Below are 281,996 nucleotides of genomic sequence, written 5' to 3'. Positions count from 1 at the left end.
GGTGGGCTGAGAGGCTGGGACCTCACATTTCTGCACCATTCTGTCATTAGATAGGCCACAGCGCAAAGGAGCATGACCTGGGAGAGGTAGCTCTCTGCACTTAGGGGGAACCCCTGAAATGGCTTCCAACTGCGGGTATCCTCTCACCACACTCCCGGGAGCTGGAGCAACAAGTCCCTCACGCCCCAGAGCCTCCCCTTCCCACCACCCATCCCCCTCCCCCCCTCCCCTCTCTCCCCCACCAGCTCCCCTTCCCCTCACCAGTACCTTTGCCTCTTCAGTCACATCACCCGTGCACACCTTCTTGGTGCTCCTGGGGCCAACTTCAAGTTGACCTTCAGCCAGTTCCATTCCATATCACCCTCTCCATTTTGACTTCCTCTCCAATTACTTCGTGTATCCACTCCGCTCTGGGAGGGAAGGTGTGGAGGCGCGCCTCTTTCCCGTTACCCAGAACCCCTGATTAATGTAGAGATTGCTCAGAGCGTACTGTTTCCAATTTCCATTACCATAGCAGAAGGAACGGTTTAGGAAACTACCGCCTCATTGTCATCCTGGGGGAGAGGAAAGGTAAAACCCATGCTGGCCGCCCAGAATTTGCTTTGCAGGATCAGGAGGAGGACCAGGGCCTGGATGCCAGCCTCATTCTGCCTCCAGCAATAGCCTGAGGTCCTTCTTCCCATCCCTTTGTTCCTGCCCACAGAGCAGAGCCTGGGATCCTTCTCCATCTCACAGGGTGCCGCGTACATTTAACTAATTAACGGCTATGAAGTGTTGCCCAAATGCCAAGCATAATTATGGTGACCAGTTATTTTTGCCTGGAGAGGCGGCATTCCGGACATTGTTGAAGGAGAGAGATAAAGGATAGTGTGTTTGGGGCGCCTGGGTGGTTCAGTCGGTTGAGTGACCGGCTTCGGCTCAGGTCATGGTCTCACGGTTCATGGGTTCATGCCCCGTGTCGGGCTCTGTGCTGACAGCTCAGAGCCTGGAGCCTGTTTCGGATTCTGTCTCCCTCCCTCTCTGCCCCTCCCCCACTCATGCTCTGTCTCTCTTGTCTCAGAAATAAACATCAAAAAAAAATTTTTTTTTTTATTTTTTTTAACCTTTATTTATTTTTGAGACAGAGAGAGACAGAGCATGAATGGGGGAGGGTCAGAGAGGGAGGCAGACACAGAATCCGAAGCAGTCTCCAGGCTCTGAGCGGTCAGCACAGAGCCCGACACGGGGTTCGAACTCACGCACCGCGAGATCATGACCTGAGCCGAAGTCATGATGCTTAACTGACTGAGCCACCCAGGCACCCCATGGATATGGCTTTCTTACACCCGGGGCATACTGAGCCAAAAACCCCCATAGGATCACTTTCTCTTTGTAGCTTCATTACTGCTTTAGAGAGAGGGAAGCACACTGCCAGAAACCACCACCGAGGCGGCTTTCATGTGCGCTTGGCCTCTGTAGGCCCCACACGGCAACACCCCTCCCTCGGACCCCAGAGAGGTTAAGGGCAAAATTCTCTTGGGGTTTCCCTGCCACAAGCCAGTGTCTGAAATGTAACAATAGCCTCCACAATTATAATAATAAATTAAAAATAAAGCACTTTGGGGCCCCCTAAATGGAAGTTTCCACGTGGTTTTTATATTTAGAGTTCTGTTTCTCCCTCCGGCTAGATTTTATAAATAACCATTGGGAACGCGGAACAGAATTCCATTTCCATATTGATTCTCTTTCTCTTTTCACGTAAGAAATGCCAAGTAATTTCATATCTGTAACCTTTCTCCCTGAAGGTTTGTAGAGTTAGAGAACATAAATAGAAAAATAAATAGGAAAGGAAGAAACGGAGGAAACAAAGGTGGGGTGACAACTTAAGCTACGTATTTAGAAAGAAACGCAATTCCATCTTGTGCCTTGAGATAAATACAGAGGGGATCCCCACATCCTCACCTTGCATAGTTGAAGTCCTGGGCCAATGCTAGGTAAACATTGGTTGCCCACTTGCCCCGTGTCCAGCATGATTCTAAGGTGCTTTACAGGCATGATCTCGTTTGCTTCCCACATTAACCTTGGAAGCAAATACTATTATTCACCCATTTTGCAGAGTAGAAACTGAGGTCCATAGGAAGTAGGTACCCCAAGTGTCACCCTGACACCATAGCCCGGGCTCCTAACAATGTCACTTTGGGGTGAACACCATAAATGTGCGTGAAATGCCATTTTTTGTCAAGGAGAGCCAGGGTGCAGTAGGGTCCTAGGATGAGGGTACTCTCATGCCGGATCACTCTGGACACTTAAGAAGAGGCGTATCCTACCCTGTTCACCCACTCAGGGACTACACAGCCTCAGAAGCTTTCTTGGTAATGTCTAGACCTCTGGGTTTCTTCCAGGAGGTAAAGTAAGTATTGAACCTTTTTTCTCTGAGGGAAACATGAGTCCATGTTCATTAATTATACTCACTCGGAAATAATCTTTTTTAAAATTATTTATTCATTTAAAAATTTTTTGGGGCGCCTGGGTGGCGCAGTCAGTTAAGCATCCGACTTCAGCAAGGTCACGATCTCGCGGTCCGTGAGTTCGAGCCCCGCGTCAGGCTCTGGGCTGATGGCTCGGAGCCTGGAGCCTGTTTCCGATTCTGTGTCTCCCTCTCTCTCTGCCCCTCCCCCGTTCATGCTCTGTCTCTCTCTGTCCCAAAATAAATAAAAAACGTTGAAAAAAAATTTTTTTAAATTTTTAATGTTTTTATTTATTTTTGGGAGAGAGAGTGAGTGGGGGAGGAGCAGAGACAGAAGGAGACACAGAACCTGAAACAGCCTCCAGGCTCTGAGCTGTCAGCACAGAGCCTGACCTGGGGTTCGAACTCACAAACCATGAGATCATGACCTGAGGTGACGTCAGACGCACAACCGACTAAGCCACAGGCGCCCAGAAATAATCTTTTTTTTTTAATGTTTGTTTTTTTGAGAGAGAGAGAGAGAGAGAGACAGAGAGAGCACGAGCGGAGGATCTGAAGTGGGCTCGGTGCTGACCGCTGCAAGCCCAATGAAGGGCTTGAACTCATGAACCATGAGGTCATGACTGGAGCCGAGGTCAGACGCTCAACTGACTGAGCCACCAGGCGCCCCATCGCTCAGAAATAATCTTAAAAAAAGATGTTCTTTCATATGAGGAACTTCCACATACACACCTAGAGGTGTGTGCCCTCTCCCCCACCAGCCTAGGGCTGTCCTTGCCCCCATGATGTACTCTCAGGGCCTGCTGGACTTTCCCTTCAGAGGGCTTATCATGCTGTGGGACCATACACTGGCAGAACTGTTTGTGCAGTATCTCTCTGCCTCACCGGACTGTAAGCTCCATGGGGCAGTGACTGAGTCTGTGTAGCATCCCCAGGGCCTAGGACGATGCCTGGTACAGAATAGGTACCGAGAGACTTCTGGAGGAGTAGAGGATGCTATCCATGGCACGACTTGGTTCTGAGAAAGTACTCTAAGGCAAATCTGCTTCTCCGAAACCTTTAAAGATCCACTTAAAATTTCAGAAAAGATACAGAATTTTTCAACACACGATTGTACTCATTTTTGAAAGGAGAGTAACGGCCAGCTTCCCGCTGCGGTGAACAATATGGGTTCTGGAAGCGGAGGGTCTGGTTCTCATGCTCCGACTTGGATCACTACCCGCGGTGTGATGACGGTCAAGTGTTTTAATTTCTCGGTGTGTCCATCTCCTCCTGGGTGAAGCGGAGCTCACGCCAATGTCAAAGCAATGATGTAGAAGTTAGGTGAGTGAACACAAATGAGAGTGCAGGAGGACTGCACCTGCCGCGTGGGACTCCATGAACGTTGGCTGTTGTTGTCGGTGTTGCTGTTATCTTAGAACTCGTACAGATTTGTATGTTGCCGATGTGTATCATTCCTAACAATTCACCAGATGTGAAAGCAAACTGAGGCCCGGTGGAAAGGCGTCTGGACCCTATGTCCCTGCTGTCAAGTTGCCTTATGAAACCAAAGAGAACCTTTCCCAATCCCAGCCTCCAAAGGTCACTTACTCTGTGCACTTGTCCCGTGGTTGCAGGAAGCAGGGAACTGCTGGTCTTCCAAGGCCTCTGGCTGAGCTTACAGATTCCTGCCCCTCTACCGCCTGGTTGGATTAGATGCCTTGATTCAGAGAACCTGTGACTCCAGGAAAAGAGCGGGTCCCACTGTAAGTCATTCAAGGGGGAGGGACCTCAATCCTCCATCCCCAGCCCCGCTCAATCTCCCTCCCATTCCACGACTCTCCTTGGTCGCTTTGCTTTAATTCACCCTTCAGCGTTTGCTCCCAGGCACCTCAAGTGGCCAACCTTCCTGACTTACTAACAAAAATGCACTGCTTTGAGCACTTTACAGAGATGTTAACTCAAAACGCACGGAAACCCAACGGGCTAGGTACTAGTGTCACCTGCGTTTTACGGCTGATGACACCCGGGGGAAGAGAGATTGACAGACTTGCCCCAGGTCACTCAGCTGGAAAGGGGAGAGCCAGGCCAGTCTCTGGGCTATGCCACAAGTCATCGCTGCCTCTGTAGGGAGGTCTCCCCACCCTGCCCCTGGGGATCTCTCCCAGAACTTTCTCCACAACATCACTGGCCTTGGAAGGGACACAGAGATGTGTGCACAAACTCAGGCAAGCAGGCAGAGGTATGATGGAGTGGTTAGGAGTACTGGCTCTGGAGCTGGACTGCATGGGTTCCCGCGCTGGATTTTGGACTTACAAGCTTGGCAAGAAAATGAGAATAATGTTAATAAAAATAGTACATATCTTTTATGGGCGTTTTGAGCATTAACTTACACATTAAGCACTTAGACCAGTGTCTGGCATATAGTAAGGGCTCAATACTTTTTTTCTGCCTTTGCGGAAAGGATGGTAGGCTTGGGAGTCAGGAGATCGGGCCTGGTGCCAGCTATGTGTTGCCTACTGTATGATCGCATGTACAGAATTTTTCTTGTCTGAGGCCTCACTTTTCTCATCCCTAAAATGGTTGTGAAAATGATTTCACTCAATCCAGATAGCGCCTGTAAAAGAGCATTGTAAATCCTAAATCTGAAACACCGCGCAAATAGTGACAAAATAGAGCCATTTTGTTATCATGGCTTCTTCTAGGAGTAGGTAGATAAGGCCTTCAGACTAAAAGCACCTCCACTTTTTAGAATTCTACCACTGGAGATTCCTTCTACAAGAGTCTCCTAGGCTTTTTGGTTTTCGAGACTCCCTTATTAAGGAAGTCCAAGGAAGTAGAGAGCCCAGTGTGTCTGGGGGGAGAGGAGTCTCGGGGATGCGACTGCTGTCTTGTGGAAGCTGGCAGGTCAGACTTCAGAGTCACTCACCCAAAAGGCAAGAACTGGATCTCTGAGTGCAAGTGACAAGGGGGCAGATTTAGTGTCAAAAAGAAAGGAAGATCATTCTTTTGAATATAGGTCCCAGAATGTGGCAAAGACTACTCCGATAGTGAGTGCCCTGTCGGTAGAGGCATTCAAGCAGAGACTTGAGGCCACTCAGTGGGGAATGAGATAGAGGACCCTGCAATGAGGTAGGGAGAGCCTAGTTGACCTGTGCCTGGGAGTTCTGGTTGGTCCTAGGAAGGCAGCAAGTCCGGACCGAGGGAGGCCACCAGGGAGGGAGGAAAGGGCTGCCAAAGGGGAGGCTGAGGGAGCCCGCATCCAGCTCTGCCGGATTCACTGTTTTGCCAAGGGCAGTCCCGGTCTGGGCCCCAGAGCCTGGGACTGTGCACTATGCCCTCATTCCTTCAGGTGCTTGGGCAAACATTGTCGCGCCCCAGCGTCAATGACCCCGCAGCGGACCCTCCTGGGATCACCTGCGCTCGGGAGCCTCTTGCCCGGCGACCGGCAGAGGGCAGGAGAGACACGCAGATGCCATGCTGCACGGCCGTCAGCCAAGCTTCTCCCCTGGGGAAACTGGGTCAGTCGGTCCTGCCGGGCTGCAAACATCCCGAGGGGGTGGGCGTCAGCGCCCTCAGGCCCCTGGACTGGCGGAAGTAGCCCCCGCTTGCAGAGGGAAGGATGAGATCGGTAAATACGGAGGACTCAGGGCCAGGGGGAGAAGGCTGGAGGGATCTCGTCCCAGCAGAGGGTTTCCTGGGGTTCGTCACACCCCAGGCCACCTCCTAGAGAAGAGAGGATGGGCAGGGGGAGGCCTGCCAAGGAAGGGAGGGGTGGGGGTTTGCTTCCGTAGGGTTGAAACAGCCATTTGCAGGTGGGTGGGGTGCGAAGGGCTAACTGGCCAACGTGAGACAGTGGACACCAGACCTGACCAAGCTCAGAGCTTGGGAGGCAGGTTTGGAGTCAGATTTGCTTGTGTCCCGGTTTTGCCACCTATAGGTTACGGGACCTTGGGCAAGTCATTTTCATACCTGTTTATTTTTCCAGAAACTGGTGGCGCGATTACAAAGATGAAGTGGAAGAATGATGTGAGTATTGTTCTCTCTCCCCTCCCCCCATCCTGGTGGGCACCATCTGCCGTGGATAACAATGGAAGCAGAGGCCCTCTGAGCACGGCAGGGAGGAGGGGATGCCCCCGGTGTCCTCAGTCTTGGCAGGGTGAGAGCATTCCACAGGGATGATGTCGCAGGAAGAGATAGATGTGGGACGGCCTCTCTCCACCCTCCTTTTTATCCCACGGCACCCTGCTACAGGGAGAGTCCAGGGCCGGGGAAGGCTGTGGTCTCTTGAGGTCTTTGAGGGTTGACAAATCAGGGAGGTGGAACAGACCTGGAATGAGGGGCCTGAGGACAGAGCGGGAAACGAGCCACTCCTGAAACCAGTTCCTCCTGTGGACCCAGTGATGCTTAGAAGGGCCACTTGAACCTGAAGTCAAGGACCCATTGATGCATTCTTTCAGACTGTGGGTTTTCTCCATTCATCTGCAGCAAGGACTGCGCTGCCCCTTCCTCTCCAGTAGAGGGATGGTGGGTACTGATGCTCCTCCGGTGCTTAAGGCTTGCTGGCTGTGAATCAGGAAGGAATCTTGGAGAACAAATTTGAACCCCCAGTTTTACTGATTAAAAAGAAAACACTAAAACACTGAGGCTCAGAGAAAGGAGGCAGGGAAAGGAAAGTTCTTACCCTTGTCAATTGCTTCTAGAATCTTCATCTGCCATTGTTTGGAGAAAGTAGCTGGATCTCTAGAGTGAGCTGCCCAAACCTAGGAGTCTCTTCCTCCCTTTGAGATCCTCCCTCCTTCGCCTCTAGCGCCTTCTGCCATTATCCAGCTTCCGGTGTGAGGCTGGCCTCTGGGGCTCCAAGGAGCAGCCGGTGTTTCTGAGGTTGAGGAGGACTGGGCGGCATCATGTGATAAAACCAGCTGAGTTGGAATGCCAGCACTGCCATGTGCTAGCTGTGACACCTTGGGCAAAATACTTCTCATCCCAAGCCTCAGTTTCCTCATCTATAAAATGGGGACAGCCATGGTATTTTCCTTATAGATACTATTCTTTCCAGTCCCTCTTAAGCTGAGACTGGAAGCAAAAATAAACTAAAGAGGCCTTCTCTTTACTGGGGGAAGTCTAACGGCAGGACCCCAAAGGAAAGAGGTGGAAGCCAGAAATTGGGATCTTCTAGTCCTGACACGAGGAGCTTTGGGGTGATAGAAATCACCCAGGGCTCTGGCCCAGCATATCTCTGCCCTCAGATTGCAGTGCGACTATATCCTGGTTGCTGTGCCTCTTTGGCGCTTGGTATCCTCCTCTGGATGATGGAGAGGTTGAGCGCGGTGAGCTCAAGGTCCCTGAGGGCCTGCGCCCCCTGACACTCTCAGCCGCAGAGCTGGGCCCTCGTTCTTTGGGCTGCAGCCCAGGCCTCACACAGCCACAGCAGCTAAAGAGGTAGCACTTTACTGGGCTCTGGCCCACTTCCCAGAGGAGGTCACTCAGCCCCAGGGAAGCCCCTGGTTTGCTGGTTTGGATGCTGTGAAGGGCCAGGCAACAGAGGCTTTGGCCTATTGGCATCTGGTTCCAGCCAAAGCTTTTCAGGGAAGGGTGAGGAGGAGCCACGGGGCTGGCAGAAGCTGTGAAAAAACAGCCTGGAGCTCACGGTCTGTGGCCCTGCTTTGAAATCCACAGCCTCGGCCACCTGGGAAGCAGGAAGGCCGGAAAGGAAACAATGGCCAGGGGCCCAGGGGAAGCCTCCGGTTAGAAAAGCCCCCACCCCCCACCCCAGGAATGGATTCTGCCTGAGGGGAAAAGTATTGGCGGGAGGAGGCAAACAAGCAGGGGCCAAGCAGGTACCGTGACTGACTCAGGCAATAAGCAATGGTTGACAGGCTCTCTGTGTGAGGCAGCAGGTGGCGGCTGTGGGGGTCTCGTCAGAGGGGTCAGACGGGGCTGGCTTGGAAGGCTTTCTGATCCATGAAAAATGTACGTGGTGTGGACCACAAACACAGTGGTGGGGAAGGGGGCTCCAAGGGCTCCCAGGACATGGCCACTCAACTCCGTCAGGCAGGAGACAGTTCGGTGTTCCTTCCCTGGGCAGCGACTCATACTGAATGCCCACCTCATTCATTCAGGAGTTCACACGCCAGGCATCGGTGAGTCTGTCAAGTCAGGGTCATGCGTTGACTCGTGGCCTCTAGCGATGGCCGTCTGGAGTCACTGGATGTGTGTGTGATTATGGCCATTCTTGTTTGTAAACAGCCACAGCAAGGGTTAGTCAGAAGTGCCTAGCCCGGGTTGCCCAGCTTCTGAGGTATGTCCAACTATCTTCCGATCTTAGGCCCGTTCCAATAAGAGGCCGGCTCCCACTGTCCTCCCGTTGCCTTGTAGCCAGGCATCCCTCCCCCGCTCCCCGCCCCAGTCCTGTGCAGACTGGGCAGGTTTTGCCGGAGATGTGGACATTTCCAGGGAAGATCTGCGGCTCTGGTGGCCTGCCCCGCTGTAAGTGAAAAAACAGCTTAGTAATTGCTGGGTCAGCAGGAGGATTCCCAGCTGCCCCCTCCTTCCACAGATACTTCCGCTTGGGACCCATGTCCCCCTGGCTCTTGATGCCTCCGCTTCCGCTTGGCAACACTCCAGGACTTCTTAGTGACTCTTGTAGAGGAAAATTCCACCCCCCCCCCCACGGTCTTGGTGAAGGCCTCGCTGTAACCAAGGACCCCCAGCAAATTTTGGATCTGGCTCAGCCTGGGCACCCTCCTGTGATAAAACGATGTAAAACCAACCCCGGCTAACTCAGACTTACAGCTTGGTTCTGAGCATTGAGTGAGTTAGCCTGTGTGAGGCCACCTAACTCTAGGAAAATATTTAATAAATACTATTCCTCATGGGGTAGGAGTGAGGGACTCTGTGGCAAGAAGAAAGATTATGGGAATGACAATCACCGAGCCCTTAGAACATGCCGGTTGCTGTGCTCAGTCCCCTTCTAATACTGTACTATCTCAGTTAAGCTTCCCAACGCTGCCTGAGGCAGGTGGTATGTATCTCCCCATTTTGCCGATAGAGAGGCTGAGGCTCCAAGATGTTGGGTTACTTGCCCAAGGTCGTGGTGATCAAAAGTCTGACCCAGAGCCCAAGCGCTAAACATCTAAGATTCTCCGCAACAATTCCCACTTTTGTGCGGTGACTGCAGGATCCTTCCCTGAAATATGCTCTCATTCCGTCTTTAGGTGTTTTTTTTTTGTTGTTTAGGTGAGTGAGCAAGACCTTCCTGAAGGGGGCTTTACGGCCCTCACGCTAATAGTCGCTTCTCCTAAGTGTTCAGAACAGTGTGGTTATGTACATCCCTTACACTTTCCATGTTATGTGTGTTTACGCATATGTCTCTGGCACTAGGGGGTGGCTCTTTGAGAGCACAGACAGAATCTCGTCTCATTTCTCTTTGTTTCCTTGCCAAATAACTATTCCCCAAAGTGCTTTGCATGCCTCCGCTTTTGATACATGTTTGTTGACACGGGGTGTGTGGTAGGCAGGGTGGCTAGACAGCATGACGGACCCCGGGGTCAGAATCCCTACTCCCACTGACTGTGTGACCCTGGGCAAGTCACTCAACCTCTCTGGGCCTCCCTCAGTTTCCTCACCTCTAAAATGGGATAAAAGTATCTACCACAATGGCGTGCTGTGAGGACGAAGGGTAAAAAAAAAAAAAAATGTGGGCAGAGCATTTACACGGCGCCTGGCGCATATTATACACACTCAGCAAATGATCTGTATGATGACGCTGAGGGTGGAGACTGGACAAGGCGGAGGGTGGTGACGAGGAAGATGGAAGAACCCGGGGGAGACGCGCAGCAACGGGGACGCTGCTAACCAGCGGACGTGCTTACTTCTCAGGGCATCACGGAATGGAGACAGAGAAAAAGGAAAGAGATATTTTAAGGAAAGTTCAGTAAAATGGAGAGGAGCCAGCAAAATGAGTACGAGGCTGCTGGGATGAGGGGGGGAAAGGAATTGGCCAGAAGCAGGAGAAGCCTCCGGCAGGCAGCGTCCCAGGGACTCTGTCCAGGGTGGAAGGAGGGGCCTGGGGAAGGAAGAGACACGCCCACCCAACCAAAATAAGAAAAAGGTTGGGGGTGGGGGGGGCTGGTGGCCGGGGGTGGGGGGGGGCGCGTCACAAAGTAAGGTGGCTGTGGAAGGAGCAGTTTCTGTCTGGATCCAAAAGGAGGATCCGAAAGCCAAAAAGAATGAATAATCCAGGCTTTGGGCTCAAGGCAAGAGGCAGCTGTTCATTTATGGCTTGATGAACACTTAACGCAGCCTCTCCAGCAAGTTTAAGAAACGCCTTCTGGGGCCATTTGGCCTGAGTGTCTCTGGCTGGAGCACGTGCCTCAGTGAAGACCCCACCCAGGGGGAGCAGAGAGCAAGGGAAGTGCAGGTGCCCAGACCCAGGGGCCAGTGTGGAGAAGGCCACCCGCTGTCAGCCCTGGGGTGAGGCGGTGGAAAGTTGCCAGAAAGTATGAGGAAGGCCTTCTGTTGCCAGTGCGCTGGGCCTCTTTCTTGACTCAAGCAGGGTCTTTCTGAGTTTCAGATCTAATCTCTGCAACTTAAATCAAAATTTGCAATTTGCTGACATAGGTGGGTTGGGGGGGTGGCGGGGGCCATGCTGGGGCGGGCTGCGTTCTACTTTCAGGAGGTTGGGGGAGGGAGGAAGGCTGAGATTAGGGGTCTCTTTTCTTTTCCTTCTGCTTTTTTTTTTTTAATGTTTATTTATTTTTTTAAATTTTTTTCAACATTTATTTATTTTTGGGACAGAGAGAGACAGAGCATGAACGGGGGAGGGGCAGAGAGAGAGGGAGACACAGAATCGGAAACAGGCTCCAGGCTCTGAGCCATCAGCCCAGAGCCCGACGCGGGGCTCGAACTCACGGACCGCGAGATCGTGACCTGGCTGAAGTCGGACGCTCAACTGACTGCGCCACCCAGGCGCCCAAATGTTTATTTATTTTTGAGAGAGACAGAGTGTGAGCCGGGGTGGGGCAGAGAGAGAGGGAGACACAGAATCCAAAGCAGGCTCCAGGCTCTGAGCTGTCAGCACAGAGCCCAGCGCGGGGCTCAAACCCACGAACTGTGAGATCACGACCTGAGCCGAAGTCGGGACGCTTAATCAACTGAGCCACCCAAGCACCTCGTAGGGGCTTCTTTTCATAAGACAGACACAGGGGGGCTGCTCTCCACTAGAGCTCTGCTCCCTCCTGTGACCATCACTCAGCTGCTTCTGCACAGGGAGAGAGGAAGATGCTTGCCAAGTGGCGGGAGCCAAGTCATTAACCAGCCCGAAGGGGCAGCGATGGTCTTGGCCTCCACACGGAGCGGGAGTGTCCAAAGCGATTTGCAGCCTAACTTGAAAGGTGATGTGGCTGGGGAAGCAAAAGTTCCTTCATCCACAGAGCCCGGAGGTAGACATTCCCTGCGTATTAACCAGAATAGTACCAGGAGTCAGGAGCCCAGAGGAGCCTCCCCAGCCAGATGTGAAGAAACCCCGTGGACAGATGTGTGCCTGCGTGAGTGCACCCTGTCTCCTGGCCCCTCTTACTCCAATGCAGGCCCAGGTTGGTAGGGGTGTGGTTCTGCTCTACGCACTTATTCAGGGATGCAGGTGGCCCTCTTTTGCCATCTCAGCCCAAGGCCCTTCGATCCAACGTCCAGCTGCTGGGGACAAAATATGGAGACTGTACCTGGGACATCTTTATGGTCAGGCCTGGAAGTGGCGCACATCACCTCATTGCCATTGGCCAGAACTCATTCCCAAGGACACCACTAAATTGCAAGGGAGGCCGGGAAGTGAAACCTAGCAGTGTGCCCAGGAAACAGATGAAATGGATTTGGTAAGCTATCAGCAGTGTCTGCCACACCCCCCAAATCACGCAGCACATTCGATGATGGAGGGTTGGGAAGAGGCCCCTGAGAAACAAACGGATTGAAGAGATATAGAGGGCTTGGGACAGCATCCCACCTTCAAGCAGTCTTAACAGGTGCTTTCTTCCTTAGCCTCAGGAGCAGGGGGCGGGAGAGGAAGCCTTGGGGGGGGAAGGGGCGGAGAATCAGGTAAGTTGTGGTTTGGAGCACTAGAAGTACTGGGGAGCTCTTGGCCTGGAGGAACAGGTGCCCTGGAGGTCTGGAGAATGCTCTGAAGAGGGAGCAGGGCCAGGTCCCTCAGGGCAAACTCTGGACTCAGATGAGGCTACAGGGTGCCTTAGGTTCTGCCCAGGTCACGCACTCCACACTGCAGTACCCATGTGTGATTCTCCTGTGCCCATCTCTGTGGAAGGGGGGCCAGAGAGCCAAAGCCTAGGAGGAGGAGCCGACTTGGAGGTCAGTGGGCAAGAGGGGTACCGCTGCTCGGGAAGGTCAGGCCACAGTGGGGAGATCAGAGAGCCCCAGGCATCTGTGGAAGGGAGGCCCAGAGAGGGGAGAAAGGGCAGAGAACAGGGAACAGAGACATGGGGCTCTCTTGTACATGGTTGGACAGGTGTGGCTCTTTATTTTAATGCTGATATTGTTACTTTCGGGTGTTGCAGAGCTATCTGATAGAACTTTCTGTGATGATGGATGGACATTTCTATCTGCTCTGTCCAATATGGTGACCGCAGGCCACACGTGGCTGTTGAGCACATAAAGAGTGGCTAGCGCGACTGAGGAACACAATTTTTTAAGTCGTATTAATTTCACTTAATTGAAACGTAAATAGCCATTTAAGTTAGCTGCTACCCTAGTGGCCAGCAGGGGCAGAGTTTCAGCTCAGGGGAAGTGGGATGTGGGCTGTCAGTAACGTTACCGGAATCTGCTCATCCAGGACTCTGTTCCCCGGGGCCCTCAGCTCCACCTCAGCTTTGCCCCGTAGGCGAGGCCTGGGTGGGAGACGAGTCTAGCTCTACCCTTGGGTCTGGGTGAATTTTGGCCTCTGAGATTCTCATTCACTTCACCCGGCTGTGGGTCTCTGAGACTGAGGAGCGCGCCATGGGGAAGAGCGGTGAATCAGAGCGCTGGGCAGCCGGCAGGCGTCACCGGATCTTCACCGCCCTGGTTCGGGAGCTCAGAAGGGGCATGGATCCTGTGTTCTCCACTCTTGGTTTTAAGGCGTTGGGTAGGAGTGTCTGAGCTCTTGAGGCCTGGCCGATGGGTTCTGGAAGATACTTAAGGGGCGGTGTCGCAGCTCAGGGATGAGAGACATGGTCGCATCTGCCACTCACCTGCTCGGCACCCAGACTGTCTAAATGGTAGACGCTTTGATGCCCGCTATTCCCCGCCCCCTCGCTTCCTTTTGAGCCATCGGCACTTTGTTCCTTCCCAGCACGTCCCCTCTCCCGGTTCCCAGACCAACGGAACCAGCTTTCCTTTGAAGCCTGTTGTCAGTGTCTGCCATCGTCTCCTTTCAAAATATTAAAGAATATCATCAGGAGATGTGGCCGTGTGGACCCCCAGGCCGAGGGCTGCCTTGCTGGTGCTCAGAGCAACACTCGAGTCCCTGGAGTCGGCGCTCCCCTCAAGACTGCCCCTGGCACCTCTTGGCCCAGACACAAAGCTGGAGGGGCAGGACCTACATCCATCTCTACCCCTCCTCTCTCCACGTAATTCTTTCTCCTCTTTGTCTCTACTCTTCTTGCCTCGGGGGAGAGCCAGTTTTCATCCTCTCTACAGGATCCAAGGTTGGCTGGTCCCAAGAATGGTATTTGAAGGTGATAAGAGGGAGTTTACAAGAAGAGATGCGCACAGTATGGCTTCAGGGCCCGTGGATTGGAGTCCATGTGGGGTCTGGTTGCTTTCTGCCCCCCGTACTTGGGGTCAGCTTCTCCTTGGGCCCAAGCTTCTCTCCCGGCCTCAAAGGCTGCCCACTCTCCATGTGCCTGAAATGAAGCCATCCCCAAGCCCTGGCTCAAGTCCTACCTGAGTCCCCTGCGTCTGATCTCACGAGGCCTCCCAGGCCTTCTTAGAACAGGACCAGAAAGCTCTTTCTAAAGGGCAAAGCTATGGGGCGCCTGGGTGGCTCAGTCGGTTAAGCATCCGACTTCGGCTCAGGTCATGATCTCGAGGTCCGTGAGTTCGAGCCCTGCGTCGGGCTCTGTGCTGACAGCTCAGAGCCTGGAGCCTGTTTCGGATTCTGTGTCTCCCTCTCTCTCTGACCCTCCCCCGTTCATGCTGTCTCTCCCTGTCTCAAAAATAAATAAACGTCAAAAAAAAAATTAAAAAAAAATAAAAAATAAAAAAAAATAAACGGCAAAGCTAAGCCATCCTGCCCTGGGTAACAGCTTCCAGCGAGCCCTCAATGGTCCCTCCATAAAGCCAGACTCCTTAGCATGACGTAAGAGGTATGTCGTAACCCGTTCCTCTTCTCCAGGCCTTCTTTTTCCCTGAAGTTCACGCATGGGGTCTGATGATCTGATGGAAAGTCTATCCCTCTGGGCACGGCCAAGATTATTCCCAGTTCGCCGTGAGCTAGCTCGAAGTCCGCTCACTTCTCTTCTACGCAAGGAACGCGCTTGCCCTGTACCACTTTTCAGATCTGCTCAGTCACACCACGTCTGTAAACTACGCTTTGTCTCCCTAACACCAGTCAGCCGGCAGTGGTCTTGCTTCTGGCAAAGCACCTACATGATATTTTGTGGTTTTATCCCACACCAGCTCCTAGGACCAGCACCCAGTTGGGTTCATTTCTTATCAGCCAGTTGAATAAAATGAAACCCACCCTGACCACTGGCCTGTGAGGCTTTCTCCCCGCCTGAAGCCAGGTTGTGGTTCCTGGCTCAGAGGTGACAGATGGGACAACGAACGAGGACCTACAGTTGACAGAGTTTATCAATTGCTCTTCACATACCGTCTACGCTAAAAGGTGACATCTCCCATGCGTGGCCTCTACCCCCAGCCCTCTCCTCCTTGAAAGATGGAGACTCAGGTGGGCTGGCATAATCTCTTTCACAGCGCAGATGCTCCATAAATATTTATTGGATGATTAACTCCCAGTGCTGAGCTCTCAGGATGAGGCTGAGCTCAGATTAAGTTTGGTTGCTGTTGTTTTAGTCTTTGTTGTTTTCTGGTCTACAGGGAAGCACAAAGGATCATCCTAGAGACGACAGATGTGAACCACATCTCCCTACCTACTGCCCCCTCCCCCCCCCCCAGAGTCAGAGGTTTCAAAGCCGGGGCCACAGGCTCTCCCCCATCTCTGGGACTGCTGTCTTGGGACCAGCTTCCCACAGCCTCCCCCGTTCCCGGGAGCAGCCAAGACTTCTTATTCATGGCTGCTCCTTCTGTGCAGGGCTTTGGTGGTGGCCGCCCTTCCCCTACTCTGCCACTTGCTCAGCCGGGGCCCTGCCAAGTTTCCTCCTCCACACCTGCTGGTGCACCTGGCTGGGTTCTCAGCTGCGCTCGGGTTCGCTTTCTGTGGTTCCAAGTTGGGCTGCTTTGCCTCTGCTCCTTTGAAGGAACACTCATGGTGCCTGGGCCATCACCGATGTACCACGCCTTTTCTTTCCCCTGGCCCCGTCCCTGGGTGCATCTCCTAGAGCAGTGCCGGGGCTGTCTTCAGCGCCAACCGCACTCGGCCTCCTTGAGCCTCAACGATGTGGGCATGCTTGATCTCCCTCCACTGTGCTGTGGATTCTTTGAGAACAAGCTCCAGGTCTAAGTACAGCTTTGTAACCCCACACATACTCCACAGGGTCCCGTAGGACTTCGCACATGGTAAGTGTTAATGCCTCCTTTATCGATCACTCAGAAGTAGAGGCTCATTAATGTGTTTGTGAAACATGGGTTCTCTTCCATTAGGACAATGGAACTTGAGATCTTTTCCATTAGGACGTTTTCCAAGGTGTGTTCTGTGGGTTGCAGGTTACTAATAAGTGTTATAGGATTAGAGGCCCATGATCAACTAAAGCACGTTTCTTAGAGCCTTTAATATGTTAATATACATTGTAATTTTCCAAGAAAATAAAAAAGATGTGGGAACCTAATATCCCCACGGATGAGGGCCTGCATGCACAGGACCCTAAGACAAGTACTCAGTATGGTAGAGAACATCCACTTATCTTAGGTAAAGTATAGAAGGCAACAGGTTTGGGCAAAGACTAGGATAAGGTCAGCAAGCAAAGCCAGCCTCACAAAGATGCACTCTGGATCGCAGGCTCACACAAAACCAGATGGGGTGCCCATTAGGTGAGGAGAGCATGAATCTCCTCACTCCCAGGGCGAAGTGGGCTGTGATCAATAGCTCAACCAATAAACCTTCACTCAAACCACCATACAACTGAACCCAACAGCCAGATTCCAGATACAGAATTTTTTTTTAATTTTTTTAACATTTATTTATTATTGAGAGACAGAGGGACACAGACCATGAGCAGGGGAGGGGTAGAGAAAGGGGGCGACACAGAATCCGAAGCAGGCTCCAGGCTCTGAGCTGTCAGCACAGAGCCCGATGCGGGGCTTGAACTCACAAACTGTGAGACCATGACCTGAGCCGAAGTCGGTCGCTCAACCAACTGAGCCACCCAGGCACCCCGTAGATACAGAACTTCTAACTAAGCTACAGATCTAAGAAGTTTCTAAGCCAGGACTTATAAGCAATATAGGGGGCTTTCTGAGTCTGGACTGGCCATAGCCAAACAAATCTGGCCAAGAAACCCCCGTTTTGTTTTGTTTTTTTTCTTGAACACCTCATGGGATTGACGTGTCTAGGAATACACCTTGGTAAACGTGCCTTAGAGGCACTACTAGCCTGTCTTCACCATAAGGGAAGAAGCACCTTGTGATCGCCACCGGTGTTTTGTGGTCCTTTTGCTTATAAAGCACCCCTGGGCATCCATCCCACCCTGTGACTCTCCCAACCTTCCCCTGCATGGTGAGACTACCATGGCCACTCCCCACTGTGTAGATGATAGAAGGCAGAGAGGGCACTGGGTGGAGATCCCTGAGACGTGCATTCGACATGTTGCTCTGCCAGCTACTATTCGTGGGATGCATATCTCTGACACAAGAGGATCAATCGCACAAGGTTACTGACAGGATGAAATGAAAATGTGTGTTAGAGCGCTGTGTAAAACCCATTACTTGCCACGTATGCTTGTTGGACCCATGCTGTGTGGTTCTCCATATTGAACAGCTACTGTTCACTGGGAGCCATATGGGAGCCATGCATTGTACTTGGCACTTCCTATACGTTATTTTCACAATGACCTTGCGGAGTTGGTGATTACAATCCCCATTCTATAGATGAGGGAACAGAGGCTCAGAGATCTGAAATTCTCCCAAGTTAAATACCTAAAGTGACAGTCAGAAAACTTGAACTCAGTCTCACCGCAAGAAAAAAAATTCCACAACTGTCTACGGTAACGGCTGTTAACTAGACTTACTGTGGTGAGCATTTTGCAATATATATAAATATCACATCAATATCACATCAAATATCACATAATGTTGCATGTCAATGATACCTTAATTAAAAAAAAAAAAAGAAAACAGAAAAACTTGAACCCAGAACCAAATTCAACACCTATGTTCCATGCTCTTTAAATTTTTTTTTAACGTTTTTTATTTATTTTTGAGACAGGGAGAGACAGAGCATGAACAGGGGAGGGTCAGAGAGAGGGAGACACAGAATCTGAAACAGGCTCCAGGCTCCGAGCTGTCAGCACAGAGCCCGACGCGGGGCTCGAACTCATGAACCGCAAGATCATGACCCGAGCCAAAGTCACCCGCTTAACTGACTGAGCCACCCAGGCACCCCTTTCCATGCTCTTTAATTGCAGGATCAAGATGCTAGTTCCAGACAAAAAAAAAAAAAAAAAAATTAAGATTTTATTTTATTTTACGTTTTTAAGTAGGCTCCACACCTAACATGGAGCTCGAACTCACGACCCTGAGATCAAGCGTTGCAGCCTCTACCGACTGAACCAGCCAGGTGCCCCCCCCCCACCAAAAAAAATGTTAAATAAAGCCTACCTCATAGGCAAAAACAAGCCAAAACAAATGAAAAAGATACCAATTTCAGGCTACGCTGTATGTCGTTCTATATAATAAAGATTAACAGTAATTAATGTTACTGCTTCTCGGCCTTTCGGCTAAGATCAAGTGTCGTAACAGTAATTAATGTTAATTTTTAAAATTAAAAGGAGGGGGGCCTGGGTGGCTCAGTCGGTTGAGCGTCCGACTTCAACTCGGGTCATGATCTCACAGTCTGTGAGTTCGAGCCCCGCATCAGGCCCTGTGCTGACAGCTCAGAGCCTGGGGCCTGTTTCGGATTCTGTGTCTCCCTCTCTCTCTGACCCTCCCCCGTTCATGCTCTGTCTCTCTCTGTCTCAAAAATAAATAAAACGTTAAAAAAAATTAAAAAAAAATTAAATTAAAAGGAGCAAGTCGCTATTAAAACAAACGTGTCCAGAGTGAAGCAAATTGACCTGGAATATTCGAAAGCAGCTACCACAGTGTCTGGCACTCGGCAGACGCTCAATAAGTGTAGCTGAATGAGATTCCTTGTAGCTTATAATCTAGCAATGACACGCCAAACACGTTGTAGATATACTGATTTTTTAAACACTGAACATAATACCAGGGCTGGCATCCGTGCTCATTTTGTGATCGTGTTTCAAAATCAAGGGGTAAGGGGCACCTGGGTGGCTCAGTCCGTTAAACGTCCCGCTCTTGATTTCAGCTCGGGTTGTGATCTCACGGTTCGTGGGATCCAGCCCCGCGTCGGGCTCTGCAGTGACAGTGCAGAGCCTGCTTGGGATTCTCTCTCTCCCTCTCTCTCTCTCTCTCTGTCCTCCAAAAATAAATAAATAAACTTAAAAAAAAAAGTAACAGGGGCACCTGGGTGGCGCAGTCGGTTAAGCATCCGACTTCAGCCAGGTCACGATCTCGCGGTCCGTGAGTTCGAGCCCCGCGTCGGGCTCTGGGCTGATGGCTCGGAGCCTGGAGCCTGTTTCCGATTCTGTGTCTCCCTCTCTCTCTGCCCCTCCCCCGTTCATGCTCTGTCTCTCTCTGTCCCAAAAATAAATAAACGTTGAAAAAAAAAATTAAAAAAAAAAAAAAGTAACATAAATCAGGTAGTAAGACATGAGGGCAGGGTGGGGCAGGCATAATGACCTAGGGGTTAAGAGCACCTCCCAGCCTAGTCAAATCCACCTACCAGCTTTGGGCCCTTGGGGAAAGTAGCCCCTCCACCGGCTCTGAGACGACAGGGTGCCCCGCACTTAGAACCTCAACTGGCACAAGGGTGAGGGCTTATAAGCGCCCCGCCGCACCAGCTGTCTCTCCCTTTTCTGAACCCTTGTAACTCCTAAATGCCCAAGACAAGTTTGGGTAATTTTCATGCTTTGTTATTTTATTTTAGTGTGCACATGTTTTATCATTCCTGCTAGACCGAAGCAATTGGGAGGGCAGGATGGTGTCCAGTTGGACCCACACAAGGCTGACATCAGAGGAAGCTTCCAGAAGCATTTGCAGAATCCGTGAGGAAACCGGTGAATTAGAACACAGCCTTGGAGTCCAGTTGTGAGTGGCACCCAGCGCTGTGTGCTTACCCCACCCGTGCAACCCCACGGCTGAGCCCACGGACCACACTGGTGCCCCTGGGTTTCTCTACTTCTCTCCTCTTATCCTGGCTACAGGGGTCCCAAAAGAGCACCTGTGCTCTAGAGAGGCTGACTGAGGCCACAGGGGTCCAGCAGCCCATCCCCATAGCCCTGAAGCCAGCCGGGCAGCCAGCACTTAGGGCTACAGACCTGCTTGATGGGTGGGCACGTTAAGTGCTGGAAAGTACTTGCGATATTGAGATGTAAGAAAGTCCCCCCCACCCCAGCTCTCTGCAAGCCCACCATTGCTCTCCAGGCACCCTCTGGGACACACCTCTGAGAGAATTAGCACAGGAAGTCATTAGCTACAAAGTTTTCCATAGCTCAGGGTAGGAAAAGTAATCAACACCCCCAGGGAGCACAATGGGGCAGAGGAAAGAAGGCAAATTTCTGGAGTCTGGGGAGAGGGCTTGCTCTCTCTCCTCCCTAGGGCCCTGGTAGTTAGGGTCTGGCTCACAGGGTGCCAGAGGGGAAGGAGCCCCAGAGATCCCCAGCACCCAACCCTCCCAGGGAAATGACCAGAGATGGCAGACCATACTTTCTCACACCTGTTCTGAGCTCGTTCCTCACTCCTGTCTTCCCGTTCTTTCCCCAACCCCCTCCACTGGTGTTCAACACATGGGCCATCCTTCCGGGAGCCTACCTGGCACGGCTGCCCCAGCTTGGGTTTTGGGAACAGTCAGACCTGATTTTAAATGTGGACTCTGCCAATTACCGTCCGTGTCATGTTGGCCAAATTCCCTAACCTCTCTGGTCTTCCGCTCCCGATATTACTAACTTCACAATATTGTTGAAATTGATGAGAGTCAATCACGTTGTCTCCAATGGTGCCCAGCACATCGTGAGTGTTCAGCATATTATTATTAGGGGGACACAGTTCCAGCCCTAGTCATACTGTACAGTCCCCCCTTGCCTCTGTTTCTATCCAACGGAAGCCAGCCAGAGTCACGACAAGGCATCAGGCCACCCCGAGTGGGTATGGGAAAGCAGGACAGTCCTTTCTGTTGTCTGGGTGACCTGGTGGAGGAGGGCCAGGGAGAGTTACAGGCTGAATGTTTAACTGAACCTCATGTCTGTGTGCGTGTGCTGGGCGAGGGCATTTGCCAGCCAAGCCAAGCCATCCTCCTGCCCTCGACTCATCCCCTCTGGGTTAGCTGTCTCTCTTTTCCCCAGCCCCTGCTTGCTTTTCTCTAGTAAAGACCCTGGGGTCCAAGTAGAGGGGTTGGATGCTTGACTGGAGAAAAAAGCCTTGCAACACTGATCTCAGCAGTGATCAACAGTAACGGCAAACTTTTGAGGGCTGACTCTTTGCCTGGAATATTTCATGTCATTACCACAACCCTAAGTGAAAGGTGCTGTCATTATTTCTACTTTATAGATGACGACACTGAGATTCAGAGATCCCAAAACGTTTCCGAGGTCAAATGGTTAACAAGTAGGGGTATGAGATTTCAATTAGTCTGATTTTAAGGCCCACTTACCATGAGCTCAATACATTACTAGGTACCTTAACTTAAACGATTTCTAAACCTCATAGCAACCTTATGAGCTGGATATTTCCTTTTTACTATGAAGAAAACAAAATTAGAAAGGGTAAGTGACTTACAAGGTCATGTAGCTTGTAGCTGAGGAGCCTGGGTCCAGATCTTAAGCCTGTGTATTTTCACAATTCCACACTCTACCCCAGTGCCTTAGCATCAGCAGCCCTTGGGGGGGCCTGGGTGGCTCAGTCGGTTAAGCATCTGACTTCAGCTCGGGTCGTGATCTCGCAGTTCATGAGTTCAAGCCCCACACTGGGCTCTGTGCTAATAGCTCGGAGCCTGGAGCTTGCTTTGGATTCTGTGTGTGTTTTTCTCTCTCTCTGCCTCTCCCCCGCTCACACTCTGTCTCCTTTTTCTAAAAAATAAATAATAAAACATTCAAAAAATTAAAAAAAAAAATAGAAGATCCAGCAGAGCATGGAAAGGGGGACCCTGAAGAGAAGGGAAACTGACCTTGATAAGCACCTAGTATGGGTGACACTTTCACACAAGGCACCTCATTTAAGCCTCACAGCCATTCCATTAAGAGTGTATAATTAGCCCCAATAAGAAAACCAGGCTCAGAGAGGTCAAGTGACTCACTCAAGGTCACACAGCTAGAAGCCATAAATTCAGGATTCATATTGACTACTGGCTCCTAAGGATTTGCTTTTTCTCCTGAGCGTACCATCCACAACACTCCCCCTGCTGGCTTTGTAATTTTACTTTGTTCCCAACCCAACACCCATTTTCCTTTGCTCTGTGCTCTGGGAGACTGGACCTCTGGAGATGGTATCATAGGGCTCCCCGTGGTCTGCCTTCCAGTCTGAGTTAGATGAATAGGAAGCTTCAGCAGGAGATCCCCAAGTCATGAGAAAGAGGTTGGGGTATTTGTTCCACTCACTCCTCCCCTGCCCTGCTTGATTCTATGATTATGGCTTCTTCTGGTGGCCCCCTTGCAGGGCTCTGACTCTGACTGGTCCTGACGGTACCTTTCACTAAGCACCTCTCTGGGCCTAGTTTTGGCAACAGCTCCCTGCGGTTGCTCTCTAGCTGCCTCGATGCTCCTTGTTGATTCTCTTAATGTTGTCTCACCTCTGCAAATGGTCTCTCCATTCATTTAACCTTTACCATCCCAGCTGAGCGTCCTGTTTCCTGCCGGAGCCTGACCAAGCCCCCTAGCATCCGCTGGAGCCTGCCCCTCTTGGACTTACTTGGATGGAAGGCCAATGGCTTCTTGTTGGTAGGATGGGTCCAGGGCTTTCCCAAGCTAGTTAGTGGATAGACAGGATCGTGGCCAGGGCCTGGGGTGGCTCCTGGTGCTGTCCTTGCTTTGGGGCAGCTCAGTAATAAATAAGCTCTCAGCTTATTTATTTTGAGAGAGAGAGAGAGAGAGAGAGAGAGAGAGAGAGAGAGAGAGAGATTGAGAATCCCAAGCAGGCTCCCTGCCGTCAGCACGGAACCCAACGCAGGGTTCCATCTCACCCACCATGAGACCATGACCTGAGCCAAGATCAAGAGTTGGACGCTTAACCCACCGAGCCACCCAGGCGTCCCTCCACTTCTTCATCTCTAATATATGGGGCTCGGCTAGAGGTTCTCCTTGCTCCCTCCCAGCCCCCTGGACACTATCCTCCTCCACTAACTAGCTTGGGAAAGCCCTGGACCTGTCCTACCAGGTCTGTAAGGTGCCACCCAGAGGGGGCAGAGGACTTGCTGTCCCTGTAAAGCAAGGCAATAGTGTAAGGATTCGGACTCCTGGATCTGAAATCAGCTGCTGGTTCCATGCTTTATTCTGCAGCGTTTTCCTTCACTGCTCAATAAATATTTCATCAGTGGTGACTCAAAATAATCACCCCCTTCCATGCCATCCCAGACACCTCACACCCTAGAAACTGTCACTGCTTTTTGACATATTCAGCCTCTTTGCCTCCCCAGGTCCTCATCTTCTCTGCAGCCGCGGGCTTTTCTCACGGGAGAGATCTGGATGAAAGCCCTCCTCCCAGGTACTGGGGAGAAGCCAGAGGAGGGGGAGAGGAAGAAGACTGACCTTCAGGTAGAGACGGGCAAGCAGAGCTGCCTGTCCCCCTAAATACCAAGAGAAGATGAACAAGATGCTCTGGGAGGTCAGCCATCTTCTGGGAGACAAATACCTTCACGGATTAAATACATAATCCACCCTGGCAAGCAAGGTCCTTGGAATAGTCCTAGCTGATCCTCGCACTGGGTTAGGAAAGCTAAGCTGCCCCCCCCCCCCCAACTTGGTGGATTTGGAGAAAGAGTTGGGGGTTGGGGCAGGGTCGGGGGAAGTGGAGGGGAAAAGGCAGTGGGCTGGAGGCAGAGCAAAGGAAGACCTACCTGGTCAGGGGGTTATGCCCTTGACACTCTTGGGGTGCAAAGAGAAAGAACCATGGGGGACTACGGGAGCTGAGAGGTGGGTGGCCTGGTGTGCATGGAAGGAAATGTAGCTTCCTCATTGCCTCTTGACCACTTCCCAAGAGCAAACACTCTTTCCTGTTTGTGCATTAGGAGGCCATGCGTGACAGCCGTGGAGAGAAGCCCCCAACAGCTCAGCTAGGGGAGCCCCTGGGAGCAAGTGGTGGGGAACAGCCTGGAACAGGGAGAGGAGCAAGGAGAGGTCGTGCACGTGTCCCCTGGCAAGGAAGCAGGCAGCTGGGATCTGAGGCAGGCTGGTCTAAGGAGAGGGCCTGGGGAGAAGCTGCTGGCAGAGGGCAAATGGGGTGAAACAAGGGGCGGGGTGTGGAGTGGGGGAGCTGAGATTCATGTGTAAGAGGGGGCACTGGTCTTGCATTTCCCTTTGGGCTTTTGCTGTTTAATGGAATAACTCCTGGCCCTGGGGCAACTCAGAGAGTTTCTCTGGCTTGCAGTAGCAAGGTCACTGAATTGCCTTAAGATTCTGCTTGGCGTTTTTCCTTCTGAATTTCTTCAAATGGCCCAGCTTTTTTTTTTTTTTTTAATGTTTATTTATTTATTTTTGAGAGAGAAAGTGAGAGAGAGAGAGAGCGAGCAAGCAGGGGAGGGACCAAGAAAGACTGGGAGAGAGAGAATCCCAAGCAGGCTTCACCTGACGCCAGGCTCGAACCCACGAACTGCGAGATCATGACCGGAGCCGGAGGCGGGCGCTTAACTCACTGAGCCACCCAGGCAGATCTGAAGGTAGCTATAATCACCTAGAGCTGCTCCGCCTCTGAAACCTTCATTTCAAACATGCCTCTCTCTGGTTGCAAATCTCCCAGTCTTTCAGCCTTGCCCTAAACCGGTCCTTCTTCCCCGGGACCTTCAGCCCTAACCCCCCTCTGAACTTCTCGGCTCCTCCTGACCTCGCTCCTCTCCTGACCCGGTCTCTACTCCTTGGTCTACCATCTGACCTAACGACCTTCACCGGCCTGCGTGGTCTGGCCCAGTGTTGATTTCCCATGGCTGCCGTCACCAAGAACCACAAGCTGCGGAGTTCATCGTCATACGGTTCTGGAGGCCCCAAGTCCAAAATCAAGGTATTGGCAGAGCTGTGCTCCCTTTGAAGACATTAGGGGAGAATCCTTCCTTTTATGGCTCCTGATGGCTCCTGGGTGTTCCTCAGCTTGTCTCTAGTCCTGCCTCCACCTTCACGTGGCCTTCTTTCCTGTGCATCCGTGTCCTTCTGTGTCTCTTGTAATGATGACAGTTGTTGGATTTAGGGCCCATCCTACTCCAGTAAGATCTCATCTCAATTCTTACCTGACTTACTTCTGCGAACACTCTATTTCCAAGTGAAGTCACATCCTGAGGTTCTGGGCGGACAGCAGAACGTCAGGACGTGCCGGGAGGACACCATTTAACCCACAACAGATCTCCTTATCCTTCCATGGCACCTGCCTTCCAAATCCCCAATCTTGGCGCGTCACCACAGTCAGCATCTCCCTTCTGACCTGGGGGCAGCTGAGTCCAACTCTTAGACCCCCCTGATTGCTCTCTCAAGGCTCCTCAGCCAAAAGAGGTCCTCCCATAGCTTCTTCCCTGCTCTCCCTCAGGAACCAGGCTGCACGGAGATAATGGAAGTCAGGGGGCAAGAGCTTCCTCGACTTCCAACCCTACAAATACATCCATAGTTTCACCTTTCCCACCTTCCTTCCAGCCCCTGTAAGGCCACAGGTGTCGCCCCACTTCTGGGAGGTTCAGTTGGATCCTCTCAACAGGTGCCTAGACTGCAGTAAATTATCCCGACTGCATTTTTCTGCTTCCAAATTCATCCCAACCCTAAGCCTCTCTTCTCATTCCACTCTGCTGCCTAGAAGCCACTCATTCATTCATCCATCCATCCATCCATCCATCCATCCACTCGTCAAGCACCTGCTATGTGCCAGGGATTAGGCTAACCCCTGCCCACCACTCTGGCCTCGTTTCCCACAAGCCCCGAGATCACTGCCTTTTCAGAGCTGACAGTGGAGGAAGAGTTTTGTGAGGCTGTGCTGTAGGATAATGCTCACATTCTTCAGGTCGTGGATAGCCCCCTTAATACCTAGCCATACCTTAACCTTTGACCTCTGTCTTCTACAGCCCCTATCTCTAGCCAGGCCATTGTACTTCCATTCTGATTGAAATGCCTCTGCCTCCTGTCAGCTGAAAATCTAGGAGTCATCCTTAAAGATCCCGTTCTAACGCTGCTAACTCCTAGAGCCTTCCCTACAGTCCTGTCCTGGACCCCCTCTTTTTTGCCCCGTAACTCCTATTGTGTGAATCATACTGCCTTGTGATGATTTGTTTACATACCTGTCTCTCTTTTCACTTGAAGTCAAGGACAACATTTTATTCATTTTTATATCCTCTGTATGTGGAATGTATAGACATGTAATAAATATTTAAGCATTTAGGGTGCCTCGGTGGCTCAGTCAGTTGAGCGTCCGACTTCAGCTCAGGTCACGATCTCACACTCCGTGAGTTCAAGCCCCGCGTCAGTCTTTGTGCTGACAGCTCAGAGCCTGGAGCCTGCTTCAGATTCTATGTCTCCCTCTCTCTCTGCCCCTCCCCTGCTCATGCTCTGTCTCTTTCTGTCTCAAAAATAAATAAACGCTAAAAAAAAAAAAATCATTTGGTGATGGGGTGGGGGTGTTAAACGGTTTGTGGAGTTGGAACTGCCCCACCTTACTCCACCCTGCCCCTGACCTCCGTGTGTACTCTGCTGGGCTGCCCACAACAGAAGAGTGTCGAATGAATTCATGCAGGTGCTAGGGGTTGAACTGAGTCCCCCCGAAACTCACATGTTGAAGTCCTAACCCCCAGTGCCTCAGAAGATGACCTCATTTGGAGATAGGGTCATGACTCAGTAATTAGTCAAGATGAGGTCATACTGGAGTTGGACGGGCCCCCGATCCAACATGACTGATGTCTCTACAAAAAGGAGAAACTTGGACGGAGACCCACACACAGGAAGGACACCTTGTAAGTGAAGGCAGGGATCGGGGTGACGCGTCCACATGCCATGGAACCCCAGAGATTGCCAGCAAACCACCAGAAGCCAGAGAAGAGGTATGGTACAGCTTCTTCCTCCCAGCCCGTAGAAGGAACCAGTCCTGCTGATGCCCTGATCTAGGCAGTCCATACATTTGTGTTGTTCGAATCGTTCAGGTGAGGGCATTTTATTACGACGACCCTAGGAAATTAACACAGAAGATAAATGTGCTCACAGAAAACAGTAGCTTTCATTTCCAGAGCAAGGCCTTTCATCTTTCTCACCCTTGTGCCATCTGACCCCCCCACCCCCACCTCCCACCCAACAGTGAGGAAGGCTTCTCCGTTGTGATTGTTCCCAGCATGTAGATAAAACAACAACAACAACAACAAACACAAAAACACTGAAGCTCTCAAGACGGGCAAATGAATCTGGCTTACAGTTTTCCCTATGTTTTTCATGGGCAGAAGCAGACTTTAACTCTGGTCTTTTGCCACAACCGCCATCAAGGCAGCCTTCGGGCACCTTTGGAAAGTCCAGCAATGTTAAACGGTTTGTGGAGTTCATCAGCCTTAAGGCCTGCTCTTATACCTCAGGCTCATGTCTCCCCAGAGCCCCTCACCATTCCCTCCGGCCCAGTGATCCTTCCCCAAAGGAAACTCCTTATTTTTATTATTATTTTTAAATGTTTATTTATTTTGAGAGAGAGAGTGCAAGAGTGAGCAGGGGAGGGGTAGGGAGAGAGGAGACAGAGAATTCCAAGCAGGCTCTGTGCTAACAGTGCAGGGCCTGATGCGGGGTTTGAACTCATGAACTGTGAGATCATGACCTGAGCCGAAGTCAAGAGTCAGACGCTTAAGCAAGTGAGTCACCCAGGTGCCCCGAAACCTCCTTTTTAGAGCTGCTACCACCCATTCTCATCCCCTGGGACTCTCCACCCCACTGGCTGCAAAGAGAGCCAGCTTTCCCAGTGCCTCCTTCCTGTAGCCCCTAAAGACAGGCACCCAGGCCATTTTCCTTTCAAGGGTTTACTGCGGGTCACTGCAGGAGACAGAGGGGGAAGTGATAAAAGTAACAGCCATGCGGATGTCTCAAAGCCTTAAATAATTTTCCTGACACTCAGCTGGGTTCTTAATGGACTGACGACAGCAATCCCCCAACTTGAAATCTTGGTTTTACTCCTTAGTGTGGGCCCCATCAAACCTACTTTTTAATTTTTTTATTTAGGTTTATTTATTTATTTATTTCGACGGGGGAGGGGCAGAGGGAGAGGGAGAGAGAGAATCCCAGGCAGGTTGCACGTGGTCAGCGCAGAGACTGATGTGATCCCACGACTCGCGAGATGGTGACCTGAGCTGAAACCAAGAGCGGGACACTTAGCGGACTGAGCCAGCCGGCTGTCCCCTAACTACTGTAATATTGAAGCAGTGCTGAAATATATGCTATTTAACGAGATCCTGCTGTAACGTGTCATGAAAACGGCCATAATTTTGACTGGTGACAAAGTGACAGGTATTGCTAATACTTCTGTGACGTGTGGCCTGCATCCATGGTTGAAGTAAACGCTACCTTTTGGTTAGCGGTTAGTGAAACTAGTGATAAAATTTCCTTCCTCGCTGAAATTCACGGGCCCAGGTTAAGAGCCACTGCCCTGGAGTGAAACTAGTGATAAAATTTCCTTCCTCGCTGAAATTCACAGGCCCAGGTTAAGAGCCACTGCCCTGGATCCACGCTTCTCAAACTTCCCTGTGCCAATGAATCCCCTGGGGGTGTTGTCAAGATGCGGATCCTGATTCAGTAGGTGTAGGGTGGGCTTGAGGTGCTGCATTCTTTACAACCTCCCCTGACAGCAGGCTGCTGCTCTGCAGGACAGGGATATGCACTCAGTGATGAGGTGCTAGGTCACGGTTACTCCCGGCACCATTATGGGAATCCGCGAGCCGGGGATCAGTTACTCTGGGTAGAGAAGGGGTTAGGGACGTCAGGGCCTCAGAGCAGTTCAGCAAACTATCACTTCACGGTAGCCAAGGCTGTCCCAGCCTATCTCCCAAAGAGAATGCAGGGGACACACTGCTTGGCAAAGCGTCAGGGAACCTACAACCTCTCTGATGCTCCAGTTCAAGCCTGAACGCAAGACCTTTTGCCTTGCCTGCCAGAAACCAGGCTGGGCCAGTTAGATAAGACTTGATTAAGGGCGTAGCGAATATAAAATAAACGCAGACAGTAAAATAGGACCATGGGCCGTGACTTGAAGACACCCTGCTCACTCAGGGATGGACCATGACAGGTCTTGTGCCTTCTCTCAGGCCGAACCTAAAAAAGCGCAGCCCCAGAGGACAGGCAGCAGTAGTTACTAGATCATTCCCGAGAAGAGTAGGAACCTCTGAGTTGGACACGGTGAGCTCCCGCTCCCTTCCGTGCTGGTTTTGGAGGTCTGGGATTTTGTGGAGGGAGATGGCGAGTTCCCTGCCCCCCTTCCTGGTTCTTGGCTACTTCAAAATGGTGGATGCCATCTTCTACATCCCAGCAGGCCACCCCTCGGAGGAGAGAATTTCCTGACTCAACCTTGGGGCTGCTACCTGAGCTCTGAGTTGAGAATTCTCTTTGTCCCCATTATAGGTTCTTTTATGACAATCCACTCTATTGTGGGAAATCCTCCTTCCACCCACCCACCCAAACATCTTAGCTTCAACCCACAATTATGTCTGAATATAATTCGTGAGATTGAATAACCATGCAAGAGAATCACACACACACCGTGCAAGGGGGCCTAACTGTACCAATCTTGATTTCCACATTTCTAATCTATAATACCTCTGTGGAGCCCTGGGTAAGAGGAGCCCAGGGTAAGAGCCCTGGGTAAGAAGAGCCCTGGGTAAGAAGGCTTTTTGAGCCACTCAGATTTGGGTTCCAGGTACACCACAGACAAGCTGCATGACCTTAAGGAATCTGATTAATTTCTCCAAGCCTCAGTGTGCTATTTTGCAAACTGTAATAAAGGCGTCTACCTCACTGGACGGTTGTATGGGTTCAATAAGATGATGCTTGCAATTAGTACCCTGTCGGGAACACAATAGACTCCTAATATTCATTACCAACATGCTGGCGTGTGATAAAGTAGTTATTTCAGCATTTATGAATATTACTTCTATCAGGGCACCATGCTTGTCACATAGTAGGTGCTTGATAAACGCTTTTGGAATAAATGAAGTTAGCATGTTCTCAAGGCTACTCCTGTTTGGGAAAGCATCCCTTCAGGCATCACTTCAGTCACTGTAAGGAGGAGTGTGCTACTGTGATTTATTTTATTTTTCTTTTGTTTGTATATTTATTTATTAAGTCGGCTCCACCCTCAACATGGGGCTTGAACTCACCACGCTGAGATCAAGATGCTCTACTGACTGAGCCAGCCAGGCTGCCCCTTATTTCTTTAAGTTTATTGATTTTGTTCACAAACTTAAAAAACATTTTTTTTAATGGGGTCACGTCGGGGGCTCAGTCGGTTGAGCACCTGACTCTTGATTTCAGCTCAGAGATCATGATCTCGCGGTTCATGAGTTTGAGCCCCGTATCAGGCTCTGCAAAGATAGTGCTGAATCTGCTTAGAATTCTCTCTCTCCCCTTCTCTCGGCCCCTACCCCACCTGCACTCTCTGTCTCTCTGTCTCTCAAAAATAAAAAAACTTTAAAAAATTTTAAAATACAGCATTTTTTAGTAATCTTCTACATTCAACATGGGGCTAACATTTACAACTTGCTTTTCCAACTGAGCTAGCCAGGCGCCCCTGATATTGTGATTTATAGTAAGAAATACATATGGGGGGGGGCACCTGGGTTCCTTTTTCAGTTAAGCATCCAGCTCGTGATTTCGGTTCAGGTCATGATCTCATGGTTCCTGAGATCGAGCCCTGCGTCAGGCTCTGAGCATGGAGCCTGCTTGGGATTCTCTCTCTCCATTTCTCTTTGCCCCTCCCCTACTCGTGCTTGCGCGCGCGCACACACACACACACACACACACACACACACACTCTCTCTCTCTCTCTCCCAAAATAAATAAATAAATAAACTTAAACACATATATATAAACTTTATATATATCTATATATTTGGTCCTCCTCAGTTCCTGACACAGAGCAACTAAATAAAACCTGAAACCTTTGGAATTTCCTGTGAGGAGCTAAGGAAAGTGTCTTCTCTCATGGTAATGAGGTGACAGGTGGACCGCACCTAAGGGTGGGGGCTGGTTGCCAGTGGAGGCAACCAGGTGATTTAGAGTGTTGGGACTTTCAGTCCCACCCCCACATCCCCACCCTCCTCCATCCCCTCTACCTCTGTGGAGGGGAGAGGGGCTGGAGTTTGAGTTCAAGCTCTAATGGCCAATGATTCAATAAATCTCCAGGGAGATCTCTGTCCAGGGAAATAATGTCAGGATTGAGCTGAATTGTAGGACACCCTGCTGGTTGGTAGGTGTCAGAGGTGGTATGGGGGAAAAAACCGCGCACTTCAGAATTGATATGAAATGTTGGGGTCCAGGAGTGAACGGTCAAGAAAGAATTTTTGAGATGTCTTTGGTACAAAAACGGTGGTTTTATTAAAGCACGGGGACAGGATCCGTGGGCGGAAAGTGCTACTCTGGGGTGGTGAAGAGTGACAAGTTGGGAGGGGGTTAGGGCCAGGGTAAGTCTCTGAGGAATTTGGAAGCAAGGTTTCCAGGACCTTGACGGGGCATTTACTATTGTCTAGTAAAACATTAGCTGTGAGACCCTTCAGACATACATCAGGGAACCATATTTTTGGAAGATGACTGCTCACAAATATCTTGGGTGGGGGTAGAGATAAAGGAAGTTTCCAAAGGGATTTTTTTTATATGTTAAAGAAGATTTAAAGGATCCTGGAGGTCGGCTCTGTCAAGGTAAGGATGCCTTTTGCCTCCAGAAAAGTATTAACATTGCCTCTAGCAGTTGAGTTCCTGGGGGAAGGTCACCCCTGTCCCAAGTAAGTGTCAAGTAAGTTGCAAGAAAGTTTAATTTTTTTCTATTTCTTTTGCCTTTGTTCTCTAGTTCAGGAGTTGGTGTCAGAATCCTAAGGACACAGTCCACTCTGACACATGATTGAGATGCAACTCTTTATCATGTCCCTTGATCCTCACACCCTGTGAGATCATCATTAATATCCCCATTTTTGTCCCGAGGAAACCAAGGCTCATGGAGGTTTAGTGACTTGGCCAAAATAACACAGCTAGCAAGTGGCTGAGCTGAGCCTCCAACAGAGACCCAAATGTACCCTGAAACAGCATAAAATCCTGTCTGAGGACAGGTGACCTGGCTTATGGTTCGTCGTAAGGACCCTACGTACCCAGGGAGCTTCAGAAAGGTATTCCCAGAACCTGGAGCTTAAGTCATTTTCAGGAGAGTCAAACAGCTAAAAATGAACAAAAATGGATACATTTAGCCGCTTATAAAAAGGACCACTCCAAATGATGGTTCGTAAATGTGTAATGAGATTGGGAAATACCCAAGTCCAAGAAAGGTGACCGGGACCAAAAAGGAGTAAAGAGACTTGTGCCAACAACAGTTGTCACACTGATTGATGCGTGTCTCCAGTTCCACCTGAAGGAGAGAGATACTTTGGCTCTGGAGAGGGAGACGCTGCCATGGGCCAGGCAGAGCTCATCACAATTTCCAAAGACTTGTGAAAATGTCCCTTGGCCCTGTACTCACTGATGATTAGTTTTCTAGGTTAGCCTGATAACAGGAAGGGTACAGCTGCTAGGAACTGTCACCCCGTTTTACGTTTGCCTTGGGTTCCTCAGACTCTTAGGAGTTTAATGATTGTGAATCAGTCTTGAGCTCTGTTGCCTAGGTTTTTTTTTTTTTTTAATTTTTTTTAACGTTTTATTTCTTTTTGAGACAGGGAGAGACAGAGCACGAACAGGGGAGGGTCAGAGAGAGGGAGACACAGAATCTGAAACAGGTTCCAGGCTCCGAGCTGTCAGCACAGAGCCCGACACGGGGCTCAAACTCACGGACCACGAGATCATGACCTGAGCCGAAGTCGGCCGCTTAACCGACTGAGCCACCCAGGCGCCCCTGTTTTTTTTTTTAATGTTTATTTATTTTGAGAAAGAGAGCGAGCAGGGAAGGGACGAGAGAGAGAGAGAGAGAGAGAGAGAGGAGAGAGAGAGAGTCCCAAGCAGGATCTGCACTGCCAGTGCAGAGCCCGATGCGGTGCTCAGATCTACGAACCATGAGATCATGACCTGAGCTAAAACCAAGAGTCAGAAGCCTAACTGACTGAGCCAACCCAGGCGCCCTCGTCTCCCGATTTTATACTGGCGTCAGGTTCATCAGTATCTTATACATTAGTCATTTTAAGTCAATACCTCTTGAGCCTGAATGACGACGAGAATGTTTATGAATCCAACATCTGGAACTGCAAACCAGAACCAAGGCCGTCCCCTGGTCCACAGCAACCCTATGAAGGTGCCTCTACCTGGGAGACCCCCCCACCCCAGCATACACACAGGACGTCTGTAATGAAATCCCTCACAGTTCAGCCTCCCGGCCACATAAGCTGCAGAGTCGAGTGAGGGTCACGCACAGGTCATTTCAGGATGTCCCGTGAGAACACTGGGCTCCTTGAGGGGGAAGCACAAAATGAAACAGAATTATTGGAAGAAAAGAGTGTCACAGGCACTCAAGCGCCCCAAAGTAGAGGGAAGATAAAAGAAAGCGTTCATCTTTTTTCCTACCCATGGTCAGACACTTCCTAAGTCCTGCTTCTCCCCCTAAAAAGAGCAGGAAGCGTAAGGCAACAGGTGACGTCAGAGTCCGGGCACAGGTGGATTTGTAAATCCTGGAAGCCACCGGGGAAGGCAGGCAGGCAAGGCGGGGGCCTTCAGTTCCACTCAAGGGATGACAGCTCCCTTTTATATCTCTTTCTCCCTTCTGGGATTCTGGGAGTGATTGAGATAATTTACCATTTAATGTGGACAGATGGCTTAATTAAACTAAATCGAAAGGCATCACAGAGGTTCTGGGCGTGTGAATGACTGGGGGTGGGACCCTGGGAGCCACCTGCCAGATGTGTCGTCGCCCTTCGCCAGGTAGGTCTCCTGCTTGGTCCTGAGGCGCCACCGTGCAGAGTACCTCCGGGGTGACCTGCTTAGGGATCCAGGATGCTCGCTTCAGGAGCGGGTTCCTCCTGCGGCCTCTGCCAGAGCACGTCCTGGGCACGTCCTGGCTCATGCTTTGACAAAGGCCTCTGGTTTGTGAGGGCTCTCCAGGTCTAGGGACAGCAGCCGCCCAAGCAGCTGGCATGGCGGACCCTCCCCGCGGCTGGCTGGGTGCTGGGTGCTCAGTCGGTCACCCAGCGGTTGAACCCAACTGCCTGCCCTCAGGGAATGTGTGGCAGGGTGGGTATCCCAAAGTCCTGGGCCTTTACAGGCAAGGCCTAAGAGATTCTGGTACTTCTCCTGAAGTTTATGGATGAACACACTGAGACCCAGACAGGGAAAGCAACGGGCTCACCGTGAGCAGCAGAAGAGGCGTGAGAACCAACTTCCCGTGTCCTAAGAGCGCATGCGCGCGCACGTGGGTTTATGTACGTATCTGGGGGAGGGGATACAGACAGTAGGGCTGCTCTAATTCCTCCTCCCGGCCCCGTTCGCGTGTTCCTCAGTTGTTGAGGTTCCTGCCAGAAGGAAGGCCGAATCCTTCCCCATCTCTATGGTTATGTCTGAAGGAGGAGAGGGAGCCCCCCAACAGGCAATGACCTTCCAGGTTCCACCCACTCCATTCAGCCTCCCGCCTGGAGCTTTACAGTCTTTGGGAATGGACCCCAGCGGGCGGCCCTGCGTGGTTTCCTGGGCGAATTCTACTTCCACAGCTCGTTAACCTATCCTGTCTGAAGTTGGCAAGTCGGGCAAGAGACGAGCAACAAACCACCCTCTTCTCGATCCCCCTGCCCCCAAACATCTTAAAATGATTGTCTTGGCCCAGAGCTAGGGAAGTGATGAAGTTTTCCAAACCACAAGTTGACATTTCGTGTGGCTCGTTAGCCTCGTTACTTTGTGGACCAGAAGCCCCCTCACCACCCCCAGGGGAGCCTGAGTCTGCCACCTCAGTCCGATGCCCTCGGGAGGATCCCGGCAAGGATGCCCAGGGCGCTGTCCTCAGGGCTGCAGCTGTTTGCTTCAAGGAGGGCTCCAGGAGAGGCTAAGCTGAGGACGACACAGGAGCTCAGGGGTCTGTGTGGGGCTAGGAGTTCCCACTGGGGATGGTAGGGCAGTGGGGCAGGGGGTGGGTGACAGATCAGTAAACCAGGAGACGCTGGGGCAGTAAGCCAGGACGTTACAGCAAATACTCGACCCCCAGGAGGAGACAAGCCACACGCGCTTGGGGAATCAGAAAAGGCTGTTTATTGCGCGCGGGTGCCGGCCCAGCGAAGTCACCTCCAAGGGCTGGGACCCGAACTTTGGTATCAGCCTCCTTTTATGGCTGGGAGGGTAGGGGGTTGAGAGACAAAAGAAAAAGGGAAGGGGACCCTTATCGGTGGTGCTCTCAGGGCAGTTGGTGGAGGCAGGAGGTAAGCAAGATTACAGAAGCCAAAAGTATGCAAGGAGAGTATCCAGCCTCGGGCATCTGGCTGGCCCCTTTTATCTTGTTTTTACTAGCTTTTCTTCTCTAGGAGATGATGGATAGAATTGTTATATAAAATATACAACGACCAATTAAATTTGAATGTCAGATAAACAACAAATAATTCCTTTTTTTTCTTTTTTTTTTTTTAAGCAGGCCCCAACATGGGGTTTGAACTCACGACCGTGAATAATTCCCACGAAATTATTACATGCCCAGATGCACAACTAGTGGGAGACGAATATTTACTTAGTATAAATACATCTGAAATAGTCCATGGAACATGGAACATATACTTATATTAAAAAAAAATCAGGGGCGCCTGGGTGGGTCAGTCGGTTAAGCTGCCGACTTCGGCCCAGGTCATGATCTCGCGGTCCGTGAGTTCCAGCCCCGCGTCGGGCTCTGTGCTGACAGCTCAGAGCCTGGAGCCTGTTTCAGATTCTGTGTCTCCCTCTCTCTGACCCTCCCCCGTTCATGCTCTGTCTCTCTCTGTCTCAAAAATAAATAAACGCTAAAAAAAAAAAAAATCATTTGGGGGGGGGGGTGGCGCCTGGGTGGCTCAGTTGGTTAAGTGTCCAACTCTTGGTTTTGGCTCAGATCATAATCTCACAGTTGGTGAGTTCAAGCCCGCGTCAGGCTCTGCACCGACAGCCGCAGAGCCTACTTGGGATTCTCTGTCTCCCTCTCCCCTGCTTGCTCTCTCTCTCTCTCTCTCTCTCTCTCTCAAAATAAATAAATAATTTGAAAAAAATCATTCGTTGTTGATCTGAAGTTCAAAGTTAACTGGCCAGACTGTTTTATTTGCTAAATCTGTCAGCCCTAATGGGGTAGGGGTGGGGGTGGGAAATGGTGGGGCGGCGGACTGGAGAATGATAGACAGTAGACTAGGGGATGGGGGGAGGGTAGTAACCAGGGATCACGGGCCAGGAGACTAGAAATATACCCCATCCTGGAGTTAGGTACTGAGAGCCTATTTCCCGTCGAGGCCAACTCCCAGGTACCTTTTTCTGCCTTCCCTAGGGTCTCAGGCCCTCAGCTGCTCCCCTGCCACTCCCACCCTTGGGGTTCCTCTCTCCCCGAACTCAGAGCGACGGACTGCCAGACTGCTATCTCCTCCCACCCAGCCATTAAGCACAAGTACCAACTCCTGCTGTTTGAAGGGTTTGTGAGTGCCAGCTCTGGAGGCACCCTGGCCTGGGTGTGAGTCTGAGCTGAGTCTCCCACTAGCTGTGCATCTGGGCATGTAATTAAACTACTCTGAGCTTTGGTGTCTGAGAACTGAGGGTAAAATGAGAGCCGACCTGCTGTGATCACCTAGTGGGTTAATATTCATAAAGCTGTTAGAACCTAGCACTCAGTAAATGATAGCTTAAAATGTATAAAGCCCTCTGATGACTCCGGGGAACCAGGAAAGGTATAATAACAAAGAACAAACACGGCAAAGTTCCGCAAGTGCTCACTCATAGCCATCACGTCTCTCTCAGAAATAATGGAAACGGGGGCACTTGCGTGGCTCAGACGGTTAAGCCTCCGACTCTTGATTTGGGCTCAGGTCATCTCACGGGTCGTGAGTTCGAGCCCCACGTCGGGCTTCTCACTGACAGCTGCAGAGCCTGCTTGGGATTCTCTCTTTCTCCTCTCTCTCTGCCCCTCCCCCACTCATGTTCTCTGTCTCTCGAAAATTAAATAAACATTTAAAAAAAGAAAAAGAGAAAAGAAATCATGGAAACCATCATTACACAGTCCCCTTTTATAGCTGAGAGTAGGGTTCACCAGAGTGCCTTTCCTCCTTCCTTCCTTTCCTTCCCCAGGGCTGCTCCATTCTGCATTAGCCCAGAAGATGAGCTTCGGATTAGGGGGCCACACACACCTACTGCCAAGCAGGCAGTGTGCATCTTAGGGAGACCCCAAGCTGGGAGCTCTTCATTCATTCAATAACTTTTATTGAGTGTGTATATAGTGGGAATAGAATAGTGAATGAAACAGACCTTGTCCTTGCCCTCATGGAATTTATAATCTAGTTGAGGATCTCATCTCCCAACCCTTTCCATCTTTAGAATTCTTTCTAATGTTTGTATTTGAAAGAGAGAGAGAGTGGGTGTGTGTGCATAAGTGGGGGAGGGTCAGAGAGAGAGGGGGACCGAGGACCTGAAGTGGGCTCTCTCCTGACGGCAGAGAGGCGGATGAGGGGCTCGAACTCATGAACCATGAGATCATGACCTGAGCTGAAGTCAGATGCTCAACCGAGTGACCCAAGTGCCCCCCAACCCCTGCCATTTTTACTTGAATGGTTCAGAGGCTGGCATAGCAAATTGGTTAAAACGAGAATGCAGTCTGATCCACGGGAAGTGGCTGTGCTGTGTTTAGTCATGCTCCAGTTCAATGGGGTAAGTTTTGTGGTTGATTAGTAATGTCTGCCATGCGTGCAAGGGGAAGAAGTGATACCACATGGGCCATTGACATGAACACTGAACATCTCCTTGCATTCTGAACCCTGGGACAAAAGCTTGTAGCTTGAATATCTGATATCTTCTTTAGGACTGTGAGTCCAAATTCTCCAGAAGGAGTTGAAGAGCTTGAGTTCCCCAGCTCAGGGGAAGATGTATCTTCAGAGCAGGCAAACCTAAGTCCCAAGGGAGGACAGACATGGATAGTAAAGTAAGATTGCGCTCCTGGGCACCTGACAGGCCTGGCTGACAGATGGGAACAGAGGTCACTGGACAATGAGAGAGATCTTGCAGTGAGAAAAGTCCAGTGACAATGATAGCCTAGCTGACTGATGAAGCGAGGCCATCATGGACTCTGTCCCCACCCTCTTCCAGTTTCCCTAACTGGGAATGGATTCCTTGATGAGCCATGTTCTGAGGACCCTGGGAATGACAGATAAGGTGGCAGCAGACGGCGCTGGGTCTTGGCTTAGAAGGTGAGCCCCGCGAGGTAGGGATGAAGCAGATTCCTTCTTGATCCCCGAGACACGTGCCTTGGGGCCTTGCCGTCAAAACTTAGGAGGTCCCAATTAGACATGCTCATGTGGGTTTTTAGTACTCACGCAAAGAGGCGGATATTTTTATAGTTTGAGGGGAGCCTAGAGATCATCTACTTCAAGGTGTCTCAATCTAGACCCTATTGACATTTAAAAAAAGTTTTTTTAATGTTTATTTGTGAGAGATAGAGTGTGAGTAGGGGAGCAACAGAGAGGGAGGGAGACACAGAATCCGAAGCAGGCTCCAGGCGCTGAGCTGTCAGCACAGAGCCCGATGCGGGGCTCAGGCTCATGAACCGTGAGATCATGACCTGAGCCGAAGTCGGATGCTTCACCGATTGAACTACCCAGGCGCCCCTAGACCCTACTGACATTTTGAGCCAAATAATTTTTTGTTGCACGAGACTTCCCGTGTACTGTAGGACGTTTAGCAGCGTCTATAGATGCCAGTAGCTTGTACTGTTGCCATATTGTTACAACCAAAAGTATCTCCAGATGCTACCAAATGTCCCCTGGGGAGCAGAGCCACCCCTGGTCAAAAACCACTGACTCAGATCATCTCGATTTATAGATAAAGAAACTCAGGTCCAAGATGTGGCCTGCCCAAGGAAATTCTGGCTTCTTCTTTGGTGATTCTCCCTAGAGAATTTGTCTGTAACACCCCCCCCCCCCCACAGTGCATCTTGTTCACATGCACCTAATGTAATCATACGACGTATAGTACAATCACATAAAAAGTTTTAGAGTTGACCTACATTAATAAAAGGAGAGTCTGCACCTTCTCCTGGGGGCTGGGGGCGGGGGGTGGGTTGCGGTGTGGCTAGGGCCAGGCCATCCTCAACATTGCTTTCCGCTCAGCCCTTCCTGGAATCCAGTAGAGCAAAATGTACCGGGCTTTAAAGATGGAAACACTGTCCCTCTCAACCCCCCAGGGTGGCCCTGCTGCTTTGAATGTCAGACTTGACTGGTCTTGGTATAGGGGGGAAGCAGGACCTAGGTTTCACCAGGAAGGGAGGAACTCCAAGGTTAGTAGCCATTGAGTTATTTCAAGGGGGGGGGGGGGAGGAGGTGACTGAGTCAGAAATGTGGTGGGCCATCCATTTCATCAATAAATCCTGTTTTGTTTCTCCTAAAGAAAAGAACATCCCACTGTTAATTTGTTAGAGCTCGGAACTGCCCGTGGCATTCAAAGTAGCACAAGAAATAGCATTACATTTCTATTATCTTCCTAATGCAGGCTTCAAGACGTGTTCCTGCTATGCTAGTTCACATTGCCAGCTAAAAAGCAAGCAATTTCAAAGGCATTTTGCTGGCCCTGAACATTTTTAATGATGTGTTCTTTCTTGACTTCACTTATAATATCACCCCTATCAAGTGAGCCTGAGCCCCTATGAAAACCATTTCAAGTGAGGACGGATGGCTAAATTTAGTCTTTGCCAGGGGATTGGGGGTTGGGAGGGGGCGTGGGTAGGTAATGCTGAAAACAGAGGCTTCAGAGGAAAAGGAGAGTTTATAGGTCCTTTGCAGTCTAGTTAGACTTGAGTCTCTACGTAATTACAAACGTGTGAGCTGTATTGGTAAATACACATGACCCAGGTCTCAGCACTGTTGAGAATTTACTGGAGGACAGCCTGTTATCAGCTCACTTTTGCAGCCCCCCTACCCGCTGTTGGGGCCGTTAGGACGCTTGCTTCTACGCTGCGTTGAGTACAAGATGTCCCGCCCTCTCTGCCTGAGGATGCTGCGCTTTCATTTAGATGCACTAGAGGACTAACTCACGCCAACTGACCTCCTAAGAGCCTGATGGTAAATCAGAAATGTCACTCTCCAACAGCCTGGAATCAGGAGTCGCCTGGATGGTATTGAGGCAGAATGTGGGGTGGCAGATGCGTTTATGCTTTTAACGGTCAAGATGTTGTGCCACAGGAGCCGAGCACGTATATCTCCGGTCTAGAAGAACTCTTGCCAAGGAGTCCAGGTACCCCTGGGAGTTGCTTAGGGCTCCCTCGTCTTCTGACAAAGCTAGAGACAGTGATGCTCATTGGCCTTGTTTGCCTGAATGCCATAAAAACCACTAATTTCTTCTAACTCATTCCTCATGGACACAGGTCACAAAGCATGCATTCAGTTCTTAGTGACATATTAGTGTTGGGAGTATTCAAGTCCTCTCTACAACTGGTTCGACTCTCAAATGTGAGTGGTTCTCTCAGAAAACTTAGAGCATCCAGTGAACTTTGGGACAACAGGCCTTGCTACTGATTGTACTTCCAGACGAGTGGCTTTATCCTAAGTCCTAGGGCACCTCTCTACAGACATCGCTCACCCACACCCTGAGGGTGTGTGCTTTGAGTTCTTTTCCCATCATGGCTTTGGGTGGTTTCACCCACATTTCCCACCCTTCCTGGGTCTTCTTGACCCGGTCATGAAGTCTCCATGAGCACATATTTCCCCCAGATTTACTGGTCATGGTCATGTTGGCCATCAGTGGACAAAGAGGAACGACACAGTTCAAATCCACAGCCCGGACCCTCTGGCCAGTTAATTCTCCAGTCACTTCTCGAGTGCCAGGCTCATCACGAGTCTCTGTGGGGGCAAAAGAGGTGATGTTCCAGAGTTTCTGTTCTTTCTGGACACCTCCCCTCACAGAAGAAACTGACCGAGATAAATAACTCGCACGGAAGACAAACCATAATAAAGGCTTAGTTGTCGTACCAACCAACAAAGTACTAACGTGTTTGTTTCCCTCACTAAACTGTGAGAGGAAACTGTGTCTTATTTCCCTGTTTCCTCGGCCCCAAGCTGAGGGTCAGGCTCACATTTGTGCACAATGAATGTTTCTGGAAAGAATTAAGGAACTGGTTGAGGAAACATGGAGCACTTCATCTCTAGGGGCCAGGCCAAGTCCATGAAAGACACTTCTCTCTCTAACTAGATGCCCCCTTCCAGCTCCTGGGTTCATTTTCTCCGGGAGACTTTCTGTGCAGCCACAGAAGTAAAGCGTTCCTCCTTCCTCTCTGCACTCAGCTTCTTAATGGTCTCTCGTTCTAAATCTCCACGGGGAGACTTAGATAGACACCATCACCAACTCCAGGGCCATCCCTTGGAGAGTTGGGAGTGATCATTTTTATAATACATGAAATCAGATTACATAAAGGTAAAGGCATTTTAAGATGGATTTGCTGGATGCAAAGGAAGAAAAGCACTCATGCAGCTCAAAACAAAGGATGTAATTATTGTAAGTTTACAGGGCAGCTCGTAGACACAAAGTATAGCCCAGTCTCTTGGAAATTGGATCTAGGAAGTTTGAACTCTAGGACTCCAGGCAGACACTCTTTCGGATTCTCTTTCTCTGAAGCCTCGATGGCATCTCATCCATTTACATGGGTGTGCTATTTTAGTCTCTCCAGCTTACTCAGAAAGCATCTCTGCCTTCCCATAACCTTCGCTCATTCACAGCTTTCGTTCCTGGGTAAAGTCCCCAACTCTCCATAACCGTTGAACCGTGGTTCTGTAGCCCTTGTTTAAAACTCTGATTTGAACGGGGGAATCTGATTGGTTACTGACTAGCCAATAGATTGCTCAACACTGAGACAGGATCTGATTCTGATCCAATCAGCTGTAGCTGGGGCTCTCAGGGAACAAATGTGGCAGCCGGGGCCTGTCCCTCCAGTAGAGTTGATAGACTAGGACAGATGAGAGAGACAGAGACAGAGAGAGATATATCCAGGTACCCCACAGCAAAATTACTATGTCTGGTTACTATGGAGGTCATCAAAGTTCCCAGAACTTTAGGGAAAATTGTGTCAGGAAGCGGAGATCTGTCCTGGTCCTGATGTTCATAAGTCAGGGGAACGTAGGGTAATCATGAGTGATTATGTGGTGTAAGCTTCAGGTCACTGTTAGCCGTTTATATGTAAGCAGAGCTTCCTCCTCCGCCACTGGCTGCCTCCCTGAGTCACTGTACAGCTGTCAGCAACAAGGAAGATTCCAGAAGCATGTGGCGGGACAGCCTCTTCCCCCACTCCATAGCCCACCCCCTTCTGCCATACCCTAAACTGGAAACAGCGCCACGTGGCTGTGTGTTTCCTGGCAAAACCGGGCCTGACTGTTTCCAGGAGCAGCTAGCCCACTTTCTGTTGGACCGGTTTTTCTAAAGAAGGAGACAGGTGTCCATTTTCACCACACTCTCCGGCTGAAATCCGTGGAGCCGGAAACAATACCAGTGTAGCTGCTTTGGCTAGAAATATACCAGTCCAAAACGGTCCGGATTCATTTTTAGCTTTTTGCTCTTTAAGAGCTTTCTAGACTAGAGTTTCCTGATGAGTTGCCAGGATTCTGGATTCAAAACTGCTCTTGAAAGAGCCCAGAGACCGGGTTCCAGTTTATCTCTTCTACTTTAACTGTGTGACCATTGGCAAGTCCCTTCCCTCCTCGCCCTGGGCCTCAGCTAGCTCACCTGTAGGAAGGGAGAATTTGGAGTAGATGATCTATCTCTACAGTTCTTTTCTCCTTGACCATCTCTCGCCCAGCCTTTGCCAGGGCACACACCGGCACTCAGCCAGCCTCCCCTCGGCAGGAATACAAGCTGAACGCACCGCCACCCCCTCTCTGAGGGTTTCATTTCTCTCTTCTCTTTGCAAAATTTTTCCAGCTCTCAGGTGGAAAAGGGCCACCTCTGGCCCTTGTCAGCCTGTATGAGGGGAACAGAATACCTTAGACTCTGGAGGGCCAGTCATCAATTTGTTTTTCTGCCTATCCCTACCGCCCCCCCCCCCCCCATGACTATAGTCCTCAGCATCCCTCCACTAGCTCCCAAGCTCTCCTGAAAAGATCCTTTAGGAGAGTTCCATTCAACACCCCAACGTGTAAATCTCCTGAAGGGCTGACCTGCCACATCAATAGACCCCTTCGTTGTTCCAGAACGTGTAACTGTGAGTTGAGGCCACTGCAGAGCCAGGTCTGCAGGGGATGTGGGAGGCAGTGTGGCCACCAGGCTGGGTCGGGCCTCCTGACATCAGGTCGGCGGCGGCTGCCCTCTGCTTGTCTGGCTGCATCAGAGGCCCCAGGCCTGCTCCGGCAGGCACCCGCTGCCGCCCGGCAGCCGTGTGTCCCCCATCACATAGTGCCTCTGCTCGCCTTCCTCCTCCAGAGCTCTTTCTCTGGGTTCCTTTGCTCCCCTTCCCTTTTGTGTTCACCCCCTCCCATGAGTGGTTATCCCACTAAAGAAGCCCAGCACACCACACGGACAACTCACAAGACTCTCAGGGAGCATGGGGATCCAGGGCCATCAGGCCGTTGGGCTGCCTCTCTCTCAGTCCACCCTGGGTGTCAATATCCCCTCACCCAACTCCTTGGCTTCGGTTTGAATGTTACAGATAGAAACAACTATCCTTTGTTGCAGATCCCTCTTAATCCTGCCGGCTTTACATCTCCCCAGTTGCTTGCCCCTGGGGAGCCACGGGCCTGCAACCATCACTGCGGGGAAGGGAGTGCAGATAATAGAGTAGGCAGCGCCCTAAGAGAAGGGGATCAGAGAGAGGCTCTGAGGGCAGCACCAAGAGGCGTGAGAAGAGTGGGCACTGCCCCACCGTCTGCAGGGGAGTTGGTCGAATCACAGGTTTTTGTTTTTATTTTTTTGAAGTTTATTTATTTATTTTGAGACAGAGAGAGAGAGAGGGAGGGAGAACACAGGCAGGGGAGGGGCAGAGAGAGGGAGAGACAGAATCCCAAGCAGGCTCCGTGCTGTCAGCGCTGAGCCTGATGCGGGGCTTGAACCCGTGAACCGTGAGATCATGACCTGAGCTGAAATCGAGAGTCAGACGCTTAGCCGACTGAGCCACCCAGGCGCCTCTGTTTCTGTTTTTTGAATCACAGGATTTTTCCAGGTGAGATGGGTGGGGCGTGAGTAGCTCTCTCCTCTAGGAACTGCCTAACAACCTGGAAAGCATTCATTCATTCATTCATTCACTCACTCAGGTAGGTGGTAAAGACTTAGTGAGCTCCTCCCCTGATGTATTCTGTGTAGGCAAAATAGAAACAAACAGACCCCATTCCCTGCCTTCTAGGATGCCACATGAGGGAAAGAAACAGAAATGGAACATTAGACTACCACGTGGCTCCTCCTGTGGAAATTGGGGAGAGAGGGCTGAGGGAAACCTGTGATACCTAATTCCAATGAGGGTACGGGGCCACTGGATCTCTCGTACATTGCTGGTAGAAATGCAAAAGAATCCAGCCACTTTGGAGAACAGTGTGGCACTTTCTGGGAAGTTAAATATAGACGCACCTTGCCGTTCAGAAATCCCAGTCCTAGGTATTCACTTGAGAGATGAAAACGTATGTCCACATCAAACCTCTACACAAATGTTTATAGCAACTTTATTCATAGTTGCCTAAAACTGGAAAGAACCCAAATTGTCCTTCAACTGGTGGATGGATAAACAAGCTATGGTCCATCCTTACTTGGGAATGCTACCTAGCATTAAGAAAGAAGAGATTCGTGATAACGTGCAACACCATGGATGAAGCCTAGTAAGTTTGTGCTGAGCTTAAAAAAAAAAAAAAGAAAAAAAAGATTATGCTGAGGGAAGGAGACCAGGCTCCAGATTCCATTTATGTGACAGTCTGGAAAAGGCAAAACGACAGGGGAGGAATTAAACCCATCCAGACTGGTGGTGGCGAGAGGCTGGGGCTGGGTGGCGGGGTTGACTACAGAAGTGTGCGAAAGTACATTTTGGGGTGACGGAAGTGTTCTGTGTCCTCACTGTGGTGGTGCTTACATGACCCTACGGATTTGTCAAAACTCACTGAAGTGTGCACTAAAAGGTATATTTTGACCTGTGTAATTTACACCTCAATAAAACTGACTGGAAAAACAAAATACCGTGTGGTTTCCACACTAGGCTACAGGAAGGCCTAGGGGGGCACTGCCTTCCTCAGAAGGTGGCCCTGACCTGGGGGAAGTGCGGCAAGGAGGGTTAAAGATGGCGACTGAACGTGGAGGGCCACATTCTGCCAAAGGGAGAAAATAAGGCCGTGGCTAAGGGTACAGCCTAACCCTAAGAGAGGGATTTGCACTGGCCAGCGAAGGAGCAGGAGCCAGATTCTAAATATAATTAGGAGTGTGCTTCTGTGCGGGCGTGTGTGAGGGGAGGGGCAGTGGAGGTGTCTGGAAGGTAGAGATTCAGGAAGGACACGCAGGCCGTGGGGGAGTAAGGACGGGCCTCCTACCGGCTGAACCCACGTGTGCATGCAGCACCGAGCCGGAAATGTACTTACGGGCCTGGGAGCTTACCAGTCTGCTTCAGAGAAAACCCCCAGACAGCAACTGCAGTATAAATAGCAAACAAGCAAACACGACATTGTTCTGCGCCAGAATGGAGCAGGGATGTTGGCCTGGACGCAGCCTGAAGGCCTGACGTGGGGTCGAGCGGCAGCCCCAGGCGTCCCCAACCCCTCGGCCCCCGGCAAGCTAGTGCCCCTCTCCCCAGCAAAGCCCGCTGTGCACCGTGCAAACAAGTGATGAACAACAGCCCTCCCCAAGGCCAACGCCTGCAGAGGTTTGCAGGCTGCTTGCTAAGTGGGAGCTCCAGAGACCTGTGCGGCTGCCGCATCCGTTGTCCTGCAGGCCCTTCGGCAGGCAGCAGCCGCTGCTTGCTCAGCCGGCCCAGCGCACCAAAGAGAGAAAGTCCAGTGCCCCGGGGGAGCTAGCCAGGAGATGGCGAGGGGACCTCAAAAAGGAGAACACATTCCCATGACAACGGTGCCTCAAGGCCCGGGGCTCTCGGGGGGGGGGCCTAGGGAACCCATGATTTCAGGGATCTCCTGGTATTGAGGCCCTTTGGGGTAGAGATGCTAAGGACATCAGGGCGAGAAATTCCACAAAAGGCCAGGAATTGGGACAACGGCTGTGGCAGTCAGGGAGCTAAGAGCGGAGACTGAATGGGGTTGGACTTCAAGGGTTCAAATCCCAGCCCTGCCACTTAAGGACTCCTGCCCTAAGGCAAGTTGTTTTGCCTGTTCGACTCTCCACTGCCTCATCTGCAAAATGGGGACAGTCATAGTACCCACCTCCCAGGGCTGCTGGGGAGACAAAGGAGTTGTCTCGTGTGCAAGCCTGGGCAATAGTGAAGACTCAGTTAAGGTTAGCAGCAATGGCTGATCGCGTTTGCTGAGGATCTCCAAGGAGTCCACACGCGTTCTGAGGCTGGATTCCTTTGCGAGACCTGGTTCTTCTGCACGTTAGCCTGTACCCTCCTCACTCAGCCCTCTAGTGTCCAGCCCTGTGCCTGCCGACTTTCAGGGTCTGTTCACTTCAGTTCAGCCCCGCGGAGAGCCTCCTCCCGCCCCCGCAGCAGGGAATCCTGAGGACACCAAGGCTGGATTTGCATCCCTGACCAACCCCCCTTACTTACTGTGTTGCCCTTCCTTCTGCCCCTGTTCCACAGGGCTGCTGGGTGACGGGGGGGGGGGGGGGGCGGCGAGTGAATCATACTTAAGCGTCAGAGTGCCCGCATCCAGTAGGTGCTCAGTGGTGCTCCTTCTGTCCTCGTGTGGCTCAGGCACCAGTCCCCGCTGTGCCCTAACTAATACGCTGACCCCACCATCCTAGTATCTCTCCGTAGTCAGGAGGAGAGGGCCTAGTTCTGGACAGCACCTAACCCATCCTGCCTACCTCCCAGGGCCCTCTCCTGGCCCTCAGTTCTTTGGAGCCCAGAAGAGTCTCCCTGGTGCTAAACCAAAGGCTTGAGCTCTCTCTCCAAGCGGGTGAGGGGTAACATTTTGACTTTAAGTATTGTTGTAATCCAAGGAACTCAAGCAGCCTTGAACAGTGTGCAGTGATCACGCCTAGTGCTGACTGGGGAGAGGGGCCAGGGTGATTTTCATGGGCAGCCCTCTCTAATAGCCCCTCTGGGCTCTGGCTACAGTCCTTTCCCAGCAGCCTCAGGGTCTGATGGCTAGGGGCTGTCCAAAGGTGTGGTTTGGGGGAATTTGTTTGTTTGTTTCTGCGGACCTAGACCCAGGAAGCCTGAGCGGTCTACGTTTACTCATCGGCCACTTGGGAACCTGTTCTCCAAGGTTTCCAGCGTAGGAAGACCCTAAACACTATAAAAGAGAGATTTTCAAAGAGTGTGGGGGAAGGGACAGGATAAAAGTAGTTCGAGGGGTGCCTGGGTGGCTCACTTGGTTAAGTGTCTTGATCTTGACTCAGGTCACGATCTCACAGTTTGTGAGTTTGAGCCGCGCCATCAGGCTCTGTGCTGACAGCATGGAGCCTGCTTGGGATTCTGTCTCTCCGTCTCTCTGTCCCTCCCCTGCTGGTGTTCGCTCTCTCTCTCTCTCTTAAATAAACTTTCGGGGCACCTGAGTGACTCAGTCGGTTGAGCATCCAACTTCAGCTCAGGTCACGATCTTGCAGTTGATGAGTTTGAGCCCCGCATCGGGCTCTGTGCTGACAGCTCGGAGCCTGGAGCCTGCTTCAGATTCTGTGTCCCCCTCTCTCTCTGCCCCTCCCCTGTTCATGCTCTGTGTCTCTCTGTCTCAAAAATAAATAAAAACACTAAAAAAAATTTTTTTTAATAATAAAATAAACTTTTTAAAAACTTAAAAAAAAGTTCTAGTATAGCATCAATAAATTATGCTTTGATATCGCAACTGTTTTCGTGCTTTGTTTTTCTTTCTCTTATTTTTTTTTAATGTCAAGTCCTTCTTAGAATTCCAATCTGCCTCACTTGTACTGAGGGCAACATGAGAAAGAGACCTTTCCCCATCTCATCTCAGCAGGGAGAGTGGGGGAGCCTGGTATTCAAAGGGGAGGCATAGAACAGAGGCAAAGAGATGCTTGCGAACCAAGTAGGACTTCTCAACGAGGCCCCGCCCCCCCACCCCTGCCACGTCCTCTTCACTCAAAGCTTGGAAGAGTCGGGCTTCATTTCAGGAAGGGAGACTGTTGCCTTACAGGCCTTCATTTGTTTCCCAACGCAGTCACCCCATTGGAAACGCTGTTTCGTATTCTATGTGTAAAACCGGGTTTTTGGCCCATCGGTTCCCATGTGAGATGACCCCCCTCTAACTGGACTCTTTTATGTAAGGGCCGCTTTGGATTCCAGAACGACTGGGTCAGATGATGGCCCTGCTTGGAATGGCCCACATATTTCTGGGCGTCTGTGTGTCTATGTTGCCCAGACATGCTCCTACTTAGCTTTGGTAATCCTTTCTGGACCGAGGGTGCCAAAGTAAGTATCAGTCACTCCGTCTCCAACAGCAATTGTAGATGGCCCAGGAAATGTCAGCCCTAGAAAATAAACAGCCCTAATATTAGCTCAGACGTGAGGACATTTTCCCCCAGCAGGTGTGTGTGTGTGTGGGGGGGGGGGAAGGCCCTTAAATTCTCATGTATTTTTAAAGTGTGCCTCATACACTCAATTCTCCCAGGCGTCACTAAATGTATTTTGGTCCAGAAGAGCAGTTATTACCATAGCTTTTGCCCGAGGGATGAGCCAGCATCCGGCCCTCAGTTCCCCGGGCTCGAGGTGGCCAGCTGTCCCCAGCACGGGGTGAGCGCCCGCATATCTCCTCAGCCCACGGTCCCCACTGCCGCCAGGCAGGCAGTGATTCCAGGGTCACGGTGCATGGCCACTCCTCCCGCCAGAGAAAAATGTGCATGTGGCAGTTGCGGACAGTTCCCCACGCGGACCCCAGGTGTCGCGCTGTCACCAATGAGCATCTGCTGTATACAACAGCGGTGTTGTACGGTAAGTCACGAGGCCTGCGTACCGCACGTCCGTTGTTTACGAGGCTCTCTTCTCGGCACTGGGCCTACCCGGAGGCCCACAGTCTGGTGGTCGCAGGTTTGACAGTCCAGCAGGAGAGACAGGACATTGTCATCATGCTGTGTGCTGATAGTGGCGGCTGGGCACGTAAGTGCTAGCTATAGGAAAGCTCCCACAGGAGGGACAGCCCAGACAGGACCACAGAGGCCAGGGAGGAAGAGGTCCAAGCAGAAAATGGGTTCGGAGCCGGTCTTGCTCGGTGCACACTGAGACCTCACTGAGTAGGCAGGAGGAAGGCTCCCGGAGAACGGAGAAAAGGGGGTTTGATGGGGTTGATGGAGACCAGGAGAGGCAGGAGCACGGCATTTCTCTGTGCTGCCTACAACCGAGAGTTTATCCCGTGACCGGATAAGGAGGCCGGAGGAGGTTAAAGCAACAGGTGTCAAAATGCAAGGTTTTGATGCAAGGTTTGGGAAATCCCCCGCTGGCCTGAACTTTACCTTCCCCTTCACAAACCTGTAGAGCAATGCTACGCCTTGGGGCAAGGTGGGCCGGGGAGGCCCAGAGAGAGGAGAGGCAGGGAAAAGAGACTGAGAAACAGCCAAGGAGCTTTCTCCTGCTGGGTCAGAAGACGACGTGCGCGCTCCCCTGCCATGAGACAGCCCGCAGCGTGAGGCAGTGTCTGATAAGCACCACATGATTGCTGTAACACCTGACGTCTGTTCTTTTAAGCACACAATCATTTTTATAACTATTTATAATATATTATACAATTATTTTATAATTTTACTAAAGGCTAGTCAAAATCTATGGAGACTTCTCATTTAAAAGATTTTAGGGGCGCCTGGGTGGCTCAGTCGGTTAAGCGTCCAGCTTCAGCTCAGGTCATGATCCCGCGGTCCGTGAGTTCGAGCCCCGTGTCGGGCTCTGTGCTGACGGCTCAGAGCCTGGAGGCTGCTTCAGATCCTCTGTCTCCCTCTCTCTCTGCCCCTCCCCTGCTCTCGCTCTGTCTCTCTCTCTCTCAAAACTAAATAAACATTAAAAAAATTTTTTTTTAGTAAAAGGTTTTAAAACAAGTTAGAAAATTCTGTTGCCGATTCTTTTCTCAGTGTTCAGGTAGGAGAGATTGAAAGGTATTATAAGCAGGTCCCTGGATAAAATCGTGTAACAATGGCAACATCCAAACACCTGTATTCAAGCGCTCTTTTCCTGGCATGAGTTTGTTTTTTAGGCGATGATAGAGCATCACCTTTATCTTGAAGGGACAGATCAAGGGTGCGTATTAAAAAAATCTGACAGCCATTTGTCATTCATCACAGAGAAGAGCAATAAAAATGGAACATTTTGTCTTTATAAGAAAACCGTGTGATTTATGGTTACGTTTGGTGGCTCTTTTAAGTACTTGCCATGAGAAAACCGAGGAACCCCCGTGTGAAATGGAAGATCTTCCTGGTGACTCGAGACCCCATTACAAAGTAGGGTAAAGACCCCATACTTTAAAGACCTTATTTTTTATAAAAGTAATGACGTGAATGACAGCGCTCAGCGTTCGTGCCCATCTGGCTTCTGCTTCCTGGCTGCCAAGTGAATGAGTAGCAAGGGTGTCTCTCCTTCGTACCCTCACTCCAGGCTCCCCTTTTTGTATTGGTCAATCGTTTTCCCATAAACGATTTTTTTTTCTGAGAAAGTCATTTACTCATGTTTCCCTTGGTGATTCAAAAATAATTCTTTCCAGGACGTAAACGAAGTAACAAATCCCATTAATTGAGATCTTAGAAGGCTCTCTGTGTTCAGGCGTATACAAAGCAAACTTCCTATCAGACATACTCTGTTTCCATGTTCATTTCTTAAAAATTTCAGCAATGTTTTCTATGCATCTTTCAATAAGGCCTGCTGACAAAAGATTTCATGTTGTTGCCATGGTGTTTTTCGAGTATTTCAGCCATTTTTCATGGTAAAGAAGCAAGCATTTCCCTAAGGGCATGCGGCTTTTTGTGTTTTGCAATTACTAGGAAACACCAAAAGACTCCTGTATACACTTATCATCACATTTAAGGAGATTTTGTTAAATACTGGGGTAAGTATTGTTAATAACTGTGAGCATCAATGAAATAATTGAGGAAGTTTGCATTCATTGTCTGGATGCTTAATTTTTAAATGTCTTACTAATTCGAAAGCTTTCTACGATCAAGAGCTAATATCTCAAGGCAAAAACTCTTAGGGCAATAACCTTCATTAACAATAATAAATGTCAACCACATTTCAGGGAATTATCTTGAAAACATTGTGGTTTTTTTGTCAACTTCTTTTTTAAAAAGTTTTTATTGATTTAAGAGAGAGAGAGAGAGAGAGAGAGAGTGGGAGAGGGGCAGAGAGAGAGGGAGAGAGAATCCCAAACAGTCCTCCTGACACAGGGCTTGAACTCACAACCATGAGATCATGACCTGAGCCGAAATCAAGAGTCAGGCGCTTAACCAACTGAGCCACTCAGGCGCCCCATCAAGTTTGTTTTAGGTCCAATTAGACTGTCATTGCTTTTGCCAGCTAATAATAAGAGCTTATTCAGGAGGAGAAAGGTCATCCCAGATTATTTTTTTATTGTTTCTTACGTTTGCATTATTGATAGTATCTCTAATCCAGGTCTCTTTGCAAGAATCTTTTAAAGCCACTTGTTCATTTTGTGAAGATTATATAGACACATAGTAAGCACGCAATAAGATTTTGGTTGAATCGAGAAAAATCTGACAGATGATACAGTTATCATTTCCTCCTTACAAAGCCTTAAGATCTTATGGTTCTCTTGGGGGGCCTGGGTGGCTCAGTCGGTTGAGCGTCTGACTTCGGCTCAGGTCACGATCTCACAGTTTGTGGGTTCGAGCCCCGCGTCGGGCTCTGTGCTGACAGCTCAGAGCCTGGAGTCTGCTACAGATTCTGTGTCTCCCTCTCTCTCTGCCCACCCACCCCACCCCCCACTCACACTCTGTCTCTCTCTCCTTCAAAAATAAATAAACATTAAAAAAAATGTTTTAAAAAAAAAGATGGTTCTCAAAGGATTGAGATCTATGGGGATCCCATAGATCCCACCTGTGGGGAGCAGTCCTATGGCCTCAATGGTTTGAAATGGGAAGTGAGAAGATTCTATTCCTGAGTTTGGGAGGATCAAGTTCTTAATTCTCAGGGACTTCTCAGCCAAGAAGCATTTTCCTGGATGTCATGCTCTCTCTTGGGAGGAGTAAAAACAGTCCATGCGACTTAATTCTTCACTTTCCCCCAGAGGGATGTATAAAGATGAACAGTCAAGACGCAAGCCCAGGCCTGCCGGCAATTCTGCTGGGAGAATCCAGCCAGTTTCCTTCCCCGATACACAGGGTGGTCTGCTCCAAGTTGGCCTGGTTCTAAGCTCTGAGGAAGTGACCCTGGGGACAGAACCAGGACAGGATCTACATATGGGTTGGCGAGCCCGGGATCACACTCAAGAAGGCATAGCCCTCTGGCAATCTTTAGGCATCAGTTAGGATTGCATTTGGCTTTCCCTTAACAGAAACCCACGCTGCCTCACCCACATGGGGCTTTGAGTTTTGCCGTGTAACAAGAAGTCAGGAAGCAGGGGAGGGGTGTTGTCAGGAGAGTCATGAAGGACTCAGATCCTTCTAGCTTCCTGCTCTGCTACCCTAGTGTGGGGCTTTTCTTTTCAGGGTCGTGGGATGGCCCCCTTCATTCCCAAGCATCTCTGTCTCACCCCAGGCAGGAAGAAGGGGAGGGGTGAGGCCAAAATGTAGTCTTTTCCTCTGGGGACTCTGCCTTTTATTAAGGGAGGGCCAGTCTTCCCAGAGACGTTTACCTCTATGTTATTGTCCAGCCCTGTAGGCATTTGCAAGTGAGCCAGAAAGGCCAGGTATTTCAACCGAACACATCATTGCCCCCACATCAGAGTGGTGTTCAGTTAGTAAAGATTAAGCGGAGAATGGATTCTAAGTGCACCGGGAGCGTCTGGGTGGTCGTGAGTGAACCACCTGATTTCATATTGAATAGACTGACCCTTGCTTTTTCACTCCCCACTTCTCAAAAACCTTTCATCATGCCTTGGGCAATGTATGACTTAGAAATATTGTCAGGAAGAACCACACTGACTTGTAACCGGTTCCCTGGGTGCCCCATCATGCCCCCGTGCTGGCCTGCGGTCCACTCTTCGAGTATGGGTGGCAGGAGTCAGGATGCCCGGTCCCAGGCTTTAGTTTACCATGGGGCTCTCCATGTCCTTGACCTACCTTGCGGGTACTTGAGGACAGCTCCAATTCATAAATAACCGGTGCCATCTGTGAGAAGCTGTGCAAAGGCTGAGGCTCCCCGGTGAAGCCACAGCACCCCCCGTCTGCTGTTCACCCTGACTCCAGGGGGGCACACAGCCCAGCAGCCCAGCAGCCCCAGAGGGCGCTGGATTTCAGCGTCCAGGAGACTGTGTGGGAGGCGTTCCCAGACAAGATGAGCTGGGGGCTGGCAGCGGGGGAGGCCCAGGGCTGGGGAGCTGGCTCTGCAATGAAGCTGTGACTTTCTACAGCTCCTTGGTGAATTTGCCACTTCTGCTCCAAGCCTCTTCCAAGGGGGATATCCACAAGGTCTGTAGATTTTGCTCAAACTGAATTGAATCGATACTAAGTTTGTTCAAACCCTGCGTTAAGAATTTTTGTGCTGTCCTCATGACAGTAGCATAACATACTTGACCCTGAGCAGAGCTAATAATCACCTATGTGGATGATTAGGAGGACGGACGAGTAGTTTTTTGTGTTTTTTTCCCTCATTTTCTTTTTTTTTAATTGTTTTTTTTTAATTGTTTTTGAATGTTTATTATTTTTGAAGGAGAGAGAGAGACAGAGCGTGAGCAGGGGAGGAGCAGAGAGAAAGGGAGACACAGAATCCAAAGTGGGCTCTGGGCTCTGAGCTGTCAGCACAGAGCCGGATACGGGGCTCAAACTCACAAACCGTGAGATCATGACCTGAGACGAAGTCGAACGCTTAACTGACTGAGCCACCCAGGGGCCCCTTTTTTCCCCCTCATTTTCAAATAGATAGATGATAGATAGATAGATAGATAGATAATAGATAGATGATAGAAGTATACACACACACACACACAAACTGCAGAAAATTTAGAAGTATCATGTTCTTGCTCTTCATTCCTACCATAACCCCAATTTTATTTAGGGTAGCAATGCGCCCAGGTAAAAGATTACATTTCTTAACCTTTCTTGCAACTAGCAAGTGCTAATGGGCTAGAAGTGGAACTTAGATGGGCTTTCAGGAAGATTCCTAAAGGAGAGAGGAGGGCAGACAGGGCAGGCACACATGCTCTTTTGTTCCAGTTTCTTCCTCCTTTTCTTTCTTTTTTTTTTTTTAATTTTTTTTTTCAACGTTTATTTATTTTTGGGACAGAGAGAGACAGAGCATGAACGGGGGAGGGGCAGAGAGAGAGGGAGACACAGAATCGGAAACAGGCTCCAGGCTCTGAGCCATCAGCCCAGAGCCTGACGTGGGGCTCGAACTCACGGACCGCGAGATCGTGACCTGGCTGAAGTCGGACGCTTAACCGACTGCGCCACCCAGGCGCCCCTCTTCCTCCTTTTCATGCCTGGAATGTGGATGTGATGGCTCGAACTCCAGCAGCCATCTTGGGTGTTTAGAATCGAACCTCTGTGTTGAAGGCAGTGATGCAGAAAAGTAGCAGGGACCTGCATCCCTGATGACTTTGTCCATCTGTCAAATAGCCCTGTAATACCTGCTTCTGGACTTCTTTTATGAGAGAGAATGACTTCCACTGCTTAAGTCACCAGGGTCGGGTCTCTGTTAACAACAACAAAAGTAATTCGTAGCTTGTTTAGTACCTGACACAGAGTGAGTGTCCAGTAAAAGTCTGGGGCCGCACAGTTCTCTGGAAAGACCTCTGGGTGATGAGAAGAAGCAAGGGCTGAAGAATCCCGTTCCTGTTTTGTCACCAGCTCCCTGAGTGACCAAGTCCGTGCCCTCTCTGGGTCTCAGTTTATTTTCTGTGAGGCACGAGGTCAGGGTAAATGCCCCCTCTGAGAGCTTCTTCGGCTGTTATCCCTCTGAATCTGTGGACTGAACAGACCTGGGTACTCTTTTGGTTTTGTATCTTGCTAATTTTGTAGCAGTAGGTGGGTCATTTAGCCTCTTGGAGTCCTGAATTTAAAAAAAAAAAAAAATCTCAGTCACCTCGCTTATCAGGCATGCAGGAAATGTTTATTGAATGAATGAGGAAGGTTGGGGACCATGTCACCTGTCTGGTTGCCTCCCCAGATGATAGCAAGGATAAAATGAGCTAAGCCTGCACAATGCCGTCCCAAGAGTAGATCCCCGAAACTCAAATGCCTCCAGGACTGGGTTGACCTGGCCTCCCCCTGCCCCTCACAGAGCTTAGGTTCTAGGTATTTGCCAGGACTGACCTCTACTCAGGATGACCCTGCCACTCCCCCCCCCCGCCCCAAGCATCTTCCAGACTGCTTCTTAGATGGCCAAAGTTCCTGGGCGAAGGAACAGAGAAAGAACCAAACCAGTCCTATGCCAGATGTGAGGAAGAAGAAATAGAATCAATCCCTCCGTGAATGAAGCTCCAGAGACAGCATCCCCCGTCTCCCCGCTGACCTCCTTCTGAGGATGCCAGGACTCCCGCCATCATTTGCTGTCAGGAGAGGAGCTCCCGCCATCCAAGGAGCTCCTTGGTTCCCATTGGCCCAGAGCTCTACCTGTGCTGCTGTTTCCCAACAGGAAATTCAGTTGCCCTGACACTCAATCTCCATAGCAACCCTTGCTTTTGAGACACTGAATGGAAACTGCTGGTGTGGGGAGGCCAGTAGCAGAATACTGATTTGTCCTGTGTCTGTAACCACGGCTGCGTCTCAATACCTTTCCAGATACCTAAGGAGCTAAAAATACATCTGGTTCTGTCTGGGGCTCTCCGCCCAGGCTAAGCATCTTAAAGTGCATCTGTGCTCTGACCTGCTAATATCAGTTACCTCAGGCAATTTGGGCCTGGGGGCCACGGAACGGGGCACAAGTCTGGAGGGGTCTGCTGGAAAGAAGAGAGACAAGTGAGCAGGGTCTCCGGAGAGGAAACTGAGGCATTCCGGGGGACAGCCAGCAGACAGCACTAACTCCCTGCAGAGCGCCAGTGAACTTGTCAGTGCAACCCACGATCCCAGCATTTGGCCATTGGCTCATTCGACAACCGCGGATTAAGCCTCTACTCCATCCCGGAGTCCGTGCGGGGCGCTGGCTTTACAGGGGTGAAGAAGAGAGGGCCCACGTGGGGCGTCTGGGCGGCTCGGTTAAGCGTCTGACTCTTGATTTCGGCTCAGCTCTTGATCTCACGGTTTGTGAGATCGAGCCTGGTGTCAGGCTCCGCACCGACAGTGTGGGGCTTCTTGGGATTCTTTCCCCCTCCCTCTCTCTCTCTGCCCCTCCCCCACTTGCACGCTCTCTCGAAAATACATCAACTTAAAAAAAAGAGAGAGAGCGCACATGTTCCCTGCTCTCACCGGTTTACAGGATGTTTGAAATGGGGATTATCCCTGAAAGTGCAAGCCTACTACGTGTATTCCTGGATGCTGTCCCTGCTCTGCCGTGAGCCTCCCGGCTCAAAGATTATTTGGACTCGTAACCTGGGCAGGGTTTCGCGGCACGGAGTAGGTGGCAAGCTAACAGGGGGCCGACTGCAATGGCATGGAGCTGAGTGGCATTGCCCCTGCGGCCGGGGCCGTCCCACCCGGGGCAGCCTCCCTCTCCGGGGGCCTCCCACGCACTCTGGCCAGCACTGCAGAGGGGGTGCTCGGGCTGTGAGGTACTGCATTCAGGATAGATAGTGACCACTCCACCGACACCTGTTAAGGCAGCCCAGGACAAAGCGACAGGTTGAATTACTTCCTAGTGTCCTTGGCAGGATTTGCAGACAGTCCTCCCCACCCCCCACCTCCTTCTTCCCGTAATCACTGCACATGTCATTCAATTACTCCTGCATTTCCCAGAGCCGGAAGCTGTGCAGAGTTTAGAGCAAGCGGTGCGTGCCAGGGCTGCTCCAGAAAAGCAGGTGCCACACGGCCCTGGCCCCAGTCCCCGCTCGAACCCCGGCCTCCGCCATAAGGCACATGGGCCACAAGATGGAGAGACGGGGTTACCGGCAGGCGCCGTGCAGGCACAGGAAGATCCCACAGATGATGCACCAGGTCACATGAGGGTGCCACCGCGACCCTGACTGACTTCTTGAGCCTCAGGGCCTCAGATCCCGTGGCCGGCTGTTTGGCCTGGAGCAAAGAAAAGGGGCTGGGCTCCTGGACGCATCCCAAATCCGTTGGGCCATCTGGCGGAGAATGAGAATGATTCCATGCAGCCTAATTCTCTTTTTTTGGCAAAGCAGCTCCAGATCTGCCCGACGGGGGCATCTTTGCTTTCGGTTCCCTCCTGCAACTCTGTGGGCAAAACAACACCCTGACTCCTTCTGCCCGGATCATTTCCTCCTTCGCCCGAGGGAGTAGCAGCTCTCTGATGGTTTTCCTTTCCTTTCCTACTGGAGAAAGGATCCTGTGGCTACCTGGGGATTGCTCTGTAACTGACCACCTGTCCCTACTGGTGGCTTCCTGCAGGGCCTTGGGGTGGAGCAGGGACTCCACAGACCTTAGACGCTGCACGAACCCTTTGCGGGGGTTGGGGGGGGGGCACCAGGACGGTCCTCTCTTGGACCAGGACCTCTTTGCCAGGTGCTGGTGTCATTCAGGGCTGCACCTCGGGTGCTTCCGACCACCTCTACCCTCTGACTCAAGCTGCCTTCAGAGCCCATCTAAAAAAATTTTTTTTTCAACGTTTATTTATTTTGGGGACAGAGAGAGACAGAGCATGAACAGGGGAGGGGCAGAGAGAGAGGGAGACACAGAATTGGAAACAGGCTCCAGGCTCTGAGCCATCAGCCCAGAGCCCCATGCGGGGCTCGAACTCACGGACCGCAAGATCGTGACCTGGCTGAAGTCGGACGCCCAACCGACTGCGCCACCCAGGCGCCCCATTCAGAGCCCATCTAAAGACACCTTCCAGAAACAGAGTCCCAGCAGGGCCCTTCCCACAGCTCTGTGGGGGAAGAAACAGTGGACAAAATTAGCTGATCAGGGATACCATTCCATGGCACTGCGGAGCCTGTGTCCATGGCCTGGTTGAGGAAAGCGCCTTGTACCCAGGATCAAAAATCTGGGTCCTAGTCCTGGTCTTCCAGCGACCAGACAGCCACCTTAGCTGTGGCGAACCCTTCCGAATCTGTAACCCACCTCACCAGGTTTTCAGGAAGATTCATCCAACTAAGGGATATTCAGATGCTTTGAACAATAACATGGAGATGTATGAATTTATTCAACACCTCCTTTGTGGTTGGCGCTGAGCTGGATGATGTGGCAGACACAGAAATGGTGGCCTCCACCCTGAGGAAGTTTGCATAATCTGGAGCTGACGCCTCAGGGCCTCAGGGCCGTGAGCCTCAGGGCCGCAAGCAGTGTGACCTCTCTGATGGTTGTGGTTCTTTAGGAAAGGCAAGAGGAGGCAGGAGCAGGGTGGACATGTGACAGGTGTGAAACAGGCCAAGGGAAAGTCTGTGCTCTTCTGGGCCGTTAAGTGTAATAGGAGATTGGGGAGGAGAGAAAAGGGGAGTATGTAGGGCAGGGTCCCAAGCATCCGGGAGGCCTGGTGAAGGAAGCCCATTTTGAGTCGGACTGCATAGATGGCCCGCGAAGGTATTCAGAGCTGGCTTCAGAGAGGTGGCTGAGAGGGTGGTGGGGGAGAAGGGCGCTGAGGGTGGGGGGCACATAGTGAGCGAAGGTATGGAAGCCCAGCTCTGAGTGACACAACAGAGACAACCCTCCCAGTGGGGAGATACGCTTGTGAACACAGGTCGGGCTTTGTGAACACGGGTCGGGCTTTGGGCTCCAATTTTAGGCGCGTCACTTAGCAGTCGTTTGTCTTGGACAAGCTTTGTTTGTTTATTTATTTATAAATGTTTATTTATTTTTGAGAGAGCGCGAGTGGGGGACGGGCAGAGAGAGAGGGGGAGACACAGAATCCGAAGTAGGCTCCAGGCTCTGAGCTGTCGGCACAGAGCCCAACGTGGGGCTCGAACTCACGAATCAGGAGATCGTGACCTGAGCCGAAGTCGGATGCTCAACCCACTGAGCCACCCAGGCGTCCCCGTCTTGGACAAGCTTAATTAGCCTGTCTGAGTCTCAGGTTCTTCGCCTATGAAGACTTGCTAGCCATAATTATGTGCAATAGCTAGCGTGAGGATTATATTAGATCCGGGCCTGAATTTACGGCTCACTAGCTGCCTGACCCAAACAAGCGAACTTCTCTGAGTCTCAGGTTTCTCATCTTTAGAGTAGGGATTATACCTCCTCCAAAGGATGGGGGTAGGATCGAAGGAGCTGATGTACGTAAACTATTTGGCATAGGGTAAACGCCCAGGGAATGGCGGAATGTGCCAGAACCACTCGAGGGAGGTGGGGAGTCGGGAAGTTGTTTGAGCAGAGGGGAAGGGTTTGAGCCGAGCCACCCACCCACATGAGTGTTCCATGTGAGGGGGAGCCCGGTGGGGAGCAAAGCCTCTCTCCATGCCTCTCCCAGGCTTGAGCCAGTGAGCTAACCAGGCCAGTAACCACAGCCCTGCAGGGAAGGCTTTCATACCCTGGACCCAAATGATCAACTTAACGGCTTTATAGCAGAGGCAGGGAAGGAATTCAGAGAGGGCTCTCCTCTGGCAGCCGAGCGTGAGCTGTAAACCTCTTTTCTTTGTTGGAAGGAAAAAGAAATCATTTTAGTGAATTTCTTTTCTTGCAGGCACACTGAGTCACAGAGCCTGGACATCGTCTCCCTGGAGGAAGCCTCCGAATTCCCCCAGACACCCCTGCTGAGGCCTGGAAAGGTAAGTGAGCTCAAGCTGCCAGGGTCACTGGGCCCTGGGTGCCTGGCTGAAGAGGGGGGGTGGGGTACGGCAGGCTGCACAGGCCCCAGGTGACTCGGAACCGCCCATCCCTTCCTGTGGGCTGCCTCCTGGGTGCTCCTTCCTGTGGCCAGTCCTTAGACCGCTACCCGGAGCACCCAGACAGCTCATCGTCACGGGCTTGGTCTCTAAGTCCCCCTGATGTGGGACCTCCCTTGGGCCTATGCAGTCAGGAGAGGCAGCCTGGCGTGAGCGGGAACCGTGGATCCAGGACAGAAACGCTAGCGTTAAATCTCCTTGTTTTCTCTGCCTGCACGACGGGACAGTGTCCTGCCCTGCCTGTCTCTAGGTTCCACGTGCAGGCCGTTTGGGTTAATGTTGTCATCCTAACACCTTACAGACAGTCATGAATGCCCAAGTCGCTTACATGCTTCCTTCCCTCTTGGGTAAATAATCCCAAACCCTTGCCTTCCAATCCAGTTCAAGTCCTGTCCCTCTTTCTGCTACATATTTTCACGTTCATGGCCTGTGGAGCTTAAAGCCCTCTCACCAGACAGCCCCTAAGCCAGGCCGGGCCAGCGTGCAGTGGTGGGGAAGGACCTCACCGCGCCTAACATGGAGGTCCCACAGGGACTCTGGCCAAGAGCTCCCTGCCTTGCTGGCACTCCCTAAGACCCTCTGGTGGGAGCGGCTGCCGCTCTGGACACCCGGCGTTTTCTCTGTCACCTGTTACTGCCTCCCCTGCCTCCATGCCTGCTGCACGGCACCCAAAGGCCGGAGAGTTAGCCAAGCCTCCAGGTGAGGCCAGTGCCTCCCAGCAATGCAGACACTTGGCTTCGGGAAGGAACAGCCACCCACGTCCTGCCCGTGGGCTTGGTTGAGCCTCCCAGAGAGGCCGCCGGCCTCTCCTGTCCCAATGGCTGTGTCTGAGCACACAGCGCTGCAGGAGCAGGTCTGATTTCCTCTCTTCCCTCAGGTGCTGAGCTGGGTGCCTGGCTCAGAGCAAGTGTGGCCCTGATCACTGGGCTGGTTACAGGAAGGAAGGAAGGAAGAAGGAAGGAAGGAAGGAAGGAAGGAAGGAAGGAAGGAAGGAAGGAAGGAAGAATTGTGCTAAAGGTCTCATCCCCTGAGGATCTGGTTTTCCTCAGGACATGAAATCTCTCCCAACACTGAAAACTCCTCCTCCCCTTCCTTGGGCCAGCCACGCGGGCATATTTCTCCAAGAGGATAATTCCATCTCTTTCCCTGGGAGTTTCCAACCCTAAAATGGCTCAGGCTTGCGCAGTGGTGCCAAATATGGCACACAGATTATTCTGAGCAACTCACAGCCTGGTCTTACACAAATAGTGAAGTAGAAGTGGAGAAGTGGATAATTCTGGTGTTCTCTTTCTTCGTGCCTGTCCTCCCTACCGTCATTGATTGAGTGAGTCACTCATTGATTCATTGATTCAAACTGTTACAGAGCGCGGGACACTGGTAGGTTCAGGCTATACACAGGGACCATGTGAGCTGTGGCCTGGGGAGTTTGCGGCCTGGAAGGAATTTGTCTGTCAGCCAGGAACACAAAGTGCAGGGGGTCTAGTTGACGGAAGGAAGGCCAGGGAAGCTAGGAGGAGGGGGAGGAGGCCGGGAAAAAAGGAGTTTGGTCTGGGAAACATCTGCAAGACAGTGTTTCATCTGATCTGAGCAAGGGGGATCCTTCTGCCGGATTCCTGCTAAGGTGTTGGTTGTTAATTAAAGAAAGTGCTAGCCGCCGACAGCGTTAAAGTGTGGCCCTTCCTTTTGACAACCGTATTTGTTTTCGTTGCCTGCTGCCCGGGAAGCGTGTGGCATTGGCATCAAGTCGACCTGGGTTCAAAACCTGACTGCCCATCGCTGTCTCTAACTTGGAGCAAGTCATTTGGTTTCTGGAATCTTCACTTGGTATAAACCGGAGACTATCTTCTTCACCCCAAAGGGTTGTTGTATGGATTAAATGGGATGTCACATAGAAAGGGCTTAGCTCAGAGCTGGAACTGCGCAGGTGCCCAGTAATGTGGTTTTGACCTCAGAAAATTAAACAAGCATTAATATGATCCAATTCTACCTCCGGGTGTGTTCAGAGGAAATGAAAGGAGACTCTCAAAGAAATGTGTGTACACCCGTTATTCACAATAGCCCCAAACCGGAAGCAACCCAGGTTGGATGAATGGATAAACAAAATGTGATACACACACACACACACACACACACACACACACACACACTGGACATTAGGCTTAGCCAATCACAAAGGGACAAATACGGCATGATTCCACTTATATGAGGCACCTAGAGTAGTTACATTCATAGAGCCAGACAGCAGAATGGTGGCTCCCAGGGGCCGGGGAGGAGAGGAGAATGGGGAGTTGGTGTTTAGTGGGCCGAGTTTCATTTTGGGGTGATGGGAAAGTTCTGGAGATGGACGGTGGTGACAGTTGTACACTAATGTGAATGTATTTTGGTGGGGGGAAGGGCAGAGGGACAGAGGGAGAGAGAGAGTCCCAAGTGGGCTCTATGCTCAGTACGGAGCCGACTCGGGGCTCAATCCCACCACCCTGGAATCATGACCTGAGCTGAAATCAAGAGTCAGGTGCTTGGCCGACTGAGCCACCCAGGGGCGCCAACAATGTAGATGTACTTAATGCCATCAAACTCTACAGTTAAAAATAGAAAATGTTGTTATGTATATTCTATCACAATAAAAAATGTTGCTTTTACTCTCTTTCTCCAGCAGCGGAGCCTCTACAGACTTCTCTCTTCTTCATAAGGGACGTGGACAACCGCAAGCTTGGTGTGACACTTCTAAAAGGTCACCCCCCCTGAGCTTGATGCCTCATTATCAACGGATCCTGCCCAGACTCCCAGAGAGGGCGATTGATTAATCAATGTTCTGTCGAGGCCAAAGAGTCTATACATCAGGCTGTTTGGAAGGAAGCTGGCTGTAGACTGGAGTCAGGCAGAGGGAGGAGAGGCCGACGAACATTCACCGAGTGTCCACCGTGGGCTGGCAAAAGTGCTCAGCAGTTGCCAGGCATATGAACGACAAGCTTCTGCCCTCAAGGAATTCACAAGGAACTTCTCCCCTTATGGCCAGCCGGCCATCCCCCACTGTGGAGATGGCAAGGAGGGGAAAGGGGAAATGATACACTTTTGCAATTGTCTCTCTGGACTCAGGACCCAGAGAGTTTTCTAGGGCCCCCAGAAGACCTGGCTCCTGAGGCTAGCCCTGCTTACTGACCTTCAACACAAAAGTGCCTCTGTGTCCAGACCTGGAGGAACAGTCAGGGTTGTCTGGTGGGATCGTCACAGTGCTGAGGTTGGTAAGAGCCCAGGTCATGGGCAGAGAGGAAAGGAAACCTATCTGGGTATCCTGCTTCCTGCAGCCCCTGGGCGGGGGCGGGGGGGTCGGTGCAGGAGGGCCAGGATTTGCTTCTGCTAGCATTCCCTGGGGATCACATGGCCCAAGAGTTGGGGAATCTTTATGGGGACCCCCCCAAATAGTTTAGGGTCCTGAAAAGAAGCTCTCATATTTCCTACATCCCCCCACTAGCCTCAGGCATATGGCAGATAGGGATTCCACTGCAGAGGGTGCTTGGCAGTTCAAACATGAGGTCCCAAGTCCAAGGAAGTGTTTTAACTCATTCAACAAACACCTATCAAGCCCTTACTTACTACCAGGCATGTTAATAATTCAGGCTATGCTCTTAAGCTGGACAGGAGATATTGGTCTAATTGTAATTTCTAAAAAGTTGAAAGTATAAGTCTCCTACAGATACAGAATAAACGTGTCAAAGATTTTATTTAACTCCTCCATTAACGAGGTAACCAATAAAATACGCTGGTTCAAAGAGCCTTTAAGGAACTGGATTTAAAGGGAAGACACCGGTGCACCTGGGTGGCTCAGTCGGCTGAGCGTCTGACTTCGGCCCAGGTTATGATCTCAAAGTCTGTGAGTTCGAGCCCCGCGTCAGGCTCTGTGCTGACAGCTCAGAGCCTGGAGCTGCTTCGGATTCTGTGTCTCCCTCTCTCTGCCCCGCCCCGTTCACGTTCTGTCTCTCTTTCAAAAATAAATAGATGTTAAAAAAAAAAAAATTCAAAGGGAAGACACATCAAAATAAATTTCTTTGTAAGTTGGAGACAAATCTGGTAAGTGTCCTGCAGAGTAATTAAACGGGTTATCTCTCCTACCAGCCAGAAATCATTTGACTCTCTACCAGACGGTGAACTGGTCTTCTAGAGCATGCCATCCAATAGATATACACTGGGAACCATGCGTGTGATTCAAATTTTTTTAGTAGTCACGTTAAAAAGTAAAAATGAACAGGTGAAATCAATGTTAATAATACATTTTATTGGGGCGCCTGGGTGGCTCGGTCAGTTGAGCATCCGACTCTTGATTTCAGCTCAGGTCAGGATCTCAAGGTTGTGGGATTGAGCCCCGTGTGGGGCTCTGTGTTGAGCGTGAAACCTACTTAAGATTCTCCCTCTCTCTCTCTGTCTCTCTCTCTCCTTCTGATCCTCTCCCTTGCTCACACACGCTCGCTCTCTCTCTCTAAAATAAAAAAAAAAATTAATTAATAATATACTTTATTTAACCCAACAGGTCCAAAATACTGTCATTTTAACATGTGGCATTAGCACTTAACACGTTAAGTGCTCAAAAGCTCTATGTTGATAGCACAGTTCTAGAGAATTAAATAAGCTTTGTGTAGGTCTGTTAAACAAAGCTTCACTATGACAGGGCAGGAGTATGCAGTCATCCTTTTGACCTTATCTAAATTTTGGATAATTTAAATTTTCCCTAATATAGTTAATATCCTAACATCTACATAGGTTCCTTGGCCCAATTAGCAGAAGTACAGGGAAGGTGAGTCCAAACTATGACTCTTAACACAGTTTGTGCAGGGGTGTGTGGGTGGCTCAGTCAGTTAAGCGTGGGACTCTTGATTTCGGCTCGGGTCACCATCTTGTGTTTCGAGAGATCGAGCCGCGGGTGGGGCCTGTACCGTCAGCGTGGAGCCTGCTTGGGATTCTCTCTCTCTCCCTCTTTCTTTGCCCTTCCCCAGATCATGCTCTCTCTGAAAATACATAAATAAACTAAAAAAAAAAAAAAAAAAAAAGTTTTGTGCAAGGCATTCAGGTAAATACCGAGCGCAAACAAATGCTCTTGTAAAGGTGTATCGGGGGCTGTGCGGGGAGAAAATTCTGCTGGTGGGATGGGTGGATCAGGAAAGACTTCCCAAGAGATGAGTACTTTTCACAAGGTAGAGCAAGTGGGGGGTGCTTCGAGCAACCTGCTAAAGCAGGACAGTGCAGAAGTTCAAAGAACACTCCTCCTTGAATGTGTGGGGAGGGAGGGACAGGAAATGAGGGTTGATGGGCCAGACGGTCAAGGGTCTTGGGCATCTCACCTCTACCCAACAGGGAGCCATAGAAGGGTTTTCAGAAAGAGAAGGACATGGTCAGACTTGTCTATTAGGAAGACCCTTCAAACAGCTGTTAGCCGTGTGGCTGGTGGAATTTTCCAATTCTTTCCCCTCTCGTTACCCCAGTGGTGAATGGGGATGAAGTCTGCATCAAGGTTGGTAGCTAAAAATATTTCCTAGGCATCAAATTACAGACGTGATGCCCAAATCCAGAGTGAAGAAGGCACTGGCCAAGCGGGCAAGGTGGCTTCTGAGGTCAGAACAGAGCAAAGATTCCTTCTGGGACCTGTGGAGGGGCTGCAGGTGGCTTTTGTGGATTAGTGACTTAGTAGCCAGTACCCTGGCAGCCTTTGGGGCCAAGTGAGTACAAAGTAAGAGAAATCTCAGCTTGGCATTCACTCAGCCACTGGCCAAGCGAGGCAGGCCAGGACATAGGTTTGGGCTGTGTTTATCCCCATCATCTGGATAGAGATAAGGGCTGCCTTTGATTTCTCTTGCCTTTTACATCTGAGAAGCTCAGAGTACTTCATGGGCATTCTCGAAGATGCTGGTCTCTCACTCTGGCAAGAGGGTCAGACAAGGGCACGGAGAGCTGGAACGGGCACAAATGGTGCCAAGAACCAGGAAGAACTCCTGAATTTTCTTGAGACACCCTCCTTGGTCCCCCAGCTCATCAATGTCAGAGAAGAGGAAGCTAACCTGTGTTACTTCTAGTTCTATCTGAAGTACACAGAACAAGCCACTTTGGGCCAAGAGCCTGTGGCCCCAAGGAAGGTGAGACGTAGCGTAGGGAAGGAGAGATTTCAGGATGGCTTGGTAATCAGTGTCTGTCTTGGTGGTGTGTGCAGTGAGGGTGGGCGCCGAGGGGTCCTCGGTCAGCTTCCTTACAACTGATGTGTCTCTAAGTGGCCCGTCCGCCAGCTGGCTGTGTTCCGAATATCCGACATGGGTGCGGTTGCCTTCCCGCCACGGTTGAGACCTTCTGTGACAAAGACCTCCTCTCTTCCGTCCTCCACCAGAGCTAACCCTCCTGCCCCGGCACCTCCTGGAAAGGCTGCAGGATGGCCTGGGCTCTTTCTCTCCGGTTTAGGTCTCCCCAACAATCCTCTAGTAGAGTCTACCTGCTCAATTTGGGAAGGTTCCTTAGTGTTCATCCAGGAAAGAAGGGGGAGAGGGAGGAAGTTAAGCTTTACGAATGAAATGTCAGGTACTGCGCTAAAGCAGTAAGAATGCAGGATCTTAATCGAGCCTTTGGGGGAACCTGCTAAGATGGGCAGTATTATCCCCAATTTTGTAAGCACTGTAGCTCAGCAGGCAAGTTGTCAAAGATAGCACAGCCAGCGGTAGATGCAAGGCTAGAGCTCCGGTTCTCCAGTTCCTGTCCACGGTCAGTCCCAAGGAGAGCTGATCTAACTCTAGAGAGATCTGTGATGGAGCAAAAACCCCAGAGTGACGGCTGGCTAAAAGGAGCCACCAGGGGCCACCTGTTTTCACAGTCTGTGCTGGCCCAGCCTCTAACTTCCAGACTAATCGTTCTTCACATTGGCGGGAAGTGGGCACAGCAAGTCTGATGAAAGATTCGAATCCTGCCTGTAGAATATAACATACAAACAACGTTGGCTGCAACTTCGGGGGGCGCACGCACCCTGAGAGTCTGGAAATGGTCTTTGAGACCCAGGAAGTCTGCATAGGAGCCTAGGTGGGAAAGAGAGCCAGGGTTTGGAAGGGTGGAGGAAGACAGAAACAGTGCTATGGGAGCAGGGGAGGAGCAGAGAGGTGGCCACTGACGGCCACGGTAGGGGTTCCTGGGCTGAGCGTCAGGTGCACGGGGCACCTCCCAGGGTGAAGTGTGTTGGCATCAAGTGAGGTCACCAGAAGGCATCATGGAGCCCTGGGGGTGCTGAGGGCGGCAGGGTCCCCCAGGCCAGCCCTGGCCCATTCCAGAACTGGGTTTTGTTCTACAAACGGATTCAGGAACACAACTCAGAGTTCTAAACCTCCATTTGGCAAGCAGATTAAGATTTCTCCCCCTGGGGCGCCTGGATGGCTTAGTTGGTTGAGCGTCCGACTTCAGCCTAGGTCATGATCTCATGGTTCAGGAGTTGGAGCCCTGCATCGGGCTCTGTGCTGACAGCTCAGAGCCTGGAGCTGCTTCGGATTCTGTGTCTCCCTCTCTCTCTGCTCGTCCCCCGCTCACACTCTGTCTCTCTCTCAAAAGTAAGTAATAAACATAAAAAAAGATTAAAAAAAAAAAGATTTCTTCCCCTGAAGCCAGAAGTGTTCACAATGACAATGACAATAAAAACCCAGAGTGGTCTTGGTCTCAGAGTAACCCAAACCTTCCATCCGCCAAGCAAGGGTGGGGTGGCGTCAGGCTAACCCAGCCGCCAAGGCAGCCTGTTAAAAATAATGCTTACGTAAAGAAAACACCCCCAGAAAAAGAATCCCGAGTAATCTGGGCGGGCTGGAATAAACGCCTCCTGTTCGGACCTACCTCTGAGATGAAATGATCTATTTCTTCCTTGAACTGCTCCCCCAGTTCTGTTCATTCACGTGCTTGCTCAGCAGACACCCAAACAGTGTTTTGGGTTTGCCCAGCTGTTCTATTTCCAGCCTGTTGAGTTCATTTTAGGTTCCACGGTCGGGATTGGTCCCTCCTCCTTCTCCCTCCTCCCTTCCTCGGTCCTCCTCTTCCCGCATTTTCTCACTCCTCCCGCCCCACTTCCCTTCCGACTCCTCCGTCTCCCACCCGTCCTCCCTGCCTCTCTCCCCCACCCCCTCCAGGATCCCTGCTCTCTGTCTCTCCTCTAGTGCTTTCTCCCACGTCCCTACTCTTCGGCTCCTATGCCCCAGAGCTCACGGGTGTGTGTAGACAAGCCCTGGGAGAGAGGAGGACTGCAAGGTGGGGTGCAGGTGGTAGCCCTGGCAGCAGGCAGCTTGGCGGGCTTCTCTCTCGCTTCTCACGGTCAAGTACACAGGTATCACACAGGTGCTTCACGGCCACCAGGAGGGAAATGGCCTCACCAGCCGGTCACCTCGAGAGCATCCATGCCCCGGGGCCCTGCATCATGCTTGGACACTGCCTCCGTCCTGTCATCCCCCTAGTGAATGGCCCTAGCAAGGATTTCGGGAAAAGGGTTTCTAGTGCTTTCTGTTGTGGAAGTCACACCTGCCAAGCCCTACTCCCCTGACTGTGTCTCTACAACACGGCGGACGTGCACAGAGCACCATTCGCCTGCCTGAGCCTGGCTAGCTGTTTCACCTATTTCACCTCTCTTTGCAGCTCCTAGCAAAAAAAAAAAAAAAAAAAAAAAAAAAAAAAAAGGCACAAGCAGCAAAGCCAGTGGCAGCTAAAATTCTGGGTGTGGGCAGTTAATCGATGACAGGAGAGGGGCCAGTGCCACGGGGCCAGCTGCAGTCTGTAGAGCCATCGGTCAGGGGCATGGGGGTGGGGCAGAGTCAGGCTGCATGGGTTCAGCTCAAAATCGGGATGTGAAATCTGTCTGTGAGATTGCTGTCGGGCTGATCTCCGTGCCTTGGTTCCTTATCTGTCACATGGAAGTGATTAAAAGAGCTCTTACCTCCCAGGTTTGTTCTGAAGATGAATCCGCACAGAAGGCTTAGGACAATGCTTGGCCTGTCAGGCGCTCAATGTGAGCTATTACTATTTCCAGAAGCACCAGCTCTCCTCTTCTGGAGGAACACCCCAGCCCCTGAGGGAAGGTCAGAGGAATGATAACCTTTCACCTCAGGTAGTGCTCCAGGGGTTCCAGAAGACCCGTCTACCCGCTTCCTCATTTAACCTTCATACCTCCTGTGGATGAGGGCAGGGGAGGTTTAATTCCCATTTCACAGACGTGGAAACTGAGGCCAAGCAATGTCATGGGACTGGGCCAGGCTCCTATGGAAACAACCCTCTCCAGCTTCTCTCTCTATGGCCCACTCGGGCAGCGGGGATTTTACCCACATTGGTGCTCAGAGAGTTGGAGAGGGCAGGAGGCTCATAAAAGAACACTGGTGTGAAGACTGAGAACGTGGAATATGGAGAAGGGAAGAACCTGGGACACGAGCCCTTGGCCGGTCCACGTAGACTCCAGGGACGGTCTGAAGCCATTAGCGCCAGGAGAGAAAGGCCCGCTGGCCGGCCAGAGCCTGGGAAGCTGAGGGGAGTGGGGGGCTGTGGATGGGGGCACTGCTGGCAGTGGGGGGGGGGGGGCTGGGCTGGCACACAGTGGTGGGTGGTAGAGGGAGGGGCCCAGCATCCCAGGGAACTGTTCTGGACAGATTCTGAGACCAGACATGGGCTAGAATGACAAGTGTGAATGGCAGAAGTCAGGAGTGAGCGGCTAGCTCATTCCCTGTCTACTCATTCATTCCTCCATTCCTTCATTCATCATTGAGCTCCTGAGCACCGAGCAGGAGCTGGAGATAAAAGTCTTAATAAGTGAGTAAATAGTAAGTCCCCATAAACAAGTAAATAAGCAACAGGCTATCCCTGTGCTAAGTACTACACTAGAGGGGCGTACCAGGTACCGTGAGGGTATACAGGAAGAGTCCAGGGAAGGTTCTCACCGGAGGTGACAGGTGAGCGGGCCTTGAGGGACGTATAAGTCCCTTGAGGGATGTATTAGTGTTTGCCAGGCAGGGGACTCAATACTGGAATATGGAAGGGGGTCCAAAAGGAGAGAGAGGGTCTTCGAGACAGAGGCAACTCCTATCACATATCACTTCTGATTTCCCTTTCGCGCTCCATTTTCTTTTAGTAATCAAAGCAAAGCCAAAATTCCTTGTAGAACTCTGGCCTCTACCTTGACTCACACAAGGAGCTCCTGCTTTCTCTCTCCTCTGGTCAAAACAAACAAACAAAATATCTACCCTCCCTAGAGTTCTCTGGTGTGAGGACTTCCAGTAATAGAGAACAAGCTCTTACTCCATAAGCTGAGAGGAGGTCTAGTAATCCTATGTCCTGGGGAATGAAATATACATGGGCCCTGATTTATACTACCGTGTGGATGACTGGCACAAGATACTTTTCTCTGCATATATTAGAACATGAAGAGAGGGTGGAGAGACTAGAAGGACCTGGGAAATGTGCGGGTGTTTGAGGTGCAGTAAGGGTGTAGCGTATTTAGTGAGGATAGACACAAACTCAAGAAGAGACATGGAGGGTTCTAGAAACCAATTTTCCAGTTCTGTCCAGGGAAATGCAGCTGGTCACAGTGCAGCACACTATGTCCAGAGGGAGAGTGCTGCCATTGGAGCCTTCTCACACACCCCCTACCCTCACCATCCCACCACACACCCCCCCCCCCCCAGGCTCTCTGGGAGCTGGTTGCCACCTGGGGGGGGAGGAAGGTCCTGAGAGAAATGAGGTCCCTAATGGATCTGCCAGGAGTACAAACAGTATCGTTCCCTCAGGGGGAGGAGGCAGTCCTGAGGCATGAGGCTAGACGCAGCTGGGGTGCTGGGAAGGAAACTGGTTCTGACTCCTATTCCTATAGTGCCCCCCTGGTCCACTGAGACGACAGCACAAGCTGGCCACCAGGCTGACCATGTATTGGCCTGGGAAGGGGGAGGGTCCTGGGGGAGCTTCTCCGTGCCGGTAGTGGAAGCCGTGGCAAAACTCCGCTCTCCATAGCAACTTGGCAGCCGCCACCCCAGGGAGGGCCACCATGGCAACAGCCGGGCCAGGAGCCGCTCCTCTGGGGGCTCTGGGCCTCCTGGGATCACCCCTGGTCTTCCCGAGGGCCAGCTGCCTGGGCCTGGGCCAGGCGGGACACTGAGGGTATGGGGAAAAGTCTGTTTTTGTTTGTTGCCCTCCTCCTTTTTTTTTTTTTTTTTTTTTTTTTTAGTATATTTATTTTTGAGAGACAGAGAGAGAGAGAATATGAGTGGGGAGGTGCAGAGAGAGAGAATCCCAAGCAGACTCCACGCTCTGTGCAGAGCCTGACTTGGGACTTGAACTCACAAACCATGAGATCATGACCGGAGCCCAAGTCAGGAGTCAGACACTTAACCGACTGAGCCACCCAGACTCCCCTCCCTTGTTTGTTTGATTTGAACATTTGATCACGGATATTGAATTTTAAGTGACTGTCTTTGGACCTGGGGCCTAAAGGTGAGAAACCGTGGGGGGAGGTGGTGAGTGGCTCTCTAGAGAGATAAAGAACAGAGTTGCCCATGGTTAAGGAATCCCAGGCTTTGGTCCCTACAGAGGTCCCCTCAGGGGTAGTGACACCCCAGTGGCCCCAGGCTCTGTCAGCTGAGGGCTCAGGATGACCCGGGAGGAGCCCTGCTGTCCCACCCAGAGGCCTGAGCTGGGCCAGGAGGCTCAGAGTTCCAGAAAAAGTGCATATGGGTGAGGGGGACTGGCTTGAGGGCCATGCTGGGCCAGGCAACTTGTTTTCTGTCCCTCTTTCCCACCCCCCAACCTCTCTCACCACCGCCGCCGCCAGCCTTGTCTTTTGCCTCCTCCCATCTGCCTTTTCCCAGAGCACTTACCCCACAGGGCTCAGCCCTGAGGGGAGCCAGGGTGAATGAGCTCCCTCAGGTGGCTCACCGGTTGGGGAGGGGGTTTGACAAGTTCCTGAAGTTCCGAAGTTCTGGAAGGAAGAGCAGGAAGAGCTAGGAGAACTCCCCTCTCCGCCTCCCTCTCTCTCAGTCCTCATTATTCTGACAGTTTCTCAGGCAGGAAATGCATAATGTAAAGAGAAGAGCTTTCACGTTACTCCCCAAGGACTCCCAGGAATGCCCTAGAAGTGAGGTGCAGAAGCCAGCTGGAGACAGCTTGGAGGAAAAACATAGGACGCAGTTCAGCGGCTGCTTATGGCACGGCCATGTCTGCCCATTCATTCATTCATAAACGATTTACTGAGCCCCTAGCACTGTGCGAGGCCCCAGGTACTTACAGGGAGGCAGGCAAGGGGCAAATACGTGGTCACAAAGCATGCTAAGCACCCCGAAGGAAATGAGCCCGCTGCAGTGATAGAAAACAACACGGGGCACTGGAGGGGGCCACCAGGGAAGTGACATTTAAAGCCACACCAGAGGGGTGAGGCAAAGGGGTCAGGTGAGGTGGGCACAGTGTTCCATTAAAGGTGGAAGAGACGCTGTGTGTAACAAAGGTTCGGGGGCTGAGGGAAGAGGGGTGTGGGGGGGCACGGACAGAGGCAGGGAGGGGTCTGAGGAGGCACAGGGCCGTGAGGGCCCCCCTTTACCTTGACAGAGTTTAGATTTTACTCAAAGTGCAGTGGGAATCCAGCCACTGTGGGTTGAAGATGGGTTAACGTGATCTAGTGTCCATTTTCAGAAGGCCTGTCTGGCTGCTGGGAGGACACTGGGGTGTAGACAGGCAGCTGGGGCCCAGCGAGGAAGGGGTGAGAGATGGAAGGCTTGCGAGGCATATTTCAGAACTAGGAATGACAGCATTGAGGTGGGCTGGAATGAGGGTGGGAGAGGTTATTATGTGTGTATTTACTTTACCGGTCTTTTGGCCTAGCTCCCCCATTAGAATGTCAGCTCCATGAGGGCAGGGGTCCCACTGACTGGGTCACTGTTGGTTCCCCAGGATGCAGTATGGGCATCTGATAAAGATTTAACGTGAGTGAGTGAGTGAGTTAAGGTATGAGAGGGAGGGGTTAACGATGACACCCTGGTTTTTGCTCAGCCTCAGTGTGGATGGTGGTAGCACATGGACGGGGAGAGGAGGACAGGGAGGGAGAACCGTGAAATCAGAGTCCAATGTCAGGGGAGCGTGGGGGTGCTTTTGAGGGGCTGAGCAGGCAGGGTGAGTGGGTGTGGAGAGCAGGGAGGGGAGGGGGTCGTGCTCTCTGGTCACTGATGTACATGCAACATGGAAAGCAGTGCCTGGAATAGAGAAAAAGTTTAATATATGTTTGTTGGATGAATGAATGAATGAATGAATGAACAAATGAATGAAGTTGAGAGGAGAGTTCTGGGGCTGGACCTACAAACATGGCTGTCACCAGCTTCTGGGAGGCGTTTATGACTATAGGAGTGGGTGAGATCACCTAGCAAAGTGGGTGTAGAGAGAGAAAGGAAGGGACCTCCTCAGGCCAACCCTAGTCCCCACACCGGAAATTGCTGATTTACGAAGCAGGGAGCCTAGCTTAGCAAAAGCAGAGCCTGGCCGTTCTGGGAGACTCTTACGGAATAGCCCTAAAGACAGGTAAATATGGTGACTTGGGGGTGGGGGTGCAGGCTGGCCCCTCAGCCCTGTGAGAAACGGAGAAGCTTCCAGCACCAACAGCAGAAGGCCTCTGACCCCTCTGACCTGGAGCCACAGCTCTCCTGGCTCCCTCTCCTCAGCCCGTGATGCTATGGTCAGGCCCAGGCGAGGTTCCCCGGGAGAAAGCAGCTCCGAGCGTCCCTGGCAGCCCTTGTGGCCCCTAGAGCAACCCATGCTGTCCGGGGCTGAGGTGTGGTGACCACAGCCCCAGGTGACTGGGCCAGCTCACGTGCCACCTGTCGTGTTGATCCCACAAAGGCCTGGAGCCGGGCAATGAGGGCAGGTGCTCACGGTGATAATGCTGTCAGGGCCCGGGAGGCTGTAGGGGCGGGTACTGGCCACACATCGCAGGGTATCAACCCAAGCGAGGGTATCAACCGAGTCACTGAACCAGATGCACCACGGGTGCCAGTCTCAGCCCTGGCATACACCCAGGATTGGCTGGAAAGAGGCAGACAGGGAGTCTAGCAGGGAGTTCCCCTCCAGAGCGAAGGCCTTTGAGGAAAATCATGCCAGGAAAAGAGCTTATCTGGGTCCCGTTAGGAAGACCCAGGCTCCAGACCAGCCTCCACCGCTGAGTAGCTGCGTGGCCCCCTGTCAGTCAGAACGTGTGAGAACCGGAAGAGGTCTTCTAATTCAACCTTCCATGCCGGGCGGAAGTTCTTCCCACAAACCCTGGCACGTGACCACCCAATGTCTCTCCGGACATTTCCAGGGACAGGAACCTCGTACCCACAAGGCGGTCACTCCTATTCGGCAGTTCTGTCAGAAAGGTCTTTTACCAAAGGCCTAGAAGGACCCAACGCTAGACGTTAATAGTGTGGCCTCCAGGGAGGAGCGTAGGACTGAGGGAGGATGTCAGGGCCTTCCTTCCCTGTTGACTTGGTATGGGATGCTTTCAACACCATGTGGGGAATTTGTAATAGCAGGAAAACAAAAAGCCAGGTTCTTCTTTATTTGACCCCGATCTGTCCTCCTAACATTTCCACCTACTGGTCCCAGGTCTGCTCTCCGGGATCAGAAGATAAGCTAAGCCCACTTCCCCTCAGATGCCTTCAAATACTGAAGATGGGGGTCCCTTTTCTCCTGCAGGCTGAGCTGCTCCTGCTATAACTTGGTCTCCAGACCCGTCCCCATCCCAGTCACTCCCTGCAGACAATAAAACTCAGTGGGTTGCAGAGGAAAGAATCAAGCATTCCATGAGTTGGGGGTTATGCTAATTAACAACGGCCCCTTTTCTGTGGGGGGTGGGGTCAGGCACTACCAGGGCACCCACTTCCTCAATTCCAATTGAGGTGAATGAAATGAAAACCATTCAAAGCACAAATCCCTGCCCTCGGGCTGATGACTTAGAAGCCCCATTCCATTTACAAGGCAGGAAAGCACTGGACTCTTGGAGTCAGACTAGTTGGGTTCAAGTCCCAGCTTGGCCCCTTTTTGGCTGGGTGACCCAACATGGCTGTCCTGCAGTTTTCTCTGTGAAACAAGAATAATGATGACACCAGTCTCGAAATGAGTTTTTAATTTAAGAGCATTAGCTGTATTGCCCGGCACTCAATAAATGTTAGCTGTTTGGCATTATGACCCCCGCTCTCTCTGCCTGCTTCACAAGAAGATGAGGGCTTTACCGAAATGACGCGAATTCATAGCACTTATTTGAAAGGTGAAGCCAGAAACCAAACTGGGGTGGGTTACTGGGGGGAAGTTGCTCCACAACGCTCCTCCTCCCCCCCAATATTTGTAAGCAATGATCATGTGCCCAGGGTTTTATAGGCACTGCTCACTGGGTTCTCCCAACAGCTCCATGAGGTAGGTGCCATCAATACTCCCATTCAACGGGTGAGGAAATAAAGATTCACACGGGTTAAGTAGGTTAAGTGACTTGCCCCAGGTCCCACAACTGGGAAGTCATGGAGCCAGGACTCCAAGCTGAGTGTGAGTGTGTCTGACTCCCAAAGTTGGTCTTGGACACCGGTGTCCTGTTCTTTGAACCAGCCCCCTTGTTTGGGCTCAGCCCCTGCTTTTTTGAGGAAGCCACGGCCTTCCTTTCCTGACAGCCCTGCCCGCTGTTCCTGTGAGGTAAAGCGGACTGGTAGTCTGTTCTCATTGAACTCTACGCCCCTCTCCCCTCCAGAAGTCTGCACCAGCGTGTCACCGGGGACCCTGCATCTCCTTGGGTCCCCTGAGGGCCACCCTGGCCTCTGGTACCCCGGGGCTGTTTGCTGGTTCTTGGCCCCTGACCGTGAAACGGTTCCACACTCATCTACAAAAAACAAAACAAAAACCCGCAGCCATCTTGGACGTGGGCCCCGATGCGTAATATCGTTATGGAGCCAGAAGTACATCCCATCCCATTATGGCCTGGCCAAGCTTCTCTGAGGCCAGCCTGGCTGCAAATGGCTTTCTCCGGCCTGGAAAGGCGGGGCAGGGGCGCAGGCCCTGCTTGCCCTCCGCGGCCGGGCGAGATCTTATCTTTAATTGACAACTGGCAGCCTGCCATCGCTTTGCCTCGGCCGGCCCAGGCTCCAAGCCCGATTTTCTCTTGTGCCTCAAGAGCAGGCTTCCCCTCACTTCTTCCGTCCCCTCTGCCTTCCTCACCCCCTGCCCCCTGTTATGCGCTTGTCCTTTCTTGGTGTGACTGGACACGGCGAACTCAGAAGTCTGTGGGGAACAGCCTGAGAGCTCCGGAAAGGGGTGAGGAGGGAACGAACACTTGCTGTGGGCATCTTCTCTACGTCATAGGCACACCGAGGGCACTGGGCCTGGACCTTACACGCACGGTCTTTGAAACCCAAACTGGGCTGTTGTGATCCCCTTTCTACAGAATGGAAAACCGAGGTTGGCTGAGCTGTTCCCAAGTCACCCAGCTAGTAAGTGGCTTTGAACTGAGGCCCTACGACTCTAGTTTATGCCTAGAGTAAGAGGGTGAGGCGAACAAACATGTGCCCAGAGCTGGCTGCATGATTTACGGAGCCCGGTGCAAAAATGAACACGCAGGGCCCCTTCTTCCATCATTTCGAGACGGTGGCAGCTGAGCATGAAGGTGTGGGGCCATTTGGAACGAGCGCACAAGGCAGCACAGCTGGGAGCCAGCCCTGCGTGTGCCTCCATGTGACCGAGCGGGGAAACAACAGTGAGGGGCACGTGTCCCCATCGCTTACCCAGGATTCATTTATTCCCCATCGCTAAGTGGTCCCGGATGTGCCACCTGTCCCTTGCCGGCCTCAGTTCGTCAGCCATCCAGTCATCGCAATGACTCTGGCATCCCCAGGGCCTTGGCCCACATAGCACTGGTGCAATTCCAGGGAAGGTGGTGGGGGGGGGGGTCCTGCACAAGCAAGCAGGAATACAGGGGTACGCCTTCCAAACACATCTCTTCCGCGTCACGGAGGGGGTCAGGTGGCGGCAGTGGAGACCAGAACACTGCCTGGGAGCCGGGGGTCCCGGGTCAGCCCTCTTTCACGACCCCAGGCAAGCCTGTCCTTCTCTGGGCATTCGTGCCTAGCTCTAAACGCAGGGGTTGGCAGGCATCGGTGATTCCGGGTGGGGAAAGGGCTAGGATCGGAGTGTGTTGCATGTCTCAGGTGTTGGGGTGGAAGCCCGGGGAGGTCCCCACAGACACAGAGCCAGAAAGGAGAGGCGGACGCAGTCACTAGAGGCGGGAGCAGCAGGACGCTCCAGATGTCTTTATTGGGGCTCGAGCACAGCACGACAGTGGAAGGCGCGCAGACAGGGCGGCAGGGCCCAGCCTAGGCATGCCTCAGACACACACACACACACACACACACACGAGGGGACAGCTTTACAAAAGGACTGACCAACGCCAGGGAGGGGCAGGGCGTGTGGGACTGCGGTGAGAGGGCCGCGGGAGGGGCAGAGGCCAAGGTTGAAGGGGTCACCTGGCCTCTGCTATTGCACGCGTCCTCTGGCCACCGGCCAGGAAGTACAGTATTGCAACTGGTCTCCGCTTGCCCGAGGCTTCCCCTTCTCAGACCCCTGAGCCAGAGGGGCAGACAGACCCCTTCCCTGCCCGTCTGCCCAGCAGCATCTTTGAAAACAAATGGACGGAGGAGACAGAACAAAAACCCCAAAATAAAAAAAGACAAAACGCCCCCTCGGTCCAGGACACAGGTAAGGTGGAGGAGGAGTCGAAGAAGCTCCAGAGGAAGTCCCCTGGAAGTCCCCCAAAACTGGGGCGTGGGGTGGGAGGTAGAACCCCAATCTGGGGTGGGGTGGGGCCAGTGGAGCAGTGACCCCAGGGGGCAACTGGGCCTTCCCCACAGACCACCGGCCACAGGGGAAGGAAACAACCCCGAGGGGCCAAGTCTGGCCTGCCTGCCCACCCCCCCCCCTCCCTTGGGACTGGCAGAGCCCAGACGCTCTTTCTTGGGACATTCCACACACGTGTTCAGCAGAAACAAGGAGTCAGTGAAGAAGAGGGGGGCCTGGGGGCGGGGCCTGGGCCTGGGGAGACACAGCCTAACAGAGAAGACAGACCACCAGTAGCACGTGCACCACACACGAGTATAGTACGTACGAATATAGATACTATATGTGCATATATATCTCTTCGGTGTACAACAGAACAGAACATCAGACCCAGATGGCTCTGGGCCTGGAGGGTCACATGGGAGGTTTTCCGTCAGTCCTGTGCAAACAAGGGTCTCTGAGTCTTTCCCAGCGAAAGATTCTTGCCAGGGTTCCAGAGTTTCCCTAAGCCTTTGGCTTTCTGTCTGTCTGCCTGCCTCTCTCATGTTGGTGCCGCTTAAGAGAGGGTGAGGACTTCAGCCTGGGCATAGCTGGGCGAGAGGGCGTCTTGGCAGGTCTCTGTGTTTAAAGAGCACAGGTGTGAGACACTGGGACGCACGCTTTCGGCTCAACATTGCCGTCTGGGGGGGCAAGGAGTTCAGCAAAAGAAAGGGAGAAACAAAGAATGAGATGTTAGAAGGAAGCCAGCTGCTGACCCACAGCCTGTGGGCTAAGGACTAGGCCAGGAGCAGAGCTGGAAGGCATGGGGACCCCGGGCTAAGAGGCCAGGAAGAGCAAGGATGGGTCAGCGAATGGGGTGAGCCCCTTCATCACCCCTCTGCCTGCCCAGCACTAGGCCAAGGTGACTCGTAGGCCATGTTACAGCTTATCTCCATACCTGCTCACGTAACGAGCTCCAGGAATCACAAGCCCTCAGGTCTTCAAAACCCCAGTGCTGTGGGCGGAGGGATCACAGCCCTACATGCTGGCACGGAGGGAGTGGGGGACGTTCCTGGTGTGGCCTGGAGTCCAACCTGGGCGGCCCACCCCCGCATAGCTCCACCTGCCACCTACCACCTGGGGCCACTCCATTGTCTCCGGGGCGGAGGGACGGGGGTGGCTGGTGAAGAAGGTGCCTGAGTGTGCTGCCCTGTCGTGCCCGGCCCCAGTTCCTCAATCTGGCAGGAACAGAGTTCTAGCAGTTGGAGGGTGGATGCCGAAGGGGAGGGTCAGGGAGGATGCACGTGTCCATCTCAGAAGAGAAGGCCAGAAAGGAGCATCTTATTGAGAAACCCAACCCTTCTCAGTGAGCCCTTCTCGGCAGCTCAGCCTCAGCCTGGAATGTCAGTGGCCTGGGTCTTCCCTTCCCCTACCCTCCCAGCGGGGGCACAGGCAGGGCGGGCAAGGCGGCTGCTGTGGGGGCAGGGATTTGGGGGTGATACTCTCTGACCAGGGCAGGGGAGGCCCTCCTCTCCCAGGAAGCTCTGTGACAGGGTAGTCTGGACCCAAGGGGGTGACTCCTGGAGCCCCAGCCCTCGGGCTGGTAGTCAGTCTCCCCTCTGACTCCCGGCCTACACTGAACAGACATCTTCCACCTCTGGTTCCAGCTCGCAGCTCTTCCCAGAAGCCCTGGGGGCTGACAAATGCCTCTAAGTTTGTCAGCAGGCCTGGTACAAACTCGGAAGGTGAATAACTCCTACCCCGGCTGCTTCCCTGCTCTGTGGGGGAGGGGGTGGGCCCCAGCTGTGAGGGAAAGGCTTCTAGAAGACAAAGTAAAGGGTACTGGTCCAAGTCTACACCCAACGTGAAGCCAACTGTGCTCTCAGATTACAGGTGGAAGGGAGAGCCTTCCCCTAAGGAGGGAGGCCCAAGGTCTGGACAGGCTGAGGCCCACGTAGGCAGCTGCGTTCCTAGGCAGGGCCCCGTGTACAGTGGGTCTCTGCAAACTCCAGGACTCACTTTGCCCCTTCCCAGGGCCCTGGGAGGTCCAGAGGTCCTGAGAGGTAGCAGCCTACTCAGCCGTCCTGTTAGCTAGGTCCTCTGTTTCCCCCACGGAAGCCAGAGAACCAGGCGGGACAGGTGGGAGCCCATCTCCCAAGGCACCAGGGGCTCCAGCTTGGCACTCCTGCATCATGTCGCCCAGGGACATCTGTGCCCACCGGAGGGGTGCCATGAGCATGCCCATCCCTGTGGGAGGGAGGAGAGGGAAGGAGGAGGTGGGTACCGTGGAAACTTGGGCTCCTGACAACTTGAGGGCTGCCACAGAAATAGCCAACTCAGTTCCCCAAACCAGAAAGGCAAGTCAGAGGAGAAAATAGCTGTGGCGTCCAGGCTAAACTGGACACCTAGCTCATCACATCCCCATCAGACTCAGGACCCCCAGGCAAGGAGCCCTGCGGGGCCAGGACCGAATCCGTCCTCACGAAGGAAAAGCAGCTGGGCTCTCAGATTCAGCGACGAGACGGTGCCTAATGTCTCCATCCTGCTCCACGGGGCTTCCCAGCCCTGGTCACTGAAAGGGGCCTGTCCAGGCCACATGGATGCCACTGTATTTTCTCATCTCTTAGCGGGACATTTCATTCTGAGAACAAGCAGGAGACAGGCCCCACAGGCCACAGCAGGGCTGGGGTATGCCAGTGCCCATCGTGAACACACTTTTCCGGAAGGGACATTCGTGTGTCTGCCCAAGGCTGAAGACAGACGGCACGGAAAGGGGGGTGCTCCGGGCACAGGTTTTGCACAACAGCCAACCTCACGAAATGGTCTGACCTTTCTGTCCAGTGCACCTTCCGGGGTGGCCTCCCAATCCCCCAGCCTCCTGCCGAGTCCCTGAATTCTGTCCTTCCGTTCCTATCTTTGCCCACCCTGGAAGGAGCAGATACGGACCTTAGTCATTCCCTCTACAAAGTTGCATAATCTGACTCTAAAAATTGCCAGGCGCACGGCTCCACTGTCAGGTCTAATTCCCATCAGGTGAAACAGGAAATGGCTTGGCCGAGGCCTTCTGCGTTCCTGAAGCTGAGGGGGCCCAGAGAGCCTCCCTGGCAAGCTGCTGGGGAGGGGCCGCCTGCAGCCGGCCCTGCCTGGCCCGGGAGTGGCCACGTGCGAGGGGCAGGATGGCTTCTGTCCCCACGCTTCCCCTCAGCTGCCCCTGCCCAGGGGGCACCCCTGCTCACTCAATGACTCACAAACCTGTTGTGCTCCTGGGCTCGTTAGGTAAATGAATACACTTAATTATAGAAATTAGATGAGTCTCCGGTTCTGGCAGCAATACAGAGCGCAGAGGCTGGGTGGGAGCGGCAGGTGACTCAGAGGCAGGGCTGGGAGTTTGGGGGAGCGGAGAAGGAGGGAGGAGAAACTGTCGTGGAAGCAGAGAAAGCAGCGCGGGAGAGGCACCACTGCTGGGGCGCAGATGGGGTGCGGGGCTCTGCCGCCGGGTGTCACTCCGGAGAGGAGGGCATTCCCACGCCTAGGCAGCCAATTGTGGGGCCCTAGGGACCCCCACCTGCGTGCCAGGCCAGGGCTGGGGAACATCAGGCCTCCTCTCCCAGGGCGGCACTACTCCCCTCGCGGGCCTAGCTCCCTGCACACCAGCAGAGACGCCCCACGAGACAGCCTTATTCTTGGCTGGTCTGGGTGTGGGACGGACAGACAGACAGACAGAGATATTCAGTGGCAGGCTGGTTGCTGACTGAAGGCCACGAGGAATGAAAATGCATTTGCTGTGATTACGATGGGGCCCTGAGGGCAGGCAAGGCCCAGAGGCACAGGTCCTGGGTGGGGGGCTGGCACGTCCGGCTCAGGATGGGGACCGGGGAGGTGCAAGCCCTGGGCGTAATCTCCCCCTTGTTCTCAGGCTCCAGAGCTGAACATTCTGGGGAGCTGGGTGCTGTGGAGGAGAGGCTCAGGGGCCTGGATTCTCCTGCATCCCGCCCGGCTCCCTCAGGCCCCAGGAGGTATGAGGGCTGGAGGGCATGTGAGCGTGTGTGCCCAGGGGTGGGGAGAGCCGAGGGTGCCGCTAAGTGGCCGGGTGTCCAGGTGGAGGGCTGGTGAGAGGGTGGAAGGGGTGGGAGAGCGGGAGCTTTCTTGGAGGGTAGGGTGAGCTGTATCTTGATGCCAGTGGAGACAGCCCCAGACTGGTTCCAGCTGCTCCAGCTATGTTGTTTACACTCCGGGACTTTGCACAGCCTTGGTGAAGAAAAGGCACATGGGTCAGAGGGGCCTGGTTCCTCATCTGAGCAGCTCCGTGGGATCCATGCTCCAGGGGACCCCGCGGGGCAGTCAGCCCTGGGCTGGTTGAGGGGTCTGGCCCGCCTGGGAAAGGCTCCCTGACGTTCTTGGGCTTCCAGGTCACCTGGGCTCCAGAGGACAGATGCCAGGGCCACACAGCTGATCTCTGCCCTGTCATTGTCCCCAAGTAAGTTCCCTTCCAGCTACACATACACCCCCCAGCCTCCAGCACCTTTCTACACCATCTTCGGAAGCCCTGATCAGCACCGGTCACCTTCCCCCCTCTCCCAGGGAGTTCACACTCTGACACTTGGGCAGCTATAGGCTCACAAGGGAGTCTCTGCCCGTGGCTGAAGGAGCCCTGGGCCCCCTACGCCAGGTCCCACACGTAGCCCCAGTGCAGAGAAGGGAGGCACGGTCTGGCATGGGGAAAGTTGCTGAGTGCTTGCTGGGAGTTTGGCGATGCTAACTGCCACGCTCGCTTAGCAGGGCCTGTTTCCCAGCAACCCACCTGTTCCCTCTCGAAGGTCACTCTAATTGGCTGAGCTGCACGCTTGTTGCCAAGAAGCAGTGTGGAGGCATCTTGAAAATAGAGCAGCCGGGCCACACGAGCTCCCAGAGAGATCTGGCGGTGCGGTACACGCTCCCCAGCCCAGGCACGTGCCCCTCCTGCCCCGGGTGTGACCCGCTCCCCACCTCCTCACGGTCCCGCCTGACTTGTACCCTCACAGCCTCTTCCACACTGCTACTTCCGCCAAGCCCCTCACAATACTGGAGTGCAAACAGGGCTGTCGGGCAGTCAGCTCGAGGCCTACATGGGAGGCAGGGTCCCCTCTGCCCCACATTCCGGGCCATCACTCAGCATGCTCCAGCCACAGCAAGTCTCTGGGTCTGAACCAGGACGCAGCAGAAGCCGCTGCGTGTTTGTGATGGGGGGCAGGAGAGACAGGCACATCCAGAGCCCAAGGACTGGGACACGCAGAGGACAGGGAGACCAGAGAGACGCAGGAGAGAGTGTAAATGGTCTGAGTACCTTCAACCTGCAGCCCCGTAGCTGGGGCCTCTGGGCCATCTCCTTCCAGCTGCCAGATGGCAGCTCCTGCTGGTGACACCCAACAGTACATATGCCCAGCACAGCTGGACACACACCTCTTGGCGCCTCATTAGGGTCAGGGTGCCCTGGGGATCCCATGGGGGCAGGGGCTGGGAAGGTGCCCGTGCAGGCTGCATGAGATGAGCAGGCCAGGAGACATGCTTGGGGGGACAGAGGCATCACAGACACTGCCCCGCCTCACTCAACCCAGACCTGGACTGGAGTTTGGGACAGTGAGAAGTGGCGGGGGTGGGGGGGTGTGGATTTGGTTAAAAGAGGGCTGGTTAAGAAGTGGCCTGAGAACCCAGGGACAAGCTTTGTTTCGGGAGGAGTCAGGGTTTGTTCTGGAACTGGGTAGGGCATTTAGGCAGGTTAAGTCACAGGGACAGGGCAAGAATGACAAAAAAGTGATCAGGAACCGGGCAGGAGCACCTGCTCTTGAGACTCCTGTTCTCAGCCACTACCGACCCTCAACCATCCTCCATCATTGCTGACCCCCTTTTTGCAAGTAAGGAAGCCCTAAGTCCACGGCCCAGCTTCTGCCCTGCTCCTGCCACAGCTAGGGGCCTGCCGATGTATTTCAGCCTTTCCTTACTGGAAAGGACAGGCTACTCTCCTGAATCCTCCAAATCCTTCAGAACACACCTCAGAGGGGACACAGAGTCCCTACCCATCCCTACCCCCTTCCCCACCCCTTGGTCACCTGCTGGCTCTGCCTCAAGAGGCGTGCAGAGCTGGGCTGGCCCCTCCCGGGCTCCTGGACCCCCCAGGGCAGGATGAGGAGGTCAGGCCTGTGCTAGGCTCTCCAAAGACATCACACCAGCAGCTCATTCTTATCCTGACTCCCGAAGGCTCTTGGTATCTCTCGGGACTTACTTGGGAAACCTTAGCTGTGTTTAAGGGAGGTCTAGGGAAAGTCTGGCAGTGATCCTGTGGAGCCAGGCCTCAAGGTCGTGGCAGGAACCAGAGGAAGAGGTGGTGATCAAATGGAGGGGAAAGGCAGGGGCCGCTGATTTGGCCTGCCCTTAGCCTCTAGCACTTAGTCTTTCTTCCCTGTGGCCATGGTGGGGGGCTGGGAGGGGCGTGGGTGCTAGGCTCTGTGAACCTCTGGGGGATGCCGGAGGCCTTTCTAGTCCAGGGAGTGGGAGATCAGGGTACTCATCTTAAAAGCGGGGGCACATCCAAGGCAGAGGAGATGGTGGCCAAGGCCTCAGGGGAGGAGGGGACCTCAAGGTTTGCAGGGGACACTGGGGAGACTCAGCTCCCTGGGGGCTCTCCACCTGCCCGGCCTGGGGAGCCATACCTTTCCGGACACTACCATCGGCACAGGCATAGTCCCCGGCGCTGAGCAGGAAGCAGGCGGCTGCCTTCTTGTTTTTGTCTCGGGGGCCAGAGCGTCGCAGGGCCCGGCGCTCCTCAGGGGTGGGGGCAGAGGCCAGGGGCTGGGTGAGGCCAGCTCCCTCCTCATCGGACAGCACCGCATTGGCATCGCCGTTCTGCTTGGAGTCTAAAGGGAGCAGACAGAAAGGAGGCTGTGTGAGGGGCTGCTCGGGCCTTCCTCATGGGCTCACCTGGGGGCTCTCCAATCCCAGCCCTAGAGTGTGACTTCCCTCACCTGAGGGGGCCTGGCATCTCCCTGGGAGGGCCAGCAAGTGGGCCTGGCCCTGGGGGCAGGGGGCGGAATTTCCTCCTTCCCTCTCAGCCTTGGCCTAGGGTGGTTCCCGGGACAAGGAGCCACAGATACCCCAAGCCGGGGCTCCTGAATTCTGTCTGCCGCAGGCTGTCCCAGGAGATTAGCTTGAGGCAGGCGGCCGACTCTGCTTCCTCCTTGGGGCTGGCTCAGGCTGACACTTGGATGAGTTTGCATTCCCTCAGAGAACACCCGGCTTGCTGGGATGAGGGCTGGCACCGCCAGGGTTAAACGAATAAATAGGCCTCCACGGCCATCTCTCTGGACCCCCTGTAGGCGGTTAATCTTGCTCACCAGGCACCTCAGGCAGAGTCAAGTACCTAAAGGATTTGGAGCCCTCCGCTTGGGGCTCGCCTGTCTGGGGAAGATCCTGCACAGAGGAGGCTCCAGTTCAGCTCCCACTGCTGTGGGCTCTTAGCCCCAAGCCCCTGCCTCCGTCAGGCAGCACAGTGGGCCCTTGGCTGGCTCGCTCTGAAGGCAGCGGCCTCAGCATGGGCCAGGAATGCCCTGACCACGGCCAAGTAGTTAGGGTCAGGCTGAGGTGCAGCTGACAGCAGCCGCCGGTAAGTGTGCATCCAGGAGCTGGTGCAGGGACTTGCGCATTTTGATATTAGGTTTCCCTCCGAGCTCTGAACGGGCCTCGGGGTACAGCTGAAATTCCCCGAGGCCCTGGCTGGGAGATTTCCACCCAGGGATGGGGGAAGGGGCACCACTTTGGTGAAGTGGGGAGCCTGAGGGGGGTTGTTCCATCAAGGCCCCCAAATGACCCCAGGGAGTGAGTAGCCCCAGCATGTACTACCGCCACCCCCCAACAGGCCATAGGTGAGTGTTATGAGTCAGGCACCCCTCTGGAGAGTGAGTCCCACTTTGCCCCCAGAGCTTGGCCAAAAGCTGCTACCTTGGTCTCCTGGCCCACCCCCAGCCTCCCGATGGCCTGGCGTCCAAGGGCTGCCCAGGCGAGGAATCCCAGACCTCCCTCCGAGCCCCTCCCACCACACTTAGGCTCCGACTCTCCAGCCTAACTCCAAGTTTCTGTGGGTTAAGCCGATTTCCTTTCCCCTCTCTTGACGCAGGTGGAGGCCAGCTTTCCAGGGGTGGCCTTTCCCATCCTTGAAGAACAGGATCCAGACCCAGAGGCCCTCCCCCTCCAGGGTGCAGAAGCCATTTCTTCTACCCTTCCTTTTCCCCTGCCCGACACGGTCTGGGCTACTCCCTCTCGGTTCCCTCCCATCTCATGTTAAACCCTGAGCCGAGGACTCAATCTAGCTTGTGCTGAACAGAAGGCAGCCTCCCACTGCTGTTACGTTATCACATTTATTAGGCCAAGAGACATCAGACTCCAACGTTTGGAAAGAAATGATTCACGTGTTGATGCACCTTGGCAGAACAGCTGCCCTGCTCTCTAGCTAACAACGACAGCGCCTGATGCTTGTAGAGTGGTTTTCACTTCTCCAAATACTCTCAGATCTGTTATTCATTTGGGTCTCCTCAAAGTCTTGGGGAGTAGGAGATGACTCCCATTTTACAGGTGAAGAACCTATGATCAGAGATGGTTAGTGACTGGCCTCAGGTCACACAGCACCGTGGCCAAGATGGTACTTGAATTCACAGCCCCGTGCACCGCCCGCCGCAGCCTAAATTGGGTGGTAAACTCACTCCACAGACCCTAATTTCAGAAAGCTATTGGAAAACCAGAAGAGAGAGAGGTTTGGCCTCGACACTTTCTGCTCTTAAAGACACATCTTACACACTTAGGGCAGCCCGGGACAATAAAGGACAATCCCAAGTCCCAAGGGCTGAGGTTCACTTGGGGACTCCCTCCACCACTGGAGGGGAGGTGGTTTTCCTTCCCAACCCCCAATCTCACCTGCCCGTTTCCTCTCAACCATACCCTCTTCTGGGGCAGGGGGGCTGGTATCACTGTAGGTGCTGTCCCGGGGTGAGGTCTCCTCAGACTTGCAGTAAATGGGTGACTCAAGCTGGGGTGGCCGGGGCACGTGCTTCTTTCTTTTTTTAGGCAGCTTCTGCTTGGCCATGGCCAGGGAGTAGTACATGCCGAAGTTGTTGACGATGACCGGCACGGGCATGGCAATGGTGAGCACGCCAGCCAGTGCACACAGCGCCCCCACCAGCATGCCCGACCACGTCTTGGGGTACATGTCCCCATAGCCCAGCGTCGTCATGGTGACCACCGCCCACCAGAAGCCAATGGGGATGTTCTTGAAGTCGGTGTGGTCGTTGCCCCGTGGGTCGGAGGGCCTGGCGCCAATGCGCTCGGCATAGTAGATCATGGTGGCGAAGATAAGCACGCCCAGGGCCAGGAAGATGATGAGCAGGAGGAACTCATTGGTGCTGGCACGCAGGGTGTGGCCCAGCACGCGCAGCCCCACGAAGTGGCGTGTGAGCTTGAAGATGCGCAGGATGCGCACGAAGCGCACGACGCGCAGGAAGCCCAGCACGTCTCGGGCTGCCTTGGAGGACAGGCCGCTCAGCCCCACCTCCAGGTAGAAGGGCAGGATGGCCACGAAGTCGATGATGTTGAGCAGGTTCTTGACGAAGTCTAGCGTGTCAGGGCAGCACACGATGCGCACCAGGAACTCCAGTGTAAACCACAGCACACACACGCCCTCGATGTAGGTCAGGATGGGCTCTGTCTCCACCTCCCGCCGGAAGTGCACGCTGGTCGTGTTCCCCACTCGGTGGATCTCTGTCACGTTGCGGTCAATGTTGAAGGCCTCGTGGGTCTCCAGACAGAAGGTGGTGATGGAGACCAGGATGAAGAAGAGAGAGGCGAAGGCCACCACCTGCGGGCGAGGAGGAGAGTGGGGCGGTTGTCAGGGATGGACGGGCGCCGTCCTGTTTGTGGAGAGTGAGGGCATGGGTCACCGGAAGGAAGGACGTTAGATGGTGAGAGGCGGGATGAAGGTGGTCGTGGGCTGGAACTCCCTCCTCAGAGGGTCTTTACCCATTTGCTCGGGTATTTTAAGGTAATTCTTCCCAATCTTTGTCACGGCACACAGAAGAGACAGGCTGCTTCTGGCTGGAGGCAACTGGACAGGAAACTATACTATTGCCTACGATGCGCCCCCCCGCCCTTAATGCTCTGGCTCCACCCACTGCTGACTCTGGCCCCGCCTCCTGCCTAGCTCCGCGCCCCTGTATAAGGGTCGTGCCTTAAAGCTTCTCAAACTGTAATGGGTATATAAATCATCTAGGTATCTTGTTAAAATCTGATTCTGATTCTGATTCAGGGCCAGGGTAGGGCCTGTGATTCTGCATTTCTAACACACTCTCAGGAGAGGCTGCTGGTCCACAGACTACACTTGGAGTAATTAGGCTTTAGGGGCAGTGGTCCTCAAAGTGAGGTCCCGGACCAGCTGCAGGAGCAGCAGCACTTGGGAACTAGTTAGAAATGCAAATTCTTGACGCCGTAAACTTACTGAATGAGAAATACTGCGGGTAGGGCCCAGCTATCTGCTTTAACAAACCTTCCAGGTAATTCTGATGCAGGCTAAGTTTTGAGGTCCACTGTGTTAGGGATATGCCCAGAGAGAGGGCCTGGAGGGAATGAGTCCGGGCCTCTTTCTGCCAGCTGAGTCTTAGAACTCCATCCACGACCCCCCACCTCCTCAAGTCCCAAGTCCCAGCCCCTCTCTACTACCTTGCAGCTTAGAATGTCCCAGCCAAATGCCCAGACAGTGAGAAGTGTCTGAAGGAAGGTAGCACGTTCCATAACAGGAGACAAGGGGGGTCTGCCCAGAATAACCACCCCTCCCCTTCCCGACACCTGGCATTTCCTGGGACACTGAGCTCCAACAAAAAATAAACTGCACCCACTGGGATCGGAGTGTGGCAGGGGCTGATCCAGACGGCTCGGATCTCGGGTAGAATGATGACAGTGGCACCCGGCAGAGGAACATTTAGGTTTAAGTGTCCAATCATTATGAATGGAGATGAAATGCATGTGTAATAACACCAATTACGGAACCCTCATCTGTTATTCATGCAATGCCATTCACCACTGTCGGGGCACCTGTTGCTGGGGTCTCCGCCCCCTGCTGCTGCCTGTCCTGCTCCGTGCGTGGGGATGAGCTTCCTCCCTGGGCAGAGGGCCGAGCTTAAATAGGTGGACGGGGAAGGACTGTGGCCCCGTGGCCACTTGGCAATCCCCACACACTGACTTCCACCTGGCCATGGCTAATGGTGCCCCTCAGGGATGCTTTCCTCCCTGAGAGTCTGCATGAGAGAGGGGGAGAAGGCACACCTTGTTCTTAGTATTGCAAAACACCAATGGAGAATACAAGGGGAGCTGGGAAAATGAAACAGCAGCACCTCCGGGGCTTCTGGAGCAGAAGCAAGTCTGAGAGAACTTTGTCCTGGCACAGCTGGGCACTTGGTACGTGTTGCCGCCTTCGGTCCTCCCTGTGACCCTGTGAGGTAAGTCTCATCATCTCCTTTTAAGGAGGAGGAACTAAGCATCAGAGAGATTTAAACGCTTGCCTAAGGTCACATAGCCTAGAAGGGTTGGAAACCAGACTTGAACTCAGAACTGTTTACCTTTGGAGGCCGTACCTTCTCTTCACACCGCACTGCCTTCACCACCTCCCAGGCACGATCAATTCACAGACCCAGGAAAGTCCTCTCTGAACTGTCAATAGTGTTCCTAGCCAACTCCTTGATGACTACTATTTTACCCTTAGGGTTGTGTACCTTGGACTTAAGACAGACACCCATTGCACAGTAACACATCTTATTTACACTTGACCATGGACAGGTTGATCAAATGCAGCAAGGAAGGAGAACGGAGGTAGCAGACCACTTTCCCCGCTTGAACAACTCTGCCTGGAGCTTCTCCTGTTTGTGTCTCTCCTATGAAGGTAAATTTCAAGTTCCTTTTCTGATCTCTCTCTCTCTTTTTAAGTTTATTTATTTATTTGAAGAGAAAGAGAGAGACCCCAAGCAGGCTCCACGCTATCAGCACAGAGCCCGATGTGGGGCTCGATCTCACGAACCATGAGATCATGCCCTGAGCCGAAATCAAGAGTCACGTGCTTAACCGACTGAGCCACCCAGGTGCCCCTGATCTCATTTTTCTTCCCCGAGAAAGGTGCTATCAAGGCAATACAGACCGATGTGGGTATGAGGCAAACGGCTCCAGCCTGGGGGCTCTCCGTGGCCATCCAGAGATGAGCTGGTGGTGGCACTGTTGAGTGGCCACCGTGATGCTGGGAACCGACTCCGGGCGCTGCTCCCATCCCCAGCAGCAAAAGGGGTGGGGTAAGGCGTGGAGACGGCATACCCTAGCTCTGCCAGGAAGCATGGGAAGCAGGAGCCTGCTCTCTCCGAGGAAAAATTAGCCAGGAGAGTTGGCCCACCTGGGAGCCGAGCGTGAAGTTAATTAGTGATTTGGAAAAACAAGTTCAGGAAGAGCTGCCAAGGGGCTGAGCAGAGGGCACAGAGAGGGGAGAAGGGGAGGGAGGGCAGTGTGCCGGCCACCCTCTTACCCACAGGGCCAAGGAGCCGGCCTTGGTGCCTTCCTCACTGGCGCCCGGGCTCCTTCTGCAGCCGCCCAGTAAGTACAAACCACCCCTCCTGCCTTAGGGAACAGCCCCCTGAATTCCTGCAGTGTCCACTCACTTCTGTTTTTCCTTAGAGCTGTTGCAACTATTTTCTCATACCACTCACCTCGGCCCTCCCAGGAGATGGAGCTGATAAAGGGTAGCCACATGTGCCCATTTCCCAGGCACGAGAAAAGGGCAAATGACTCGCTCAGGATCAGGCAGAGGCCAGGTCCCCTGACTCTCAGCTCAGAGTTCTTTCCACTTGGTCCTCTAACCAAACAGTCCACTCCTCTTTGGTGACATCTTCACGGGGTCTCAGTCTCCCCTGTGACCTCTCGAGGGCTGGCAGCAGGTGCAAGGCAGGCCCCAGAAAGCCCCCCCTTCCCCAAGGAGACAGGCACACCACCTGAGGCTGAGCTGGGACAGATGCAGGCACCTGGGCTCTGGCGTGTTGCCCCAGGTGGGTCCTGAGGTTACAGGTTCCCCTGTCGGGCCCCAATGATTCCTTTCTCCCTAGGTTATTCCCGAACTGAATTATTTTGTAAGCAGTGGTCCTAAGCAAGTGCAATCAAGGCCCTTCACCTCCAGCAGCAGGGACACTGCTTTTTTTTTCTCCCACTCTCTTTATTGGGGGCTTCCGGGGACAAAAAAGGACCGAGGAAGGAGGCAGTGGCTGCAACAGCACCCAACTTAGACGTCAAGGCCTTGAGCTGGAGCCTTCTGAGCGGCCCTTGCTGGGCCATCCCATACAGCTAGTGGGGTACACTTGTACCTCCTTCCCAGGGTACCTGCTGGGCAGAGACTGAGGACAAAGAGCTAAGGAGCCCTGGGGTCAGACTGCCTGGGTCCCTCATCCTGGCCCAGCCACTCACTAGGTAAATGCTGCGCTTTGTACGGGTCTCTCCCTACAAAATGGGGCCAGCACTAGCTCCCAGCCAGGGGTGTGGGCATGGTCTCCAAGGACCCTCACATGCAGCTTCTGAGAGGCTGAGTTGGACCTGGAGCCAGCAACATCACAAAAATCTTTGCTTTTTAGAAGCAAACGGACCCCAGGAGCTCACCCAGTTCAATTCCCTTTCTGCTGGTTTTGCAACCAAAGAAACCGAGGCCTGGGGAGGAGGGACTTGCCCCGGTTCCCATGGTGGAAGATGTCAGTTGTTCCATGCTACCTGAGGACACGGGACATAGATTCTGCTGGAAGTCAAAACTGCCCAAGCGGAAAATTGCTTATGTGATCTGGTTGGGCCAGCAGCTACGCTCCTCCCCGCTGGAAGGATGCGGGAGGGTCTCACCACCCTGGACAGGAGGTTCCGGGCCTCTGTGCTGGAAAGCACCGCCCCTTCCAGCTTCCTGCTCCGTGGGCTCCCCACACACAGGCTGGCTGTAGCCTGTGGGGGACCCACCTGTCCGGAGACCCAGGTGTTTTGGCTGGTGAGTCAGCCCTGTTATCAGCCTCCTTCACCAAGCTCATCCTAAAACTGCCGATGGTAGGAATCTCAAGTCACGTGCTTCTGGGTACAAGCTGGTCTCTGCTACTCACTGCCTGAGAGACCTTAGGCAAATTTCTTAACCTCTGTAAGCCTTAGGGTCTTTGCCCATAAAATGGAGATCTTTGCCCATAAAATGGCCTACTATGTGCCAGGCACTGTTCTGGGCGCTGGGGAACAGCAGGAAACAAAACGAACACCCCTGCCCCTTAGGCCTTACATTCTAGGAGGAGGAAACCATCAACAAATAAGCAAATACATAGTATGCCAGATGGTGTAAGTGTCAGGAAGAAAAATAAAGAGGAAAGGAGGTAGAGTATGAGGAGGAGGGAACTATTTCATTTTCTTTTTAAACTATTTTTTTCAATTTGTTTTGAGAGAGAGAAAGAGCACGTGCATGCGCAAGTCGGGGAGGGGCAGAGAGCGCGAGAGAATCCCAAGCAGGCTCCGTACTGTCAGCGCAGAGCCCTATGCAGGGCTCGAACCCACGAACCATGAGATCATGACCTGAGCCGAGATCAAGAGTTGGACGCTTAACTGACTAAGCCACCCAGGTGAGCGGAGGGACCTATTTCAAATAGGGTGATTAGGCAAGACCTCAATGCCAAGGTGACACATCAAAGCAGAGACCTGAAGGAGTGAGGAAGTGAGTTATATGAAGATCCAGGACACCTGGAGAGGCAGAGGGAACAGGCACTGCAAAGGACCTGAGGCTACAGAGTGCTTGATGTGTTGAGGGGGATGAGAACAGTACCCACTTTATAGGGCTGTTTTGAGGATTAAAAGAGATGATATTTGTAAAACTCAGCACAGAGCCTAGAGTGTCTCAAGAATCTGGCACAGGCTGGGTCGGGGGGGTAGGGGGGAGGTGACAGACACCAGTCATTGGGAACTGAATACAATCAGCGGGGGCAGGGGAGGGGGGCCCAAGGAGAAAGGGCCAAGGAGACAGATGGACCGATAAACATAAGAAGACTCATGCCCAAAACCTATATTAAGGATGAAGTGTAGGAGAAGAGAAATCTGAGAACACAGCCAAAGACACTTGCAGAGAAGATCGGTGGGGATGGGATGAGGCGCTGAGGCTTCCGGGGAAGTGAGGTCCTAGAGCCCAGGCAGCGCTGTGAAAGGAGCGAGCAGCCCTGCGGGCTCAGAGGCAGGAAAAGAGAGACAACGTGTCAGGCAAAGCATCTCTGAGCTGTCCGTAGGCTCCTGAGCGAGGGCCTCAAAGTGCGGGTATCAGCCTAGCGACCCCTGTTCCTCTCCTTTCATGGGCTCCCCTGGGAGCAGACCCTGGCCCTGGGACCTCCTATCCTGGTTCCAGGGGCCACAGCCCGCCGCCACCTATGCCCCCCTTCTGCCAAGCCAGCACGTGGGGCTTCTCAGGGCCTCTGGGCTGCCGGGAGCTGATGAGTCCGGCCCCAGAAGGAATTCAGTCCAGCCCAGATCGCCGGCCAGGAACGTGCCCGGCCAAATGCGATTCCTGGCTGTTGCCTATCTGTGTTCCGTGCTGTCCTATCTCTGCCGGGGCCGGTCGCCTGGCCAGAAAATTCGCCCCTTCCCTAACTCCGCATGGTTAAAGCACTACTCACGGTGAACATTTATTTATTTATATATTTATTTATAGCCTGCCTCCTTCTAAAAATTATTTAAGAGAGCTAAGTCATTATCCTGCAGGGCCTATCCAGCTTAACTTCTATTTCCTCCTTGAGGCTTCCCTGCCGGCCAACCATCCCCCCACCTCGCTTCACTTCACACAGAGGTGGGATTTATGGCTTTTTCCTCTCACCTCCTGTGGGGCTTTATTCTTTAAGAGTACTGTGGCACCTCTCATGATCCATCTTGTGTTATTACTATTTCTTGTCACCCAATTTCCTTCAACTGCCACCGACTCCACCTGACCTAGCTCCCTTTAGGAACAGGGACCATGTCTGACTCGTCTCTGTATTTACAGGGCCCAGCCTGGTGTCCGGCATGTGATAAGTTCCCAATAAATGTTTTCTGAATGACTGGAGCCAAGGGGACTGCCTACTTCCTCTCCAGGTCCTGGGGAACCTGTCACGAGGAGGACACGTGGCCAGCCCCACTAACTCGGGCTAGAGGCGACCGAAATGCCCAGGAATACCTCCAGGCACATGGGCTCTCAGACGCTGTGGCTTTCCAGGGTGGGCCAAGGCCACTGCCTGATGGGGCCCCCTGCCAGAGGCTGGGTAAACATCACCCAGCCTGAGAAAAACCCAAAAAACCCTAGCAGGGAGGTGGGCCAGAGGCTGTGGTAGGCTGGGTGCCCAGGAACAAGGATGGCCTGAACGTCCTGGTGCCCAGCACACCGGGTTCGGAGTGAGGGCAGGACAATGTCCACGGGTGGAGGCAAGGAGCCTGGGGGCTCCCTGTTCCCAAGGCCCAAATGCCTGGCTCTGTTCCTGCCCATTCTTCCCTCATCTCCCCAAAATAGCCCAAATTTATTTCAGCCCCTCCCCCACTTTACACCCCACCCCAAATGGTGACAAACACAAACACCTCATTATCCAGAGACAAGATGTTCAGAGGCAAATGTTGGTCTGTTCAGAACAAAAAAGAAAAACACAAAACAGACCCAGGAAGAGACTGGGAGGCTGCCTCGGGACAGGGTTGGGGGACAGGCCAGGGCACCGAGCCTCCCAGGCTTGGCTTCTTGGCTCTCCCTAGCCCAGCCGGCTTGGGACCAGGGGGTCCTGCCCACCACCCAGCTAGTCCCAGTCAATGCCCATGTCAGAGAAGCTGGGGGGCCTTCAGAAAGGATAAGTAGGAACAGAGCTCTGCATTTTCTTCCAAGAAGGCCTCCATTTCACTCCTCTGCCGGGCCAGGGGACACCTCGTCACCTCTCGTAACTAAGTCCCCTTTCTTTTTGTTCTATGCGAGTCCCACAGGGAGAAAAAACAGAGAGCAAGCTCAGATGTGAGCAATTCTAGGGAGTGAGGGGATGGGAGCTTCCGTTCGGAGGAGGAAGTGAAGGGAGGGATGGCAGGAGAGCAGAAGGCCCCCTCTGGGGCCCCCTAAAGTCAGAGGCCTTTTCCAGGCAAGAAGGCACAGGAGGCGGCTGAAGCTGTGGCACAAGCACAGACGTGGGTTCACAAGATCTGGGTTTGGAGCCTAGTTCAACCACCAGCTGTGTGAGCAAGCCCCTCTGGGCCTCAGTTTCCCTCAGTGTAGACTGAGGTTAATGATCCCTGCCTCACAGAGGCCAGACGAGATACTAGAACAAAGCAAAAGTGACCTGATACGCAGTGGGTGCTCAGTGAAAACCCAGCTCCAGCTGCCTTCCTGGGACAGTAGGGATCCTTGGGCCACATCCTCTACTCGGAAGGGGAACATTATGGGAAAACGAATCCAGGTACTGATTTAGCCAAAGGAGAACGACTATTTTTTTTTTTTTATTGTTTTTAAGTTTTATTTATTTTCAGGGAGGGAGAGAGAGCATGAGCAGGGGAGAGGGCAGAGAGAGGCAACCAGGCTTCGTGCTGCCAGCGTGGAGCTCAATGGGGGCTTGAACTCACAAACCGTAAGATCATGACCTGAGCCGAAATCGAGTTGCACGCTTAACCAACTGAGCCACCCAGGCGCTCCAAACCACTATCGTTCCTAACAGGACTGATAACAGCTGAAGTCAGTCTAACCCCTGGGTCCTCAAGAGGTTGGGAGTGAAGGGAGTGTCCTAGGGTCCCGTTCCTCAGGCCTCCTGTGTGCCCTCAGCAAATAAGGAAGGTCTTATTCTACCAACCTCCTTGCTGCCAAAACCCTGCTGGTCCCCCTCAGTCTGGCAAGCCACCCTGGCTGTGGCTGAGGCTGGGACTGTGGGCGCTGGGCAGGTGGGGACAGGACCAGCCTGCCCCATGCCTGCTTTCCCACACCAGGCCACAGAAAGAGAGCCACCAAAGCACCGCCACGGGCCTGGCCACCGTGAGGGGAGCAGGGGTGAGCACCCTGACCGACCTAGAGCCTGCCTGAATGGGAACAGCTCTGCGGGCCAGGCCAGTAGCTACGCAACAGGCTCCACGATCAGTTGAGTTCACTTTCCGTTTGTCTCTGTTTTGCTCCTGTCATAACACACTACTCAACCGGCCAGCTGGGTGCAAACCGACGCCTGGGGCGGGCCCTGCCCCTCTGCCCTACTGGCCTTCAGTGGGCACCCCACGCCCACGGCTGATGCTGCAGGCCCCGAGTAGGGAGGGTATGCACAGACCCAGTGGACAATACTTGCTGGAAGGGCAGTGTTATTGGCCGCGGGTAAACAGAGTGAGCAGGGCACAGCCCCAGATCGCCTACGCCCCAGGCCCTTAGACCTTGAGGGGTGGCAGAGTAAATGTCCCTGCTGATGTCCCCATCTGCCCCTGGGTTTTCTGATGTCATCCACAGGAAGTACAGAACCTCAGAACACCTTCCAGGCCAGAATAAGAAACAAACCACCCCTTCACCTCCAAAACAGCCTCGTTCAGTGGAAAGAACATGTTGCAATCGGAGGAGCAGGGGCTTTGACTCACAGCACGCCACTATCTGGCTGTGTCATCTCAGGCAAGATGTTTACCCTCTCACAGGCCCAATCTACTGAATGGGGAGGAGATCTCCACCGTTAAGTTTATCGGGAGGACTAGAGATTAATGTAAGTACCTGCATGGCATACTCAAACCAAAAGCCATTAGCAATTTTTTAACAATTATGTATTCTCACTTGTCTGTCCCAGGAACAGCTGAATTGAAGGCTTGCTTCTGCCTGGTGCTCCTCAGCAGGAAGCAAGTCGACTTTTGGCATGAGTGCCATTAAGCTCCACATAGCTGTTCCCATCAGTGTTACCGACCAGAAAGTTGGAATCTAAGGGAGGTTCCTGCTCTGCCCTTAAGTGTCTTTGACGGCATCAAACACCTCTGGATCGTGGTTTCTTCATTGCTTCAGTATTAGAATTAACCCTGCCCGGCCCCAAACTCCTGGCCTCGGCTGGAATGCCCTGGCGGATGTGATTCCACATCAAACGGGCAAGTATCTTGGGCTCCTGGAGAAACTCAAGAGGTCAACTAGGCTCTGCATTTATTCAACGAGCCCCCAGGCCGGCCGACCCTGGGGTTTGTTGAGCAGAAGGTAAACTCATAGATGGCACAGCCCCTTGGAATCCAAGAGAGAAGCAGCAGAGATGAAAAGTTCCCCAGAGGCCCTAGAATGCTCAGGAACAGGACCTAGCTCCCCTAACCACATCATTTCATTTCTGCCTCCCTGCCTTGTCCCCTTTCCCCATTTCTAGGAAGCCAAATCTACTGCCTCCCCCCAGCCCCAACTTAAAAAGAGCCTGGATTAGCCTGTACCTGTTGCTCTCCCCTAGTACCCACAGCCAACAGCAGACACTGGCAGGGTTAGTGAACTGCATGAGAAGCCCCCAGAACTCACAGCAGACCCAGGCCAGGGCATCATCTGGGCTGATCTAAGGGCTGTAGGGAAGAAACAAAGGCAGCTCCTGGCCCCAACTTCCCTCTCAGTCCTGACAAAGGGGTCTGCCTTCTGGGGGCTGCCCTGGGATGCCTTGGCCACCAAGACCTCTGTTCCTCCCAGACCAGAGATGTGTCTGCCCTGGTCTAGCATTAACACCAGTCTGGCCTGCCCTGCAGCCCCACTTCCCAACCTCCTGCCCTCCCCTGGGTGGGGAAGTGGAACTTTCCCTTCCATGACCTGGTTGAGGCCCAGCACAGGAGGGGCCAGGGAGGGTGGCAAGGGCTCTGAGACTCATTAATAGGATGACTTGGGATGCCAGAGGTGAGGAACAGCCAGGCTTTAGGCTGCCAGCCATGAAGCCAGGCACCAGCCTCCGGGGTTTTCTCTCTCTCTCTCTCTCTCTAAAGAATCTGAAGCCATCCTTCATGTTTTTTTTTTTTTTTTAAGCCGTCCAAGTATATCCCCATCCCTCCAATCCCTTTCACCTAAGGAGGGTGGGAGAAACTGGACTGACTTGAGGAGGAGGTGGTGGGATAGGACTAGATCTATGCCACCCTCTTCTCCCCCCACATACCCATTTCAGGCAGTAACCCGAACCAGGGCTTTCTGGGAAGCCAATCTGTGCCGCAGCAGGAAGAAAAGAAGTGGCAACAAATTTGGGATCATCACAGGCAGCCTGTGGCTGGCCACTGACCGCGGGAGCCTGCATCACCCAGAACATTAGGCCCTTCCTGTCTAACTGAAGCCAAGACATCCCAGGTGACCAGGAAGCCTTAGGGCCATGGCAAGGGGCAGACATCTTGACTTATCTCCCTGAAAAAAGGGCTCACCAGAAACCTGGATGAGAGGCCTGCGTTCCGGTCCCAGCCCTGCCTGGGCTGGAGCTGGTGTCCCTCTACAGAACTCATACTTCACAGCGTACCCGGCTGCCCAGAGCATTTAAAGGAGGTGGCACCCGTGGAAGAAGCTAACACATGGGCCTGCCACAGAGTAGGCGCTTAGCACACCCAGTTTTCTTCCCCCAAACCCTGACTCAGGCAGGAGGCCTAATTCCAGCTCTCCAGGCCGCTGGCCCTGTGGAGGAGTGGGGGGTAAATGAAGAGAGGCAGCCTGTGCAGAGAAGGGGGAGGAAGAGCTCAGCTAAGGGCAACCCACTCCCTCGGAGGGGATGCGGCAAAGCAGGCAGCTGGGATTAGGTCCAAGTAGTAAGTCAAGTGCGTGCAATCTCCTGATGAGGCGTGCAGGAGAGAGGGTATGTGGGGGGGGGGGGGGGGGGGGGGGGGGGGGGAGGGGGCGGGGAGGGGGTGAGTCCCCTGGGGTTCCATGGAAGACAGAGGGAATTGGGAGGGAGACAGTGGTAAAGGTAAGTCAGTCTCGGCCCAGCCGGCTCCTCCCGGCCCCCATCCCCACCACCATGGGTACTTACACACCCGAGAGGAGGCTCAGGCTCCTGTCACTCACCCTGGCCGCCCGGGAGGAGTAGGGATCTTCGAAGAGCGCCCACATGCGGGGCTGCCAGCCACGGCAGCCCCCCGACCCCGCGCCGGAGCCTGCACCTCCCTCATGGGGCCCCAGGCGCTGCAGGGCCAGCTCCCGCTCATCATCGCCGGCCTCGTCGCCGGTCCCTGCGCCACCGCCGCCTCCGTCCGGGCTCTCGAAGATATCGAGCGCCTCTTCGGCATCGCGGTGCTGCCGGTAGGTCATCCAGCAGCAGGGCTCCACGTCGGTCTCGTCGATGCCCCAGAAAGTGAGCTCCTCCTCGAAGAGCGGCCCACACACGTCGGCGGGGCAGTGCAGCTTGCCGGTGCGGTAGTAGTTGAGCACGTAAGCAAAGACGCCCGGGTGCCGGTCGAAGAAGAACTCGCAGCTCCCGCCGCCGCTGCTGCCGCTGCTGCCTGCACCGCCGCCATCGGACTCGGGCCGGCCCCCGCCGTCGGGATCCGCCAGCCAGGCGAGGCGGGTGCCCGGTAGGGTGCGCAGGGTGCTGCGGTAGGTCTCATGTCGCGTGCCGCCCACGTTGATGATGATCTTCTCCGACGCCTCGCCCTTGGCCATCTCCTCCTTCAGACATGTTTTGGACGGAGGCTTGTTCCCCGACTTGCGCCCACGGTAGGAGGAGACACACACCGAGCTGATCATAAGAAGCGCTGCGGGGCTTCGGCTTGGGGCGGCCGCTGCCCTCCAAACACCCTTCCCAAGGAGGCAGCGTCAGACGGGGGAGGGGGAGGAGACGAAGAAGAGGCAGGAGGCGGCGGCGGCCCCCTCTGCGGCTTGGCCCTGCCCCTGCCTCCCCCCGGGGCGCGGAGCAGGAGGAGTTGGGTTTCTCCGGTGCACAGGTGGTTGGGGTTTGGGCAGGCAGCTCCGGCGAGGGAGGCAGGAGGGAAAAGGCGAGCCGAGGACCCAAGCAAGGGGCCAGGGGAGGCAGGAACAAGCCCTCACGCTCCCCGGCTAGGACTGGACACTCAGATGCTCGGGCCCCCGGACACGCCCCCCCCCCTTTCACCCTCAAAAGGCGAGTTAGCGCACAGTCCAGGCTCACTGCGAAGGTCTGGGGCGCGCGCGCGCTCACACTCACACTCACAGGGGCCACCCTCCGGCTCCCGAGTCCCGGGAGCGGCCGGCTTCCCCGCGGCGGCGGCAGCGCAGCAGCAACAAGTCCTCGGAGCGGCTGCCGGGGCCGGGCCGACGCTCTTACGGCAGCCGGCGGAGCTCCGCGGGCCCGGGCTGCTTGCGGTCAACACGAGGCGGCGGCGGCGGCATGTGGCCTCTTCCCCCCATTCATAAATCCAGCTCAGGGCTCGGATGGCGGGCGGGGCTGAGCGGAGCGCGGCGTTCAGGCGGGCGGGGGCTGCGCAGGGCGAGGCGGCCGCAGAAAAACAAGCGCGCCCGCAGGAGCGAGCCTCCCGTCCTGCGTCCGCGGCTCGGCAGCGGCTAGGAGCGGCGCGGGGCTGGCGCTGCGCAGCGGGGGCCGTGCTGGGGCGGGGGGGCCTCAGACGGGGCGTCCTGCGCAGCGCCGAGCCTGGGGGGCGGAGCCGCTCCGGGGCGCGGGGCTCTGGGCTCCGGCGGCCGAGCGGCCAAGGACACCTGCAGGCTTCCCAGGCAGCGCGGATCGAGAGCTTCAGCGCAGCGCCCCGGCGCCGGGCTCCAGCGATCTGGCGGCACTGGGAGCCACGCCATCCGCGCGTCTGCCCATCTCCGGGCGGGGCGCCGGCCTTGGCTCGCGGCAGGAGGCGGGCGAAAGGTGGCCTAAGGGCGGGGGAGCCTGGGCGCCGGTGGGCTGGGGCCCAGGGGGGTTCTCGATCTCCCTCCGGCGTTGGTAGCGGATGCCACTCTCTGGTGGCGCCTTTTCTTCTCGGCCCCGCCTCGCCCGGGCGCGCCCTCCGTTGGGCGGGGTGGGCGGGGCGCGGCGCGGGGCCGACCGGACTCGCTGCAGGGCCCGGGCGGCGGGGCTCAGCCTTCCTCCGCTGAGCCGAGCCGAGCCGAGCCGAGGCGCGTAACCCCCTCACCGCCAGCGCCCAGCCCAGCGCGCCGCCCCTGCGCGCGTCCGCCACCGTCCCCTCCGCCCCTTCGGCCCGGCTCCCCGCCTTCTCCGAGCCCGCAGCTCCTCCCACTGCAGCCCCTGGGACACCGAAGGGCTCGCGACCCCTGACCTCTAACCTCCCCCCCGCCCCTTCTGGCCGCTCTAGTCAACTCCCCCTCCTTGTTGCGGTTTCATTGCGGCGGACTGGAGGACGGGGAATAAAGGGGGTGGAGAGACAGTGTCGAGTGGAGGAGGCTGCCCCCTCCTGTCCCAGACACCGTGTTGGGGCTTCCTGACCACCCCGCCCCCATCTTGCGCCTGTGAGGCCCAACTAGGCCCAAGATGACTGTGATCTCGATACCAGCCTCTATCACAGTCAACAAAGACCCTGCCTGCGGTGGAATGGGGGACCTGGCGGCCTTGCGCAGAATTGGCTCCCGGTCTGGGTGGAAGAAAACCAGAGTTCTGGCACTAGTGTGGGTGTGGAGTGGGTGGTCCTGAAAGATCATTGGGTTAAAGCCATGGCTCCTTGTTGCCCTGAAAGCACACAGAAAGTGGCCGCAGCCTGCCGTCCTGCCGTGTGACTCCTTCCTGGTTCCGTGTTGTTTCACTCATTGCGATTTGTCTCCTCTCCCCTCTCTGACCCTGAGGTCTTTCCAGCCTGCACTGCTTTTTCATCTTGATACCTGGAGAACCTGTTTGCTAAGTGATTGAGAAGCTGCCATACCCAAAACATTAGGCACCAGCCCGATCTTACTGGCCTCATCCCAAGAGCAATTTCCAGATTCGTTTGTTTTTATTTGTTTTTAAGTCCAGAGCCTCTTCTACATCTTTAAGTTAATCCTCATTTTTTACAGCTTCAGGCTGCCTCCATGTCCATCGGGATGCTATACGGAGGGTTTTAAGGCAGAAATACGAGGGGATTGACACCTGCTTCGGATACCCGTGTGCCATCCAACTTCCAGATCAGGTAGTACCTGGCTACGGTGGGAAAACAAGACAAGGTCCTGGTGTGCTCCAAAGAAAGGTTAAAAGCTCAGTGCAAATGCAAGGGATTGTCAGCAAAAGTCTCATTAAGGGGGGCAGAAAAACAAAGGGACTGTGGTCTTTGATGATTCGTACTAATATGCAGAGGAGGTGGGTACCATCCTGGACTGTAGCCAGAAACACACATTTGCTGGTACCTCTTTTGTGTCCAGTCCTTAATGTCTGCATTTCAGAGTTTGGCTGGCTTTGGGTTTGCTGCAGCAACGAAGAAATATCCCAAATGTGACTGGGAAGAGAAGACCTGGGACTGTCCAGAAGCTGGAGAGCCATAGCAAGGATGTTAAAGAATTGACTGATGAATAGCTTTCAAGTGCTATCTGGTTGTGTCCTGGCAGACTCCCTTGGGGTCTCCCCCACTTTGCATTTTTCAGGCTGGCTGAACTCAGTCATTCCAGAAAGAGTGAGAAATTGGTGGGAGTGGGGTGGGGGGGAATGAAAAACAAACAAACAAACATCCTAGCATCCCACAGCTGAGTCATTTGTTTATCCAGTAAATATTTCTTGAGTACCTACTGTGTGCCAGAAGCTGTTCAGGCAATGGAAATCAATGAATAAAACAGAGCCCTACCTGCCCCTGCCCCCAACCTCATCCCAGCAAATCTCTGCCCTCTTGGGGCTTCTGCAATGTTTGTGGACAGTAATAAGCATGTGGGGAGACGGGTGGAGGGAGAAAGCTGCCAGGGAAATAAAAGGCCTGGAGGGGAGGTCAAGAAGCTGGCGTGGGGGTAGGGAAACCCAGCAAGAGCCAGGTAAGACAGAGGGCCCAGCCTGGAAGAGGCAGTGAGTAAATGTGCACTGGGGGTAGCGTCCCTGACTCAGCCCGCTGACCAGCTCCTGAAGATGGGAACTGAGCCTCAGGCCGGAGGCCCCCAAGAGCAGTCCGCACCACTTTGCTGAAGGTTTTATCCCAGAGCTCTGGGCTAACCTGTTACCTAGCCTTTCTGGAATTTTCTGGGGGATTCAGTACGTTGCAGCTGGCTTGTCTCCGTTGGTTCTGTGTGCATGAGCTCATGCTGTTTCCCCAAAGTACAGAGCCCAGGATAGATGAGAGCCCCCTCCCCAGCCGGCCCTGTGACGGCCTACTCTGGATGGGTGGGTGCTGCCCCCTGGTGGTACTAGGAGTCCCTGCTCCTGATTGCACCTCTGGCCTGTGGGGATGAGGAGAAAAGGGGTTTGAAGGCTTGGGGTGAGGACAGATTCTGGGCTTCCCGTCAATTCCAGTTTCCCATCGGGGACCCTGCATTCTCTTGCCTTTTCCCATTCCTCCAAGACCTCTATAACCAGCAGGTTGAAGCAAGATTGAAATAGCTTGGAAATTCCTAATTCTACAAGCCTAGTTCCCTCTAGTGTCACCTTTTCTCCACCTTCCTTCCCTGGGCCCTGTGGTTTCTTCTAGCAGTCAGAAAAGAGCACCCATCTGGGTGCTAGTTCACACGAAAGTGGCAGCCACAGTGGGCTTCCCTCACCAGCAATAAAGGGTGTGGCAAAAGCGTAGGAAAACAGGGCAATGTCTGCTTCCAGGGTGACACTGATGAGGGCTGGCAAGCCTTTCTATAGCCCTTCAAATAAGGCCCTTGGTCTCTGAGAGCTGAGGCTGACCCTGCCAACCCAAAGCTGGAGAGCCTGACATCAAAGCCCTTTGCCCTTCCCCTTTCCCCACTGCGGCTTGGAGTGGGGCTCAGTCACCTTGGGGTGACAGGAGCCATCCAATATCCTCTCTGTCTTCTTGCTTTGGACTCCACTTGTGTTGAAGGGTTCCAGGCCTAGGAGCAAGTCCCACTGCTGTCAAGCAAGGATCTCTCCAATGATACTCACATGACCCCCTTTTGGCATTCCAGCTCTGGCCAGAGACCGACCCTTCCTCCCTGAGGCCCAGGTCAAGGAGCCAGCATCCTTTCCCAGCCTGCTCTGCTCCCCAGCCCAATTAATTGAATTGTCTTATCAGCCATCATCTCATCACTGGGGGGAGGGTGATAGAGCCTTTCCCTCGCTCTCATGGAGGGACTAGGGAAGAGAGCCAGAGGAGGCTGGAAGTCTCTTGTTTGCTTATCAGTTCATTTAACCCTGCCTCCCACCCCCACTGCAGGCAGCCTGCAGAGACTAACAGGCTCCAGGTGAAATGCTGAGAGCCTTCCCAAGTGGGATCCAGGGAGAGCCAAGCATAGAGGACAGCCCTCGGGGCCCTGTGGAGGTCAGCTGTAATGGTTCTTCCGCACAGGGGCAGGAGGCAGGGTTGGGTGGCTGTGATAATTCCAGCGATGGTGTGTTTAGGGCCCTAGGGAACTCAGAAGATGGACTTTAATGTCCCAGCTCTTAAAGTGCCAACAGGGTGCAGGCCACAAGCTCAGGCCTGGCCAAGACTCAGAGCCTCATAAATCATGGACCCCGAGTCATAGGGCTGGCAGGGACCTGAGTGCTACCTCACACGTACATTCTCCTTGAGAGATTTCTGGCCTAAGGAGCAGCAATGAGCTCTGGGAGACTGAGCTGGGCCTGTGGTTGGGCCAGGGGTACAGAATGATATGGGGTCGCGCGTGGCCTCTGCCTGTAGAACAGTATTCATGGGAGTCACAGTACCAGGACCAGCTCAGTAGATGCCCAGAGCTCTCTTTGCTCAAAGTTGCTGGGATAGACACTCTGCCTGTGTCCAGAGACAGAGTGCACAAGTGCACATGCACACACACACACACACACACACACACACACCCTAAATCAGGGCCCACCTGGCAGGACTCCTTGGCACTCAGCATCTCTCCATCTAGAAAAGTACAGTTTCCTCCCACCTGGGCTAAATTCCAGCAAAACTGGTTCATTCCATTAGAGTGGTTAATTAGTTCTGATGGGCCCAGCCCCCTCCAGCAGTGTCCTGGGGAAAGACGACGCAGTCGTCTGGAGAGGCAGACCAAACACTGGCTCCTCTTGGATGCTCATGAAGCCCAGGGATCCTTCCCCATTTGGGTCAGTCTTGGGAAGAACAGAGAGACCCAGAAGCCAGCCAGCTCTGCCCCAGGGAGCGACAGGGGGGATCTCCACCGAGTCTCTGCTCTGCAGCTGGCTCTGTGGCTGGCACGGAGTAATCGTAATAATGGTTTGTTTGTTGTTGAGTGACAGACGTCATCTTCTCCCCATTTCCTGGGTTTCCTCCCACATGAGACAGTGTTGTGAAGAACGCATCCGTGTGCCTGGAACCAGCCAGCGGCCATGACAGGGGCAGGACATTCCAAGTCACATGATGACTACCCTGCATGAGGCAGGTGTCCCCGCCTGACCCTTATTTGTATCTTTTCAGCGCTTGGCACACCCCTAGGACTCAGACGCTCAGGTCATGCTTGAGGCAGGGAATTAACGTTGGTGGGATGAGGGTGGGCAAGGGGGGAAGCTTTCCTTGTGAGTACTTGCAGTACCTAGATTGGGAGTCTAGGCTTTGGCCCTGGTTTTCCCCCCGTCTGCTTGTGGGAAGTCTGGGTAGATCTCTTCCCCTCTCTGGGCTCGAGTTTCTCCAATCGTCCTATGAGGAGCTTGGGCCACATAATCAGTAGGGTTCATGTTCTGGTTGCTATCACTCTGAAGCAAATTACCCCCCAAATTTAGCGGTGTAAATACAAAGAACATCCTATGTTGCTTCGGATACTACTGGTCCGGCAGATCCGAAGGGCTCAGTGGGACCGTTCTCGTTTAGGGTCCCTCATGCAGCTGCAGTCCAATGTCCACTGGAGCCTCAGACCTCTCCAGCTCAGCTCGACTGAGTGCTCGCTGTGGTGTGTTCATGTGGCTGGCAGGTGACAGTGGCTGTCAGCTGGGAATTGAGCTGAAACTTCATGGGACCACCTACAAACACACAGCTTCTCTAGTCTCAGGGCAGATAGACTTCTTATACGGCAGCTGGGATCCCCCAGGACCACCATCCCTAGAACGCATCCCTAGACATGGCATGACTTTTCCTGAGCTAGCCTCACAAGCCATCTAGTGTCACTTCTGCCATACTCTGTTGGTCAAAGGAGACGTTTACTCACCCTGATTCCAGGGGAGGAGCATGGACTCCACTTGAAGCATTAAAGAACTTGGGGGCTTTTTTTTTTTTGAACCACCACATCCCTGTGGTTTGTAGAATCCTTCAACCCTGGCCCAAGCCCTTATGGTTGGCTGAGACTCTGTGGCTTGTTGAGGCTGGTTTTTTTTTGGGGGGGGGGGAGCAGTGTACAGGATCTGTGACACTCCCTTCTTTGGAAACAACGCCTTCTCTCCCCTCCTTTCTTAGTTTCTTTGGGTTTTAGGCTGAATCCGTCTTTTCTGAATAGCTCTGCGAGAATGGCTCATTGCATGGGTAATGGCGCCCTCGGAATGAAACGGGCCCCATGGATCTACTCCAGCTGCAAAAAGGAAGGGAGCTACTATTTAAAATTTTTTTTTCAACGTTTATTTATTTTTGGGACAGAGAGAGACAGAGCATGAACGGGGGAGGGGCAGAGAGAGAGGGAGACACAGAATCGGAAACAGGCTCCAGGCTCTGAGCCATCAGCCCAGAGCCCGACGCGGGGCTCGAACTCACAGACCGCGAGATCGTGACCTGGCTGAAGTCGGACGCTTAACCGACTGCACCACCCAGGCGCCCCAGGGAGCTACTATTTAATGAGCACCTATTATATTTCAGTACGGAAAGAGTTCTGTACTGTATTCTAGTAGGGGTTCCAGAAGCGTCAGTTTTTCCTCACAGCAATCTCTGCAAGGAAGAGATTTGATCGTCATCCTCCTTTTACAGATCAGGAAATGAAGTTTCACAGGTTTGTGACCTGCCCAAGGTCAAACGATCAGTGACAAAGCCGTGGCTCAGAAGAAGCTGTTCTCGGGGCGCCTGGGTGGTTGAGCTGGTGAGGCATCCGACTCTTGGCTTCAGCTCAGGTCATGATCTCACAGTTTGTGAGTTTGAGCCCCGCATTGGGCTCCTGCTGACAGTGCAGAGCCTGCTTGGGATTCTCTCTCTCTCCCTCTCTCTGCCTCTCTCTCTCTCTCTCTCTCTCTCTCTCTCTCTCTCAAAAATAAATAAATAAATAGGGGCACCTGGGTGGCTCAGTCGATTGAGCAGCTGACTTTGGCTCAGGTCATGATCTCGCAGCTCGTGGGTTTGAGCCCCACATTGGGCTCTGTGCTGACAGATCGGAGCCTGGAGTCTGCTTCGGATTCTGTGTTTCCCCCTCTCTCTGCCCCTCCCCAACTTGTGCTCTGTCTCTCTCTCTGTCTCTGTCTCTCTCTCTCTCTCAAAAATAAATAAAAAACATTAAAAAAAAAAAGAAAAGAAAAAGAAGTCTGGCCACCCAGAGATGAACCATGCTGGAGAGGCCAGGTGTAGACACTCTTCTGGTGACAGTCCCAGCTGAGCCCAGCCTTCCAGCCATTCTTACTGAGGTGTCAGCCACTCGGATGAATGTGAGTGAGGCTGTCTTGGACCCTCCAGACCAGCTCCTCTGCCAATTTAACACCACTAAGTGACCTCAGTTGCCACCAGAACGGTCCCTCAGACATGCCCTGCCTGAATTCCTTACCCCCCAAATCATGAGATATAAGAGAGATAAAATAACTTGCTCTAGGTCTCCTAGGAACCGGGGGGGGGGGGGGGGGGGGGAGGGGGGAGGGGCAGCTGACATTTGAACTTGGACTTGGAAAGTCTGACTCCATAGCTCCTTCAAACCCACTGCTTCTTAGTGGGTTTATGCGTGCCTCCTGGCAGGGAAATTGACATTTCAATCCAAAACACTACCTTCAACCAAAGGATTGAATGAATTTACAAGGAGGGACGTTTTCAGCACAGGGACTTTCTCAATTAAGAGGTACATGGGGTGATACAGAGTCTGGGGACATAGAGGGTGGTTTCCCTCTGGAAAACTCAGGACAGCAGGGGTTGATTTACCTATGTTTGCGTGTCCATAGCTGGCACAGAACCTGTCACCGTGGACGCTTAATTGTTCACTAACAACCCACAAGGCGGAAGTGCTGGAGTTGGAGAGGAGGGTAGGGGACCAAAGATCTGGAGAGAAAGGTTTTCCTGCCATCTGGTGGCTGTTTCTGGAATGACACCTTTTACTTCTAAGGGGAAGGAAATAGAGGGTGGCTGGGGGCCTGGGCTGCGTGTGCAGATCAGGCAGCAGCATTTCAGACTGGAGTGGGGTGCGGTAGGGGGGCCTTTGCCTTCCACTAAAGTTTGCAAAAGATCAGAATTTAGAGCGTGCTGTTCACATGAGATTAGACGTGTGGAGTACTCGGACCCCAATAAGGCCTCCTAGAAGCGTGTGTGTTCAACACCCAGGGCAACGCTTAGGCAAAGAAACACGCATCCCTCCTCAGCCTTCCCCCAAACTCCTCAGCCAGCCAGCACCCACAACCCACGGCAACCCTCTCTGCCCCATCCTGTCCAAGCTTCTCCCCCGGAGCTGCTGCTGGCCTCTAAGGCTTCCCCCATCCCCTCTCCCTGAGCCTGAGGCGGGTCAGAAAGGCAAGAGGGGTTTGGTAAGAACACTTTATTGTACACCGTGGGTGGGGGGAGTAGAAAGGAAGGAGGGGGTCGGGGGATGACGATGCCTCGGCCCCTCCCCTGGGCTGAGCGGTCTTGACCCAGGGCCCTGGCCAGTCACGGGGCACACGGACTTCATGTCTCTGCTCTCTCCCACCGTGGGAGTACTCTGGGGGGACAGGCGGGTATAGCTGTGAGGAAGGGCAGAGGGGGAGCCCCCTGCCTATAATACTACAGGCCTGCTGAGGGCCTGGCACCACGCAGCTTGTGGCCCCCAGCCTCACCACCTGTGGCAGGCTGACTCAGGAAGGCTTCTCCTGGCACTAGGAGAGACGTCCCCTCAGATTTATTGCTGGAGGGCAAAAGCCAAACCCTCGCCAGTATGCCCCACCTGTCCACCCCCATCTGGAGCCCAGGCTTCGCATCGCCTCAGCGGAGTAGGGCTCCCCGAGGAAGAAGCTGGTGACCGGGGCTGGAGGACAGGCAGGAGCAGGGACCGGGGGACGCTTTCAGGCACCCCCCCCCCCGCCCTGCCTGCCCTGAGTCCGCTGTCTCCTGTGGGCACTGCATGGACAGCACCAAAGCCAGTAAGGGACGTGGACCCGGCACAGGGATGTGGGGGCCTGCCCCTCCCGCTCCTCCAGGGAATCTGGGGCTGGAGCTCACCTTGTCAGATGCCTCACCTCTTCTGGCCTCGACCAACCGCTCCCAGCCCCCCTGAGGAGTGAGGAGTGTGTGTCAAAAGCGCAGGGAAAGGGAAGCTGTTCCTTTCTGAGCCCTCTCAGGACTGTCTCAAGGACGAACACGGGACAGAGGCGCTGGGAGAGGCTCTCCTGGGGTCTCCCCATCTTAAGAAACCCAGCACTTTTCCTCAGGATGAAAACCTTGTGGCTCCAGAGGGAACAGCAAGAAGTTGGCTAGAAAATAAATTTGGGGGCTGTTCCCCCCCCACCCCAAAGCCCCTCCTTCCCTGTTTCTGGCAAGCCCAGGGGTAGGAAGGTAATGGGCCACCAGCAAGAAACACCTGCCTTTCCCCACAGCACCCTGCCCCGAGGCCTTGCCTGACAGAGCCGAGGGGGGAGGCAGGGAGAGGGCCAGTGTGGTCTGCAGGGACGTGGTGAACACGGGCCGGCACGAATCACCTACACGCACCCACACCCAGGTAGGGGCACGCACCACACACACACACACACACACGCACGCACACGCACGCACCAAGCTCCAGGCCTTAGGTCTAACACAGCAGAGCCACAGCCGGGACGGGGCCCGGCCTGCAGCCAAAGGCTACAAGCACTACCCAGCCCGTAAGAACCAAGCAGACGGCCCCGCTCAACCGCCCTGGTGCAGGCTGGCAGGCTGGGGCCTGGCCCAGCCACACGCTACAAAATTAAAAATATATCAAATATACAATGAAAATAGATCTGTACAGCACTGAGGATGAAAATAGTCCACCAGCCACAGTATAATATTGGGTTTGTCATTTAACAGCATTTACACCCACATGTACAGATTGAATATACAATAGAAATAGAATATATAGAAGAGTATATATAGTAGAGTGTCTCTCCTGGGGCCTTGCTTTTCCTGTTGCTAAGTCTGCTGGGATTGGGCATGGGGCCAGGTAGGAGGTGTTGGTGAGGTGCCTGAGGCGGGATGCTGTGCCCCAAAAGCTCATGTCTTCGGGGACATGTGGGTCTCCTTCCCCTCCTCACACTGAGAAAGGACAGGTGTGGCCAGAGGGCTGGAAATGGGAGCGGATGCGGGGGGAGGGACCCCCTGGCAAGTCGGTGGGGGGGACCATGGGGCTAGGGGATGAAGGAGGGAACCCTGGGCGTGGCCTGTCCCTCCCAGCGCTGAGAACACGGGAGTGACTCGGGACGTTGCGTGAAGGTGCCCGGGCCTAGCACTGTGGCCCGCTGCTGCCCCGTGTACCTCAGCTCTCACAATTGGAGTTCTGCCATCCCCACCAGGCTGCCTGCCTTCCATCCATCCACGCCCGTGCATCCACGCGACCATCCTTCCGCGAGCCCGTCCAGCGCTCTGCAGACATTATTCTCCAGCCAGACTCCAGTCCTCCCAGCCTGCACTCCGAGGGCAGCCCTCTTCTGGGGGAGGCCTCAGGTAGGGGTGGGTGGGGATGTGGGGGGGGCTGGGCCCCAGGACAGAGACCCGGCCCTTCTCCTGGGCAACCCCGGTGCCCACAGCACTGCCCGTGCCCTCCCTGTCACGGGCCGGGCGGCTTGGGGAAGGTTCCCGAGATATTCACACATGACATGCACACGGCGCTGGTTGTGCTCGAACAAGGAGAGTGAGTGGCAGCCCAAAGGGGCAGTGAAGTTATCCATCTTTCCCTAGGGATGAGGTTTGCTGGGTACGAGCCCCTGAACTCCAGGGACCCCCATTCCAGGGGAGAAGCTGCCGCTAGTGAGAAAGTTGGGCCCCCGGGTGAGAGAGGGAGTGTGCTTCGCAATTGTGCTCCAAACCATCTGAATTGTGCTGTGAACCATCAAGTGTGCTCTGGAAACCTCTCTGTGTACTGTCCCCTCCTCTCTAGAGGAAAGAGGCACAGGCCAGGACTGTGGGCTCCAGGGTGGGGACGGAGAGGGCCGGCTAAGCCCTCATGGAGGCGGGCAAGGGTTCCAGACAGTTGTCACCCTCCCAGGCAGGACGCGGGACACACGCTGCTCCAGGCAGGGTCAGGAACATGGAGATTCCACCTAGAGCCCAGGCCAAGGGCCCCCGTGCCCAGCCCACAAAACAGAACCTGGGGACTTCCACAAGATTCGTCCCAAGTCTGAGCCCTGAGTCCTGACTGACACAATCGTCCCGTCCCCAACCTTGAATTCATCAGCCTCTGGGCTGCTCCACACCCCGTCCTACCCGACGCCGAGCCTCTCACCACCACCTGGCGGCACGGAGGGATGCCCAGGACCTAAGAACGACAGGTGCCAGGTTACAGGGAGCGGGTAGGGAGAGTGACCCCTACAGTGGCCACTTGCAGTCTCCACTGTGCTGGGAATCCGGACTTCTGGATTGTTCTCGTTAATCAGCTGCAATTTGGTGAGCGGATCTCAGGAGGTGAGATGGGCTGGGAGCCTGCACTGGGGACAGAGTTTCTCCCGGCCCCTGCTCAGGTCTAGGGAGGAGCTGGCCGGGACTGGGGTGAGGGATGAGGGAGGGCACCCCCCCTCTCCGTGGGCAGAGGGCCTGGCCTAGGAAGCGAGGCCAGGCCGGGACGAGCAGGCTGGATGGGTGTGGGGGGGAGAGGTGGGCAGGGCAGGGTGGGGCGGTGGTCACAGCTCCGACTCGGGGGTGCTGGCCAGGAGGTAGCTGCTCCCATAGCGTCCATTGGGGTTGCCGCTGGTCTCCAGGGGCGACGTGCTGCCGGGCCCCAGGTAGGAGCGGTGAGTGGGCATGGGGGAGGGCGCCTCGCTGGGCACCTTGCTGAGGATGAAGCGGGTCTCATCGTTCTCCTCCAGGTTGGAGATGTCCTTCATCATGCGGCCCTTCTTGTAGGACACGGAGAGGGTGTTGGAGCCATCGGAGAGCAGGTGGAAGTGCCGGAGGATGAACACCACGGGGATGGGCAAGGTCGCCACGACGATGAGGGTGATCAGGAGCGCCATGGCCCAGTTAGGGAAGTACAGGTAGCGCTCCGCAGCCTAGGGGTGGACGGGGGCGAGGGCTGCTGTCCGACGCCGTGACCACCTCACCCTCCCGGGACCTCCAGGCCTGACTCCTCCTGCCCTCTCCCATCCCCACGCGCCATCCTGGCCAGGCGCCAGCAGAGATGGAAGGCATCGGGGTGGCTACTCGAGTTAGCTGGTCGCCTTGGTTAAGGGCCCGAGCTCCCCTGGGTCTCGGTTTCTACATCTGGAAAGTGGATGGGTAATTCTGCTCTACAGACACGGACAGAGAACACGGGTTGGGAAGACTGGACAGGTGCACCAAACTTTCCGACCCTCAGTCTCCCCCTTTGTGCTCTAGGGGTAATGCCACCTCTCTCTCTGGGCCATTGTAAAGATTACAGATCAGGTGTGCAAAGGCCCTGGAGGGGCCTGGCACACAGCAGCTCCCCTAGAAGGGTTTATCTCTATTGCCTGGGGAGATGCCAGTGACCCTGGGGTTTCAGGTCCCCCCTCACCTCCTCCTTGATCCAGGCGCTGTACCCGGGGGGCGTGACCCCCAGCTGGATGATGCTCGCCGTGGTGAGCACAGCCATGCACAGTGGAGACACGAACTTCCACATGTAGAAATAGAAGCGATAGGGCCGGAAGCCCAGCATCTCTGTCAGCTCCTGCATGAACCTGCCAGGTGCACAGAGAGCCCAGCTTCGACACCCCCACCGCGCCTGCGTATCCCCCCACAACTGCCTCCTCCAGGAAGCCTTCACTGACCAGTCCCTCCCTCCCAGGCTCTTCCATTCTTCACATCCAGCGCTCCCAGTTTATTATTCGGTGGCCCAGGTGGCCTCTGCGCAGGCTCTGGTGCCCTCTGCTGACCTCCCCTGAATACCTAACAGCTCACCCCATCCAGGGATTTGCTGCTGTTCACGGGACATGCCTGGGCAGCTGGACAGGCGCCGCAGGACTTCTGTGTGCGCCTTGCACCCCACCCCACTCACACTGGTCTGGCTCCACACGCCCCCTGCTGGAAGAGAGGTGAAGGGCGCTTCTCTAGCGTCCAGGGGCCCTGACTTGGGGGGTTCTAACGCCTGGGTCTGTGGGTAGAATTACAATAGCCGTCAGGCTGTGTACATGAATGTCATGAAAAAAACATCATTTCTACTTCAATAACACCTAAGTGCAATCTTGCATTTCTTACTGTCGTAAATGCAAGCCACCACAGCGGAATTGGCAGTACCTGAGACTTTGTCACCAAATCATTACATCACAGACACCTTCCCATCACGTTATAATCGAAGCCGCCTACAAACGCCATTTATGTCCACCGCTATCTCACGATGATTGCCATAGCTAGGTCGTGTAACTTCACGCAGTAAAAATAAGGTACCTGTGCGTCACTGTATCCGATTTTCAACAGCACTTTCCTAGTTTTCAACTTCATTCATTTCCTGTATCTTACATATTTTATCTTATCCACTTGAGAATAATATTCCGGGGCTTCACCTGACTGCAGAAGCCTCTTCTGCAGGAGCAGCCTCTTCCAGCCCGGCTCCCAGGGCTGTTCCTGCCTTACCCCGCGTCCTTCCCTGCGCTCTTGTAGGAAGAAGATGGCTGTAGCAGGGCCGTGACAGAGCCTGATTCCAAGACCAGGTCCAGACATGAGCGGAGGCTCTGGCCTTGTGGACAGAGTGGGAGGGGCCCGGTCCTGGGGCTCCCCAGGCCCACAGATTTGTTAAACGAGGAATGAGGCCGGGGGGGCTGACGGTGGATGTGGCTCTGCCGTGGGCTCGGGCCACGAGCCCCACTGCTTCCTTACTGCTGAATTCCCTTACCTCACCCCCCAGACAGGTCCCCAACCGCACCTCGTCTCGCACCCCCAGATTGCTCACCCCAACACTGAGTCGGGCTGCTGAAGTCCTACAGTTCTCTCTGAGGGGGGGGGGGGCTCTTGTACAGCCGCTAAGTGCTTAGCAAGCTTAACAGAAGTCTGAAGAGCTGGTACTCAGGTAAGGGGGCTACAGTAATTTAATGCAGTTTAGGGTGATGTCAGGACCTGAACCCAGGAGACTCACGCCCTCAGCCCGGCTCTGCCTCTTACCAGCCAAGTGGCCTTGGGGAGTCACGTCCTCCCTCTGAGTCCCAGATCTCTAAGGGCACTTTGAGCGCTGACATTCTGACTCTGTGATCTCCTAGCCCACTCAGAAGCAGCCCTGGGGACATGGCACTCTCCAGGAGGTCATAATAGGACAGACCCCTCCTCCTGTCCCACGCCTTCCCCATGTCCCCCCCCCCCCCTTACTTCTTGGTTCCATAGATCCAGGCCACAGCAATGTTCTCAAGGATGACGATGACGGTGAGCGGCAGGGTGGCAGAGTAGTCGTCAAACATGGTGACAAAGTAGTTTCCGGAGCGCTGGACGAACAACAGCCCCACGAAGAATGCAAAGACACAGCAGCCCACTACAGAGAGCCGGGAGGCCGGTGTGGGGGCACAGGTGCAGGGTGGGCGGGGCCCAGGGGTCTTGGGGGGCACCCAGGCCCCTCCCTTCCCACCCCTCCTCCCTGAAGGCCTTCAAGGGAGGGATCCAGATGCTGAGCTTCTGAGCTCCCACTCTACCAGGAGAGGAGTGGGCCAGGGCTGGGAGTGGCGGAGACGGAGCAGGGCCAACGTGGAGGGAGGGCACCCCCCCAGGGGGGTTCAGCAGGCCCTCAGAGAGAGGGCCACGTGACCCAAGAAAGAGGCCATCCTCCAGCTCGGGTTTGGCACAGATTCCCCAACAGCCCTCTCCTGGCTCTTTAGTGCTCTCCTCTGGTGGTAAGCCAGGCCCCAACTGCATCCCGGGGGGCAGCAGGGAGCCTTCTCAGTATGGAGTCTTCCTAAAGTCAGAGGCACAATGGTCACCCCTGAGGGCAGCCCACAGGGCCGGGAAGAGTTACCTGTGAACATCTCCTTGGGCACCTTGAAGGTGTCGATGATGGGCGTGGTGATGCCGGCCATGGTCCCAATCATGCTGCCCAGACCCAGGTTGATGAGCATCAGGAAGAACATGACAGACCAGAACGGGGAGGCCGGGAAGTGCGTCATGGCCTCAGTGAAGGCGATGAAGGCCAGCCCTGTGCCCTGCACGGACTGAGGACAGGGTGGAGGGCGAGGGCTCAGCGAAGCCCACACCACTCCTGGGAGCCCCTTGCTTCCTCATCTCTGCCCCTGCAGCTTTAAGAATAACGATTCCCTCCTTCACAGGAATCCCTGCCCCCACCTAAATCTCGTCTTTGGCCAGCGGGTCTCAAACTTGAGTGAGCATCAGCACCCCCCCTCCCCCAGGGAGCAAGGAACCGTTTCAAGAAGTTCACCTGTGGGATCTGGGAGCTATGAGCTGTCTAGGGATCCCAGGTGATCTAGATGAAGATGCTCATATTTAGCCCAGCCTGAGACCCTCCTCCTCTAAGAAGTCTTCCCTGATGGCTGCAGCCACAACTTTGGGAGCGTCCTGTTCTGAGCTCCAGACTTTAAGGTAGTGGGCCCAGCCTCCAGTGCCTAATGGAACTACACCGGAGCCTTTAAAACACCAATGCCTGAGTGCTCCCCCCCCCACCCCCCGGAAATGATCATTTGATTGGTCTGGTGCTAAAAGCTGGGTATGTGGGTTTTATTAAGCCCCCAGGGGACTCCAATGGGTAGCCAAGGTGGAGAACCACTGCACCCATGCCTGGGCCCCTGCTCATGGGGCAAGTGACCACACACTGCCCACGGACATCACTTCTACGCTGTCCCGTAGGGACCCGTGATCGTGGGGAACTGCGGGTTCCCCCAACTGCGTGAGTGTATAATTCTTGTCACTTGGATGTTATCGACGACTGATCGTATAAGGAAAAAAACCTGGCTCCAATCCTAGTTTTATTCAGAGGACCAGGCCATGCCCAGGAAATGGGGCAGGATCTCACGGAAGGGAGGGGCCCTTTGTGCTGCCAGTCACCTGGGGGCAGAAACCAGACTGGATCGTTTGCTCTCGATCACATGGGAAGAGGCAGAGGGTACAGGACACGGCTCCCTTGGCATTCGTATAGTGCCAGCAGCATGCAGAGGACTTCACATCGAGCTCAGGCATCGGGACAGGGAAAGCTCACCTTCCCTAGCTTCATAAAGAGGGCAGAGTTGGCCTGGGCTGAAGGGAGCTGGCTCTGCCCCATGGAAATCTTGGCACCAGCTGGGTCCCAAGACCCTGTGGGCATGTCTCTATCCTGTTACCCCTACTAACAGAACAGTCCCTTTGCAAGTTTCCAGCTGTGCAAGTGGGAATAGAAGCAAGGTGACCAAACTTGGGCCTGAGCATTAAGGAGGGAGGGGTAGTCACCTGCTCTGTCCCAGGGACTAAGGGTCATTGCGGCAGTGGGAGCTGCAGTGAGTGGGGACAGCCGGGGGAGGGAACCGAAGCATCCAGGGGCGACTCAGAGCATGGGGACTCGAACCCTGGCTCCCCTTACTAGCTGTGAGACCTGGAGCAAGCTCCCAATTTACAGGCTACACAGCCGCAAAATAGGGGGCCGTATTAATACTCCACTCACAGCACTGTCGTGAGGGCCAGAGGGGACAGACAGCAGAGCGCACTCAGTAATGGAAGCGCTTCTTTTCTGTGAGCCGTGCACAAAGCCCTGTTGCAAGTGCATTATGTGTGACCGTGACCCACGTGCAGGAAGCCTGTGCAACGCATCTGAAAGTCATTCCGCACGATTCCTGTGATCTCTGGGACGTGTGTGTGTGCCTCGTGCCAAAGGTTTGGCTGAAACCTTTCCTCTCTCCCTCCCTGGACACATCGTGGGTCCTGGTTTATCAAGCAAGCAAATGAGTCCCTGGCGGCCTTCTGAGGCCTGCATCCAGGCTCCAGCCACCCCTGGCCTGTCTCTGGGTCCCACACTCCCACGTATGCCTTCCTGCCCACCCCAGGAAGGGCAGCCTGCCTCACACCTTGTCCAGCTCGTCCTCCAGGAGGCAGGGGTCGAGGCCCAGAGCTGAGAAGTGGTCCTCCTTCACGGCCATGATGACTTTGTACATCTCCGTGTAGTCCTTGGCAGTCAGGTGCGAGAAGTTGACGTGTGGAGGGATGAGGTCCCGGCTCAGGACATTGGTGTGGAGGTACCCCAGGATTTTCTCGGCATTCCTACAGCACGAAAAGGGGAGGGCCAGGTAAAGAGGCAGGAGTGGGCACGGTCCCTGAGGCCCCTCCCAGACACGCAGGCAGGAGCCCACACGGGCCATCGACAGAGACATCTCTGAACCCGTCCCTGGGATCCATGGCCGGGGCCGGAGAGAGCTCCTCTGATGTCCAGCCATCAGCCCGGGGCGGATGGGGACTCTGCCTCCTTAACCCACCTGCCCCGCCTGGGTAAGGGGGACAGGGAGAAGAAGGGACAGCAGCCAAGATGCCACCTACTCGACCACACACTTCTCGTTCATGATGTTGGCCTTGAAGCCCAGCACGGCAAACACCACGAGGGTGGCCAGCACCGAGGTGAAGAAGTTAATGAAGGACACCAGTGCAGCATCGAAGTGACAGTTGTTATCTTGCTTGTTGTAGCTGGAGAAGGCGATGACACCCCCGAAGCCCAGCCCCAGGGCGAAGAAGACCTGTGTGGCTGCCTCCCGCCACACCTGGGGGTCCAGCATCTTGTCCAGCTGTCGGGGGAGGACGAGAGACACACAGATGACGGTTTTATTCACGCACAGTGGCGCTCCCACCTCGGCCCCTTCCTCACCCTCACCGGAGTTCAGAGGCCGCATGGCACGGTGGGAAAGCTGTGGTTGGGTGACCTTGGGTTTTCCCCTGACCCCTCTGAACTTCAGATGCCCACGTGTATAACACAGATAACAAGAGCATTAACTTCAGAGGATTGTTGTGAGGCTTAAGTGAGATAAAATAAATGCTGTGTGCTTACTCAGTAACTTCTCAGTTCATTTGAACTGCCACCTTTGCTAACCACGGGGCTATTATACTGAGGAATATCTTCAGGGCCATTAGGTATGATGTGTGGTGCACAGCTCGAGGGAGGGCCATTCACTTGGACTATAGTGTGAATGGTGCCTCTTAGAGTTGTGCAGTGTACAACCTGCACAACAGCACTAGAGAACTGAGAACACGAGTATTTCCCCGATACCTTCTCCACTTCAAACCATGAAAAAGGACACCAGCTCCTCCCTCCTGCCCACCTGATCTTCTTTTCCCAGGAAAAAAATAAGGGCCCCATGTTCATTCTTGCACTTCTACATGTTCTAGGTCACAGAAAGACCCTTCCCCCCTCCCACCCAACCAACTTGAAGCACAGAACCCAGACACTTCCTAGAGAGGGGAAACCCCCTTCCTGACCTTCCATCTGCCTTCAGACCTGATGGAACCCTGTACCACAACAGCCTGTAGAGGGTACGGGGCAATTCCCAAAGTGCTTTTCGTAGCCATTTTCCTTTTACTGTTTGCCCCTCAAGACAGGGACCGTGGCTTGGACCCAGCACGGGGCTGTAGAGTTAGATGGACCCAGGTCTAAACCTGACACCCATCCTTAAATAGCTTAGAAGGGTTAGAAAAATGACAGTGCCTGTTTTATGAGCCTCAGTTTTCTCATCTGAACAATGGGAACAATAATAGAGTATTCCTCCCACGGCAGTTGTGAGGATCAGATGTGCAGCAACAAGTAATGCCTGGCACATAAATAACAAGTTAATCCTGACAAAGTGCCTCTGACTTGGTCAGGACAGGTTTTTTTTTTTTTTTTTTTTTTTTTTTTTTTTTTTTTTTTTTGGTGGAGGGAAGGAATTACTGTTCACATTTTGAAAGAGTGAACAGACACCCCAAGGTGAAAATTACTCACTCGGAGTGACTCGAGTACAGATGCTCTGATGCTGGCCCCTGACACCCTCCTAGCACCTCCCCCCTGCCCCGCCAGACCATATCCTCCTGCACCTGTGCTGCTGAGGTCGACCCAAGTGACCGAGGAGGCAAGGAGGTTCTAGAGAGTTTGCTATCCCTGCAGGCACAAGCCCGAACTGGTCCTGTCCTGGCCGCTCCTCGCTGTGTGCCTGTGGCCAAGTCCACTCCCCGTGTGCGTACTGAGGCCTTGGACTTGAGGCTCCGCCCAGTGCTACCTTACAGCCCTAACGCCCAGGATGGAGGCCCATCTGCCCGCCACCTCAGCAGCTCCCTAGGCATAGCTGAGCGCCTGGAGTCACCCCACTGGCTGAGAAGATGCTGGCAAGCTTGGAGGGCTGGGAGAGGCGCCCCCAGGCTCACCCCAGCCTCGCCCCAGGCTGGGGAGGAAGAGGAGGACGACGGTGGTAGAGTCTTCAGGGTCAGTGCACAAAAGGGAGGCCTGGCCGGCGAGTATGTGTGTTCTGGGGGAGATTAAGTTCCCCTCTCCTTGCACAAAATAGAGTCATCTTTGGTCCACCAAGAAAACCCAGAACCCACGCTTTAAGGAGCTAACAGTACCCGACTTCCATGAGAAGGGGACACCTTCCCCATCCCCGCCCTGTCTCCGCACACTCAATAGTAATGTGTTGTGGCCTCCCTGTGAATATGACACGCCGCCACTCATCCATCAAACATGGAACACCTACTGGGGGTCAGGCCGGGGGCTAGGTGTGGGGACCCACAGAGAGTAAGAGCAAGCAAGGTCCCAGCTCCTGTGGAGCTGATATTCTAATTGTCAAATGACCCCACAAACAGATGTTAAGTTGCAAAGGTGACAAGGGCTGTGAAGGCCAGGACCCAATACTGGGTGGGGGGAGGCGGGGGGTTGAGCCAGTCAGGAGGCCAGGGACCGCTTCCCCTGAGGAAGGGATCCTCGAACTGACATCTGAGAGGTAGAAAGCGAAGTTAAGAGGGCAGGGAAGAGCACTCGGACCGAGGGAACAGCATCCGCTGAGGCCCCGAGGCAAGGCAGGACAGAGGAGGGCGTGTGAACAGAAAGAGGCCAGGCTGCCTGAAGCAGCAAGGATGAGGCGAGAGGTACAGGTGAGGCTGGGGGGCAGAGGAGTCAGATCAAAAGTCTTACAGGGCTCCCAAGAATGCACTTAATCCGAGGGGGAAAAAAGTGATCAGATGTGCATTTCTAACAGAAACCAAAGCCAATGAGGCAGCCCTGTTAGGAAGCACCTCTGGGGTCCAGGCAGGATAATGATGGCCTTGCCTAGGGTTAGGGTGGAGAGATTTCAGCAGGAAAAACCAAGTCGACCTTCGCTCTGGACTGGTGATGGGGGGATGCTGGAGAGTCAGATGCCAAGGTGACAGCCATGCTTCTGGCCTGCGTGCCTGAGGGGGTAGAGACGGACACCGAGGAGAAGGGGCAGGTCTTGATGGGGTTGGAACGGTGCCGATCGAGACGTCAGCTGTAGAAATGTTGAGTTTAATGTGTCTTTACGATAGGCGAGAGGAGATGTCAAGTGGGCGGGCAGACAAGTGAGCCTAGAGCCCAGGGAAGAGAGGCTGAGCCAGAGATGTAACTCGTGAGGTCCAGGTGTGCGGGAAGGAACTGAAGGGCTCACCGGGGTGGGGAGAAGAGGCAAGCCAGGGGCCGGGGCAACATCTCCAAGTTCAGTGCAGCAGAGAGGGAGGTGCAGCAGCCCAGACGGGAGGAAGCGCAAGAGAGGGCTGGCTCCGGAGGTCACAGGACACAAGACTGGCTGGAGGGGGACCGAGGCTACCGAGAGAAATATGCTACGGTGAGCAGGTCATGGGTGGGCTCCGTCAGGGCTGTTCGGGAAGCGATGTGGCCAGAGTCACGTAGATGCCAGGAAAAGTGAGAAGCAGAGGGGAAGAAACGAAGGCAAAGCAGATAATCTACTCCTTGGAGAAGCTAGCCCTGGAACGGGAGGAGAAACGTGGCAGGTTCGGGCCATCAAGGAAGTGTGGCTTTTTTATTTGGTATCTTGTTTTTGCTTTTTTAATTTTAATTTTAATTTTTGAGAGAGAGAGAGAGACAGACAGACTGCGAGTGGGGGAGGGGCAGAGAGAGAGGGAGACACAGAATCCGAAGCAGGCTCCAGGCTCTGAGCTGTCAGCACAGAGCCCAACGCGGGGCTCAAAGCCACGAACCATGAGATCATGACCTGAGCCGAAGTTGGACACTCAACTGACTGAGCCACCCAGGCGTCCCATGTGTTTGTTTTTAATGCAGTGACTTGATATGTAAAGGCCGATGGAGGGCAGGGGATCTAGAGGGGAGGGGGGCTGTCTTCCACAGGGAACCCTGGAGCTGCTCACGGAGGGAGCAGGACAAGAGAACAGGACAGGGCAGCTGCAGGGTGGGTTTGTATGTTCCGCGTCTGTCTCTGAGGGGGTTTCTGTCTTGGTGGCTCTGTTCACCCCGTAACGCAGAAGGCTGACTCACCTGTTAGGGGTGAAGCCGGCACGTTCAGACAGGCGGAAGAGGTTTAAATCGGTCACAGTGGAGCACGGAGAAATGGAGCAGGGTTATCCCACATTGTCGAGGGTCCACTGTGTTTGCAACGTCGTCTTTACAAAAAGTAGGACAGGCCCACGTTTCCTTACCTAAAAGCCCCAAGGCCAGACTGGTTTTGGAACTCGGGCTCTTCTTCCTAACTTTATTTTAGAAAGGTAATATGGTGCATATGCCACATAATTACATAATCCCCCAGCAGGGTCTGGGGCAGCACCCTGTAATCAAACGCATTGGTATTTCTGTAGCAGAATATGAAAATTCACACCAAGTGAATCAATAATGACTATAAATAGCCTCACATCTGTTCAGGTCATTTTGCCGCCAACTGAGTTCCGGGAGAAAGAAAAAACAACTTTTGTTTTTCAGGGCTATTTGGATTTTGGCATTGTGAGTAAGGAGACAGAGGCCTGCATGGAAATTTGAAGATTATTTTAAACAGGAGAACAAAACAATCGTTGTCCCGACGGGGCAAGGACCTTTGTACCTCCCCTCTCCTGGGTGGGTTTTTAAAAGATCCTCCCAGGAGGTTCTAGAAATGGGTGGGGGGATTACTTATGCCTGGGAGGTATGCTGGCATTCACTGATGCTCACCGATGATCATTCATGACAGTTCTACCAATCAGCTGGAAACTGGGCACTTCCCTCAGGCCAGGAACCTAGACACAATGGCTGGGCTCTGGGCGGTCTGGTGAGTTCCCACCAGGAAGAAGCACCAGATTTTGTGACAGAGGGTAGGTTGAGATGGACACCGCCCTGGCCGTCCCCCTTGCATGCTGAAAGATCTTTGATGGTTCCCCACTGTGTGCTGAAAAATCTTTTTCCACTCTTTGCTCCTATCTCCGAATGCAGCGAACTAACTCTTCCAAAGCCCCGCAGTCTCATACCTCTGGCCTTTGCCCAGGCTGTTCCCTCCGCCTGGAATTCCGCTCCTCTTACTCACACACCGGTGAAACTCCTACTTCTTTCGTAAAGGCCAGCATAAATATCACCTCCTCTTTGAAGCTTTTCCTGATGCCTCTGGCAGAGCTAGCCACAGCCCCCGGGCTCTTGCAGCTGCACTCAATACCTGCCTTCCAGGTTTAGATGTCTGCCTTCTGTGCAACACTCTGTGTTTCTTAGGGGTGGAGCCCATCTCCTGTCCACTGTGTAAGCAGTGTCTGACACACAGGAGAGAAGGAAAGCGTTGGGAGCAAGAGAGAGAGAGACGGACAAGGCTGCTTCCTCAAGGTGAACTGCGCGGGAGGGACCACACCAGGCGCTGTGAAATTGTACCGGCCTTTCTGTGCTAGGATCAGGCTTCTAGGACAAGAAGATCCTTAGGGCTTTAAACCTCTGCTTTCTCAAACGTGGCTATTTTAATGCTGGCTTCCTTTCCTTTTCTTCTCTCTTGCTTTTTTCTCCCCCTCCCCCATCCCCACCCTCCTTCTTCCTTCTCTCCCTCCTCCTCCTCCTTCTCCTCCTCCTCCTCTTCTGGTGATTCTTTCAGTTTTCATCTATATCAGTTATTACCAAGGTTTTTACAAAAGGGTCTGGACCATCTGTGAGGTCCAAACCCATGTCATCGTCAGGATTTTCATCACTCTCTAAGCCTCAAAATGGGTAAATTCCTAGGCCCAGCCACTTTCAGGGCCAAGTTCCATAAATGGAGGCAGCCACACCCTAGGGAGACCACCATAATCCCAAACTGCACCATCAGAGCTGACCCTGTAACTTGGGGGACAGACTCTCCAAGGGCAGGGTAGGCAAGTCTTATATGCAACGATCTGGGATGGGAACAAGAATTTTGTTTATGTTTTTAAGACTGTATCTATTTGCTGTTCTTTTCTAATTTTTAAAAATTATGGCACATTGATTGTAAAAGGTACAAAAGGTGGAGAGGAAAATATAATGAGCCCCCAGGTACCCATCACTCAGTTTCAACAATTTACCAACATATAGCCGATCTCACCTCCTCTTGCCCCATTCCCCATCCCTAGATTATCTTGAAGAAAATTGGTGGCTCCAAATCTGATATTAATGAGGCCCCAGGAAACAGTCTGTGCCAAAGCTTGACCTTTGAGGCCACACGTGCCCTGTGTGAGCAGCCCCTGGGCACCCCTCCAGCCTGCAGCTTGGAGGGGCTCTCTTGCTGATGGAGATGACCAGATGCCCAATGTTCACCTGGCGGTAAAGTGAGGCAGGCACCTTCAGGACTGTTCAGAACAACAGGAAAGCCTGTTGTTCCTTGAATTTAAAGGGGCTCTATCAGGATTCCTGGGGTGCTGGTGCATAATTCCAACAAGGCCCCGATCATGGGGTCTACAGAGGATGAACCCGCGGCCAGACCTCAGGAAGCCCGATGTCCTTGCCAAACATCAGGATGTGACCGCAAGAGGAGAGGTGGGGAATGGGCTCTCCCTACGAAAAGACAAGGCTCGCGCCGTCCTTGGGGTGCCTGCCCTAAAATACGGCAAGAGCTTCCTGCCATTTCCTTGGCACGAGGGCTGAGTCACTTCCTCACGTGGAGAGCGAGGTGTTTCACGCATTTGACTCAGCGGCACAAAGATGCTTTTGGAATCCACAAGCAGCCCCTGAGCGCCTGGCCTGATCTGGTGCGTGACTGGAGCACACACACCTTTGCTCCTCAGCCCTGCTGGGCACCTGCCGGTGCAACAGCCAGCTGGGGCCGCGAGACACCAGATGGCACTGGAGCGCCGGGTTCCCAGCGCCCAAGAACAGTGTCACCTTCACGAGGGAGAGAATAATCATCGCTAAGGCTTACCATGCGCTCTCTGCGCACCGGAAGCAGGTCCCCCGTGCTCTCCCGACAAGGTTTCGGGAAGCCACCATGGTTTGCCCCATCTCGCAGCCGAGTAAACGGAGTGAGTTCCCACAGGGATCTTGCCCTCCGACCATTGAGTGATGAGCCGGGATCTGAACCAGACTGTCTGGCTCCGGAGCCCGCCCAAGGCTGGCTTGCCCTGGTCATCCTGCCCAGAAGCCCTCCTCTGCTTGTGCAGGTCAAGGAGCTCTACCACTGATCTCTGCCCCTGGGCCCTCAGTGCCTCCCAGGACCCCACTTCTCTAAGGGTTAACACGTACCCTTGACCCTGGGCCAGTCTGGCTCACTGGTGAAGACTGCTCATGTGTCTAGACCCCAGACGCGGTGAAGCGAGAGGCAGATGCCCAAAGCTGCACGTAGCTGAGGCTGTGCCGGGCCCCTGTCCCGGAAGACCGTGTGCTCTCATCTCAACCGATGACACATGGTTTAAAACTCAAAAGGCACAAAAGGGCACTGTAGGGGCTCCTTTACCCCACCTCGTATCCAGACACTCAGTTCGTATTCTTGCGTGCCCTTCCAGTGATATTTTATGTGTATATCAGTAACACACACACACACACACACACACCCCAACATATATATCTGCGTGTGTGTGTATTCCTGCCCCCAGTCTGACACTTCCTCGTCGTGCTGAGTTAGGAACCCACAGAGTTCTGGGGCTTCTGGCAAGCTGCCCCCCTCAGCCCCTGCCCACTCTCAGCCTTGTTCCCACAGTGTGCCTAAGGGACCACTGGGCCTGGTCCCTCGGTCCCAGGGCCCCGTTTACCTCGGCTGCTGCAAGGTTCCCACGACTCCTGGGTTGTCCTTCATCCGGACTTCATCTCAGGATGGCTGGGTCTGTCCCCTGCTCTGACTCACGCCCTGCCCCTCCCTAACAGCCTGCGCCCTGCCACCGGCCCCTGGAACTCACAGTCTGTCACCCCCACTCCCCCATCTCCACAAGCTTTCCCTGGATGCCCCCCCCCCCCCATGCCTTCTTGCTCCGACTCGGTGGTTCTCCAGCCTGGCCACACATCAGAATCACTGGGAGCTTTCAAGAGCTCCTACTACCTGGATACCACACCTGGGGATCCTGACTTTCAGTCTGTTGGCTGGAGTCTGATTGGTCGAGGGTGGGCCCGATCCGGAGGCCTCCCCTGCAGCCCTCTCGAGTAGAGGCTGTCCTCTTACACGCCCAGGCTGCCATCGGGCCTGGAGGCGGACAGCGGGCTGCCTGTTCCTCCAGGTCGTTGTCGCTATTCCAAGTACATTGTCTCTGTCCAGCTCTACAGCTATCATATTTCTGGGTCCCTTCAGCTCCTCCCTTCCACTGAGATCGTCCTTCACCCCACTCCTAGGATTGTGCCATAGCCCCTGTCATATCTAAGAGCTCCTGTCATATCTAAGACCCCAGCGCCACCTAGGACCTCAAAGTCAAGGACCCTGAACCTCAGAGCACTGTCTTCCCAGCTCACCCCTTCTAATATCTTGACTCCAAAAATTCTTCACCTGTACTGGGACTATCTGCCCTTCACAACCCCCATCCTGTTTGTAGCATAACTTCCCTTCTTCATTGGCTTGGTTGACGGTCCATCATTTGGTTGCTCCCTTGCTACCCTCTTAACTCGCCTGCCGCCTCTCCCCATGGTCATCCCTTGTTATCACCTCCTGACCCTGGTGAAGTCCAACCAACCTTCCACCGACTCTGGGCCTGCCCCCAAGCTGCTAAGCATAGCTGGAGAAATCACGCAAGGCGCACCTTGGGACCTTTGATGAGTTATTTAACCTCTCTGCGCATCAGTACCTCCCCCGCCCCCTGCAAACTGGCTAAAATAACACCTGCCCCGAGGGTTATTATGAGCTTCAATGAGTGACTGTACGTCAGGTGCACGTAACGGTGCCTGGCACACGTAAGCATCATCCACTGTAAAACACATGATTGTTCTCAGTATCCCTCCAACTGTGGGAAATAGCGTGCTTTCAGAGGTGTTAAACTAGGGGGAACTGTCCAGCTTGGGACTGGAGAAGTGTTAGCCACGCCACGCTGGCTGGCTTCACCGCACACTCGTGTGCCCCCTGACCGCCAGCCTGTCCTCTGTGCTGCCCACACTCCCTGTCTCCTGCACGGTCACCTCACACTCGCTCCTCCTTAGGCGTCCACCACGCTCTGCCATTCGGACTCTCAACTGAGGCCCTTGCTTCCTCCCTCACAGAAGAAAATGACACAATGGGAAGAGAGAGCTCTCACAATGAGGAGCTCCTCACCACAGCTTCTCAGCTGCCAGCCCCTGTGCCCGCCGGCTGGCCCTTGCCTCCTGTTCCTCCCCGATAAGACCAACTCCTCCATGTGGGCGCTGGGCCCCACCTCCTTGCTCACTCAAGGACTCTGGTTCCCCTCCACCCAAAAGCATTGATTTCCCACTCTTGGTTGGTTTTTTTTTTTAAGTGTACCATTTGGGGCACCTAGGCAGCTCAGCAGGTTAAGTGTATGACTTCTGCTCAGGCCATGATCTCGCGGTTCATGAGTCTTGAGTTTGAGCCCCGCATGGGGCTCTCTGCTGTCAGCACAGAGCCCACTTCAGACCCTCTGTCTCTCTCTCTGCCCCTCCCACACGCCCACTCTCTCTCAAAAATAAACATTTTAAAAGCGTAAAGTTTAATGGTATTTAGCACATCACAGAGTTGTGCCCCCATTGCCACAATTTTCGAACTTCTTCATCACCCTGAAAAGAAAGCCCATCCTCATTAACAGTCACTCCCCTTTTCCCCCCAGCCTCCTCACAAACCCAGCCCTAAGGAACCACTAATCTGCTTTCTGTCTCTACAGATTTGCCTATTCTGGCCATTTCACGTAAATGGAATCACACAACATGTGGTCTTTGGTGACCAAAGACCAAAGACCAAAGACCAAAGAGGTTCGTGCAATGTCGTGGCACCTGTTAGTACTTCATTCCCCTTTATGGCCTAAGAAGTCACCCTCGTACAAACACACGACTCTCGATTCTTCCATTCGTCAGTTGCCAGACATCTGAGCTGTTTCTACCTTTTGGCTCTTGTGAAGGATGCTGCGATGAACATTTGTGTACAAGTTTTTGTGTGAACATGTTTTTAGTTCTCTTGGAAACGCGTCTGGGAGTGGAGTTGCTGGCTCATACGCTAATTCTGTCTAACCTTTGGAGATGCTGCCAGGCTGTTTGCCAAAGCGTCTGCTCCATTCCACATTCCCACCAATGGCGTATGATGGAGTTCTGTCATCATAGTACCGAGTTCTGAAATAACACCCTCGATCCCATGGATATCGCCAGTTTCCACCCATTTCTCATTTCTCTGCTTTTTTTTTTTATAGTAAAACGCCTGGGTTTGCACCTGGGTGGCTCAGTCGGTCGAGCGTTCGACTCTTGGTTTCGGCTCAGGTCGTGATCTCACGGTTTGTGAGGTTGAGCCCCGCATCGGGCTCTGCGCGGACAGCGAGGACCCTGCTGGGGACTCTCTCTCCCTCTCTCTCTGCCCCTCCCCCACTGGCTCGTGTGTGTGTGTGTGTGTGTGTGTGTGTGTGTGTGCGCGCACACGCGCACTCTCTTTCTCTCCAGGGACCCCCCTGATGCCAGGCGCACTGTTCATTTCCCAGTCCTCACCGCCTGCCTGACCTCAGCAACTTTGGACATGGCAGGTCATTCCCTCCTTAAAGACGTTTCTCTGCTTTGCCTCTGGGATTGATGTATCCATGTCTCCCTCCCCTCCTCCTCCTCCTCCTCTTTCTCCTCCCACATTGGCTACCCTTCCCCCAACCTCTAAATGCTGGGCCCTGGTGCTCACTGCTCAGTCCTCTTCTCAGTGTTCACTCTCCAGGTGACCGTCACTAGCCCACAGCTTTAAAGTCTCTGATTCCCAAGTTTATATCTCCGCTTGGCCTGCAGACTCAGCTGTCCGACTGCCTACTCAGTATCTCCGCTTGGGTATCTACTAGACATTTTAGACCTGCTGTGTCCAAAACAGTAGTCTTGATGTTCCCCACCAAGTCTGCTCTCCTCACCGTCTGCCCTCATCTCCATGAATTCAACTCCGTGCTTCTAGTCGCTCAGGCAAAAGACCGTGGAGTCATCCCCCAATTGACCACTGTCCCTCTCTCAGCCCTCACATCCAATTCCACAAGAAATCGTGTGACCCTACTTCCCGAATATGTCCTGAATCTGACCACTTCTCATCACTCCTATTGCCATCACCTGGGCTGAAATCACAGTCTCCCCTCACCTGGAGGAATTCTAGAACTTGGATGGATTCACCTGGATGGAGCCCTCTGGCAGGTCGTTCTGTTCCACCCTTGCTCCCTCAGATTGTCTACAGCAGCCAGAGGGGTCTTTCGAAGATGGAAGTCAGATCACGTTGCTACTTCGCTCGGCACCTCCAGTGGCTCCCGTTTCACCAAGAGTAGACACCAAAGGCCTACTTGGCTCATAACACACTCGTGCTCTGGCTCCCCACTGCCCCCTTGACCGCATGTCCTACTACTCTCCCCTCCCATTCCGGACTCATTTAGCCTCCTTGAATTGGATGCCAAACACTTCCAAACCTCGAGGCCTTTTCATTTATTGTTCTCTCCGGGATGGAATGCGCTACGTTCAGATATCCACACAGCCTGCTTCCCGCCTCCCCTCTTCACTCAAAGACCACTTTCTCAGGAAGGCCTTCCTTGAACACTACCTGAAGCAACCCCTCTCCCCGGCGTCCCTACTCCTCCTTTCTCTGCTTTATTTTTCTCCTTAGCAACACCACCCAGCAAGTCCTTAATCTTCTGTTATCTTATTATTCCCATGAGGGCTAGAAAGTTCATCTGCTTGGTTCACCACTGGATCCCAGGACCCACCACAGAGTCCGGAACCTAACAGGCACTCAGCGAACCTTTGGGGACTGAAGGGATAAATTAATGACTGTCATTTGGATTGTTTTCCACCTTTGGCCACTAAAACACGTACTACAATGGCCAATATGGTTCACAGGTCATTTTTGTTTTGAGGGAATATATCTGCAGGGCAAATAACTGGAAGTGGAATTTCTGGGTCAAAGGACACGAATAGTTATGATTTTGAGAAACACTTTCCGCAAGTTTTGGTGGTAAGTCTACCACAATCTACCACTTTGTGTTGAGCAAGACACATGGTGAACTGTGTGGCACGCCACACTGACTTGGGTTTTTCACTGAATGGAAAGAAAGTAATCAGGAGAGATGTTGCCCAAGGAATCCAAGAAGTTAACTAGCCGTCAACATGAATGACTGTCCCATCAAAAATGCTAGAGGGTCATCACGGTATCCTGGCCACACTGCATTTGCCATATGTCCAGTGACTGCTTGGGGGCATGGACTGAAAGTCCAGATCCTATGGTTTGGATCCTTTCTGGTATTGGAAGACTTCAGAAGAGGACTTTCAGCATATACACAGACAGCCTGTGCTCTTTTCGAGTGGATTCTGAAATGCCCTGGCCAAAACTCTTCTTGGACTCTGCCATAGCTACGAAATGGCATGACCCCTGGAGATGTCATTCGCACGGTGGTCAGTCTAAATGGAGCAGCGCACAGCCTGGGAAGCTGTGTGCAAGGACCCCAGCATTCTATAACACTGCTCTAGGTCAAGGACTTGAAATGGTTTCAGGGTTCCCCATCTCACCGATCCTGTCCTGGAACAGTCACAGCTCTGCAACAGTGGTCTGCCACATATGGACAGTCAAACAACTGTCCACCCTCACCCAGCCATCGTTGCTGGCCTTACCTGCAGCACAGGCTGTGAAGGGCATCCTTGATGGAAGAGTTTGGCCTTTGAGGCCCTTAGGTCTCCCCTTCCCCATTCAACACATCCATCCAAGGTCAAGAGTGGGAGCTGCCCAAAGAACTGCTCAGTGAGCAAGATCTCAAGATGAACTTGCAGGCTCTTTCCAGACTGAAAGTCACAAGAGCTAGATGGGCCAGGCGCCACACCTGCTGGGTCTTGGTAACCTGGCTCCTCCAGGTTACTTTAAACTGCACTTCACGGAGGCTCTGGCCCATATACATGCTAACATGACATCACGCCATTTCCTGAACATCCAGCAAAAGGTTTTGGAGAGGAATGTCCTCTGTTATGCAAAGTACACATCAACCATCTCGCATCCATCTGATTGGCAAAAATTTAGGTCTAACAAATGTGGAGCAACAAGGACTCTTGTCTACAACTGGTGGGAGTGTCGACCGTTGCCACCACGTTGCTACTGTTTTTGTAACGTTTATTCATTTTTGAGAGGCAGAGAGAGAGAGAGAGAGCATGAGCAGGAGAAGGACAGAGAGAGAGGGAGAGGGAGAGGGAGAGGGAGAGGGAGAGGGAGAGGGAGAGGGAGAGGGAGACACAGAATCTGAAGCAGGCTCTAGGCTCTGAGCTGTCAGCACAGAGCCCAATACGGGGCTCGAACCCATGAACTGTGAGACCATGACCTGAGCTGAAAGTGGATGCTTAACTGACTTGAGCCACCCAGGTGCCCTGTTGCCACCACTTTGGAGAGCAATTTGGCCACCATCTAGTAAAGCTGAAGGTATGCATATCCTTTGGGATGGCAATTTTACACCTGAATTTTTTCTAGACACCCTAGAAAAAAACTGTGCACATGAAGACCTGTGTGATAATGTTTACTGTAGTGTTACTAGCAATAGTGAAAGCTGGAAACAACAGAAGTGATCATCAACTAGAGAATGAACAAATAAAGTTTCGTGCTATGGTGGAATACTGTCCACCAGGGAAGATGGAGACACCAGAACTACAAACAGCACTATAAATAAACCTCAAATAACAGTATGGAACAAAAATAAAAGCTGAGGCAAGTCACAGGAAGTTGCATAAAATACGATGCCACTTACGTAAAGTTTAAAAGTACGCACAAATGCTATATGTTGTTTATGCACACACGAATATGTATTACGAGTTTTAAAAAATGTACTAGGGGGATGAAGCCTGAATTCCGGATAGTGGTTTTCTTTAGGGGAGGAAAGAAATGGGATCAGGTCAAGCTATACGGGCATTTTTTATGGCCTCTGTAATTTTGATCTCTTAAAAATGTTTATTATATTATTATATATGCGTGGTTACATGCCTGAGATATTTCATAATTAAAAAGGTGTTTTAGGGGGCGCCTGGGTGGCGCAGTCGGTTAAGCGTCCGACTTCAGCCAGGTCACGATCTCGCGGTCCGTGAGTTCGAGCCCTGCGTCAGGCTCTGGGCTGATGGCTCAGAGCCTGGAGCCTGTTTCCGATTCTGTGTCTCCCTCTCTCTCTGCCCCTCCCCCATTCATGCTCTGTCTCTCTCTGTCCCAAAAATAAATAAAAAACGTTGAAAAAAAATTAAAAAAAAAAAAAGGTGTTTTAGGGATGCCTCCGTGGCTCGGTTGGTTAAGCATCCGACTCTTGATTTTGGCTCAAGTCATGATCTCGCGGTGCGTGAGTTCGAGCCCCCCATCAGCCCAGGGCCTGCCTGGGATCCTGTCTCCCTCTCTCTCTGCCCCTCCCCCACTTGCTCTCTCTATCTCTCTCAAAATAAATAAAAAGGATGTTTTAAAAAGCATCTGAATCAAACGGAGAGCGGTGCTGTGTATGCTGGGACCAGAAGCCCATCTCATGAATCTGTTCCATACTGGGCTCTCTCAACATTGGATCCCACCCAGGGGCCCATCCAGAGACCTGTGTGAATCTCCCCATTTATGAACATCTCCAGAGTATACAGTTTCCTCATAAGGTTCAATAAAGTATAACTAAAAGATTCAAGTGAAAACGTTGGACAGATCATCATTCTAAAATACAGTTGAAGTAATTCATAGAAACTGTTGGCTTTCTTCTCACAGCCGTTTCCCTCCCAAAGAAACCAGATTCACATTATTGTCTTCTTTGTCAGACATCCCATGTTCACAACAACCTTATGCCAGCCACGTGGCTCGGGAGGCACACTCCTGCCTCAGGAGGTTTGCTAAGCTCTTCCTAAAGAGGACCTCTGTGGTTGTTCACATACAAACCTCAGATGTTACCGCTAAGAATGCTGGGGGCCAATTTAGTCCCTCTCTGATGAATATAGAGCAGTGTGTATCCTGCCCATTGCCACCCTCCAAACATCAGGGGCTGTTCCCAGCTGCAGGGCAGAGCTGGGAGGGAATGGGGATCTCAATCCCCACCAGATCTGGGTTCTTCTCCCAGTCTCATCTGTATGAACTGTCTGTGTGAGCCCTGGTGTGTGTGAGCGCGTGTGTGCCATGGCAGTGTTAGGGGCTCAACACGGTGGAGTTCTGACCCATGCCTACAGACTGGAGTCTCACCCACGAGCTGGGTGCTCACTGATCAGCTGGCATTTGGAGGTGGACCTCCCCAGCCTTGCCAGCTGGAGTTACTAACGTACATTGCTTGGGCACCTTGAAGGACATCCCAATCTGCATTTGAAATCCCCTTATCCCTCAGGGGACTGGCTCTGCCAGCTGTGGCCAGTGGTCTGAAGGGGAACAGAGAGGCAAGGCCACATGGTGGGCAAAGACCACCATTAAGAAACCCATGTGTACACATTCGGGATGTCTACTGCCCTGCTAGTGTCCTGTGACATGTGCACAGTGGTCCCTCACTGGGCTAGGGGGAGGATTAAAGGAGAGAAGATACGGATGGATTTGGTCAGGGTAAAATCGCTACCCACACGGCCCATTATCTTGAGTTAAACAGTGACACCGTTCCCCTGATTTGGGTACAAGCTGTGATTCCTGGGGGGGAGATCTCTTTTCTTAGGCATCTTCTTGGCTCCTGCTGTCACAGATGCGCTGACCTGAAGGAGCCTGCCACTGCTCCCTGCCCCCTTGCCCCAGTCCCACCTGACGTCCCACCTTTGCCTCAAGCATGCCCAGTGCTTTCCCTCAATTGCTCATGCGGTTCCCTTCACTGCAATGTCCTACTGCCACTCGCTGAAATCGGATCTGCTTCCGGGTCGTCCATTCCCTGAAGCTTCTCCTGATTTCACCCAAATTGACGTGATGTCCCTCTCGTTGGAACCGGGGCCTGTGACTATGCCTGACACGTAACAGGTCCTCAGTGAGTGCCAAACTGCACGAAGCCGGCAGGGCTCAGTGGCGTGGTCAGTGTCTCCCAGACCCTTACCTTGGGGGTGAACATGTGTAGGATGCCATCGACGGCCCCTCGCAGCAGCAGCCCCCGGACCAGGAAGCAGGCCAGCACCACATAGGGGAAGAGGGAGCTGAAATACATCACCTGCAGAGAAGACAGGGACCCGCTGTGGGGCAGAATGCCTCCCGCAGCCTGCACCCCCCTCCCTGCTCACAGCTGGGGCACAGGAGCCCTCCTCTGATGGCAGAAGAAAGTGCAGCCCTGGGACCCCTGGGCACAGGGCCAAACCCACCCCACATCTGGCCTCGAGCCAAGGCAGGAGCACAGACAAGCTGGAGTCGGCACGGCTGTGCCTGGGGCCAGTTTCCTCCTTTCAAGAGCTGGTAGGGCTGGGTCTGTGGCCTCCCCGCCCCCAAGGGCCACCACGGGGGTGAGGAACCGTCTCCTCTCCCCTCCTCCTGTTTTCATGTCTCCTGCCTGCTTTTCTATCCTTGACTCCAGGGGACCCCCTAAGGATCTCCCGTGTCCTTGGAACTTCTTTGACAGAAGCCTTCCCGGAGGTTACAGACATGGCTCCCAAGCAAAAAATCAGAAAAGGTCCTGCCTCTTATGACCATAAATTGTGTGCTGTTTTCTAGCATGTGCATTTTTTGCACACTTCTAGATTCCCCACGTGCCTGGCAGAGAGCCTCACACAAAGGAGATGCTCACGGAATGTTTGCTGAGCTGAAACAAATCAAGAGGGTCGTTTGGGCAGGATGGTGTTGGAGGTAAAGAGCGGGTGTGTCCAGAGCCAGACCACCTGAGTCCTGATCCTGGCTCTACCATTGTCAACCATGTGACCTCGAGCGATTCACTTAACCTCTGTGTGCCTCCATTTCCTCATTTATAAAATGGGTGTAATGCTTCCTAACTCATAAGGGTGTTGTGGACCCAAAGCAGCCAGACATGTGGCAGTGCCTGATAAGTGCCACGAAGTCTCAGCTACTTTTGTGGCCTTTGGAGAGGGAAGAGGTGGAGAACACTCTACTTTTCCAAGGCTCAACTTCCTTACTCATTGAGTTCATTATAACACCTGGAGCCTCAGACAGATGGCCAAGGCTCTAGTTCCAGCTCTGGGACGCACTGGCTGCCTGATCTCAGCTGAGGTGCCTTCCCCGCTCTGGACCTCAGTTCACTCATCTGTAGAATGAGTGGATTAGGTCACGGGGTCCCTAATGTCCTTTGCGGCCCCGACAGTCCATGAATACCGTACATGCAAAGAAGAAAGGGCCCTTACTTGAAAGGGGTCTGAGCTCCTGGGAGAAGGTGTGTGGGGCTGGCTGGACTGCACCCCGAGAGAGCCACGGAGAACCATCCTTGAGGCCCCAAGGTGCCTGCACTCACAGCATGCACCTGCTCAAAGAGCCCTTTCGTTTCCACAGGGTGAGCTGCTGAGTTTTACCAAAAAGTGCTCAGAGCAGACGCTTCTAGGGCTTTTGCTTGGGAACCTTAAGGGTTAGGATGTAGACGAATGTCCCTGGGCCAGCGCTCCCAGCTTTTTTTCCCTTTCAAGTCTGCAGAGCAGGCCTGGGTTATCTGAGCACAGAGGCGGCTAGCGTTCAAAGCATCGATTTTCCACAAGCCCACTCCGACCCCCTCCTGGTGGGCAATAATCCAGCAGTGACACTCCCGTCGCCTCCATGGGGGGGGGGGCTGTGTCATCATCCTGAGCCACTCAGAGGCCAAGCCCACCCAACAGACCCTGCATAGCATATCCCAGTGTCCTCAGACCCCTGCCTTCCATGCTCTTCTACCCCCCCCCCCTTTGAGTCCCTTCCTGACTCACCTTCCCAGAGGACTGGATGCCCTTGACCACGGCCATGCCTACGATGCTCCAGGCCACCAGGAGGCACAGGGTCATCTTCCAGTTGAGGCCCCCGCTCTCCGAGATGGAATTGGAGATGTCCAAGGCCTCTCGGTACCAGAAGTAGGTGGTGGCTGAGCTCTTTTCACACTCTGCCTCCACCACTGAAACAGCAGCAAAGGCCACAGTGCCTCAGTCGGGGCTCTGGGTCCCCCTCCTCTGCCTGACCCCCAACGAGGGCAGCAGTGGGCGAGGGGCCAGCTGAGTGTGGGGAGCAGGGAGGGACTGTGCTCGTTCTGGGCTGGCCAGGATCTGGCAGACCCTGAAGTCTCCAGATGGGGCTCCAGATGGGGCCCAGGAGGCTTTGGGACACACTGATCTGGCTGCATTCTCACACATGCCACTCCCTGCCCGCCTCCATCGGTGGAGGACAGCAAGGGTTAGGCAGAACTGGCCTCAAGTTCCCTGGGAAAGGTTCTGAGCTAGGAGCCAGACATCTGGATTCTCATCCAAGATCCTTGGTTAAATCAGTAGTGCAACCACAGGAAAGTTGCTTCTGGACCCCAGTTTACCCCTCTGTGAGGTGGGATACATCATTTGGCCTTTTATAGGACTGGCATGCAAACTAAGGCTGTTTCCAGACAGGATGGTGTTAGAGTTACACAGGATTGTAACAACTAAACACAAGTCACAATTTCTAGAGTTTTCTCTACACTCATTTCATTCAGTCCCCATGAGAACTCTATGGGATAGGCTGGCAAGGATCATCAGAACAGGAAATGTGGGTCAGGTAGGTGTCTTATTCAAGGCGACACAGCAAGTCAATGAAGTCTCAAATCTCTGCCTAAGGCTCTGAGGCTCCTTCCACCCCTTCCTGAGACAGGCTGGCTGGAGAACCCAGTTGGTCATACTCAGGAGGTCCTATACTTGCCTGCCACAGTCCCATTCCTGGTGACAGGACATTCGCTCCAGGGCAGTGGGTACTGGAAGGACTTGAAGAAGTAGAAAATGCTCCAGCCGATGATCACATTATAATATAGCCCAACAAACAGGCAGACCTGGGGACAACGGTCGATGGTCGGGGGAGGGGTCATGAAGGCTGCAGGCAACTCCACCCCACCCCCACTCCCCATCCTAGGCCCAGGCTCCGGCTGACTGCACACAACACTGCTCACAGTCTTGGAGGAAGAGGAGGAGGAAGAGGAGGAGGAGGAGGGGGAGGAGGGATGAGACACAGGCACTGAGGGCCTCTTCCTAATCCTCCCTTCATCTGGTATTCAGGGAATCCACAAAAGAATGTTTCAGATATTAAAGATCTCTCCTTTAAGCAATGAACTCTTAAAATGGTAATCCTTTCCAGTTTGAAATTCTTCTAAAAATGCTTAAAGCACTTCCCCATCATTTCCTGATGACTCAGGATTACAATCCCAGAGCTGCCCTCCGGGACCCTGGAGGCTTGCTCGCCTTTTGCCTCTACAGACAATGGCCCCAGACTGCAGTGTTCCTTGAGCTTTCGTGGATGCTTCTTCCTGGTTTCCTACGTCCTCCCTCGTCTCAAGACCCCTCTCTTCGGTACCGTCAGCAGCCCGCCTCCAGAAAGATGTCACTCTCCATGTCTCGGAAACATGATCGCTACCCTTGGCAGAATTGCATTTGAGATAGGAGTACACGGATTCTGACCGAGGGTCCGAGAGGTTTCTCAGAAAGCAATGCTTTCACGCACGGGGGTTGGCCGTATCCGCTCTGGATGCCGAGAGGCCCCTTCCGCCTCCAGCGGCCTGCTCGGTAATGCTGATCGGCGTGAGCACCGAGGGCCCTTTACCGCATCAATGTCACGAGCCCTGGTGTGCAGGAGCAGATGCTCGGACGGCACACCTTAACCGTAATATCGAGGGAGAGGGACCCCCACTTCTTTCACTTGGGTGCTTTCAGGCCAAGGGGAGACCCATTCACACTCACGTGCGTACACACGGCCAGCCCTGGCAGGGTATGCTGTACTTGGCCGTGTCTCCCTGGGCAGAGGTGATGCCCACCATGACTGCGGAAGCCACACAGACCCTCCCCAGTCTCTGCCTGAGACAGGTTTGGGCTGGCCGTGCTACCAGGCCTAACGGAATGCTCAGTTCCTTCCAGAGGCAGGTGTGAACACGTGCACCCATGGGCTCTGCCCATAAGGGAAGCTCAGTTTCCTCACCTCGAGAGCTAAGTGGAACCTCACCTCCAGGCCCGTAAATGAGCCTCACGGAGTTCCCCATCCAGGCCCGTGGGGTGTCCCCGGCTCCCGCTGTTCCAAAGCCGGGTCGGCCACAGGCTCTCATCTGAGACCTTCTCCAACGCTGCTCATGTGCACAGCAAAGTGACAAGGAACCCCCACGCCCCAGGACTGCCTTTTCCCGCCACACACTTGCCCAACTGAAATACTCCTCAGTCAAGGAGAGAGGAAGGGCCTCTCTCACGGGGAGCTGATGGGCTGGGAAGCACAGGCATCTGGGACTGGTCCACGTGTCCACGGAGAACTTCGGCTGAGATGTCCCAGGCACCCCCTCGAGACCATGTCCCAGCCTCTCCTCCTTGGCAACAATTCCCAATATTATATCCTGCCTCGGGCAGTAATTTAGGCACTGTGTGGCCCTGAGACACCGGCTGGAAACAATTCTCACGCTGAGGGTCTCCCCCCTGCCCTCGCCCCGGCCCAAGACTCCGGTCTACAAGCCCCGAACCCCAGAGCGGCCCCTCTGCCTGCCGGTTAAGTGCCCAGTGTCTGCCTCCGACTCACTATGCAGCTGGAGAAGCCGATGCCCCCCAAGCGGGGGCACACGTAGTGCCACACACCGATGCTGCCACGGCGGATCCTCTGGCCCACAGCCAGCTCCAGGAAGAAGAGCGGGATCCCGATGATGATCAGTAGCACGAGGTAGGGCACCAGGTAGGCACCTGGGGAGGAGAGAGGAGCGTCACGGGGTGTCCGGAGCACGGCACCACGGTAAAGGAGGACGGCCATGTCCTGCAGACCTGCCCACATCTCTGATCACCCCCAAAGTGCCAGCGGTCCTGTGCTCCTCCCGGAATGGTCTGGCTCATACGTGTGGCCCACCACACACTGGCCGCCCAGGCCCTCCTTCTCCTCCTTGACTCCTCTGCCCTGAAATGCTAAGGGGGCATCTAGATGTAGGTCCATGCCTCTCGCTCACAAGGTTGGATTCAGAGATGGACAGAGAGACAGACAGATGCCACACTCTCAGGAATCCACACGTCAAATCACAAATAGACACACTCTCCCCCCCCCACCCCGACATACTCTGTGGACACCTGTTCACACCCCCTCCCGCCCACAGAGAAGCAGCCCCACATGGAGTGGACCCTGCTCCCTCGTCCCCCAGGGGCACAGCCCTCCCGCATCTGAAGCAGATGCTGACACAGCAGACCGGGTAGCTCCAGGGAAGCGGAGCTTTTGGAAGCTCTCCAGGGAGAGAGGGTCTGACCAGCATCACCATTAATCTACAGCTAATTGGGAGGAACGAGGGAGAAATTAGCAGTTCAGAAAAGCACGGCCGAGAGGATCATAATGGATAGACAGGATGGATCTTGATAAAGATTCCAGATGAGAAATTAAACTCACTGTCCCTGGCCTCACTGCAGACACAATCTCAATTCCAAGTGACAGGGCAGTTAGCAGGAGAATTAAAATCGTGTCTGGACACAGATGAGCGATCCCTGCTGAGAGATGTGCCAGCAACCCAGTCCTGTTAGCAATGCTGTCACACAGCCCCCGTCACCAGTGCCATGAGGGCCACCCAGCACCCCCAGACCAAGCCTTGCCAGCTTGGAGCATCCAGAAGACCCCCAGCCACATGGCTCTGGCCCCCATAACATGACATCCGTATGTGTCCCATCTGCCAAAGAACCCGGGGGATCAGGCGTCTCTTGGGCACAAGACCCAGCGCTCGGCAACAGTCAGCTGTTGACTGTAGGCCTACCATGCGCTTGGCATGTGCGGGGTGCGGGGGGTGGGTACTTGGGTGAAAGAAGGCACAGCCGCTATCCCAGGAGAGCTCACAGTCTGGAAGGCAAGACCCTCAGGTTCACACGAGCAACGTCAGCACGTGTACACACACACACACACACACGGACCAGTCACACACAGCCAACCGAGCACACGCATGCTGAGGGAGGGGTCAGACAGAACTCATCGGGAAAGTCCTCCAGGGGAGGTAACCCACCAAACCTTACACAACAGCATCTGATTCATTAAACATCCACACGCATACAGTCACACGTACACGTAAATTCCACGTGTCGCTAACAAGCAGCCTGAAAAGAGGGTGGGCCCGAAGGACTCGCGGTTCTGTCTCCTGGTCCGGGGTTCGGGGAAATGAGAGAGGAGAGAAGTGACATGCAGAAGAGCACAGGGACACAGCCTCCCTAGTTTCGTATTTCACCCACATACCCTTGGGTGGCGCAAGATGTGCAGAAAGATGGGTTTCGGGGTAGCAGAAGAGTAGGCTGGCATCCTCTGGGGATGCTTCTCTCCTCTGCCCCAAAGAACCAGGGAAAGCCTCCACATCCGTGCTGTCCAAAGAGCGGCCCCACAGCAGAGACCGGTCCCTGGCAACCCGCCACCTGCCCCTCGGGCCGGTCGCCTGCGCCAGGCCCAGGGCACTGACTTGGCTGCAATTCTCCTGACCGGGCCACGGCCTAGCCACGCGCAGCGCTCGGGGGCTGGGGGCTGGGTGAGAATTGCTGGTTAGGCAGAGGTACTTTTCTTACCAACCTTTGCTGAGATCATTTGGAAACGCACCCTCTACCACCTTAGAAAATACAACCTGGAGGCACAACTAGATTGATCTCCTTTGACGTTTCAGGGACGTTCGGGAGCTTCAGGTCGTCAGCCTGAACAGCCAGGAGTGCTGTGCACGGTGTTAGAAGTTTCACAGAACATGGCTCTAGGAAGGTAGATTGTGTGATCTCTGAGGCCTCCTGGATCTCTCCAGTCTCTGTCCTGGTCTATATTCTAGGTCTTGCTTCCGGCACACCCCGAGGTTATTTCTGGGCTTTGAAGCACCACCTTGGTCTCAGCCTGGTGAGATGCATACTAAGTAGGGGCTGAGATCTGGGGGGGCCAGACCCCCTGGTCTTGAATCCTGGCTCTGCCACTTACTAGCTGTGTGACTCTGGACCAATTACCTGATCTCTCTACACCACTGTTTTGCCCTCTGCCTAAAAAAGGATAATAACATTAGGCAGAACCACATGAAACTGCTGATCTCTGACCATTTTTGACTTATAAAAATGGTCATTTCAGGGGCGCCTGGGTGGCGCAGTCGGTTAAGCGTCCGTCTTCAGCCAGGTCACGATCTCGCGGTCCGTGGGTTCGAGCCCCGCGTCAGGCTCTGGGCTGATGGCTCGGAGCCTGGAGCCTGTTTCCGATTCTGTGTCTCCCTCTCTCTCTGCCCCTCCCCCGTTCATGCTCTGTCTCTCTCTGTCCCAAAAATAAATAAACGTTGAAAAAAAAATTAAAAAAAAAATGGTCATTTCACATGCTTCAACTCTACCCCTATGGCACAGGGCTGTCTCAAGGATTCACTGACTTCCTTACCCCTTAGTAAGCACTTGATGAACATTTGCCTCTTTTCATAAAGATAAACAGGAAAAAAAAAAAGCAAACTAAGAGGACACAGAATAAAGAAACGGTCAGCATCTAGTCGCGCTAAGCAGAGCTCCAGAGTTCCCACCCAGATTTAAGCAAAGTTGGACTGGATCCTTCACGGCTCGGAACCACAGAGCTTCCACTCTTGGACCGAATAGTTGTCTCTTTCCTGTATGTGAAACATGATCATTTATCTCCTTCCAAAAAATATTTAAGATGACTTATCATAAACCCCGTAGAATACTGGAGTCAAAGGCAGAGATAGAAAGGGACTCTAGGAATCAGAGAGGGGGGAAGGATGGGGGCAGGAATGAGTCATGGGGAGCTCAAAATCCTGAGAGTTATATCAACTCAGTGACCTGAGTCTGGCCACGCCATATAGGCGAAAAGCTCTAATTGGTAGCTATTTATTGGTTTATTAGAGGTCCCCACCTCTAATAAAGGAAGACCTTTCAAAGCATGGAGAGCATACAGTGAATAAACGGTGCCATAGTGGCAAGATAAAAGCCTCTGGCCTCAGTTACACCGGCTCGAGGGGGCATGCTCACTTCCCACCCTTCAACAGAAATTGGAAAGAAGGGAAGTCTCCAGCCAGGCTCGGCCTCTGGACGAGAGAGTGTTCTGCAGAGGAGGGAGCATCCCTGAATGGGGCTGCATCTCTGGGAGAGGCTACATGGCCAGAGTCGCACAGAGCAGAGAGAAAAGGAGTCAGGTGAGAATGCCTACAACGCTGTGGCCACCCATCAGGCTGGAGTGTGGCAGTCCCAGGCCACAGGGACTAGGAGGCACAAGGGCTCTCCGCTGGCTCCAATCACTTTCCCAGGACCAGGTGTCGGAGCTTGTAAATGTCCTTGTTTTCAGCCTGCTAGGTTTTTCTGTGTTTATTTTCTGTTAGTTTTCCCCTGGTTTCAAAACAAATTACCTTTGAAACATTCCAGCCTGCCTCAGACGGGCCGGAGGATAAGGGCCCGGGGGCTGCTACCCACCTGGGTGGCTAGAAGTGGTTAGTAGAAGGGGTTTGATTCCAGGGGCAAGATCCTGTAGGCGGATTAAAACTCGGGGGGCAGTGCGAGGCCCCTTCCTACCTGGGAAGCAGCAGGTATGCTCAGACTCTGGGGGCCAAGCTGTTCTGGTTAGAATCCTTACTTTATCACTAGCTGTGTGACCTTGAGCGAGATACCTAACCTCTCTGTGCCTCAGTGTTGCAGTCTCTACCATGAGGATAGTAACTCCTTCCTCACACAGGGAGTAGGGGGATTCGATGGCTGAACTGTATGAAATGGGTGCTTTGGTTGGTCCCAGACACTTAAATATCAGCAGTTTCATGCATTTCGGCCTAATATCCGGTAAGTGCCAAGCAGTGCCTGGCACCTGCTAAGCCTTTAAGTGTCACGGCCAACAGTTGCTCTTTACTATGCGTCAGATAACGGTGTTAAGCATTCCACGCAGAAGGCTCACCGAATCCTCCCGACTGTGCTGTAAGGCAGGATCTACTATTATTCCCATTTTACAGATGATGACAGAGAGGCACAGAGAGATCAAGCAACTTGCACAGGGCTGCAATGCCGGCTGGCTGCACTGGGGTTTGTGCCCAGGCAGTCCCGGGCCAGAGCCCACGTTCTTATCATCATCATGCCTGACAGCCTCTTGGTAGCTATGAACCATTAGCGTTTTCTGGGGAGCCTTCCTCTGGACTCCCGAGCTCCACCCTATGAGGGCTCCAATTCTGCATCAGCAAAGGGGCGTCCCTTTCCACCCCTCAGCCCGGCCCCTTTGCAAGGCCCCCCTGGGGTAGGCAGGGCTGCCTCTTACCGCCTCCATTTTTCTGGCACAGGTAGGGGAACCTCCAGATGTTGCCCAGGCCCACGGAGAAGCCGATCTGGGCCAGGATGTACTGCAGCTTGCTGTTCCAGGCCGGCCGGTCCTCCGCGTCCAGCTCCTCCTCTGCCGCCTTCTGCTTGCCGCCGGCCTCACCTGCCACGTTCAGGATGCTCTGCTTGTAGTCCACGGGCTCCTCGAGGGCCAGCAGGTCGGCCACCGACTCCGTGACATGCTCACTGCTGTGCTCACGCTGGGTCACCTTGCTGTTCTTAGGCATTGGTGCCGCCTGGGCCACGCAGCCCCGCTCCCCGGCACTCAGAGAAGGTGGGGCTCAGCTGCTGTCAGCTCCTTCTCATCCAGGGACCTGTGAGACCAGGTGAGCAGGGGAGGATCAGCTGACCACCCCAGAGAGGTGGGGAGCCCGAGCGGACCAGATCCGCCATCACTCCGGGCACATACTCGGAGGCTGGGCTGTGAGTGGCCTGGAATGTTGCGTTTGTCTTTCTCCCTGTCAGGGGGTACCCACCGAGGGGCTCAAAGTCTGCAGACTCAGTTTTCTCACAGGCCGTGCCTGAGCATGCCTGAAAGGTAAACCTAATGGGGTAGGAGGGGCCAACCCACCCACCAAACCCAAATAAAGGGGCATCCATGATGCCACTGCCCCCTTTCGTAACCGCATATCCTGAAGTGTTCCAGGCCCTTCGGAGGCCCCCACAGCCCTCTCCTCCCAGGTGGTGCAGGTTTGTGGCCAAGTCCTAGCCCTCCTGAGCTCCAGCTATGTAGCCGAACCATCTGGTGGGACCCTGGGAAACCAGTGTCTGCCTTCTCTGGGGTCTTTCTGTTCAAAATACAGCACATGGGCCAGCAGCATCACAGGGAGCTTGTTAGAAATGCAGAGGGCACCTGGGTGGCTCAGCTGATTAAGCGTCCGACTCTGGGTTTCTGCCCGGGTTGTGACCTCATGGTTCGTGGGTTCTAGCCCCGCGCTGGACTCTGTGCTGATGGTGTGGAACCTGCTTGGGATTCTCTCTCTCACCCTCCTTCTCTGCCTCTCTCCCTTGCTCTCTCTCTCTCTCTCTCAAAAATGAATAAAAGAAAACTTAAAAAAAAGAAAAGAAAAGAAATGCAGAATGCCAGGCCCACCCCAGACCTACCGAACCATTCTCTGTATGTTTACAGAACCCTTAGTGATTAAAAGGGACATTAATGCTTGCAAAACGAAAACAGAAAACAAACAACAACAAGAAAACAATAAAACATAAACAAAACAAAAAAACCCAAAAGGTTAGAGCTCTCACCATGGGGACCCTGAACACCAGCCCCACATCTGGACCTTCATTCCCCAGGCAGGAGCGCTGACCAGGTTCTGCTAAGGATTCTGGCACTAAAGCCCTAGAGGTGTTTGCTTAGTGCCAACAAATGCTGGGTCATCGCTCAGCACTGACATTATCTGAGGGCCACTGCAGCCAAGAGCCAGTCCTCCATCCTCCGGTGACAGTTTTACAGCAGATAATGTCTGCACGATGCGAGCGGGGGAGGCAAACCCTCCCCTGCTCCTGCCATTCCCCATCCGTCTCTCAGGCTTTCCCTTAAAGAAATAAAGCACCAAGGAAATGAGCCCTTTGAAGGATATCAACATGCTGCTGTGTTTCAAAGCACCTCCTCGTTAAGGGGAGGTTGGAGGATTTAAAATTAAACACACGTACACCCCGGCCTGCAGTTGCCCTGTGTCTTTCTAGGGATGTAAATTACCCGGCTCGGTAATCGCTTTACTAGGGGAAGGAGCCGCCTCTGGAAGTCTGTCCTCCTGGTCTGCAGCATCGGAACAGCGCGGGCAACGGCACCGTGCAGCAGAAGCTTGACCCGGACCTCCTGGCTGACTCCAGTAAAGCCCCAAACTTCAAGGGAACCTGGCCAGCCGGATCCTGTTACACGTGTAGTGAAGCTAGGACACCCGACAGATGGGGACTGTCCACGCTGGTCTGTGTGGTTAGCCAGTCCTCCCTGGGCCAGGCCATGGACCACAGCAGCAGGTGACAACTCCCCGAAGGGAAACCGTGAGTCTTTGGTGACTCCCCCTTCCGCTCCAGGAACGGTCGAGGTGTTGGGCTTTGCAGTGACCCAGACAGAACCAGCCTGCCAAAAAGAACTCAGAATTCCCTATAAGAAACACAGCTCTCTGTTGGGACTCCACTTCACATGGGGCCAGCCAAACATTCCACTGCGTCCTGGAGGGAGTGTGTGTCTGGGGACCTTTCAGCCCTCCTCCTCCTGCCCACACGACCTAAGGGAATGGTGCCCCTCGGAGTTATGCAATGGGGAGGCTTTTGTTCTTGTCTGGACTGTCAGGATGAGCCCTTTCCCCTTCCCCGGTCAGCAGATCCCTGTCCCCAGGGCACTCAAATGGAGAAAACCTAAGCACAGGCAATGGCAGTTTGAGAGAGAGAGAGAGAGAGAGCTAGAGAGGGGCAGAAAGAGAAAGAATCCCAAGCAGCCTCCACACTGCCAGCATGGAGCCCGATGCGGGGCTTGAACTCACAAACTGTGAGATCATGACCTGAGCCAAAATCCAGAGTCAGACACTTAACCCACGGAGCTATCCAGATGCCCCTTAAACAAGAGTTGTTATTAAAAACTAGAACTGGAGGGCGGGTGAGGGGCACCTGGGTGGCTCAGTGGGTTAAGAGTCCAACTCTGGATTTCAGCTCCGGTCATAATCTCATGGTTTAGGTGTCTGAGCCCACATCGGGCTCTCTGCTGTCAGCACGGAGCCTGCTTCAGATCCTCTGTCCCCACCTCTCTCTCTCAACTTGCTGTCTCTCTCTCAAAAATAAATAAACACTTAAAAAAATTAAAAAGCAAAAACTAGAACTGGGGAGAAGGGTTGGGGTCCGTCTGGAGACTGCAGTTACCAGGGTGCCAGCTCAGAGCCTGTCTCCAGGTACTCTGCCTGCCGTGGAATTTGACGAGAACAGTCCGCGATGCATTAAGTACGATTTACTGCTCATCATCCCACAACTGGAGAAAACCAAAGGGGATTCCCGCAAGCATGCAGAATTTATCCTGACGCTGACCAACTGGAGAACATGCTTTCCCAAAAATAGCCTAGAGAGTGGCAGCTCTCGTCACCAACAGGAGAAAGTTCTGCAGGAGGGAAGAGCGTCATTCAGACGAGGAGGACTCAAGGACAAAACCGGCACATTCCGGTAAAGCCACAGCAGCATCACAGAAACCACAGGCACGATGGGAGCTTTTTTCTTCTTCCCAAGATGCGTGCCAGAAGGCCCCCCGTGCCGTCAGGTTTGCAGGACGAAAAGCGCAAATTTACAAGCGGAGGCACTGGCCTGGGCTGCAATCATGACTAGAACCTTCTGTGCCCAGGAACACACTCAGGTGACAAAAGCGTCTGACACTTAGAATATTAAAGCTTGAGGGGCCCTAGCAATATTCCCATTCCATGTATGAGGACACTGAGGCCCAGAGAGGAAGCCAATTGCCCAGAGCCACTGGGTCACACTCAGCAGGGAGGTGGGAAACAGGACGAAGACAGTGGTGGTGAGGGCAGGAGCTTCGCAATCAGATGGACCTGGGTCTGAGATCTCCCATTTCTTTCATTCATTCGTTCATTCCCTCACTCACTTGACATCCATTTACCGAGTGCCTTCTCTGTGCCAGGCTCTGTTCTAGGTTTCAGGGATAGAGCAGTGAACAAAATAAGCAAAATGTTTCCCCTCGTGGAGTTTATATTTCCTGTGGAAGGGCCAGATACTAAAAAAAGAAACAAACATATAAAGGCCAGTGGTGATACGTGACACAAAGACAAATAACATGGGGTGGGGGAGGGGGTGTTGCAAACTGAAGGGCTGTTATTTTGTGGTCCAGAAAGGCATCCCTGAGGAGGGGACATTCAAGCAGAGGCACTCAGGAAACAGATGTCGAGTGAGTGAGTGAATGAATAAATGGAAACGCTCAACCCCTGGCCTGCCTGTCTTCAAAGCCCCTGTCCTCCACCACCACAACCGACCGTAAGGACTCTGGCTGGTGCTCTGAGACAGGTGGGCAGCCACTTCGCTTTAATTATGCAGGCGTCAGGCCTCTGGGGGGGGGTGCAGAGGGTCTACATAATGACAGCTGTCCCCTCCAAGGGAGGGCTGCCCTGGGGACTCAATGAGCAGACACATCCAAAGTGCCCAGCACAGGGCCTGGCACCAGGAAGGACCCTGCTCCTGGGAAGCCTTGCATTGTTTGCTTTTTTGTTTTTTGTTTTTCATTTAAAAATATGAAAAAAAAACCCCTCCATTTATGTTTGGTCACATAAATGCCAAAAGCCAGAGTCGGTTTGTGGCAGAAGTGGGGTGGAGATGGAGAGAAGCGTTTTCCAACACCACCACCTCAGAAATGTCGGTTTTTGTTACCAAGAGCTGGCACCACCCAGAGGCTGCTGGGACAGCACCCCACAGAGCCCAGCCCACCCACCTCACCTGGTGTCAAAGAGAAGCAGGTAAAGGCCTGGTCTTGGGTCTAAAGATCAGCAACATTATTACTAATAAAAAAAACATGGCCTCGCAGTAAAGTCTAGCAATATTATTAGTCACGCTGTAGCTCATGTGTGTTATGGTTTGAAATCACTTGCAAACATTTTGTACTCCGTCTCCTGGCACGGGATGGGGTGGTGACACTGCTCAGAAGCCAGACTGCACGGGTTCGAATCCCAGCTCCCTGCTTACCCGCTGCCTGGCCTCGCAGGTTTCTTAAGGCCACAGAGCTGCATCTCCTCAGCCGTCAAAGGAGGACAGCAGTTCCCACCTCACAACGTTGTGGACAGAAGAGGTCGCACGGGTCTCAGAACCACGCAGGAGCCCAGCGAGTGCTCATAAATGTTGCCTCTCCTTGTCATCTCACTGGATTCACAGCCAGCCCAGGAAGCGGGTGAGGCAGCTGCGCCCCAGGGCAGGACAGCACCTGACTCACATCACATGGCTGACAGTCCCAAGTCTCCTCGCGCCTCCGCTGCCTCCATGGTTTAAAGAGGACACAGCACCAGTGATATGGATCATCCTTTCCCGCAACCCCCAGTTCCCTTGGAGCCCCTGGGCTGGTGAAAGGTGAGCTTGCAGACCAGGGCGTGGGAACCCAGCGTGTACCCAGCCAACAACCCTGACGCATTGCCTGGGACGAGCCGCAGGGTCAGAGAAGGATCCAGGAGGGGCGGATTCCTCTCTACCCCTAACTTTACGGGGCTTGGAGCCAGCAGTGATCCAGGTATCAGGAGGCCGGCCAGGTGCTGGTCCCGACCACCCACCAACCAACCATGCAAGCTGGCACCATTGCCCTGACCTCTCTAGGCCTCAGTTTCCCCGTGTGTAAAATGGGTTGGTCTTCATGATCTCCGAGGCCCTACCACCTCTGCCAGTTGAGAGCTCGCTGGGGTGTCGTGGGGACGCTGTGACAGCCAGCCAGCCGTACTCCCATTTTGCCCCTGCTCAGGAGCTGGGGTAGGCTGTGAAGCTGATTCCAGGAGCAGCGCGTCAGATGATGGAGCTCTGAGGCACTGAAGGGCCGCCTCAATTACTCAAAGCACAATGCAGGGGGGGCTCGAGAGTTGAGAGAGCCCTTGGGGCCAGACCTGTCACTTAGCAACAGATGCAGCCTGCAGCTCAGAAGCTCGCGTGAGAAAAGCAGCACCCAGGGAGTGAAGCTCCTTAAAAAGAAAAAAAACATTGTGCGACTAGGAGGCAGACAGGTAAAAATATCCCCTGCCGGAGGGCTGACGGCTCCACCACAAGTTTCAAAGCGTGGCACTCGGCCATCACCTCAGGGGTGAGGGGAGGCCGCTCACCCTGTGACTGGGGCCAGGCCCCGCCCGGCCGCTCCAAGCATCCCGAGGTGGGGGCCTTCTGGAACGCGGTGTCCAGTCGGCCCCCTGAGCACCCGCCTCTTGGGGTCACAGTCTCTCCCGTTCGGGAGGGTTGTACCAGTAACTCCGGGGACGAACCCCAGGGAATCACTTCTTTTCCAAGCCAGACCCCCCGGGGGGACTGGGTGGTGAGACCACCATCTTTGGGAAAGCAGGCGGCAGAGATGACGACAGACCCCCCACCCCAGGGCCCTGCTTCCCTCAGCCCCACGGGGAGCGCCATATTTTGCCACTGTTGGGTCTCGCAGCTCTGGGGACAGTACTGCACATTCTTAAATGCAAACCTCTACAACAGAGAGCTGGGAAGAGCCCCCAGGAGCGGGGAGCAGTGGGAGGACACCCAGTGGCCCCAGCCATAAAGCCAGGGTCCAACTAACTCTAGGCTGATCAGAGGTAAGAAGGAAGCAAGGTCGGGGTCTCTCTGTCTCTCACACAACTAGACAGCTTCCTGATTTCCATGTGACAAGCCGTGGTGGCCCAAACAATTCTCCTAATTACCTCGGAGCCTCTGGGCTTCAGCTGAGCCTAAAGCAGGTCGACTGTTATCAGAGATACAAATTGTCCTACAAATTATTTTTAATTGTTTTATTGAAACCTCCCAGCAGTCACCTGGGGCAAACTGCTCCTGACAGGCTTTGGTGATGGCTGCTCTCCTGGTTTTTCTTGGCCAGCACCATTTGGACCCCTCCCTCCCTCCCCCTCCATGCCGAGGGCACAGAGCCCCGTCAGTATGTTTGAGCCCATGCTCTCTCCCACCCCCTGTGCTCTGATTCAGCCCTTCTCTCAGTTCGATGCCTGCAGCAGGCTCACTGTCCTCTGGGCCTTCAAAGGCGGCTTCCTGAAATACCACATCACCCCACTCCCACGGGAGAGAGCCCACGGCCCTTGCCAGAGACATTTGCCACTTCTCCATTCCCCAGCCTCAGCTGCCACTTCTCCGCCGGGCCCCTGTGCAGAAAACCCTCCCGGGTGTCTGCCTCCTGAAGCTTCCCTTGAAGGGAACCACACTTACTCCCATTTTACAGATGAAGAACCAAAGGCTCAGAGGGGTTAGCTATACTTTCACTGAATGACCTTGAAGGTGCAGCTCAAGATCCACCTCGCCTCTGTGGCACGTGCTGTGATGCTGTAAGTGAGAAGTAATGCTCCTTTCTTTCCCCTTCTCAGCACGCAACTTGTAATACTCTTCCACGCTTTGGCTATTTGGCTTTCTAGTATAACTCCTTGTGCACACCCCCGATTCATCCTCTAAACAGGGAGCTCCCTGAAGGCAGGAACCAAAGCATATCCAGCTTTGCGTCCACCCGCAACTGCCCCCAGCCCAGCCGGTGCCTGGCACACACAGGGCGGAATAGGACGCCTGCAGATGTTCCAGGGCTCCTGCCACCCCACCCTCTAAGAGCAACCTGCTTCCTAGGTTGAAATCCTAACCACTGCCTTCACCTTTGAAACAGCAGCAAGGACAAAAAGCTAACACACTTGACTGAGTCACATTTAAACCTACAAGATGCCTGCGTGCCCCAGCCATGGGAGCAGGGGGCGGGGGGGACGTGGGGGGGGGGTATGAATGAAGTGCAGCCCAGAAGCCCATGTGGGGAGGACCCTGGGACTTGGAATCCAGCTTTCTGTTCTGTAATCATCTGTACAACAGGGAACAGTGCTTACCTACCAACTGCATCTGGTTACCACATGGATAGCAAGAGAAAGAGAAGATTCTTGGGAAGTCAAATAAACAGAACAGGAATTTCTGACTCCATTTCACAGATTTGTCGTAGACCAAATCCTCATGTATTACTATTGTACGTGCTCAGTGAATGCGATATGAAGGAAGTGAATGAGTGCATGAATGACAGGTGCATTCTGAATTCCCCCAATTTTCCAGAACCTGACATAATTTCCCAGCTTCAAAACTTTCCTATTTTCTGGTGCAATATTCCCATCCCCAAAACACACGGTGTCCCAAAGACACCCCACGTGGCAGTGTAAAGCAAAGGTAAGCTAAGAAGTCTGGCCGTCATTTGCTGACTTTCTGCCTCTTCTAAAGGATCCACTATTTGTGCCTCACTCTCTCCACTTTGTAGACAGGGTCTGCCTTCACCTTAGAGAGGTACACACCGGATGGGCACCGTCTCGGCACGGAGTGTTCCACGAGGCTGGTGGGACCATTGCAAACAGCAGCTCAGGCAGAGGAGCCAGTAGAACCTTCTGTGGCCCGTCTCACCTTCCTGTTACATTTGCCGAGCGTGCTCTCTGCAGTTGGTATTTTGTTTTCTTAGTCAAGGAGGAAGGGAAGCAGGAAAAGGGGCAGATGGTCCAGAGGGGGAGGAACTGGCACTGGAATATGTGGGTGGGGCCAGTGCAAACAAAATCTTTTGGTTCAGTTTTACCATTTCATGGGAGGGGGAAAGGCATGCCTAGTCGCTGTGGAAGGAAGAGCAGTGCCATGACCACCCCACGATGCATTAACCTTGTGCCAGAACTTAGGCGCTAAGGGAACTTCTGAAGGCGGTGGGGGGGTGTCATCATTAACAGCAGCAGCAGCAGCAGCAACAACAACAAACAACAACACAGGGATCCTTCTTGAGGGCTGGCTCTGTAGCAGCCACTGTGTGGAGCGGCCATTATCTCCTTAAACCCTGCCCATAACCGTATGAGTTTGGCACCACACTTACTGCTATCTTACAGATGAAGAAGGAGAGGCTCAGCGGGACTGGTTGCTGATTTCATTGAACCGCTGGCCCTGCGATGCTGGTGCTTTCTTGAACTTACCGGAGAGGCTCAATGGAAGGTTTTCACCCAACCAGGTCACCACTGCCACCTGATCAACAGCCATTTTGAGATGCCACTGACTGTACATTGTGTCCTGAATTGAAGATGTGATGGTGTGCCAAAAAAAATGCATCTTGGAACTGGTGAAGCAAAGAGACAGGTCCACGGGCACAAGTCAAAAACTGGAGGCCCTGGGTCCACACCAGCACAGTCTGACTCTGGGATCTGACTCTAAACCACAACACTATCACAGAAAGATGGGTTTTGGAGGCAGGGAGGTCTGGTTTGAGTCCTGCTGCCACTTACTAGCTGTGAGTCTTCAGGAAAGAACACAGAATCTCAGGGTCTTGGCTTCTGGACCTGAAAAGATGGAGAAGTCCCCAAAGGTGAGGGCCTCTTGGTCATGAGGACAAGATGAGATGATGCAGTCGGCATACCGTGAGCTGGCACCAGCTGCCCCTTCACGTGAGCACATGGGGAAAGTGGGTGTGGCCAAGCCTAGGGGCACAGCTGCCCATTGTCCTGCGGTGCCCTGGCACCAGAGTGTGACAAGCATGTGGGTGCCCGAGGACGCGGGGGGCTGGGGGGGGTGCTGGTGCTCCAAGTGACTTCCCGCTTCCTTTACTTCCTTCAACCAATATTTATTGAACACTATGTGTCAGACCCTGTTCTAGCACAGCAGAGAACAGAGCAAGCAGTGCCCCTCCCCTGTGGGATTTATATTCTAGGGTAAAGTGACAAAAATCAGACAGATATGGGGCACCTGAGTGGCTCAGTTGGTTAAGCATCCAACTCCTGGTTTCAGCTCAGGTCGTGATCTCATGGTTTCGTGGGTTCGAGCCCTGTGTTGGGCTCTGCGCTGGTGACATGGAGCCTGCTTGAAAGTCAGTCTCTCTCTCTGTCTATCTCTCTCTGTCTCTCTCTGCCTCTTCCCCACTCACACTCTCTCTGTCTCTCCCAGGATAGATAAATAAATTTAAAAACAGACAAATATATAATTAGTGCCATATGTATAGACATATATCGCCAGTATATATAAACATATCACATAAATATGTAATATTGAATGTGAGGGGACGGAGTGAGACAGGGGTGCTACAATATGTAGAGGGACTAGGAGGGCACACTCTGATAAAGACCTGATGGAGGGTGAGAATGGGCCATGTGAATATCCTGAGAAAGCATTCAGGGCAGCGCGAACAGGAAGTGCAAAGGCCCTGAGGCAGCCTGCTTGGTGAGTAGGAGGACTAGAAAGAAGGACCTCGGCCTAGGGCATCCTAAACAAGGGAAGAACGGGAAGTGCCTTCAGGAGGATAGCTAGACTCCAGAGTAGGCAGGGCTTGCAGAGCATGGAAAGGACTGGGTTTCCTTTCAAGGCTAATAGGGAGCCGTTTCAAGTTTTCAAGCAGGAGAGTGATGTGACTCAACTGTTTTTAAAAAGATGACTGAAGGACAAGTGAAGACACAGGGAGGGTAGGTAAGAGGGGATGGTGACCTGAGCCGGGGTGGTGGGCGAGGTTTAGGTTTTAGAGAGAGAGGGAAACATAGAGCCCCAGAGTGCTGGAGAACATACCAGGTCCCCGACAGGTAGACAACCTATGGGACTGTCCCAATTTGGAAAAAGACAAAAGTTTTTTAGAATCACGTGTTAAAATAAAATTCCAGGAGCAAGGAGTGAAAGCCTCATTACCTTCTTTCCTCATTCATGAGAGGCCCATGGTGGTAACAGATGGGTCCTCACAGTATCTGTCCAAATTCTCTGACCTGGATTTTCTTTTCTGTTTTTTTTTTTTTAACGTTTATTTATTTTTGAGACAGAGAGAGACAGAGCATGAAGGGGGGAGGGGCAGAGAGAGAAGGAGACACAGAATCGGAAGCAGGCTCCAGGCTCTGAGCCATCAGCCCAGAGCCCGACGCGGGGCTCGAACTCACGGACCGCGAGATCCTGACCTGAGCTGACGTCGGACGCTTAACCGACTGCGCCACCCAGGCTCCCCTTTTTCTGTTTTTTTTTTTTTTTAATTAAAAAAACTTTTTTTATTAAAAAAATTTTTTTTAGCATTTATTTATTTTTGAGAGACAGAGATAGGCAGAGCATGTGCGGGGGAGGGGGAGAGAGAGAAAGAGATACAGAATCTGAAGCAGGCTCCAGGCTCTGAGCTATTTGTTAGCACAGAGCCTGATGCGGGGCTTGAACTCACGAACTTCGAGACCATGACCTGAGCTGAAGTCGGACGCTCAACCGACTGAGCCAGCTAGGCGCCCCGGACCTGGATTTTCTTCAAGCCACTACTTTGTCTTGCCTGAGAGAGAGAGACAGAGGGAACCAAGGGTGTCCAATTACCTGTGTTACCCACCAGACTGCTGAAGGGCACTTGAAGGAATAGTGATCAGAAACCCTTAATTACAGTCCCAACATGATGTCTCTTTCCTGGGAATGAGAAGGGTTTGTGGCTCTTTCCTCATCAACCCTCAGTGTAGCTTTGTGGAGAGGTGGGCAGAAAAGTGCCCCTACTGGGAACAGGTCACAGGACAGCCGATCGCAGTGAAGGGAGCAAGTATTTTTGAAAACCTGCTATGCTTACATGTGTTATTTATACCCCCAACAACTTGGGATAAAAATGTAATTCTCATTTTACAAAGAAACCCAGGCTGAGGGAAGAAAACTATCAGGTACAAAATTACCCTGCCATGAAGTGAAAGAGTGGAGATTCACACTGTGGGCCCCTGAGCTCTGTAGCCCATTTTCTTTCTGATATTCTAGTGCTTTCCAATCTTTTGTACATCACGACACATGGAGAAGAGAACACTGATATGGCACACTGGGGTAAGCGGTCCCGGCACCCTAGGCCATTCCAGGCAACTCCAAGGAATAGAGGCATCGTTATTTCTGGGCCCCACGCTACCCATCTGCGGCACTGGTTAGGAAGTTTTCCAATGTACCATGACACGGTGCAAAGTGATATACCCGAATCTCATTCAGCAAGTCAACAGTGAGGTGAGTCCATCTACCACCATTTCTCCCTGAGGTTAGGAGCTTCTTCATCTGGCCAGGTCCTTTCCCAAAGCCAATATCACAATGCAAGTTGGGGGACTGGTCAAGGAGGTTCCTTCCAGCTGCTCTAGAGGAGTCCCCAAATTACTAGCAGGCAGGGCGTCTCGGTGGTGTGCCAGGACCGTGGACAGCGCCCACCAGGCCATTCAGGAAGCCAGTGCTGGGTTGCACCTGCTCTGCTTCCCTTCCAACCCCCCAGGGAAGAGGAGGTCCGCATCCCCACTGGATACTCACCTGGCAGCACCTGATGGAGCCACTCCAGCAGGTGACTGTTCACTTCCCTTGAAAGGTAGCTTTATCAAACAGCACTCCTGACCTGGAGTGGGATTTAAAACCACAGGAGCCCAGGAGTCTTATAATTAAAGAGAAAATGCAACCAGCAGGAATCTGGGGGGTGTGGACCAATGAATTCTATTTGTAAGTGAAAGAATAGGTGGCAAATTAGAGGTGCACAGAATCCAGTGGAAATTCTCATTAAACCAGTAATTAGAAATGACAGAGTACACGGAGAGGCAACTTGTTATCTTCAAATGAACTGTGAGTAGCCTTGGAAGGCATAGAGGCAGCTCGGGGGCACAAATGCAGCTGATGAGATGACCTCAAGGCCCAGGAGCTGGGGCGTTATTTCCTCCCATTCGTGCCTACCCCACCCTCACTCCACAAGAGGTCCCAGAGCAAATAGGGCTTTAAGTCTCAACTCCCAAGTTCGACACTCAGGCTGCCCAGGACTCCCCTGACCCAGAATTATGCTCCAACAAAATGTACCTGGTCATGAACATGAGAACAATAGGGTACAGCAATCCATCTTGCACCTGAGCTGATGTGCTCACCTGTAAATTTTCTGTGCATGGTGAGTATCTATTTCTTCTAACAACTGGATGTATCCATAGTTGAACAGTGTTTTAACTTGAATAATAACTCATGGGGGAGGGGGGGACTTTTCAAAGGACTCTGTCTCCACAAAATGGCTGCCTGCGGAGCCAGGGCTTCTGGGAAAACCCTTTGTGTCCTCTGGGGGTGGGGGAACATCAATGCTTACATTCCAGTTATCCACCCTCACTTACAAGAACTTCCCCACCAAGATCAAGGGTCGTTTGGACGTACCACGCAGGCTAGGACAATACGGGTCTGTCCTGCCAGGGATGGTGGTTTCTCAGAGAGGAAATAGATGAAGAAGCAGGAAGAATCTGATGCCAAGTTTCCCAGCACAGCCCCAGACTCCAGTGGCAGAACCCCAAGGGTGAGGAGAGTGGGCTCTCCATGGGACAAGATGAGGAAGCGAGCGGCGTCCTTCTGAGCAGCCCACGCCAGCCAGCGGCTGCCATGCATAACCTTGGAGTGTTCGCAGTTTTGCTCTGGAGTCTGGGGCCTCACCAGAAACTGCTGCCAGTCCCTGGCAACACTCTCCGGCAGAGAAATCTGACACACCAGAGCTCCCACCAGCGACTGACCGTCCTTGATTCTGCAGATGCGGAAATCCTCAGGGCGACATCCACTGTGCTCTGACTCTTCCCTCACTGCTTCCAGCACCAACCCTTGACTTGGACAAACTTTAAGGAATGAGGTCAGGAGAGGTAGAGTCGGGGTAGGGGTGGGGATGGGGCAAGACAAGATAGGACAATGAAGCAGCATGATGGAGCCTAGGATCTCCCGCTGGATCCCAGCTCCCCTGGCACCACAGACCGTATTTCCCAAACCTTGGAAGTTTAGGTATGTTCATTCTCCACCAAATTCCCATTGGTGGAGGCCCATTTCTCCCTTCCTCAGGGCGCTAGCTTAAAGAACTAGACCCACAGGTTTAGACAGCCTCATTTGGGTATAAATGCCTAGGCGGTCTGCAAACATTTATTAAGAACTTACTGTGAAGTGGTTAAGAATCTGCCAGACCTGAGTTCAAATTCTCAGACTGCCACTCACTGCTGGTGTGACCTTCAGCAAATGATTTAACCTCTCTGAACCTCAAGTCCCACATCTGTAAACTGCAGAGAGCAATGTCCATCTCCTGGGATTGTAGCAAAGATTAAACGAGGTGGTATACGAATAAAGCACTTAGTGCAACACAGAAACCTCAGTAGAAACCTGGATATTCTCACTGTTTGCCAAGCACGGCATGAGCTCCTGGAATCCAGAACTGCACCAGCCCCTCCTAAAAGCACACAAAGTAGGCGCTTCCCCACAGGCCACTGACCCGCCTGATTCTAGGGTAGCACACTAACACCGACCCGCAGACCCACACTAACACAGTCTGGGACGCTAGGTGGGGGAGGGTGATGCACAAGGGCTTTGTAGGGGCTGAGGGACAGAGTCTTTTCCCTGCCTGGTACTCCAGATGTTTGGCTGTGAGAACTTCTTGCAGCCCAGCCTAGGAGTGAGTGATAACTCAGATCTGCTTCCAGGAAAAAAAGCCCAAATCCACCTTCCCTTTAAACTATGTGGCTGCTTATCTTAACAGCCTTAAAGGGATTCATGATGAATTGTCCTGCCGCAGCAAACTTAGATCGAGAGAAGGGGGGGACACACCGGCAGTAGGAGCCTGCTTCTCAAGAACCCTCTCATCTCTGTCTCGATCATCTTTGAAATTTGTTTCCAGGTCCAGTGGGGAGAGCATCAATCCAGGGTGCATGTACCACACACACACACACACACACACACACACACACACACACACACACACTGCCAGTAGTAGACTGGAGTCCCCTAGGTCAGCACGGCCTCTCTGGCTGCACCATTATTGCCTTTCACTCTTGAGGCACACACATCTTAGCTCAGCACCAAGCCTAGACATCTTACAGAAAGAGACAGCAAGGGGCCAGGATCCCTCAGGGAAGGCAAGCGACACACTCCTTTCCTCTCCAGGAAAGGCCAGCCTCACCTCCCCAGGATGGTTGTCATGCAGCTTCCAACTCCATGATGGATAGGACAAGAGGGAGGAGGATGGCAAGATCTGACCGTATGGCAGGGGCCCCCAAAGCCCACCGGGCAAGTGCCACAACTTGAGAACAGGCCATGGTCATGAACAATTCTAAGGAGTCAGGGCCTGTGCTGGAGTCTCGCCCTGGAGCTGTTGCAGAGACAGCTGAGGGCACCCATCAGACCCAGCACAGCAATGTCCACCACCTCCACCCCACCCTTCATAACTCTGTTCCTTTTTTTTTTTTTTAGATATAATTTATTGTCAAGTTAGCTAAGATACATCGTATACAGTGTGCTCTTGGTTCCAGGAGTAGATTCTGGTGATTCTTCTGATTCTTTGCTCACATACAACACCCAGTGCTCATCCCAACAAGCGCCCTCCTCGATGCCCATCTCCCATTTTCCCCTCTCCCCACACCCCCCGCCATCAACCCTCAGTTTGTTCTCTGTATTTAAGAGTCTTTCGTGGTCCATGACCCTGCTCTTACTCAGCGTGTCCTGGGGAGACCTGAAGGTTGGGAAGAGGTCAACGTGAAGCTGAATTAGGGGTCCTTCGCAAGCACATGTGAAACCCTGACACTTTCACTTGTCTCCACACCCCCTCTCACACCAAGGCACAAGGGCAGGGAGAGAAAGAACCACCTCTGGTTAAGGCCCATAAAGAAAGGGGTGGGGAATTAACATTTTAGAGCATCTGCCACGTGTCCAGCACTGGGCTCAAAATAAGCTTGAGGAAAAGGCACCACAGGCATCCATCCCTCTTCTATGACCGAGGAAACCAAGGCCCCGGACGTAAAGTGACTTGCCCAAGGTCACCCCGCCCTGGCACCTGGCAGAGCCCTGGGCCCACTTCCGACCACAAGCACACAGCCTCCCCCTGGGCCCCTGCTCCAATCCCCCAACCCCAACCTGGCTCTGCGTGCCTTCCCTGTGGGGTCAGAGCTCTAGGACACCTGCCCAGTGCCTGAGTTTTGGTTGGCTCACTCTGAGGACCTGCCTACCTCTAGTCAGTGGCCCCCAAACTCCGGGAGCCCTGGCCATCGCTGCTTACAAGCCCTGGTAAAGAACTCCATTCAGCTCACAAACAGCTGACACACAACTCTGTGTGACTCAGGCCAAACGAACTCACTCCAATCAGAGCTGGTGGGCACGATTTGCCTCCTGCACTGAGTCACTCTCCAGGCTGAGCTGCAGGGATTTGCTGAGACTCACCACCTACTTAGCCACAGCTGCTTGGTTGGAGAAAAAGCCACCACGGGAGCTAAGACCTCTGACGGTCCCAACGGATGAGCCACAGCCAAGGACAATCGGGTGTGACCTCGAAGCCCTTCCTCCTGCCTGGGTGATGGGTCCACCTGGCTGGACCATGGGGTAATGTAAGCACAGCATGAAATACAAGAATTCTTTACCATTAACCTCAACACACTCTGACCTTGTTCTCCAGACATCAATCAGTATGTGCAGGACAGCCTTACAGTTAGGCTCGAACTAAAGTTTTGGTTGATTTTTTTTTTTTTTTTGAGCCGTTACAGGATTTGCTTAGTTCCTGGAAGTTCCTGTTAACAAGGGCAGTGCCCTCAGAAAAATCTTCCTTCTCTATACCACGACCCTGTCTTCCCAGCCCGACCCACCTGCCTCCCTTTCACAGCTGAATTGCCCCAAAGGTAGTTCTGGTTAGAAATTCCCTAATCCGAAGGATCCGTTACAAATTTCTCAAAGAAGGAAAGAGGAATGAAATTTTAAAAAATAAATAAAAACAAAAACATTTTTTTTTTTTTAACGCCACTTGACAGCCACTGGGCCCCCTCAAGTGACTGGCCTCAGGATTTCCGAAGGGCTGTTTGGCCTTTAAAAAGATAACACCAGTCTTCCTTCCACGGCAGCCGCGCCCCTGGGGGAGCGGCCCTCCCCGGACTACCGTGAGCATAGCTTGGGAGGACGTTGGTTGCACAGGTATAAATGTGGCTGAGGCCTCTCCCGAGACGGCGCCCTCTCCAGACCTGCACCCCGCGCACGTCCCCCATCTCAGCCATTCGCTTCCCAGATGCGCTTCCCTCGAGGGAAGATGGGTTCCCCGCTAGCTCCGAATTCAGCGAGGTCCAGCTCCCGGACTCGGAATTAAATATTCATCTCGGGCGTGAGCGCTCCGCTACTCCTGCCAATGTTACTGTCAAGGTCATGGGCCTGAAGCCGAGCGGCTGAGGCTGGGGTCTCCGGCCGCGCAAGAGCCTCCCCGCGGGAACTGCGCCCTGGGCGCGCAGCTCCGGGCGGCCAAACCGGCCGGGCCTCCCGCCCGGTGCTCCGCGGGCGTTTGCCTCTGCAGCTCTGCCGGATTACCTCCGGAGTTCTTGGGCCCTCCTGAGCCCTGGAAGCTGGAGCCCGTTGGGTGAACCCATGAGCGCGGAGCTGGGCACCCCCGATGCGCCCGAGGAGCGCGGGCCCCGGGGCTTCGTCGCCAGGCAACGGCGGCTGGAGCGGCGGGAGGAGCCCGGGGCCCGCGCAGGGCCGGGCAGGCACCGGGCAGCGCCGCCTCGCACCTCTGTCCTTAGGCCTTCCAGGCTGGGGCGGGGCCAGAACAGCTAAAGTTGCGGTGGCTGGCCGGGTACAGGCAGGCAGGGCGCGGCCCGAGACTCACCTGTCCCGCGTGAGCCGTCGCGCGGACTCGACCCCCTGCACTCCGGCCGAGCAGCTGCGGTCCCCGACGGGTCGCCGGCTCACAGCCCCTCCCGCAGGCAGCCCGAGTCTGGCGGCGGCGGGCACCGGCCGGGGCTGGGAGGGGACCCGGAGCCGCGCGTCCGCGCACGCGACTCTGCTCGCTCCTCGCTCCCTCCCTCGCCGCCGGTTCCGACTCAGATCCCGCCCGCGGCGCGCTCGAGCCTCTCTGGGGAGCAGCCCTGGGACCCAGGTTCCGTGGCGGAGGAAGCGCGTGGGGGCTGCAGGCGCCAGCGCCGAGTGTCGCCCTCCCCGCGCCCCGGCCGCGCCGGCTCTGCGGAGCGGAACGGAGCTGGGCGGAGCGCAGCGCGCACTGTTCCCTCGCTTTCCGAAAGGCCACCCTGGCGGCGGGGCGCCGTGACGCAGGCTTGACTCACGCTCGGGCCCGCGTCAGTGCGAGGCTCTGGGGCCGCAAGCGAGGCTCTGATGGCCGACGACGCAGGCGGAGGGGGTGGGCAGGGAGAGGGAGAGGGGCTAGCCCAGGAGCGGCCTCTTGAGGCCCCTCCCCAGGACACCCAGACCCTGGGGCTTCATCACGGTGGCTTCCATTATCAGAAGAATGGGGCCCCAATGGCCAAGGGTCTCTGGGATCCTGGGCCCCATTTCGTCACCCTATCAGGTGCAGCTCTTTGGCCCTCCTTCATGAATTGGGCTTCACCCAAAGTGCTTACTCCCCTGCTGTAGCCACCTCCACCCCCGTGCCTTTGCTCACTCTACTTGCAATTCCTTTTCCACTCCACGGTCCTTCCATCCTACCATCTTGCAAGACCATTCCCTGTGCAGTTCAACTTCACTACAGTACTCTTCTGTTGAGCTCCTACTGTATGCTGTGGGCAGCAGGGGTTGAGAAGATCGCGGAACTGCGGGCCGCGCCTCTGGAACCGGCAGAGTGGGGTTTTACCTTGATAGCCACAATACCAGCCCAAAGGACTGAGGAACTCTACAAGATGGGGAAAGTGGGGGGCTATGAAGGGAGAGGAAAATTCTGACTGGGTTCTGGGCAGGCCTTAAGGATGTGAGCTGGGATCCTGGCCTCAGAGAGTGGATAGGACTTCAACAGATGCAAGGGGAGAAGGTTGGCTCTTGTGGACGGGAGAGCACGACAAGAGCAAAGCTAGCAGAGAGTGGAGAAGTGTGCAGGCGGTGACTGCTTGAGCTGGAGGGGTGGAGCAACCAGGGTGAGGTTAGGGAGGTGGGAGCTATCCTCCTGGGCCTTGGAGGGCTATGTGGGGAGTCTGGGATGAATTCTCTCTGCTCTAGGGGATCTTAGCATTAGAAGCAGTGTTTGGGAGGGGGTGGTGGAGGTGGGGGCTGTTTCTCAGTTGCCCTATTGACAGGCGATAGCACCGTGCCATGAACTGTGAAGACTCTGAGATTTTACCCTTGCAGAGCAAGGAGGGTTTCATGGTTTCATGGTGCCATGGTTTCATGGATGCTGGCAGAAGACATGAGACTCCTGGGCCAGAGACAAAGGATTTTATCACCCATAGCGCAGCAGGCAGTGCAAACTGCACTTTCAAATCAGTTTCCCTTGACCCCCAAGTCCCATGGGAAGGACGTGGGGCTGATTCTGGGTGCTCCTGCACACTCTGAAGAATTCTAAGTTTAGGAACCCCAATCCTTTATAATGGACTGCATGCAAATTTGCCAACCTTTGCCCTGGAGAGAGACGTTATTATCTTAGACAGCAAACAAACCTGTCCTCCACTGAGGGAGACTGTCTTCCAAAGCTGTTCACTATGCAAATATCCTCAAAAAGATAGTCTGGAACAAAAAGCCATCAGTGCCTCTGCCCACAAGACTTGCAGAAATGTGAGACACCCATGGAGATTTATCTCCCAATGGGCATCTATCTTTTCACTCAACAGCTGCTGAGTGTTAGATAGTGTTTACCTGGCACTGTTCTAGGCCCTGAGGACGCCACAGAAAACAGGACAGATAATGATCCTTATCCTCATGGAGCTTACATTGAGGTGGACCCATCCAGCAACATGGAGTGGGGTGAAGGGGTGTGGCAGGAAGTAGCAAATGATACAGGAGACATGCCAGAGGTGAACAAACAGAATGTGATGGCTGACCTGGTGGGGGATGTGAGGGAAGGATGGGGTCAGAGATGGGTGGTTTTAGGGTAGGGGAGCTCGCCGGTGGTGTGCTCATGGGAAAGGGTAGGACTTTGGAGCCTTATAGACCTGTTTTCTTTCATTCTGATTGCCTTTTACTAGAGACCTTGAGCAAGCGACGTAATGTCTCTGAGCCTCAGTTTCCACATCTATAAAATGAATAATACATATCCCATAAGGTTGTTATGCTGACCAGATGAGAGGATTTTTAAAAATATCTGGTATTACATCTGATACGTGTGCTTTATAAATGATTGCTATTAGTGGTATTATTAGATAATTGTATTATTATTAACCAGGATGGGGATCTCAAAAGAGGGACAGATCTGGGGAGCAGTAGGAAGAAGGTAACGAGATCATGGATTTGGGATATATGAAAATAAAGTGTCTGCGGGATATCAAGACAATAACCAGGAGATGCCCTTGCTCCTCTGCCCTTGTATCACATTTACCCAGTAAAACCCCAACCTTGAATGAACGCAATACTTGGTTTCTCTGTACAAAGTTCTCTAGAGAAAAACACCATGGGGCACATGAGTGTCCCTCTGCTTTCATGGTTACCAACCTCAAATAGGCTCTCATGCAGTACAACAAGCTTCCTATGATTCTCCGGTCAACTTACTTCTCCAGTCTGATGGACGCCACTCCCACCTTCTGCGCTCTCCTAAACACCCACCCTGCTGCCCCCCCCCGCCCCCAGCCAGTTGGAAGCCCTCTGGGTTTTCCACTGAGGATAAGTAGACCTGCCCCCATCTGCACCTACATTTGCACCTGCTCTCTCCTCCTCCTTTCTGACATAGCAGGGGAGAGTCTCTCCTGTTCCCTGCGATCAGTCCCCAGTCCACTGGGTCCCCTGGCCCCAGCCTCCTTGAGAACCTCAATCACTGTGGGTTATTCCTTCTCTCCTGTCTTATCAACCATTTCCTTTCTACTGGATCCTTCTTAGCAGGCATCTTCCTTTCACAAAGTCACTAAAGCTCTCATCCTCACCTTCTCATTTTCTTCCACACACCCTGCTTCCATTCCTTCACTCCCCACTCGCTCCTCAACCCACCTCTGTTCATCATGCTGCCAAGGGGGCTCTCTCTCGCTAGGGTCACAAGTGACCTCTATGTCACTAAATCCACGGAGCAGTCTCCAATCCTCATCTCCCTGACCTCTCTGTGATACGTGTCTTGGTTGCCCTCTCAAGACTTCTTTCTAGAACTCTCTTCACAGGTGCCACACTCCCTGGTTTTCCTCTTACCCTTCTGGTCACCACTTGGTTTTCCCTGCTGACCTTTATTTTTTTTTTCAACGTTTATTTATTTTTGGGACAGAGAGAGACAGAGCATGAACGGGGGAGGGGCAGAGAGAGAGGGAGACACAGAATCCAGAAACAGGCTCCAGGCTCCGAGCCATCAGCCCAGAGCCTGACGCGGGGCTCGAACTCCCGGACCGCGAGATCGTGACCTGGCTGAAGTCAGACGCTTAACCGACTGCGCCACCCAGGCGCCCCTCCCTGCTGACCTTTAAATGCTGGACCTCCCAGAGCTCTAGCCTTTTCACCCTCTGTACGTCTCTCTGAGACCATCTCCCACACCCCTGGCTCCCACCTTTACATCTCCTTTCCGGACACCCTTCTGAGCTCCATATACGCAACCTCCTACTCTATCTTTCTACTTGAGCCCCTTGGAGTCACTTCCAGCACAGATGGCAAGAAATAAATTCAACATTCGAAGTTCTACCCTGTAAACATTCCATAATTTGCTTCTTGCTCCTCCTCCAGTGCTCCCTGGCTCCATGAATAGTTGAGCCAGCCAGAAACCCAACAGTCACCCTTGAGACCTCCTCTTTATCACGGTTTCGTGAAATCTGTCATTAAATCCTGGAGATTTCAGCTCCTAAGTACCTCTAGAATCTGGCCTCTTCTCTTTCATTCTGCTGCCATCATGCTTACCCACACCAGAATAATCACTTGCCTGGACCCTCACCGTCACCTCCTGATTCCGACTGCAGTCTTGCTGCCTTTCTCCGTACAAGAGCAGCAGCACCGTGACCTTTTAGAAGTCCAGATATGATCACGGCCTTCTCAAGCTTGCAGCGTTTGGCCCACACCTTCAACACATCCTTTCAGGCCCTTCCTCAGCCCTAGCCTTGTTTCACACCCTCCCCCATGGCCTTCCCTGCAACCCACTGCCTGCTCTGACCTTCTCTTGGCCCTCCCATGCATGCCCACTCCTTCCGAACTTGGACTTCAGCCATATGCCCTCTCTGCCAGAGAGCCTCTCAGTCCCTCCTCCTCTTCCTTCGCTCCCTGCTCGCCCACCCAATTCACCTCAAACCCTAATTCTTCATGGCTCTCCTGACCATGAAGAATTCAGTCAACCTCCCAGGTAGACATTTTTTCTCCTTTGTAGCCCTGTCATGATTTGTAATTAGCTGCTCAATGGTGTGACTGGATGCCGGGGAATGGTCTTCCTGGATGATGGGTGAGCTCCACGAGGGGAGAGACCACGTCCATCTTTACCACAGAATGGACTGTCCATAAAGATTGGCTGAAAGAATAAAGTGTGGTTAGAAATACGGGTGTAAAGTCCGAGAGAGAGAGCTGGAGACACAGACCTGGAAGTCATGAGCAGAAGAGGGTGCTACGCAGAGGGGAAGGATGCCCCCCCCCCAGAAGAAGTGTGTAGAAGACAGTCGGAAGAACAGAACTTGAGGTGCCGGGCCTGCTTCCATGGGGCAGGAAGAGCAGGAATGGTCAGGAGAGAAGACAGAGAGGAAGACTCAAGAGGTGAGAGGACTGTGTGTGTCACAGAAGAAAGCGTTTCCAGAAGGAAAAGGCAGTCCACACTGTCAACATCTGCCTTGCAGTGAAAGAAGATGAAGCCTGGAAGGTGTCCCTGACTGAAGGCCCCAACATGGAGAGGGGAAGGAAGGCTTCCACCAGGAAGTCTTCCTGACCCCTCCAGCGCTCAGTGACCATCTCCCTTCTGAACATCTAGAAAACTGATTCTTCCTTGCCAGGCCTATAGAAAGATATTTCAAGTACCTAGTATTATATTACTAGGTGAGACTATTAGTATCCCTGGCTTACTCACAGACAAACTCAACCTTGGCGTCCAAGTCAAATGGTGAGGTCCATCCTCCCTCTCGATCTTGACATTTAGGGCCATATAATGTAGGTTTCCCTTCACGTATCTATGCCTGGCCTCTCAAATTGGAGTGTGGCTACATAAAAGGCAGGGACCTCTTCCTCTTCAACTCTCCATGCCTCACTTCCCCCACCGCCCCCTCACACACCGGACTTACACACAATAAGTGCCCGGTCAAAGCTTACAGGCTGGGCATTCCTGTCAAATCTGGCAGGGACCAACACAAGACCTAATCCACTCTTCTCAATACTGGTCCTGCTCAGAAAAGGAGATACTTTTCCTGGCGAAGCTCCCCTCCCCAGATTTTCCTCTTCCACCCAAGCGCGTCTTCCTGAAAAGAAAGACACTGAAGTAATGCCCTTAATTTTTATTTCTCACTACATGAATCCAAGGAACGCTACCCCCAGGATCGTAAAGTAGTAAGACGTAGGAGGAAGTGTTGGCCGTGGCCTTTTCCAGGACACAGAGAAACAGCCCAAATTGTAATTCACTTCAATTGTTTGTGTTTCTGAGTATCTTAAACACACACAGATGCTAAACTATGATCTCTCTTTTGTTCTGAATGGCACAGTTATTAGAGTTTTTTCCAGGGTGGATGTTTTTAAAAATGGTCCCAGCATTCTTTGAATGCTCTTTTCAAGAAGTGATACCCGTATCTCCTCCCTTGGAATCCGATCTGTGATGCCTGAACAAGAGAAGGAAGTCATGTGCACCTCGACCCAGGCCATAAGGAAATGGTAGCTTCCATTCTCTCTTGGGATGCCTGCTCTCAGAACCTACCATTCTGTGAGAAAGCCCAAGCAGCCCACAGAGAGGCCCATGTGGGGAGGAGGCCACCAACCCCCAGCCCTGGCTGAGTTCCTGAACTACAGCAGGCGCCAACCACGTGAGTGGATCATCTTGGAAGCAATCCCTCCCAGCCCACTCAAGCCCCCAGCAGATGTTGCACGGGGCAGAGACAAACTGTCCCACCGAGTCCTTCCCAAGTGCCCGACCCACAGAAACTATGAGATAGAGAAAAATAATTATTGCTCCAAGCCGCTACATTTTAGGGTGCTTTGTTACACAGCAATAAATAACCAGAACAGCCATGTATTTATTGGATAAGTAGGGAAGTCGCAGGATGGTCAGTGACCATGTGCTACTTTCACACCTTGGAGAACTCCCTCACCCCTGACTTAGAGGCAGTAGATGGGCCTCCTTCCACAGTCATCATCGGAACCCCATCCTCCCAGATTAACTGAGTTAGATCAGCAAAGGAGAGGAGCAATTGGGGTTCACCCAATTAGGGTTCAGAATCTAAACTACAGCTGATAGAAAAGTCCCCAGGTGCCACCGTTACTGTGTAAGGGTGTCTTTATTTTTTTTAATGTTTATTTATTTTTCACACACACACACACACACACACACACACACACACAGCATAAGCAGGGGAGGGGCAGAGAGTGAGGGAGACACAGAATCCGAAGCAGGCTCCAGGCTCTGAGCTGTCAGCACAGAGCCGGACGTGGGGCTCAAACTCACGAACTGAGAGATCATGACCTGAGCTGAAGTCGGATGCTTAACCGACTGAGCCACCCAGGCCCCCCTGTGTGTCTTTAGAATAAGTGCGAGGCCTATCGCAGTTCCTTGAAGATGGTTATCCTGTTATGACTTCTGAGGATCAAGCCAATCCCCGTGGGAGGTGGAGTTTCACCCGAACGAAGAGGCAAATGCCAGCTTAACCAGCTGGGGGAAATGGAAGCTGGACCCTGGAACAGGAGCTCCGATTTCCTCCAGGGCTGCCCTCATTCGTGGCACTTCGGCTTTCTTCCTTTTCCTGGCCAGTGGCTGCCATCCCTGACACACCGTAGTTTGCCTTGCCACGGAGATCCCACGGGCTTCATCAGCTCACCAATCAGCTGGAGCGAGCAGGAGGAACGACACACATACACGGCGTCTTGAGTTAGCAAGTGAGTGAGAAAGTGAGTGTCAGCTCCCAGACGCAGGGACGCAGGGACGCAGGGACGCAGGGACGCAGGGACACGGGAGCAGAGCGGTGCAGGAGCACAGCGAGCCAGCGGCCGGAGGCTCATTCGGCCCCTGCAGGCCAGTGCCAGGACTCATGGTCTCACCTTGCGACCTCTCAGGACCTAGTGTTCTCACCTGTGAAACGGGGATCAGGAGAGTGCCCTCCTCACAGGATGCTGAGTATTCAAAGGAACGTATGTATAACAGCGGCCTGGCACAGAGCGAGGACTCGACGCATGTAAATGGCTGCTATGATGATGATGACAATGACAACTGTGATGATGACAGTGACATAGTAAAGAGCTGGGCCAGAAGCATGGGAGCAGGTGCTTCAGGCCAGAGCCCTGTGCCCCGGGGTCCTGTGTAGATGGAACAGGACTGAGCCCAGGGAGGAAGGCCTGCCAGCAATCCCAGCTGTCGAAAAGTCACCTGTCCAAACTCGAGCCGGGTGTCGAGGGGGGAGCAGTGGGAACCTGAGTGGGACAGGACTTCCCGGGGTCAGTACACAGCAGGCAGCCACCCCCTCACCCGGCCCATCTGGTGCAGCCGTGGGCGCAGCAGCCCTTCCTATGGCTCCGGGTCCACCTGCTCCCGTCTGTGTGCGGCGAGTCTCTTTGCAAATCCAACTAAATGCTAGTTCGGGAAAGCACGGGGGGCTCACGGCCCACTTCAGAGGCAGGGTTTACACCATCAGCCAAAGACAGACAGCATGGAAGGTGTTGAAGAGCTAAGCAATTTCCCTGGCCTTGGCCAGGGCCTAATAAAAGCCCCAAGGCAGCCCTCGCGGTGAGAAGACAACGACGGACTTCATCCCCATTAAGAGAAAGTAAATTTTCCTAAAGCAGTGACAAAGAACTTTGTTAGCACCTGGGCGTTTGCGTTCAGTTCAGTTTCTGCTCTGAGCATTATGTGGCCCGGAAGAAAGAGCAGGATTCTCTGGCGTGTGCGTAGCATGTATGTACGTGTATATAATATATATAGTAATCCAAGTAAGGATCTTTGAAGACACAACACAGATGAGTTCATCGCCTTTTACATGTTTGTTTCCTGTTCCTCCAAATCCATCATTCCTGGTTCCATCAAAGTTTATGTGAAAAAATAACTGGAGTTATTAGTAGATCTCAAGCTGTAAATATGAAGCAACAATGTGAAACGGCTGCTAACTTAAGCTTGAGCTTCACGAATGGACTTCTCGTTTTCCAACAAAGGGGTGGATGTCACAAATCCATCTAGCTTCCCCTCTGGAGCTTGAGGACCCCTGTAAAGAAATAGAGGGCAAGCATTTGGGAGGAGCTTGTGAATTCACCGTATGTCCAACCCCAAGGCATAGGTCTGGGTCCAGCCAGGCCATTCAGAGGCTGTGGCTTTGGGAAGAAATGAGAGGTAAAGCCAGAAGGTGAGTGGGATTCTCTAATGTGGAAGCCTGATGTGTTAGGCTGGAAACCTCTACTTAGATTGAAAGGTAAGAGGGAGCCATGGAAAGTTTTAGAGCATGACAGTCACATTATGGGGGTGGCTTCCCAGCTACTTTAATGGGATGTGACAACACCAGGGCCCTTCAGAAGCATCCCTACCCCCTGAGAGGAGACCCCAATTTCGATTCCCAGTTCTAACTCATAGCAGCTTCAAGAGTCTCTTCATGGGGCACCTGGGTGGTTCAGTCCATTAAGCATCTGACTCTTGATTTCCCCATTTGTGTTCTCCCTCTCTCTCTCAAAACAAATGAATAAACCTTTTTTTTTTTTTTTTAAGAGTCTCTTCATTCCTGACCTCAACTCCCCGGTCTGTAAAGTGGAAGCCTCACTTCAGGGTCTGAGAGAACCCCAGTGGTTAGCAATTCGATGGAGGTGGGGCAGAACTGGAGAGGAATGTGAGGAAAGAGAGAGGCAGCGAGAGATCAGCTGCCCTAGAGGACCAAGGAAGGCACCAAATTCTTTCCTGCACCCACCACCTCCCCGTCCTCCATTGTGACTCAGGCAAGCCCTTGAACCCCTTGGCTCCTCATCTCCCAATCGATGTGAGATAGTCAAGCACGGCAATGGAGGAGAGGAATGGACAGCTCTTCACAGGAATAGGAAGCGCCCGGTAAATTCAAGCCGAGCCCCACTGCCCAGCCCCAAGGCAACTCTGATCTTCTGCTTTTTGGAACTCAGTGGCCTGGGAAATTGTCCCAGAGAACCTGACTCTGCAGAGTCCTTATGGAACAGGATAAGGTGCCCCAACTGAACACACCCCTGCAGGAGCATACAGAGCACAAATCAAAGCAGACCTTTGGGATGAGTGTGTGTGAGTTCAAGGGACTCTTCACTTTACACAAGGACTCGCCTAGCTCTCCTTTTCTGAGACAGCTTGATGGACATAGATAAACCCAGGTTCTGATCCAGCCTTGCCAGCCAACTTTTGACAATCACTTAATATCTTTGAACTTCATATCCTTTTTTTTTAATGTTTATTTATTCTTGAAAGAGAAAGACAGAGAGCTAGTGGGGGAGGGGCAGAGAGAGAGATACACAGAATCTGAAACAGGCTCCAGGCTCTGAGCCATCAGCACAGAGCCGGATGCAGGGCTGGAACTCAGGAACTGCGAGTTCATGACCCGAGCCGAAGTCGGACCCTCAACCAACTGAGCCACCGAGGTGCCCTAAACTTCATATTATCTGGAAAATGGAAATAATATTCAGTTCTCTAATCTCATGAGGTCCTTGTGAGGATTAAAAAGATAAATCAAGGCAGTATTATCGCTGTTGCTATTAGCAGTAGCTCATAAGGCACTACTGTAAGCATCTTACACTTATTAATTCACTGAATCATTAAATAGCCACTTACCCTGAGAACTTTAAAATTAATGTGCATTATCCCCTTAAAAGCTAAAAGTTTCGTTTAGAAAAACAATTCACAAGAGAAAAAGTTAAACAACAGTATAATTCGGTAATATGATTGGATGAAAAATTAACATGCAAATTATCTAGAACATTCAGGTACCCCACAGCCAGTGAGAAGATAAAAGAAACGCTTCCTTTACAATAGTAAGAAAAGAAAAGTACTTAGGAATAAACTTTAAAAAAGGTATAGAAAATCCGCATAGAGAGAGCAGCTCCCAAATGCTACTGAGAGATCCGCCACCCTGCAAAACAAACAAACAAATAAACAAACAAAACACAAATAAACAAACAAAAAACATTTAAGCAGAAGCAAAGGAATACAAAATAGCCGGGGGAATTATGAAAAGAGAACACAATAGGTGTGGTGTAGGTCATTAGCCCACGAGGTGAGGAAGCATATTATAAAGTTGCAAGTTTAAATTCATGCGGTCCTAGTATGAGAAATACGTGAGGCAGAACACAGAGTCCAGAAATAAACTCGGACTTAGTCATTTAGATTATGATAAAGATTATATTTCAAGTGACTAGGGGAAAGATGGATTTTTTTTTTTAATAAATGGTATTGGTTTAGCCACCAGAAAAGAAGTAAATGTGAATGCCTTCCTTACCCCTTACACCAAATTATACTCGTATCGGGGATAATAAATGTTAAAAAAAATAAAAAGCCGTAAGAATGCATCCAAAGCAGTACTTAGAGGGATATTTTTGGGCTTAAATAGATATATTAGAAGAGAGATTAAAAATCAATGAGCCAAGCAAACATCTCAAGAACTTAGGAAAATAGACTCAAAGGGAACAGAAGGAAGAAAACGATAAAGACAATGTAGAAATTAATGAAATAGGAAAGTAAACATACAGTAGAGAGGATCATCAAAATCAGAAGTTTTTCCTTTGAAAAGGAAATGAAATTAAAATGGAAATGAAAATGAAATTATAAAAATACGAAAAGAAGACATGGAAAAGTTACTCTAATATTGGGAGGGGAAGACCTTTCTAAGGTCTTCACTGATGTCCTTTTACCTCTCCCTCCTTTATTGTTCCCCATATCACTTATCACCATCTGGCATTTGACTCACTTTCTTCTTCATTTGCTTGTTGTCTGCTCCTCAACTAGACTAACACTATATCCCCAGCATTTAGAACAGTCTTGCCATATAGTAGGTGTTTAGAGATATCTATTAAGTGACTGTTTTAAAAGTGGGGGAGATATTTCTCTAATATATAAAGAGTTCCTAAAAATGAGTAAGAGGGCGCCTGAGTGGCTCAGTCAGTTAGAGTGGCTCCGACTTCAGCTCAGGTCATGATCTTGCAGTTCGTGAGTTCGAGCCCCACATCAGGCTCTCTGCTGTTGGCACAGAGCCCGCTTCAGATCCTCTGTCCTCCTCTCTCTGCCCCTCCCCTGCTCATTCTCAAAATAAATAAACTTTTTAAGAAATGAGTGAGAGGGCTATGAATAGAAAGTTTATGGAAAATAAAATACAAGTGGCTTTTACACGTATAAAGAGATGTTCCATTTCATTCATATTAGAAGAAATGGCACACTGAAAATTAATGGGATATGATCTTTTACCTATTATGTCGGTAAATAAATTTTCTTTAAAAGGCTGATAACACACTAGTTGCTAACTGGAGAAGACTTCAATTATACAATCTCTGCAGAGGATAACGAGACCATATTTATCAAAACGACAAAGGCACATACCCCTTGCCCATTAAACCACACTTATGAAAATTCTGAAGGCACATACTCATTCTGAACATGTGTTTGTTTAAAGACATTTGTTGAAAAATAGTCCTTGCAGCCATGTTTGTAAAAAAAAAAAAAAAAAGAAAGAAAGAGAGGCGCCTGGGTGGCGCAGTCGGTTAAGCGTCCGACTTCAGCCAGGTCACGATCTCGCGGTCCGGGAGTTCGAGCCCCGCGTCGGGCTCTGGGCTGATGGCTCGGAGCCTGGAGCCTGTTTCCGATTCTGTGTCTCCCTCTCTCTCTGTCCCTCCCCCGTTCATGCTCTGTCTCTCTCTGTCCCAAAAATAAATAAACGTTCGAAAAAAAAAAAGAAAGAAAGAAAGAGAGAAAGAAAGAAAGAAAGAAAGAAAAGAAAGCAATTTAGATGTCTCTCAAGAAGAAACTGCTTAAATAATTTACGATACCTCCACGCATTGAAATTCTTTGCAGCCATTAAAACGAACAAATCTGCTCTGTATGTGCTGATTTGGAAATGTCTTCAAAATGTATTGTTAAATGAAAAAAGATGCAGAATAGTGTGGAGAGGGCGGGACCATTTGTGTATGTCTCACGTACTTGTCGGGGCATAAAATATTTCTGGAATGAGACATAAGAAACTGATAATGGTGCTTGCCTCTAGGGTGAGGAGCTGTATGGCTGTGGGCAAGCAAGAAGGAAAGAGTTATTTTCCACATACCTTTTGAATTTTAGGCCTTGTATCTGTACCACGAATATCTGGTATATCTATATCTGCTTCTATACGCAAAGGCGATCTCTAGAAAGAGGATACCCGAAAATGGCCACGGTCACTTCCTCTACGGAGGGGGGCCTGGGGGCTGGAGGACCTTGGAAGGGAAACTTGGTATTGGACTTACTTTGGTTTCATTTTTCTTTGACTATGTGCATATATTATCTGTTCATTAAAATAACAAAAATGCGTTTCTCCTTGCTCCTTCCACTGCTGTCTCCTGGCCCCCCACGTTCGCTCCTGTCCCTGCCATTCAGGGGGACATGGCTGCTCTGCAGAGAGCACGGGACACAGTAAGAGAGCATGGACTGCGGATCACATCCAGGTTTTCATTCTGACTAGGAGCTCCTCATCCGGAAGATGGGGATAACAGCAGTTTTGTGTATCATAGGGCGTATGAGGATTAAATGAGATAACATACGCCCAGGGAATGCGCAATAAACAATAGTTACCATTAGCATAAGGGAACTTTGTTTTTCTGGAACATGGCTATAACACCCATGGAGGGCCGGGTGGCTGAACCTTTGAAGTCTTGTCCTTGGAAGTGTATTGCCTCCCTTTTATCAGCTACCTCCAAACTTTGAGGAAGAAAGAAGCGGTAAAGACTTGAAGGAGTCACAGTACCTTCTGATATTTAAGGGGTGGGGGATGGTGAAGGAAGATATCCCAAATTGCCTACACGCCTGCATCCTGGGCCCCCAAACTCCCAGCCCAGAAGGAAGCACTGTTTGTGCACAGAAAGGGGTTGGGGGGGGGGGTCTGCTGGAATAGGAGCAGCAGCCTCTAGGAGTGGGATGAGGAGGGGAACGTGGCAGGAGACATAGGAAAGGAGGGGGGCGTGTGCCCCACAGGCAGGGAAGGAGAATCAGGTGCAAACCCGCCTGGCCCCAGGGCCAGCATGCAGCTTTTAGTACCAGAGTCAAATATAGACCCATTTCCATAAAAGCACCAGCCTGCTTCTATAAATACCCCAGCCAGTTTTCCGGGGTTCTCATGTGACTTTGATGCCTACCGGCTGCGGGGGATCCGTCACCATGGTTACCAGGCCATGTGACCAGCCACTCTTCATTCATGGCAGGTTGCCGCATCCTGGATTGGGGGCGGGGTGGTGAAGGGGGCTGGAGAATGGGGATGAGCCACGAATAAAGTGTCCGGTCTTGCCTCTAGGCTCTAGCCTTCCTGCAAGGATGCTCTGACAGAATTATTGATCTCCCAGGCTGGCTGTCAGGGAAGAAACGTTTATATTCGAGAAGCCATCGACATCCTTGCCTTTGAGTCTGAGAAGCAAAGGTTCAGAGCCTGCAGTCACCTGAACAGCCCTCTCGGCCACTACCCTTGTTGTCAGAGGAAGAAAACCGGGCCCAGAAAGGTGGGGTCCAAGGTCAGGCAGCAAGTCAGTTGCCAAACTGGGGCAAGAACAGGGTGTGTGTCATTAACAGGCTCATCTCCATTTAAGCAGTGCTCAGCTCTGGGCGGGGAGGAAGCTGCGGTGAGAAATACAAGTGTGACTCTGGTGAGTGGGACTTTAGGTAGGTATCTTTGCTCCCAGGTTCTCCACCTGGCTAGAGTCATAGGTCTGAAACAGAGCTCTGAAAACAGAGCTCATTCAGTCGGTGCCAAGACCCAGGCCCCTGGCTCCTAAACATAGAGAGAATGGCTAATAAATCATGAAAAGTCCCGTAGCGTTGAACAAAGCCAGATGTCACCCTCAGTAATCTATGGAAATCTTTTTTTGATGAGACTGTCCCAGATCTGCCCCTATCTGGCTGAGTCCCTCAGAAATCGCCATGTCCCGCGCCCCTCCTTGCTCAGTGCTGGGGATGAGATAAAGAGGCAGGAAAGGAACCCTCGTTGCCCCTGCAGAGCGACCACGCTGAGGAACACATGGATAAGCAAACAGAAGAGAATCTTGTTAACAGCTGTATTCGGGGACATTCTCGGGTCAGAAGCAGGGTGGGCCACAGAAATTAGGGAAGGCTTCCAGGAGGAGGTGGGGAGGAGGACGTAGCCTGGCAGGTGGATGGGAGGAGATGGGAGGATCTTTCTCAGAGGCTGGGTCAGAGACAGTGCTCTGCCTGAGAGGGGCCGAGGGGGAAATGCCGGCCAGGTCTTGGGATAGGACACTGGCGACCACAGAGCTGATTCACATGACTCAGTCACATGGGCTTACCAGCCAACGGTGGAGGGGCTCGGAGGAAATGGACTCAGAAAAGACAAATTCTTGCATTGAAATATCGCTGAAGGAGGCAGAGAATGAAAGCAGACATCAGCCGTGGGCTCTGTCACCACGTGGTCTTGGGACAGATGTCCAGCCGGCCCCAAAGAGGTTAAAATCCACCGTGCTGGATGTCTTGGGACAGATGTCCAGCCGGCCCCAAAGAGGTTAAAATCCACCGTGCTGGATGGGGGCCGGGAGCGGCCAAATGGCCTCTGGTCGGCTGGCTCTCCCTTATTCTTCACCAACACGACCCACCTGCCTCCCCCCCACGGACTGTTAGCTAGCCTGAGAGTGGGCTGACCACAGCAGCCTGTCCCCAGCCTCAGAGGCTAGGAGCAGGGACTCTGATGAGGAGGCCACGCTGCCCGAGTACAAGCCACGTTTCCTCTGGGCTTCCCAACCCGCTGAGCACCCGCACTGTGCGCGTTTCCTTCACCGGGCCTCCCAGCTGCCGGAGTCCAGGGACTCTGGTCACAGTCATGCCCAGCCTGTATCTATAAACCCTCCCCTGGTGCACAGCAGGGGCGCCGCACGGAGGCACACGCTCACTGGTGCTGGGTGGTGCAGACGGAGGACACTCTGCGCACAGACCCAAGTGGGAGTCCTTCCTGGCCGTGTCACTCACTCGTGCACCTTCGTGGGGGCTTGTTCAGACTCTCTGGGCCTCAGCTCCTTATCTGTGAAAGGGGTTAACGACCCCTACTTTGAAGAACGGTGGTGGAAACTCGAGATGAAGGATACACAGTGCCCGGCGCTCAGAAAGTGGTTGTAAAAGGCAGTCGCCGGGTGCACCGGGGGGCGGGGAGGGGGGAACATTTCCTCATGGGTTCCCGGTACCATGCTCTCTCACCCTAGGATTCTCCTGAGTCTTCTAGCACCTTCCTAGGCACCAACCCTTTTTCCTAGAACGACCTCTCATTTGGCTCCACTCATCAGAAGCCTCTCGGTCCTTCAAAGCCCCATTTCAACGTCATGCCTCCCTGCTGGCTTGCCTGGTCACCTCCAGCAGACCAGATGCTTCCTTGGGGCAGGGGAGGGGGGTTGCCAGCACCACCACTGGCCACAGTCCCACCGTACTGTCCCTCAGCACACAGCACACCCTGCCTTCGGCAGCAGTCACAAGAGGTATCGTGTAGAACACCACTTACTGCGCTAGGAACCTACCATACTGAGACAGAGAGGGTAAGTGACTTGGCCATGGTCACACAGCTACGAGGTGGCAGAGACGGAAGGTAAACTCAAGTCGGCCTGGTTCCAAAGCTTCTGCGGCCTTGCTGCTAATTATACTCTTCACTGACCATCTTCACACTCTCCAACTATAATATAAGCCATCGTGGTGTGGCAGAAAAACACACAGATCCTGGAGGCAGCTAGAAATGGGCGCAAAGCTCACTTTTGTCACGGACAAGTTGAGGGGCCCTGCACAAGGCCTTGACCTCTGCGTGTGTTTCCTCACCTAGAGCTGTGAGATGATGTGACGTGTAGCGGTGGGCCCGCTCCCAACAGGGAGTGTTACCACTCACGCGCCCTGCCTTCCCGGGAGGCCGGGTTTGCCTCAAGAGTGTGGAGCACGGGACTCGAGGGCATAAGCCTGCACCGCACCGTTCTCCGGGCTCCTGTGCACCTTTTCTTTTTCCTCCTGACACCACCGCAACCACAAAGAAGATACTCTTAGCACCTCCATTGTACAAAACCACAGCCTAAAGAGGGTGAGAAACTTGCCCGGCGTGACATAACCAAGCAGCAGAGCTGGGATGTGACCCAGATCCATCTGACCTCAAAGCCTGGGCTCTGAACCGTGATTCCATGGAGCCTCTCTGCAAGGTAGGGGATCGGTGATTCCTCTTCCATCTCTGCTGTGAGACAGTTCAAGCAGGAATCACAAATTCCATATTGCAGACGGAGAAGTAAAAGCCTGGATACTAAGCGACTTGCCCAGGTACGAAGCCAGTTGATGGCAGAGCCAGTTCTAGAACGCGGGGCTCCTAAACCCAGTGCTCCGCTTTATTTGCACTCTGATGCCTGTGGCTTAGATTCTTGGGATGGAGACACCAGGGCCCTGGGACCTTGGCCAGGAAGTTGGCCACAGGCCTCAGCCTGGGCCCAAGAAGCCTCCAACCATGGAGGAATTTGCTTTGAAGACAAAGGATGACTCCTGGCAGGGAGAGTCGCTCTCATTTCTGTTCCAGACAAATGGGAAGCTGCTGCAGATTCCATGATAAATCTTTTTGCTAAAGATGATGCATCACTTTGGGCTGGTTATATGCACAGTCTTTGGACATTATACAAGTCAATTATCGAGACCAAGTTCTCAGCACTGAGCGGAGATATTTTCATCGCGTGGCTGTCACGGAGCCAGAGCCTCCCAGGGATCTGGCCGGGAAGCTGGTCCATGTCGAGGCTGGTGCCGGAGTCACTGCAGAGTGGTGGCACCTGCCCCCCCCCCCCGGGTGCCAGGGGAAGTGTCCCTACTGCCATCATGATGGCCTCCACGCTGGGCTAGCCCCTGAGGTCACCCCAAGGCTGCTGGGCTGGCCATGATTACTCTGTCTGGGATGCTGACATGCCCTCCCTGTCAGCTGCCTGGAGTTGGGAAAATAAGACCATTCTGGGCCAAACCCCAAGTACAGAGCTGCAAACAGGGCCTTGCTTCCCCCGCCCCGGAAGCACTGCCTCCACACCCCAAGGAGCTCCTTACCTGAGCCCAGAACACTTCCAGGTCATCCTACAGTCCCCCAAGAACTTCTCTGGGCCAGCAGGTCCAGCTTTCCCTCACCCCCTAAACCTAAGAGAGCACACAGATGGTTCTCCAAGGTCAGGATTTTTACTTTCTTATTTTGATCTTTTTAAAGGAAGCCATTCTTTTTTTTAATGTCTGTTTATTTATTTTTGGAGACAGAGAGAGAGAGAGAGAGAGAGAGAGAGAGAGAGAGAGAGACAGGCAGACAGAGAGGGAGAGAAAATGCCAAGCAGCCTCTGCACTGTCAGTACAGAGCCTGATGTGGGGCTCGAACTCACGAACCATGAGATCATGGAGGTCAGGAATTTTAAACCTAGTATGTTTGTCGCTCCAAACATTTGAGCTCAGTGTTTCAGAGCTAAAGTTTGAGGTTCTGGCAAGAACACTGGCCTGGGAAGTGTGTGGGCTTCACTAACTGCTGTGTGGCTTTGGGCAAGTCTTCAACCTCTCTGAGCCCCAATCTTCTCCTCTAAAAATGTGGCCAATGGTTCTTCCAAGCTCCAAAATGCTAAGCTGCATTTTCCAGGATTCCAAGAAGGCAGTCGGAGACGACGGGAGCATAGGAGGGGGCTGAGGGTGGTGACCGATTAAACAGAGGGAGCAGGGGACTGAGTCACACTAAATGTCATGCTAAAAATTTAGGTTTTATTTTAAAGGTAGTGGAGAGCCAGGAGAAATGTTTAAGCATGGGAGTAGAAGCGCCAGATTTAGCAAATAAAAATACCAGACATCTATTTAAATTTGAACTGGGCATCCTGTATTTTATTTGGCAACCTTGCATGGGAGTGACAGAGAATGCTCTTTGGCCACTGAGTGGAGAATGCACTAGAGGGGACAAAACCTGAAGCAGGGAGACCATTTCGGAGGCTATTATATTCCAGGCAATAATCACAAAAGTTTTGTTCAGCATTTACTCCTTGCTGGCACTGTTCTAAGTATTTTGTGTATATGGATGCATCTAATTCTCACAACAAGGTGTAGTATCTAGCATCATTCCCATTTGACAGGCGAGGAGACTGCAGCACAGAGACGTTAGTTAACTTACCCAGGTCACACAGCTGGTGGCAGAGCTGGGGTTGGAGCCCAAAAAAGCCCACATTCTTAACTGATGCAACTTACCGCCACCCGTGGGAGCCAGGAGAGCCTGAACCCAGGCCATGCAGTGGGAACTGGGTGACAGCTCCTGGGTGGGAGTTGGGACACTGTGACTGGCAGGGAAAGGAGAGGGAGCTTAGGAACCGCAGTGTATCCCAGCGGCACTCGTGTTTTCAGACCCCTCGATGTTTTTCAGAGCAGAAGGAGGAGCTCATAAGCAAAAAACTAGCACTTCTTCAGAATCTACCGAACACTAGGCAGGGCGTCAGGGGTCCTCAAAGTGTTTAGGAGGCCTAATGAGGAGGGCATGGTGGCTGACTGGACGTGGAGGGCTCTGGTTTGGGATGGCTGAGGGTGACATTAGTCAGAGAAAACATTTGGGATGATGAGCAGCAGGGCGGGGGGGGGCAGGTGCAGGCTGTGGGAGGGAAGATGTGTTTCAGTCTAGGACATGCTAAACTTATCAGGTACAAAGCAATGAGGCAATCAAGGCCCAGAGAGGTTTAGTGACTATCCTGGAGTCACACAGCTTGTAGGTGTGAGGGCACAAACTGGAACTGATGTCTGTTAACTGTATCTGGGGTGCCTGCCACAGACAGGGCCTTAGCCTAGGTTCAAAAATGGGATGAAAATGGGGCGCCCGGGTGGCTCAGTTGGTTAAGCATCCGACTTGGCCTCGGGTCATGATCTCACGGTTGGTGGGTTCGAGCCCCATGTCAGGCTCTGTGCTGACAGCTCAGAGCTTGGAGCCTGCTTCAGATTCTGTGTCTCCTTCTCTCTCTTCCCTTCCCCCCACTTGTGCTCGCTCTCTCTCTCTCTCCTTCAAAAGTGAATAAACATTAAAAAAATTTTCTAAGGGGATGTAAAGGGAGACACCCCCAAATACAAGTCGTGGTCTGTGTCTAGGGGCCACTGTTTGAAGCAGGTTCTGGCGGGTCTATGAGCTCAGCTCTGAGCGCAGTCGTGCCTCCTCAAACTCTGAAATCAAAGCGGAGGGCGGAGCTGGGCTGAGTTTTGGGCACCGGGAACCAAGAGCAGTCTCTCTGCAAAATGGGTTTTCTCCCCCTGTACACAGAGAACAATCCCCACGGCAGAGCTGCGGCGGACTCAGGTAAAGAAATGGGAAAGCATGTGCTGTGCACATGTGATCTGTCATTGTGCCGGTAGTCCGTTCTCCTGCCTCTGCCACCGCCCCCTCCCCCTGGCGTCCTCCTCATCTTCCTCCCCCCCCCCCCCCCCATTTCCTCATCCTCCCTCCCCTCCTTTCAGGCCTTGGGACCTCGCCTGTTACAGGGAAGCAGGGATGTCTGCAGATAAGCCGCTTAGGGACAAACGTGCCGCCTCAGCCAGCCTGGCTCGCTCCTCCGGGTCTCCGGCTCTCCACTCCTCCCCCTGCAACACACACACTCACACACCACACAGGACCTCCCAGCGCAGCTCGACCAGCTCGCCTAGCCATCTCTCCGGCAGACCCCCTCTACCCCTCTCCCCGCATCCACCGGCCTCCCCGGGAGCCCGGCACGCACGCACGCACGCACGCACGCACATGCACGCTAGCTGTTGCCCGGGAGCACCGCCGAGGCGGCAGGAGGGACCCACGACAGGCCCTAGGGCATGGGGAGGCTCCGGCTTGGTCGGCCTGGAAATGTACAAAGCAGATCCCCGGGGACAGAGCGAGAGACTGACGTCAAACCAAGGCTGAAAATATAGTCTGGAAAGTCATGAGGCACCGTGAAAAATGAGCCGTCCTCCCCAGCCAGAGACATAAATCCCACCTCTTTCGAGTCTCGAAGCAGCCGGGCTGGCTGCCGCTAGCCTCTAGAATGCCTGCTGAGAGGCCTCGGGGTCCCCAATGCCCCATACAGGGGCCAGGGCACCCCCTCCCCGCTCCTAAGAGCGGCCGGTGCCCTGGGAACTGAAGGACACCAAGCAGGAGATGAGGGGCTCCAGTGCCCACCCTCACCCCTGGCGTCTGGCTAAGCACAGTGCGGCAGGGACGTGACCTCCCAAACCACACCCAGAGGGCCCAGAGGGCCCCGAGAGCCAGACCCAGGCCTTGTGTGGGGCTCAAGGTCCCGGCCAGCATTAAGCTCCAACACCCTTTGCTGTCCTTGGGCAGTCTGCCTTCCCATCTTTTTCTCCACCTACCCACTCCACGAGTACTTATTAACTAATAAGTACGGGAGAAACAGAGGACCAGAGCTGTCAGATGGCCTAGTCCCAGACCACAGATAGTCCATGTCAGAGAGGGCCCGGCATCCTTTGGAGCATGGGGTTTTCAGGGACCAGAAGTCTTCCTGCTCTCAGACGCCCAAGCCTCCCCAGACCCGTATGAAAGGAGCAGATGAACCTCAGGCCGCAAGGGCAGCCGTGGCATGGTGGCTCTCTGCACCAACCAGCAGGGCCTCAGGGCCAGCAACGGCAGTGGCAAATGTCCCTGCCCCCACCCCTTACGCCACCCCCCTCTTGGCTGTCCATAAGCCCCCAAGAATTAAAGCCGTCCGAGGGAAAGTGACGGAGGCCCCCCGCGGAGTGACCAAGGTTAAATTTTCACCGCTCGGTGGCAATAGACTTATAAGAGATTTTAAACTATGTTAGAAAATGAGGAAAGTTTGACTAATCTCACCTGAGTTGGAGATGGAGGTTCTGTCTTCTACACACTTCTATGTGACTGTGGCCTCTTCCTGCTGATTCCCCTTTTCTGGTCTGCCCCCACCAGCTTCTCTGCTTAACACGCCAGCTCTGGTATTGTCCATTCTCTGAATCCTCTCGCCTCGTCCTTCATCCCCAGCACCATGACCCCTCCAGAATAAACTGCTCCGTCCTCTGAGCTGCTTTCTCCCCCACAGGGTCGGTTCAACCCGGCCAGGAGGGCTGGGCTCACCTTCACAGAATCTAACCAAGCAAGCTTCAATCGTACTGTACGGTTAACTTCTCAAAGGCACTAGAAAGACAGGCAAGGGCTGGAGCCCTGGGCTGGGAGGACAGTCACCAGACTCCCCTTCTCTGGGCACCTGCCCGCAAAGCTCAGGACCTCAGCACCCTGACAATCCTGGGGTGGGACTGGAAGGGAAGCAGGGGCAGCTAAAGACAAGCCTTATCAAGACGGTCACGTGCAGGGTCAAGCTTCAGGGCAACAGAGGCATCTGTATGAAAACCCAAGTCAGAGCATGTCACTCAAAGTCCTTTCTCAGCTCCTCATCTCACTTGGGGTAAAAACCAAAGTCCCTAGCGTGACCCCAAAGCCCTGTGTGATCCGGCCCAAGTTCTCTCTCTGCCTATCTCATGCTGTGCTCTGCCTCCACCTTCCTGTTCCTGCCACAGCAGGCTTCCTTGAACACTCCACCTCAGGACCTTTACACCTGCCCTCTCCCATTGCTCAAGTGACACCTCTAGGGAGGCCTGACTGCTCTGTTCAAAATTACACACACACACACACACACACACACACACACACACACACGCTCCCTGTACCTCTTCCTTGCTTTATTTTCCTTCTTATCATTTATCACCAACTGATATCTATATATTTTATTTATTATTTCTCTCCCTCACTGGAATGTAAGCTCAGTCAGGGTAGGAACTTTTATCTGTTTGATGTTCATTCTTCTCATTGATTCACATGCCTCCTTTTAAAATCCTGTAACTTGAATCCTGAGATATAAAGTTAACTACCGTTAAAACGTCTTATGTTAGATGTTAAGGAAATGAAAGAGGGAAAGAGACAAAACTATCTGCCTAATGGAAATATATATGTATAAACATATTCATAAGGAAACACGGACCTTGTTTGCACAACTGGCCGGAGCAGTATCTATAATTACTTTCCTCCCCTGGCCAGTCCATGTTCCCTTTGCCCCCAGCGAGCACCCCAGTTGGTTGTGGGTCCTTGCCAGGGTGAGAGTGGTGTGCTGGGGCCAGAAGAGATAAATAATTGACTTTAAACAGTTCTACTCCCAAGATGACTGTTGTGTGCTCAGATCAAAGAACATTCTCCTGTCAGTTGCGCATTCCCCAAGGTGCTACGACACGCAGTAGGAGAGCTGTCCCCTGGCTGATGCTGAGGGCTTACCTGCCTCAGTGTCCCCACATCTGCGGAGGGCGGGGGGCGGTGCACAGATGGCTTGCTCAGGGCTGGATGCGTGAGAGGACGTAAACACTGGGGGACAGCGCGCAGAGGAGGGCGGAAGACAGTCCCTCGTGCCCTTGCTCACCTCCCTCCTCAACGTCTCCCTCTGGGTGGCATTTTCCGGTACCTTTACCAGTGCCTCTAGCAAGGCCCAGGGGACCCTGGGGCACTACCACCGGGGTCCCTGCTGGTGCCCTGAGAGCCCTTCACTCTTCCTGCTGGCCCGGAGCACCCACCTCTGCAGTGACTTCTCCTGAAGGCTGTAAGCCTGAGTATTGCTCAAGGCAATTGGGTCCAGCAGGGAACGCCAACTCCAGACCCCAGCTCTCTGAAGGTCCAGCATTAGCCCTCGTCCAGCCGAACACCCCACAGAGGCACCCTCCACCGGGAGCTCCATGAGGGCAGGGAAGGATCTCTTTGCTCACCATCAAATTCCCGTCCACGGCACTGGCCACGTAAGTGCTGCAGTTACAAAGGCAGCTGACGAGACAGGGCAGCCGGGGGCTGGGAGGGCCCTTGGGGGTCAGCCCCGTCTCGCTCCTGCTACTCACTGAGTGGGTGATCAGTCACTCGGGCTGTCTGCTTTGCTGCTCATCCTACCCACCGTTAAACTGTCAATGTGTGACCCTCTGTCTATTGCTGAAGCGGCGGATGGCGGGAGCTTCACAAACGCTGCGGCAGTGCAGATGGAAGCAGAGCTCGCCCTGCCGCGCCTGCGCGACCCTCCGGTGCCACTGCAGGGGCTTCCGCGGGGGGCCTCTTGCACCAAACACACGTCCCCTCTTGTTCACCGGTGCCTCCCGCCACGCTGCGCGCCAGCAGAAAGAAGCACCCTGTAGCAGGCGGAGTTCCGCCAAGGAAGCAGAGCCAGGAGGAGATCTACACGCACAAGTACGGGGAACTGGCTACGTGGGTGTGGGGCTCGCTAAGCAGGTCTGAGGCCCATGGGGCAGGCAAGCAGGAAGGGAAGATCACGGGCAGCCCGAAACCGTTAGGCCCCTGTCGAAGCTGTTGGCCCAGCCCGAGTTCCTCCCAGGGAAGGCCTAAGCCTTCTCTTAAAGGGCTTCCAACTGACTGAGCCAGGCCCACCCAGGAATCTCCATAACTTCAAGTCAGCTGATCTGGGAGGACTTCAATCACAAGTGCAAATTCCCTTTGCAGCAGTCCCCCTGGATTCATGTTTGAATAACTGGGAGAAGGACAGTGTATTCGACAAAAGAGCCGCTGCCCCCTTCTGTGCTCCATCTTTCCAGAGAGAGAGAGAGAGAGAGAGAGAGAGAAGGGGGGGCTCATTTGCGGCTCCCCATCTGGAAGTGCAGTAGAAAGGGAATTCTGGGGAAAGTAATTTCGCCAGCCAAGCCAGGAGGCCACAAAGCCGGCAGGCTCCCCAGTGGCTTAAATCTGCATAAAGACCAAATGTCCCATCTCATGTTGACACATCAGTCACCATCTACAAAGCATATTTGAATTCCATTGTCTTGCATAATCCTCTTGACAGCTTTCTGAAGGGAATTTAATTTATTTCAATTCACAGGTGACTCACCCAACCTCCCACACGGGCTGGTAGGTGCCAGAGCTGGACCTTGAACCTGCCTTGATCTGACTCATTCATGTCCTCACCAGACAGCGAGTTTGATAAGGAGAGAAGATCTTCGGTTTCCGATGCACTTCAGGAGAGATGAAAGGCATAGGGACCCCGTCTTTAAGACAATCTGCCTAAACTTTGGTTTTGCCGGTATTTTAGTCTCCCACACACGGTGCTAAAAAGGTCACATTTCTTTCTTAGGTTACATAATCCTTCTTCTAAAGATTAAATTTAATCTTCTCCAGGCTTCCACCCAGCCCCGTCTGCACAGATGTGCTCACTGACCAGATCTCATGAATGGCGGTGGGTCCTCTCTTTTTGGGCCAATTTGGGGCAAGGGTCTCTGCTGAGAGTCAACCTTCTCAGGGCACCCTGCAACCCTTATCCTCACTCAGGCCCTGCCACTCCCTGGAGCACCACAGGGAAGCACGTACGGGTCCCAACCTTTGGGACCGCCCCACCCTGCCCTTCTAGCCTGCTTTCGTCCAAATTTTCCTCCACTGCCTCCTCCCACAAAGACGATCCCCTCAGTGAGCCTAAAATTTTACAAAAGAAAAGCCAGGAAAAGGTGACCGTGGTCTTCCAGGTGCCTGACAACCGATGTTTTGGGCCCTCCCCTACCCCAAATATGACCAGTGATTATACTGAACGATGATCAAACTTATTGAGCACTGTATTCTAAGCACTTGGCTAGTGGCAATTCATTTAATCCTGCTAAAGGCCTCTAATGGTAGGTGCTATTGCTTTGGCCATTCTCTCATGTGAGAAACAGGCTGAAGTAAGAGTTTTGACTACAGGGATTGTGCCCGTTATACCCACAGCCCTCTGTGCCACATCCCACCAAAATCTGGTGTCAGGCCAGCTTGCACCAAGGCCTGTCTGTGGTCTTGGGAGGGAGGAAGGACAGTTAGCTACACAAAGAAAATCAAGTCACAAGCTAAAGTTGCAATAAATTATCCCACCCTGGTGGGGAAGCGGGGGGAGTAGGGGAGAGGAGGAAAGGATTCGGGTACCTGGTTCCACTCTATACCAGCTCCGTGGTTCGGGGGAGTTTCGATCTCCTGAAATACAAAACCTTTCAAGTAACCTCAAACTTTCACGTTTGTTGAGAGGACCAAAGGAGGAAAAAGTATGTGAGGGCTCTTTGTAAACTCTAAACTCGGTGGATGTTTGCATTAAGGGCCGGAACATCTGCCTCGTCAATGCCTGGGTTTAATAACTTCAACTTTGGTAGGCAACGAACAGGACAACGCAGTGCTATGGTCAGGTCACTGTGCTGGGAGCTAGGGGACCAAGCAAGACGCTCTCCTGGACACAAAAACAGAGACAGAGACAGAGAGAGAGAGAACTTGCTTTCCCAGACTCCTTTGCAGCTAGACCCGCATGTGACAGTTCCACCAGGAAAAATCCCTAACATTGGGAGCGAGAGCGGAGGTAGAAAGAAATGAGAGGCAGCAGCTGGACTGACTAAGCGTTCTGAGTCAATTTGAAAACAGGAATTCGAGGAGATACACGCACCCCTTATGTTTGTTGCAGCGCAATTTACAATAGTCAAAATATGGAAGCAGCCCAAGTATCCGTCAATAGATGATGGATAAGGAAAACGCGGTACATATGCGATGGAATATTATGCAGCCGTCATCCAAGATGAGCTCGTGCCACTTGAGACCACAAATGTGTGGATGGAGCTGGAGGGTATTACGCTAAGCGAAATACATCAGACCGAGAAAGACAAATACCAGATGATTCCACTCATAAAATGGAATCTAAAACAAACAAACAAATGAATTAAGAAAACCACAAGCAGAATCAGACCTCTAAATACAGGGAACAAACTAATGGCTGCCAGAGGCAACGGGGGTAGGGAGTGCACAAAAGGGGTGAAGGGGAGACAGAGATACAGGCTTCCAGTGACAGAATGAATAGGTCACAGAATAAAGGGAACAACATAAGGGATACAGTCAATGATAGCACACCAGCGACACAACAGGACAGATGGTAGCTACACTCGCGGTGAACAAAGTCGAATCTATAAACCACGAAGAGACTAAATCGCTAAGTTGTACGCCTGAAACTAATGTAACATTGGGTGGCACCTATCCTCGGCTGAGGTAGGTTTCTAGCCTCCTTCCTGGGCAGTGCGCAGCAGAGGGCTGTGTTTCTTCCAGATCGGTCCTGTGGGATGCTCGGGTGTTCCTCCTGGCTTGGTAACGTCTTGGATCTCTCCAAGGTTCTCTGAACCACCTAATATCCTCGAATAAATTCCTTTCTGCTTACATCATCCAGAGTGGGATCTGTTGCCCCAGCTTGGTATCGGAAGAGATTCCAAGCAAGAAACCTTCAAGGAAATGAGAATCTGGGACTCGTTTTCTGAATGAGTTGCATTTCCAGACAATGGAGTGCTGGTTAGCATCAGAGGAGGGAATTTTGGGGTGGGTGGCACAGTCAGGAAACAGCTACTGCCATCAGCTGAGGCCTCCACAAGAAGGTGCCCGTGGGAGGCAAGGCTTTGGCAGTTGGGCAGCTGCTGAAGTGAACCTTGCTCTGGCTGGTTCACTGGATTGTTCTGAAGCACATGTCATAAAAACATTTCAGAAGTATTTCAGCACGCTTCTAGAAAAGGTGACTTTGTGGGGCACCTGGGTTGCTCAGTCGGTTAAGCGTCCGACTTCAGCTCAGACCATGATCTCGTAGCTCGTGAGTTCGGGCTCTGTGCTGACAGCTCAGAGCCTGGAGCCTGCGTCGGATTCTGTCTCCCTCTCTCTCTCTGCCCCTCCCCTGCTCACCCTCTGTCTCTCCATCTCTCTTTCTCTCTGTCTCAAAAATAAAATAAACACTAAAATTTTTTTAAAAAGAGAGAAAAGGTGACTTTTTAAAACATAAGCACAATACTATTATCACACACGTAAAAATTATATAACATCGGGCGCCTGGGTGGCTCAGTCGGTTGAGCGGCCGACTTTGGCTCAGGTCATGATCTTGCGGTCCGCGAGTTCGAGCCCCGCGTTGGGCTCTGTGCTGACAGCTCAGAGCCTGGAGCCTGCTTCACATTCTGTCTCCCTCTCCCTCTCTACGCCTCCCCCTCTTGCATTTTTGTCTCTCTCAAAAATAAAATGAAAACATAAAAAAAAAATTTTTTAATATATAACATTAATTTCTTAACACAATCAAATATCCAGCCAAGGTTCAAATTTCCCCATTGTCTTGCCCTTTTTTTTTTTTTAAACACTTTGCTCAAATCAAGATCCAAATAACTCCGGCCTTTGCAGTTAGTTAATACATCTTAACTTTCTTTCAACCTATGGATTACTCTCCCTCATTGTCTCTCTTTTTTTCCTCCTTGCTGTTTGTTCCATAGACCTCCCACAGGCCAACCCCCTTTCGCCTGTTGGAAAGTCAAAACCTACATTTCCAAGAGTCTTTCCGCGAAGGTGTCATCACAACCTGCGGTCTCCCAAGCAGGTGCCCCCGCATGCGTCTTTCAGGCGGCAACGAGCCAGGTGAGAGGCCACCTTCAGGGTGGTGCTGGAGGTGTCTGAGTCCCCCCGGACACTTGTGGTGGGGGCTCCGGGCTCTTGTCCCTGGAAGCCCAGGAGCCAAGCAGCAGGGGGGTGGCAATGTGGGTGTTCCTCCCGCTGCAGGTCCTGGTCCTCCCGGGAGTCCTGTAAGCCATCCCCCCACCTACCATAAATCCCTTTATGCACAAACTAGCTAGAGAACGTTCGGTTGACTACGGCGGTGGGTGGGGTCACATGAGAATAAGCCTTAATTCTGCACAGTATTTTAGAGTGTACAAAACACTTCCACCTATATCATGGCATGGGTGCCCTTAGCTACTCCACAAGGGGGGCATTCTTATCCCCATTGAACGGATGAGCCCAGAGCGGGTCAGACCGAGCAACCAACCCAAACTCTTACAGTTAGGGAGTGTCTCAAGACTCAGTCCCAAGGCTTCAGATTCCAGGTCCTCTATTGTCTCTCGCTGTTCTGCCTCCCTCTCCTCACAGACTGCCACGGTCACAGCAGAGGTGACGGAGGCTCTAGGGCTAAGATGGCTGCAGGAAATACGGCAGCCCAGGGAGATAGTCTGGAAAGACTCCTCACTTTGCCTAAGATCAGTATATATCCTCCCCACATGTCTCTACGGGGCTGCTTCGTCCAAGTCCTGGGGTCTGAGTGCCCCCTGCTTTCCTCCTTCTGCCAGGCCTGTGCTGGACAGGGGGCGGCGGGGGGGGGGGGTCAGGAAAGGCAGCCTCCCAGGCTACTGCCCTGACTGTCACCCCAGCTCTGTCACCAAAGCCCCTCCAGAGTCCCTGTTCCAGACTGTGCGTGGAAGGAGGTGCACTTGGTGTTCGAGGGGAGATAGTGGAAGGGGCTTGAGGGGCCCTGAGAGCACTAAGTCCTTCTCCAATGCATTATCGTCCAAGTTTAAGTAGCAGCAGTGGCCTGAGGGGGTCTGGATGAGAGGAGGAACCAGTGGCAGGCTCCGAGGGCCTTTCCTCTGCCCTCTCTGATGGACAGCAGCTTTGATCCCAGGGTCTGAGTTCATAACTAATGTCCCAGGCACGGGTGCCCGGGGGCTTCCCCAAGGACGTCTGGCTGACAAGGCCGACTCGGCCGGGTCTCAGCGGGCAGGCCTGGCCCCATTGCTATGGGCCGTGACAGGTTTACAGCCGGCCGGCCGACAGTAGTTACCTCAGATTTATCACCCTTCTACAAGGGCAGAGGGGGCCCTTAAATCACTATGATGGGAAATGCTGTCGGAGGGAGAGGAGGGCAAGCAAGTAAGGAGCCATCCTGGGGGCTTGGGCTTCCTGCTGGCTCCTTGGGTTAGAGTCCTTTCCAGAAGGGGCCTGACAGTGCTGGAGCCCAGGGGAACCAAGCAGCCACCTGGGGAAGAGCCGGGAAGGACTGCAGGAAGTGACCCAGAAGAACGAGGGCACCCAGCTCCCGCTGGGCTGGCCAGGGCGGAGCCATGCACGTGCGGGGACCTGGCACCGAAACTGCTGGCCGCCGTGACTTGGAGAAGCAGCTCATTGCTGTGGCCGGTGCCGCACGTGTGCCTGCCTAAGCAGTCCCACCTCCCTAGCAGCATGTCCCTCTGCAAGCAAGGCTGTTTGTGGCAACGCCATGTGTGCGGACATCTGTGCCCTTTCTCTGGATGTGTGTCTGCTTGGGGGTCTACGTCAGCAAGCAGGGGCATGCGTGCAATGAGGCCATTTCCCATTGCACTTGAGCACAGGGCTGGCTAAATGCACCTGTGAATTGGTATTGCACGTATGGGCAGGTGGGGTGCAGGGTCAGGACCTATTCAAAGGTAGTAGCTTCTGGGTCCCTGTCCATGCCCGTGCACTGGGTGAGTCTAAGGACATACAGGAGAAAGAAGACGCCGGGAAGACAAGGAGAGGAGCTAGTGGTGGCATTCAGTAGGACCACGAGGGCTGACTGAGCAGAATGGGAAGAAAAGGAAGGCAGGCAGTGGATGAGCACTGAGACATGTGGAGCAGAGAGAAAGAGCGCTCAAGGGAGGTGCCCAGATGTCCACACAATGCAGTCAGCTCAGCCCCACATGTGGTCAGAGAAAACAGGAGGGAAAGGGTAGAGGGTAGAGGAGAAGTGTAGGAAGAAACCCAGAAAGGACAAGGAGAGGAGAAAGGTGAGCCAAGAAGGGAAGAGTGGGGCAAGCCAGCCGGCGGGAACACCATCTGCTCCAGAGGACCCCAGCGCCCAGGCTTTGCAGCTGGTCTCACCTTAGCTAGCTCCTTGAGCAGCAGCTGGCCCCGAAGCAGGACCCTCCCCCAAGGCAGCCTGGCCCCTGGCCAACCCCCTGCCATAGGCTGGCAGCCACTCAAGCCGGCTCAGAGCACCGGGAGAGCGATCCGGGCTGGGGCAGGGAGCTGAAGCAAGCATGCCACGCCGGAGTGTTCACACAGAGAAGAGGGTCTCTGTTCTCCGACGTACATGGGCCGATGTGCACCTGCAGGTACCCCTGCAAAGCCCAACTGCCACCCAGTACACAAACGTGTGCACCCGCGTGTCCAGCTTCATGTCCCCACGTGTCCTGACCACACGAGGCATCACCTGGACCCACCAAAGTTGGTCCATGCCACCTCTTCCCGCAGCCCCGGCCGTTCCTGGGCTGGGCTGTACAAAGCCTTCCTTTTCTGTCCTTGAATTTGCTGTGTGGGATCTTCCGGCTGGACTGCCTGGGCCGGGCCGGGCTGGGCCAGCTGGGCTCCAGCAGCCTGAGCCCCAAAAGGCAAGATGTGGACCCCAACCCTGCAAATGGCAGCCGGCCTCCCGCTCACTCTGCAAACCCGGCTCTGCCACCATACGCCCCACCCTATGGGTTTGTGTTTACAGGACAGGTGTGCGCCTTGGGTGTGTCCGTGTGGCTGTGGATGTCATGGGGCACACCCGGCGAGGTCAGAAGCTGGGCGTGCTAAGCCAAGTGGTGGTTCTCCAGGTGTGACACGTGGAGCCTAGGTGTCAGGAAAAGTCCCTCGCGTGTCCTTCGACTGCCCTCCTTTCCCATCCTTCACTGGCTCAAATGCTGCCTCCCCCTTGAAGCCTCCCTGAGGCTCAGCTAGAGCAACTGCCCACCTGTGCTCCCACACAGCTGAACCTAACCCTTTCGTTGATTTTTTCGTCAATGATCTCATTCACATAGACAAAACTGTATACCACAACCCGCGCTGTGGTGGACAGGCTGCAAGATAACCCGCCCCCCCCCCCACCATAATCTCCTTCTGTTGGTGTCTGTGCCTTTGTGAGATCTCTTCCTCAAAAATGTGGGGGGGGTGCCTGGGTGGCGCAGTCGGTTAAGCATCCGACTTCAACCAGGTCACGATCTCGCGGTCTGTGAGTTCGAGCCCCGCGTCGGGCTCTGGGCTGATGGCTCAGAGCCTGGAGCCTGTTTCCGATTCTGTGTCTCCCTCTCTCTCTGCCCCTCCCGCGTTCATGCTCTGTCTCTCTCTGTCCCAAAAAAATAAATAAACGTTTGAAAAAAAAATTAAAAAAAAAAATGTGGGCAGGACCCGTACCCGGCAGTGGGGGTCTCTGTAGCCCCTGGAACGCTGTTAAGTGCCTGCCTTCTCCATCATCTACAAGGGTTTCCATCCGGAAAGACCATCCCCTGCCCCATCACTCAGGACTAGGCGCAACAGTGGTGTTCTGCTAGCTACCCTCACAGCACAACTCAAGCAGGGGCTGTGGCGGGACATTGGGGCTCCCCCGAGTCCCCTCTGCTGTTCCACGCAGCATAGGACGGCAGGGGGCGCGCTCCTTTCTGCCTTGTCGGAAAGACAGAGCTCCTCATCTACCAGCCTAAATCACTAGCACAAAGCCTGGCGCATAGTAGGACCGCCACCAGTGTTTCTTGAAGGAAGAGCAAAGGGCTGATAAAATAACGCATGAACGATGTGAACGAGGAAAAGCCATTTTGCCAGGAGCCAGGGGACTGAGGGCATTGGCCTGCCGGTGATGCGTGCAGGAACAAGGAGAAGCCAGATTCCTCTGTGGATAGACACACAAAGCTGGCTGTCCTGAGATGCTTCCTACTTGAGCAAAGTTGCTACCCTGGGGAGCGGGGAGGAGGGGACCTGTGTGTCCTTCCATGGCCGGAGAGAGGTGCTGTGGGGAATCAAGCGGCAGAGCTATATGCCCAAGGCTGCCGTTTAGAAAGAGCACCTTCACCTTCCCCATTCCCAACATCCCTCCGCTGGTGAAAGCCGAGAAGGGAACAGGGAGCCTTCAGCGGGTTCACTGGTACAGGTTTAAATTTGAAATCAGGCGAAACTGGCCACAGGGAAGGATCTCCATGGCAGGCAGCCCAGGCGCTAGGGTTCTCCATGCAGAATAGGGTTCTCACCTATTTCTGGAGTTTCTGCCCCACCCACCCCCGCCCAGTGCACTACCTGCTGCCCCCTGCTACCTGTAAATCCTCCCGCTAGGGGACAAAGCCTGTCAGTGCACATTGAGGAACTTGGCATTGAATAAAACATCCCAGGGAGAGGTTAGCAGGGGAAGCACATTCTCACGGAATGCCAAGTGATATGGCACTCTGCTACGCTCAGCTCCTGTGGGCAGGGGCAGGGGGTCCTTGGGAAGGGTGGTGTCTGCAGCAGGAGGCATCCGTGGTGTGGAAGAGCTGAACACCTTTCCTTCCGCTCCTTGGGGACTGGAGTCACCCTCCCCTGCAGCGCTAGGGACAGAAGCATCGGAGGTGGCTGCTCTCCATTGGCCCTGACACTCCCACTAACTAGAGAGAAAACAAAGGCTTCCCCGTCCTTCATGCCAGCTTCTCTCCGCAAGAGGAATAAAACGGCTCACTTATTTTGATCGCTCACAGATTTCTTGGGAAATGGGCTATTAGTCCCCCTAATGTAAAGATAATAGGCTCGTCCCCCTTGGCAAATGGCACAGCCCCAGCACAAACACGCTCACAGAACCTTCGGAAGGCCTTTCCGTGGAGGACAGAGGACGTGCCAGGAGCAGGAGCCGAGAGGAAGCAAGGAGCAGGCTGGTGCCCCCCCCTCCCCGGTCCCAGGCCCGTGGGTGCTGGCGGCAGCCACCGCAGGCCGAGTCTTCAGGGACCCGGGGAGAGGTCACACCTGATGGAGCTCGCTCCCTCCGAGGCCCCACTTCCCTGTCCTCTTGGCTGGTGGGGGCAGAGGCCGGGGCCCTGCTGGACGAGATGGGCATTGGCTGAACGAGGGTCGCTCTGCCACTAAGCAGGCTCACAGAGCCAGAGACCTGCTTTCCAGGGTCTCTCCCGGCCATGCCACGGCCCCCGCTGCCAGAAGACGTCACTCTGGATTGCACTCTCTTCATAACCAACCCTCACAAACATCTGTGGGGTAAGTAGACACTATTAGTATTGCCTGACCAGTAATAACAGGCTGATGAAAAGGACAATACAACGTGAAAACCCTGATCGAATCACACACACCCTCCCACCCTCATTGGAGATGGGAAATTCTCTCTCTCCTGCCCTCACAGGGGCTGAGACAGCATCTAGCATCATAAGGCAATTGACCTTTAAACAACACAGGGTTTGGGGGCACCCACCCCCTCCCCACCCCACCCAGTCAAAAGTCCACGTATAACTTTTAACTTGCCCCAAACTTATCTACTAATAGGCTACTGTTGACTGGAAGCTTTACTGATACATAAACAATCCATTAATACATATTTTGTATGTTATACATATGATATATCATGTTCTTACAATAAAGTAAGTAAGAGGACAGAAAATGTTATTAAGGAAATCATAAGGGGGGGGGGGGGTGGTGCACCTGGGTGGCTCAGTCCGTTGAGCGTCCGACTTCAGCTCAGGTCATGATCTCACGGTTCATGAGTTCGAGCCTCACATTGGGCTCGCTGCTGTCGGCACAGAGCCTGCTTTGGATCCTCTGTCTCCCTCTCTCGGCCCCTCCCCCCTCTCAAAATAAAATAAACATTTAAAAAATACTTAAAAATGGGTAAAATTGGAAAAAAAATCATAAGGAAAATATAGTTACAGTACTGCGCTGTATTTATCCAAAAATACCCACCTAGAAGTGGATCTGCACAATTCAGACCCGTGTTGTTCAAGGCTCAGCTATATAACAATCCCCATCTAACAGGTGCAAAACCTTGCATGAGACAGGGAACGTAAGTTAACCAAAGTCACACAGCGAGACCACGGCGGAGCTAGGACTGGAATCGGTCGCAGGGGCCCTAGGCCAAGGACAGAAGGTTTCCAGGGAAGTGGCCCTGCGTGTTCCTTTCAGGACACTGTCCTTCATCGCCTTTCCTCCACCTCCATCACAGGACAGAACCACAGGAACGGCACCTTAGGGACTTGGGAGGACAGGCTCTCAGGGAGCTCCGTGGGCCCTCACACCCAGGGTGGGGGCTCCTCAGCCCTTGGCAAGCACCACCCACTCACACCAGAAGGGAGGAGGAAGCCCGGCTTTCCTGTAGCCTGTGAGACTGGCCCCTCCAAGCTGAGCCCAGGGCCCTGTGAGGTGGCGGCTTCACCTGGATATTCAGTCACACGGGCTATACTCTATGGTCATGTCGCGGCTTTATTTGTCACATTTCTGCCCTCTCTGTCCAGGCTGCATGCTCTGTGGGGGCAAGGATGTCGACTGGTACCATTCTTGCTCCCAGGGAGTGCTGGGCAGGTAAGGGGGGCTCAGGGACACCCACTGTTGGGTGAGACTTAGGGCAGGGGGTGAGGCAGGGGTCTGTCATGCTGACCACAGTGAGTGACTGTGCAAACCACCTTTTCTGCCCAAGCCTCAGTTTCCTGTTGGTCTTGGTCTGTGTATCTCCCGAAGCATCCAGGCCTGACACCCAGTAGGTGCTCCCCCCGCCCCCCCACCTCTGCTAGCCCTGCCCCTTGAGCTGTGGAAGCACAAGCGACAGCAGGATCGCCTCACTCAGAGGACAGGGGGTGACATTCCTCATTTCTTGGCTGTCAGACACCTTGAGGGCAGGTGCCATGGCCTGGGGACACACAAAAATGAACTCACGTTATCTGTCTTTCTGCCCCAAAGGAGAAGCCATGGAGACTCTGGGCAGGAGGTTTTCTGCAGCCTGGCAGGTTGCCTAGGGGGTGTCCAGCCCAGGAGGGGGAGGCGGCCTTTGACCACCCCTTTAGGGCCACCCATGGGGTGATCAGAACCCTGTCAGGGATGGTAATGGGGGTGGAATCATACTGTGTCTCAGAGCGGGTACCACAGACCCAAGAGAGGACAGAGGGGTCCAGCTGCTCTGAAGTTTCAGAAAGGGGTGCGGATGCATCTCCCTCAGCAGGAACTAGTGGGGAGTCACCAGGGAACACAGAAGGATGAGAGCAGGTGGATTTGAACATGCAAATGAGTAGGATGGGCCAGTTTACTGATCAGCCTTCCCCTCCTCCTCTTCCTCTGCTTCCTCCTCCTCCTCCTTGTCTTGGGGCTCCGAGGTCTCGGCCTCAGGCTCCTTCTCCCCCGGGGGCTCCACTACCGGCTCCTCTACCAGGAGGCACTGCGCCAGCCGCTCCAGGTCACCCAGGCTTATCCTCTGCAGGCGCTCCTGGTGCTCCCGCTTCAGCAGCCGCAGCACCGCCTTTGTGTCCTGGGGCTCAAAGTGTTTGGCTAAGACCAGGCCCAGATGGTGCCACAGGGGCTGGGGCTGGTGGGCCTCCCCGGGAGCGGACTTTGCCAAGGGCCGCATGATGACATTGATGGAGGCGTTGGGCCCGATGCGGTAGTCGGAGAGACGCTTGTCATCGGCCAGAAGCTGGCCTCGGAAGAGCAGGTGCTGCTGCTCCTCGGGCACCTGCAGTCGCTCCGACACCAGCTTCTTCAGCATGGCCACACTCTCTTGCCCTGACACCTTTAGGCTGCATCGCTGGCCCAGAACCAGCTTGACTGTGAGGAACATTGGGCCAAGAATGGAATCAGGAGGGATCCATACTCCACTCTGCAGCTGCCCTGAGGGTTAAGGGCCAGTGCCGGAGCAGGTGACTTCTCCTATCAATGGGGGGCGGTAGCCCTCGGAGGCCGGGGGTGGGGGGGGCAGCCCAAATGGACAGCCATTGGCTAATGCACAGTGATGTCACAATGCTACAGGAGGGCTCATTCTGAGAGTGGGACTTTGGCAAAATTAGAGGGACATGTCTCCCTTCGTTTCTCCATGAAGAGAGAAAGGAGGAGAGAAGAGGAGAAAAGGAGGGCCAGGAAAGAAAACACACGACCCGGAGAAAGGAGAGCGGGAGAGGGAACAGGAGGGTCCCAAAGCAGAGAGGGCAAAAGGAAACACGTCCTCGTGCATTCATTCGACACATATGGATGGGGTGCCTTCTTTGCCAGGACCTGTCCCTGGATGGGGGAGATCCTGTCGCAATGGATACATCCTGCCCTCACGAAGCTTTCAGTCTAGCGAGCCGGCTAACATTTACCAAGTGCCTTCTTCCTGTCGAGCACTTTACACGCTCCCTTGGATTGGGTTTCCCAGAAGAAGACCCTGAGACAGGGATTCGAGGGCGCGAATTTAGCTGGGAGGAGGCCCCGGGAGGCACCAGCAGGGAGGTGAGGAGGTGAGACTAGGAAGGGAGGGAAGACAGAGCTGAAGGAAGAAGCAGGTTGCCCTTGTGAGTAACCAGGAGGCTTCGATACTGCTGGGTGCTCCGGAAGGCTGCGTGGAGTCCACCTGAGTGGTACCACCCGAATGTGCGTGCTTGGGCCCCTGCCTTTGGTTGGTGGCGGTGCTAACCCCTTGGCTGCGTGCCCTGCACGAGTGCCATTGCTCCTGTGACCAGAGGAAAACCCTTGGGCAGAGATCTGCAGGCGCCGGCAGGGGGAGGCCTCAGGCGTTCAGGAAGGTGAGCGTGGAGAGGACAGAACGGTTCACCACCCGTGTCTGCATCGGGGGGCCTCGCCGCGTCGAATCCTCACAACCTCGGAGGCACCATTTGCCAGAGGAGACCACGGAGCTCAGCTTGATCACACGCGGGCAGCATAGCTTGGGTCTTCGCCGTTAGTGCTTGTTGCCTCCGGGAACATCTGCTCGGGGCCTTTGGTGTTCCGGGCACTCGGCAGACACCCAGGGCTCCGCGGTGAATACGGAACACGCACGGGGCCTCTGCCATGTCAGCTACTTCTGTGTTGGCAGTTTTCTGTCCGCTTGTCTAAGGTCTCCTGGGTCAAGCCCTTTATATACGCTGGCACATTTAAGCCCAGGAGGAAGGTATCATCGTAACCGAATTTTGGAAACAGGTGCAGCGGGAAACGGGTGCACCTCTGGTGGGGTGGTTTTTGCCAGGGAGCCCCTCCCGGCTCCTTCACTCTCCATGCTCCACTCTTCTCTGCGAGCTCTCCTCTTCCTCTTCCTCTTCCTCCTCCTCTCCTTTCCTTCCATTCAGCCTGGGCTACACTTGAACGCTGGTTAAAAACCACCTTCTAGGGGCGCCTGGGTGGCGCAGTCGGTTAAGCGTCCGACTTCAGCCAGGTCACGATCTCGCGGTCCGTGAGTTCGAGCCCCGCATCAGGCTCTGGGCTGATGGCTCAGGGCCTGGAGCCTGTTTCCGATTCTGTGTCTCCCTCTCTCTCTGCCCCTCCCCCGTTCATGCTCTGTCTCTCTCTGTCCCAAAAATAAAATAAACATTGAAAAAAAAAAAAAAAAAACAAAACCACCTTCTCCAGGGGCGGCTGGATGGCTCAGTCAGTAGAGCATCCCACAGGCTCAGATCATGATCTCACGGCTCGTGGGCTCGAGCCCCACGTTGTGCCTTGTACTGACAGCCTGCTCTGGAGTCTCTGTCTTCCTCTCTCTCTGCCCTCTCCCGCTTGTGCTCTCTCCCTCAAAAACAAACATTAAAAAAAAAAATCTCCTCCAAGCTGCCAACACCTTGGACTTTCCAGACCTTTCCCTTCCACAGCACCTAGCCCTGATCCCTTGCCCAGGGTTGCTCCGAAACACCATCCTTCTTCAGGTCCTGGCAGCTTCGGGCCACGTTCTCACTCTCGGCAGTGACCCAAATTCTGGTCCATAGGGAAACCAAGCCCGCCAGGCAAGAAATCCCTGACATCTTGCCCTTTCCCACCAACCAGAGTGCTGCCACGGGCTCCCTGCTGCTTCCGCACCTCCCTCCCCCTCTTCTCCCTTAAATGGGCCCTCTTGTTATTTCCCTTCTCCTTCGGAAAGGTCTCCAAAACCCATGTCTTGTCTCGTCTGCATCTGCACTGACCCCAAGCCAATTCAGGTTCTCCCCTTCCTCCATTTTCTGTGGCTTAGAATTCATAGTTCATCTCCTCCGTCCAGTCCCACCCCCTTGGGTCCATTCGTGCAGCAGCCAAAGGGCTCTTCCTAAATAAAAGTGAGCCAAGTCCCTGCTCTGCGTAACACCATCCAGTTTAATCCTTTTAGCCTTTGGAATCAAAATTAGCCTCCTCAGCCCCACATCCGTGGGCACCATGGCTCCGCCCTGCTTGCCACCCAAACCTCATTGCTTCCCCCCACTGCACCCTCCACTGCAGCCAACCACCTGCCATTTCCTCTACTTGCTTGTCCCCTGTGAAGTCTGTAATGCTAGTTGAAAACCACCTCCTCCATGAAGCCTTCCCTGCTGTCCCAGTCCTGGGTGCAGGCAGTCCCACCTCCCTGCATCTATCACCCCCCTTGAGCACAACTGTGTGGATGCCCCTGGCACGTGTCTGTGTCTCCCTCACTATCAGGAGGGAGAGAGTCGCACCAGTCTTTGTATCCCCTACCACCGGCGCAGAGCCGGGTACAGAGAAGGTTTCAAATCACGTCTTCTGAATGAAGATAAAATTTAAACATGCTGAGCTATGCAGGATCCAGTATGACAGGCTGTGGAAAGATATAAACCTGCCTGCAGCCTCTCCTTTGCCCCTCCCTCTCCCCCTAGAGACATGAAAATCCAAATTCACACGAAAATTAAATCAGCAAGTGATTCTAATCTTTACCAAAGGATCTGCTGTAGTATTCTTTAAATAGTCAACTCCCTTGGTGCATCTGAAATAAGACAGAATTTGCAAATGTGCATATAGTGTGTGCCCTGCCCCCCCTCCCCTCCCCGTGGATTCCATGATGTCAGGGCATCTGCGCAGAGGGAGTAACGCAGGGATGAGGCTTCTCCCTGGCCAACTGGGAGCTCCCAGCCTCTGGAGGGGAGGATCCTGTGGTAGACAACGCATGGGATGGGCAGGATTGAGGACATACCATGTGAGATGCCCAGAGCAGTGTTAATCCAAGAAGGCTTCCTGGAGGGGGCCAAAGTTTGAGTTGTGTTCTGCAGGACACAAAAGAAGGTGAGATGGGGAAGAGGGTGGCTTGCAATCTCTCTCACTGGCTGTGGGACTTCCGAGGAAAGTGGCGGGAGTCAGAGTTCTGAGCACGGAGGAAGGGAAAACAAGCCGCCTGCCTCACCTCTCTGCCTCAGACCATCTACCCAGGGGGTGCTGCCCAGGACACTGGCAATACTGGGGAAGGGCCTGGCTTCTAGAAGCATGTGAGAGCCCCATCTCAGGCTCCATCTCTCCAAGGCTACTTGGTGCCCCTGTGACAGGTGAGGGCCACAGCTGCTGATTTATGCTTTTCAAATCAGGCTCCCCGGTCTAGAGAGTCCCATGGTCCTAAAGGGCCATGAGGAGAGAAGCGGCAGAATTAGCGCTGTCCCAGGAAACTGAGAGAGAAGATCACCACCTGCCCCCTGGAGCAGTGCCTAGAGCTCCCATAGCCTTCCCCAAGGGGGACAATAGGGGGCACCTTGCTGGGCCCTCAAGTCATAGTTGGAACCTGGAAATTTCATAATTTTTCCCATGTAATTGCTTGTCTTAATTATGCAATTAGCACGAGCAAATGCAATTGTCTAATCAGAACATGCAATCAGAAATGATTGCCATAATTGGGGGGAAGGTTAGCGGGAATGGCTGGGTTTGCGACCTGGGGGAAAGGAATGAGCGCGTGCAAGGGAGAACCGGGGCAGTAGGGTAGGCTCAGAGCCTCTCGCAAACAACAACAGACACAACTGTGTCGCTGGGAAACAAGCACCATGTCTGCGTTGGGGGAGGGCTCTGGGGACACATCTGTGAATGCCAAGGTGCCTGGAGGCCCCGGCCATACTCCTGAACAGACTGGATGTTGGTACGAGTCGGCCGTGAACTCCATAAAAGCCATGTGTCCATCTGCCATCCTGGGGCCTGCCTTAAGCAAGCCTGCTATTGAGGCCTTCTGGATTCTCATGGGGGTGTGGTCACTGCTCAGCCCCCCCCACCCCGCCCCCGCACAGGGTGGCTGTGACAGCCAGGAGAGGCAGGCCATGCACAGTGTCTGGTCCCTGATGGCATTCAGTACGTATTTATATAAACTTGTAAATGTGGGCTCTGTCACCCCCAGCTGTCAGGGAAGACCCTGTGACACCCAGAAGCATGCCCAAAGCATGACTCCCCAGGGGGCCGGAGTCAGCTCTCATCGCCTGCACAGGTAGTCGGACCATCCAGGATCTGCAGACCTGGCCAGTCAAGGGGGAAGAAGGCCCAAGGTGCTCGATGACAGCTGGTGGCGGGGTGGCGGTGGGGGGGGAAGCGGGGTGGGGGGCGGTGGTGCTCTGGGCTCTGGGGAGAGCACAACCACTCCCTGGGGCTGCACAAGAGGCTCATCAAAAAGATAGGTGATGATCTCTGCCCCCCTCCCTCCCTGGGCACGTCATCAAGTTATTGCACTTGAACAACATCAGGCTGGCCTTCCAGGGAGGCGGGGGAGAGACCAAGAGGCATAGGGAAGAGAGAACACAGAGAAGCTTGGGGGAGAAACAGTCACGGAGACAAAGCCAGCAAAAGTCGGAGGGACAGAAAGAGGAGGGGAGGGGGGTGGGGAGCAGGAGGGCTGAGCACAGGAGGGGCAGAAAGGGGGAGTACAGAGAGAAGCAAGGAAGGGACAGGAGAGGACGTACAGGGCCCAGGAGCAGCACAGAGACGCCTGTACTAGGAAAGCAAAGAGTGGAGAAGGAGGAGCAGGAAGGAACTATTAATGCAAAAAAAGCACAGTAGAATTTCTGTAGCCTCCTTCTGAGAGCAGAGTCCCTCTACTCTCCCCTTACAGCCTGCAAATGGTCCACAGCAAACTGTGGCAGAGAGAATGGAGCTTGGGCAGCTGTTCACTGACAAAGGGACTGAGAGCCAGGAGTCAGGACTAGGGCCCCTGCAGCCTGCACCCCTACACCAACCCCATCTTTCACCAGCATCTCCTGGGCACCAGCGAGGGCCACACAGTGCAGGACACTCTTGGGCACCCTGGTGGCGACAGTGCTAACAGGCAGGATGAGGGTGGACACGTGGCTGCCCCCAGGCCCACCTCCGTGCTGCCCGAGACCCCACTCAGCCGGTGCCACCTCCTGTAGCTGTCACCAGGGACCCCTACCCCTTAGAGGACGGGTCTCTCAGGCTCCTCTGTGCTCAGGCAGGCCCAGACCGGAGCAGACGGGCAGCTCTTTAGGCGGCCCCACCCCCCGGTTGCCCTCTGTGGTGCCTGGCACATAGTAGGTGCTTGGTAGGTAAATGAGGTCCATTGCCCGGCCCTCATCCACTGGCTGCCACTGGTCTCAGCAGCTGCACAAAAGTGGGTCTGTGGTTGCTCCAAGGGGTGCCCCAAGGTCCCCCTGCCAGGTCTTAGGGAGCTGAGGCTGAGGCGTGCGGTCCCGGCCGGGCAGGGCCAAGGGAGCCAAAGTGGAAGGAGGGTGGCAGATGGCCCTGGGCCGCAGGAACCATCCTGGCCCTGCCCTCGCTGACTTGTAGGCGGCCCAGACTCTCTCCGGGCCCTGGTCCTTGCACCAGACAACCCCGGTCCTGCCCTGCGCTACTGTCCTGGGACTCTAGAGAGAAGTCAGACGCTGGCTGGGAGCAGCTCAGAAGCCTAGCCCTGTCCCTCATGGGACTCAGACCCACACCTGGAAAACCCCGTGGGGCTGCGGCCTGCTGTGACCACTAGATGTCACTGTGACCTCCCAGGCTGGCTCCAGCAGCCAGCCCCACAAGCGGAGGGAACAGGGGCCAGAGCTCGTCCTCCCTCCCGCAGACTGCCAGTGAACCCCCCCCCGGCCGCATCCGCAGGCACACACGTCAGTGCCCACCCTGAGGCAGGAAGAGAGGCTAGTCGGACAGGCCCCTCCGTGGGATCCATGCACATCAAACCACCATTTTGGCACTGTGCATAGACTTTACCACAGAGGGAAGGAACTCTGGACCCCAACCAGCCCAGACTGAGAGGCTTTGCCAGGGAGGGACTTTGAATGGGGCCAGAGGAGGGGGAGGAGCTGCCCACCCCCCCCCCCCCCAGCCGAGAAGAAGGCAAGGAGGGCATCCTGGCTGAGGGCCCAGCACACGTCCGTCCGCGGGGAGGAGTGTGGGACTCAGCATAGCTGGAGTGCGGTGGCAGGCAGGATGGCAGGAGCGAAACGGGACAACAGGCAGGGGCCAGTCACCTTCACAGAACTCCTCTTTACAGGGGCCCAGACTTCTCTGGGTCAAACATAACACACGCTAAATCCCTGCAGCTCACATGGGAATCTCAAAGGAGTGAGAGCTCACACTCTCTCATTCACACACACACACACACACACACACACACACACGCTCTGCCCGCCTAAGCTGAGATCAGTGAAGGGGCTTCTGCCCACAGTGTCTCTGAGCTCTGCCAGGGCTGCAGAAATGCCAGGACCCCAGCCAGTGCTTCACTGCCAAGAGTGAGATTCCTCCTCCCTCAGCACCATCTCTGTGAGCCCCGGATGCTGCCTGTGGTGTGCCTGGTGGCCCATCAGCTCATATGGGGGCGCCTCAACGGTGATCCACACAGGGCATCCCCTCCATCTACACCCTGGGCTGTGTGACAAAGATAGTTTGTGTCATCCTGTAGCCATGGTACTGTGATGTTCATTTAAACATGCTAAATGCACTCTGGACTTCAGTGTAAAATCCTCAAACCCCTCAGCCAGATGACCCCTCAGACAAGGGACCGTCAGCAAGCACTGAGAACTAGGGGAAGGCTCAGACCCACGGGGCCCAGGGCTTGTTGTCCACGCACACACCCGGTCTTCCACTTCATACACTAAGTACGGGCCGGGTATGTTATGTGCACCAGACCATGGGGAGTGATCTCTGCAAATTTACCAGAAACTAAAGGTGGCACTCAGGCTGGACCTGGCAGGTGGGGCACCAGAGGGCAGGTGCGTCCAACTTCGGCTCAGGTCATGATCTCGCAGTTCACGAGTTCAAGCCTCGCATCAGGCTCTGTGCTGACAGCTCAGAGCCTGGAGCCTTCTTCAGATTCTGTGTCTCCCTCTCTCTCTGCCCCCCTCCCTCCACCTCACTCACGCTGTCTCTCTCAAAAATAAATAAACATTAAAAAAAAAAAAAGTCCTCCAGGAGGCTATGGGTGGCACCTGCACAGAGAGTGTCAGATGGCTGGGGAAGGATCTGTGGGGCCAAGAAGGAAACCTCCTTCCTCACCTGGGCCCGGGAGTGGGGAGAGTCCAAGGGACCCGGTGGCTGGGGCAGGGGTTGATGCGCCAGGCCAGGAGGAGCATCCTGGGGCAGATTCTGATTCACAGGACTGGTTCTCTATAACTCATCATGTGTCCTCCAGTCCCAGAGTACTATTCCCCCTGCAGTGTCCTTATAAAGTGCTTCCTTAAATAAATAAATACATACATACATACAAAATCTATAATCTCGTCTTGGTTGCAACCATAAGAAAAAAAGACTTATTCACATCCAGGCTGGATTAAGTGGGAGGGCAAGGGGCTCCTGGGTCAGGCGGAATGGTGGCAGCTACAGAGACCTGTCTGAGGGCCAGATGGGTCCTGGAGGGCCTGGCACTCGTGGGCACCACCCCTCCTCCCCCCCGCCCAGGAACAGCTTTGATGAGTGCTCCCTTCCCTCTAGGGGTGGCTGTTCCTTTGAAGATCTGTGTCATCAATCAGAGTGGCAGGAACCCTCTACCATGCAGCAAAAGATCAAACATGATGCATTAAAAGTGAGGAGAGAGGAGGTGCCCACAGAACCCTGCCCTGAATAGCTCCCGGTCTTGCTGGTCTTTGCACTAAGTTGCCGGCTCTGGTTGGAGAAGCCTGCGGCCACTCTAAAGATACAGCCACAGTGATTCCACGGGTCCAAAGGGGCTCTCTGCTGCTCCCGGAGAGATGCCAAGGCTGGCCCTTCAGCTTACGCCATCCTTTCAACCTGGCTGTTGGCCCAAGGGTGCTGAGGCCACATTTGGATAAGATTCTTGCCCACTGGCCCCTTCTCTGGGTTGAGCTAAAGGCAGGTTCTTGCCAGGGAGGATGGCATGTAGTCGGCTGTGTAATCTTTGCCCCAAAGAACACCGGGACCAAAATGGAGGTCATAAGGGGAAAGAGGGAAGAAAGCTGGGAACAGACTAGGTGAGGCTGGACTTGGGGGCAACCGAGCTACCTGGGAGGCAGGCTTCAGTCAGGAGAAGATGGGTCAAATTACAGCTGAACAAGGCACTAGTGAACTTGGATTTGATTCAGGCTTCATTAACCTTAAGGAGGCCCAATCGGCAGGTAGGGCATTGGACTGGACAGATTGCTGATAACTATAGTAGCTGACTGCCTGCTGTCCAGCTGGTAGCACTAACCATAAGCAGCCAGTCATTGGAAAAGCCTGGAGCCAAAAGCAAGCGAGAGGAAATTCTAACCCAGCCAATCGCTGATTGAATATTCCTGGGAGCAGCATGGGATGTATCCACCAATAGAAAAACTCAGGACCAATCAGAGGTTACCCTCCTCTCCCTTGTAGATTACAGAATGCCTTCAACTGAGCTGTTCCTGATGTTAAAACTCAAGCAACAAGCTGCTGGGCCGACAGCCTGAAATCCCAGCAGATGGTCCTCCCAGGGTCCACAGGCTCAAGAGCTTCTGTCCTGCGATGCCTCCTGAGCAATATCACACTGGACTGACTACCTTTGTCCATTAAGTCCACCGCTCTGGGGACTCCTAGACAGGTCAACTCTTTACTCTCACCAACAGGGACCTGATTAAGAGTTAGTGGGCAGGGGCAGGGCTCATGGCCAAGCAGGGAGTACACAACAGTGGGACCAGATCTGAGGGTGGCGGGGGTTGGCAAGAGCGGTCTGTGGGCTCTCTGCCTCGGAGGGAACTTGGGATGTCCAGGGAGTCATGAGCCAGCTGTCAGCCTGCCCTTCCCTTGGCCTCTCCAAAACACTGCCCCTACTCATGCCCTTAACATACCTAACCAGCAGAGTCCTGCACCTCGGGTTCAGGAACTGCAGGCTTGAGACCATCTCTGGCATTTGTAATTGGCCTGGGGGGCAGGGGGCAGGTAGCCGGGTCATGGGACGGCTGGACTGAGTGGAGGCTAGAGTTGCCTCAGCGTGGACGCCAGCTTCCTGGCAGAATGGCAGTTGCCCATCTGTCAGAAGTAGTGTGTCTGCAGTGACGGCCTAGGGGCAGTAAGCAAGGCGGAGGAGGCATGTGAAGTGATTGTGTTTTGAGCCCACACGGGAGAAGGATGCCTCCAGCCTGGACAGCTACCGGGAAATGGAAAAGAGACACTCGCCTATGGGTTCTAAGCATGGGTACTGTACATTGGGTCTTCAGCCCTGAGATCCTCGAGTCCCTTGGCTGGGTGGGCAAAGGCAGAAGTTGTGACTAGGCTGGTTTCTTTGCCAGCTAGGAACCAATGGCCCGAGAATGGGGTGTGGTGGGGATCCTGTGGCTCTTCTCTCTGAGGTGCTTCCGGGGTCACAAAGTGGCGGTGCAGGAATCTCCCAAGCTGTCCAAAACCAGAGTGCACGCTCTCAAACTCCCTACCTAACTCTGCTGCCCCCACGGCCACCTCCCTGCGAGGACACAGCTGGAGAGAAGGGTGAAAGGGGTTCTGAGCGAGGAAGGAGTTTGGATCACATTTAGGGAGAAGTTTCTGATATGAGGCTCAGATGCTGCTTCCTGCAAACTTTGAGCAATAAAGAAAATGAGCTCTGTTTAACTGAATCAAGTCAGATGCAGAGTTAGCCAGAAGCAGGGTGGGGGGGGGGGGAGCGGATTGGCAACATGACTTTGATAAGCAGATGACCTTCACCAGCCTTTGTAGTGAACTCAGGCGGGGTGCCTGGACAGAAAGAGCCCTGTCCTCTTGTCCACCGGGCCTCACGTCGATGCAACAGGAAATGGCCAAGTGATGAGTAATGGTGTTTTGACCAACAGAAGAGGTGACCGTTGGCCTTGCCGTGGCCTAGCCTGGGACCCCTGGGTTGTAGAATCACAGACTGTCAGAGGGAAAGGGGAGCTGAAAGAGCAAGCCCTGCCACCTCCATCAAGAAACTGGGGCCCAGAGGTAACTTGCTAATTTCAGCCCTATTTCCAAGGGGTTTCCATACCCATGGTCCCCTGGGGAGAATACCTTCCAGGAAAGGAGCCAAGCCCAAGGAAGTGAGGCAGGATAGCCTGGGGAGCCGTGTGTGGGGAGTGGTCCCCAAGGCCCCAGCCAAGTTTCTGGGCCCCAGATGAGGAGTGAATCGCTGGTTCCCCCTGGAGGGGAGTAGTCAGTCACCCCGTATAAGTTTATTTTTATACATGTCTGATCTATTTCACATCCGCTCAGATATTTTGACACATATACAGGAAATGTAACTCTCCCCCATATGGCAGTGTTTGGTTGGCCAGACCTGGGGAAACTCAATAGGGTCACAGAGGAGCAGAGGGGAGTTGTAGCGTCAGGGAAGAATGCCAGAGGCCCGAGGCCACGGTGGGCACTTCGGGCCAGCAGGCAGGGGACAGGGGTCATGGTAAGGTCGATGCAGGAATCCCCCTGCCCGGGTACAGAGTCCCAGGCCCCACGCCTAGGGGTGCTGAGTGTGCTCGGGCTACTGCTTCCCGAGGGAAAGTAGCCCAGGGCACAGGGCTGTCGGAAAGACAAAGACAAGTCCAGCCTGAGGGGCAAAGACTGAGATACCTCAGGCATCCGCAAAGGGGAGATCAACATGCCGCCATCGGGTGGGAGGAGATCCAGACACAGCTCACGTGAAACAAAGGACGCTACTGGCCTCATTTTCCTCTTATGTAAACTGGGGTGGACACTGCCCAGCTGGAAGGCTGGGAAGATTGAAGGAAAGAAGGCATACCCTGTTCTGCCAAAGGCTCTGGGAAACGACACCTTGGCAAATTCCCCCAAACAGAAAAATGGGGAGGATACTAGTGTCTCGCTCACAGGGAGGATGAAATTGGGCGACGTGCGTGAATCACCAGGCATATGGCCCAGCTCCAGAGTTGGTCAGTGACTTGGTTCTTTAGTTCTATGCAACAGGTACCCAGCTCAGAGCCTAGAGAGGGAGAGAGAACCCAGTGGGTCTTTAAATGATGCTGACAGGCCTTTCGAGTGTGTAAACACAGGAAACTGGGGAAGAACCGGGGGCTCCCTCCCTCCCCAACATGGGTCAGAGAAACTCCTCCTCAGCTGTCCCAGAGAGAAAAGCAAACTCATGCAGTCCATCATTCCAAGAGGGACAGTGGGCTGGAATAACACACTGATTTTGTGGAGCTTCTCAGCGTTTTGTAGGTTTTTTTTTTTTTAAGTTCAAATTCATGGTTATTGCCCATGGTTACATGCCCACGGTTATTGTCCCACGGAGGCAGGTTGATGGATGGGCACCCTAACTCATGGAGTTGAGACAGGTACAGATGTCCTGCTCTCTCCCTATGATCCCTTGCTGCTGGCATCAGACGTAGCGCATAGGCAAGACTGGCTGTGAAACAAGCTCTCCTAAATAAAGCCATTTGGATCATTCTAGTTCTTAAAAACTGCATAGGTAGCTGGCCTCTACCTCTTGAGAGTTCTGCCTCTGTCTCCAGGGGGAATGGACTCTGCTGGTCTGGAAAAGGTCACTGCCTTGGTCAACCACTGCCCCGGGGGGCTGGGTTGGGATCGCAAAGGACCAAGGAGGAGCCTCACGGTCCATGCTTGGTAAACGGAGTGTGACAGCCAAGAAGTTGCTAAACCGTACTCTTCCTCCATTTTCCTCTGGGACCCAAAGAATTAGACCTCTGAAAAGCCCAAAGCCTGGGGAGTGTCAGAGGGCGGAGGCTGCATTTGGCCTTACCTCACCCCGTTCCCCGCCCCCCCCCCCACCTCCCTGTAAATCCTGGCAACACAACAGGAAGGCCCTTTAACTAGCACATAAAAGTGCTTTGGGCTTTCAAAGCCCCGCTCTGGTGTTTACGGGGAGCCCGAGACTTTTATGGGCCATTTCCAGTCTCCTTCCCCCTGACCTACTGATGCATCTTGGTTTCTAGCTGTGGTGTGGGGAACTGTCACAGTCCAGGTAAGTGACTATGGGGCCGGGAAGGAGGATGGGAGACCCCTGAACCTGGAAGGCGAGGATGCCAGGTTGGCCACCCACACACCCTCTATGGGTTGGGCAGCCGGTAGGACCTCCCTGGGATTCACCCGTTTGTCCTTCAGATGGGGCACAAAATGAGGACTCACAAAGTTGTTATTTACCCACTGACTGGTTTGCAGCTACAGTAACTGTAAGTCAGTCTTGGAAGGGACCCAGCAAATGGGAAGGGGCCCATTACCCTTCATTGCCCTTGAAGGGTAATGAGGGCCCTGTCTCAATAGGTATTCTGGAGGTGGCCCATTCTGGAGGTGGCCAGGCAGATGAACTGTCTTAGGCTAGGATTCAAACGATGGACCTTTAAGATCTTGTTTAGCCCCAAAAGACTGTGAAGCTAGAGACTTCTGAGGATTTGGGGGGAAGCATTATTAAGCATCTCTCCAATGCAGAGCTAGGACTTCCCCAGGCCAACAGCATCAGGAAGAGCCCAGGAGAGGTTTTCCCCAGCTGTGCCTCTGATCCTGGCAGGTCCAGAGATCTTCTGGCTCTAAGTGCCTGTTAGCCAGGAGGCGAGGGTGGGGCACGTGGGGAGGGAAGCTCCCAGCTTGGGAGCTGACAGAGCCTGGTGGTGGGGAAGCAGTGGCGGGAAGGATCTCTGCCTTTTCCTACCTTCTCCCACCCCACCCCCACCCCAGAGACCTCAGCCAGGAAGTCTTTCTAGCCCTACAGGCTCCCAAGGCAGATACCCAAGCCCCGCATTGGGGTCTGCCAGCTGTCCCCTCTCCCTGGCCCCTTCCCACCCTTCCCGACCCTCTTCTATGTCCTTGCTCCATTTGGGGGAATAATTTTTGTTCTCCCTCCTCATTCTTCCCTTTTCATATTCCTCAGACTCTCCCCTGTTCTCACTCTCTGAACCATTCCATTTGGTTTGTGCCTTTTTTTTTCCCCTTCCCCTTTGCCTTTTCTCTCTTTTTGTATGATCTAACCATCTTCTTCCCTCCTCTCCTAGACAAGATGGTCTCTTAAGGTCTCATTTAACAATGAAATCACATAATTCTAAGACCCAATAAATATACATCACACACATGTAAATGTTAGGTTCTCTCCTGTCTATTACTACATTGGAAACTGACAACCATTCTCTGAGGTTGGGCTTCTTCCCATTTTACAGGGGCAAAGCTGAGGCTAGCAGACAGGCGTGACTTGCTTAGAACCACAGACCTATTAGATGACAGACTTACGACGACCTCCAGCTGCCTTCAACAACAGCAATGACAACCAAGACTTCCTAGAGTGGCAATGCATAGTGTAGTATAATACGTAACCCAGCACAGGGGTGCCTGGGTGGCTTAGTCGGTTGGGTGTCCGACTTCAGTTCAGGTCATGAATCTCACAGCTCGTGAGTTTGAGCCCCGCGTCGGGCTCTGTGCTAACAGCTCAGAGCCTGGAGGCTGCTTCAGATTCTGTGTCTCCCTCTCTCCCTCTCTCCCCTCCTCCGCTCATGCTCCGTCTCTCTCATTGTCTCAAAAATAAATAAACGTTAAAAAAAATTTTTTTTTAGGGGCGCCTGGGTGGCGCAGTCGGTTAAGCGTCTGACTTCAGCTCAGGTCACGATCTCGCGGTCCGTGAATTCGAGCCCCGTGTCGGGCTCTGGGCTGACGGCTCAGAGCCTGGAGGCTGTTTCAGATTCTGTGTCTCCCTCTCTCTCTCTCTCCCCTCCTCAGCTCATGCTCTGTCTCTCTCATTGTCTCAAAACTAAATAAACATTTAAAAAAAAATGTTTTTTAGGGGCTCAGTCGGTTAAGTGTCCGACTTCGGCTCAGGTCACGATTTTGCGGTCTGTGAGTTCGAGCCCCGCGTCGGGCTCTGGGCTGATGGCTCAGAGCCTGGAGGCTGCTTCAGATTCTGTGTCTCCCTCTCTCTCTGCCCCTCCCCCGTTCATGCTCTGTCTCCCTCTGTCTCAAAAATAAATAAACGTTAAAAAAAAAATTTTAAAAAATTTTTTTTAAATCTATAACAATGCATTCCAGACACAGTACAGGGTAGTGTGCAGGACAGTGCCAGATGCTGTTCTTAGTGTTTGTTATTCTAAGCACACACAGCTTCACAACAATCCTATGGGGTAGGTATACGCTACCCCCATTTTACAGATGATGAGACTGACCTACCCACAGTCACACAACCAATAAGTGGCAGAGCAAGATCCAACCCCAGGCACTTGCCTCCAGCCTCTGCCTGCACCGGCACTGGGTTCTCCCTCTCCCCCATGCTCTATGGCAGGTGGTCCCATCATCGGGAAATTCAGGGAAGTGGAGGCACGGCCTGTGGTTCGGACAGAGGCCTGTGGGTCTTGCCCACGAGAGAGGAAAGTGTCCAGAGCGTGGGTCTGGGTCTGTGTGTCCTGAGGAACTCCAAGGCCAAGTGTTGAGAAGGGATGTCAGAGGAAGGGGTCAGCTGAGACAAGCGGATCCTGTCTTGTTTCCAGACTAGAGAGAATAAAGGCCTCTATTCGGAGCCCCTGCCCTCCCCCTCCCCGGCTGGCTGCTCCCAGAAGGGCCTCTTGCCTCCTCCCCACTCCGGGAAGGCCCTGAAGAACTTGCCCTTCCTCCTGACCCTGCCCTGGGAACCACAGCTAAATCTTGCCCCACGATTGTCCAGCCGCACCCCGCTTGGGCCCATGGCCTCCCAGCCCCTGGGGACTTCTCGGCGGGTACCTGGTCTGGCTCTCCCCGCTGGCACAGGGAAGAATGTGCTTCTGTCATCCTATCCTCCCTCCCCGACCCTAGCCCAGTGCAGAATTGGATTAAGAACAAAAATATGAGCTGTGTTTGTTTTAATCAGCTTCAAGACATGGGGGCTTTTAAAGGGAAGGAGAGCAGGCCGGAGCTGGCCTCGGGGCAGGCAGGCCGGGCGGTGATGCCATCCCAGGGTCAGGAGCGCGCCAAGCAGGAGTGCATCCGCAGGTCAGATCCTGGGGCAGATAAGGGCTGAGAGGAGGAGACCTGGGGGCCGAGGGCCGAGGGCCGGGGCTGAGGGAGGAAGAAAAAGATGGCAGGAGGGAGGGGAAACATAGGATCCCCCCGCCCCGAGAGTGCTGGAGTGAGGTGGGAGAGGAGGGAAGGGGGAGGCCCCTGTGGAGAAGAGCAGCAGGGAGTAATTTTTTCCAGAGGAGGGGCTTCCTCGGGGTCTCTGGAATGAGGGATGACGGGAAGGAGGTGAGGGAGGGTCAGTGATGATCTCCATCACCCACTGCAGGAAGAACCCCCACCACAGTCTGCCACTGAGCCTGAGGAATGGTGCCTGGACTTGAACTTCATGCCCTGATGTGCCAGCACTAGGGGACACAGGTGCTAACCTTAAGTCAAACATGTGGAACCCAGTGGAAAACGGGAGGTGTCAGGGCCAGACTGAGGGAACAAAGGCCTGGTCTCTGGGCAGATGGCAGATTTGATGAAGACCTAGAGGCTGTGAGGTGTGGAGGAAGGGCTCTGAGGTGGGACCAGGAGCCTGGGTGCCCAGGGATCCTGGGATATTTAGCCTCTTCTTAAGAAGAAGCCCCTGTGGCCATACAATCAAATGCTTGCTATATGAATGGCTATACTCGGGGCGCCTGGGTGGCGCAGTCGGTTAAGCTTCTGACTTCAGCCAGGTCACGATCTCGCGGTCTGTGAGTTCGAGCCCCGCGTCAGGCTCTGGGCTGATGGCTCGGAGCCTGGAGCCTGCTTCCGATTCTGTGTCTCCCTCTCTCTTTGCCCCTCCCCCGTTCATGCTCTCTCTCTCTCTCTCTCTCTCTCTCTGTCCCAAAAATAAATAAAAGTTGAAAAAAAAAATTTGAATGGCTATACTCACATTAGCTCTGTGAGCCAAGGAAAGGGGCCCAGAGAGGTTCAGGGACTGGTCCAAGATCACACAGCCAATGAGAGTAAAAGCTGGTATAGTTACCTAACGTTCAGGATAACCGGCTGGCACTCTGACCCCTGTGGGTTGAACAGTCTCGACTTGTTCTGAAGTCGAAGCATCCAGATGGAAATAATGCTGTCTGATGTCAGACATTGAGGACAGAGGCCCTCCCCAGAACCCTCCTGCTCCCCAGCCACCACGAGAAGGGTCTGGATGGGCCCTGCCCACACTCCAGCGCTTTGGGCCACCCTTGCCTGGAAGCAACTGTGAGGTGATGGCTGGAGTCTGGGCCAGCCTTTAGACCAGAGCATGGGCTCCTGGGGACAGATCTGGGTCTTCTAATCTGGGTTCACAGAATGGATCTGGTCCATGATGATGCTATTACCAGTTGGAGGTAAAGGAGAAAAACCAGTAGTGAATTCTTTATGCGGTTACATTCGGTTAGCTTCTAAGTTAGAAATGATATCATCCTTTTTTCTGATTTGAAATGCTCTTCCTTTCTTGTCACAAAACATAATGAAAGTAGGACTTCTAGAAAGTCTATTCTCAGCGAAATAAAAATTGTCAAACCTTTTCCTCTTTTCAGTTAAGAGCAATTTTTAACCAGCTGGTCCGTATAATCCCCAAGTTTGGGAACAGCTGTATTATTTATTTGGAGACGTTCTTACCTAGCCCGAGACACAGTCCAAAGCTCTGCATGCTAGAAGTGCTTAATAAATGCAGCTCACAGGAATTCTCACAGTCTAGGTCAACAGGGACATGGGTGGGGAGGTTTGGGGTCTAGAACCTCAGATGGCTGTGCAGGCCTGGGCAAATTACTGCATTTCAGCCTCAGTTTCCTCTTCTGCAAAGAGGAAGAGACAGGACCATCTGGCGACCCTGGGATGAATTTCGGTGGCAACATTCCACAAGCCAAGGAGGGGCAAGTCTGAACTCCTGGAAAACAGACAGGGCCGGTCTCAAGCACAGCGTGTGCAGCTGTGGCCCAGGCAGAAGACTTGTGGGGGGACGACAAGGGGATGTACCGTTCAGCTGGCCCGTGTGAGAGAATCTCCAGGATCAGCAACAGAGGGGCTGCTAGCCCCAAGAAAAGAGTATAACTGGACATTAGCCAGGACTCAGGCCCAAACCAAATGAACGGCCCCTTGCCCACTGTCCCGAGCCTCTGGCTGCATCTCCCCGGCCCTCCAGGCTGGGACCGGTCTCAGAGCCTCCCCTCCACCACGAGTCATGCCACCTTCTATAGGTCAAGTCCATCTGATCCGGTGCAGCAAACCTCAGCTTAGCCCCTGCTCCGATGCCAAGTGCGGGGGGCACACACATTATCCGGGAAAACGACGCACACAGTAGTGTTCCCTCATTTTGATTTAGGATGTAAGTGTCCATGCGGATCGACTAGTAGTCAAGTCTGCTAAGAGGCAATTGGACTAAATAAAATATGGCCAGTCTCTGCCCTTGAGGACCAGCTTTTGAAAAACACCCCTACCGACCTGAAAGGAATACACAGGAGAGAGGAAACCCATTCCACCCCCAGGGAGCATTCTGGCTAAGGGAGAAGGTGAGTGTTCGGCACAGACCCAGTAACAAGGTAAAACCAGAGGCAGAAGGCATGGGCTGTTGGCCATCGAAGGGGCCGGACGAAGATGTCTCTCTGAGTGCTGGAGCTAGGTTAGAATCGGGAGGGGAAGGGCCGAGGCCGCTCTGCTCCTCCCTGAAGCAGGGCCCTCACACCAACTGGGGGAGGAAGGGCCTGGCCTGTCTGGGACAGGCACTGTCTCCAGGGTGTGGGTGACATTTTCCAGCTTGGGTCTGGAAAGAAGCGTCTTGGCCAGGGTCCCTGGGTGCAGGGGAGAGGGCATGACTGCCTCCACAAAGTGTGGAAAGGACAGGGAGCTGTGGGGGGATGGGGGGGGGCAGTTCTGCCCCTCGGGCAGCTCAGCTCTGCACAGTCTCAGCCCCATTCCCCAGACACCAGGGGGCACCCGCTGCTGACGCCATGGCATTGGGTTTCCCCTGGGCTGGCTCAGGCTACTGTCACCAGGCCTGCCGGGAAATTGCTGCTGACACTGGGAAAGGGCCCGGGGAGTGGGGGACCTGGTCTGCGCAGTCAGCGAGCTCTGAGCAGGCACGAGATGGGCTGGAGCAGGGGGACAGCTGTGGGCTGAGGGGGTTCTAGCAGCACGGAGCTGGGCCCTGCGTCTCCATCCTGGTTCTGCTCCTCTTAAGCTGTCCCCAGGGAGGCTGGGGAGCTTTGGAGCTCGTGGCCAACCTGGCTGCACGGGGTGAGAAAGGGAGAGGAAGAGGCAAGGACAAGAGGGTCACAGGACCCCCTCCACTTCCCCGCCCCCAAGGTTGTACAAACTGGCGCCTCAGCATCCCTCCAGGAAGAAAGCCACAGCTGTCCCACCCTCACCGGACCCATGCCTGCTGCCTCAAGGTGTCCTCCTACCAGCTTTAATCTGGATGGGGATCATGTCCCTCTCCTCGTGGGTTGTCCCCTGTGCTGCTGTCCCACTGGGTCCTAGACAGCCTGCTCTGCACCCTCCCCCCCGTGCCATCCCTCTCTCTCTCCCTCCCCTGCTACCTTTCTCTTCTCTGCTGTTTATTAAAATAAAAACATGCATTAGCTCCCAGGTACTCCTAAGTATTTCAAAGACCTGGGCAGAAACTGAGGAGGGCTGGGGGTAAGCGGCAGGAGGGAGCCTCAGATTGGGAGTTGAGGTCCCCCAACTGTTACTGCCCCTCCGGGTTCTCCACCACAAAGTGTGTGGTTGTTGGGGATGGAATGACCAGGGACACACAGCACTCTGGGTTCTCAGGGGCAACACTTACAGGAGGCCGGGCCCAATCCCCACCTGCAAAGAAATATCCGTGGACTTCTCTCCCCTTTGAACTGCACTGTCCCCCACCCCACCGGAGATGAAAGCGCTCCGTCCTGGACCGTGACACCCCCCATAGCTTTGGTCTTGGACTGCCCCGGCCTAGCTGCAGCCCCAGGAGGGAGGAAGCAGAGGGTGCAGAGTAGAAGTAGGCCCAGTGGAAGTTCAGGAAGGGGCAAGTCTGTTGGGAGAAAGCCACCAGGATGCCAGGGTAAGTGTGGGGACGGAGATGGGGCTGGGGGAGGGTGGTGAGCATCCACTGTGAATACAGGGACCCCCAGGAGGCAACGGACAGTTGATGGTACCAGTCCGGCAGCCTGAGGCACTTGATCTCATGACCCCCGACTGGGCAGACCTCTCCCCAGGAACTTCACAAGGGCAGGGATGGACCATTCACAGAGATGATCAATCCATCCACGTATCCACCAACAGGTGTAGGTTCATGCATACCCACCACAGACCCGACACCGTGACAAACGTGCAGAAGGCCCCAAAGGCCTACTTCTTCCTCGGTCTAGGAGACTCAGGAAGGCACTTCAGAACGGGGTGGGGTTGTTGGGGTAGGGAGAGACCACTAACTTGTTGATTCCCAAATTTGGTATGAATAGACTGTCAAATTATAATGTTCTTACTTTTCATTTAATCACAAAAGAAAAGGATTTTAACATTTGTTTTGAAAGAAGTAAAGAGGATAGAATGAGAAACAGTCCTTTTCAATATCAACTAGAGATAAAGATTCAGCTAGGGGTAGCTTTGGGGGGAAACGACTGAAAGGGACACCAGGTGGCCTGGGAGGCATGGGTCAAGTGCAAGTCCCAGATCCGGGCAGCCATCACAGAGCTATGGTACACAGAGATGTTCACCGAGCTGTCCATCTGGGAGTAGTGCACGTGACCATGTAAGTCACCCCTAAATGAAGAAAGTAAATGAGGCACAAGTCAGACATTGAGCCCAAGGAAGCTTGTGCACTTGGGGGCCACACTTCACAAATTCAAATTCCAGCTCTAACCCTTGGTATCTTTGTGACTTTGAACAAACTAGCCTCTCCGTACCTCGGTTTCCTCATCTCTGAAATGGGAATCATAATTACACTGACCTCAAAGAGTTCCTGTGAAGATTTAATGAGTTAATGCATGTGAAACCCATCAAATGGTATTTGCCCTGTAGTAATTACTCAGTGGTATTTGTTATTATTCCAGGAAAGTGCAGCTGCCAACTTTATGCTGAAATACAAAAATAGATTGGACAACTTTGCATCAAGGAAAGAAAACATAGTGACATTTTATAGGGTGAATCACATTATGTGATATTGCTCTCTTACACAAACTTATTAGAGGCTCTCTATATGATTACTCATTCATTATTCAACAAATATTTACTGAATGTCACTAGCTTCTGAGACTGTTCCAGAGAGTGGGAATAAAGCAGTGAATCAGACAAAGTCTCTGCCCTCATGAATTTACATTCTCCCGTGGGAGATAGTCAGTAAACAAATAAGCAAATAAATGTATAATGTTAACAGAGAATACCAGTCGGGATAAATCCCCCCAAAATTCTACATGTAGATGTACCACATTCAAACTGCAGAAAATCAGTACAAAGAGCAAATCTTGAAAGAAGCCAGAAGGAAAAATGTGTTTTGCCTATAAAGAACGACAGTAAGAGTACGTTGGACTTGTCTTCAGACGCCATGCAAGCAAGATCAAAGCGGAATGCAATATTTAAAATGTTGAAATAAAAAAAAAAAAACACCTAGAATTCCAGAGCAAGTGAAATTATCCTTCCGAAGTGAAAGAGAAATAAAGACTTTCTCAGACAAGCCATGTCAACAGTGGTAAGTGCTGTGAGGAAAAATAAAGCAGGGTAGGGGCGCCTGGCTGGCCCAGTGGGTAGAGCATCCGACTCTTGATCTTGGGGTCATGAGTTTGAGGCCCATGTTGGATGTAGAGATTACTTAATGAAAAAATAAATACATAAATAAAGCAGGGTGAAGGGTTAGAGAATGGTGGGGGGAGATGCTCTCTTGGGGAGGCCAGGAGACCTCTCCAAGGGGGTGCCATTTCTGTGGAGACCTGAATGAAGTGAAGGTTTGAAGCAGGAGCCAGGTGAGGATCAGGGAGAGAGAGCCCCTGGCACAGGGCACTGTAGGGGCAAAGGCCCTGAGGTGGGAGGGAGTGTTGGTGCAACACGAGGAAGCCATCACGGCGGGAGCATGGCCAGCCCAGGGCAGAGGGTGTGAAGAAGGAAAGGCACAGGGCCCATGTCATGGAAGGAGTCTGGAGTTTGTTCTGCGTGCCATGAGAAGCCATTGAAGAAATTTGAACTGAGAGGTGAGACAACCTGATTTATATCTTCAAAAGCTCACTCTTGGCTTTGGCGTGTAGAGAACAGAGAGGAGCTGTAAAGTATTGTCCAGGCCAGAGATGGCGGGGCACGGACCAGGACAGTGTCAGAAGGCGGGAGGGGTGGGGTGTGACTGGATTCTGGATATTTTTGGAAGGTGGAGCCAATCAAACAACGAATGGACTGGATAAAGGGGCCAAGTGGATATTTTGGCCTTAGCAACTGGAGAGTAGCACTGCCTGTGGCAGACATGGGGGACTTGGAACAGAAGCAGGTCTGGGGGCGGCGGGGTGGGGGTGGCAATCAAGAGTCCTGCCCTGTTCGGCCATGTTAAGTTTAAGATGTCTCTGAGGCCCGCAACTGGGCAGAACTGGACAGCTAGATGCACAAGTCTAGACCTCAAGGGAGCAGGCAGAGCTGAAAATATCATTTGGGAATTGTCATCAGCCGGGAGTGTAGCTCAAATGCCCTGCTAGTTCTCATGCTTGGGGTTTTCTCCCAAGCATTACAAAAATTCCCTGTAGCTCTGCTAAGGAAAGTGCAAACAGTCTTTCTAGGGTCGTCTCATTAAAGTGGGGATATTCTGGGCAACATCAGAGGTGGCGAGACCAGCACCCCTTGTCTCCAGCAACTCTGTGGGTCCTCTCGCTGAGGCCTGAAGAACATGGCTCAGTGGAAAAGATGTCTGTGGTGGAGCTCTCTCGAAGGTGTGGTCTGAAAACTAGCTGAGAGGGAGGCTTTAGGCCAATGGCCAGGGGACAATTTCTCCAGGGCAGGCCCACTCAGTGCCCCGGGTGGAACCTGCAATAATCCTAGATGGTGCTTGGAAGAAAGAGTGAGACCATCATCCCTCTCCAATTCCCTTTCATATCGGCTTACAATGTGCCCTCTAAGTGGCAGGGGTATCTGGTCACCAACAATGTGGCCAACGGAGCTCTGATGCCCTCTAACACTTGCTAACATTCCTGCTATAGGAAAGAAAGCAAACCTTGGATTCAACGCCTTCTGTAGGCAACAGTGGAATCTAGCCACAATGGAATCACACTGCTATGCTTCTGTTTTATTTGTTTTTATGGCTACTCCCTGTTTATAACAAGTGCTACCAGTGTTCCATTTATGATACGGATGTAAAATTTCCTTTTAAAAGATACTCTCGTGTGTGCCTACGTACACATATGTGTGTAGTGAGTTAATTTAAAGAAAAATGCTAATGGCCCAAGTGGCATTCAAATGTGGCCAAAATCGCGAAGGTGCTACTTACGTAACTAAAGTCTGAAGAAAACATGGCCATGTAAGATGCAGAAATGAAAACAGCAGCCCTGAGCCTCATATTCATATACAAGGTTATAATCACCCAAGTCACCCCAAGATCAAGGGTGGTAACATTTTCCTTTCCCTCCATAGTCCCTGCAGGCCAGAAGTGGATAAGAGTCCCTCTTCCGTGTGGGCTTTTGGTATTCTGCCACGAATGGATTTCACCAAAGGGGAAAATTCTCTAAACATACAATTTTCACCATCTCAAGGCCATAAAATGATGTTGTTATCAGGGAGAGCCCCCCCAAGTGCTGCAAATTCATGAAATGGCCTTTGAATCAGCAAAGATTATGACATGCCCTTTAAGTAATGGCTGCATCTGGTCATACTTCTAACCCATGGAGAGACAGAAGTTCTGGACAATCACTTCTGTAAACAGTGCACTCTTGAAATTAAGAAGTGGGTCTGGGCACGATTCAGGGCCTTCCAGAGCCTGGCCCCGAGCAGACCTAAGGGCTCTCTGTGCCGTGTCAGATGATAGCAAACCTGTGGGGTCCACAGACCCAGGCAGAGAACAAGTTCAGAACGTGGATAGAAGATGCTCAGAAGCCAGTCCTGCTGACCTCTTGGGACCCTGTAGAAGCCGCCGCGCCCCTTTCCTGGAGCCTTTTTGGTCCAGTGATATTATCCCGTAAGTAGGAAGCGTGGGTCCTGGGTTCTCAGTACCTCCAGCTGCGGCTGGGCTGAGGGAGGCACAGCTGTCTGGCCTGAGGCTGTGTCTCTTGTGAAGGAGAAACATCCGGCCAATTCCATCAAGAATGTCAGTCAAAATGCAGGGGAGTAATGGGTCAGTTCAGCCATCCTGTCCAACAGCACTTGCATTCAGAGAGCAGGCGCCTGGACGGTCCTCGGCCAGGGAGAGGCCCACCTCCTGAGGACCGTGGCCTGAGCAGCACCCTCGTCCCAACAGTCTGCTCCCACGTGGAGCCTCGGGCTGGTGGCCTACAGCCTGGGGGTGGCACAGGGACCCTCGGGTGTGACCCAGGATGTGGGGACCCAAAGACTCAGGGAAAGCTATGCAGAGGTGAAAGGGCAAACCTGTTTCCAGTCTCCTTATCAGGAACAGCCGAGTGAAGGGAAGTGGGCGGCCCTGGAGGTCAGGCTGGGGGCCATGGCGGGGGCAGGGCCGGGCCCAGGAGACCTGAGAGAGACCCGATGGGTGGGGGAGAAAGAGAAAGGCAGGACCGGGGAAGGACTGACTGCAAACCCTTTGCCAAGGGGAGGAGCAGCTAGGAGCATCCCGTTTTGCCTGGGGCTGAAGGGCTTCCTGTAAAACAGGGCTTCCAGGTTTAAGACCAGATGGATGGTCACCCCAGGAGCGGCCCTGGCTGGGGGACTGTCAGAATCCCCCACACTGTCCCAGGCTCACCTCCCGCCCGTCCCAACCACCTTTACTCATCCAATACTAAGGGATGCCTCCTCTATGCCAGGCCTGCTGCCAAGCACTGGGGGGCCATCAGTGAAAGGACAGACTTGCCCCCTGCTGTCCAGAACTTGTCCCTTATGCCTCTCTCAAAGCCCAGGCGGATGGCTCACACCCATCGCCACCACTGCCCAGTCGGCCCACCGCATCATGGCTCCAGGGCATGCTTCTGAGAAGCTCTTTTCTATCTACCCAACCCCCAGGGTGGGGACTACATCTAGTTCATGGCTCTACCTCCCACTGTGCCCGACACAGGCCCCTGTGCGGGACAGGTGCTTAATACATGTCTTTGGATGGAGCGGCTAAAGTAGTGAGGACGACTGGAAGTGGGAACACCTCAGCGACCTGTGAATGCCCGCAGCCCACCACCAGCCCACCCCACAAGCACACACACATGTGCACACGGGGCGCACTTAGTCTATGAGGACATTCTCCCCAACCCAGCACAGTGGGGCACCCATGCTTCTCAGCTGGGGAGTGAGAGGGGGAAACACAGCGAGCCTGAGGGCAGACCCAGCCCAGGTTGGGGGAGGGTGGGCCCTGAGATGAAAGGCGGGAGGACCAAAGCTGGCTTTGCCCTTAGCTAAGAGGTGTTCCTCTTGGGCTCTGCCATCCTGTTCCCTTAGGGGTCCCACCTACAGGGAGCCCACAAGAGTCAACATGCCCGTGTGTGTCCAGGGGCATCATGGGGAGGCAGAGCCCAAGAACGTACCCTTTTTGGGCCTTGGGCCTTGCGGCTGGAGAAGCCAGCAGGAACCCGGAGGGGAGGCTAGGCAGCTGGGGCTAGGACATCCAGGACTGCTGGGGCCAGGGGCGGGGGTGGTGGTGCTGGAAGAGGTTAGGAGTTCCAGCTACAACTCCAACAGACTCAGCTGCCCACCTAAGGAGTAGGGAATTGAATCACTGAAGTCACCATGGGACTGTAAGCCTCTTGCAGGCAGGGGCAGGGGCTGTATGCATTCATCTTAGTCTTCCCGACAGGGCAGTGTTTAGAGCAAGCTCTCCACACTTTCTCTGCACTGTGCCAAAAACAAGCCTGGCCCGGGAGAACAGGACCCCACGTTTCTGTTCTGCCCCCTGGTGGCAGTTTGTTGTATTGCAACTCACAGGATCCAACAAGCTCCCAGAAGTGGGGGTTCTGACTCCCGCTGAGCTCAGCCCCCTGAGATGGTCTTGGGGTATCATTAGGATAGGGCCCCTGGGTGTTCTGGGAACAGCTGGAACTCAGTCACTACCAACGAGCTGGGGAGTGGGAGAAAAGAACAGGATGTGGGAAGACAAGGCTGGAGAAAACAGCAGCCTGGGACCTGATGTGTGCTCTATCCACAGGCCACAGACAGGGACTGTACAGAAGGGACTTTGCAATTATTGTCACTGAAACTCAGGTGTCCAGGATTGGATTATGGCTTAATCACCGTCTTTGGTTCCTGATGCACTCTTATGCTTTCATTATTCAATTAGCTATTTTTTCATAATGCCCAAGAACCTATGAACCAGGCGTTTTCTTTTAAAGCAGCAGAGCTCCCCCGCCTTTTATCCCAAAGGAAATTTCACACAGAACCCCAGTACGTAAAAAGTAGAACTGCTCTGGTTGCAGCGGGGGTGGGGGCTGGCCACTAATACCTTGGCTTCCCCCTTTCTCTGCCCAGCAGCTCCAAGTAGCCCCTTGGAATTCTGTAGAACGTGATCTATACCAACAATGTCCACGAAGGCAGGAACCTGTCTCCTCCATCACTGTGCCCCGCTGTACAGCAGGTGTCCAATTTGGTGCCCCGTTTCCACACCAAGTGGGTGAAATGAATTGAATGAGATACATTTGTTCCAAAGACTATCCAAGTCTGGTCTGGGGAGGCAGCACCAAAAAATGCCTCTGTACCCCAAAGTCTCCCCCATTCACCTATCACAGTGCCTACCGTTCCCCATTACCACACAATCTAGCCCTGCATGTCCTCCAGAACCTAGAACAGATGCTACCTCCTCCATGAAGCCTTCCCAGAATGCTGAATGCTGAAGCCACTTCGTTACACCTCTCTCCTGCATTCTTTACATGCACTCAGCCTTCAGCTGGAGTTATGTGCACGCCAGTCTCATTTCCCCAGCAATGCAGATGCGGCACCTCTTTTGCGGCACCTCAGAGTGCTAGTGGGGGTGGGGAGGGGCAGAGAGAGAAGGAGACACAGAATGTGAATCAGGCTCCAGGCTCTGAGCTGTCAGCACAGAGCCCTATGCGGGGCTCCAAACCATGAACCGCGAGATCATGACCCGAGCCGAAATCGGACACCCAACCGACTGAGCCACCCAGGCGCCCTGCAGATGCTGCACCTCTTAAGGGCCAGACATGTTTGATTGCCTTCCGCACCCATCTCAGCGCCTTCACACAGTAATATTTAATAAATCTGCGGAAGAAGGAACGTCTCCTCATGCTCCTAAGGGTACCAGGTCTCCAGAAAGCCCTGTTAAAATTCTCCAGGAGGGGCACCTGGAATTAATTTGACCTACTAAGATATTAGCATGGAGTGCTTTATCCATTCCACAAACTGTCACCAAGCAGTGCGAGTAGAAGGGGATCTAGTATAGGGAAGTTTGGGTGGAAAAGAGGCATTTAGGGCCTCACTAGTGCCAGAGATGCGCACAGCGGATGCGTCCTTGGCCCCAGAAGGATTCAGAGAGTGTGGCCAAGGAAGAGCTGGGGGTAGAGAAGAGGAGAGAAGGTCCCTGGCTCCCACACCAGAGTTTGCCTCCCCACGCCTGTCTCTGGGGCCTCGTAGGCTGGGACACAGGGGACTGGTTCCCTTTTTCTCCCGCAGAACATCTGGGGCTGCATCAGACATAACCGTCTGGTAAAGAAAATTGTTATGGAAATATGTAACCGTGAGACGTTATCAAAGGCGTCTTTAAAGTCCCTCTTCAACCCCCAGCCGGTGGAGGGGACTGGAAATTGGAAAACTGGGAGACAATCACAGGACCATCAAAGTGGCCGAAATTCAATCCAATCTGCAGGGTTGAGGATGGCTAGCAGACCCCTGCCCCAGCCCAGAAGGCTGCAAACCCACTGTTTAAAAACCAAATCAACAGCATCATCAGATCCGGGTCTGGAGCAAACAAACGGCGCCCACAAAGGCTTCCCTGGATTTCCCTTGCGTTGGGGAAATCTGAGAAGCGAGGCCCTGGGGAGGCTCCCAGCTTGCAGGGTTTCTATCTTCTCCTCCCCACCCACCCCACCCCCAGTCTGGGCTCTGGCTCTTTGTCTCCATCCCTCTTGATATCTTTCTTCTTCACGTCTTTTTGTGTGTCTTTCTCCTTCCATCTGTCTCTCTTCTCCATATCTCTTTCCACATTTCTTTTTCTGATAGTGTTCTCTCTTCTCTCCACATTTTCCTCTCACCATCCATCTTTTTGTGACACTTCCACTTGTTTTCTGTGAATTTCCATCCCTTTCGTGTCTTTCAGCACCAGATCTGTCTCTTCTCTTTCTTTCCTTTTTTCTTTTTCTCTTTTTCTTTTTCTTTCTTTTCTTTCCTCTCTTTCTTCTCTCTTTCTTTTTTTTCTTTCTGTCTCTCTCTCTCCCTCTCTCCCCTTCCTTCCTTCCTTCCTTCCTTCCTTCCTTCCTTCCTTCCACAGCCACAACCTTGCTTCCTTGGCTTCTTTTTACTTTTTCTGCCCCTTTTTTCTGCTTATGAATTTCCTGCAATTTCAGACTATATATAAGATGAAATCCTCTTTAACTAGTTTGTTTAACAATGTGAGTCCTGGGTATTTCCCCCCAGCTCTGCAAACACAAATGGCCCTCCATGCATGCCCATCCCGGGACCCTTCTCCCAAAGTCCATCACCATGAACTGTCCATCCCTGCAATATAACTGTGCCAGCACACACAGGCACACCAAATAGACATGTGGTTTTACCTACGAGCCGGCTCTGCAGACATGGAAATTTATGTCTGGAGGGGTGGAATGCTACAGCACATAAAACTGATACACGCTGAGAACTTTCTTAATTTACAATTTTTTTTATGGGGGGTGAAAGAAAGAGACTGTAATTTTGCTACTAATAAAGTTCTCTATATTTATCATCAGGATGTGACAGTTTCTCTTCATTCACATTTCTCGTGGCCGTGACCTTAAAGGCTCTGTTGGATTGAAGGTTTGCGATTAGACACGAGCCCAAGTCGCGCGCGTCTCACTGGAAACGCTCGAGAGTTTCACTCCTGCAAAATTTCCCAGTGACCACGAGAAGAAAGCTCCATTTTGAGTCACCCACCTTAGAAGAATCACTTCGGGAACGGAAAGGGAAAGGCACACGTATGTTTATCGAAAGATGGAACTGAGAAAGGGCAGGAGAAAACGAAAGCAGAAGCCGGGCCTGACGCCGCCGCGGGAGCCCCGGGAAGGCGCGGGAGCCCGCACGGCAGGGCGCGGACAACCGACGGAACACGACGATTCTCTGCCCGGCCGCTCACCGCGGGCGGCCCGGGAGCTGCAGCAGCGGGGTCGGAGCAGGCGACACCCGGCCGCCTGTCCGGCAGCCCGTCGGGCCATCTGTCAGTCGCAGATCCCAGGAGCCACGCTCTCGGCTAGCGCGTTTCCTGGGCCCGTCGCCTCCCGCTCGGCTCCGGGCTAGCCTGGCCGCACCGCGGACAAGCTGTGGGCTGCTGTCAAAGCACCAGGCCTCAAGTTCACGGGCACCGCGTCCGTTCGCCCGCGTGCGCGCCCCGGCCCCGCGCGGGCCCCGGTGCTGGAGTCCGAGGCCCCGGCTGGAGAGAAGACCGCGCCGGGCGGCCTCGGGCTCCACCTTCGGGACTCTCCGAGCCCCAAGGCCCCCGGCCATCCATCCGGGAAGAAACCAAGCGCCTGTTCCCTTTGATCTGGTTTTATAGAGATTCGATGTTGACATTAAACTTTGAGTGCTTTTATCTATTTCAATCTCTTATTCCCTTTTGGGGAGGGGACTCCTGGGCCCGAGCGGCAAACAATCTCCTCCCTCGAGCGAGCAGGACTCGCGGGCACCGGGATCGGCAGATCTGGAAGCTCGAGGGTGCGGGGGCGACGCTGGTCGCAGCACCCACCCACATGCACACGCAACTCGCCTAGCGTATCCCCCTTCCCCACCCGCTCGCCTGGCTACCCCCTTTCCCCCCTCGCGCGCCAGGCCGCTCTCCGCAAGGCCGGCGCGGGAGGCCGGTGCGCGGTGCAGGAGTGGCGGACAGACCAGGGCTCCGGGAGGCAGGCGCAAGGCGCGGAGCTGCACAGGAACTGGGCGCCGCCACCGCCGCGCCTCGGTCCTCCCTCCGCAGCCCCCATACCCATGCCGAGAGGCTGAATTACTTTCAGGTGTGGACCACTTAATAAAATAAATCTTCTGGGGCAGGAGGCAAGTTTCCAGGGGCCCAACTCAAATCAGCAAACTTCACATTTAGAAAGAGGGGTTTCCCTAAAATCCCTTAGGGGTTTTGTGGAACAGAGGGAAAGGGGGTTCAGGAGCAACAGGGTGTCTCTTCCCCGGGATGAGACTGTCCTGGCGGGGGAGCCGAGAGCCTCCCTCTTTGTCTTTTTTGGTCTCTCCTTGGGCTCTGGCTCTGTTCTCCGTAGTTCAGAATGGAATCAACCGCTTTGGGGACCAGATCACTAGGAAACCCACCAGAGCCCTCCAGCCCAGTCCGGAGACCCAGTGGAAACAGAAAGCTGTGTTTCCCTCCTCTCCCTCACTTCTCTCTCTTTTTCTCCTTTGTCTCCATCATCCATTGCCCAACGTTCTCTTGATCTGAGATTTCCAAATCCAGTTTTGCAACACTCCAGGGAAACTCCAATTATCTCTGGGGCTTTGTGAAATGCTCAAGACGAAATAAGCTTCAATTAACTTTAATTATTTAACTGCAGGTTATGGACCTCTCGTTGGGCAGGAGAAAGCAGAGGACAATGTTGGTGAATTCAGGCAAACCATCCCAGGGTGTCACAGCTCTCTGAAGGTGAGTAATGCCAGCTTCAGAAATTTCAGGGCTCGGGAAAGAATCCCGGACTCGGGCAAAGAAAATCAAGTCCCCGGGAGGTCAGGGCCTTAGTTTAGTAAGGTTTGGGACCATGGAAGGCTCCCCCCTCTCTTGCCAACCATCTCCAGCTAGGCGTTTGAAGGAGGAAGGGAGCGGGTTTCTCCCCCACTGCCCCATTCTACTTCCATCTAAAATTCTTCACTAAAATGCAATTTACACTGAACACAGCAGTTCCTTCACTGTTTGAATTCAGACCACAACAGAATTTTTTGCATGAACTCCCTGGGAATTTGGGCTGAATGTAAACATACTATCTGTCACGGTTCTGGTCCTGTACAAGAGTAACTCACCCAGAAGTCTTGGAGAGCCCCTCACTCCTCCTCACACCTCCAGATCCAGAAAACTGCCCTTCTCTTGAGCTCAGGGATGAGAGCCCCAAGAGGTGACCAGATGGCTGTGGCGGAGGGCAGCTCACTCTCGCGGCGTCTGACAGGAGCCCACATGTTTCCCGTACAGAGAACAAATCTGCCCCATTAAAGCGTTACTCCGTTGGGGAAAACACTGAGGCAATATTGGAAACATGCTGGGCCCACTGCGAGAGCCGGAAGGAGAGGCAGGTCTTCTATGGAAGGCAGTGAAGGCCAGTAGGCGAAACTAATCCCACTACGTCCACCCTCACTAGGCCAGGCAGATTGAGGGAGGGATTATTGACCAAAACATCTGCACGGGGTGAGCCTGATGGGGCTGGTGGTGCAGTTACAGAGAGCACATCAGGGGACAGACAGGGAAAGAAGGTGCTGGTGACTTGGGGGGCAGCTGAGGGAACCCAGCCCGGCTTCCCGGGCTTGGGGCCCAACTGGAGAGTCTACTTCCCAGAGCCTGAACTTTATGGCAAATAACTCCATGGTTGGAACAGCAACACTGCTGACCTAAGTAGCTTATTAACAAATGGAAAATATATAAACACATAACAACTGCCTCTAAGAAAAAATGTATTAACCGCCCCCCCCATGTTATTTGCAAAATAAATAGCTGAGAACATATGGGTGAGGAGGGAAGTGGCTGTGTCCTAATTAGCTATATGCTCTTGGCAAAAGTTTCCTCTCTAGGCCTCCCTTCCCTTATTTTAAAATGAAGATGACAGCCTAGATCAGCGGTGCTCAATCTTTAGACTGAGTATCACCCAATGATATCGGTATCACCCAGAAAAAAGTATTAAAGTTTTCTGGGCCCCACCCCCAAGACTTTCTGGCTTGGTAGGTCTGGGGTAGGACCAGTGATCTGCCTTTCTAACAAGTTCCTTGATGCTGCCGCTGTTGCTGGCCTGAGGCCCATCCTTTGAGAACCTTTGGACTAGGTGATGTTCAGGTGATGCCCTTCCAGGTCTAGCATTCTATGCCCCTGTATTTCCCCCTCACCCCCTGAAGTGTTTGGAACCAAATATGAGAGGCTTGATGTTTCTATACTCAAGCTTGTAGCCCCTGTCATCAGTACAGAATAAATCTTTCAACTGGCCAACACGGGCCGACCATCCTGCCCCCCGAGGGATTCCTGACCCCTCAGTGCACGTATTCCAGTCTGAATTAACCCCAGCTGGCTGACTGCGGGGGCCTGAATCTCCAACAGTGGCTAACGCTGGTTTCCCTTTGTACCAAGCAAGGCTGGGCCTAATCCTAACTAAATCCCGAGCAGGCCTGTTGTGTAGAGGGCTGCCTTCAGAGGGATTGGCAGGAGCCCAGGGTACATCTCCAGGCCCCTCGATGTAGCCTAGTGTCTGCCAAACATTTGCCCCAACACACACACACGCACACGCACACACTTGGCCACACGCAGAACCCCCGGTCGTCAGGAGAACTAGTTTTACTTTGATGTACCTCTCGCTGCACATTTGTTTCAGCTCCTCTCCTGGAGCCACAGCCTTATTTATCTTCTTGGCATGGGTTCTTAGAATACTTCCATTCAGGCAGCAGCAAAATCACTCAGCTCCACTGTTTTATGAAGTTTATCAAACAGCAAAATATCCGGTCTCTTTGTCCGATGGATCTGGTGTGAATGTGCCTACAGAGCTGCTTTTCCCCAGACGTCCCGGGGTCTGTGTGTGGTTACGGACACCCTCCCCTGTACGCACCCCACCAAATCCAGGGCTTGCCTGCTTCGGCTGCAAGGCCCCCCACCCCGCCCCCCTGCAAAGCAGATGCAGGCTTTGAGGCTTCTCCCAAATCGGGAGACCCAGCTACACATACTCCACACATGCACACGCCATGTTCACACCCCGCTGACAGAGCCCGAGACTGCCACAGCAGACCGGCAACCCCTGGTACCCCCACCGCAGAGCCCTGGCCTGGCGCAGCACCCCCACCCCCAAAGGCAAGAGCTGCTTCTGTGACCATCACTGTCCTCTCAATCCCAAGGTTTGGGACCTCTGTGGAGAGAGCCATCTTCCCTGCAGCTCAGGGCTCAGGCTCTGCCCATCCATTTAAAGGGACCAAGTGTTGGACAGTCTACACAGGTCGGTTCAGAACAGCTGCAGGCCTGGTCTTCTCCAGCGTTCCTCATCCAGCACCCAAAGCATCCTGCTTGTTTCCCAGGAATCATGCCAACCCCGGGGCTGGGCTCTCTACCTCTCCACCTCCACTCCCTCCAGAGGCTTCCCAGACAGGCCCCATACTCCCTGAGGGGCAAGAGAGCCAGCTCTCAGCCCTGCTCTCACTCAGAACCTGGTATGCCCAGTGCTGGCACCAGAATGGCAGTGATCACAGGATTCCAGAGCCTGGCAAGTCCACTTGGAGCCTTCCTCCCTCTGCCCCAAAGTCCAGAGAGTAGCCCTGACTTAGCAGCTGGCAATGTATACTGAGTGAAGGACCCCTTTCTGGATGGACATCTGCCTCAGAGGTTCAAAATGTCCCCTGAAGGCATATCCCTGTGCCCTGTCTCTGCAGCGCCCATTCTCTGGGCTGCTGGTCATCCATACACCACAACCTCCACCCCCCCACCACGGCAATCAGTCTGTCACTTCTTCCGACTAAATATCTCTTCCTTCCAACCATCCCTCATCATTCCTTCAGCCACACCCTAGGTTCAGGCTTTAGTCACGTCATCCAGGACCACTCTCTTACACACTGACTGTGTCCCCTTCTTCCATATCCCCTGGCTACCTGGGGCAAGTGACTCTCTCTGTGCTCTAGTTTCCTCATCTTTAAAATGGAGATAATGGCGGCGGGGGGGGGGGGGCACCTGGGTAGCTCATCGGTTAAGCATCCTACTTGGACTCAGTCTGCTACAGTTTGCGATTTCGATCTTCGAGAGTTCAAGCCCCACATCAGGCTTGCTGCTGTCAGCATGGAGCCCGCTTCATATCCTCTGTCCCTCTCTCTCTCTCGGCCCCTCCCTCACTTGCACGCTCTCTCTCTCTCTCCCAAAAATAAATAAACATTAAAAAATCATATATATATATATATATATATATATATATATATATATGCCTAGGCTCAGCCTTGGTCACCTGACCACTTGACCTAGGTAGGCTCAGCAACTACCCTCCTCTCCATCTGTCCATATTTTGCTGACCCTTCACATCTTCTCAGACCACAGCTCAGACATCTCCAAGGACTCTCTGCAAGGGGCAACGGCCCTCTGCTTTGGTCCCCAGGGCTGTGCATCTGGGAGTCCAGCGATGGGTGCTGATATGCTCATGACCACCCGGCGGTTGTCTTCTCCACCTGGAGGGGACTTGGCATACACCATGCCTTCCTGCCTGTGTTTGTTCCTCAGCAACAGCGGCCTGTCTCACACTTAGCAAACATTCTCATTTCACTGGGCAATTGTTCACGTGTCCACATCTTGTCTCCCCAGGAGGAAACAAAGTCTAGTAAGAAGGATCCACCCAGAATTTGGAATGGGGGTGCTAAAAATGCACCCCCAACCCAATTTCTGCCCAGCACCATCTCTGCCCCACCCAAGACTCAGATTCACTGAATGGCTGGGGCGAAAGCACAGCTCACATCCCCCAGGTCTGTCTGAAAAGACTCAAGGCGGCACGGTGCAAGCTGATCAGGCTGCCCGCCTGGACGTCCATCCTGGTTCCACGTTTAGGAAGTATATGACACCCTGGACGACTTACTTCTCAGAGTTCTGTGTTATCATCTGTGAAGCAGAAATAATAACATCTACCTCCCGGGTGGGTTGTATGCCGTTTTAAAAAGTGGCGTGCCTAGTTCAGGCTGAACTCAGAGTGGGCTCTCAACACAGCCCCCCTCCCGATCCCCCGTCACTCAGTTCAAAGCCTAAGGCCAGGGTTCCCTTTGCTAAGCTGACAGCAATGCATACAGCGGACGTAGTATCCTGCTCAGGAAAAAGGTGAGTCGGCTTCCTTCCTCCACCCACATGGGTGAAGAGCCCCCGTGGAGCCCCGAGATCAGCTCGCTGTACTAAGGGAGCCCCTAGGAGTTCGTGTGCTGTGACCGCTGAACACTCAGGGTACGGAAAAAAACAGGGCACACCTGTCCCCATTTCTGTACCTCCCCGGTCTTCCTCAAGACAGGCAGTGAGCGTGGCTCTCACCAGCCACCGGGCTTTGCCGCTCACCTGCCAGCCTCCTCATCCTGCCCCTTCAGGGACTCTTCTGAACTCATCAGTACAGCCAGTCTTTCTGAGCCAACATTTGGCATTAGAGCCTCTGGAGTCAGGCGCCTTGAGTGTGAATAGCTACAGTACTTTGCAGCAGTGGGATACGGGCAGCTTTCTGAGCCCAGTCTGGGTAGCCAGTCTCCACAACGGCCCCATGCTTGTGAGATCCCCTCCCACACTAAATCGGAACCGAGAAGAACTGTGTGGCCGGCACAGTATGGCCACAGTAATGGTGTGTAAGTTCAGAGGCCAGGTCATAAACGGCACTGCACCTTCCACCGTGGTCTCTTGGATCATTCACTGCGGGGGAAGCCAGCCGCCCCGCCGTGAGGACACCCAAGCAGCCAGATGGAAAGGTCCACACGGGGAAGAACTGAGGCCTCCCATCAACAGCCAACATCAACTATGTGAGCGAACCGCCTTGGAAATCAATGCTCCAGCCCACATCAAGCCTTCAGAGAACTGCAGCCCCCCAAGGCACACCACTCAGCCAAGCTGCTCCTGAATCCCTGGCCCACAGTCACTGACCATTGTTGCTTTAAGCCTACCAAGCGTTGGGGTGATGGGTTACTCAGTACTGGATGACTGACTATGGGGATATTAACGCCAACTTTGTAACAAGGTAAAGACAAAATGAGATGTTGTTTGCTTGGCACATTGTAGGTGTTCTGTAACTGGGGGATATTATTATTATTATTATTATTATTATTATTATTATTACTATTACCTGGCCCACTACCTCTCCTGCCCTGGTGACCCCAGAGGAGGCCAGGCAGAGGCCCTTTTACCCTTGTCCACTTACTTTTCTCCCAGTCTCTCATAAACTTCACTCTCTGCCTTCCTCCAGTGCAGGAGCAGGCAGCGGACTGGGGTGGATGTATATCTGTGGCAAGGTGGTGAGCGCCTTCTGGAACTCTGGGGTGCACCCCGCTCACAGGGCTGAGGGTGTTCGGTGGTGTGTGTTTGCATTTCCTTTGAAGGGCCCCAAATGTGATAATTACATACTTGTTAGCCCTATAAAACAACAAATCTGGAATCTACACTCTGGAACCAATGGATTTCCTGCTGGAATGAGTTCAAGAGGTGCCCCAGCCAGCATTCCCGGTAAGAGCCAAAACTCTGCTACAAAAGGCCTCCCAGATTGCCACACTTGGCCTGCATCATGCAGCCCCGCTGCCCCTCCTCCAACCCTCCACTTCAGGGCGCCCAGCAAACAGATGCACTTGGTTCTTCTTCTTCTCCACTTTTTCTCTTCATGTTATTTACTACCTGCCTGCTAGGTATGGGTCCTTATGCCCCCTGAAAGTCAGGGGACCGCTGGGCCACGGCGCTTGCTCCTCCTCATCTCCCACTTGCAAATCTGGTGCTTGAAGCTGGGCTTGTCATGAATGGATGCCCGTGGAACCGTCCTGCCCTCCCCCGGAGTCTCTCGATTCAGGTGGACGCCTCTGCCTTTGTCTCTCTTCCTCCCACTTCAGCGGGGACTCTTCCTGCCCTGGCCCCAGCCAATTCAACAAATCCAAGTTCCCCAAACTTGGCTTCCTCTTTCCCCTCCTCTGAGCTTTTCTCTGGATGCCTTCTCTCCCTGCCCCCTCCATACCTCTTCCCCTCCTAAGCCCCACTCAGTTTTCTACCTGGAAGTGCTCCCTGACCAGCTGCCCCCAGCCCAAGGCCGGGACAGGTGCCTGTCTCACGGCCACCATGGCCCCTGTGATCTACGCACCCATTACTCCGTGTCTCTCCTGCCAGCCCGGAAAAGCCGTGGGAGTAAGGGTTCTATTCCCTGACTCAGTCCTCACTGTGCAGCCCCAATGTCTGGCACATGGCAGACATTCAATAAATGCTGGATGAGGGGTGCCCGGGTGGCTCAGTGGGTTAAGCGTCCGACTTCGGCTCAGGTCATGATCTCGTGGTTCATGAGTTCGAGCCCCATGTCGGGCTCTGTGCTTACAGCTCAGGGCCTGGACCCTGCTTCGGATTCTGTGTCTCCCTCCCTCTCTCTGCCCCTGCCCCTCTTCTCAAAAATAAATGAACATTAAAAAAATTTTTAAATGCTGGATGAATACATGAATGCACGATATTAATTGATCAAAGTATTCGAACTGCCAAGAAGTCCAAACCTGCCTCCTTCTGTTTTACACCAAGAATGAGTTCATAGAAAACTCTCCCACAAAATCACTTCTCCTGGTCTGAGCTGGCCCTTGCCACAGAACTCATTTACCTTCACACAAAGGCAGTTAGGCAGACATCGGGCCACACCAGGCACTCAGGACACATCCCAGACCTAGCTCCGCCTCTCTGTTCACTGCCCCCATCCCGACCTGACCCCAGGGAGGCGGGCAGAGAGCAAAAGCAGGGAAATATAGGTTCAGGGTGGAGTCGGGCTCAAGAAACATCTGTATAAACACTGTTTTGTTCATTCCGGTGAAGCTGGCCTACAAAATCCTATCCCTCTCCTTTTCCAGGAGAGCAACGGAGGTACCGGCAGGTTAAGTGACTCTCCCAGCAAAACAGATCAAATGAACGGAAGAGAAAAAATAGTTCCGTAACTCCCCAGAAACTTCACCCCACAGCACAGACTACAGCCTGGATGGTCAGAATCACAGCCCAGGATTCTGGGTATATCCACAGCCCAAAGCTTCCCACCCCCTTCCTTCTTTCTTTTAAAAATCATGGGTAAGGAGGAAGCACCGGATCTGAGGGTTTATTTACCATTCCTTAGCCTGACCTTCCAGGAAGAATGTCACTAATGAGAAACAATCTACTTAGGCTCCCAAACCCAGAATTTTCATAGGGATCAATTTAGGATTTCAGAGTCTAAACAAGACAAGGGTAATACCAACTATCTTCCCTTGGAAGAAAAAAATACAAAGCCATGGAGTTTTTCCTGTCTGGAAGGAAGTTTCGTATGCGGCAGATCTGGGTTTACATCTTTCCCGCTGTTCCGGCCCCTTTTGGATAGCCACTGGGGACAAAGGGAAGAGCGTTCGCCTTCATGTGGTGCAGGCTGAGGGTGGTCCAAAACCAAAGAAAGCAGTAGTTGGGACCGGCTCCCTAATTCAAGAACTGACCTTACAGGTGAGGCTGGAAGCTAGGAACTCTGCTCTCGAGACCAGATCCCGTTCTAATTCACGTCCAAATGATGCTTGTGTCAGCTGTGGGGGAGACACTTCCATTCCAGCAAAGTGTGTGCCTCATGAAGGCGGGAGTCACGTCTGTATGGCAGGGCCAACAAATGCCCGTCACATAGTGAGTCCTCCTATTGAATGAATGAATGAATGAATGAATGAAACAATTAGCTAATGTAAAACAGCTGCATAAACATAGCCACTAAGCATCATTTTTATTTTACTTTTTTAATGTTTATTTATTTATTTGGAGGGTAGGGGACAGAGAGAGAGAGAGAGAGAGAGAGAATCCCAGGCAGGCCCCTCGCTGTCAGCGCAGAGCCCAACGCGGGGTTCAAACTCACGAACCGTGAGATCATGATCTGAGTCAAAATCAAGAGTCGGGTGCTTAACCGACTAGCCACCCAGGCGCCCCAAATGACTCATTTTGATTTCAAAAGCAGTTTTTCTCAGCAGGTGGAAAGTTTTAGTTTTGGGGTGGTGGTTTTTGTTGTTTTGAGTTTTTTCATGATAGGACCCAGAATGATCTGGATCATCCCATCAGCTCATCTCACTTAGTCCGTGGATAATACACTATTGTAACGGAACTGGTTATTACTAAGCAGCACAAAGGGGAAACTCGCAAATTCTCTTAAACCTCTGCCCCACATCTGGCTGTGTCAGTGGGTCGTAAAAACCTCTCAGGTGTTAGCCGCTGTGTTTCATTTGGTATCAGCTTAGCAGAAAACACCCTCCACCTACTATCCCAGCCACCACAGCTGGGTGAGGCATGTCTCAATAAACTGCCACTAGGTGATCAGGAAGGCAGTAGTGTGGCTCCACCTTGGGCCAACTCTGTCCCTGATCCACTCTGGCCTCAACTTCCTTTTCAGGAAAAAGTCCCAACCTTCCTCCGGGAAAAGGAGGGTGTGCACTGAATCATTTCAGATTGGTCATGTTGGCTGAAGAAGGACTGATGGTCAGAGTCAGGTGGGAGACGATGGATCTGGGCATAAGTTCTGGTTCTGCCACTAAGTGGCTGTGTCCACTCTGGGCAAATGGCTCCTTCTGTGGCCTCAGGCTCTTCTCTGTAAGATGGGGGTAATAGTTGTGCCTACTTCATGGAGTTGTTGTGAGAATTAAACAAACCGGTGTCTACAGGATACGTCAGACAGTGCCTGGCATGCTGCAAGATAAATCAGCTGTTGTTTTTATCTGTAAAATGAGGGCCCCTGTGTACTCCAGGATCTCTCAGCCCTCCTAACAGAAAAACTAAATATCTCTAAGAGTGCCATTTTTTGTGTGTTCTATGCACCTCTGCCCCATCAAACTCTTTCCAGACCTCATACAGATAAGCGTTTGCACTAGTGGTTTAAAAGGGGAACAGGAAAGCTGTACCCTGTCTTGCATGACCCTAGGAAAAAAGCCTCTCAGTAGGGCAACTCTAGCTACGCATCCAATCTGAATGTCCGCTGGGGCTTTCTGCTGCCTCAGTTCAACTGGCAGCATGGAAATTGGTTCTGTTCAGAGAGTGGGGAATGGCAGGAGGGGCTTCTGCGCTTGGGCTGGGGTGTGAGTCCCTAGGTCTCTCTGATCGGCCCCAGCCTGTAGCCCATGCAGCCTGGGGCCAGGAGTCTTCCGCCAATTCAGTGGTGGAACTCAGAACCCTGGGCTGCTGTTTCTGGGTATTGTAATGGTAATAATGATCTCGTTAATTAACACAGTTCATCACGTCCATCAAAACAGAAGTGCTTCTCAAAAATCCTTCGTCCATCCCGCAAGCATGGCCCATTTTTATGACAAGACACCTGAGGCTGAGAAAGGTTACCACCTGAGGCAAAACACTTGGCATTTAAGCCAAGCCGCCTTGTTTAAATTGCTGGTGATATTTTTCTTGCGTCCTACTCGCATCGCTCACAATAAGCTGCTTGACGATTTGTTGAACAGAAGCAGTGTCCTGAGTTGACGCTGACATCCTCCTAAAAAGTCGACAGTATCCACAGCCCTAGCCCCATTACTATTGAAAACCTTATTAACGAGCAAAAGTGGTCAATGCAAATGGATTGCCCAGAGCTGCGATCCACTGGATCCTAGAGAATGGATCTTCCTGGTGAGGTCAGAGAGGAAGCTTAATTCTGAGCTGAGCCTCCCTCTTGGCTGGAAATACCAGCCCCAGGTGCTCCCATCCCACCGCCCCAGCCTGCAGTCTGTGATTAGGGGCCCTAATGGCCATAATGCCTCCAATGTGGTGTTTAAACCAATAAGGCTTCAGAGAAGTTACGGTATGTTTAATAATGGCTTAATGACTACTTGTGAGATGCAAGGCTTCTGGTTCCTGTTTGCCCTTGATTTACAGCCCAACTCTGGCTGAGGACAGCCAAGAAACCCCCTTTAAGCCCCCAGCGGAAGAGGGAGGTGTTCACACCAGACCTCTTGGATTCCTTTAAAAATTGAGAATTCAAATGAAATACAAATGATATTTGACTCCCCACCCCTCTCACTAGTCCCTGGAAGTACTGAAAATAAAAAGCAGTGTAACCCAGACTTAGGAACCCCTCAATCCACACAAGTGAGCAGGGTTCCAGGGTCCTCAGGACTTTCTTCCCAGGTCTTAGGGTGGGGGGTTGTTTCTCTTCTCAGAAACTCCAAGCTACTTCGCTAGTCCTATGCTTCCTTTTGGCTGGGAGGCTCAACTTCTAGGACATGCCACCCTACCCTCACCTCCCTGCAAAATGGCAGGCCTGGGGCAGCAGGGCCCTGAGGTCTGGGCTACCTACCACCAGCCTTTCCCCAGTGGATCCCCAGGCACTTCCAGATCATTTGAGAGGTATCCACTCCATGCCTCCTGTTCAAACCCCAAACCCTCTAGGTACTCCTCCACCTGCTCCAAAGTCAACCTCTGCTGAACCCTGTCCCTTCTGGCCCTGTCTCCGCTTCTCAGACCCACCAGGAATACACAGAAAAGCTCTAAGGATTGACTCAATCCAGCCTCCAGAGTCAGATGAGGACACTAGTGACAGTTCAAGGTCCCAGAGCTAATTAATGATAGTGCCCAGGCCCAAGCTTCCCAGCCCCCTTTCCCGGAGTAGTGCTGTTTCCACACATCTCTCTCAAGGGCTCCCGTCACCGTGAGGAACAAGGGATCCCCAAAAGAGGTGTTTTTGCTGGAGGCAACGTTTTTCCAGCTCCTAGCAAAGGCTTGGGTTAAAGTCCCAGCCCAGCCCCTCCCCCACCCCGCCCTGATCCCAGGTTTCTGTCAGGAGCCCAGGCCTAAAAGTGTTCGCTGGGAGCGGAGGCTCTCCCCCCAGGTGCCTCAAGCCCCTAGGGGCAAGAGCCTCCAGGCAGGGTATCAGGACCGGGGTTGCTGCTCTGAGCGAGGGACTCACCAAGGTGTGCAGACAAAGCGGACCCTGCCGTCGAGAGAAGGTGGCTTCCTCCCTGTGCTCGAACTGCCTCCGAATACGGGAGCTGGGGTGAAGCAGGGGGCTCCCGGGCTCCGAGGGGTTAACCCGCGCGGGGCTGCACGTGACGTGGATGGTTCCAGCATTAAGTCAGAGGCGCGGCCCCCTCCCCTGTCCCCCGCCCCCCCGCGGCGCGCGCCGCTCCCGGGGGCTCCGCGCCCCCGAGCCCAGGTCCCTCCCCCTTGGCGGCCGCTCACAGGCCGCACCGGCAGCGCGAGGCCCGGAGCCCCGGCGGCCTGTGCGCCGGGAGCCGGCATGGACCCCGAGCGCTGCGCGCCTTTCGGCGTGGGGCCCGGGCCCGGCCCTTACGCGGCCTCGGGGGACGAGCCACCGGGCCCCCACGGGACCCCCGCCGGCGCGCCTCACCTGCACCCCGCGCCGCCCCGCGGCCCGCGCCTGACCCGTTTTCCGGCCTGCGGACCCCTGGAGCCCTACCTCCCAGAGCCGGCCAAGCCGCCCGCCAAGTACCTGCAGGACCTCGGGCCCGGCCCGGCGCTCAACGGCAGCCACTTCTACGAGGGCCCCGCGGAAGGTAACGCGCGGCGCGGGCGTAGCGCTCAGCCCCGACCCGCTCACCCACCCTTCCCCGGCCCGCCCGGGCCTCCCTGCTTCCCTCGCCCGCTCGCCCAGCTCTCCACTGTTTTGACCCTCTAGCCCGTCGTCGCCACGGGTCCCTCACAAGGCCCACCGGCGCTGGTCCAGGCCGGGCAAAGCCAGCGCGGTGCGGGAGGCAGAGCCGCTCAAGCCTCCGGTGGCGGGAAAGGGGAGGGGGAGGTCGCTCGAGGGTGGAGCTGCGACGGCCCCCGGCCCAGTCGGGCCCGAAGGCGACCGGAGGCGGGAAAGAGAAATCCTGCTTGGCCGGAGTTGGCCTGGAACTGCCACTGACCCAGAAGCCGGGACCGGGCCCAGGGCCTGGGCCCCGCACTGAGCCCGTGGTCCCGATGCAGGGAGAGAAGCTCGGTTTTTGTGCCTGGCGTCCGTTCAGGGTCCTGAGCTTGGGCCCCGACCTGGAGGGGCCAAGCAGGACACCAGGGGGCTGCGGCCTGGCCTCCACTGGCTTCTCCTCCCAGGCCCGGCCTCCGAAGGGAAGGCGCTGCCAGCGCGTTAGGCTTTGGGCGGCGCGGCCGCGGCTGTTCCCGGAGTGCCGGGGCCATTCTCGATACCGAATAACTGTGTTCTTATTTCTCAGACCAACCTGGCCTCCCCGTCGTTATGCACGGGGAGGGCCGCCCTTCTCGCAGTCTTGGGCTTCCTCGCACTGGATCGCCACCGCTGGGGCCGTCGAGAGTAGCCCGGCGGGCCTGTCCCCTGGGCTCCTCGGGCCCCGCGCCGGTGCCCCATGCGCTGAGGCCAGATGGACGCAGAACGCGCCTGACCACCGGGGCCTGCAACGCGGGCCCGCGGCCTCGCCGACACCCGCTGCACCGACCTACCTGTAGGAGTCTGGGCGCCCGCCCATCTGCGCTGCCGCATCCCGCACCTTAGGCCCAGAGTTGAATCCTCTGAAGTCGGCCCCAATCCGCCTCCACCCCGCTGGCGCCTCGCGGGCCTCCACAGAGTGGTCAGGCAGCTCAGGCCTTCGCTCAGCCGGGGCAATGGGAATGTGTAGGGGAGGGCGGGGAGGCGTGTGGGGGTCAGCGGAGGAAATGAGCGAGTCCGCGGAGCTCCGTGTCTGTGCCCTTTGAAAGAGGCTCTCCTGATAAAAACCACAGTTGGGACTTAATGAGAAGCAGTTGGCCTGGCTCCTCTGATCCCAGCCAGACGGCGGCGGCCGCGCAGCTTCATGAGCACCGCCGGGGACAGGTACCCGGCCTGGCTGGGCGCGCGCGCGTCGGGGCGAGACCCACCCCGCGGGCCCGCGTCCCTGCTGGGCGCACCGGGTCCCTCACGCACCGCGCGGAAGCCAGGACGGGCAAAGTGCGGAGAGCGCTGGAGCCGAATGAGCGACGGGGCGTGGAGGGACCGGCCCAGCGACGGCGAGGGTGTCAACAACGAAATGCGTGGAAGTAAACCTGAAGAGTGTTAACGACAACCAAAAAGAGGGAACACTGAACAAAACAACGGAGGAGAGAGGCGAGAAGGAGAGGTCAACGAATGTCGGCAAGCAAGACAGAACATTAGGAAATACACGGAGAGCGAACAGAAAAAGAAGAAAAAGCAAGCGGAGGATCCGACGATCGAACGAAGCGGGTACATGGAGGAGGGAAAGGACAAAAAAGAGTAGAAGCAGGAAAAAAAAAAATGAAAGGAAAATAAAGGACATCCTAAAAGAGCAGCAAACAGCAAAATGAGATCAAGTGGGAGAAGAAAAATGACGATTCGAGTTGAGCGGACCACAGGCCAAACGAAAAATAGGCGCAGCGGGTGCGAGCCGAGCCTGGGACCTGGGCCGCCGCTCGCCTCCCGGGTGCCCAGGGCCGAAACTCGGCGGGCGCGGGCGGCTCGCGTCCCTGCGGGGGAGCGGGGCTGCTGGGGAGGGACAGCCGCGGGGGACTAGGGCCGCACGGTCTACGAGGTAGGAAGTGGTGGCAATGGGGGAACACACCTTATTTCCCGGCCTCTAACTTGACGGGCTGCGAGCGTTTCCAGCTCAGTCCAGTGAGCGCGCAGCTGCGCCCCATCTGCGGCGCGATCTTTGCCGAGGCCGGGCAGTCGCGCGCTCCAGAGTCTGGCGCTTCTCTCCCGCTCTTCGCGGCACCCTTGGCGGAGAGCGCCCAGCCCTGCCCTAGACCCCGGCCGCGTACTGGCGGTGCCAGCCACCCTTGGAGTCCGGTGCGCGCGGCTGCTCACAGGGCCGGAGCAGTGCCCGGCCGTTCCTTCCTGCTCCGCCGGGGCCGCCCGGGCCGCCCCTGGCTCGGCTCTCTGACCTGGGAACCACCGACTCGGAGGCCCCGAGCCGGGTAACTGGAGGGCCGCGCTCATCGGCCCGACTGCAGACCTCGAGGATTCCCAATCACTGGCCCTCGGCTGAGGCCCCTACGCCAAAGCTGGAAATTCTAGGGAGAGCGCCAAGGCCCCGCTAGAGTCCGGCGCACGGCGTTCTTGTCCATAACGGTTTCGGGTTATCAGCCGGAGCTTCGAGAGCCCAGGCCTTGGCGAGCTCTGCGGATCGCGTGGGAAACGGCGCGGGCGCCGGCTCGGAGGAAGGCTCCCACGGAAGCTGAAAGCCGGATGGTTGGCCGTGCGGCCTCAGGGGACGCTCTCTGAGGGGGCAGTGGGGCTCCCGGTTGGCGTCCCAAGCGGTACTGCTCCCGAGCTGCTGCCCTGGCTTTGAGACAGCCTCTAGCAGGGGCTCTGGCGGCCCCCCGGGGTGGGGGAGAGCAGCGGGCGTGAGAGCAGAGTCAGGGACGCAGCACCATCGCTGCCTCAGAGGTTTCCGTCTGGGCTCCCGTCTTTCAGGCCCAACAGACTTCTGCTGTGGTGCTGCGGTCTTGCAGGCTGTGGACACCCTGGTGCTGAGCCCCAGGATGGATACCAGTCTCCACCGTGAGCACTCCCCCTCAACCACACGGTGTCCCCACCAGGTGCAAGTGAATCCTATACACAGCCTGCACACACCTTGAAAGTGCTGGGCACTGTGGGGTGCATGCACCCTTCTCTTTACAAGCTCAGATGCAAACTGCTGGCTTGCCTAACTACTCTGCCTTTCCTTCCTTTCCTCCACCGCTGCCCTTCATTGATCCCACCTGCACCAGAGCACTGGGCTTTGCTCTTCTATGAGCTGTGCCCCTGTTCCCCCAAAGAGGGAGGAATGCCTGCTTTTCCCTGGAGCCCTCCAGGCAGATGGAGGTTTCAGGGCAATGGCAACAGGGACGGGAGAAGTGCTCTCATCCCTTGGGAGGGCTGTAGAATGGGCAGGCATGGGAGGCCAGCAGAGGCCAGCAGGCTTGGCCCCCTCTTCTGGTGGCTATTCTGAAAAGTCCTGCTGCCCGTTGTCTCTCTTGCTCTGGCAACTCAGAGCCCAGAGCTAGTCCCTTCCTCTGGGCAGATCCTGTTAGGACAGCCACCGAAGGCTCAAGAGCCGGATCAGCAGGCCTCAGAGCTTTGGGGAGCCCTCTACAGTGACATCGGTGCTCCCCTGACCCCCATCCCTGAGCCGCTCTCAGCCTTTTTTGCCTGGAGTCCAGCAGTGCCTCCCTCAGAACCCAGGACTCCCAAGACTCTACTTCTCAAAGCTGTTGTATGTGGGGTGCCCTTGAAAATTTTAGTCTCCCAGTCTCCCTGACCATTCAGTTATTTGGTTCCGTTCCCATGAGTCCTTATTCCTCAGCTGCTACCAGTGCACCTCCCTCTAGAACCAAAACATGTTGGCTAAGAATGGAAGTCAGTGGCTGGTGCCCTTTCTTCCCTATGCTCCACTTGAGTTGTGACCTGGCGCCTAGGCTTTTGCCGTGCACAGCCCCCGGGGGGCAGGCTCTCACAACATGGAGCTTACTGCCCAGCCTGGCTGGTCCAGGCAGGTCACCCACCACCTTCCAGCTGAGGGGGACCTTGCCCAACTTGTCCTCCGTAATGCAGCCAGGGAGCCAGAACCTGAAAATCCCATCTCTCTGGTCCCCTCCTTCCCTGATGACAGCTGTGATCCCGACACCAAGTCCCAAGGAAGAAACTGCCTCTTGGTGCCAGCTTGCTGGGCCTGCTGGGGCCCAGGCCCCTGCCGGGGATGGGCCAGGGCCAGGGCAGGGCTGCGCGAGTCAGTGGGGCGTCTTTGTGGCGGGAGCTCCTGGGAGGACTGTGGAGGAGAGATTTCATGGCGGCACTGCTGGGGGGCCTCTCCAGAGGAGAGGGTGGAGCATCAGCAGTGACCTATTTTTCATCATGCCCCGGGGTTGTGACAGAGCTCCAAGCTTCCTGAGGGCTAGCATGTCAGAGTGGGGCTGCTGGCAGCTGGGCCCAGCTGCAGCCAAGACCCCCCACCCCGCTGCTTGCTAATCAAGGGCAATGGGGGAGCCATCAGAAACTGCGCTGAGAAGGGAGGGGGCAGACAATAACCAGAATGATGGGGTTGGGGGCTGGATGCTGTTTTGACGCTGGTCCGCTGTCTCTCCTTCTCTGAGCATAGCCTGTCTCCTGCCTCTCTAACGCTGCAGCTCAAGTCCTTGCCCAAACATCACAGTTTTCAGAGGCATGAGACAATCTTTTTGGAAGCATCTTTATCCCATCTTGCCCTTCATACCCCAGGGCCGGGATTGTCCTGAGACTCGGGGTCCAGAGAAGGAGGCACAGCCAGACCAGCCAACAGTGATCTGAGTGCATTGCCTGTCCATTGCCTGCCTGGACCTGGGACCCGATGCATGGGCGTGAGGACCTGGGAACCAAGGCCCACAGTCAGGAACAAGGAGGCACTTCCTGGCAGGGGCGGGAGATGTCGAACACCCCATCCTCGCCCCCTCCTCCCGCCCCTGCGCCTCTGTGCTGGGCCCTGCCACGGCGCCAATCCTGGCACCTCCACACCCTGTGGGATGCACCACCACAAAGCACTTCCCTGAAATGAACCCTCCTCCGGCCCCAGCAGATCCGCCCAGACCACAGAGCACATGGTTCCCTAGGGCCCCCTCCCCAGCTGGAGGCTCAGCAAGCAGGCCTCCGAATGCCAGGCTCCCATGGAGGGTGGCTGCTGGGACAAGGGAAGAGAAAGGAAGGGGGAGGCGGGGACTGAAGCGTCAACGTTCTTCCCCCTCCCCCAGTCCACCCACAAAACCTCCTGGTTCGGTTTCCATCCTCCTTTTTGTGTTTTCCATTGCAGCTGAGGAGAAGGCCTCCAAAGCTGCCAGCTTCCCCCAGCTGCCCTTGGACTGCCGAGGGGGCCCCAGGGACGGGCCCTCTAACTTGCAAGGCTCCCCAGGCCCTTGTCTGGCCAGCTTGCGTGTCCCTCTGTCCCCGGGACTCCCTGACTCCATGGAGTTGGCCAAGAACAAGAGCAAGAAACGCCGTAACCGCACGACCTTCAGCACATTCCAGCTGGAGGAGCTGGAGAAAGTCTTCCAGAAAACCCACTACCCTGATGTGTATGCCCGGGAGCAGCTGGCTCTGCGCACGGACCTAACCGAGGCCCGGGTACAGGTGAGGGCGCTCCGGACATGGGCCTCTCTGGCCGCCTCTACCACCCCGACCACGGGCCCGGCCACGGGAGAGGTGGGCACTAGTGCCACACAGAGCTGCCTTTCCCAGGTGCCTGCCCCCAGCCTGCCTGCCCGCCCTGGGCTCCCCCTCCATGCACAGCTCTGCTGCAGCCACAGGCTTGCAGTCCAAGTTGAGGCCTAGGCCTCATGGGAATGGTAGCCTCTTGGAGCCCAAAGACCTGTCTGGGAGTCCTAGCTCTGCCATTTTCTAGCTGACCAGGTGACTGGGGGCATGCCATTGGATCGCTCAGCCTCACTTTCCCTACTTAGGGAGTCTTTGAGGACCACAGATGTGACAGCATTTTGGAAGCCACGAAATGCTGAACACATATCAGGGCTGCTCCTGAGGTAGCTGCTCAGAGTCGAAGGCTCCCCACTGGGCGGGGGGCGTCTCAGGCTCCATGATGCTCAAAGCCATCTTGAGCCGGCGACTGTCAGTCCTGCCAGCTCCCAGACCCTGGCCGGGACAGCCTGGCCAGGGACTCTTCCCCACCCCACAGACTCCCCAGCAGAGATCAGGCCCCATGGCTTCCCGGATGGGGCTGTGGCCAGCTTCAAGTGGGGGGGGGGGGGGCGTGGGGTGAGGAGATGGAGGGATGTTGGGAAGGGAACAGGGGAAAGGGAGAAGGGAAGCCCATGTCCAAGACATGTCAGAAGTGGGAAAGAACATGAAGGTGGACAGCAGGGGGTGGGAGTGGAAAAGGAGGCTCCAGTCGAAGCCTGGCCCAAGAGGAAGATGGTGGTTGTTGCCTTGTTTTGAACTGGCATGATGCATGACAGGCTCCCCGAAACTGAGCAGGAGGCACTGGGAGAGGAGTGGGACTCGGGCTTCTCGGGAGAGGTGAGGAGGTCACCTCTAGGCGGAGGACATTCTCTCGCCCACCACAGGGGAGACTCAATAGGGACAAAGCTCACGCCTAGCACACCCTGTATGGAGCCTCTCAGGACACTCTGTCTGAAGGTACTGGGGCAGGGGCCTGCTCTGGAAGAATGTGGGGGCCCGCAGGCCAGTCCGCAGAGAGGCCAGCTGCCACCTGGCTGAGAAGGCCCTACAGCTGGATTCCGTGTAGGACCAGAGGGGCTTGGGCTGTTTCCCCTTCTCTGCTGGGTCCTCCTGCTTCCGCTTTCCTCCCGAAACAGACTTTTAGGACGGTCCTCCCAGGGTTCCCCAGGCCCTGAGGCCATCAGGATGAGAGACCAAACATTCACAAGAGCCCATGAGATTCCATGAGCTGGGGACGTCCAGGGCATTGAGTCTCGGGCGCCTCAGCGAGCCTCTAGGGTAGGGTCTGCATAGCTGTTGCTGTGGAACTGCCTTGGAGAAGTGGAGCGCACCCTCCTGCTCCTCTTCCAGGACTCTTCAACCCTGAAGGGGTCTCATGGGTGGCCGCAGGCTCCCAGACCTAGTCCCAAAGAGTCCCGAGGGCTGAGGCCCTAGAGTAGGGCTCTTTTCTCTGACGGGAACGTGGCATCTACCCGTAGGCCCTGCCCCATGGACAGCAACAAACGACCACCCAGGACAATGCAGAGGGCACGGCCAGAGTGCAAGTGGACGTCTACAGTGGGGACTCTAGAGATAACGGCATGATGGGGAAGAGTTCCCAGTAAAGCAATCAGCTCACCAGCTCGACTCCTTCAGCTGCCTGCAGGGGAGGGAGAGTAGAGAAAGAGAGGCCGGGCAGCTGGGCGGCTGGGATGGTGTGTCCCTGACCTTGCCTCAGGTCTCCTCTGGGATCTCTGTATCTGGGGGTTAGGGGGCTGGGGGTATGCCGAGCTTTTGAACTGTTGTGGCTTCGCCCGCCTGAACGAATAGGAGTGTGAAGGGATCATGGGGGGAGTGTGAGGGGCTGGGGTGGGGTTGCATTCACACGTACACACACACACACACACACACACACACACACAGCTTCTCTTGTTGTGGTTCCCAGCTAGATCCCTGAAAAGCAAGAGGATGGCTTGGTTTCGTTTTGATATTGCCGACATCTAGCCCGGGGCCTGACGCACAAATGTTTAGTGATAGAAATACAAAATGTACGCACTGGTACACGTAAACGTAAGGGTCATACGGCGTATGCCCAACGGCAGCTTCGTCACAGATATGTACACAGATGTGCACAGCACACAGGCTCCCCTGACCTGCCAAGAGCTCGCAAATAAGCAGGAGGCGCAGATTACAAAATGGATAATGGCCATAGGGTGTGGTAAGTACGAGAGAGATGCCAGAGCACCACACCACCCAGGTCCAGGGGAGATGTACGCGTGTGTTTGTGGCAGAAGAGTGGTGGGGGGAGGGGATGCGCAGCCCCCCCCCCCCCCCCCCGTAGGGGAAGCCCGAGTGAAGACGGGGAGTAGCAAGGTAGCAGACTGTCTCAAAGGCAAGCTGGGGTGGGAGGCAACTAGGAAGAACCAAGTGTTACTGCCCAGCCAGAGATGTGGCTGTGGAGAGGGGCCGGGCTCTGGGCTGAGGATGAGAGGTGGGCAGACGGAAGAAGAGGCAGGGTGGGGCTAGAGCCTGGGCACCGGTACACCTCGGAAGTGCCCGGGCCTCTGAGGCCACACAGATCCCACAACACCCTGAGTGACACAACCCGGCTGGAGAACCAAGAGAGTGACTCAGCCTGGTGAGTGGGGGTGGGGGGTGGCCCAAGGGACCAGTAAGCCCCCTCTGAACTTGGGCCTGTTCTAGGCTCCATTCCAGGTTCTCCTGGCCCTGAGAACAACATGGATTTAGAAGTTCCCGCAGCTCAAGATCCCCCAGGCAGGAGCCAGCGCCCCACCCTGCAGGAGGACACACACCCTCAGCTCTCTCCCCAGCAGGCTCTGTTCCTCGGGGCTGCTTTGTCACTCTCTCCGCCTCGCCCCTCTGTCCCCCAGGTCTGGTTCCAGAACCGCAGAGCGAAGTGGCGGAAGCGAGAGCGATACGGGAAGATCCAGGAGGGGCGGAACCCCTTCCCGTCTCCCTATGACATCTCTGTGTTGCCCCGAGCAGACAGCCACCCCCCGGTGAGACCCCTCTTCCCCTGAGGCAGGGCCTGGCCAAGTCCCGTGGGGGTAGCTCCGGCCCCAGGGAGACCTGAAGCAGCATTAGGGTTTTGTGTGACCGTGGGTAAAGCACTTCTGCTCTGCAAAATGGGGCTCTTCTGTCTCATGAGTGGGGCATGCAGAGCAGCTGGCGCGAAGGAAGCGCTGGAGAAAACCTCATCTGGAGGAGCCACGGCAGGGGTCTCCTGAGTATGCCATTTCGAGTGTTGGGGGTAGGAGGGAGCAGATTCTAGACCTGGGCCAAGTGGAGGTTTCCTGGTAGGTTTCTGGAGCCCCAGGAGCAAAGACAGAACCCTTAGGTGAGGGTGGCAGCCCCTGGGTTACTAACTCATGGGCCTCCTTCTCTTTTCAGCTGCAGAATTCCCTGTGGCCCAGTCCAGGGTCTGGGAGCCCCGCGGGACCCTGCCTCGTGTCTCCGGAGGGCATGCCCTCCCCGTGCATGTCTCCATACTCCCACACTCATGGGAATGTGGCCGGCTTCATGGGGGTGCCGGCCTCCCCCGGAGCCCATCCTGGCATCTACTCCATCCACGGCTTTTCCCCTGCCCTGGGGGCCCACAGCTTTGAGTCTTCCCCAGATGGCGACTATAAGTCTCCAAGCCTCATCTCGCTCAGGGTGAAATCCAAGGAGCCACCCAGCCTACTGAACTGGACCACGTGATCGGTTGCATGGACATACAGACTAAGCTGCCCATCCCCTTTTCTGTTCCCAGCTGCTCCCACCCCACCCCAGCCTGGATGTCAGAGAGGACACACCTCTGCCTCCAAACCCCAGATGGTTCTCGGAGGCCCAGGCAGAGCAGCTGGGATCCTCAGCCTCCCGCAGGGAATAAGCTAGAGTTTTTTTTTTTTTTCTTAGAATAAGATGGAGCTGCCCAGGAGAAAGTGGGGTTCAAAGCAGGTAGGATTCTTCCTATTACACATTAGGTCCCTTCATCCAACTCTGGGCTGGAGGAAGACACTGCCCTGCTTCCTTCAGATGTTGTCCAAGTTTAACTGTCATCCCTCCAGCTGAAATGGCTGAATTGGCTCCTCATTCAGGGAACCCCGTAAAATAAAAGGAGGAGGATGCTGGTTGAACCAGAAGAAGCTCTTTGTGACTTAGGGGAAACCAGTCTTGCAGGACCATCTAGGGCCAGCCTTACTTCCCCCTCCCGCCACCAGGGGGCGAGCGTTCAGCGTCTGGAGCTCACGAGGGCCTAGAAGCCAGCAGTCCAGTCGGTGTAAACGGTGCCCGCAGCCTCTGCTCTAGCCATCCCTCATCCCTTGCTCTGGCCCTGTGCCCCTCCCCCAACATGCCATGGAGTCCTCTTCCCCTCCAAGGGGATGGAAATTTGGATTCTCTTCTATGGAATCAGGCCAGAGCAGGCTTCCTTGGTTTACTCATTGGATGTTGGTAAGAATAAAACAAATTTCCACAGATTTGAAGCCCTTGAGATCTCAACCCAGACTTTGGTTAAAAAAAAAAAAAAGGCGTGCTGCCCAACATGATAATAAAGATGGCAAGTGTTTCCTAGACCAGGCAATTGTGCATCCTCAGGGTTTGGCACTCGGTTACGCTAGAGCTGGTCGGTGCCCAGGGTTCAGGCTCAGCCAGGCCCTCCTGAGGGGCCAGCAGGGATCCTGGGGGCTAGGGGAAGGTAGGCTGCAGCAGAGCCCCCAAGGCTGATACATGCCATGCCTGGCCCCGTCACCTACCCAGGACCTCTGTGGCTTCAGCTAGTGCGTGCGGGTGGCAGGAAGAGCCCCACTCTAGAGTCAAAAGGGAAAGGGGCAATCGGGGCCTGAGGGTCGGAAGGCCAGTGGGAAAGTGGAGATAAGCTTGTGGCTGAACTGGCAGCGGAAGGGAGGTGGAATGAAAGATGGGGGCCCACTGAGAGCTCTGAGCTCCCCTGGGCCAGAACCCCAGAGCAATGGGGGTGGGGCAGCCTCTTGCTCCCAGATGCCCCAGGAGCGAGTCTGAGCTGTGGGGCAGAGACGAAAGCCAGGACTCTTTCTTGTGGTTTCAGAGTATTAGCCATTCTATCCTTCACCCCCACTTTCTGCCTTATCTCCACAGCCGGGAAAGCAGGAAAAAAGCAGGCCTGGCCTCCCACCCTCCCAGTAAACACAACCACATTGCTCAGAGGAGCTCAGCCTCAGCCAGCAGCCCAGCCACCCCGCCCCGTGCCTCCTCTTCCAGGCACAGAGAAGCCCAAGCACACAAAGACACCAGGGCTGTGCTTATTCCCAAAGAGGGAGCACGTCCCCCAGCAGGTCAGATTTTCCTGCCAAGACTGTCACTGTGACTAGGCTCAAGCATCGCCCAGAAGAAACCAGTCTTCCTTCCCCTCCCTTGAGGGCCTGGCTTCTGGTGATTTCTCTCTGTACTGACACTGGCTCTGAGGTCCAGGTGTGAGCCCTGAGAGCCCGAGCAGTAGGGAGAGGCAGCCCCGGCACCTCGGATGAACACAACCCTCTTCGTACTGCTGGCCAATAGTGAACTGGGGCTCAAATCCAAATTTCTAACTCAGGGCTAAGAGCCCTGCACTAGAAGTTTCTTCACTCAAGGAGCGACCAGCAAGATTTCGAGTTCTGTTGTCAAAAAGTCAGAGATGCAGAAAGACTAGTTTGTGCTACAGATATTTATTGAAGGCCCACTCTGTGCCAGGCATCGTGCTGGGTGTCAGGGACAGAATGACGGTCAAGAAAAACACAATTCCCTCTCTCACACAGCTTGGGGGTGGTGGGGGGTGGGGGAGAGAGGAAAGGATCTATGAAAGCAAAGGAAGCAGAAGTGGGAAAGAGACAGACTAGAGAAGACAGTAAAGCCAAGCCAGAGATCCATGCAGCAAGAGTGGGAGAGGCAGGCAGAGGCTGGAAGTGAACCGTGAGGGAGGGAGGCCCTGGTGGGGGAGGGCACAGGGAGGCCAGAGACCAGCTACTGGCTCTCATCCAGGGGCATCTGCCCACAGCTCATATTTTTCTGTCCAGTGACAGCTAAATGAAGAGAAAGCGAACTTTACAACCGCCCACTTCACACATAATGAATATGAATGGGCATCCCGGAGCCTGTTCCCTGGGATTATCTGTGAGCTGATGGTTTCTCCCACTGACTGGGCCATCCCAGCCGGCCTGTCCCCTGGCTGGGACACAGGCAGCCCTTCCACCTGCTTCCCATTAGCCGTCCTCCCGTCCTCCCCTCCTCCTCCACACCCTAGGCGTCTCACCCCTAAGACACAGTGCCCAGGTCTTCAGGCGCCCCTGCCCCCAGCCTCACTCCAAAGGTGACCTCAGCCCTCAGCCTAGGTCCCAGGTTTCCCCAAAGCCAGGTTGGGGCGATGCTCACCCCTTCTGGAAAAGGAAATGGTTAGTGGCCCCACCTGCAATCCCAAATTTAAGAGATGCTAGGCTCAGTGTCCCTTTGCTAGGGCTCCTCTGCCCCAGTGAGGCCCACCCAGAGAAGCCCTAAATCTTCATCCCGGCCAGGGCACAGACCCCAGGCCCAGAGTGGAGAGCCCTAGCTGCTAGCAGGCCCTTCAGTCCAGGTTTCTGGTCTCAGGCCGGCATGGGGAAATGCTTCTCATTAGAGGCATTCAATCTTCCTTCCCCACCTCCCCCCAAGCATTTACACATCAACCTGAATTACAACCCTGAAGTGCAGACCTTCTGCAGCCCCAGACAGGAACAGAGCCCAGCATTGCCAGAACTGGGCATTTCCTGTCTCAGGCAGAGGGAGCACATACCTCCCTCCCGCCCCAGGCTCATCCCAGCCATTTCAGCAGGGGCAATGAGCATAAAGTACCTGCTCTCAGAGCCCAGATGCCCGAGCCCCCTCCCTTCCCCATCGACAATGGCAGGCATCCCACCCAGGCTCTTCTCCAGGAGGGCACCGGCTGGGACCAGGGGGACCCATGTGGCCCTGCAGACGTCCTCCTCGGTGCCGACCACATTACTGCTCTCACTTGCTGTTGTAGCCATCTGTCCATCGACTGAGAGCTTGTCAAGGAAAGTGAGAGTGTGGTACTGTTTAGCTGGATGCCCAGGGCATCCAGAACGGGGCCTGGTCCAGAAGAGGCCTTCAAAGGATGACGGCAGAGTTGCTAGGTGAGTGGCTGACTTTGAAAGCCGCCTCTATCTAGAGCAGTGAGCTCAGGATGAGGGATATAAGGAGGCCCAAGACATGGTTCTGGTCCTCGAAGGGGGGGTCTCCTTTCCAGGGGCCTCGGGAAATGGATGCAAATTCTCATCGGCTGGAGGGGGAAGGGCCATTAGCAGGACTAATAGCTGCCATTAGTTAGCAGTGCTCTTCCTCATCAGCCAGGTATGTAGGTCTCTGTTACCGTCGTCTTATTCGTGACCACCGTGCTATTTTTACACTGAATTTTATAGATAAGCCAACTGAGGCTTGGAGCTGGAGGAGCTCAAGGCCCTTTAGTGTGTAAATGGGAGAGCCTGCAGCCTGACGCTGACCGTGCCAAGTGCCAAATGAATGGCACAGCTACTGCATCCCCGAGCAGGCAGTTCAGTAGGGGACAGACGGGAAGCAGGCCTCCTGGGAGAGAAGCCTAGCGGGTCTGGTGGGGCAGCCACACGAGTGCTCTGGGGCCCAGGAGAGAAAGACATTTAAGCTCAGGCTGAAAAGGAAAGTAGCAGCGACAGCCCCCAAATTACCTTGACGGGGGCACATGTGGGACATACCAGAGGCCGAGCCAAGGCCTCGCTGACGTTTGCCCAGAATCTTCTTGCCAAGGACTGTATTTGAGCAAATACTAAGTACCGACTAAAGTGACTAAAAGAGCAAATGAATGCACTGGTGGTAGGTGCTTGGGAATAAAAATGATTCATTAGAGAAAGGGCACGGTGGAAGGGGTGGGGAACGGAGCATACACGCTTTGCAAACAGAGCCCTGGGTTGGCATCCAGGCTCTGGCTCTCGTTATTTTGTGACCTTGGGCAAGTTCTTTATCCTTTCTGTGCCAGTTTCTCATGTGCAAAATAAGCACTATAATGGTACTACTTTTCAGGGTTATTATAAGCAAGAAGCTATTACATATAAAGTGCTCAGAGTAGTGACCGGCACATAGTAAGCACTAAACATTTGCTAGCTCCTGTGTGGAAAATGAACTTTCAAGAATCATCAATATTCGGCCTGGTACCTAACTGGCCCTCAGTAAGTGGTAACTCTTGATTAACAGGGGACAGTTCCCTCAGGTGATAAAGCCACGGGGTAACTCATCCCTCAGTGGATTGAAGGAGCACTGGACCTCGAGCCTGGTTGGCAATAATCAACATTTTATATAACTCAGCCATTTACAAAGGGTCTTCACATACCTTGCCCGTCTCAGGACCCATATGAGAAACGAAGCCAGAGATTGTGGGTAGCCACTTGCTCCAAAAGACATTTCTGTACAAAAGCTTGGATTTGAAAGGCCAAGCTACCACTAGCACATTCTGCAGCTGTGATAAGGCTCTTACTCTCCTAGGCCAGGCGCTGGGCCTACAGATGTGTGGACCCTCCCACGCACCCGGGCTTTATGGCCCTTGCAGCTTTGATATCCCGTGTTCTTTTCTGCACAAATTTTTACATAGACATTTATAGACCTTTGCAACCCAAGAGGAAAAAATGGCAACTCTGGTTAAGGGAAGCTTCAGAGGAGAATGGGGAAATCAAAAAAGGGGAAGGAAGCAAAGCTGTCAGACAAGCTGGTTCAGTGAGCCAGGCTACCTGGTGGAGTATGAATGTGAAAATCTATCTTACCCAAACTAAAATCTCACGATGCATACTTCCTATTGGTCCTGGCATGAAACAGCACAAAATGCATCACGCACACACGAATTGTGTCAAACTCCCTTGTCCTGTGCAAGTTGCTTAGGGGCAAAAAGTCGATCAGTCACAGGGAATTCCTACCTCAGAGGCTGTGTGACTTACAGAAAAAATACAGTGCTCGCTTCCCCTCTGCTGCTCCTAACCATGCTGGCACATCAGGCTTCTCTTGGAAGCCCAGCTTGGGGCCTGCACTGAGGCTCAGTCAAAACCCAGGCCAAGCAGGCACTGAACAGAAGAACCCACGGGAGGGAGATTTTCCCCAGAGTACATTTCCTATATAAGTCAAGAGACTTAAGATCCCGTACACATGGCCTAAAGGTAAGACAAGGGACCTTTTAAGTCACTCTGGAAAGGAAACAGTACTTTCATAAGCATCAGAAACAAAGCCTCAAGATCAAACTAGGTGGAAGCAGACGTGCCCAGGATCACAAGGCCAGGTGCAGGCTCCAGGGTCTGCAAACCGACACCTCCCGGAGATCGTCCTTGCCTCTTCCCCCAGCGAGGCGGGCTCCTGGGCCCTCGGACACACTCCTTCCCACTGTGAGGCTGACTCCAGATGGTCTGCTTCCCCAGGCTCTGGGCAAAGAAGTTTCCTCTCAGTCCCAACCACCTACCCTTGCGAGGGCCCAGAGCAGCCGACCTAGCCCCTCCGCCTCCCTAGCACTGAAACTGGTTTGGCTGAGGCCCCCTCAGGAGAGCGATCCGGAGAGGCCTGGGGCTCCTACTGCAACTCTATCAAACACAGGGGTACAGGACAACTTATCACCTCAGCAGCCCAGAGCCCTGAGCTGGGCTGGAACAATCCTAGATTGGCTCTGGATAAATGCCAACTCCCCCAGTACCTCCCCCTCAGGTGGCAAAGGCAGGCAGCCTGGCAGGGAACAAGTGGGTGACCTATCAATGCTGGCAGGAAAACCCATTTTCTAGACTCATAGATACTCAGGGACCGTATTTCCTGCAGACAAGGCAATGGGGGTCATTTTTGCTTCCTTTTAATGTAAACAGAATACACAAACACGTTAAAAACCCCAACGTGACACAAGAGAATACACAGAGATTTATATATAGGTATTTACAGACCCCTGCAAGCCAAGAGGAAAAATGGCACCTCTGATTAAGGACAGCTTCTGTTCCTACCCCCCAACCCTGTCCAAAACCAAAGTACTGAGGCAGCTGTAGGAGCCTCTGCAATTGCCTTGGGACGAAAGCAGGAGGCTGGAGTGACATCAGAAACCCCCCAAAGCAAAACCAAAATTCCGACTTTCTGACCCTGGCCTAATGCTAAGCCCTCCTCCTCGGCCGGCTGAGACTCCAAGGATGTGTGTGTCTCAGGAAGAGCCTCAGTGTGGCCCCTGCAACTCAGATGAAATGGCTTCCCAGCCTATCTAGGCTTTTCCCAGCCTTGGGCTGACTGAGAAATGAGCCGCAACCGACCACGTCCAAGAGAAGAGGGTGGGGATGAGTGAAGAAGATAGGATCCCACGCAGAGAGCTCGCTGCTCTGAGCAGGACGCTGGGAATGAATGAAGGGCCAAATCTGACTCACCCACAAGCCCAGCGGGGCCTAGGGAGGGCACAGTGGGGCTGTGCTGCCACCTGGAGGGAGGTGGGAGCACTGCGGCAATGAACTGGGACAGCCCCTGGGGCCCCTCCAGATCACCCCTTCTTTCCTTTGCAGTCAGTCCCCTGCCCAGGAGCCTCACTGCAGCAGCTCCTCCCAGGAAATGGGCTTGGAGAAGACCTCCCTTTCTAACCAGAGGTCGTAGTTCATCTGGAAGTCCTCAGGGAGGTCCACCCGCTGGCCCAGGACACTCTGCAGGCAGTTGTCCACAGGTAGGAAGTCCGGGTTGCTATGGGCTCGGTCATACCGCCGGGCGTTGAAGCGTTCGATATTGGCACGGAGGGCACATTCCTCTGCCTGGAAGTCCCAGGGCCGCGCATCAAGATCTGAGACAAAGCAGGAAGACACGTTCAGGGGCCAAGCCCTCATGGCAGCTCCCCCTGGGTTCACTAGAGCTTGGGGCCAGGCTGGTCCTGGCCTGAAATGTTGATTGTCAACTGGGAGCCAGAGACCTCCAATCTCTATCCTCAGGAAGACTGACAGGGCTTTTTCCTTAGACACAAAGGAAACTCAGGTAAAAAGAGAAAAGCCAGATCTACAGGGAAAGGGGCCACACTGCAATTTACGGGGACCCAGCCAGGGAGAGCCATGGAATGACATACTTCTCTGAAAGTTACACTCTCCTGGCTCTCTGAGATCAATGGCAGGAAACTGCAGATTCCCTCATTTGCTCATTCCCTCAGTTCCCTGACCAGGGACTGGGGGCCACGCTGGGTCTACACAAATTCAGGGCATCGGGGTACAGATGTGGTCACCTGGACATGGGGCTGTGGGCTAGAATGGTATGGTGCGGCAGCACACTCAGGAAAGCCAGGGAAGAGCCACTCTGCCTGGAGGCTGAGGGAGCCCCCCAGATGGGAGGGACACATACAGATACCGAACAGTCAGGCGTATGAGGGAGGCTTCCTGCCAGGGGCAAGAAAAGTGGGGGACAACGTGGTTAATGTGCCAAGATCCCTGTGTGCGACAGAGGCTGGGCTGGAGAGAAGCTGGATCAGATTATGAAGGAGGGGAAGGGAGGCTGGGCAAGCCTCACATGCCTTAAGAGTGTGGCTCAAATTCTAAGGGAAATCAGAAGCTAACAAAGGATTTCACTCGGGGAGTTAGCCCCACAGGATATGCTTTTTAAAAAGATCACTGGGGCGGGGCGCCTCGGTGGCTCAGTCAGTTGAACATCTGACTTCAGCTCAGGTCATGCATGACCTCACAGTTTGTGAGTTCAGGCCCTGCATGGGGCTCTGTGCTGACAGCTCGGAGCCTGGAGCCTGCTTGGGATTCTGTGTCTCCGTTTCTCTCTGCCCCTCCCCAACTCTTGCTCTGTCTCTCTCTGCCTCTCAAAAATAAAGAAAAAAAAAATTTAAAAAGATCACTGGGGCACACTTTGAGGCACCGATGAAGAAACTGGGGGCAAGGAAGCCATCAGGCTCTGTGGGAATTTCAGTGGCCAGAACTAAGGCAGTTGTAGTGAGGAGAGAAAAGATGGGAGAGCGTCTTGTGAGAGTTTCTGGAAAAGGAACTAGTTCAGGGGGAGGAAGAAAGGACTGGGGGATGATCACAGGCACCAAGTCAAGGCAGCTTCTCAAAGTCCTTCCTGGAGCTCCTATCCTGAGGCCACAAAAGCAGGAACTAGATTCTTCGGGGTTCTGGAAAGCTGTCACCCCTACCCTCCCCCCCCACCCCCCTGGCCCAGCCCAGCTTGTGCCAGAGCCTTACCGTTGCCGTACGCCCAGTCGTCATTCAGCCGATGCCGCACCTTCTGGTAGATGGCGGACATGGTCTTCATGTTGCTCTTCCGCCACTGCCGTCCCAGATACTTGGTTTGCACCTTGAGCAGCTTCAGCACGTAGAGCTGCATCATGGCCTGTTTCACCTTCAAGGCCCGCTTCAAGATGGGGGCCGACTTGAACACCACTAGCATCTGGGAAGAGGCACGAGGACCAGGCTGAGGGCAGAGAAAAACTCCTGCACTACCACCTTCTAGGGTTAAGGGTAACCAGCCATCCCAGTTTTCCCCAGACTGAGAGGGCTTCCCGGGCATGGACGCCCCACTGCCCAAATCACAGGTCATTGTGAAATCTGAGGAAAGCCATGAAGTCTCTCACTGTGAACGTTCCTATGTGCATGTATGTAAAATCTCCGAGGATTCATGGACCTCCCTACCCCAAAGGCGTCCTCAGACTCAAGGTTAAGGGAAACTCCTAGAACCCTGGTTGTGTTACTGATGGAGATTAAGAGAATGTAGTAAAATCCCTTCTCTAAGTGTCGATTCGTTTCAGGCCATGACCGAGCCTCTTCTAACTTCTAGTTCAACTCAGCAAGGGGCCAGGTATCAGCCATTAACATGCAAGGATGTGGCTACAGGAAGAGTCCAGTGAGAAGGGTATAGGGCAGCAGCAAGCCTGCTCCACGGACATCCTGGGAGGGGACAGCACGAAGTGTGGCCCTCTGCCTTGAGCTCCGAGTTGCGTGCCTGCTGACTGTACTAGCTCACCATCGTCCTCGAATGCTTCCATTTTGTCAGCTTGTTCAAAATCCGAAGCAGATTGATGCAAGAAAAGAGGTTCCTCCAGCAAAACTGGTTATTGTCACCTGCTTCCTGCAGGGAAAAGCCAGGAATGCCTGTAACTCTCACAGCTGCAGGGTGCTCAGTGGTTTCCAAGGCCCTCACACCTCTCTCGGAACTGCCAGCTCTCTCCTCGTCTATAGCAGCAGCCCTCTCCTCTCCTCAGCCCAGGGTACTTCCATCCCAGAGCTTGGCAGGGATAAGGGAGTCCCCTAGAATTTTTCTGCAGGAAACACGGAGCATGATTTGAGGGGGCTGTGCCATCAGCCTCCACACCCGGGGCACCCACACCCAGGCTCCCTCAGAGCTGTGCCCCACAGAGATCCAGTGTGGGAGAGGGAAACCACTCGACCAGGTGAGCTCTGGGTCAGCAGCCCCTGAACACCACACTCCTGATGAACTACTCCCTGTATCCAAATCTTTCCACTCTGCAAGGTCCCTCCTCCGGCCCTTCTGTGCAATTACAGTGCTTTAAAAGCCAGCACCCAACGGGTGACCTCATCTGTGAGCCCCTCTATCTCTGTATCGGGGGAGGCAGGCCCTCCAACACCCCCCTCACGCCAAAGGAACAGCGTGACTCACCAGACTCTCAGCAGTCAGTTCCGGCAGCTCGTGTACCACGCAGTGAGGGTAATCCAGGACAGAGATGCTGCAGGGAGAAAGAGAAGCCGGGCGACCACCGTGAGCAAAGCTAGGGGCTGGAGAGACAGCTGGGTTGTGGCTGGCTCCTGGCCTTCCTCCTTACTTGTTGGGAGTGGAAGCAGGACCGCCTAGCCTGCACTCCCCTCATTTCCCCAGCTAGAGGATGATGAAATCCCCGTTTCAAGAGAACTTATACGGTCCCTCTATGACCAGAGACCAGCCTGTCATCTTGTAAGGTTCAGAGAGACTGCTTTCCCAACAGCAATGAGTCTGGGGCTGGGGCAGAAGATTTCTCTAGGCAATTAATGTATGCCAAGCCCCTAAAGGAGACGGCGTCTGGCCCACAGCTCACTCTGCGGTGTACCGTCAAATACAGCTGGTACCAGGCGACGGGGACAGGGGTAGAGTCAGCAGATCGGTCCTTATGGTGAACATGGCAGAGCTCCGTAGAGAAGAGGAGGCCCGGCCAGTGTCCTCGAAGAAGCACACAACAGTGAGGGCCCAGGATGAGAACCCTCCCACCCAGGCACAGACTGAGTCACCTGTCACTAGACTAGCTGGACTCAGACCTGACACACTGGCATTCTCCACAGCAGAGACCATGACTCGTCCATCTTTGTGTCCTGACGTCTGGCAGAGTGCTGGCTTGTAGGTGCTGAATGAGCTCAGGAGAGGCCAGCCGGGCCTCTGGCCATCCCTACCCCTTCCTGATCCCTCATCCTTATCACCTGTTCTTGGCGGTGATGTAGGACATGATGTTTTGATTGAAGAACTTTAGGATCAAAGGGATGCAATTGGCAAACACCAGGTGCTGGGCCATGTATTCAAACTGAAACCAACAGAAAAAAATAAGCATGCCCTTTAGGACCTCACCCTCCTCCCTCCAGTGATAAAAGGCCTTAGTTGGAGGACTGGATCTTAAAACATTCATGCAGAGCTCAAGGGGGTTTGAAGGGCAAGGCCTCCTCTTCGCTGGAGGAGCAGCGCTGCCTGAGGCCCTGGCCCAGTGAACAGAAAGGAAGGCCCCGCAGGTACCTGGTAGACGTGGTTCAACTTAAAATGCTTGAGCAGCAACAGCAGGACAGCAGAAATGGCCTTAACAATGACCTCTTTGTGGCGGTTCACATCCACCCCCAGCTTCATGCTCTGCAACACGGTGGTGCTGGAAACACAATTTCCGGGTGAGCCACCAGCATGGGCAGCGCTACCCTTTGGGCACTCGCAGGAGAGATGGGATTCCTGAGCCTTCCCCAGGCAAAGGCTTCCACCTCACCACCCACCCTGTGGACATCTCTGCGATCAGGGCCAGGGCTCCTCCCACCCACCTCAACAAGCAATCCAGCTCAGCACAATTTGCTTCCTGGGGGGCCTCAAACATGTTCTTAGCCTATTGCCCTGCTTTTCCTCCCAAAATGAACTTCTTCTTTTCAAGATCTTCCTACACTTTTGCCATGAGATGAACTTGGGTTCCTCAAAGTGTATTCTGGAGAACGCTAGCACACTGAGATGTTTCAGGCTATGGAGAAAAAAGGGCTTTGGAGCCAGATAAATGGAAGAAGCACTGAGTTAAATCGGTTTCTTAATTCAGGACTTCTCACTGTAAATCTAAGAGGAGATTTAATATTTGACTCTGGGACCCTTCTTCCAAGGACCATCATGATGGCCTAGTGTTCTGGGACACTCCCTTTGGTAGTAGCCAATCCCTGCCTCCTCCCTCACGCGGCTATCACTGCCAGACTCAAGGGGCCCAGCCCCCAAGCCCCCAGGGAGCCGGGCTCAGAGCTGGCACGCAGGAAGGAGGTCAGATCAAAGCCCAGGTCCTTCTCAAAGCAGAAAATGATCTTGTTTTGTACTCTTACATCAAAGCGATGAGGTCAGTGCCTCAGGGAAAAAGAACCCCTAAGGATTTCACTATCAGCCAGCGATATCCGCAAATACTCCACATGCCAAATCGCCAGCCAATAGGAAAGAATCCTACACCCAGCTCAGGTTCAGCTGCTGGCTGGTAAACTGTCCAGAAGCTAAACCTACAGTCCTGGGTGTGTTGCTCAGACAGCTTTCGAGGGAAGGTTTCAGGAAATGTCGAACACAGCCTGATTCATTTTATAGAGGAGAAAACGACTTTTCCCTAGTTCACTCAGCGGCAAAGTCTACACTAGAATCCAGGCCAACCACACTAAGCCACTTCCCCAACCTGTAAAACCAAATATTTAATCCAATAGATACATTTTCTTTCTTCTAAGTCAGGAACACCCTAAACTTAACCTACAGAGAAGTTGAGCCAAAAAAAGAGAACAACCGAGCAAGAGTGGGACCGAGAGGAAACCGCTTCCCCTGGCTCCTCTACTTGGCGGTCCCTAGCCTGTTCCATTCACAGGAATACTACTCACGGCATCTCCTCAGGCAGGACGTCCGCTAAGATGTTGATTGAGTCTGTTTTGGCTTTCGAGGTGGGGGCGGCAGCCAGCAGGATCTTCAGCAGCGCGATCTGGGGAGCAGCAGACCGAAGGCCTGAGAAGTGGTCCTTCGGGAGGTGTTCGGGCGGGCGGCAGGAGGGGCTGACACCGGCAGGGCATCCTCTCAAGGCCAGTGTAGCGGGGAGGGCGGTCCCATGGCAGGTACTGATGGGCACCGGAGGGGTCCCAGACCCAGAGCACTCACGAAGAGGAGGCGACACCTCAAGAGCAGGAGCACTCACCATGTACTGGGGCAGGCTGGGAAGCAAGCCTTGGTAAAGGGTTTCCGCGGGTACCTGCTCCACTTCCTCTTCTCCCTTGTAACACAACAGGTACAAATACAAAACCCCAGTCCCGACTCTGCTCTCCTGAGCCAGCTTGCTAGCTGGCTGGAGGAGAAATCTGTTAAGTATTGATGTAAATGATGATGTCGGTAACAATGGCAAACCTTGAAGGATACACGTGCTACACGTGCCAGGCACCATACTTGTAATAACTCACTTCAACTTTACTGCAGCTCTATGGAGGAGGGACTATCATCATCCCCATTCTACAGGCAAGGAAACTAAAGCACAGAGAGATTTGGTAACTTGCCTAAGTTGCCACCTACTGAGTGGTGGAGCCGGGAGTCAGAGGCAGGTGACTGTGCTCTTGACCCCCACCCTAGACATACGCCAGCCCTGGTGTGGGAGTGAGACTGGGAGTTTTTTGAAGACGGGGCCTGGAACAGCTCTGTAGTCTGGGCCCAGCAGTGGCTGGGAGCTGCTGGCAGTCCAGTGGCTGAAGAAGGCCTCAGACTCACCCCCGAGAGAGGAGAGCGAAGGTACTCCTCCTCCATCTGCGCCTGTACCTCTGCAATCGATGTGTACTTGTGCTGGAGAGAAAGAGGGAACGCCTCTCAGTCTCTGGCCAGAGCCCCGCACCCTGGCAAAGACCCCAGGCAACTTTCCTCAAACCCGAGTTTCTCAAAGAGGGCTAAGTCACCACAAAGTTCCCTAACTCAAATCCTGAAATATTTTCGAAGTGGGCACATACTTAAAACCAGTCTAAAAGCACACATTAGACACAAACTAAGGGAAAGGTGTTTTTTCAGATAGCTATAAAGACAGAAGAAAACACTATTAAAGGGAGAATCAAGTACTCAGGAGCAAGTACTCAAGCACTCAGAAGCTAGTACTCAAAAGCCTAGCCGCACAAGGCCCACTTTGTACTACAAATCTCAAACACACACTTCAAAAACATACCGACATTCACACGCCGACATGTTGTCAGGGAAGACATCCTTTCCCCACTCTTGATGCCTCCTCCCATGTGGAGAGACATGTGTGTGTAAAAACTCCTGGCCTCCCTGCTTCTTCCCACACGCTCTTTCCTCACTTTGCTGACTGGCAGGTATGGGAGGAGGAATAGGACTTTCTGAGCCCAACCTCCTTCTCTCTTCTCTTTAGAAAAAAAAAAAAAAAAAAAAGCCTGGGCTCTCTTCTGCTCCTCAACCAGGCTTAGCGTAGTTCCAGCCCTGCCTGGCCCTGGCTGCCTAATTCTGGAAGTAAAGCATTGGGATGCATATCATTACCATGTTCTTATGGCTCACTCTCCAGTAGCTCTATCAGCAGTAAAGCTGGTGTTTTGATCTCCATCTGCCCACTTCTCGATCTCAAATGCTTTAGAACTAAGGCTAGGAAAACTCAGGCCCCTTAAAACTCCAACTATCAAACATATCTTTTTTTTTTTTTTAATTTTTTTAAAATGTTTATTTATTATTGAGAGACAGAGAGAGACAGAGCATGAGCATGGGAGGGGCAGAGAGAGGCGGAGACACAGAATCCGAAGCAGGCTCTGACTGAGCCTGTCAGCACAGAGCCTGATGCAGGGTTGAACTCACAAACTGCGAGATCATGACCTGAGTCGAAGTTGGACACTTAACCGACTGAGCCACCCAGGCGCCCCTCAAGTGTATCTTTAATAACGGCCCAGTTAAGTCCCCAACAAGAACTCAGCTAAAATAAGTAAAACTTACAAAGAGCTGTGTTAAAGGTATGGCTGTGGTCCACCCATTCCCCCGCCCCAGGCTCCTTCAGGCAGACAACCATCTCAAAAGGTTTATCCCAACAGGCTGCTCTCACTTTACTCACTTGGGACCAAAGTAGGCCAAAAGCTCACCCAAGGCCACCTACCTGTTTCAGAGTCTTGATGCTTTCGTGGATTGGCCTGGGCAGCCCCACCACTGTGTTCGTGTCACTGCAGAATAAAGAAAGCCCTGTGTTGAGCCCGGACATCAACTCGCCTTGATCCACAAACACCAGAGGCCAGGAGAGTGCACTCCCGCTACCTTCCTTCAAAAGGAACTCAGATCCCACTCACCTGCCTAGAGTGTAACCAATAAACTTGCTACGGCTGGACTCGAGGAACATCTCAATGTCTTTCTCTCTGCCAAAGAGAACAAAGTTTTTATTAAAAGTTATTTCAAGGTGTCATGGTTAATAAAACATAGAAGCTTCAGAAACTGCAAAGCCAGAAGAAAAGGTCTCCCACCCCCTTTTTTTTTTTAAGTTTTCATTTTTCAGAGAGAGAGACAGAACATGAGCAGGGGAGGGGCAGAGAGAGAGAGAGAGAGAGAGAGAGAGAGAGAGAGAGAGAGAGAGGGAGGGAGGCAGGCACAGAATCCGAAGCAGGCTCCAGACTCTGAGCTGTCAGCACAGAGTCTGATGCGGGGCTTGAACCCGTGAACCAAAAGATCATGACTTGAGCCGAAGTCAGACACTTAACCGACTGAGCCACCCAGGCGCCCCCACTGTTTTTCTTTTTAGTAAAAAAAAGAAAAAAGAAAATCTTCACACTGTCTTAATGTCCTTCATAACGTTGTTGGGTCAATAACCTGAAAGTGTATTATGTGTATGTAACCAGTTTACCTGTAAAATTAAGGTGACACATCAAACTTAAAGCACATGTCATTCAGATACCAATAACGAAGTTTGTCAAAAGAATTTCTCAAATATGTAAAGTTTTTACAACTGGATCTATACGCTTCTGATATTTTCATATGAGTCCTGTTCTGCCTCAGACAAGCAGCACATGTCACGTTTTCTGAAGACTTGCATTGTAATCCCATCCACAGATCACTGAAAACTGGGGTTTCAGATGGAAAAAGTGACTTCTGCATTGCCCTTTCACATACTCACCTATTTCTTAAGTTGGTGACTTTTTAAACAGCAACCACTCATATCCAGGTACCTTCCCACCTGATTTATGCATACATATCTCAAACACCTTACCTAGGATTCTAAAGCTCTTCCTTAATCTTTAATTTTTCTGCTAAAAACCACATACAACCCCAGGGTGAGTGGAGATGGGTTCAGTTAAGTGTCCTTGTTCTCATTTTTCCCTATTCCCCCTTCATTAGTATGGCTAACCAAGAGTTAATTCATATTACTGATTCAAGAGCCATACACGGGTCTCTCTGTCCAAGGCCGGCACCCTGAGGCCTCTAGGCCAACACAGGGTACTTTAAGAGAGCTTCATCCCAGAGCCAAGGTCAGCCTGGCCCTGCAGAGGACCTCGTGTGGTGACTCAGGCCTGGGGCAGGCTTAGGGGTGGAAGGCCTCTGGTTTCAAGAGCCAGGAGTGTTCCAGGTGTCTGAGGCTCACCTGACCTTGGGAGCCCACGGAAGCCCCTTTGGGCAGGTAAGCCTGTCAGTCTGAGGGTGCTGCAGTGGGGGAGGCATCACTTCATCCCGCTCAAGGGGGAATGTCTCCCCCTCCAGGCTGTTGTCATCGTCATTCTCCTCTTCCTCTTCTCGAGAGTCATCAGCCTTGTAAGGATCCCGCTCATTGAAGGCATCCAAGTTGTCCTGTTTTATCAGTGCCTGAAAACAGAGGGAAGGGGAATCGGACAAGTGCCAAGCAAGGAACCATAAGAGGGCAAGGAGGCTAGACAAGCCATAACACACAAAGGTGGAAGGCAGAGCCAAGGGCAGTGGAAAAACCAGAGAGGAAGTCAAGGTTGGGCCCAGAGGACAAATCCTCTCTTGCCGCAGTGCCTCAAGAGCGCCATGTGGTGAGTGTCCACTCAGAGACACAGCGTCCCCCAGCCTGGAGGCCTTCATTTGGATTAGCTGCTCAGAGAGGACTTCCAACAACCCCGCTCACCCGGGGATCAGGCTGCCACGCGATGTGCCCCTTCAGACCCTCAGGAGTCACCGGGGACACCGGTCACCCTCACCTTGTGCTCCCGACGGCCCCGCTTCTGCTGCTGCTCAATCAGGTCTGAGGCAGACGCCGGCGGGGAGGCGGCCCTCATGTTGCGGATCACCTTGATGCTGTCCTCAGGCAGCGGGGGAAGGCCCAGGACGGTGCGCTTCTCGGCCTTCATGCTCTGCAGCTCCTCGAAGCCGCCCAGTGTGCACTGCATCGCGGACGAGGGGCGGGGCCAGGGTCACACATCTACAAATGGGTCCCTCAGCCCCGCGTCAGGCTTGAAAGCATGCGTGACACCATGACCTGCATCAGTCTCTGAACCAGGGACTAAACCCACTCACACGAGAATTCAGCGACACCAATGTGGGAGTGGAGAAAACAGACCAAGGGAAGGAGATATGCGGGCTGACTGAGCCGGCACACACAGGTTTAGCTCTGCACGTAGGATATATACTCTTCGTGCCAAAAAAGCAAACTCAGGAGCCTATCCTTTCAGGTTTCTAGAAAAGCCTGTGACTCACATGCTTCCAAAGCTGTACCTACCAGTCTTTCAAATTCAAATTGGGAGTACATCATTAGATACTCCAATATCCCCCTAGAAGCCAAAACCCCAGTGGTATTCAGCTTTTGTCTCTGGCTTCAGCGAGGCTTTGTGAGGAACCAAGAGGATGTCTCACCAAAATATAATGTGCACACCACTCTAAAGAGATCCTAAACTCACGAGCCTGGCTCTGCAGAGTTGGCCTGCTCTGGAAAGAGGGAGGTGAGCCCCAGGGGGAGGAGGAGTCCCGACGGCAGCTCCACTCTCTGCTGAGGTCTCTCGTCCAGGTGGGAAAGGCGGCGAGCTCGGCTGCTGACAATGGCCCCAAGCCGAGGGTGCTGGCCATTCTTTCCCTAGCCAGAAACAGGCTCCACACCACACCCCGAGGAAGACGGCGCTAGCCCAGGGCTTGCTCTTGCTTCCTTCAAGTGACCTCTGACTGAGGGGACCCAGTTACACCAGCTCTAATTCTGCCTCCAATCACTTTACTGACTCCAGGTTCAGAAGCAGCATGTCTGGCGGGGGGAAGGTGTTTTATGACTCCAGGAGTCAGGGAGCCAACAATCTATTTTGACTCAAGGGCCAAGTCAAGGGCCAAGTCCTCTTTGCCTGCAGTGAGTCAAGCGTGCTATTTTGTTTTAAACCAAAGCAGTTAATTACATGTTAATTTATATAGAGATTTTCATACAATTCAACACTTAAAAGGATATACAGTGAAGTCTCTCTCCCGCCCCAAGCCCTAGCAGCTGAGTTCCCCTTCAAGGGGGTACTCACCAACACTGTCTTCCAGAGAAGTAAGAGAACTTTCTTCATGGGGAAGTGAGGGGCATGACCGCTGCAAAATTTGGTCACCATCCCAAACAGCATGATGGCAAATGGTTCGTTGTTGTACAGGGGGGAACCTAGAGGCAACACAAAGTGATCAGGGCCACCAGCAGGAACAGGACCCTCCCACAGGCCAGCAGCCTCACCTCCCGGGCAGAGCCTCAAGACGCCAGGATCTCCAGGGCCCTACCCAGCTCAGCCCTGAAGGTCTGTCGCATGGTCCTCCACTCAGCCTTATCGCCCTCACACTCCTGGTGAACGGTCTCCACAATCAGGTACATGATGTTGAGCAGTACCCTGGGAACAAAAGCCAGTCATAATGGTGAAGAATGGGGAATCAAGGGGCGTCCTGGCTTCCTCACATTCCAGCTGACATGAGGAAAGCTCGTGCACAAAGGCTAGTTGGTGGCGGACGGCTGTGACACAGGGAGAACTGAGAGTCTCACAGGGCCCCTCTTGGTGTACCCTTCTCACCCAAGTGCTAAGGTTACAACCAGATCTTACCCTGCTTTGTATTCTGGCACTGAGCTAAGTGCTCACTCAAAGCAGGTGCTTAATAAATAAATGGTTGCTGAAAGCATTAATATGAACAAGAACGGCCATAAGCATTTACTGCCCTAAGCTTCCTGGAGCAGGAAAAACACAGAGTTGGGCACGAGCTGTGGAAGTAGCTGCCGGATCAAGGCAACAAGAAGCAAGGGTTACCACACTGGCGCGGGAATCGGGAGCGAGCGGGCGGTGCCCCAACCACCGTGGGGAACACCACAAACAGCCAGTCTGAAAACTCCCAAACAGAGACAGATTCTAAGCCTCACGGAAATGGGAAGGTGATCTTACTGTTTAGCAGCCACTATTACTTCCCATGCGGCCACAAAACGCCACAAAGGAGGTGGGGGTCGAGCTACCCACGGAAGGCGGAGCCCAAGGAACCACGTCGTGTGTTTCACCAAACACAAAATACCACACCGCCAAGGTCTCGGCAGCAGCGCGGGCAGGAGGCCGCCCCTCGCCATGGCTCTAGTAAGCAGCTTCACCCGACGTTTCCTTTAGGAGTCTCCTCCGAGCCCCACCTAGGGAGGGCCCTCAGCAGGGCCGCCACGGCCCACACTGAGTCAGCATGTGCAGAAGGAGTGCACACGTGGCGAGGACACCTGAGGATGCCCTCCTGCCCCTGCTCCGATCTCATCCTCGGGGAGCCCGGGCTCGCTGCCTGCTCACCTCAGGTCTGTGCTGTCAGCCAGGGAGATGGCCGGCTTCCTCACCGCACTGCTGCAGGCGGCACTGTTGCTGCAGGAGAGATTGGGGAGTCAGGCCCTCCTCCAGGAAGGAAGATGAAAAGTTCCCCTGACAAGTGCTGGGGAACAAAATGTTTTATCGTGTGTTACAACTGCCCAAGAGGCCACGGTTCAACGTGACCAGAACGGAGCTGGGACCGCCCCCCCGCCCCGCCCCATGTGGCCCATTCGCCCTTCTCAAAAGCAGTTGGTTCTGCAAGCTCTGTCCCCTCATCCCCTGCCTCCCCTTCCCTACTCAAGCTCCCCAGAACTCACTCTATCTCCATATTCAGAAGCTCCACCAAAGCATTGAACGTGCCCACCTCCAGGAGCAGAAAGATGTTGTAGCGCATCCAGGACTGCACCTCTGCCTCTGAGCTACACTCCCCAAAGGTGCCTGCGAACACGGGGCACAGCTGAGTCCCTCCCTGTATCCGACAAGGCGGTGCCGGGGTGCCTGGGGGCCCACTCGGTACCTTGGGCAACGTAGAGGATTGCTCGAGCCACCTTGAGTCTTTTCTCCCTGGCAGTGACTTCCAAGCCATCCAGGAGCCTCATGGCATGCGTACGGTGCTGGTTGGTGTCCAGCTCGGTCCATTTCTTGTCTGTTACTGCAGGGCAAGAGACCACTTACACGGGAGCCCAGAAAAATCCTTGCAATGGAATGGGTACAATGTTAACTTCCCAAATTCAGGCCTGCCACAAGATCAGAAAACTCAGAAAGATAAGTTACTCTCTTACAGCAGCGTAAGGCCACACTGCTGCTCTATGCATCTGAGTTTTCAGACTGAAACACTGCTATTTTTGGTGCAATTTCAATCACATAAAAAGTTATTTCCCCCCAATACTCACACTCCGAAAAGCCACCACCAGAGCACCAGCAGGCCCACCCTGAAGGTCACATGTGGCTTTGAACAACCGTGGTTCAGCAGGTTTCTTAGGTCAGTCCAGGGTGACTCCAGTCACTCAGATGACTAAGAGAAACCCTGCGGCCCTCATGGTGCTGGGTCAAAGGAACCAAGAAGTGAGGGGAATCCTCTCACCATGGATCCGGAAGTCTTCCTCAAAGCATTTTCGATTCATCAGGAATTCCGGCCCTTCCGTGTAGCTGTAAAGCTCTGTCAAGAACAAAGCCCCATCAGCTCCATGTCCACGTTCTGTAGGGGCCTCATATGTAGCAGAGAACGTAAGGCATTTGCTTCTAAGCCCCGTTCTGTCCCTCGGTCACAGTGACTCCGGACCTGTCCAGTTACTAAGGGGGTCTTAGTGCTCTGACGGGCCCGACAGAGAGAGTGCTGACTTCCCCTGTAGCAGATAATCAGAGTGCCAGTTACAGACAAATCCAGGCATTTCCAGTCCAGTGCACATCGATCCTGCCACACCACAGGCTGACTGCCACCATGGACACGTGTCTCTCCAGTGGCTACTATGGAGCAGCTCAGGCTAGCTCACGTTACACATGAGCGGCAGCAACAGATGTGCACAGATGCAGGCACGCTTGTCGGCACGCCCCATGACCTGCCACCCTAGGAGACACCACCGCCAGGCAGGCAGCGGATGGCCGAGGAGCATGACCATCTGTGATTGGGCCATGGTCAACCAACCTGACCGCACAGAGGTGCTTTGCCAAAGTAAGGGGAAAGTCAAAGTTATGAGCTATACAAGGCTTGAATCCCATAATTAACATGTTTTATCTATCTATCTATCTATCTATCTATCTCATTACTAGGCTAGCCAGGGGGGAAAATGAACTCCAAAATGACATTCACTCTTAATTGTATTAAAGACCAATACGGGAAAAAACACCCCTAAATAACATGAAGGTCTATGCTTTACCTGAGAGCTCTGCAGCCCACTTGTCCGTGTCAGCATATTCAAACTCGAGATCTGGAGACTCGGAGTAGCCCTTTTCAGAAAAGGAGAGAGAGTAATGCAAAAGACCATTGTGAGTATTTTCCAAAGGAAGAAACACACATGCGTCCAGAGACACTGCTGGGTTACAAGACACCACCGCCTCCACTCCTTTGAGGTTTTATCACATTTCGCCTCCTGGGCTAGCTCAGGCCTCCCGATTAAGACCTTGCACAGCACCTTCCACTTTTCCTTAGAGCGCTTACAACTGACCATTATATACCGGCACGTGTATTTGTTTTGTGTCTGCCCCTCCACGAGAGTGCAAGTTCCCTGAGAGCGAGAACTCTGTCCACCAGTCTGCTCACCAATGACTCCACAATGCCCAGCACACTACCTGGCCTGAATGAGGGCATGAATGAGGAGTTTATAGTCAAATAAATTCTCATTAGATGAATGAACACAAAGCTTCTATGTGTTCTGTGCAGTGAATGTACCATTCCACATGGTGCTAAGATTCCGGAAGCCTCACTTCTTTCTGGCTAGTAGGCCATCAACAGCTCAGGACAAAATGCGTATTGACGCTCTCAGCTTTACTGCCCTTCTCTCAAATTTCAGTGAGAACTGACAGACAGAGAAGGTAGCAGCCTAACAGAATGGTCTCCCTCCCACACACAGGAGAGAATCTGACAAAGACAATCTTTTCACTGACGGGGATAGGTGATCACTGAGGAGGAGAAACACCATCTGGGAAGCCTGGTGCTCAGAAGATAGAAGAGGTGATGAACAGGTAGAGCCCTCAGGCTTAATTACACGCTACTTGGGAAGACAAAGACCACCCACAAAGTGACATAACAAACCCACAGAAACTGAAAAAAAAAAAAAAATGAAGAACTCTACTCCATCAGAGGCAACAGAAGGTACACTTTCACAAGTTACTGAGCTTCAGTTTCTTCATTTATGGAATGGGAATGACAAAAATCTATCTTCAAGGTGTTTTTTTGTTTTTTTTTAATGTTTATTTTTGAAGGAGACAGAGCATGAGTCAGGGAGGGGCAGAGAGAGAGGGAGACACAGAGTCCAAAGCAGGCTCCAGGCTCTGAGCTGTTAGCACAGAGCCCGACGTGGGGCTCGAACCCACGAACCACGAGATCATGACCTGAGCCGAAGTCGGACGCTTAACTGACTGAGCCACCCAGGCGCCCCAATCTTCAAAGTTTTTAAGACCGAATCAAAATTATGTAGCACACAGTAGGCGCTCATCAGGTGTCGGCCTCCCTGTCCTCCAGGCATCGCTCAGGCTCCCAGCCCACGGATTCCAGCTGTGCCCCAAAGAGCTGAGTACAGCACCAGGATCTCTAAGAACACAAACTGAAACAGGCCTCTCAGCCTGAACGTGTTCACTGACTGGCCTTTCATGTGTTTAGTCTCTACGGAAATTAAAGGGTAGAAAGAGACATTTAAATGCATCGAAGGGTATTTATCTGATCATTTGTGGCTACTTAGGAAAATTTATCACTAGTTTTACTTATTTATTTTTATTTTTGAGAGTGAGCAAGGGAGAGGGGCAGAGAGAGAGAAAGAAAGAGAATCTTAAGCAGGCTCCACACTCACCATGGAGCCGGACATGGGGCTCAATCCCACAACCCTGGGATCATGACCTGAGCCAAAACCAAGAGTCATTGCTCAACCAACAGTCACCCAGGCTAGTTTAAAACGGCTAGTTTTAAACTAAAACTCCTCTTCTTGGGACGCCTGGGTGGCTCTGTCGGTTAAGCGTCGACTTGGGCTCAGGTCATGATCTCATGGTTCATGAGTTCGAGCCTGGCTTCAGGCTCTGTGCTGACAGCTCAGAGCCTGGAGCCTGCTTCCGATTCTGTGTCTCCCTCTCTCTCTGATCCTTCCCCATTCCTGCTCTGTCTCTCAAAAATAAACAAACATTAAACTAAAACTCCTCTTCTGATGAGGGCAGGTTCACCCCCACCACTTTCATAATCCTCTATCACCCCACAATGCAAAGGCTTCTAAAAAGTCAGATTCATTGCTTTTTCAAATAATTCGCTTCAAACTTAAAGTACCTCTATTTTGGACTTGGCAAATTCTGACACGTTTTACCAGAGGTTTGCACTCGCCAACAAAATACAAAAGCTTGAGAGGAACTGATCTCACCTATCTAAAGATGGTATCCTCCGCCTATGGTAGGACCTAGGACACTGCGCTTGGACAAGGAGGAATTAATTCCCCATCATTAATAAGCGCCTCACTGCTGACCAGCCCCTGAGTTATCTCAGGTGGAGACATCACGGTAAAAACTCCGGGAACGTGCTGATTAAGAAGCCCTAAAGTGCTGTGACGCGTGTGTCTTCATTCATGAAATCTACAATGGAAGGCAGTGGGAGGAATTCTTTAACTCCGGGTGAGGTGACTAGTCAGCTCCAGACTACGGTGTCTCCGGAACCAGAGGAACAGCCCACTAGCAAGAGAGGGAATGCTGAGCCCTAATGCATGTTTACAATGTATATTTATGACTGTTAACAGTTCAGCATCGGACGCATCAGGCACTGTCAAACTAGGGCCAGGACCTGTACTAGCTAAGGTCAGAGTGAATAGGCAATGTTACCCCCTCCTACACTCGAAAACGCCGGGCGCGTAGTACCATTAGTGATAATTGGCTCCGTCCGGTTTTGAGCTCCCTTCCCAGCCCACACACGCCGCCCACCGCGCAATGCAAAGCCCACAGGTCCAGCGGACAGAGATGATTAGGGGTCGGGATGCAGCCGCCCGCCCCCTGGAGCGCACGCAGACCACTGACTCCTCATCTCCGAACTGGGACCGGGAGCGGCTTCCCCAGGGGCTGGGGCCCCGAGGCCGCACCCTCAGCCCCCGCCCCAGAGGAACAAACCAGCACTCGCCGGCTTCGGGAGGTTCTCCCGAGCGGCGGAGCTCGGGGATGGGACCCCGGCTTCACGCCCCCGGCTCCGGGGGTGCCAGCCTTGCTTCCTGCTCCTTTCTCTGTAAAATGACAACTCCTCCGCCGGGCCATGTCCAACCCTCTGGGAAGCCCAGCTGGAACCCGAAAGCAGCCCCGGGCCCCTCGCAACCGCCCGCCCGGTGCCGTCCTCGCCCCCCGAATCTTCTGACCTCCGAGTCTTTGCGCTGGTTGCGGTTGAACTCCCGGGCTTTGCCCCCGGGCAGGAGGCCTCCGCCGGCCCGCGGGGCTCCGGGTGGAGGCTGCGCGGTTACCGGTGGCGGAGGTGGTGGCGGCTGGGGCTGTTTGTTGTTCATGATCAGCGGGCCGGGGCCGCCGGCTGCCGGCTCCATCTTGGCTGCTCCACACCCCCGGCTCAATTCACGGACTGTAGGCGTGCTACAACTCTCGCGTGATTTCCCCCAGGAACCTTCCCCGATCGCCATATTAAGTGTGGCGGCAAGTGCTGGAAGCCATCTTGGCTGCCCAACATCTCGCGAGATTGCCTCTGCCGCGACTCTTCTCTCCAGTCTTTTTGGTTCTCACCTCTTTCAGTCCCGGTTTAGGTGCAGTTTTATCTGTGAGTACTCCCGTAGCTCCCTCGGTCAGTTTAGTTGCCCCTGCCCTTCTTTAACATAGCTTTGCACTTGTCACTGCTATAGCTCTGTTCCAAACGTTAGGAGATATAATAGTGAACAAAATGGACACGATCCCAGTTTTCACGGAGTTTACATTCACTTGGGGGAAATACGGGGAACAAATGAATAAGTCAATAAAACAGATTTGTGATAAACATGCATTCATCATCATTCAATAAACACTAAATGCTTCCTGCACTTTCAGGCAGTGCTATAGAATGGGGAACAAATCAAGTTCCTGCTCGAATGGCACGTAACTTAGTACCTAGTGGGAGAGGTAAACAATGAGCACACCAATACGACATTAGAGAAGTAAGTGCTGAGAAGAAACAAAAAGAAGTGTAACAGATTAGGAAGTGGCAGTGATGATGGGACGCATGGCTATATTAGGTTGGATGCCCAGGGAAAACAAGCCTGAGGGTGTGATTTTAAATGAGTTCTGAGGAAGCGCCATGGAGACAATTCAAGTGGAGGGACCGGCCAGCTACAGAGCCCCTGAGGTCAGTGTGGCAGGTGAGGGGATTAGGGAGAGGATAGGAGGAGATGAGGGCCAGATACATGCAGAGCCATGAAGGGCATGAAAATTTTTTGAATTTTGTTCTAAGTGAAAAGGAAAACCATCAGAGGATGTCAACCACGGAGGTGTATGGTCTGATGTTTAAAAGACCAGTCTGGCTGCTTTTTTGGAGAAGGGATTAGAGAGTTGAGAGTGGATGAGGGTAAGCAGATTGGGAGATTATATAGATGAAAATGGGTAGGAGATTATATAGATGAAAATGATGGTGCTTGCACCAGAGTAGTTATGATATTTCTACATTGTGTGGGTAGATTGGACAGGATTTAGTGAAAGGCTGGAATCCTATCAGCAGGATACAGAGGAATAAAGGATGGGTCCTAGATTTTTGGTTTGAGAAACTAGGTGAGTGGTTGTATTGCTTATTAAAATAGGGAAGTCTGGGAGAAAGAAAAACAGGTTTAGGAGGAAGATCAAGATTTCAGTTTTGGACATGTCACATTTGAGATGCCCATTAAACATCTTAGAGGTGATGTGTCATAATTACCTGTTACCGTGTGGTAAAGTCCTTAAAGGCATTTTCTCCAGCTTTCTCTCTCCAAAGTGCCACTTTTGCTGCTCCAGCTCGATTCCCAGAAAGTCCCTGTGATGCAGCTTTGGCAAAATTTCCACCAGGGTCCCAACTAGTAGGTGCTTTAGAAGTCTTTGCTGTAAAATAATGAATGAATCTAAAGCCACTCTGTTGCTTCTTCTTCCTGCTGATCTTCCTGTCCTTTGTCCCTGTTTCTTTTCATATCCAGTAACACACTTGGTAAATTAGCATTTCATCCAAGCTGGGCTGGGCCAAGGTGACAGGAAAAATGAAGGAATTTGCAGGAAAGGGACCCATGCAGTTCTTGGATAAAATCAGCAGATCCCACAAAACCCAACACATAACTGCTTTCTAGTTTTAGTAACTGGTTGGGCCAACGTCTAAGACTGGCCTACCACAAACTCTATCTCCTTGGGGGGAAAAATAGGCCTTTAAACACCCTATATTGCTTCAGCTACATCCAGGACAGGGAAGGTTTAAGGTTTTAGTTCAGTTATTCCCCTTGTAGTAACAGGTCCTAAGGACACAAAGATTTAGACAAAGATATATGTATGATGAGATGTTCCAGCCAGTGGTATTTTCAGCTGTGCAAAATTGGGGCCAACCTAATATGAGAAATAGCCAATAAGAAAATGGGTAACTAAATAATGGAGCACTGACAAAACAGAATATACAGAAACCATTGATATTTGTGTTTAATAATTAAGAATTTTTAGAGACCCTTAGGAAAATGGTTCCTTCTCTCCTCATCTGTGAAATGATGATAATCCCCTGTTTTATGAGACTATGGATCAAATGAGCTAATTTATGTGAAATCATTTTGATCACTATAAAGCATTTTTTAAAAAAGAATTATTGGGGCGCCTGGGTGGCTCAGTCGGTTGAGCGTCTGACTTCGGCTCAGGTCATGATCTCAGTTTGTGAGTTCGAGCCCCGCGTCGGACTCTGTGCTGGCAGCTCAGAGCCTGGAGCCTGCTTCAAATTCTATGTCTTCCTCTCTCTCTCTGCTCCTCCCTGGCTCATGCTCTGTCTCTCTCTCCTTCAAAAATAAATAAAAACATTAAAAAAAAAAAAAAAAAGAATTATTGCCAAAAGGTGAAGCCTAGGTGAGAAGGCCCTTCCTCTACCATAAGTCGTTATGGTTCAAGAGACCGGAGGAAGTTAAATTTCATATCTGAGTCATTACAGCATGGCAGGGGCTGTACCGAGAAGACGGTGGTTGTCCCAGTTAGGCTCTGGAGTAGGAAGTTGACACATACTGTGTGCCTCCAGGGTGTCATCTACTGAGCAAGATGCTTCACCTCCGTCTATACCTAACTGCATGCTGGGAGGCAAAGTGAGCCTCTTTCTGGCAATTTCTGTCTTAGCCCTGGTCAGGTTATTACCAGTCCATGAAATGCTGCATATTAAAGTCATGACTTGTGGGGCACCTATGGGCCAGGTCTTAACCTCTATCTAGTTGCAATGCCATATGGCGTTTTCTCCATTAATGGCTATGAGAAGAAGAAAATATGGATAATGTGTTAGTTAGTTAGTTACTGAATAGGGCAAATAACCTGAATCTTGTCTCCCAAAGGAATCAGCTGTCTGTCCCGGGACATATTAATTTATAACTTCCTAGCCTTCTTACATGCAGTATGGCTTAGTCAAAAGAGGACACAGAGATACATCCAGGGGAGCCTGGGTGGCTCAGTCTGTTAAGGGTCCGACTCTTGATTTCGGCTCAGGTCATGATCTCATGGTTGAGTTTGTGCGATTAAGTCCCACATCAGGGCTGACAGTTCAGAGCCCACTTGGGATTCTGTCTCTCCCTCTCCTTCTGCCCCTTCGTTGCTCATTCTCTTTCCCTCTCTCTCTCTCTCAAAATAGATAAATAAACTTAAAGAAAATTAAAACACACACACACACACACACCCAATGACTGCTTTGACATCTCACTTGGATAGCTAATAGGCATTTCAAACTTAACATGTTACAAACAGAACTCCCAGTTGTCCCTCCCTTTACCCAAACCTGCTCCTCTCTTGCTTTTCCTCATCTGAATAGATGATATTACCAACCGCCCATTTTTCTCAAGCCCAAACCCAAGACACATCCTTAATTTCTCTCTCCTTCCCCCTTCCATCTAGTGGGGCAGTGACTTTCCCATCAAAACCTGTCCTGGCGCCCTTCCCTGCTTCCCTCGCTGCTGTTGTTTTCCTGCTTCTCCCCACAGCCAGACTGAGCTTTTAGAACCACATATCAACTGGTGGAATTTCTTTGCTCTCACTCTGCCATGGCTTCCCACCTCACTTAGATTTAAGTTGTAACTCTCTACAAGGCCCACATGGGCCCAGCAGGGCCCTGCCTGCTTCTCTGACCTCAGCCCCTACCATGCTCCTCCTTTAGCCTCGGGGCCCTCCGCACTCTCTCTCTCTCTCTCTCTCTCTCTCTCTCTAGCCTGCCAAGTTTGCAGCCATCTCAAGGCCTTTGCACTAGCTGGTTTTTTGCAGTGAGGGGAGCAGGGAACTTGGGATGTTCTTTTCGTAGATAGTAACAATAACAACAGCAACTCTCTATATGTGTTTACTATATATATATATGGCGGGCACCATGCCAAGGACTTAAACCCATTTAATCATGGTATTTCTCCCATTTTGCAGATGGAGAAGCCAAGAATTTGAAAGGTAAAGGGTTTGCTCAAGGTCACATAGTGTCTTAGGTCAGGTTCCCTGGAAAACAGGCTCTGAGGCAGAGATTTAGGAGGTATGTTGGAGACTGAGCCTGGTAATAACGCCTGTACAAAGGTGGGAGAAACAGGACTTGGGGGCTGGAGGAGGGAGAAGTTCAACTGTGACACAGTTGTCACAGAGATCTCAGTGGATCCTTCAGGGTTATCCCATATTGGAGGCCAAGGGGCCAGGCCTTTATACTCCTGCATGGACAAATCCTTGGGCGGCAGACTGCCTGGGAAGGGGGTATATCCTTGGGCAAGGTAGCTCTCTTTACCAAAAGCAACAGCTGGAGAAGGACTTAGCTGCAAACTGCTAGCAGCCAACACTCTGTGCAATGAAGCAGGAGAGCCCAGTCCTGGAAGGAGAATTTGAGCCATGCATCACAGCATCCAGGCCACATCAGGCATTAGTTTCTAGCTCTGTGCAGCAAATGACCCTAACATTTAAGGATCGAGACAGCAAACATTTATTATCTCATAGTTTCTATTGGTCAAATATCTGGGGATGGCTTTGCTGAGTGCATTTCGCTCAAGGATGTTAAAGAAAAAAATATTCTGACACTTTGTTAACATAGTAAGGAAGACTTTAGTCAGTACCCTTGCAATAGGTGTCAAGGCTATCAGTAGGTGAGAAAGATTGGGCTCAACTCCAAATCCAGCAAAGATAGCTGGGGATTTGTAGCCAACAAGTGGAATGAGGGGGTCAGTGGATGAAAAAAAGTTACCAAGAGGAGACAGCTAGGGCAGGGGGATTCTTGCTAAACTGACTCAAAAGGAATTCTTGCTGAAGGCAGGCCAAGGTGATCAGATATCAAGGATAGAGAATGAAGAATATGATCAGATATCAAGAGTGAGGAGATTCTTGCTAAACTGACTTAGTGGGATTCTTGTTACATTTTGGCTATGCAGGCCTGGCAAGGATCCCCCCTTACTCTCCCTCTCCCTCTGCACCTCTCCCTGCTCTTTCTCTCTCTTAAGAAAGAAAAGGAAAGGAAAGGAAAGGAAAGGAAAGGAAAGGAAAGGAAAGGAAAAGAGAAAAGAAAAGAAAAGAAAAGAAAAGAAAAGAAAAGAAAAGAAAAGAAAAGAAAAGAAAAGAAAAAAGGGCTCAGAGGAGCCTGACTCCAGTTTGGACAAGAAGAGCATCTTTGTCAAGGTCTGTCATGAGGTTACAGTCAAACAATTGTCCAGGGCTGTGGTCTTATCTGACAACTTGACCTGGGGAGGGGAGACATGATGGGACATATTCAAATGATAGGCAAGTGTTAAAATCATAGGGGGTGCAGGGAGAGGCTTCTAGGAAGATGGAGTAGGAAGCACCAGGACTTGGTCTCCCCACCTAGAGCAGAGTTGCACTGGCAGAATCTGTCTGATGTAACAATTTTGGAACCCTGAAGTTTGTTGAAGGCTTTGCAACTTCCAGGGGAAGGGCTGGAGAGTAATTTATGATTAACTTTGATCAATTTCAGCTTTTAGTACACAATTTACCCATCCCCAGTGGCTTGTTACTATTCTCTCTTTTTTTTTTTCTATACGAGACTAATACATTTAAAAAATAATTGGAGGTGCCTAGGTGGCTCAGTGGGTTGAGTGTCTATCTGGCTCTTGATTTCGGCTCAGGTCATGATCCCAGGGGCATGGGATTGAGGCTTGTGGCCAGCTCGCACTGCTTAAGATTCTCTCTCTCCCTCCCTCTCCCCCTCTTGCAAGGGCTCCCTCTCTCTCTCAAAAAAATAAAAAATAATAATAATAAAGAAAAAAATTGTTAGCGTGAAAACCAGCATTACTGTATCTTTGGTTTGTAACTCCACACTTTGTGTTTTACATAACTTAGAAGAATAATGAATTTTAAAGAATTATTAGTCTCTTTTGGCGTATACAACGTATAAAGATGATATTTTGTAACATCAACAACCAAAAGGGGTGAGAACAGAGTGAAGGAGCAGAGTTTTTGTATATTATTGAAGGTATGTGTTCAAATTAGAGCATTGTAAGTTTAGAATCTTCAGTGTAACCCCGTGGTAACCACAAAGAAAATAGCTATATAATACACACAAAAGGAAATGAGAAAGGAATTTAAACAATTCACTACGAAAAAAAAAAAAATCAAACACAAAAGAAGACCATAATGCAGGAAATGAGGGACTGTAAGGCATATAGAATACAAATAGCACAGTGACAGAAGTAAGTCCCCCTTAATACGTAATTACTTTAAGTGTACATAGATTTAACTCCCCAGTCAAAAGCCAGAGATTGGCAGAGTGGACAAACACATGACCTAACTATATGCTGTCTATAAGAGACTCACTTGAGATCCAAAGGCACATCTGCAGATGATGAAAGGAGTTGAAAGGAGAGGACGGAAAAAGATATTCCATATAAATAGTCACCAAAAGAGAGCAGGGGTGGCCAAAATAATATCAGACAGAATCAATTTTAAATAAAAAAAAAATTAGAAGAGACAAAGAAGGACATTATGTCTTAATAAAAGCCTCAATACAGCATGAAGCTATGATAATTACATTTATGCACCTGATGAAGACCATCAAGATATATAAAGCAAACGCTGATAGAATTGAAGGGGGAAACGGACAGTTCTACGGTGACGGTTGGAGACTCCGATACCCCACTCACAATAATGGTTAGAACAACCAGACAGAAGATAATCAAGGAAACAGAGGGCTCAAACAACACAATAAGCCAACTAGATCTAACAGGCACACAGAACACTCTATCCAAGAAAGGGGAACCCTCTTGCACTGTTGGTGGGAATGCAAACTGGTACAGCCGCTCTGGAAAACAATGCGGAACTTCCTCAAAAAATTAAAACCAGAACTACCCTGCGACCCAGCAATAGCACTATTAGGAATTTATCCCCAGGATACAGGAGTGCTGATTCATAGGGGGCACATGTACCCCAATGTTTATTAGCAGCACTATCAACAATAGCAAAATTATGGAAAGAGCCCAAATGTCCATCAACTGATAAATGGATAAAAAAGATATGGTTTATATATACAATGGAATACTACTTGGCAATGAGAAAGAATGAAATCTTGTCATTTGCAACAATGTGGACAGAACTGGAGGGTATTATGCTATGTGAAATAAGTCAGTCAGAGAAAGATGTCATATGTTTTCACTCATATGTGGAATTTGAGAGGTTTAACAGAAGACCAAAGGGGAAGGGAAGGAAAATTAAGTTTCAAACAGAGAGGGAGGCAAACCATAAGAGACTCATAAATACAGAGAACAAACTGAGGGTTGATGGGGGTGGGGGATTGGGGGGGCGGGGAAAATGGGAGATGGGCATTGAGGGCATGAGTTGGGATGAGCACTGGGTGTTGTGTGTAAGTGATGAATCATGGGAATCTACTCCTGAAGCCAAGAGTGCACTGTATATACACTGTATGTTAGCTAACTTAACAACAAACTATTAAAAAAAAAAAAAGAACACTCTATCCAACAGCAAAAGCATACACTTTAGTAAGCCCACAGCATAGATACGAAAAAGCCACAGGCGGTGGTTTGCTCCCCATTGTATGTGTGACAGAGAAAGACAGTTCCCTTCTTACCATACCTATTAGATTTGAGATAAAGTCACCTTTGCTTAAAAGACAAGTTCACACTCAGCTATCCCCTCTGTCGACAGATTTGCATGAAAGCAAGCTGTAGGAGCGAGTGCACCTCAGAGAAGGCTGTGCTCACTTAACCTTCAGTAGAGCAGTATGCTCATATTTATCCAGTTCAAGCTCTTTCTCCTTTCCCTGATGAGAAAACACCTCTAAGTGGCCCTGTGGAAGTAATTTGCCCAGATAGAAACACAAAGGCCAGAGAATCATTGAAGAGAATGGACCTTTTGTTTGGTGTTTATGCGCTGAAATAGTGGCGTCAGTAATGAACCTGAGTGTGAATTTCTGTGGTTTAAAAACAACCAAATCCAGAGCACAAGGGCCCCACGGGTCATCAGTAAATCTTTGGGGCCCTAAGAGTGGGTAACTTTGACCTGGTTTGGTTCTGGCTTTGGGAAGCAGAATTCTTTACCCCAGGAGGCAGCAGGTTCCCTGGGCTGTCAGGGCCGTTAGCAAAGTCATGACATCTGCAGTTTGGGTCTTCATGCCCATGCTCTTTCCTCTGCTGAAAGGATTTTCGCTAAGAAATAAGAACCATAGGGAAACTGCCTGGAAGTACCCTTGGGGAGTTTCCAGGTGACTCAGAAGAAAGGCCACAAGGGAGCCAGAAAGACTGGAGGTCAAATCCTAGGTCTACCTGTCAGTGGCACTGTGACCGGAGATACGTGGTTTCCTCATGGCTCTGAGTTTGTTTCAGCAGGTCTGGGGCAGGATCCTGGGATCCCTATTTTTCAAACCAAACAAACCAAACCTGGTTGGAGGCTGTTTCTTAGAAGCAATATTGCGTGGTGTTAAGCATAGACCCTGAAGCCGGACTGTCTGGGTTAATTCCAGCTTCACAAACTTGGGAGTTGTATACCCTCGGGCAAGTTACTCCACCTCCCTGTCTCAATTTTCCCATCTGTACTATGGAGATAATAGTAATATCTGTCTTATGGGGTTATTGTGAAGATCAAGTATGCTTATTGTGTAAAGCATTTAGAATGGAGCCAGTTAGAGCAAACACTATGTGTTACTATTCCATAGCCACAAACCTCATCCACAACTCCAAAATTAAAATTTTTAAAATCAGAAATTCCCCTCGAAGCTTGTCACAAATAAGTTTAGCAGCAAAACCTGATCTAAACGAATGGGAGGCTTTTGATAGTCTTTATCCCTTATTCTGTGAATATTAAAACATAATTGAGAAAATATCAACACATTTGATTATGGAATGTCACCCCCCCCCCCCATAGGTATTACATAATATACTGAGTATTTGTGTATTTCCTAAAAATATGAAATATTCTCAACTTCAAAACACAAGGTTTCAGAGAAGGGACTGTGGAGCTATATTTTATTATCATTTGTTGGCAGGAGACCATGTGTGACAACCAGAGAATGTGAGAAAAGTCGCCATCTGGTGGTTGCAATGGAGAACCACGTCACACGGAGGGCAGGATGGGCGGGGGAAAGCCTGAACATCAGAGACAAATAGACCCTCTGGCCCGCAATCTAGAACAATTCTTTCTAGAGGACGTTTTAAAATATGTTCAAGGGCTGCGGTAAGGAAGAGAAGACACCACTGCCAAGAAAATGAATATTCAATTTATTAAAGCAACAAAAACATTACTTCAGCTTTTTCAAGTACAGCTTATAGATCTTATTTATAAATCTAGCAAATGTTAATTACTTTTAATTGAGAGAAATTTGAATACCCAATTTATTTATAAATTTAATCTCCTTTAAACATTTCCGATTTGAGTTCCTTTTTTTGTTCGGTTTTGAGAGACAGTGCACACACACGCCGTTACACACCCTAATTGGTCTTGGGTCCCAGCTCACCCTTGCAGGTCACTTGCAAAGCGCCAGACCCCGCCCTGGGCCCCCTTGCCGGAGCCTCCAGCAGCCCCGCAGCCCCCAAGTGTCACCAACGGCCTGTGTTACCTACACACCCTAATTGGAATCACAAATTACTTTCCCAGGTAATTTTTAAGTTGCTTTATCAGTCTGCTGAGATTTCCTAATACCATAGTGAACCCTGGCCAGGATGCAGGTGGATTTAGCATAAGCTACCTAGACTAGAATACTTTGTTCAATATCCTTTTTTTTCTAAGTTTATTTTTGAGAGAGAGAGAGAGCAAGCATGAGCAGG

The 281,996-nt window shown here is 53.3% G+C and overlaps 5 protein-coding genes and 3 long non-coding RNA genes across 14 annotated transcripts; 4 read left to right on the top strand and 4 right to left on the bottom strand.

The window, feature by feature from the left end:
- Positions 1-49,015: 49,015 nt before the first annotated feature.
- Positions 49,016-64,385, top strand: LOC102900140. The gene is made up of 3 exons (XR_440970.4): positions 49,016-49,384; positions 60,281-60,365; positions 63,136-64,385. It is a non-coding gene; the product is annotated as an uncharacterized LOC102900140 (long non-coding RNA).
- On the bottom strand, positions 54,925-100,767 carry KCNC4 (potassium voltage-gated channel subfamily C member 4). 5 transcript variants are annotated; one of them, XR_002161158.3, is made up of 5 exons: positions 99,307-100,767; positions 87,207-88,143; positions 84,953-85,156; positions 69,412-69,543; positions 54,925-55,597 (listed from the first exon to the last, which is right to left on the bottom strand). XR_002161158.3 is itself a non-coding variant. In XM_006934985.5 (4 exons), the coding sequence occupies exons 1-4, from the start codon at positions 99,982-99,984 to the stop codon at positions 55,578-55,580; spliced, it is 1,839 nt and encodes a 612-aa protein (XP_006935047.1). In that variant the 5' UTR covers positions 99,985-100,760; the 3' UTR covers positions 54,926-55,577. The 5 variants fall into 5 exon arrangements, 4 of the variants coding, with proteins under 4 accessions (XP_006935047.1, XP_006935045.2, XP_003990470.1 ...); XM_006934985.5 differs by lacking the exon at positions 69,412-69,543 and having other exon boundaries at positions 54,926-55,597; positions 99,307-100,760; XM_006934983.5 differs by lacking the exons at positions 54,925-55,597; positions 69,412-69,543 and adding an exon at positions 77,732-82,514 and having other exon boundaries at positions 99,307-100,761.
- Positions 100,768-108,909: 8,142 nt separating this feature from the next.
- SLC6A17 (solute carrier family 6 member 17) lies at positions 108,910-234,396 on the bottom strand. 2 transcript variants are annotated; one of them, XM_019837588.2, is made up of 12 exons: positions 234,375-234,396; positions 143,207-143,579; positions 138,524-138,681; positions 136,679-136,805; positions 135,730-135,911; positions 133,935-134,045; positions 117,975-118,216; positions 117,509-117,701; positions 115,480-115,672; positions 114,843-115,002; positions 113,062-113,224; positions 108,910-112,579 (listed from the first exon to the last, which is right to left on the bottom strand). In XM_019837588.2, the coding sequence occupies exons 2-12, from the start codon at positions 143,490-143,492 to the stop codon at positions 112,211-112,213; spliced, it is 2,184 nt and encodes a 727-aa protein (XP_019693147.1). In that variant the 5' UTR covers positions 143,493-143,579; positions 234,375-234,396; the 3' UTR covers positions 108,910-112,210. The 2 variants fall into 2 exon arrangements, with proteins under 2 accessions (XP_019693147.1, XP_011283362.1); XM_011285060.4 differs by lacking the exon at positions 234,375-234,396 and adding an exon at positions 160,505-160,899.
- Positions 168,158-170,278, top strand: LOC109502518. The gene is made up of 2 exons (XR_006582846.1): positions 168,158-169,244; positions 169,601-170,278. It is a non-coding gene; the product is annotated as an uncharacterized LOC109502518 (long non-coding RNA).
- On the bottom strand, positions 195,021-196,506 carry UBL4B (ubiquitin like 4B). The gene has a single exon (XM_006934982.5). It carries the CDS (start codon positions 196,381-196,383, stop codon positions 195,853-195,855), a length of 531 nt encoding a protein of 176 aa, XP_006935044.1. The 5' UTR covers positions 196,384-196,506; the 3' UTR covers positions 195,021-195,852.
- Positions 208,649-215,363, top strand: LOC102900111. Its single transcript, XR_440969.4, has 3 exons — positions 208,649-208,818; positions 214,105-214,291; positions 215,085-215,363. It is a non-coding gene; the product is annotated as an uncharacterized LOC102900111 (long non-coding RNA).
- Positions 234,397-238,095: 3,699 nt separating the features above from the next.
- ALX3 (ALX homeobox 3) lies at positions 238,096-248,457 on the top strand. Its single transcript, XM_023258969.2, has 4 exons — positions 238,096-238,403; positions 243,618-243,934; positions 246,868-246,996; positions 247,388-248,457. The coding sequence occupies exons 1-4, from the start codon at positions 238,127-238,129 to the stop codon at positions 247,694-247,696; spliced, it is 1,032 nt and encodes a 343-aa protein (XP_023114737.1). The 5' UTR covers positions 238,096-238,126; the 3' UTR covers positions 247,697-248,457.
- Positions 248,458-253,819: 5,362 nt separating this feature from the next.
- STRIP1 (striatin interacting protein 1) lies at positions 253,820-272,166 on the bottom strand. 2 transcript variants are annotated; one of them, XM_003990418.5, is made up of 21 exons: positions 271,950-272,164; positions 268,794-268,863; positions 268,001-268,075; positions 267,434-267,568; positions 267,234-267,354; positions 266,902-266,970; positions 265,874-265,980; positions 265,633-265,760; positions 264,343-264,525; positions 263,769-263,986; positions 262,486-262,551; positions 262,299-262,362; positions 260,927-260,998; positions 260,367-260,441; positions 260,059-260,156; positions 258,704-258,830; positions 258,397-258,497; positions 257,609-257,675; positions 256,955-257,059; positions 256,177-256,381; positions 253,820-254,789 (listed from the first exon to the last, which is right to left on the bottom strand). In XM_003990418.5, exons 1-21 carry the CDS (start codon positions 272,127-272,129, stop codon positions 254,542-254,544), a joined length of 2,514 nt encoding a protein of 837 aa, XP_003990467.1. In that variant the 5' UTR covers positions 272,130-272,164; the 3' UTR covers positions 253,820-254,541. The 2 variants fall into 2 exon arrangements, with proteins under 2 accessions (XP_003990467.1, XP_044889204.1); XM_045033269.1 differs by lacking the exons at positions 253,820-254,789; positions 256,177-256,381; positions 256,955-257,059 and adding an exon at positions 257,094-257,249 and having other exon boundaries at positions 271,950-272,166.
- Between the last annotated feature and the right edge of the window lie 9,830 nt (positions 272,167-281,996).

Source organism: Felis catus, chromosome C1 (assembly GCF_018350175.1).
Source record: "Felis catus isolate Fca126 chromosome C1, F.catus_Fca126_mat1.0, whole genome shotgun sequence".
Lineage (NCBI taxonomy): Eukaryota > Metazoa > Chordata > Mammalia > Carnivora > Felidae > Felis > Felis catus.
Note: the sequence above shows the minus strand (reverse complement) of the source record. Positions and strands in the feature narration are given on the sequence as shown.

Excerpts from the sequence above, each read along its gene's own strand:
- SLC6A17 (XM_019837588.2), bottom strand. The coding sequence starts at position 143,492 with ATGCCTAAGAACAGCAAGGTGACCCAGCGTGAGCACAGCAGTGAGCAT. Across the intron at positions 117,702-117,974 it reads AACGAGAAGTGTGTGGTCGA|GAATGCCGAGAAAATCCTGG; the intron begins GTAGGTGGCATC and ends TTCGTGCTGTAG. Across the intron at positions 113,225-114,842 it reads TGGATCTATGGAACCAAGAA|GTTCATGCAGGAGCTGACAG; the intron begins GTAAGGGGGGGG and ends TGCACCTGGCAG.
- UBL4B (XM_006934982.5), bottom strand. The coding sequence starts at position 196,383 with ATGTTCCTCACAGTCAAGCTGGTTCTGGGCCAGCGATGCAGCCTAAAG.
- ALX3 (XM_023258969.2), top strand. The coding sequence starts at position 238,127 with ATGGACCCCGAGCGCTGCGCGCCTTTCGGCGTGGGGCCCGGGCCCGGC. Across the intron at positions 238,404-243,617 it reads CTACGAGGGCCCCGCGGAAG|CTGAGGAGAAGGCCTCCAAA; the intron begins GTAACGCGCGGC and ends TTTCCATTGCAG. Across the intron at positions 246,997-247,387 it reads GAGCAGACAGCCACCCCCCG|CTGCAGAATTCCCTGTGGCC; the intron begins GTGAGACCCCTC and ends TTCTCTTTTCAG.
- STRIP1 (XM_003990418.5), bottom strand. The coding sequence starts at position 272,129 with ATGGAGCCGGCAGCCGGCGGCCCCGGCCCGCTGATCATGAACAACAAA. Across the intron at positions 267,569-268,000 it reads GGAAGACTTCCGGATCCATG|TAACAGACAAGAAATGGACC; the intron begins GTGAGAGGATTC and ends CTTGCCCTGCAG. Across the intron at positions 258,831-260,058 it reads GTCCTGCCTGAGGAGATGCC|CACCACCGTGTTGCAGAGCA; the intron begins GTGAGTAGTATT and ends TTGTGTTTCCAG.
- KCNC4 (XM_006934983.5), bottom strand. The coding sequence starts at position 99,984 with ATGATCAGCTCGGTGTGTGTCTCCTCCTACCGTGGGCGCAAGTCGGGG. Across the intron at positions 88,144-99,306 it reads ACTCCTCCCGGGCGGCCAGG|GTGGTGGCCTTCGCCTCTCT; the intron begins GTGAGTGACAGG and ends CCTCGCCCGCAG. Across the intron at positions 85,157-87,206 it reads GGTTGAGAGGAAACGGGCAG|ACTCCAAGCAGAACGGCGAT; the intron begins GTGAGATTGGGG and ends TGCTCCCTTTAG.